Source organism: Drosophila montana, unplaced genomic scaffold (genome assembly GCF_035044405.1).
Source record: "Drosophila montana isolate Dmon_TW-CO22-7 unplaced genomic scaffold, ASM3504440v1 contig_2716_1, whole genome shotgun sequence".
In the NCBI taxonomy this organism is placed as follows: domain Eukaryota; kingdom Metazoa; phylum Arthropoda; class Insecta; order Diptera; family Drosophilidae; genus Drosophila; species Drosophila montana.
The window spans coordinates 9,733-213,154 of record NW_026997587.1 but is presented as its reverse complement, the minus strand read 5'-3'; the positions used below and the strand labels follow the sequence as shown (position 1 = coordinate 213,154).

General features: G+C 41.6%; 24 protein-coding genes and 2 long non-coding RNA genes across 36 annotated transcripts; 12 read left to right on the top strand and 14 right to left on the bottom strand.

The window, feature by feature from the left end:
- Positions 1-39,562: 39,562 nt before the first annotated feature.
- On the bottom strand, positions 39,563-69,138 carry Dll (Distal-less). Its single transcript, XM_064684282.1, has 7 exons — positions 68,402-69,138; positions 65,027-65,202; positions 61,854-62,047; positions 41,041-41,182; positions 40,844-40,948; positions 40,073-40,286; positions 39,563-39,960 (listed from the first exon to the last, which is right to left on the bottom strand). The coding sequence occupies exons 1-7, from the start codon at positions 68,539-68,541 to the stop codon at positions 39,942-39,944; spliced, it is 990 nt and encodes a 329-aa protein (XP_064540352.1). The 5' UTR covers positions 68,542-69,138; the 3' UTR covers positions 39,563-39,941.
- A 24,104-nt stretch (positions 69,139-93,242) lies between these two features.
- LOC135429833 (uncharacterized) lies at positions 93,243-93,763 on the bottom strand. Its single transcript, XM_064684308.1, has one exon. The coding sequence runs from the start codon at positions 93,663-93,665 to the stop codon at positions 93,300-93,302; it is 366 nt and encodes a 121-aa protein (XP_064540378.1). The 5' UTR covers positions 93,666-93,763; the 3' UTR covers positions 93,243-93,299.
- Positions 93,722-94,532, bottom strand: LOC135429797 (uncharacterized). The gene is made up of 4 exons (XM_064684268.1): positions 94,482-94,532; positions 94,273-94,428; positions 94,042-94,206; positions 93,722-93,984 (listed from the first exon to the last, which is right to left on the bottom strand). The coding sequence occupies exons 1-4, from the start codon at positions 94,530-94,532 to the stop codon at positions 93,835-93,837; spliced, it is 522 nt and encodes a 173-aa protein (XP_064540338.1). The 3' UTR covers positions 93,722-93,834.
- Positions 94,533-94,953: 421 nt separating this feature from the next.
- On the top strand, positions 94,954-96,641 carry Orc4 (origin recognition complex subunit 4). Its single transcript, XM_064684255.1, has 3 exons — positions 94,954-95,214; positions 95,275-95,684; positions 95,750-96,641. The coding sequence occupies exons 1-3, from the start codon at positions 95,023-95,025 to the stop codon at positions 96,516-96,518; spliced, it is 1,371 nt and encodes a 456-aa protein (XP_064540325.1). The 5' UTR covers positions 94,954-95,022; the 3' UTR covers positions 96,519-96,641.
- Positions 96,642-96,670: 29 nt separating this feature from the next.
- Positions 96,671-97,583, top strand: ETH (Ecdysis triggering hormone). Its single transcript, XM_064684256.1, has 2 exons — positions 96,671-96,981; positions 97,037-97,583. Exons 1-2 carry the CDS (start codon positions 96,790-96,792, stop codon positions 97,481-97,483), a joined length of 639 nt encoding a protein of 212 aa, XP_064540326.1. The 5' UTR covers positions 96,671-96,789; the 3' UTR covers positions 97,484-97,583.
- A 1,105-nt stretch (positions 97,584-98,688) lies between these two features.
- On the top strand, positions 98,689-105,978 carry Reg-5 (Rhythmically expressed gene 5). Its single transcript, XM_064684267.1, has 3 exons — positions 98,689-99,256; positions 104,907-105,093; positions 105,359-105,978. The coding sequence occupies exons 1-3, from the start codon at positions 99,143-99,145 to the stop codon at positions 105,976-105,978; spliced, it is 921 nt and encodes a 306-aa protein (XP_064540337.1). The 5' UTR covers positions 98,689-99,142.
- Positions 105,979-107,427: 1,449 nt separating this feature from the next.
- LOC135429784 (uncharacterized) lies at positions 107,428-108,419 on the top strand. The gene is made up of 4 exons (XR_010436465.1): positions 107,428-107,657; positions 107,723-107,805; positions 108,130-108,211; positions 108,274-108,419. It is a non-coding gene; the product is annotated as an uncharacterized LOC135429784 (long non-coding RNA).
- Positions 108,420-108,780: 361 nt separating this feature from the next.
- Positions 108,781-111,249, top strand: key (kenny). Of its 4 annotated transcripts, none has more exons than XM_064684251.1 (7): positions 108,781-108,936; positions 109,249-109,569; positions 109,632-109,734; positions 109,972-110,279; positions 110,443-110,583; positions 110,642-111,004; positions 111,076-111,249. In XM_064684251.1, exons 2-7 carry the CDS (start codon positions 109,273-109,275, stop codon positions 111,202-111,204), a joined length of 1,341 nt encoding a protein of 446 aa, XP_064540321.1. In that variant the 5' UTR covers positions 108,781-108,936; positions 109,249-109,272; the 3' UTR covers positions 111,205-111,249. The 4 variants fall into 4 exon arrangements, with proteins under 4 accessions (XP_064540321.1, XP_064540319.1, XP_064540320.1 ...); XM_064684249.1 differs by having other exon boundaries at positions 110,642-111,010; XM_064684250.1 differs by lacking the exon at positions 108,781-108,936 and adding an exon at positions 109,059-109,169 and having other exon boundaries at positions 110,642-111,010.
- On the bottom strand, positions 111,216-113,199 carry LOC135429779 (uncharacterized). Of its 2 annotated transcripts, none has more exons than XM_064684246.1 (5): positions 112,418-113,199; positions 112,192-112,355; positions 112,029-112,129; positions 111,502-111,961; positions 111,216-111,438 (listed from the first exon to the last, which is right to left on the bottom strand). In XM_064684246.1, exons 1-5 carry the CDS (start codon positions 113,119-113,121, stop codon positions 111,350-111,352), a joined length of 1,518 nt encoding a protein of 505 aa, XP_064540316.1. In that variant the 5' UTR covers positions 113,122-113,199; the 3' UTR covers positions 111,216-111,349. The 2 variants fall into 2 exon arrangements, with proteins under 2 accessions (XP_064540316.1, XP_064540315.1); XM_064684245.1 differs by having other exon boundaries at positions 112,020-112,129; positions 112,418-113,198.
- On the top strand, positions 113,177-115,133 carry TyrRS-m (Tyrosine--tRNA ligase, mitochondrial). Its single transcript, XM_064684248.1, has 5 exons — positions 113,177-113,585; positions 113,642-113,974; positions 114,030-114,604; positions 114,657-114,845; positions 114,900-115,133. The coding sequence occupies exons 1-5, from the start codon at positions 113,449-113,451 to the stop codon at positions 115,061-115,063; spliced, it is 1,398 nt and encodes a 465-aa protein (XP_064540318.1). The 5' UTR covers positions 113,177-113,448; the 3' UTR covers positions 115,064-115,133.
- On the bottom strand, positions 115,081-116,026 carry LOC135429782 (uncharacterized). Its single transcript, XM_064684253.1, has one exon. The coding sequence runs from the start codon at positions 115,935-115,937 to the stop codon at positions 115,152-115,154; it is 786 nt and encodes a 261-aa protein (XP_064540323.1). The 5' UTR covers positions 115,938-116,026; the 3' UTR covers positions 115,081-115,151.
- A 60-nt stretch (positions 116,027-116,086) lies between these two features.
- Lcp9 (Larval cuticle protein 9) lies at positions 116,087-117,073 on the top strand. The gene is made up of 3 exons (XM_064684254.1): positions 116,087-116,340; positions 116,391-116,683; positions 116,747-117,073. The coding sequence occupies exons 2-3, from the start codon at positions 116,672-116,674 to the stop codon at positions 117,008-117,010; spliced, it is 276 nt and encodes a 91-aa protein (XP_064540324.1). The 5' UTR covers positions 116,087-116,340; positions 116,391-116,671; the 3' UTR covers positions 117,011-117,073.
- Positions 117,074-117,230: 157 nt separating this feature from the next.
- On the top strand, positions 117,231-121,885 carry egg (eggless). The gene is made up of 8 exons (XM_064684244.1): positions 117,231-118,557; positions 118,620-118,737; positions 118,793-119,082; positions 119,143-119,395; positions 119,454-119,962; positions 120,021-120,767; positions 120,820-121,530; positions 121,593-121,885. The coding sequence occupies exons 1-8, from the start codon at positions 117,298-117,300 to the stop codon at positions 121,797-121,799; spliced, it is 4,095 nt and encodes a 1,364-aa protein (XP_064540314.1). The 5' UTR covers positions 117,231-117,297; the 3' UTR covers positions 121,800-121,885.
- A 137-nt stretch (positions 121,886-122,022) lies between these two features.
- Positions 122,023-129,658, top strand: Eps-15 (Epidermal growth factor receptor pathway substrate clone 15). Of its 3 annotated transcripts, XM_064684236.1 has the most exons (13): positions 122,034-122,178; positions 122,285-122,437; positions 122,523-122,759; positions 122,824-123,590; positions 123,664-123,985; positions 124,054-124,143; positions 124,395-124,457; positions 124,611-124,808; positions 124,867-125,313; positions 125,382-125,570; positions 125,636-125,707; positions 127,749-128,355; positions 128,477-129,658. In XM_064684236.1, exons 2-13 carry the CDS (start codon positions 122,372-122,374, stop codon positions 129,199-129,201), a joined length of 3,783 nt encoding a protein of 1,260 aa, XP_064540306.1. In that variant the 5' UTR covers positions 122,034-122,178; positions 122,285-122,371; the 3' UTR covers positions 129,202-129,658. The 3 variants fall into 3 exon arrangements, with proteins under 3 accessions (XP_064540307.1, XP_064540308.1, XP_064540306.1); XM_064684237.1 differs by lacking the exon at positions 124,395-124,457 and having other exon boundaries at positions 122,023-122,437; XM_064684238.1 differs by lacking the exons at positions 127,749-128,355; positions 128,477-129,658 and adding an exon at positions 126,135-127,484 and having other exon boundaries at positions 122,024-122,437.
- Positions 129,659-129,765: 107 nt separating this feature from the next.
- On the top strand, positions 129,766-131,622 carry GstE12 (Glutathione S transferase E12). The gene is made up of 3 exons (XM_064684241.1): positions 129,766-129,884; positions 130,754-130,856; positions 130,939-131,622. Exons 2-3 carry the CDS (start codon positions 130,762-130,764, stop codon positions 131,513-131,515), a joined length of 672 nt encoding a protein of 223 aa, XP_064540311.1. The 5' UTR covers positions 129,766-129,884; positions 130,754-130,761; the 3' UTR covers positions 131,516-131,622.
- A 233-nt stretch (positions 131,623-131,855) lies between these two features.
- LOC135429773 (neuralized-like protein 2) lies at positions 131,856-133,801 on the bottom strand. Its single transcript, XM_064684240.1, has 4 exons — positions 133,541-133,801; positions 133,158-133,410; positions 132,793-133,095; positions 131,856-132,726 (listed from the first exon to the last, which is right to left on the bottom strand). The coding sequence occupies exons 1-4, from the start codon at positions 133,799-133,801 to the stop codon at positions 132,611-132,613; spliced, it is 933 nt and encodes a 310-aa protein (XP_064540310.1). The 3' UTR covers positions 131,856-132,610.
- Positions 133,802-133,856: 55 nt separating this feature from the next.
- On the top strand, positions 133,857-134,464 carry LOC135429775 (uncharacterized). Its single transcript, XM_064684242.1, has 2 exons — positions 133,857-133,992; positions 134,047-134,464. Exon 2 carries the CDS (start codon positions 134,047-134,049, stop codon positions 134,407-134,409), a length of 363 nt encoding a protein of 120 aa, XP_064540312.1. The 5' UTR covers positions 133,857-133,992; the 3' UTR covers positions 134,410-134,464.
- LOC135429777 (suppressor APC domain-containing protein 2) lies at positions 134,421-135,857 on the bottom strand. The gene is made up of 2 exons (XM_064684243.1): positions 134,940-135,857; positions 134,421-134,856 (listed from the first exon to the last, which is right to left on the bottom strand). Exons 1-2 carry the CDS (start codon positions 135,855-135,857, stop codon positions 134,482-134,484), a joined length of 1,293 nt encoding a protein of 430 aa, XP_064540313.1. The 3' UTR covers positions 134,421-134,481.
- A 638-nt stretch (positions 135,858-136,495) lies between these two features.
- spz6 (Spaetzle domain-containing protein 6) lies at positions 136,496-139,350 on the bottom strand. Its single transcript, XM_064684265.1, has 4 exons — positions 139,330-139,350; positions 137,755-138,074; positions 137,402-137,695; positions 136,496-137,328 (listed from the first exon to the last, which is right to left on the bottom strand). Exons 1-4 carry the CDS (start codon positions 139,348-139,350, stop codon positions 136,692-136,694), a joined length of 1,272 nt encoding a protein of 423 aa, XP_064540335.1. The 3' UTR covers positions 136,496-136,691.
- A 797-nt stretch (positions 139,351-140,147) lies between these two features.
- On the bottom strand, positions 140,148-157,422 carry Usp15-31 (Ubiquitin specific protease 15/31). 4 transcript variants are annotated; one of them, XM_064684303.1, is made up of 7 exons: positions 156,402-157,163; positions 145,893-145,976; positions 144,148-144,363; positions 143,815-144,084; positions 141,943-143,770; positions 141,009-141,883; positions 140,148-140,949 (listed from the first exon to the last, which is right to left on the bottom strand). In XM_064684303.1, exons 1-7 carry the CDS (start codon positions 157,092-157,094, stop codon positions 140,899-140,901), a joined length of 4,017 nt encoding a protein of 1,338 aa, XP_064540373.1. In that variant the 5' UTR covers positions 157,095-157,163; the 3' UTR covers positions 140,148-140,898. The 4 variants fall into 4 exon arrangements, with proteins under 4 accessions (XP_064540373.1, XP_064540374.1, XP_064540375.1 ...); XM_064684304.1 differs by having other exon boundaries at positions 140,153-140,949; positions 141,943-143,752; positions 156,402-157,422; XM_064684305.1 differs by lacking the exon at positions 145,893-145,976 and having other exon boundaries at positions 140,160-140,949; positions 156,402-157,422.
- A 3,691-nt stretch (positions 157,423-161,113) lies between these two features.
- LOC135429849 (uncharacterized) lies at positions 161,114-162,447 on the bottom strand. Of its 2 annotated transcripts, none has more exons than XR_010436473.1 (3): positions 162,391-162,447; positions 161,343-161,630; positions 161,114-161,285 (listed from the first exon to the last, which is right to left on the bottom strand). It is a non-coding gene; the product is annotated as an uncharacterized LOC135429849 (long non-coding RNA). The 2 variants fall into 2 exon arrangements; XR_010436472.1 differs by lacking the exon at positions 162,391-162,447 and adding an exon at positions 162,051-162,064 and having other exon boundaries at positions 161,343-161,947.
- A 7,555-nt stretch (positions 162,448-170,002) lies between these two features.
- Positions 170,003-171,297, bottom strand: eve (even skipped). Its single transcript, XM_064684295.1, has 2 exons — positions 171,045-171,297; positions 170,003-170,958 (listed from the first exon to the last, which is right to left on the bottom strand). The coding sequence occupies exons 1-2, from the start codon at positions 171,181-171,183 to the stop codon at positions 170,003-170,005; spliced, it is 1,095 nt and encodes a 364-aa protein (XP_064540365.1). The 5' UTR covers positions 171,184-171,297.
- An 8,651-nt stretch (positions 171,298-179,948) lies between these two features.
- On the bottom strand, positions 179,949-181,492 carry LOC135429834 (WD repeat-containing protein 89). The gene is made up of 3 exons (XM_064684310.1): positions 181,346-181,492; positions 180,302-181,283; positions 179,949-180,244 (listed from the first exon to the last, which is right to left on the bottom strand). Exons 1-3 carry the CDS (start codon positions 181,374-181,376, stop codon positions 180,004-180,006), a joined length of 1,254 nt encoding a protein of 417 aa, XP_064540380.1. The 5' UTR covers positions 181,377-181,492; the 3' UTR covers positions 179,949-180,003.
- A 140-nt stretch (positions 181,493-181,632) lies between these two features.
- Positions 181,633-183,873, bottom strand: eIF3j (eukaryotic translation initiation factor 3 subunit j). Its single transcript, XM_064684311.1, has 6 exons — positions 183,715-183,873; positions 183,394-183,485; positions 182,759-182,872; positions 182,412-182,700; positions 182,201-182,337; positions 181,633-182,142 (listed from the first exon to the last, which is right to left on the bottom strand). Exons 1-6 carry the CDS (start codon positions 183,728-183,730, stop codon positions 182,080-182,082), a joined length of 711 nt encoding a protein of 236 aa, XP_064540381.1. The 5' UTR covers positions 183,731-183,873; the 3' UTR covers positions 181,633-182,079.
- Positions 183,874-184,201: 328 nt separating this feature from the next.
- Positions 184,202-185,740, bottom strand: LOC135429765 (zinc finger protein 507-like). Its single transcript, XM_064684229.1, has 2 exons — positions 185,586-185,740; positions 184,202-185,522 (listed from the first exon to the last, which is right to left on the bottom strand). The coding sequence occupies exon 2, from the start codon at positions 185,460-185,462 to the stop codon at positions 184,386-184,388; it is 1,077 nt and encodes a 358-aa protein (XP_064540299.1). The 5' UTR covers positions 185,463-185,522; positions 185,586-185,740; the 3' UTR covers positions 184,202-184,385.
- A 111-nt stretch (positions 185,741-185,851) lies between these two features.
- On the top strand, positions 185,852-188,254 carry Non1 (nucleolar GTP-binding protein 1). The gene is made up of 3 exons (XM_064684228.1): positions 185,852-186,009; positions 186,140-186,414; positions 186,477-188,254. Exons 1-3 carry the CDS (start codon positions 185,962-185,964, stop codon positions 188,110-188,112), a joined length of 1,959 nt encoding a protein of 652 aa, XP_064540298.1. The 5' UTR covers positions 185,852-185,961; the 3' UTR covers positions 188,113-188,254.
- Positions 188,255-203,422: the final 15,168 nt, after the last annotated feature.

The window sequence follows — 203,422 nt, the reverse complement described above, 5'->3', positions numbered from 1 at the left end:
GTGCCAGAACGCGACGGCGTCTGCAGGCTCGCCATTTAAAGCCGGGCACGAAGTAAATCACATCACGACCAGCCCAGCCAGGCCATGCAACTGGAGCTGAAGCTGAAGCTGTAGCTGGACATCGATACGAGATCGGGCTAATTATATAGTTTGATTTGTGTTGCCGATATTTGGTGATTTGCGCTAAAGCGGCAAATCATGATCCACGGGTGTCGGAAAATTCAAGGAAAAACGTTAATTTGCCAGCCCAAAAGAAAACAAAAAAAAAGCGATTTGAATGCGGCGTTGGCGTCGCTGCCGGCAGTTAAGGAAATCACACGGAATCGTGGCCAGTTTGTAGTTTGTAGTTTTTCTCCCATTTTTCTATTTTGCTGTTGTTGCTGTTGTTTTTCACTTTCGGTTAGCTGCAGCCAAGAATTCATTGTCTTGCTTGGTTGACTTGTTTCCATCAGTGCCCCGCGGCCACATTCCAATTGCTCCTCGGCTCGACGTTGCCGTCGCCATTTCTGTGGTTGTGGCTCCGACTCTGGCTCTGGCTGCGACTCTCTGGCTGTGGTGGCATGTATTTTGCATATTGACGCGCGGCATTTTGTAAGCACATTTCACAGCGCAATTGGCATCGACAGCGGCAGCAACAGCAACAGCAACAACAACAACAACAACTTGAGCGCAGTTTCGTGCCAAGATAACCCAACGATAACCAACTGCGACTGCGGCACATGCATGTGGGGCCCAGAGCACCTTTGGCAAATGTAAAATAACTCACGACATCTCGACAAGCCAAACGCTAGAGCCCCAGCCCCAGCTCCAGCCCCAGCTCATGACTCATGCAAAAAGCCGCAACAGCAACAACAACAACTGGCACGACCCCAACTCAGTCCGCAAATCAACGCCGACACACTCAGGCGAGAAAAAATAGCTATATATATACTCATATATATATAAATATATGTGCTATATAGCACCCATGTATTTGTCTAACTGCATATGAAAGAGAGAGAGGGGGAAGAAAAAAACGCCAAACAACTACTGACATTTTTATTGAGTGTCTGTTTGATAGACTTGAACATCACGCCACGTTTGTTTTTCCACTGTATTATGCTTTGCAGTTAATTCTAGCTATCTGTCGAGCCCCTGGCAATGGATCCATCAACATAACTAAGACGAGCATCCATTTTGGCGCTGTTGTTGTTGTTGTTGTTCAATCAAAATCATCATGAACTGCGATTAACCAAAGTTGGTACATAAAACTTGTAAGTATCTGCAGATATATTTACATCTTATTTTGTATATTTATGCTAAGCACGGTAAAACACTTCATTTGCCAGATATTCCTAAAGTACACTGTATTTTAAATTGTTAATATTATAATTAACAGGATTCGAGCTCGAGCACTGTCTATATTACACCTATATTCATCTTTACCCCTATATTACCCTACATACATATATATATTGAGAACCTTACAAGGCCATTTTTATATATACCCTGAACCCATTGAAAATGGCTAGAAAGGGTATATTGGCTTTGTGGAAATGTATGCAACAGCCAGAAGGAAGCATCTCCGAACCCATAAAGAATACATATTCTTGATCAGCATCAAAAGCCGAGTCGATCAAGCCGTGTCCATCTATCCGTCCGTCTGTCCATCTATATTATAGATTATATATATACTTGAGAGCCTTACAAGTCTACTTTTATAAAGTATATATATTCTTGATCCTTCTATCCGTCCGTCTGTTCATCCGTCTGTTCATCCGTCCGTATGTATCAGAACCAGAGACCTGATCGTAGCTCCTCATACTGCCCGCGCAGTACGAGCTTGTTTTCGATAATCGATAACTTGTCGCGTTCCCAAGCAATCGATAAGAAATATATATCGAAATCAAATCTCTTAGGTTTTAAGAGCTAGAGACAACAAATTAAAAAAAAAAAACCTAAAAAGGTATAAACAGCTCAAGTTTCTTTCGTTTTATAGAAAAATCGTTTCAGTTTTCGAAAAGTAATGTGAATATGAATTTTTCAAAAAATCAACTACCTATGATTTGGTAGACTTACAAAGGCATGTAAGGTTTATAGTTTGTATGCGACTTACAAATTGCAATTCTAGTCTGCAGCCAACTTGGCTCTGCGCTGGCCACGAGCTGTGCACAGCTTACAGTTGACCCTGCGCCTGGGCAGACACCCGGCCAAGCACATTTCGCTCGAATCAATAACCATATATCATAAGTATATAGTTAGGCACAAGCAGGCCTATCATCCGGGGCTCTGCTGTGGCAGAAATATTGCAAATTTCTTCATTGGATCGCGCCGCATGCTCAGGTTTGGCCTTTGGTTTTGGTTTTGGTTTTCCGCCCGCCCTTGCTGAAGAGAGCATATTTTGATAGGACTTTTGATTTATTACAAATTGAAGTTGATTTTAATCGAGTGTTTGCCAAAGTCCGCACGCTCCAACTGGGTGGATCGGCTCCGATGCTGGACACGCTGAACACGCTGGACACTCTGGACGCTGACGGGCTGATTGATGAGCAGGGCAGCTGTCGAGCGCGTTTGAAATTTATGACAAAATATATGAGACGCAGTTTATCAAGTTGCGGCGATCGCGGCACGCCGCGAATATTAATTGGAGCGACTTTTCGGAAAGTGTTTTCCATTTAAATTGAATCCACATGCTAGTGGGCCGCATCTCGATCTCCATAGTCGAGAGTCGCGAACCGGGGCATGGGTAGAATATTATTTTTGATTATAATGTGATTATTTATGCCGGAGCTGGGATCTGGCCGCTTGGCGGCTTGGCTGCTTGGCGGCTTGGCCAGGGTTTGACACTGATGGGCAGATGAATCCGCATCGATGCATGCGAACGAATTGATTTCGAAAATTACAGTAATTTTCACAATTTTCTAATTATTTAATCGATTATTGATTTTTGATGTGCGCTAAGTGGCTCACTTAGTGCGTGAGAAATTGATGTGAGAAATCATTTGGCTCTGCAGCCGCATCCTCCATATCAACTGGCCGCCAATTGATGATCGAATATGAGGTGTTGATATGCCTGACGATCATTATTGATGTATGTCTGAGTGTGTGTGTGTCATACGTGAGCAACGGGAGCAACACTTGGTGTTATTTGTTGTTGCTGTTGTTGTAGGCGTAGCAAAAGCTAACCACCGGCTAATGACTCAATTAGGCAACAATTTGTTATGGAAATTACCAACTGCCAGCGCTGGCCAGTAAAAGCAAAAGTCAAGCCCACACACAAAATGACTGGTAATAAGGCCGAAAAAAAAGCAGAAAGCGCGGCTATTTGCTTCACTCCGAATATTTAATACTCTGGGAAAGTTTTACTATCGAGCGATTATTTTATAGGATCCATATAATATAGACGTAGGATTTGCTGTAGATTTTAAGCTATGTTGGTAGAAGAGTGAAGCTCTTAAGATATGTAACTTATAGATATCCTACAAAGAATAGACCGGTTTTTCTACAAAAATTATCTTTTTAATCGATTTTCCTTTAGATCAATACAATAAAGAAGTCTCTTGTTGACAGAATTCTCAAGTTTGATCAAAATATCTTGGAAAAGAAAATAGTTTGTCATATGATCTTGGAAAATGTTGGAAAAGAAAATAGTTTTTCATAGGATCTTGGTAAATCTTGGACAGCAAAATAGTTTGTCATAGAAGAGTTAAATATTTAACTAATCGTGCCCATGTCAGCTATAAGATGCAGATCCTTTTCGATCCGAACGAGTCGAGCCTATACAAAAGATTATTGGCTCTACGTAAAATGAGCCAAATGGTCATGGCTCTATCGACTCGGCTGTCGTTAATCATGATCCAGAATATATATGCTACATGAGCTGGAAAGATGTCTTCCTTGCATGCGTCACACATTTTGTGACAAAATTGTAATACCCTTCGCAAGGGTATCAAAGCACGCAGAAATAAATTGTTGCCAATTGAGACGAAAGTGAAATTTGATTTTTTTTTGGCGTCTGAAGAGGCCCAAAAGCAATTTAAGTGTCGCTTCTTCTCGGGCTGGTTGTAATTTCTCTAAGGCCTCTGCTGACCATTTGCGGGTGTTACCATTTTGTTTGCCATCAAATTGATGGCTCTCTTTGGCGTCTGCCAACTGAGCTCAGATCGACCAATACGATATAATGATAATGCTGATGACGATCGTAATGAGCTGCAATTGTTGCTCTTTGGAGTGTGCCACAATTCTTGGCCGCCCTGCCGCCCTGGCCACCGACCCTGGCTGATTACATTTAAGTGGGCAATGCGATTTGTATTTGTGCCGTGGCTAAGTAAAGTGGCCTGTGGTTGGTTTGGCTCTGATCTTCAGGATCGTTTATTGTGATTTTTTCGCTGTTCAAGTTTTGTGTCGATTTGTGCAATCATTTCATGGTTTCAGTTAGCATACGCAACGTTAGAGCCAGTCCAGAAAAACCAACCATGAAATTGCAGCAATTATTGCGGTACAACTGTCACAGAGAAGTCTTCAAGCCTGGGTATCTGGTAGCCATATCCCAGCTGTTGTGCTCTCTGACTCTTCTCTTGTTTTGTTTTTGTTTTTTTGGTCGACTCATTAGAATGTCAACAAATTTCGCTGACAGCGATTTAGTAAATTGGCTTTGACTTGGGCTTGCTTTATGCATATGCATATGGTATATGCCATATTCATGCGGAGTGGGCTGGCCAATTACTGGACATGTGTCCTCGTTCTACGCAAGAGACACAAAACTTTTGTCTCCCCGTGAATTATTCAGGTTTTCCGTTCGCTTTGACATCAGTCAGGAGTCATAACAGTAACTGACTGGCCATTTCCGTGACATGCGTGAGGTCCTTTTCGCATTCGCATTCGAATTCAATTTACTTTGAATTATTCAAACAATTGTGCCTACTGTTTGTTTCCTGATCCCCCCTATGCCCCCCCCTATATCTAAACAAATATCTGTCGTATCGAACAGCGCTCTTTTAATTCAAAATTTTTGCTCAAATATTGGCTTGTAATTATGGCAATTTGCATAGTCAAGTCCGGCGCTGGACTTACATACATATATCCATAATTAGCATAACATAATTTATACTGTTTGATTTGTCCCTTGACTTGTTCAGCGACCTCGCCAGATTCCCGGAAACGCGGCACAAAGTAGCAGTTACCTGTGCGCCATTTCTTGGTAATCTGGTAATTGGATCGATAAAAAAAAAAACAACCTACAATTGATTATGCGACATGCTTTCAGATTCCCAGCTATATTCATTAAAAACAATGGCAAATTTGTTTAAAAGGATTCAACCATAAAAATGAGCCATAAATGTAAAAGGAATGAATAAAAAAAACCGTTTAATATAGCATAGCTGGATATTATAGATGATTGCTGCGAATAGCTGGCGTCAAGTGCATTTATACTAAAGTATTACAATAACATCAAATTGGATAGGTTTAACTTTTTACATTCATTTATGCTTGGTTTGCTACTGAAAACCTCTTCATTGCACGAGCGAAAGAGTTTTTTTTATATATAAATAGGAATCTTTATTAAGGCAAGTGAGATCTGCTCACGATTTATCTCCTAGTTTTAAAATAATGCTCCGATTTATATAGACGCACAAAAATCGCTTTGCATTTTGCTGCTGCAGACGTTTATAAGTAGCTGGTCACCCTAAAACTCCGTGTAGCACTGCTTGCCACATATCCTGTCAAGCAGATCAAGCCAACAAGCCAGCCAAGCAGTGTGAAGCAGTGCCAAGCAGTTTAAGTGCGCGCAAAACAAAGAAAAGAACAACAAAAATAAATAAAAGCATTTTTAACGGCCATTTTGTGCGGCACTTTTGCTTTTTCGCAGCGATTTAAACTATTTTGCATTTTTAATAAGCATTATCGGCGTTATTTAATTGACTGGCAATTTGAGAACAAAACGCGACAAGTGCGCCGCGCGCAGCTAATAAATTAATTATGCGATTTAATTGGGTGAAGACAGAGCGAAGCAAACCAACAACCAACAACTGGCAACTGGCCACAGCTGCCACAGTTGCCACAGTTGAAACAGTTGCAGCACTTGCAACAGCCGCTGTTAACCATGATTTTTTGGCGTGCAAACAATTTGTTAGCGGCGTCGCCCTGAGCCCGGCCAATTTTCGTAGAGAAGTTACTTGAACTTAGTCGGGCAAAAAGAAAAAAAAGAAAAAAAAACAAAGTCATTAGCGGCGCAAGTTGCCGCTGGCATGCGATGCAACTGTTGCAACTGGCGGTCAGTTCTTTTGCCGAACTATGTGACATTTTTCAAATGCTGCACAAGAACAACAGCAACAACAGCAGCAGCAACAACAACAGCAATGAAAGCGGCGACAAGTACAAAGTCAGCAAAGCCGCTTGCATTTCCGCGCCTGGGAACGTGCAGACATGCCTCATGCAACATTTTGCAGCTTGAGCTTGTGCAGCTTCAGCAGCTTTAACTGTGGCTCACGCACACGAATTGGGTTTTGGCAATGCAGTCGCAGTCAATGACAAACGTCAGACGGTGTCACAATTCCTGTTGCCGCTGCTGGTCAGTCGGTTCTGGTTGCCGATGTTGCCGTTGTTGCATGTACTCACGCCTGTCTAAAGCTATTTGGCCAGCATTCATTCAAAGCGGCAGATGAAGCCACAGCGCTGATGTCTTCCACAGTCGCAGCCACAGTCAGGCCAAGTCATGTCATTGTCATTCACTCAGTCAGTTCTAGAGTCAGCTGCAGCTTCAAATCCCAATCAAATGTTGCTGCTGCTGCGGCGGCTGCTGCTGCGGGGAATTGTGAGAATTTCCTTTGTGGCCGTCCTCGGCGTTTTGTTAACAACAAGTGGAATGCAAACTTTCAGTTGCATCAAAATACAAAAAAAAATATAAAGGAAAAAAAAAATTATTTCGGGCAGCAACAGTTGCCGCCGCGACTGCTGCTGCTGCTGCTGTTGCTGTTGTACTTATTGTTGTTGTCGTCGCGGACTGCGTTGACATCCTCAACATCTACGCGGCGAACTGTTTGCGGCTCGCTGCCTTCTGTTGGCGGCAGCACATCAAAGGCAAAGACGCAACGCAGCCGCTGCCCGCTGCCGGCGTTTCTCTACCGCGCGGTATGATAAGAATTTCTCGTGCTGCGGCTTTGTTAGCGGGTTCTCCGGTTCTCCGGGGCTCAGTTATTTGGCCCGACGAACTGGCCTTCCACTTGGGTCACATGTTCGGGTTCGGCTTTGGGTTCGGGTTTATTAACCTTTTGCCCAGTCAAAGTAGTTTTTGCAAACGATTTGTTAGCTGCGTTTCGGGTTCATCAATGATAAGACTATTAGGCTATCAGTGAGTGCGTGTGTGTGTGTGTGTGTGTATGTATATGTGTGTGTGTGTGCGTTTGCGTGTGTGCGGTTGAATGCCTATCGTACAATTGCATCTGGGTCTAGGCGCTGACCGAGTTCCGTTTTGGCTATATTTAGAGGCTATTTGAATATTATTAACGGCGGATAATTATATACACGCACACCCACACACACACACGCACACACACGCACACACACAGACATTTTATAGGTCTGGCGATGCGAAACGCAAAGTGCACGCAGCCTGCCGGCGGCTGGGATGAGCACCAGACAATGACATAGAAATGGGTCTCTGGTTTTTTGTTTTTTTTTTGTCGGTCTATGGAAACCTGCACTCACGCAGGTAATTATTATAATTATCTCAAGGGGATGCATGAATGAGCAGGGTAGCAGGGTGTCGAGTCCTGCAGCGGCCGCGGCATCTCTTGTGCGTCCATCTTGAGCCTGGCCATTTGTAGGCGTTGCCCAATGGCAGCAGCAGCGGCAGCGGCAGCAGGAACCAAATGTGACTTCGCAACTGACACTAATTACACGCCGCCCCACGGTGCTCATCCGGTAGGTGGCAACCTGTGCCGCCGCCGCCGCCGACGCCAACGCCAACTAATTGCACGCGCCTGGGCTATAACTTATCTATACATCCATATATGTATATACATATATATTCCTGCTGGCCGCTTTAAAGTTGTGCCGAAAAAATGTTCAAGTTGTTGGCCTTTGACGGCGTCGCGCACGTGCTGCAGATTACACGTTTCAATGGCTTTGGCGACAGCAAAAATTACAACGCTTCGCTCCTTGCACGACCGTTAGCCCCCCCTCAGCCCCCCTCAGCCCCCCTCAGCCCCCCTCAGCCCCCTGTTGTTGTCGTCTTGAAGTTCAAATGTGCGCGCGGCGCTGTTTCAATTTGTTGCCCATTGTTGGTAGTTGGTCGCTTAATTAAGTTGACGCCGCAATCAAATCAAATCCAAATCGCACGCATATGGAAAGTCGACCCACCACCACCAACAGGAAAACGAGGCAGCCAGAGCGGGAGCGACAGAGATTTATTTGTCTCTGTCTTTGTCGCCGCACGGTCGCAGCTCAAGGACTCGAGCATATGCTGCTCCTGCTGCTTTTCTAGTTATGCCCCGCAATCAAATGCTCGCTGATTTGACTCTGTCTAGAGCACAGCCGGGGGCAACAGGCGCAGAGAGTGAGAAGAGGAGAGAGAGAGGGGGGGGGGCAGCGCGTGTGGTCGGCTAATTCGCTTTAAAGGCCTTTCAGGGTCGTCGGCCCATCCCCAGCAGCAACAGCATCAACAGCCGCATCGTTAAGTCATTCATTTCACTTATTCATTGATTCAAAAGAAACTGCGGATTGCGCTCATTGTTCCACGCTTTCATCCAAATATTGTACTTCAATTGAATCGAGCGCAAGCCTCAAGTACGGTCTGGGATGTGCAGGACTCTGGTGTGTATATATTATACAATAAATATCAATTGCCGATAATAATATATTATTATATGTACTTTGTTTGGTATAACCTGTCTTCCCCTGTTAGCTCTCTAGATATGCATAAAAAAGGAGAACCTTCAGCTGTGTTTTTCTAGGACTTTTCTTTAAAAATTCCCGTTCAATTTTAATTGATTAACGCTCTTCTATGCGATTCTCATTAATTGAAGTGTGGCTATATATGATAGGATTATTTTATAAGTTTGTGTTAGTAATATAACAGAGTATCTGTCAGGTCTCTCTCTCTCTCTCTCTCTATCCCGTTCATCTTTTTCTCAATATTTTTTGTTCTCTTTTACTATACATCTCTCTCACCATCTTTCTTTCTCTTGGTCGCCACATCTCGTTTCATATTTCTCGCTCTCACTATTTACAAATATAAAACATCGCCTTCCTATGCGATTTTCATAAACTAAAATCAGGTCCGAAGACATCTCTTATTTTAGGTAAGACGTAAAGGAGTTCTTTTAATATCGTTGAAGGGTTTTGTCTTTGTTTAAGGAATGTTCAATCTACTGATTAGATTCGGGGTTTTCATTGAAGCGAATGAATCCAACTCCGAACTGCATGTCCTATTTTTACATTGCTTCAATGCGCTCATCTTTCACCAAATCTTCAATTTAGTGCATTTTTAAATACGAGCTGTTACTCCAAAAATTACATACAAAAATAAGCCAAAAACGGTTGCAAATTAGAGAGCCTATGCAAGGGAGTCTAATGGAAAGAATGTGTCATGTATAAATGCAGTGAGGCATCAAGGGATTCGACAGCCATTGGCACTAATTTACGAAAAAGGACGGCAACAAAATGCCAATTTGAGCTGTGGAAATGGTGTCCAATGTGGAGCAGCAACTAAACCTACGACTTTGCTGAAGTGATGATTTGATTGAGCAACAAAGAGGGGGGGGGAGGGTCAGCGGGGTGTCATAGGCTGTCCAGGGTTACATGTATAGGGTTGCGATTGGTCTATAAGTAGGCTAGCATTGGCATTCATTTTAAAGGCCTAGCGAATGCAGCCCAAATTGACATGGATTGTGGCCATGCGGTTGAGGGGAGCGTGGGGGATTTCGGGGGTAGAAACGGTCCGCGCGCACAAACGGATGCGTAATGTCGCCAGGCGTAACTGTAACTGTATTCTGTGAACTGGAGCTGCACGTGTGTGTGTGGGAGTGTGTGTGTGTGTGTGTGTGTGCAGTGAATGTGGCTTGTTTAACACTCGAACGCATTTGAATACGTTGCTAATGGGATTTTGATGATGACCATGTTGTTGTTGTTGTTGTCGCCTTAGCTCTGGCTGCTCTCAGCCTGGTTGTTGCTGCTGCTGCTGCTGCTGCACATACGCATTCATTTGAGTTTTCTTTTTTGGTCCTGCAGTTCGATTCAATTGAAATTGAAATGAATATCAATTGGATGGGGGGCTGCGCACACACTTAATTTGCCGCACAGTCTGTTGCAAGTTCTGATGAAAATGATTTTCTTGTCTTGTGGCTAAAAAACTTTGTCCAAAAAACTGTTCAGTTGACATTATGTCGCTCTAGTGCGTACAAGTACATAATGGCCACACACACATACAGAGGCCAACTTATATGTGTGTGTTTAGCTGTAGTCGACCCACCCAATTAGGTTTGGCAGCAGGCACTTCATGTTGGGCCCTGGCAGGACCCGGCCGGATGCCCAGCAACAGCAACAACAATGCGAATGACGACAGCTCGGCAACAACAACAACATCAGCAGCGACGGCGGCAACATAATGTTCCATTCACTTCCGTTTGGGCCAAAGAAAGGCAAAAGATTCAATGGACGCCCCTAGCTGCAAGTATGTGTGTGTGCTTATATATATATATACATATATATATATATGTGTGTGTGTGAGTTATAAAAATGTCCTTTTCATTTCGCGCTGCTTTTTCATAGTGGCTGTCACGTTATGTATTATGCATGGACACACACCCACACACACACACACACGCACACTCACACATATACTTAGCTTAAGCCTGACTACATAAGCAAACGCCTGCTTCATATCCTGGCTGCCATTTGTGTCCTGTTGCCGCCACATTGTGGTTACATTTTCACGCTACCACAAAACGCCAACCCACCCTCTCCCCCCACACCCTCTCTCGCACCAGCAACAACCACCCCGCTGCTGTTTACTTTTTACAGGTTGCGGGTCTGTTAGCTGCGAGCTGCGGTGGTTGGTTTCCCAACTCCAGGGGGTTAGCTGCCGCCGCTCCAACCCCCTGCGCATTTTACCTACTTATTTGAACAGTTTGCTTTTACAGCCCTGCAACTTGTACAATTTGGGCGTGTCATTCAAATACCGCAGGCCGTGGGTGGCCGAATCCGCACGCTATAGCCAAGGCCCAAAAGCCAAAGCAAACCCGACCAGGTCCGGCTGGGACGGGCTGGGACGGGCCCCAAGCTATTCGGCTCCAGCGAAGCGCAACATTTGCATATATAGTTTTTGTGGTTGTCGCCTGCCGAAAAGCTGTTGAGTTGTACGAGTGTCCTTTGCCCTCGACAACTTTATTGCGCCGCCTACTGGCTGTGCCTTCCCCTTCCCCCTCTCCCGCTCAACTTAACCAAGCCCCGCCGCCGTCGCCAGCTGTGCCACAATATGGCTTATTATTGGCCTCTGTTGTCCGTTGTTAGCACGTTCGATTATTTGTGTCTTAATTAGCGTTTGTTAAGATTTGTTGTTGATGTAATAAACTAATAAGCCACACACACACCTAGAGAGAGAGAGAGTGAGAGAGCTGCTGTCTAATTGCATTTCAATTGGCATTTGGTTGCGTATTAGCCATGTTTTCTGAGTATTCTCGGCCAACAAATCTAATTGGCGTTGCCTCAACGAACGAGTTTAATAATAATAATTTTGTTGCCTGATTAGCAGCAGGTAGTTTTTTGTTCTCTTTTCCCCCCTGCCAATACTAATTTGCTTTTCTGCTGTTGTCAGTTGGCAACAACAACAACAACAACAACAACAATGGCAAAAGTTTTATTGTAATTGGTCAAAGTTTTCCTTACACCTCAATTAGCACTCAATTTTCATTTTCAGTACAATATTGAGCTCTGTGCACGCTGATGTGTGAATTGTACTTAATATCAATACCCATTCAAATATTGAATAACAATTAGGCTGCCTGAATAGAAATAGAAATCAATTCTCATGTCTCTTAAACAAAACTTCTTTTTCAATTATTATAATAAGCCGCGTAGCGATTTAAACGAATTGATTAACCAAGCAGGAATTAATTTCTTAGACAAATTTGTTCAACAAGGAGCATATTTAATATATCTCGACTACTGCAAAGAGAAGTTTTCAATTTAATAATATTATTTGCAGATATGTTTAAGTCCATTTTGTGATCTCAGAGAGTTTCGGGTATGTCATACTCTTATTGTTCTTCACTTGAGTTCCTTCATTTATTCTTTAATTACTTTATTGGAAAACTAGTTCCATTCTAGTTTGTTTTAAAACTAAATTACCTATCGATTGAGTGCATAGCTTAAGAGGAACTCGGACAATTAACAGCGCAGCATCCAGTTTTGGGCTGCCTTGAGTGGGCTCCCGGATATTAATTACAAGACATGTGGCGCTTAAAATATTAATTAGTTTAAGTAACTAGACTTGCACGACGCTATAATACCCTGTGAGAATGTTCTATGAATGAATTAAATACAAAGTTTGTGGAACATTCCCTTTTATGCTTATCATCGAAAGTTTTAGATATTTTTTAGATGCAATTAGATGTTGTTTCGATCCATTAGTAAGTTTTTGTTCTAGATCTTGGCATATTAAATAAGATTTATATTATTACCAGGCTTTAATTCAATAATAATTCGAATTGCCGCTGGGATAAGTATACAAAAGCAGGCTTTAGTTTTGCCAACTTTGTCGCCCTTTCGTTGCTTATAATTCTCAACTGGTTATAGCTTTGGACTGAGTACAAGGCCTTGCCTAGAGCAAACCCTGCTGCTGATAGAACCAGCGAATTCTTGAAATAGCTGCACAGGCAATATCTTGTTGTTGTTGCTCGTTATGACCAGCATTTGCCTCGAGTCGGACAGCTTAAAATGTAATAATGCAATTTTTACCTGAAGCCAACATTTACCTCAACCTCTTCAGACTCCTTTGAAGCTTAACTGTAGGGTATACATAGCTAGTTAGTTGCGTACTAAGGAAGCCCTTTGGAGTCGGCAACCGGATATGCCTGTTGTTCAATGAAGCTATCAGCAATTGTCTTTTCAGCTAGCCAAAGGGGCCCGAAGTGGGTGTGGCTAGATCTTGGCGGCGACACAGCGCTGAGTGCCAACTTCCGTTTGTTGACTTTGTTGACGCGCGCGCGCGCGTTCTTATATTGCATCTAATTTGGACTTGATTTGCATTGATTAGGCCCTGTTCCTGTGTGCCTGATCAGTGATCAGTGTTCGGCGGAAGGAAGCAAGGCCACCGACATGGCACGGGTCAGTCAATCAACAAAAGGTGGGCATCTCCTAGCTGTTAGCTTTCATATCCCGTCGCGTTTCTCTGCTGATTGCGACTAATTTGCGTTCAAATTAAATGCAGTTAAAATGCCAATTAGCACGTGCTCATGGTGGTCAACGATCTGTTTGCCGCTTTCCAAACGGATCTTACCCCAACCAACCCCCGCCAATAATTTGTATAATGCGCCTCAATGAGCGCATTAAAGTTCAATTGCAATTGCATTTGCATTCGATGGATCCCAGTGAATGGCCACAGCGGTATCCATAACGGATCACCTGGCCAGCGGATGATGAACCGCAAGTGATCCGCATTGCGCCGCGATCTCTGGCAATTTCTAATGCCTTCTAATCAACATCAAGTGTATATATGCATAGAAATTATACCTAATTTAAATGCTAAAGAGGTTTGCACTTGCTCAATAAACTAACTGGACAAATGAGACAGGCTTCATTCAAATATATTCCGTTTCAATCAAGAAACCACTTTTCATCGACCCTATTTAGATAAGGTATTAAAACAATATTTTTCTAAAAAGTGTCTATCTTTTTATGGACTCAAATATGAGGTCGGAGAAATGTAGACTATTAAAATGATATAGTACATTATAAAATTTGGTTTGATGATGGCAAATATTTTTGTAATATTTGACGTTGATCAGTTCTCGAGAGTTAAAAATTAAACAGCTTGAAACTCAACATAAAATATCAATTTATTTTATTTATTGATAAAAAAATTTCAATAAGTTAAAAGTAAAATGTTTACTATCTAATTTGCAACACCTTTAGACGGGCGTGAACGACGAGAAGATACTCTAAGCCCCGCGCCGAGCTAAATTTACAATATTTCTAGCTTCCTTTTATACATACATACACAAATACAAGAAAAACGAATATAATCGGTGCTTATAGTCCGATCTTTATGAAATATGTCAAAATATGTCAAATGCATGAAAGTACCAAAGCGCAAGATTCTAGGCTGTTGTTTGTTTCACCCTGTTACATAAATGATCACAAAAACATGATGCCCCTTTTACCCATTTTCATTTAGTTCTGGCTCTAATTCTTGTGTAACAAAATAAATCTGTAAAAATAACACAATCACATTTAAAATCTTACAAAAATATCATTTATTTACATTCTTATCCCGTCCATAGATACCACAAACATCTAATGAATCTAAACATATGAACGAAGTAATATTCGCACAGCTTTGTGAGTACACTTAATTAAAAAATCCGCTAAGTTTTTAATAGTTATCACAGCTATTACAAAATCTATAATATGAACAAACAATTTTATGGTGGCAAAGAGATGCACAATTGCGGCTATAAACAATTCCGGCAAAGCATTCCATGTTATACTTATTACACGGACCAATTGGTTCAATGGGATGAACATAAATATTGCCTTTATGAAAAGTCGTATTGTAACTAAGGAAAGAAGCAGAAATAACTCAAGAGTTTGTTATACATACTTATGTATATTAAGATATGCCAAAGATGAAACATCAACTATCAAGCACTTATTATGACTGAGGACATTTAAGATCACGCAGATGTGTTAAAATATTCTTGAATTGTCGGAAACCCATGAAATGCATTTAATACGTCTTATTAGGGAGCGTAGAGCACATCTAATTCAAACTAAGCCGCATCCAATTACGTTATTCTCTGGCCATATAAAAACAATTTCGTATTTTCTTACCGAAATATTATTCTAGACGAGGCACACACTAATAAAGAGTACAATTTTCATTAGGTCGTTATCAAGAGCATCATCAAAGTCATTATCATGGACACAATCAGCTTTAAAATGCCATTGCAGGAGTCCATTGGACTAACTTCTGTTTAAAAAGCGGAAATGTTCCGAAACAGGAGATGGATAGTCTGGAAAATATCCATTAATTTGTAAGACCAACAAAACAACCCAAAACAAGAAGACCACGAACAACAAAGACACCCTGATGGAAACATGCTAAACGCAAATATACCAAGAAACCGGCGAAGATGCAAGTGAATCAGAAAGAAAGTACAATACAAAAAAAGAATCCACGGAAGAATCATACGTGCAATCACAATCTACAAAAAGAAAATCAATAAAAGATTAATCCGTGCAATCGCAAACTGCAACAGAAATATCAACAAGGACATCAACGAGGAGAAGAACTTGGCAAACAAAATCTTTCAACAGAATAAAAACAACACGGACCAAGAACACACAGATAAGTACACATTTTAAATATTTATATGTGTATCATATTATCGAATAACATTTATTCATTTGGTCAGAAAATACGATGAATCTACCTATAAACATTCATTTCTATAAAGGTGATTGTTATCATGCTGAATCTAAAGAACAATCACATATCATTCAAATTCGAAAGCTTCATCATTTCTGAGTTGCCAAGTATGACATATTTTAATTTTATCATGAAATGTGTAGTCCATCTTTGACACCATAAAGTATCTATATTCCTCAACAGCCGAGTCGATCCAACCCTGCCCCTCTACCCGTCTGTGTGTCTCTATGCAAACTAGTTTATAAGTTTAAGGGCGATTGTCATAGAACTTTGCATTTGTCTGCCTTTCTGTTGTCAGAGAAGGCCGAATTGGGCAGCTATTTTATAGAACTGTCATGCTTCTATATATAAGTAAAATGCTATTAACATCGGACAAGCTATATCATAGAGCTGCCAGTTCGGTCTAAAATTAAAGTCTTGTATGAAGAACTTCTTTGTATATCAATATATCTTGACCACAAGGCGGCACTTCTTTGATTCATCGTGCTTCTTATATATGAGCCATTTCTTATCAACAAACAATTTGTTTTTGTATAAAAAAAATATTCTATTTTCCAAGACATCTACAACAAACTCAGCAACTAAGAGCTCTAAAGTTCCCCTCAAACAACTGCCGAGTTGTAAGCCAATTGTTTGCAAGGGCAACGAATCGTCGGTGTGCCGCAATTGCGGCTTTTTCTTTTTTCAAATTCTGATTCATGAAACGCTGCAACCTTAGCGAAATGGGCGGGATTGGTTAAAGATTTGCTGATGCAGATAAAAATGCCACAATGTGAGGTGCTGCGCCCTTTGGCTCTTTGCCCGAACAGCATTCCAAACAGCAACAACTGGAGTTGGCCATGGTGCTGCCATGATGTGGTTTTTAATATCGTTAGTGCAAAAGCTACCATATTGTAGCTGGAGCTAAAACTGAAGCCTTGTGGCAACCGACTGGGCTTGGGTTTGGGTCTGGGTCTTGGCTTGGGGTCCGGGCAACTCCTACCAGCCCAGGCCAGAGCGACCTTATCGCGCCCATTAATCTGGCAGGCAGCTCGCCCCGAAAAAATATAACGAAATGAAGCGCAGCGAAGACCCAGTCAAAGATGGTGGATATCCATGTGGACGCGGACTTGGATGTCCAGGCTGCGGGCTAATATGGCGCGCATGGCATGTATATAAAGGCGAAAACAAAAAACCACGCAACGCAAACTAATGAAAAGCAGCCCAAAAAAACAAAAAAAAAACAAAAAAAAAACCCAGTTGTGCGCGCGCGCTCTGTGCGGGGTTATGTAAAGCGGCCCAGTCCGCATGTTAAATATTATGACCAACACAGAAAACGCCCGCAAAAATGGAAGAGAAACAAAACAACAACAGCAACAACAAAACAGAAAAAAGGCAAACTTGGTTAGCTGGGTTTCTACACTTTTGCTTTAGACCCAAGGCAGAGCAGCAAAAGAAAAAAAGAAGAAGAAGACGAAAAAAAACGAATTCATATTTTTTTATGATCTTAAGTCATGCAAAAAGCGAAACGAATCAGAACGCGGCGCGCATTGGACGTGGTCGCGAATGACGGCGGCCATGACGCCAACTCTGACGCTGACAGCTTGGCTACCGACCCGCCGGCAGTCCCCCCCCCACTCTCTCTCTTCCCCCGCCCCCTCCCCAAAGCCATCCACTCCTGAGTCAGGCCCTGGTGGTGGCCACGTTTTGGGTCTTGATTTTGTACTCCTTTTTCTTGTGCGAGATAAGAACTTTTTTTATTTCTTACATTTTTTATTCATATTCGCATTCGCGATGGCGTATGTCAAAAAAACATGAATATATACCCTATTTATATGCTCTATATGTAATACGTATATGCTTACACTTGCACACAAAAGTATTCGCACAGTTGAAATAGTTTTGGGAGGGGGGGAGGGGGCGAGCGTTTCACATTTTATAGATTTTTTGCATGCGCCATACGGAAATGTCTGACAGACACGTAATGCCCGGCGACTGCTGCTGCCCAGTAAATTTTCTATTCGTTATTCGTTATTCGTTATTCATTTTTAGCCATTTTGCATATTCGAATTGAATATTTTCCACACTACAGTTGCAGGAATTTTATAATGAACATTCAGCGAGCCTGACATTTGCCGCTGCCAAAGTGCAGTCAAGAAATAATTGTTATGGCAAAGAAAAAAACTTAAATGTAACTACTGAACCCGTAACTAAAGCCCAACAGCGGCTACCCTAGGAATTTACACAATGCCAACATACGTTGCTTGTGCCACCAAAAAAAAGAAGACAAGCTCTGGCAGAGGCAACATCAGAGGGAATAATAGAGGGAACAGCTAGCTTTGACACGTCGCCGATTAAATACCCTTGCGCACACAGAAAAATAACACTTAGATCAGCTCTTCGTTTACCTTACTGTGCTTAACACATTTCGTGAAAATATATAAATAATACCCTTATAATACCCTTAGCAAGCGTATAAAAAGGGAAATAGACAGCAAACTGTCTTATATTTTATGTAAGTAAATTAATATAAGAGCGCGCTTACCGCTTAGAGAGTAGCTTCAGAATACTCTCTTGTTCTTTCTCATTCTCTCTTTTTATTTGCACTACGCACAAATGGCGCCAATTTGCACTTTGTGAAAAAGCTCTGCGCCAAAAATTAAACAGCGCGCAGCATATTAATTGTAATATATGCACGTATATCTTTAAGTAAACAGTTGGAATTCAGACAGATGACATTTTACAAACACACACACACACACACGAATTAATTGCATTTGACACAAAATAATTAGTTTAACTTTGTTATTAAACGATTTTATGCACACGCGCAGAGGACACGCACGATCAGCAGGACAGACGCGCACAAACTAAATTGTCTAAGAAAGCTCCCGACTACGCTGAGACGGCAATCGTACTTAGATAATTGCAAAAGCTCCTGTGTTTACATTATCTGCATTGCTGGCTTCTAAGAACTTTTGGGTGCATGCACAAATAAGATAACGGGATCAAAAGAATTACGAGCAACGACGTGTATGTATGGGACATTTGAGCTAAGTTCTTATGCAGGTGCAGAACCAACGCAATGCCGTACACAATTTGTGGGAAAATTATATTACCCTGTGCTAGGGTATACAAAACGTTTGAACAAAACAAAGTGACGAGAAAGGTCGTAACATCCACAGGGGGAGCAATCATCGCACATTGCCATGGAGCGCAGTACGTACCTTAGGCATAGAGGGGTGAGGAGGAGGGGCGTAGGCAAGTAATCGTTTGAGACTTTGGCTCCGCAACAATGGCTGCCACACGTGAGCTAGAGCAGAAGGGGGCCGGAGCCTTTCTGCAGGTATGCAAAGTACATTTCAGCACGTCCCACTTGGTCATGCAAACAAACACACACACACACACACACACGCAAACACGCACCCACATACACACACATACATACACAGTGACATACCAAATGTTATATGAGAATTTTGCACAGTGTCTGCAATTAGAAAATATTGTCATCAAATATTTAAAGAGTTGAGTAAGTGGCTCGTCCCACGTCCACAATTGATGTCTATCATTTGTAAATTCTTAATTGATATATGGCATAAAAAAGGGTAAGTATTGTGTGGATACCAATATATTAATTACTTATACAAATAGCTAGGTAGCGGTGTAGGTCAACGCAAAAGTACATAAGTTAGTAAAAGTTTAATAACAATCAAATAAAGTAGATAAGGGTCACATAGATGTTAGGTATATGCCATATAGAGTATATGAAGTATATATATTTATAACTGAATCTTTTTATAAGCCACGATAGTTATCATGACATATTTTCCCTTTATTTAAATTTGTTACTATCACTCCGTTTATGAAGAGTTCAAGAGTTTTCAGAGTCTTGAGGAGTCTTCAAGTTGAAATAAATACATAATATAATATCGTTTTTTACATTTTACCACTGTTTGGCCAACGACCACAACTAAAATATGAAGATGACAACAAGAAAAAAAACCTTCGCAAAAAGCGAAAGAAATGCAAATGCACCAAGTTGGGGCTACAGAAGCTTTCACAGCCTGACTGTGTGAGACTTTCAAAGCAACGAAGAAGAAGCAGAAGAAGCAAAAGAATATGCAACATGAAAAAGAAAAAAAAACACACACGCCCAATCATAGCCCTGTAGATGCGAACCCTTTTCTATAGGCAGGGTGCAGGGAAGTGGCGAGCGCAGTATTCATACGCCCCGTTGGCTGCAACGGCAACTAAACGACACTCAGTCATGTACGTACATGTGTGTGTGTGTGTACGTGTGTCTATATTTACATGCCATGTAAATGTATATGTATGTGTAGGTATATATGTATGTGTATATGTATGCATGTGACGACATATGCATGCAGTGTGCAGCCTCAAAACCGCTTCAACTGTGCCAAGCCAAAAAAAAAAAATTGAAAAAAAAAACTGAAAAAACAGTGCAAACTGCGGGCGAGGGGGTTGTCTGTGTGTGTGTGTGTTTATGTGTGTTTGTTGTGGGGGCTTTTCGTCGCTTGGCATATTCGTGCGCAATTTCGCGTTTGACGAAACATATAATCTTCGCACATTTCTATGGAAATGAATGGATTGGTGAATGCTTTGCTTGATGCATTGATGGATGGTCGTACGTAAGACTGGATTGATGTGTGTGTGTGTATATATATGGTTGGGTTGCCTGGATAAATTCAATTCGATTTGATTCGTATTGCTATTGCCTTGTTTGTTGTTGTTGCTGCTGCTGCGTTGCATTCGGCTGCAGCAGCTTTGCTCCTGTTGCCGTTGCTGCAGTCGCATGCAAATTGTTTTGGCCAACGTATTCGACATGGCCTGCATGTCAGCCACACCCCAAATCCGAATCGCAATACCAATTCCAAAGCCAGTCGCCTGCTACTCGCCTACTCCTCGCCTCCCTCTGCTCTAGCTTCTTGGTTGCAGTTGCTCTCGTTGTTTGTTGGCTGTTGGTGTTGTTTTACCTCCTTTTTTCTCTGTGTTTTTTTCTCTGTTTTTTTTTATCGCCGTGTTCTACTTACAACGCACTCGCTGGCTGCCTAGGCAAATATGCAATTAGTTGACCAGAGTTTTTGCCATGGAGCGGCGTGTTTGTTGCCATCTAACATGACATTCCAGCTGAGTGGCGCAGCGCCATCAATACGCTACATTTTGCTGCAACAACATCGCAAACTTGCACTTGTCCAGCGCTGTTGAGCCCCAATCAATATCAAATACACGAGCTGCTGTAGTTGGAGGCGTTCTTTTGTGTGTCATCCGAGCGCAGCAACTTGACATACTTTTCACGTACGACAATTACAATCCAATCGTATTAATAACAAATAACTAAAACTAAGACAATTAGCTCTCTTCCAGGCATAATCGCTGATAAATCGAGTGAGCTATGCTATGTGTAGAGGCAAATATATGTCAGAGTTTTCTAGCATTACAATTATCATCTGGCTGTAGCCTTGGCCTAGACTTGCGCCCAATTAAATGAATAATTCTAATATAATTAAGTCTAAGTTGAATCCTTAGCTAAAGTCTTTCGAATTGGTAAGCTCCTTGATCTGCATTTAACTTCCCAAAGAACTTAAATTCTAAATTTCATCTATAGATAGGCGAACATCCGTTCAACGTGCGCAACATTTTCTAAGTTTGGCTTATGCTGCGTATACGCAATTTGTGCTTGACTCTTTGAGAGGCTGCCATTTGCATTGCCTATGCAAACAGCGGCGCATTTAAGACCACGTCGCTTGCTTACAAAACGTTAAACCGCAATGCGTACATAAAAAAAAAAAAAACGAAGAAGACGTAAAAGCAGAAGAAAAAAAAAGAAGAAATACAAATTTACAGCGGCATTCCAATGAAGGTGCCGCGCTTCTCCTTGCTTCGAATACCCTGTAATTATGTGGGCTAAAATGGTATGCTGCAGTTGTTCTGAAGTATGTAACAGGCAAAGGGAGGTACTTTTTAAAAAGATAAATATATATATTCTATATTAATTAGATATGTTTTTGATCAGAGACTAAGTTTGATTTTAGATTTTCGCAAGCAGAAAATGTTTTGTTTTATTCTCACTTTTTGATAGCGCTTTTCAGTTGCTAAAAATCGATAAATATATCGATTACTAGCCGCGGCATATTTGATATGCATAAGCATGATATGGATAGATATATAGCGTGAATATCTTTAACTTTCATTATTTACATATATCTTTAATTTTTGGTGAGGATTTTACCACACAGAGCTGTGTACAGGGTATCCATCTGGTCGGGCGCGCTCATTTAGCGCACTCTTGCTTATTTTTTTTCTGCACTTCATATCCGTATACTTATAGCTACACCCATACTTACACATACAAGCGTACGAGTACTTATGGTAGGCAGGGTTTCTGCCATAGGCGACGCCATGTTGCTGCTGCATGTTGCGTGTACGTGCGGTACGCGTGCACAAAGGCAGACATATAGACACTCGCATGCATGTGCCAGCTATATATATATATATATCTGTGTATATGTATATATGTATATATAAGCAGCGACAGCACCGCATTATGGCCGACGCTTGTGGCTTATATGGCATGACGTTGTCGTCGTCGTCGTTGTTGCTGTTGTTGTTGTGGCAGCTGTTGTTGTTGTTGTTGTTTTGCGTGCTAGAGAGAGAGTCGAGCCACCCAAGCCAAAAGCCCAAAATGCTCACAACGCATCAGAGGAGCGAGAGCTGGCCAAACCGCATACAACTTATTTGTACTACTCGACTTGGCAGCAGCAAAAAAAAAACACAAAGAGGTGCAATACAAAAAAAAAAAACAAAAAACACATTCATTGCAAGCAGCCAAGGAACTTGGCCAGCAACAACCACTCGACAAGCGGGCAAAACTTGGCTAAGTCTTTCGGTTTTTGTGGTAACACAAACTATGCAGCGGGTGTATGTGAGTGTGCGTGTGTGTGTGTGTGTGTGTGTGTGTGTGAGGGGCATGCAAAGTAGGCACTTGTGCAGCATGCTGCAAGCCTACGCAAAAGAAATATAAATTTGTATATATATGTAACACACATCATTAAAAATGGCGTCCAATTGCCCAGCTCTAAAAGTTCCCAAAGAGAGCGCGCGCACAATTTTCCTGGAGCTTTTCCCCAAAATGAGTTGCCATGAAATTTTCAATTAATTCTCAAATTCAATTTCATGCAGCCGGCAATGATTTATGAAGTGCCGCGCGCACGGCAGCTGAATGAAAATGTTGATGAAAACTCGCGTTGAAAGTGTGATGAGAAATTTCATAATGACTTCTTAGCTTTAAACGGGCGGACGGACGGACGATCGGACGGACGGTCGGCCGGTTGGCAGCGACTATAATAAGTGCAATTAGGCCATTGATGGCCGCTGCCGAAGCGGATGTGAAGGTGAGCGCGACTGCCGAAGCGACTGTCGTCTCGTTAGCTCCACGCGGCAGCTTCAGTTTGAGCGTCTAACATGGCAGTCGCCATGTTTAATCAAATACGTGACTTGATTTCAATTTGGGGGCCAGCCTCCGTCAAGCATCCACCAAGTCCGAATGCTATCTATATTTAGGAACACAAAGCGTTAAGGGACCTGCAGCAGCAGGCTGCGCTAATGTGCTCACAAATGCGTAAAACTCTCTGCAGCGACTATAAAGTGTTGCAGAGGCAGCTGCTGCTGCTTCTGCTGCTGCTTTTGGGGTGTCCAGTCATAGAAAATATCCTATAAATTTATATTAAGACCAAATTGGGCCCGTTGTTACATATTTAATCATAATTGCAAGCATACGGCAGGTACGAAAGTCTTTGGGACATCTTCCAAGACGCAACTCCTGCTTTTGGCAATAGAAAAACACGGGAGCTAACTAACTGCTAGCATTAAATCTGGCTAGTCTTTCCATCTTAACTCAAACTAATTTAGTTGTTTAAGTAATTACGTATTCTTCCCAAACCACACTTAGTTAATTTCTTGTTTAACTCAGTTCACTTATAAATGTTTCCAAGCTGTCTCAGTAAACAATTCTATGGACTCACGACCTCATTCGCATATCGTGAAGGTTTTATATGCACTCATATTTAAAAGAAAAGTTAGTTATATACTTAGTCCTAAACTATATTTGATACAATATATTCATATAAATAATAATTAATAATTTATTAATAATCTATATAATGCTGTATTAAGCGACATTTCCATTTTTTAAATATTTAGTTAGCTGCCTTGAGGTCCGTTAATGAATATAAAACAATATATTCATATAAATGAATAATATAATATAATAATATTTTTATAATATTTTAATAATATTATATTAATAATCTCATTATTGCAGCTTTTGGCGAACTTTGCATTTTTTAAGTAAAGTAAGCTCAAGTAAAATTCTGGTAATAATGAATATAAAACAATATATTCACATAAATTATTAATAATAAAATATTAATAATGAACATAAAGTAATTATATTAAATGTTCTTAAATTTCTTATAGTCTTATATTCGCTTTACTTTTTCTTTACTAGACGCATATAATTCTTAACTAATTAAAGCTTTAAAAAGGGAGCAAAGATGTAATTCTCAACAAGTTAAAGCTTTACAAGGGGAACAAGAGTCTTTAGTCGTAGGAAAGTGTTTGAAATAACTGTATACCGAGAATCCGATCTGTTTTTGAAGCTTGTTGGTTATTATTTAAATATAATAAAAAATATATAAAATTAACTTAGAGCTGGCCAGCATTATACTTGTTTTTCATAAGAAAATAAATGTCATTTTATTAGCTGACTCGCATATAAGGCCCATTCTCAAGAGGAGCTCATCAATAGTCTTCATCTAAAACTATAGAAGCTGTGGATATTCCCGATATGGTTGGCTTTGCCTCAATAGAGAATAAAGAAAGTCCAAGTTAATATTGGGAAATACTGCACAGAGTCTGATAACATCTTATATATAAGTATATTAATTTCTCTTGCCATCTCTTGTCATTAATTAAAGGCAGACTCTGGAAAACTAAATACATATAAAAAAGTTATTGTCAAAGAATATTGTTTAGAAAAAAAAAGTGCCCTGCCTGTTCAATATAAACGCAGTGCTGTCAATTTTGACTGGTGCGGAGAAAGATTCGATGTGTGGTAACCCGAAATGCGGTCACAGGATTCGTTTGTTGGGGCTCAGCTAATAGGCTGAGGCTCTGGCCAAGATCGCAACCTGTTCCGAACACATTTCAGCAAGTCAATCAGAAGTCAATCACTTTGTTGAGGCAACTTTCGGCTGCGATAATAAACGAAATTGTTGTTGCCGTTGTTGTTGTTGTTGTGGTGTCTGTTGAAAATGATAATAATAATAATAATAAAATAATAATAATAATACACGTAAGCTCGCACACAACAACAACAACAACAATAACAACAACAGACACAGGCGCAACATAATTGCAAATTGGCCCAAAATGAATGTCGAAAAGCCGAAGCAGCTGAACATGATAATTTAATGGGCGAACGGGACACAGAGTTTTATACAAAGCAACATATGCAGGGGGGAAAAAAAGAAGAAAAGAAAATAATAATACCAACAATGAAAAGATTATAGACCAGCAGAGAAATTAGTCTGGCGACCTTGAAAGTGAAATGCGCCAGAACCCAAGCAAAAAAAGACGACAAGAAAGAATGTGGCAGTCGGGTGTAGGCGACTGGGCAATACTCTTTTACTGTCTAATAGCTTTATTATTATATGTATAACTATTTCCGATTTGCCACGTATATATAGACTATTGTGAAGAGGAAGTCGTCAATAGACTCCATCTAAAACTATAGAGACTATACAACAGGGAATAAAGAACGTTGCAGTCGGGTGTAACCGACTGCGTAATACTCCTTCACAGTCGAAAAGGATATACCTATCTATATATCTATTTCTGATAGATAGACTTTATCTTGATCTTCAGTGTAACCGACTGGACAATACTTCTTTACAGTCTATTAACAGCTTTATTAAGATATGTCTATATCTATTTCCGATGTGACACGCAAAATATGCATACATGAATCATTCTCTAAAGAAGCTATAGATATTCTCGCTCTGGTCGGCCTTGCCATACAACCTTTATCTGGTTCAAATATAGAAGAGTATATATTTAGATATATTCCAGCATGCACCCAAAATACTCTCTTCACTTTCTCAAGAGGAGGTTATCAATAGACTTTATCTCTAACTATAAAAGCTATAGATATTCTCGCTCTGGTAGGCCTTGCCATATAACCTCACTCATATAACCCGACTCAAATATAAAAGAGTATGTGTATACATCTTCCCACCTGACAGCCACTGCCACAAATGCCAATATACTCTCTTCACATTCCAAACGAGTATAGCAACAATAAACGTCTGCCTGGGCAGAGATTCAATTTGAGATGGTGTCAAAAGTTGATATTGGTAAATTGCTTAACTGTTCCATTGCGGCTAATATTATGACGTGGACACTATAATTGTGCCGTGCGTCTAATTGAGTGCTCACAACATTTAATTGATACATATATATCTAACTATAGCTATAATGCTGCTGCGACAGTAAGGGGCCCAGCCCTGGCTAGTCCACATTTGTAATTCATACCAATACAATGCGACGGAATTGGGACAAGTCTTTGGGCACAGGGGTTGCAGAAGTTTGCCGTCTAGAGTTACGCAGCCGTCGTATCTGGCAGATTCAGTTTTTGTATAACAATATATATAAGTACATATAAGCGGCTACACCTTCTGAATCCAGTTGCCGAATCCGTCGCCGAGTTTTTTATGCAATTGTATTTTTGAGTGCGCTCGCATGGGCGTTAACCAAATACACATTTTTTCTTTCTGTTGTTTTGTTTTGCTGCTGCTGCTTTCCTTCTTCTTTTATTTTTTTGTATTTTATTTTTTGTTGCCCTGATTTCCGGCGCGTTTTGGATTACACAATGAGGGCCAAGAGCCGGCAGCAGCCAGTGCGAAAGGTGTGCGGCATTCACAAAAATTTAAAAACGAACGCTCGGGCCTGGCTGGCTCGTCGAGCGAGTGGCGAGTTCCGCCCTACGCCGTGGTGCACAATTCCTGTCGTTCTGCTGCTTGACGTCTTAAGAATCCAATTTGAATTGCCATTGCGATTGCAAATGCCAGAATCGCAGCAGCAGCAGCAGCAGCAGCAGCAGCCGAAAACCTCGGCCCCGGAAGCGCTTTAAACAATGGCATGAAAGCAACTGCAACTGGCGCATAACTGTAACTGCGACTTGCCCTTGTTGCCACATTTGTTGCTACGCGGCGGCGGGTCCATTCGAGAGTACAACTCGTACGGGGTAGCTGCCACCGACGCCCTTTCACCCCCTGTGCCAGGGGATGGACTCTTTCGCTACCCCTTCTAACATTTTGCTGCAATCGCATCTATGAAGTCTATGAATGTTGGCTACATCCTTTTGAGGATATGCCGTTGGAATATGTACACATAAATGCAATCTCTATATATAAAACTGCTTGTCCTGATTTCACTGTAATTACTTTATGTATTAACGTTCACGTTAAGTCGGAGTTTCGGGAAATTCCACCCGCAATTGTAGAAACATCGCGAAAAACGTTTGCATGAAACTTTTTTGTTTACCATCCGATCGGCCTCAAAGTCATTTTCAAAGATCTTTGAGAGAATTTATTTTAAACGTGCCAAGGGCAAGGCCGGGTATACTCTCAAATATCCCATAAAGACATAATCCGAAATTTCCCACTCCCATAACTCGGTCAAAACTTCACCGATTTTCATAAAGTTTGGCTTTTTGTGCCAGGTTTTGCCTCTAGATCAATTTGGCATCTAAATCTGGCAACACTTTTCTGGGCCGAAATTCATGTGAAAATGGTGCCCTAAAATATCCTATCTAGACATATGTTGAAATTTCCCACTTCTATAACTTGGTCAAAACTCAACCGATTTGGATAAAGTTTGGCTTTTTGTGCATGGTTTTGCCTCTAGATCAATTTGGCATCTAAGTCTGACAACATTATTTTTGGTCAAAATTCAAGTGGAAATGGTTCCCTCAAATATCCTATATAGACATAGGTCGAAATTTCCCACTCCCATAATTCGGTCAAAACTCAACAGATTTTTATAAGGTTTGTCTTTTTGTGCATGGTTTGGCCTCTAGATAAATTTGGCATCTAAATCGGGAAACATTATTTTTGGTCGAAAGTCATGAACAAATGGTACCCTCAAATATCCCATGTAGGCATAGGTCAATATTTCCCTCTCCCATAACTCGGTCAAAACTTAACCGATTTTCATAAGGCTTGGCTTTTTGTGCAAGGTTTTGCCTCTAGATCAACTTGGCATCTAAATCTGGCAACACTTTTCTGGGCCAAAATTCATGTGAAAATGGTATTCCCCTTTTCATAGCTCATAGTTGTATATTAAAATTGCTTTCAATTCAATTATAATTGTGATCAGCCAAGCTTAAGGCGTGAAGAAACCTGAGAAAGAATCTCTCAACAAAATGTGTGTGTGCGACTGAGTGTGTATTGTCATTGGCAGACATGCGTAACGAATAGATTCGACTGTCTTGAGGCTGCTGAAATGAAAAATAGTTAAAGGCCACAAGCTGATCCAACGGCAAAGTTCAAACTGAAATTAATCAAGACTAAACCAAATCGAAAACAAAAGCACAACAAAACACACACACACACACACACACACACACACACTGGCAGACGGGCGGGTGGGGAGAGGGGTAATGGCATACCCATTTCTTACAGAGTGAATGCATCTATCATCAATGCAAACGAATCAATGAATACGAATAGGGCAAAGGGGTCCGGCCACATTGAGCGTCCATTGAACAATGAAAGTGGCAATTAACCAGAAGCCGAGCATTAAATTACAAAATGCGATCAACAGAGCCAACAGGTTGCCCGCCCCGGTCACCCGATCAACATCAATAGATTGTGTACTCACAATAAACAGGTAACAGTGCTTTGATCGATGCTGCTCGACGAGCTGATACCCTGTAGGTTGTAGTTTAAAGAAAACAAAGCTCTGAGTAAATCAGATATTGCAAATTTTAATTATTTCTTAATTAGTTATCAGGATATCGAAGAAGAAGATGAATTTTCGTATAGTATGCGTGTTATTATATATCTAAATTGTTGCCCCTGGCCCCTGGGATGAACACATTCGTACAGACAGACAGACAGGTGAATTCAGATAGTTCGACTTGGCTGCCGATCAGAAATGTGTATACTCTATGGAATCACAGATACCTTCATCTGCCCGTTACACACATTTGCACAACTCCAATACACACCTTTTTTGTCTAAGACATTTTCAGTTGGAAACAGGGTATTAAAAGAGGAAAAAAATCAAATCTGAGCAAAATCCCCAGATGCGATCAGCAGCAGCAGCAGCAGCAGCGACGACGACGACAACATCGTCAATGATCAATGGCCTGGCCGGTTGCTGGGGTTTTCTGCTGGCTGCAGCACCTCCCAGTGGGTTTTCACTTAATCGATTTTTTCTTGAGGCACTGCTCCAGCTACGCAGCCGCAATTAGAGCGTAAACAACACTCGCTTCTCTCCCCTCTCTCTCTCTCTCTCTCTGTCTCTCTCGCTTACTTTTTTTCACCCAATCTGCGCCATGGGAGACTGCAGCTTGAGCCCAAAAGTGCATTAGGCTGTTGCACGCCTGCAGAATGGACTGCACGCTGTGCCCCTGCCACTGCCCCTGCCCCTGCCCGAGACACAAGCCGATTATTCCCTGTTTCGATATCGAAAACATATTGATTGAAAATTGATCTATTAAAAAACCTGAAAGTGCGACAATGATAATCCGCAAAAACGCACATGGCCCGCCGAACAATGCACAGATAAACAGTACAAGAATCGTGCGAGTGCTGTGGGCGTGGCCGCTGCATTCTAATCCAAATGCATGAATGCCAAATGCATGACACGCACACACTCACACACACACACACACAAAATGCACACCACATGATGCATTTGTATTATCGCAAAGTATTTAGTGTTCCTCGCAGCAGGGGGGAGACACGCTGTTCACTTCAATTTGATTTGGATGCGAGGTGCGATTATGATGAATAAACACACACACACACACACACGCACACACACGCACACACACACTTACGAACACGCGCAGGCCTTTTTGCTAGTTATTATAGCATTTTTAATCATATCACGTAGTTCAATGCTTTGTGTCTGCTGCTCATATAACTGTTAATATGATTTTTTTAAATATAAAGTTTTTGGCCACAAACATGGCAAACGTTGCTTCCGGTTCCGCCATTAATATTAACTCACAGGACAGGCAGCGCTTCTGAATGTGTGAGTGCGCGTGTGTGTGTGTGTGTATATGCGCGTGCATTGCTCATTATCATTTGCACACAAACTTTTGCGGTATTTGTGTGTGTGTGTGTGTGTGTTGACTGTGATATCAAATTGAATTTGCGTTTATTTTCATTGATAGCCAATGTGGTTAAGTGCAAACAGTTTAACCAAAAGAATGACTTTCGAAAGGTCACAGAGTCAACATCAGAACTGTAGAGAAAGATTCGCCGAAGGCTAAATACCCTTGCCGACATATGGCTGAGGAGTGTTTTAATACCAAAATCTTTATTTTCAACCGATTTGTGCAGTCGCACTTGGCTATATTAACTCGGTTCATAATTTACCCACTATTCGGGCATAAAAATGCAGATAAAAAAGAATAAAATTGCAGTTTAAGTTATATAAGTAAATGAATATAAGAGCGCGCTTACCTCTCTAAGCGTAGCTTCATAATATTATCTTGTTTTCGCTCACACACGAATTAATTGTATTTGACACAAAATAATTAATTTAACTTTGATATTAAACGATTTTGTGCACACGCGCAGAGGACACACACGATCAGCAGGACAGACGCGCACAAACTAAATTGCCCAAGAAAGCTTTTGCCTGTGCTGAGACGGCAATCGTACTTAGACAATTTCCTAGGAGAACAAAAGCTTCCGTGCACTATCTGCATTGCTGGCTTCTTGCCTAAGAACTTTTGGGTGCATGCACAACTAAGGTAACGGGATCGAAAGCATTACGACCAAAGACGTCTACGCATGGGACATTTGAGCTAAGTTCTTATGCAGGTGCTGTCTAAATATGTAATGGGATCAAAAGAATCAACAAAGAAATAATTTCCCACGGTCTGCACAAAATTCCCAATGTCAACTCGTTGGATGAATTGCCACGGATGGATGAATTCCAGTGCCTTTTTAGATGCCTTTTCTGCTTCTTTCAAGCACTTGTTAACTGCAATATATCCCTTTAGAGCCATTTTGAATGGCTACTGGGTGTTAAAATTAATAAAGGGACTAATTTGAATTTTGATACGGGGGAAATAGGTTGGAAATGTGAGTGTTAAAATCTAAAGCAATATATAGAAGAGCGAATATCTTTTTTTTAATTTATGCATTACTTTTTACTCTACTTGCAAAAGTGGATTCTAAATAACATTCTCTCTGGAAGTGTTCACTAATATAATATAATATCAAGGCTCTAATCAGCTTGTTATAGTCACATTTCTTATAGAGTACATTTATTGAAGCTATATACCTTTGGTCCCACAGCTAATTGAGTAACTTTCCTTGACGAGTGTCGCTTGAGTGTGGCAGCGACCATTCTAATAAATTACTTGTCTGTCCGACTGTCCAACTGTCTGTCTGTTTGGCTTGTCAGCGGGTTGATGAGTGGCAGGGGGAAGGGGGTTAGGGTGTAGCTTGTGCAGCATTGCACCCTCAACTCGCACGCTGATTTGTCAACATTGGGCCCATTGTGCGCGACCTTAAGTTCAACTTGTTTGCATGAGCCACATCTTGATTAGCCCAAACACTTTCGGGCAATGAATGTGAATGTCAGCCAAGTTGTTGCTGCTGTTGTTGTTGTTGCTGTTGCCCCTCTAATCGAATTGTTTCAGCGCCGCTCGACGGCCGTCCGCAAATCGAGTCAATTTAATTGACCTCCAGAGGTCAAGTCGTTATTGCTGTTGCTGTTGTTGCGAGTGCAGCAGCAATTCAATCGACAAAGTTAGGGATAACCACAGCATAAAGGGGCGCACACACACACACACACAGTTGTTGTGTGTCCCCCCAAATTGAGCTGTGTGGGAGCCTCCAATGGGCTTCTGCTCAGAATTCGCGAGCGCCTTAGTTTTTAATGGATTTAATTGAATTTGGCTTGTTGTTGTTGCCTTTATTTGTCTTAATTGTCTGCGAAATAATCATAAATCAGTTTTGTGTACGACTCGTCGCGACGACAATTGTGCGTGTGTGCGGGTGTGTGCGTGTGTGTGTGTAGCGGGTGTAGCAGCAGCCCAGCACTTGGCTCTATCAATTTATGACATATCTCTCAAATGTGCCGGGCACAGAGTCTACACGCTCATCCATCCATCCAACCGACCCAAACATGACGCGGCATTTTTGTTGTTGTTCTTGTTGTTGTTGTTGTTGATCTCTCTGCCTGGGAACCGGGCAGCACTTGCTTCACTTGACCGCAGCACATTGTGCGGCTGAAGCGGCTTCAGTTTTGCGCATTGTTTTCGCCCGTCGAGCAGCGCGGCCTTTGTCTAAGGCACCCACACGCCTCAATGGGCCCGCCTCGAGAGAGAGTCCGATGCCTGCGCTTCGCTTTAGATTTAGTTAATTTAACATTTAGCATACAGATATACATACGTATATATATGTGCATTTGGATCGGTCTGGGCTGCTGCCTTGCCGGTTGATATCAAAGGCTCGGCCCGGCAGTTGGCTCCGTCGTGTTGACAACTAAATAACACGTTAATGTGTTTATTGCGTATGCTGTGCAGTATGTCCCCAGAGTCTGGCTCGTTCTGACCATGTGAACAACTGACCATGGCCATTGCATAAGGTGCCAGCAACAACAGCAACAACAACAACAACAGCAAGCAGAGCCTGTGTTAGGTGTCGCGCTCAACACACATTTACCTGAGTCTCCTGTTGCAGTCGCGGCTTTCGCATTAAACATGAGGCACACATTCGCATAAAACGCGTTTCACGCCCAATGCAATGCTCTGGGAAAGCAGCAGCCCCCTCTATAAGCACCCCCCTCCCCTCTCTCATCCACCCCCTCCCCACCTAAGCACATTCGCATTTTTGCCGTTGTGCTCTTTAACAATTTATTTATGTATTTATGAAAACGTTACAATAATCATATGCTGCACTGGTTTGCTCGAAATGTCTAATGCCAGTGTTGGATAACAATAAATAAAACATTAGCTGGAGATGCATACACAGATCTCTCCCTCTCTCTCTTCCAGAATGTCGCGCCAAATATATGCAATATGTGTTCAATAAAAATGTGAATTTTTGCGTAAAGGCCTGCGGAATTGCATCTTTTTTTTTTTCCTACTTAATCGCATTTGTTCTGTCGAGCAGGAAGTGCAATCAAATTGTTGTTATTGTTTTTTTCCAATTTTAAATAAATCTCATGTATTAAGTAGGAAAAACCTGTCAAGTGAGCTTATTTATAATCTTTCAATAAGCTAATAAACTCAGTCGATAATTAAATTGTACAATAATAGTAACGAGTTTTATTCAAATCCACTAAAATGATGTGGTAGATCATCAATTTTTTTTATAATTGAGCGGGAGCCAAAGTGTCTTTCGACTCTATAAAGACATATTTGACTGACCGATCGTCTAGGAATAACCATAGTAATTAGTATGAAGCCCTTCTCCTATTGGATTATAGTTAGAATAAAACTTTGAAGCTAATAAAGATTTTTAGCTTGAAACTAATTTTAAGAAAATCGATCTCTTTTCTATACCCTAGCCGAGGGTTTTACAATATCAGATCAATCTTGTATTTAATTATTTAGTTTTTATTTAAACTCCAAAAACTGCGTGTATTGACTATATATCTATATCATTAAGCCCTTCAGCCGTCTGTCATCAGCATAGTTTACTATCGACTCCAGGTTTGCAAATATCTTATCCCTCTCTCGAAGGCTTAACTTGTTGAGAATTACAAGCGTAATGAATAAACGTCAAAGAGAATACGGAAAGTCATTTCAAAGAGATAAAATATCATTAAGTCGAGCTGACATAGTTTAAGTTTCTATAATATGGCTCTGAACATCATATATGATATGATATGAATATAATATATCCGATCCCATAAAGTCTGACATAGTTAGTTATCCCTCAAATGAACCTGCAGCTGAATAAAATATGTATCCGATCTTACAAAGTTGAGCCGACATACTTAAGTTTCTCCTTTATGATCCCGCAGCTGAATACAATAAATATCCGAGCAAGTTTTCCTTACATGATATTATCAGATACCAGAGATCAAGCTGAACAAAATATATATATCCGATTCCATAAAGTCGAGACAACACCGTTCAGTTTCCTTCATATGATTCTGCAGATAAATACAATATCTATCGAGCCTTATTAGTAAGTTTTCCTTATAAGATGTTGCAGATCTATATAATATATATCCCATCCCATAAGGTCGACTCAACATAGTTTCCTTCATATAACTCTACAGCTGATTCTAATATATATTCGATTCCATAAAGTTAAGTTTTCCCCTATATATGATACTGCAGTTGAATATAACATATATAATACTCGAATTACCTAAACTAAGCCAGCTGCATTTCTGGACTTGCTAACAACTTCAAACGGACGTTTGTCACGTGCCTGAGCACAGAGTGCCACGCCCCCTGCGAGCATTGAATGCGTTTGCTGTTGATTAAATTAACAGATTTGATAGACTCTTTAGGGTGCAGGGGCAAGGTATGTACAAATATATGTACATGGGAATGGAATTGAGCTGATTGCGTAGGAAGTCGCAGTTGGTAATTGGCAGTTTCATATTTCGGCGCAGGCGCAGCTGAAGTAAGCCCCTCCCCCCACCCCTCTCTCGCACCAACAAATGTCACGCTTGCGAGTCTGAAGTTTGCCGCCAAAAACGTATTTGTTGTTGTCAGTCCGTCAGCCCGTCAGTCCGTCAGTCGAGAGCAAATTAATTCATTTTCAACACCTATTTTGACAGTTCATAAAATACATTTGTCATAAAATCGGTCACCGACTACTGACCAGGCCAAAACCAAACAGCAACAACAACAACAACAAGCGACGAGTGTCGTTGTCTGTTAACTGTTGACTGCTGACTGCTGACTGGTCAGGGCAGGTCCAGATCCAGTGGCTGCCTCTCTGCTGGTTCAGTGGCAAGTTGCAAGATTTATCGCGTCTCATTGAAATGCAGCGAAAAAAAAAAAACAGAGGCCCTGGCTCTGGCCCTGGCCTCGGTCCTGCTGCTAGAGCTGCCATGTCAAATTTGTCCCTTTGCGCAGCGAGTTGTTTTCCTATTCCAATCCTCAGTTTTGAGTCCAAGTCAAGCTCTGCTCTGCTGCTGCTGCTGCTGCTGCGGCCCCAAAATGCCCCAAAGCAGCGAGCTTGCAAAGTTGCAAAAATCTTAACAAAGTTATTTTAGCAAACGGTACGACAAAAAATGTCATGTCCTTAAACATGCAGCCCCTGTCCCTGCCCCTGTCCCAGCCCCGCTTAACCCAGCTACTGCTCATCCAGAAGCTGAGCAGTGTGCAGTGCAATCGATATGCGTGCAGATGCTCCACTTTGATCAGGTCATCAGCGACACATCGTTCATCATTCCATGCGAACGTTGCCCAGGAATGCTGTGCCAGACCGGGGCAGCAGCGGGGCAGCAGCAGCTCCTGCCACATGCGGCATGACCAGTAGCCGGCCAAAGACAATGGCAAAGCCATGAAAGGAACGCTTTTTAAGTTTTACGCCAGCCAAAACAGCCCCAAAGACCCAAAGTCTGACTCGACGCAAAGCGACGCGACGCGACGACCGACTTGGCCAGCGGACAGCGGACTTGGGGAAGGGGGACGGTGGACGGGGGAAGGGGGGACGGTGGACAGTGGCCAGGGCCGTTGCTGCAGCGACTTTGACGGATGAATTTCACAAATAACTTCAACTGCAGCGCTGTTTGTTTTTATTTTTATATTTTCTGCACTAGCACAGGGTATTTGCAGTTGTTCATGCCGTTTGTGACAGCGCCAGGAAGACTTTTTAAAACATTTTACGTTATTTATATATTTTATTTTAATTGTCGATTCATTATGGAGCCTTTGCTGCAACCGAATTTATATTATTTTATTTATATATCTCTTTTAAGATTATGTTTATTCTAGAGCCTACTTCAAGTTTTTTATGCTGCAAAAAAGTTATATTATTTTACTTAAATTTTTTTTTTAAATTTTTATTTATTATGGAACTGATTTCAAGTTCCTTATGTTGCAAATTATTTGTATTAAATATATGTTTATTTATTTTACATATTAATTTATTAAAGAGTTTATTTGTAGTCCCTTCAGCTGCAGCCGAGTATCTATTTTTTTAAAAGATATATTTTTTTTTCAATTTTATATTAATTATGGAGCCTATTTGAGGCACTTAATGCTCTATTATTCTATTTATCTATACTTATTTTATATTGATATTTATTGTAGAGTTGAAAACATTTTAAAACCTTTTATTTTAAGCTGCAGACGAATTTATTTATTGATAAATATATAAATATATATATAAATATAATACATTTTTATTTATTATTATACTGCAACTGAATAACATTCTATATATATATTATGTATATATTTTATATATTTTTATTTTTAATTTATATTTATGATGCATCTTATTTCAAGCTCTTTAGGCTTCAAGCCAATTTTTTATTATATTTTACTTGCAATTCAAATTGCAAGTGTATTCATGGCTTCGGTGCGCTGCATTTCGTAGATTCCTGTAGTTGTTATTTTTGTTGCTTTTATTTACGTATTTTAGTTTTTCTTTTATTTGCTGCGTTATTTATTGTACGAGTATTTCGCCTGCTCGACACACCAATACCAATTTGGTATTGGGCCTGGACCCGGGCCTGGAGCTGGACACAGCCTTGTTCAGTTTTGGAACGGATCGTCAGGCGGCGACATCCACGACGACGATGCGTTGTCCCCGTTGTGTCTAAGTTTGGTATGCGTCATTTTTACGAGGAAATTCTTTAGCACAAAACAAAACTTTAGCGACGTCCTGCGAGAACTGCAGCAGTAACTGCAACTGCAACTGCAACTGCAGCGAACGTCACTTCGCGGCTAATTTATGTAAACACGCTAAGTACAGCAAGTAATTTTGAGCAGTCAACAGCAGCTTGGCCAAATGTATCTGTCGGATACCTGTATCTATATCCTGTCAATTGCCAAGCTGTCTGAGTAAGCCGTCAGCTAAGACAAATATCCCTCATTGTCTTGCGGTCCAAATGGCAACGATTAAAAGTCAAAGAGCCAGGATTAACTACAGCCAAGTAATATATGTTATATATATATATAAATAAAGTAAAAACTGTGCTCCTTTGTGCCGTGGAGCTGGAATTTGCACATTCCTCGGCATGCCCATTCCATTGAGCTGAACATTTTAAATTGAAATCGCAAAAACGTTCAAATGCAAAAATCCCCTTACGACATTTACTGCCCGGCCGACTGGACTGGACTGGACTGGACTGGACTGGGTGACCACAGCTTAAAGTCGGCCTTGTTTGGCTCGGTCAGAGCCAAATTCTTTGATTTTGCCAACAAATCTGTCCACAGCTCTGCTGCTCTGCTGCTGGCCCATTGTACTCCGGCCACAATGGTCACAAGGTGTTGATTTAATGAGCAAAAAACAAGACTCAAGTAGGCGACAGTTGAGGCCTGTCCGCGCTTGTGTGTGTGTTTTTTTTATACGAAGACTTTGACTTGAAGCAAGAGACTTGAACTTGAGTGAAGAGTGTGTGCGTGTGTGCGTGTGTGTGTGTGTGTGTGTGTGTGTGTGTGTGTGTGTGTGTGAAGTGCTTGTGGCAGGACTCAAAACTCAAAACTCTTCCTCTTTGATTGACTGTTTTTTTTTTGGCTTGCAGCACACAGCCCCGCACATTTTTTTGAGCCCCGAAATCGCAGCTACTCAGCTTCTAGCTGGGCTTAAATTGTTGGCCCTAAATTTAATTAGCTGTACATAGACTTTAAAGGCATAATGTGCGGGCAATTGCCGAGCCAGTCAGGCAATGGCCTCAATTTGCGGCCACTTGAAGGCTGTTAATGCGTTGTCTCTCCCCCTCTCTCCCCCTCTCTCTCTTTGACTCTCCCTCTCTCTCTCTCACTTGACTTGAGCACATAATGTAACCATTCAGGCTGGATAAAAGCCTGTACGCCTCAAGCATATCCTGTTGCATTCTTTATGATTAATGGAACAGATTTTATGCTTCCTTCCGACGGCCCGCCGCGCCGCTGAGCAAATGCCACTTAACTTCTTTCTTCTTCCTTTTTTTTTCAAGTGTAAAGTGTGCAAATGTAAATGCATTAATGTGCGACGCGTGCCCAAGCCCTCCTCCCTCCTCCCTCCCTTTCCTCCCCCCTTAACGCCAGCCAATGCAGTCAAGTGTCTGGCTTCGATTAAACAATAAACTTCATCTTCAAATACATATATATTTATATATATAATTTTTTTTTTTTTATTTTGCTCATTTGTTTTGTGTGTTTGTTTATTGTTTCGTTTGATTTGATTTGTTTAGATTTTAAAAATTACGACAATTACTACAACTTAAATGGGGCTTCCTTACGCTTCGTTTCTGTCTCTGCAGCTCCACACAACACATACACACAACCATGTATATGTATGTGTGTATGTATTTGAGCTGGGAGTTGTTGTTAATTGTTATTTTGTTTAGAAAGTAGTTGCCATTTTCTAGATTAAAAACTATTTAATTAATTAAATGCTAGCATATACATAACTATGTATGTATCTGTTGTTGTCTTTAATTTTTTGTTAATTTTTTTTAATTAAATAGTTTACAATGCAAATGAAAATTACACGTAACTAAATTCATTTTTATTTCGGCTTGTTCTTGTTGTTGTTTTTTGCTGCTCTTTTAAATAAAACTACAGTTAACCACAAGCACTAATTACCGCTTAATTAATTAAATTACAAATTACAGCTACAGCAAGCACTACACTAATATACATATACATATACATATACATATATATATTGATATATATATATTTTGTTGCTGCTTTATATACTTATTGTTGGTTTGCCTTTAATTGTATATTTATATTTAATTTACATTTAATGCAGTGTGTTTTTTTTGTGGTTTTTTTTTTTATTAAATTTAACATTTTGTTTTGCGCTTTTTTAATATTAATTTAGCTTAGGTTATTTGTTCTTTTTTTTTTACACAAATTTACAATAAAAATTTAGTTTAAACGCTTTTTTTACACATTTTCATTTGTTGTTAGTTTTATCTTCTTTTTTTATGAACTTGACAGCGGCTTTTCAATTTTTATTTTCATTTTTCTTTTTTGTATTAATTATATTGCACATAACATGAAAAAATGATTTGTTCTGCTTTTGTTATTGTTGTTGTTGTTGTTGTTGTTTTCGAGTGCATTTGAGAGTTCATTATGAAAATTATATGCAAAATATTCCGTTGAGATCTGATTTTAACTGATTCTTTTTGTTTTGTCTGTTTGCTTTTGTTAAAAAACGAAACAAAAACAAATTATACCTTTGCGTTTGCTTGGCTCTACAAAAAAAGGGCTTAAGATCAACAGCTGATTTAGTTTTTTTTTTGTGTTTTTTACTCGTTTTCTTTTATTGTTCATATTTGTACAATATGCAATTTGCTATAGTTTACATAAAAAAAGTATATATATATTTATAGAAACAATGTGAAGGACACGTTTTATACTTGCATAAAATTATATTGAGGAATGTCTGTCTGTGTGTTTTTTATTTTTATTATTTACTTTTATTTTTTTATTATTATTTCTTATAGAGACTTACTGTAAAACGACTCATTCACATTTTAAAATTTAAATATACAAAATTATTTAGTATTTTACAATGTTCTTATAAGTATATTCATCAATCAATGCTCAATCAATATTCAATTATTGGCTAAGATTTCTTTATGTGTATATATATTTTTGTTTTTTGGGTCACATTCAGTGCCCCGTCGCGACTCCGTCGCCATCGCCCACGAAAACCGCATCATGATGATGTTGCTGATGATGCTGATGATGATGATGCTGATGATGATGATGATGATGGGGATTGTGGTGCAGATTCAGTTCGGCGCAGGGCCTTGCCTCGTAGCATTGCGCTGCCGCAGACTGTGGCCAGGCGGCGGCGGCGGCAGCGGCGGCGGCGGCGGCGGCGGCGGCGGTTGGCGGCGGGTGCAGCTGATTCGGGTGCTGTTAAACCGCCGGCCAAACGCTGCAAGCAAAAAGGAAAAACACAAGAAAAATGCAAAAGAAAATTTTGGTCAGTTAGCTGGCGGCGGCAATTGGCTTGCATTAGTTGACTTCGGCTTGGGCGTGGTACTCACGTTAGTAATGAAGGATTCGTCTCGGGCTGATACCAATACTGCGGCACATAACCGCCCATCTGAGGTGGCGGATTGTGGTGATGCGTTTGCGGATGCGGCGCCGCTGGATGAGGTGGCTGCGGTGTCATTTGCGGCGGTGGCTTATGATCGATCCAATGCGGTTTCTGATCCCATGGCGCTTGCGTTGGCGGACTAAGACCCGTTGGTGGGAACTCTGATAAGAACGATAAGAGCGATAACGGGAGAAGTTTTAGGCGGAACATTTTAACAGGGGCAAGCTTAGGAACATCAGATATTAGCTTGAGATGGAAATGGGTTCAGTTCTGTAACTGACCAATTTTTGTATCTAAGCTTTTTAATAGAACGTCCAAAAGGCCTTTTCAAAATCGTACTTAATTTAAGCGAGTTATAGTCCGTCGATTGGGCGGGAGGTATATATAAAAAATACATAAAATATCTCGAGTAAATAGAGATATATTTTCGAAGAATGGATTATCCTTCAATGCCTTTCTACTTCGATTTTTGAAAATGAATTTGAAGCGGCTAAAAACAAAATAGTCTTATAAAACCGATTTCCACCCATTTTCCACACTTGCATGTGGAAAAATAAAACAAGCTCTTCGGGCTTAAGTTGTGTGTTCATCAGTCAATTAGTCTGTCAGTCAGTCAGTCAGTCAGTCAGTCAATCAGTCTGTCAGTCAGTCAGTCTGTCAGTCCGTCAATCAATCAATCATTATGGGTATATATATATATCTAGATTTAAGCACTTACCGGGTGATAACTCAGACACAGGCGTACTTGATGGCGTTGGACTATGTCCGGGAGGTAGATAATGTGAGGGTGAGCCGCTATTTGAGCCACCGCCGTTATTACCGCCTGTTCGAAGACCAAAAGATAAGAGATATGCGCGCTCTATGAGTACTATTATCGTATATATATATATAGTCAGGTGTTAGCTGTGAACTTACCGCTGTGCATTTGATTAGGACTATGCTGACCAGGATTGGGTCCACCGCCGCCGAGTGGCATGCCGCTGTTGGTGCCCGGACCCTGAGCGGCCTTCATCATCTTTTTGTACTTGGAGCGACGATTCTGGAACCAGATTTTCACCTGCAAAACGCAAAGGACAACACATAAATAAACGGAGCACATACATATATATATAGATTTATATATATAGATTTATATTTATATACAGTCTATTTTGATGTACAGATATTCTGAGCACTTGTGACGCAATTTCTAGGCCGTCAACAAGTCAGCATGAGTTTCAGTTTGTGCTGTGAATTACCGTAAATAGAAATTAAGTTGTCTGTTTGGCTATAAAAAGCGCAGACCCGGCTTTAATTAAGTAATAGCCCAGCATTGCCGATTAACATTCAAAAGAGAATCGATTGTAACTATCTATTGACTAAGTTAGTTACAGATTGATTTTTGTTGTTGTGGCGACGGCGGCGACGGCTTTTCAAACAGCTTTTCATATGAAATTAAAAGTGAACGCTTGTGAAAAGCAGCTGGCAGCTAAAATGCATCCAACAGCAGGAACAGAAAACAGAAACACATTTTGGCAGCGTGTGACACTGCCAGAAAAATCTTGTCAGCAGCTATGAGTGTGAGTGCGAGTGTGAGTGTGAGTCTAAGTGTATTCATGAGTTTTTGTGCAGTATAATTTCCGCGCGTCGCCGATTTCGTCATCACACACACACACACACGCACGCACACACACTTGAAGCGACAGCAAATGAGCCAAAAATGTATCTCACAGTTACTTTCAATTTTCATTTTCGAATCGCAGCGAGTCGAGACGTGTATCTCTTGTTGTTGTTGTTGTTGTTGTGTAGAACTAATTGTGCGCTGAGCTGTGCGCACTTCACTTTTGAAAGCCAACGGCAGCATTTGCCGCAGCAGCTCAATCTCTGGCTCCGGCTCTGACTGTGGCTCTGACTGAAGTGTATGTATAAATATAGATACAAAACAGCAGCGCGTATCTGTATCTAATGCTATTTATGCGCGCTTTTAACTGTATCTACAGTTTGCAATCTCTCACATAGACCCAACGTACATTGTAGCTGTATATATATATATATATATTTATATGGCCGTATTCCAATACATATATGTATCTATAGCCGACTTGTTCAAGGTCGTTCTTCGCGGTTGGCTGAATTTTTGTAGCGTAGCATGCGCTCTTTTCCTTTTGTTTAACTTTTTATACACTCTGTGAACTAAAACAGGGTATGCTAAACGTGTGTGTACGTATGTAACAAACAGCAGAAATCTTAAATAGCAGCAATACCTGGTCTCAGCGATATTTGTGGGTAGATAAAGGTGGATATTTGCCATACATACTTTACTTTTTACATTTTAAAAAATATTATAGCTCTCTACTTAATCGAAGTATGCCAAAAGTTGTTGGACAATCGCACAGAGCATGCGGAAAATGATTGAAGAAATAATCTTTAGACTTGGTTAAAGGGTATCTTTTAGTCTGCTACTCTTAGACATGCTTTGTTTTTCTGCTTAATCTAAGTGTGCCAAAAGTTTATGAACAATCGCACACAAGCTATAAGCTAGAGCAGAAGCACTTCTGACCTAGCTATAGGGTATCTGTCAGTCTGCTAGTTTTTGATATGCCTTATTTTTCTACTCAAGCTAAGTATGCCAAAAGTTTTTGGATAATCATCGCTCGGAAAATACAGAAAGGTTTTCAGCGAAATAATTTTCTTGGTTACAGGGTATCTGCCAGTCTGCTACTTTTTGACATGTTTTATTTTCTATATAATATATGTATGCCAAAAGTTGTTGGACAATCGCACACAAGCTATAAGCTAGCATAGAAACACATTAGACTTAGTTATAGGGTATCTGCCAGTCTGCTACTTTTTGACATACTCAACATTTTACAACCGTTTTGCTGCCCATTTTGATGTGGCTTTTGGCTGCGAATTTCACTGGCTGCGTTTTTATGTCGCCCCATAAAAAGAGTTTGGCAATGTTTGGAGCTTGACTCTGGGCCTGCGCCTCCGCCAGCGACTGGGCCTGATTTTTATGTGCATTCCGCCGGCAGTTGATTCAATTAAGCGATAACTACCGGTATTGACTATGGCCAGACATGTGCGCTAATCGCTCGGATCGCCGGATTGCCGGATCGTCGGATCGCCAGATTGCCGGTTCGTCGGATTGTCGCCGCGCGCCGTCGGATCGTTGACATTGACGACTTTGGCACTGGGCGGGCAACGGTAGCCGAAAATTGTTGTGTCTGTTCATTGTTGATTTTCATTTTCATTTTCGATTTTCATTTCGATCGAATGCGCAATCAAGCGGCACACGATATCGAAATGGGAACGGGGGCAAGCGAAGCGCTTCAATTGAGCTGCTCACGAGCATCGTTTAGCTAATTCTTGCCTTGATCTACGAACATATAACTATCTATATCTATATATATATATATATTTATATAAGATGCTTAAGACACCATTTGCAACAGCTTTAAATATTTATTATTATTTTCTTGTAGCTGGTTTGACTTTTGTTTTTGTCAGCTGTTACGCAAGAGAAACCAAGCGCAAAATACGAGCTCGATGATAAAATATTGTCGAAAAGCTTTTCCAAAATAAACCAACTAATATTGATACATAAGTAAAACCCAGACGAGAGAGAGCTAAATTTTAATCATATGAAAAATTTTCATAATATGTATATATAAAATGATAAACTTTCAAATTGACTTGTCCAACGGCCGCTCAATTGTCGGATTTGCATTTGAAATATGTTTTGACAGCTTTTGAAAAAGTGTGTTAACACAAATAATTATATAACACAAACTAAAAACTGCAATTGACTGGAAAATGTGATCGGGGCACAAAATATATATGAATATTTGGCATATTTCCTGAAGAACACTTTAGACTTGCCCACCACTCGACTGGCTAAAAATATACATATCTATGCAAAAAAATAATAAAAACGTAGAAACCACGCACGAGAGTAAAAGTGTAGTCGGACAGACTGTCTGACTGATAGACGGACGGACAGTCTGTCAAATGTCAATCAGCCTTATGTCATGGCAACGAGCTACTCGCAATCGCAATCGCAATCGCACTCGTCGTCGTCCACATCTGCAGCTCCATTGGTTTCTGTTTCTGTGGCTCTCGCATCAATTTGTACCACTTTCATATGGACAAATATGGCAAACAACGGCAAAATGAAGAAGAAGAAGATGAAGAGAAAAAACTGAAACGAGAAATTAGCATGTCACTGTGTCACTTGAAGCAGCAGCCGCAGCAACCGACAGATCTGTCTTCTTAGCCAGACTTTTGCCCATACCCTTCAGCCAAAGAGGGCATATTATTATTATGGTCAAGAAATGCGAGGCGCATTGAAGAGTTTGCAGCAGACACTTTTTTGAAAGTAATTTTTCTTTATTGCTGTAAAAATAAACATGATTATCCATTTATATGGGTATATGTTCTATAGGAACTGAGCTCTACGTAAAGTTACTTTTCTTCAATCTGGAGACAGGCGCTTCTTTTGGCTGTCAAAAACTTTATTTGTTTAAATAACCTATACGAACTGGGCTCTTCCTAAAGTAATGTTGCTTAACCTGATTACAGACGCTTCTTTTGGCTGTCAAAAAAGTACCTAAATGGAATTCAACTAGATCGTGTGACTATATCATATGGCTGGCAAATGATGCACTGCCTCTTAAATGAACAACTTTTCTGTTTTTTGTTGTCAGATGACAGATAATATTTTCTATATATATATATATTAAGCTCAGCTTAATTAAAATGCCTGTTGAGTAGAAAACTTTGTTGTTTCCAAATATATATGAGATATATACCATATATACTTTTATATAGATAGTTAAATGTTCATTCTGTCTCAATATATATCAAAAGGCAGATAGAATAATAATATGTATACACATATATATATATATATATTAAAAATTTCCCCAGACAACAGATAATATTTTCTTTACATACATATTTTAAAAACCTCTTCCAAATTCAATCAAAATCTTTGTACTATATCATTTAGCTGTCATAGAACATAATTGTTGTTTGCTCAGTAAATTTCCCATATGCAAGGGTATTCAGCTCTTCGGCTTATCCAACGAAAGTCTGTGCTGCCTCTTGCTGTTTAGTCTCTGGCATTATCCTTTTAACCCACTTTGTAGCGTGCTCATAGTCATATGGCAACACTTCTACTGTTGCTGCTGCTGCTGGTGCTTCTTCTTCTTCTGCTACATCTTGTTGCTTGATCACTTCCGCAAAATGTCACTTGGCCATATAATTTATGCGTGGCAGAACCACAATTGATGGCCAGTCGACAGCCAACAGATGCGCCCCAGCGCTGGCCAAATGTACAGGCTTTCTAATAGTCGAGCTGCAACAGTTGTTGTTGCTGTTGCAATTGTTGTTGTTGTTGTTGTTGCAGTTGTTGTTGTTGCTGCTGTTGCATATCAGAGCTTTGCGCACCTGTGTGTGCGCGCAGTTGAAACTGGTTTCTGTTTGACTTAGCCAAAGTGCGTGTTTTTTTTTGGTCTTAATTCAAATCGCCTGGCGACTGGGCATTTAATTCATTTGACAGTTGAGCATTTAAAACGTGGGAAAAGATAACGCAATTGATTATTGAACCAACCCGAACATATTCGTTTGTGTGTGCTTTTTGCATGATTTGTGTGGGAGCAACAACAAAAAAACGGCCAAAAAAAAGGTCAAATAAGAAAACGATTTCAGTTTCTTTAGAAACTGACAAGAGTCGCCGTCACTTTTGCCTTTTCTATGATAAATTATGGCAATGCCACGCCCCGGCTAAGGGCCCGGCCAGCGCTCGCTGGCCATAAATAATGCAGCTCCAAGGAAGTTACCACTTTATTAGCTGCTGCTGCTGCTGCTGCTGCTGCTGCTGCTGCTCCGTTGTCTAAGTAAATAGACGAGACAGCAGCGACGCTGCGCCCGGCTAATGACAACAACAACGCCCCCCAAAAAATATATAACAAAAGCAATTGCTGCCGTTGTTGTTGTTCTTGCTGTTGTTGTTGTTGTTGCATTTTCCAGCTACAAATGTTGTCTGCAAAATGTGCAATTTTGTTTCTTCTCGAGCGTTGCACTTGGCTCTTATTGTTGTTGCTCTTGTTGCTGTTCACAAATTTATGGCCAGCGGCAACAATCTGGGCTGCCTGGTGTGTTTTTCCCCGCATTGTTCTCAGCTTGCTGCTTGTTATGTTGGTGCAACAATAAGTTGGCTTTTTGCTGCTGCCTTTTGGCTCTGTGGCTCTGTGGCTTTTCATTCATAAATTCCATGCAACAAGATTTTAACATATTTGCAGCACATTTTTGGTGCGCGAATTTGCAAAAGCGGCCAACATTAAAACCATTTTCTTACTTGCCGGCCCGCTGGCCCGCTGCTGGCGGCTCTTTGAATTAGCTCTTGCCGCATTTTGCCATTCTGCCCGCCTGCTGTTACATTTTGTAAACATTTTGTTTAGCCTGATTAATGGCACATTCAAATGCGGCCTCTGCCGAAGCAGCCAAATTGACAGCAGCAGCAGCAGCAGCAGCAGCAGCAATTGCTGATCCATTGATAATTTGCTGAGCTCCACATAATGCGCATACGCACCGTGTTCACTTTCATTTTGACATCAGTTGAATTTTGCTGATCTCGGCTTTTTTTTATGACAGCTAACGGCCATAAACTTTCCTTCCAACAACACAACACAACAAGCACGCGCCAGCTGCGCTCAAGACTGGTAGCCAGCTAGTCAGGTAGTCAGCCACTAAGACAGTTAGTCAGTTAGTCAGTTAGTCAGTGGGTATTTGATGGCGACGTGCTTAGGCAGCGACGTCATCCTCCGGTCGCCGGTCGCCAGCGGGCAATCTATTTTAATCGCGCTGCAATCGCCAGCGCAGCGGCAATTTTTAATTTATGCGCAAAAGAAGCAAAAATAACAACAAAAAAACTAAAATCATAAAAATTTAAATGTGCGCAACACACAGAGAGCGAGATAGAAGGAAGGGGAGAGAGGTAGAGCGAGAGAGAGAGGCAGCGCGAAATGAAATAAAATTTTGATTTATGATCTTGTCGCTAAAGTTGTTCGTCAACAGCCGGCGACGGGCAGCAGCAGCAGCAACAGCAACAATAACAAGTTGAAGCTGGCGCAACAAGTGCTTTTTGGCACTGACAGCAGCAGCAGGGGGAGAGGTGAGGGGGGGTTGTGAGGGGGGCCACTCGCTGGCGATCATTCATAAAACGCGGCAAAGATTTTTATCTAGCGCAACAAGAAAAAAAAGTAAAAGCCAAATAAACGCACAAACAAAACGCATTTATTATTTAATGTTTAAGAAATAGATTGCAAATTCGCGATTGCCGTCAGCAGCAGCAGTAACAGCAGCAACAGTTGCTCTTGTGTCAGCTGCTGTTGCTGTCGCTTTGCATGTTGTCTCTGGGCTACACAATTGTTGCGTGCCAGAGAAACCACAACCAGCTGCAGCCCCACCCACCACCAAAGACACAAGAGTCTCAGCTGAGATTGTAAGTAGATGTTGTTGCTGCTGTTGTTGTTGTTTTAGCTTTTCTCGCTGCGTTGCTCTTTTGACTGCCATGGTTGACGGATTACGCAACTTGCCGGCCGTAGCATTTTCATTTTATTATTGTTATTATTTTCAGGCTGTTGCTGTTGTTGTTATTGCTGCTGCCTTTTCATTGTTGGAAAATTTGTACATTGCATGCGATTGTCTGCTGCTGCTGTTGTTGCTGTTTTACGTGCTGGCAACGGCAAAATTTGTTTATAATTTTATATGCAGCCAGCAACAACAGCAACTGTTGCTGTTGCGCCGCAGGGCAGGCAATGGCTTTAAAATGTACTACAAAAATTTCAGAAAAAAAAAAACGAAAACGAAAAAATATATATATATATATAAATAATAATGAACACAATGCCATGTCGTGGCAAAGAGAAACAAAAGTTTTCTTTTGAAAAGCGCACGTCTCTAACCCTGCCTCTCTCTCTCTCTCTGTCTCGCTCTCTCTCTCCAGCCATGTGCCATGCCCTAGAGTCAAGTGTCACGCACATGCTGTAGAGACGAACGCGGTCTTCAGTTTTCAGCCTCAGCTATGGAGCTCATTAAAGGCCACATGCAAACGTTCTACAGTCAAGGCGAAAGGTAGTTTATTTATTTTTATTTCAAGTTCGCTGCCTAAGTCTTTCGTTTGCCCAGCCGCTTGTTAACAGCGGCTGCTTAACCTTAACTAAAAGAGAGAGAAAAAATATCCGAAAAAGCAGACACTAATACAGCATCAGCGAGATGGCGACTGGCCCTGGACTGGAACTTTGGGCCTGAGCCCGGGTCTGGGTCTGGGTCTCCGTCTGGGTAGGTGCAACAAAAGTGATTTCCAAATAAAATCGTTGCGGGCTGTTTTGGGCAACGCCTACCCCATGTGCATGCCAAAAGCGCCGAAAAACAAGAAAACCCAAAAAAATCAGAAAAAAAAACTAAAGTAGAAAGCAACGGCAACAGTTTCAACAAAAAACGCTCAAAGGCTTCAAGGCCAGGCGGCAACGCAACAGCAACAACAACAACAACAACAGCAGCAGCAGAGACAGCAGCAGCAGAGTCAGCATCTCAGCCTGCGGAGCACGGCAAATGAACGCAAGTTAACACCGCCTGGCCAGCCGCTGCCAAACAAATTGAAAGCAAATCGATGGCAGCCCGTGCCCCAACAGCAGCAGCAGCAGTAACATTATCAGCAGCAGCAGCAGCAGCAACAGCAGCGGCAGCCACGTTCAAAGTTGAAACACGTGGCCGGCGGGCATGTTTGTCCAGCTCGGCAGAGATTGCAGCTAGTTGACCTCAAACGGAGCCCGGCTTGGCCACGCACGTGGCTGGAATTGTGCTGGCCAAGTGCTGCTCAGTGAAGCTCAGTGGCCGCAGCCATGCAAAGTATGCGACAAGTTGACCATTTTGGCCTAGACGGCGATCTACAGCCGAGCTCCGACTACGGCGCTGCTGCTGCTGTTCCCCGGGGTGTTGTGTGACGTTGTCTCGGCTATGCCATTGATCTTTATCAATGGGCAACTAGACGCGGTGCAATGAATGGCGCGCGCTTCATTAATTTATGCATATATAGGCAGTGCGTAAAAGTGAATGAGACGCAACAGCAACAGCAGCGGCAGCGGTAGCCAGTGGCAAGTTATGAGCTTGCCCCGCGGGAAACGCTGCTTAATAAACAATAAATATGCAATTAGGCAAGGCCGGAGCTGGCGTTGCAACAGTCAGCGGCCAGTTTATATAACGTCTCTAACACAGCAACAACAATTAACAACAACTTGCTGTTGCCGATGTTGTTGCTGTTGCTGTTGGTTGTTGCCGGCGTTGCGCTTAATAAGAAATGAGCGCACTCCTTGGAGGCAGCCACGTAAAACAATTTATAAATAAATAAAGATATTGATCTAATTTCTATATAGGCACATGATGCTGCTGCTGCTGTTGCTGTTGCTGCTGTTGCTGTTGCTACGGTGATTGCTTAATCGCTGCCACGCATGAGCATTTCACCAGCTGCCGCTGCTGCCGCTGCTGCCGCTGCTGCCGCTGCTGCTGCTGCTGTTGGCTTTCAGTCACGTACTTGAAGCGAGCCATAAAATGTGACAGGAGAAAGATACACGCATTCAGATACTTTCAACAAGTTTCGTTTGAACACGGCCAATTGCAACCCATTTATATTAATACGTTAATATACAATACGCTGATAAAGTTGTTAGACGTTTGTCCAGCCTTCGTTCTGGGCTCAGTTCGTGTTCGCATTTTGGGCTGTGTATGCCAGCGAAGGGGCCAACAAGTTAGCCGCATGCCAATCGACCAAGTTAGAGAATTTCTAGCGACAAATCGAGCATTTTACTAACTCAATTAGTGCTTTATAGGCGCACAGAAATGCGCCTTTTGCCATTCCTGGCTGCATACGCAGAAACAATTAAACAGCTGCGGGAGCAACAGTTGCTGCTGCGACAAATCTCGCGACTGTTCACAGAGCGCGAACGGATGATGCGCATCCGGCGTTGTCCGTTTGCCATTCTTAAAGCCGTGCTGTTTGTTGTGCAACATTGTTGTCAAATCCGGAAACTGTTCCCATGTACGTTCCAGTCACAGTTTTGTTGTCTGTGAACTATTGAAAATTGTACAACAGCAGCATGCAATGCGAATTGCGAATACGTAAACGAATACAAATACGACGGCGACTGCGACTGCGACGTCAGCGGCGACTGCGACTGCGACTGCGACAGCGACTGCGACAGCGAATTCGAATTCTCATTCGCTTTTGATTCACCTGCAAGGCCTTGAAATTTTGTAATTCTAATTTGTAGCCAGCAACTAAAACTGAGTCAGTGTTGCAGTTGTGCTTTTGTAATCCATCAACAGCAACAACAACTGCTCAAAAATTATGATGAAAAACAGCAGCAACAGCAGCAGCAGCTGACGCAAAAATTTTTCAACAATAAATTGGCGGCAACATTTGATCAACAATTGTCAAGGTGAGATTCTAAGCAGATACAACCGCAGCAGCAGCAAGAAGGGGGGGGGGGGGGGGGACGCTGCGGAGCAGTTGCTGCTGCAGTTCCAAGTTCCAAGTTGACGTCGCGTCGCTGCTGGCTTGTGAGGAGGGCGTGACGGGGCGGAACGCGCACAACAACAACAACAACAGCAGCAACAATAATAAAAATTTTTGTCGAACAAAACTCGAGAGCGCGACGCGCATTTAAGTTTTACTTAGTCAACGTTGTTGTTGTTGTTGTGCTTTCTGTCTCTGCTTATGGTTGTTTTTGTTATCTCAGCGTGTGTGTGTGTGTGTGTGTGTGCTACAGTCACTGCAAAATATTAGTCATATTTAATTTAGTTTCGGCTTCGCTGCCTGCAGCAGGTGACAGTCGAACCAGCTAAAAGTACATTTCAGCTCGCAACTAGCTGCTTATGTCATGAGGGGGGGAACGAAAGGGGAGGGGCGAAACGCAACTAACTGACAATCTAACAAATAGTATATATTTTTTACTATTATTTTTTGGTAGCCAGCTCTTGAGACGCAGCTGTTGCTGTTTTGGGAAATACTTAAAGCCAAGCTGTCTGTTTAATATTAATGCGATTCCGTCGAAAGAAATACCCGCATACTTGTTGTCTCTGATTAATATACTCGATCACGTGTCGATATACTGACGTATCTATTCGTTATTATATACTATATATGTATATATACGAAAGTTTGTGAGATTTATATATATACTGGGAAGCCCAACTCAAGCTGGAAATGTAACAATGCGCCGCTTGCAAAGACGTAAATTGGAGAACGTTGAGTTGTACGGAAATGTACCCTGTACTTTGCTCGGATGATGCGAGAGGAAATTTTTTCAGCAAATCTAGTCAGTAATAGATCATCGTATATTAATATATATATATATATATATATTGCAAGATCTGTAGCTGTTCTCCAGATATTTCGAAATCTACGAACTTCTTGCTTTATGTGAATATCGGAGCATGTTTGGATAGTTAGAAGTTCTTTTATTTCATATTTTCCCCCTCTATTAAATAGCTGCTGTTCTGCACTTAGTCAATTATTTAACCACAACTTTAATTACCGCTATTTAAATTGCTGCTCGCACAAATTCTTTTGCGGCGTTGCATAGCCACAAAATTAAAGAGCGCTCATAAAAATGCACTTGAAACATTTTCCACGCCGTCGCACACCGACTCCACTAAATTGGAACGGGCTCGGAGCTGGAAGAAGACAACAAAACTCTATATATATATTAAATAACTAAAACAATTCATACTATGTCAAACGGGCGAACAAATTAAGTGAAAAGGGCAAAAAGCAGAAAACATTGAGGCTTATAAATGTTTATTCAAATAGTGAGAAGAGTAGAACGGAGGATACCCTGTAAACAACTTGATAAGGGTACAAATTGTTAAATAATCTTTTGAAAGGCGACATAAATTTATGTAAGCAGACTTTAGCTTGAAAATAAAACGTGTTATAGGGGCTACAGTTAGGTATACATAAGATATAACTATACACAAAATTATCTAACTCTAGCTCTTAAGGTTCCTGAGTTCAGATAGGCTGTTAATAATGAATGGGATATATACTTATATATGTAGATAGGCTGCATGAGTCTGATAGAGAAAATCATGCCCTGCTTTACCCCATATTTTATACAAAATTTGCTTACTCTAGCTCTTAAGGTTCCTGAGTTAAGATGAGCTGTTCATAGTTAATGGGATATATATGGATATATATCTAGATAGGTTGCATGAGACAACTACAGCACATTATGCCCTGCTATACCTCATATTTTATACAAATTTTGATAACTTTAGCTTTAACTTTCCTGAGTTCGGATGGGCATGCATTGATATTTATATATAGGATGTATATATCCACTACAACTCATCATGCCCTGCTTTACGCCATATTCTATACAAAACTCGTTTACACTAGCTCGTATAGTTCCTGAGTTCAGATGGTCTGTTAATGATTAATGGGATATAGTTATAGATATTTATAAAACTTGGTTGTCTCCACTGCAGCACATCATGCCCTGCTTTAGCCCTTATTAAATGGGTATATATACATTGTATACAAATCATATTTGTGGTCAGCATTTCATAATTACGCCCTGGTGACGATCTCATTTCACTTTATGCGATCTTAAAAAACAGATAACAATATTTAAAAAAAAAAAAAAAAGTGTGGCGGGTAATTGCACAATTTATATAAGCGCATTCTTTGGGTTTTTTTCCTGTTTTTTTTTTTTGTTTTTTGTTTAGTTGTGTTTTGTTTTGTTTAGTCGTAATTTAAATATTTTTTTTTTTTCAACCAAGCCAAATGAAATCATGGCCAGCTAACTATTATTTGTCGTTTTATTTAAGGTTTTCGTTGTTGACTTTTTTCTATGCATTTTCACACAGCGCAAACGGATATCACAAAACAGCGATCATGATAATGGAAAAACAGCACGGAAAACTACAAAAAAAAAAAAGTACAGAAAACAAACAAAAGAGTGGAAAAATGTACAAAATTAACCAAGCGTTAAAAGTTGTCTGCTATTGTTGTCATTTGCTGCTGCTGTTGTTGTTGTCTCTAAAGATTTTCAGTGCGCGCATCTCGCATCGAGAAATCCCCCCCGAAAACAAAAATAAATAAAAAGAAACATTAATTGGGGTGTCAAAGTACATGGCCCCATGACAAGAACAACGCGCAGATATTCGAGCAGTTTAATTGGCATCGCATTTACAAGGCCAAGCAGCCGGAGCAGCAGCAGGAGCAGCAGGAGTTGGGTCAGGTTAAAGGGGTTTAAGGGTTTTGCTAAGGGTTGCAGCCGCTTCGTATTGCCAACTATTGCACGAGACAGATTCGCAAATTTGAGAACCAATTATAACATGAGCTCGCGCTGACTCATCCCCAGCCCCGCACTCCTCTTGTACTCTTCCCGCACTCTTCCCTCACTCTTCCCTCACTCTTGCCCAGCTTCTTGCTCCGGATCGTAGTGCACCCACCCACAGCCGGAGGCCGCAGCGCGCAAATCTCAACGCATCGATTAAAAATACATCACAAGACAGAGCCTGGCTCCAGCTTCAGCTGCAGCTCGAGCCTGGCCTCGTCGTCATAAAGTTGATTTTCTTTTTCTTTTTTTTTTTTCATAATAAAATAATAATTATTGTGATTATCGCGTAACTGAAATCTTGAGCTGTAAACACAGCACGCATCTTTGAGGCCACAGTCAAAGCTGTAGTGTGTGTGTGTGTGTGTCAGCAGATATGCGCGTAATTAAGCCAACAGCCTTTAACGTAAACGCCACGTTTTATTGGCCAATACTTTGAGCCATGCCCAAGACTCGGCTCAGATCTATTGCCAGCCAGATAGACGCCTCGTCTGCCTGCCCTCCCCTCCCCCCTCTCTGTTTCTCCCCCTCTTTCTCGCTCGTCGGCATTTGTGCTATGCGCAATAAACATAAAATTTAATTTATTTGAATACTCTCACTTAGCCATATTGGAGCCAGGCCAGGCCGGGCTTTAGCGCTTAAAACTGTCGCCCGGTTTTTTCCACACACACACTTTTTGTATTTTGTAATTTCCTGCAGCACAGCTGTCCACATTTGATGAAGCTGCAACGCTGACCAGTTTTGGTGCATTGTGAATATTGTAAAATATTGTGAATGAAATGCGAAACTTGCTTTCAAGTCAGCGCAAAATCTCTTGGGCCACAGCTGGGCCAACTAATAGGAAGTGGCTGCGCCTGTCGGACGCCAGGACAGGATGTTGCAGGCGATTGTAACACACACAAACTTAATGATAAGTAAAAAGAAGAAAAAAAAGCTAAGAGGAAAAGGAGCCCAACTTGCTTTCTATTGCTATTAAGATAGATGCTGCCGATATAGATAGCCACAAGTTGATGAGTTGCCGCAGCAGAAGCAGCAGAAGTCGATACAACCTGTTATAAGCGAGGCAGGTAAATCCCGCAAGGAGTCAAGAAAAAAGTGAGAGGAAACAACGAAATGCGACAAATTGACGTGGTCAGGCATGAAAACATAGAGATATGCAAAATTGATATGAAGAGTAGCTAGAAGAAGAGTTATTTATTTGAAAGCAAATGTGAATTAGTTCGGGATTAGGCCAGAGCATAGTTCCTGGCGACAAGAAGTTTACCTTTGCCCAAAATTGAAATTCGTTATGGAATCAATCGAAATGAATTAGTTCGAAAAGCTTTCAAAAAAAACCCGAAATTCGTTATGGAACCTTTATGAATTCGTTCAAAGAGCTTCCGCTGAAGAACTAAGCCGAAACGAATCAGTTCGGAGAACTTCTCGAAAACTTAAATCAACAACCAATCTAGTTTTTAGTTTTTTTCTAGTCTTATTTTGATTGCCCAAAATGATGTCAAGCAGCATCAAGATTGCGCAAACAGCACGTAAAACAATACACAATCAAATTAAAGCCACGCTCGGCGCAAGATACATTTATGTATCTCGTACGAGCCGCAGATACTTTTGGCATACGCAAGATACATTTGTATCTACTTTTACTATGCATTAGATGCGCTCGCTCAAATGCAAATGCGGTCACTTGTCACTCGATGGCGATCGGGCCAGATGATTGAGAGATGAGAGGCGACACTCTGCCAACGAGCTGCCGCTGAGAGTGTCAGCAATTGCCGAGTGCCCCGCCCCGCCCCGTCCCGTCCCGGCCCGCCCCGTCCCATCTCGAGTCTGCTGCCCGGCTGAAGCTGAGACACTGAGTCGCTCCGGTTCGGGGCAATGCATCATTGTTAATGGGCAACTTGTGTGTTGTTGCTGTTGTTGTAGCTACTAGTACCAGCATCAGCAGCAGCAACAGCAACAACAACAACTGCGCTGATCAAACTTAATTCAAAGTTCCTGTTACGCGAACGCACGGTGCAAAATTTCGACATAGGGAGGCGACGACGATCAGCAACTGCTGCTGGTGGGTCACTCAAAGTTGTTGCTGCTGTTGCAATGTGCGTGTGATTAAGACATGTTGTTGCTGTTGTTGTTGTTGCCGCTACAGCAGCTGAGTTACATTGTATTATGTGCCATAATTTAATTGACATTGCGCGCGTAAATCAGGCAATCACTGATATACGATGTGTTGTTGTCATTGTTGTTGCTGTTGTTGTTGCTGCTGCTGCTGCCGTCACGTTCGTTGCCTGAGCATTTAAATGCGGTCAGCCAGTTTTTCATTTTCATTTTTGTTTTTTTTTTCGTTGCTGTCGCTCCAAGTTAGCCGCTGATACTAACTCGACACTTGTATTATTTAAATCAAGTTGTGCTAGTTTTTTTTTTGTTTTGTGTTTTTGCCACACATTTAGTTTAGTTAATAAAACTAAACGCATTGCGGTTGCTGTGCAAATTAATTTTAATTTTTATTTTAATGCCAGCAAATATGTTTGTAAAAGTTTTCGTTGGAATTCCTCGGCAACTTTTGGTCTGTGCGTGTGCGTGTGTGTGTGCGTGTGTGTGTGCTTTTCGCTTTTTTTCAAGTCCATGACCTTTGCTGTATATCAGTTGGGGCTAGGGGTGGAGCAGACTTATCGCTGGCAGCAGCCGCAGCCGCAGCAGCAACAAGCGCAACAAAGGCTGCTGCGAAGGTGTGCACCGTGGGCGATGCGTCTACGTCTGCGTGCAGCAGCCAACACACACACTCACACACACACACACACACACTCGCACACACACAGGCACAGCAGGCGTTGTTGATTTTTGCAGACAGGCCAGGGCAGCTGAACAAACCAGCCGCAAAATGTTAGCACAGCTTTTGAGTGATAAGAGTTGTTTAAAGAAATTATTGTTATTCAATTGAAGCATATTTTGAGGCCAAGAAAAAGCAACTAACATAAATACATATATCAAAAATTTCTGTTAGAAAGCTTAACCCTTTTTCTAAGCTCAGACCTCACATACTTTCAGTCGTTTTGGGGGAATATAAAATAAATGGAATATTATTTTATTTTATTATTTTTATTAATATTTTAGTTTTATTAATAATATTTTATTATTATTGTTATTGTTATCATTGCTAGTTTTATTAACAATATTATTTGTTTTTGTAATATTAATAGTTTTTTATAATTGTTATTATTATTTACGTTTTTATTAATTTGATTATTATTTGAATGTTTGTTGTTCTTATTATTATTATTTGCATTATTAGTTATATTATTATTTGCATTCTAATTGATATTATTATTAATTATTATTATTTTATTATTATTTTTGTACTTTTTTTTATATTTATTAGTATTAATAATGTCTTTTTTTATTCTTTTTTTTTACTATTATTTGTAATGTAATTCAAACACAAACTGTACAGAGCCTACGCAGAGTTTAAATTGTTCAATTGAACTGATTCCTGAACCTGTTCCTGCTTTCTGAACCTGTACACTTAAATATGTATTTGTAATATGTTGAATCCCAATTATTTTAGAAGAATTTTTCTTAAGTAAGGTTCTTTTCTATATGCCAACTCTATCAATTTCTATATATTTGCTATATTTTTCGTGCGAACATTTTGCGTGGAGTCTGAGAATCTTGCGAGCTTCCACAAGCGCCGTTTTGGCAGTTCATCTGCTAAACATAAACTTGATGTTGCTGCCAAAATCCTCAAAATCCTTTGTTTTCGAGTCAGCGTGGCCTCCTACAAAATGTTTGCCAGCCGCGTTGCGCCCATTCCAGCCGCGCCAGGCCTTTGCCATTGCATAGTGTTGTTGTTGTTGTTGTTGTTGTTGTTGTTGTTGTGGGAGCAGGCACAACCAGATCAAAATGTGCCGATATGAGCTCATAAACACGCAGTTTAAAAGGTTCTCTTTCGCATTTTCAGATCAGCTTGTTGAGCGGTTCGCACGGACAACAGCGCTGTTTAATTTCGGCTTCTTTCACAGATTTCTTGTTGCTGTTGTTGTATACATTATTATTTTTGGAGTGTTTGCGTTTGTCTCGCGCTGTCAGCTTCGAGTTTGAGTTTTTGGAGCTTGAGAGTTTTATGTGTTTATTTTTTTTTTGGGTGCCTTTTTTTTTCTTTGATATTGAAGCATTGGCGATCAGCTGCCAACGTTCTATGTAATTATTCAATTAGGCGGCAGGCGGTGTAAGCCAAGAAAACACGAAAACAGTAGCCAGCATTTAGCTCTAATTGAAACTGAATCGAAGCGAAAGCGATTCGCACACACACATATATATATATATATATGTATTAGTATGCGTTTGTATATAGGCATATAGCAGCATATTGATCTGGCATCCAGCAGCCACCGGATGCACTTTCAAAATCAAACTACAAGTGCGCGTACTTAAAGCCAAGTGAAAGAGCCCACAAGAGTGTGGAGGGGAGGGGAGGCGAGTGGGGAGGGGAGGGGCTATGGGGAGGGGGGGGGGGGGGGGGCCAGGAAGGCAGCTGACGGCCGACAGCAGAAACAAGTTTTATAGCAGCAGAAGACGCAAAAAATAATCATAATGAAATTACCATAATTATATTTTGCAGCCAGCACTAAAAAAATAAAAAAAAATGAAAATGAAAATAAAAATAAAAAACCAGCAGCTATAAAAAACAGCGGCAAATACAAAAACAAAAGCTTAATTTGCCACAGTTTTGTATCGTACAGTTTTGTATATATATATATAGCAATATCTATAGCTATTGCATTTTTCATTAGCAGGTGTTAGAACGTGTCGCCAGATTGAGGCTAGGCCGGACGACGAGCTGTCAGTGTCAGCCGTGACTCGAGAGCTCCGAGCTCTTTGCTCCAAGCTCTCAGCTAAACGTTGCCTGCCTGCATTTTGTGAAATGCGAATACGTGTATTCGACATGCAAAACTTTAAGAACAACAAATTGTACAACACGCCCCAAAATACAAAACAACAACAGCAACAAAAAAAAAAGGCACCAGTGAAAAAACCAGCTGCAAGCTAACGAAGTTTTAATGCTCTGCTCGTGGTTTTGTGTATTGTAATATAGATAGATCATAAGCAAAGTTAAATGAAAAATTAAAAAAAAACTTATCTCCCTAAGAGAGCTATGGGATATAGTAGGGCTCTATACAAAAATTCCCTCTGAAAATCTAAAATCTAAAGACTTGTTCATACAAAAACTCCATATTTCGCAATTCATACCTATGACAGCAATAAGATATAGTGCTCCGATCGGACTGGCTGCCTTACATATACATAACTCAGCACAACATAATCCAGATGTTAGCTCAGTTTTCATAGACAGGCAGTCAAAACCTTGCGCTTGTACTTGAGGGCAGCTCAAGAAACGACTCCTTGCTGGACGTTGCCTAGTTCATGACAAACCCATATTAATCGACGCTAGTATATAGCTAAGAAAAAGAAACCTCTAAAAGCTTTAACTTGGCCAACTTGTCCGGCGTTGCCCGCTGAAGGCCATTAAGCCATGGGGCTGGCGCTGGCGCTGTCGCTCGAGTGGCCAAATGCAGTTGTTGTTTGTGTAACGCATAAATCTTGAGGCAAAGCACAATGGTTTGTTTGCACGGGTCAAACATTGGCGTGGCTTGGACAATAACAATTACAAACTTAGCTAGAGCTAAACTATATAGCTATATATGGCTGGCAAATCAATAAAAAACTTCCGCTGCGGCTGCCGAACTCAACTTAACGGCGAGGGCGGTTTTAATTAACACGCGCCACCGAAAGCGAAAGTTATCCTCGCCGGCCACACACAACGGCAGGACCTAGCCCCGGCCAGGACTTGGCTCAAAGAAACAGTTAGTTTCTACTGTTTTCTACTTTTTCTTTTGGAGGGTGACCCTCTCTGGTGCAGTCATAAATTATATTTGTGTTTAACCCTCTTGCAGAGTGCAGCAAATGCCGCAGGGTCAGCCAGATAAAGGCAAATTGATTGTGTCACAGCCTGCGGCTAACTGACTGACTGACTGCAATATACCAGCAGTGGGCGTGGCTGTTTGTTTAGTTAGCTGTTTTTTGGCTAGAGCGCGAGAAAAGCTGCATGCGCTGACAATGCGGACATCGATTGACAGCTGCACGGCCACAAGCCGTGCTCCGTTGTGGCTGCCACATTTTATGGCGCCCTCGTCTAGGCGACTCTCTATATATATATATATATATGTATTTGGTTGAGCCCTCTTGTAAATCAGGGTTTATGGGGTGACTAAGTAAACTGCTTTTGGCCTGGCACAAGAATTTATTACACAGCCGCCGTGTGGCACGCCCCGCCTCAGACGCCGAGAGACGCCGAGACTTGTGTCTGCAACGCAGCCGTATTCAAATAACTATCTTGATAAACAACTTGCGGCCGAGCAACACCCACGCAACACACACACACACGCAGACAGCAGGGTCTTCAACTTGTTTTACAAGTTTCATTTGAGCTGACTTACAATGTGCCACAGTCTGTGCGTGTGTGTGTGCGTGAACTTTTGTGGCACACTAATTCAATTAGGAAGCCCACGCCCACTATCAATAAATTTCTCAAAAACGAGACTCATTCACATCTACTTGTTTTCCTTTTTGTTACAATTTTGTTCTTGTTTTTATGTTTATTTTTGCAACTATTTTTTTTTTGCTGTTCATGTGGAAAAGTTTTGTAGAAAAACAATGCGGCACAGTTTGACGTGGGGAAGTCGGGAACGGAATCGCGTACTATGGACAGGGAACTTGAACTGAAAAACTGGGTGGGTGTCGCCTAAGCCAGCCACAATGGCAGAGGCAGGCCTTGTTTTTGCCTTTTCACAACAATTATTTTTTTTTCTGTATCTTTCTCTCTTGTAGTCGTGGGCAGTAGCGCGTGCATTTAAAAGATACTCGTCGTTGTTGTTGTTGCTGTTTTTGCTGAGTTGTCATACAAAAGTTGACATTGACACACGTGCAAAATGAGTGAAAAGGAAACAACAACAGCAACAACAGCAACAACAACGAGGGGAAGAGCGCGCATACATTATGATATTAAACACAGTCGTTAGTGGCCCGTCTGCCGGCTTGTAACCATGTATCTGTGTATCTATGTAGCTACATCTATATGCATGCATAGATACCATATATATGTGTGTGTGTTTGTGTGTGTGTGTGGGTCACAGGCGTGGGCGTTGTTGTTGCTGTTGTTGTTGTTGTTGCTTGCTGGTGACTGCCTTGGCTCGTTTGTCAGTCAACATTAGCGGCATGTCAACAATTCAATTTGAAATGCATTTAGCTGCTGCTCTCGGTTTTTTTTTCTGCCCAGGGGCAGGACCCTCTCGCCAGGGAATTGAGTTTTGTGCTTAGAGGACCCCTGAGCCACGTAATGTTTGCATATCGCATGAAAGTTCCCGTTTTTGCCATATTCCAGCGTTCAGCTTTCAGGTAATTAGATAGATAGATAGATAGACAGAACCTGAACTCTAAATAATATTTAAGACTTGTTAGCAGCAAATATGAAAGAGTTTTCTTGCCAGGCTCTAAAATCTTTTAGGAGAAAAAAGGCCTGTCTAATTTTCATATAACACAAATAAAAACCATATTATTTTGCAGAAAGAGAGAAAGATATGTACTTGAAAGGTTAAGAGATATGAGGTACATTTCTTTCCTAAATATTTAAAAATATTTAAGCATTGATCATTAGGAATTAAAATCAATTTGACTACACTTTCAAACAAATGGAAGGCTGCAGGCTCTTAATATTAAATTCTTATAAAAAGAATTTACATACTTTAAATAAATGTAAATCATTCTAAATGGAAGTAGAAACTCACTTTAATTGATTACTTTATTTGGGAATCTTATTTAGGGATTGGCATTATTAAAAGTTTTAGAAAAGAAATATTTTTCATAGCTTAAGAAATAACCGCATTAAGCATTATTTTTAAATTTTTACTTGGCTGTAGCTGAGAATTCTTTACATTTTCTCTGACTACAATTTCAACTAACAAAACTGCGAATAGAAATTAGCTTTCAAGCCAAGAGCTAGGCCGAAATACAACATATTTCGTAAATATATCATAATAATAAAACCTCAAATGAGAATAAGGAATAAAGCTGCAAGAAATCCGCACAAAAACCTTTCTCGCTGGTATCGAGACTTTGGGCCTCGTCAAAGCTTTAACTGGTTGCGAATTGCAAGCAACAAAGGAAATCAAAGCGCACATAAAGTCATAAACACTGCTGTTGAAAAGTCTGCGCCCCTTATGAACTTTCATTTCATTATATTTAATTTAACTATTTATGTATTTATATATGTTATATATAGTGTAGAGGACTCACCTGCGTCTGCGTGAGGCCCAAACTCGCTGCCAGCTCGGCACGTTCGGGCAGTGCCAGATATTGTGTGCGTTGGAAACGTCGATTCAGTTGCTGGAGCTGCAGTGAACTGTAAATGGTGCGTGGCTTGCGCATTTTCTTGCCCTTGCCATTGACGCGTAGGCCGGAGTCCTCGCATTTGTCTGAGATTGAAAAGTCTGCAAAACGAAACGTAACGAAACGAATGAGTTGTGCATATTTTGTCGAGCGCCACAGAAGAAACATGAAGGCAGCAAAAACGAAGACATTTATGCGCTGTAAAAGGGCCCAATGATGAATTTATAATTAGGCCTAAGAATTATGGCAACGACTACGATTTGCCGTGTGTGTGCGTGTGTGTGTGTGCGCGGACTGTGCATAACTTAAAGCTAATGCATATTTATGAGCTCCGAGCTGGAATGCATGACAAACAGACAGACAGACAGACAGACAGACAGACAGACGGCGAGTCGCGAGTCGGGCGACCAAAATGGAGAGCAGCTCGCATTTTGGGCAGTGCCAAATCGAACGCTAAGTAACTTGTAAAACTGTTGCCGCAATTAAGTTGAATTAACAATTGCGGCATAAACAAAAGCAAAAGTTCAAAGCACTCGCTGCAACTGCAACAACGCACACGAAAAAAACTATACGTATATATATATATATGTCCAGCGACTATTATTAAGCGCCTATATAAGGTAAGCGTTACCCTTACCTGTGTGTGAGTCGAAAATATTGGCGCCGCAGCACGTGCTGCCCGCTATAATGACAAAATGGCTGCGTGCGAGCGAGATGGATATATACTTTTGGTGACCACCCAACGGACGACGTGCCACATGGGCCATTAGTCAGACTGACACCAGGTCCCTGCTGCGTGCGTGTGTGCGAGTGTGTGTGCGTGTGTGTGTGTGTGAGTAGCAGCTATTGGATCGCTGCTGCACATGTCGCTGGGCTCAGCCGTTGGCAGCTACAGCAAAGAATGGTGTAATTAATTACGCCAAACGAAAGCGTAATTACGGCAATTATAATTACACAAACAGCTGTGTGTACGAGTGTGTGTGCTAGTGTGTGTGTGTGTGCCATTTATTATTAGGCGTATATTTAGCATTTGTATTTAAACATTTTTGGCGCGCAAAACTTTTTGGCTAGCGATCAGCTGTTGACGGAATTCAATTGAGACGCAGGCAAGAGTCAAGGTTAATTGACGCCGCGGCCAATGCGGCGTATGCGTGATAAATGTGTGACAAAATGTCAAGCTGCAGGGCAAGGCACACAAATACATATACACATATATATACATACATATAAATATATTGGTATTTGTAGCTGGCCAAATGAATTGCTTTTCACTTACGTACAAAACTGCTCGACCGAAACGCAAAACGAAAAAAAAGCCAAACAAACACAACTAAATTGTTTAACAAAATGCGAATAGTTAAACAAAATGTCACAGTCAAGCGCGCAATTATGCCAGCCACTGTGGATATCTGAATAAATATGCACATAAAAGATATATTTTTCTATATATACATATATATATAACTTTGTCTGTTGTTCGGCTCGTGGCTCGATTCGGACTTTGTTTTCATTCTGACTATCAGAATGAATATATAAAAGATATCTCAACTTCTCTATGTTATATATATATGTGTATGTCAGCCTCAGTCAGTTGGTCAGTCAGTTATATGGCATACATATATATACAGAAAAGTAATATAAGAGCTAAAATTTTGAATGAATTCTGAATTCTGAATATCAGAATAAATATCTACCTAAAAGATATCTTAACTTCTCTATATATATCTTTATGTGAGCCTCACTCAGTTGTTCGGCTTGCGGCTTGAATCAACGCACTTGTATACGTTTTCTATATGGCATATATTTTTTAAAAATGTAATATAATAATAAAATTGGCACTGTGAATTTTGCACTAAATTTGCCTATACAAAATATGTTAACTTCTCCATATATATCTTTATCGGTTGTTCGGCTCGCAGATCGAATCAACTCTCTCTTTGGATACGTTTCCTTGAAGCTAATTGTACATATATAAATATATTTACAAAAATGCAGTATATCAATTGAATTTTTAATTATGCCAGGCACTGAGAATATCGGAATAATTATGTATCTAAACTTCTCCAAATATATCCGTATGTGAGGCTGTGTGAGATGTTCAGCTCGCGGTTCGCATCAACTCTCTTCGGATACATTTTCTACTTTCTTTTATATGTTTACAAAAATTGAATATGAACCTTAATTTTCAATTTCCAACTGCCCCTTCTGCTGAAAATATTGCCAGCCTTCAATATTTTCATAAAGAAATCGCGGGCTAGATTTGATTTCTGCCCAAAAATTTGTTGAATCAAATGCTTGGGGCCCAAGTTATTTATGTTCTAGCGTTCAATAGTTTCCTACTTTGAGGTTTGTTTCATTTCGCTTATTTTGGGAACAATTTTACTTGGTTTAAGTTGCGACACACAGCTAAAAAGTCAATTGAAATTCCGGTTTGCTTCAAAAGGAACTTTTCACACTTCAGACCTTCTATCAAAAAATTTTAGTTTTGGTTTTGCTGCAAACTTAAATTTGAAATTTCATCACAAATATGTTGTTATAAAAAAACAATATTATTGCGCTATAAAAACAAAGCAGGTGCGGAAAATAATTAAAATTAAGCCTAATGGGCTATGAAACTTAATGAGACCAGTTTTGGCATAATAAAGACTTTTTTATAATAATAAAAGAGTATAAAACACACGATTGCTGCAGTTGCTTGTAAATATTTAGAATAATTTTTGTCAAGTTCAGTTTTTAGAGAAATATTCCAATTGAAAGTGTGCGCATGGATTTTCTAATCATTTTTGCTGCTTATCTCGGACAGCTTCTCTCTTCTTAGAAAATTTGTCTTATTATTACTATTGAATGATATTATGATGTTATTGAACGTAGGGTATTTCTTGTTTGCAAATGTCAAAGTCAAGCCCGCTTGAGCGAGCGTTGCTCACTTGAGTTCGAGTGTCGCCGAAAAGTGCGAATTTAAAGAGCTTGAGTTGAGGCCAAAGGCAATGCCTCGGCTCAAGATCTCTCAACGTTAAATGATGTGCGCAGACAGCAAACTGTGCAGAGAATGAGTTTGTTTTTCTTCTTCGGGTACTTACCATCCTTGGGTGGACTTGCGCAGGGCGGCGCATAGCTGCCCAAATGATAGCCGGAGTAGGAATTCTGATGCATGGGCGGGAACGGATAGCCAAGGGCGCTGCGCGGACTCGGGAAGCCCGAATCCTGGCCGCCCTGCGGACCAAAATGCTGATAGGTGCTGCGTATGCCGCCGTAACTGCAAAAACAAATCAAAAATAAGTACACACACAATATATATTCATCAAATCAGAGCTGTAAAAGTTTCCACTATTTGCCCATTTGTGGGCTCATGGCATATTCATTGTCGGCCCTTTGGCACGCCAGCTCAGGTCAAAGTACAACAAATGTATGGAGAACTATATCGAAAGACCAAAGTTTGCGTGTTTTGTGCACACATTTTCAGTGCTGCACAACGTGCATGAAATGCCAGCGAAGCCAAAAATAAAACCTCAGTTCCACCAGAAATATCATGTTTAATGCACAAAGCGTCGAAACGAAACTTTATTTCAAACAACAACAAAAAACTTTTGCCATGACTTTATTTAGTTAAAGCCCTAAACTTGATATGCTTCAAAGAAAATCAATAAAAAATTGTTACGGGCCCAGCTAGTAAATATTTTGTTAACACTTCTTTAGACGGGGCCTTAAACTGAGTAGCAAAACAGACGAAACAGTTGAACAGTTTCCCAGGCGTTTCCAAAGAGTTGGCTTTGTAGTTGGAACATTTCTAGCCGATTGCCCAATAATAAGCCATGAAATATTCAATAAGGCAAGGTGGGCTGCGATGTGGAGGGAGGGGAGGGGGAGGGCCAAAGGCAACACGGAAACGGAAACAAGACACACACACACACACACACACACACGAAACGCAACAACTGACAACTGACGCAAAGTGAAACCGCAACTCGACTCCGCAATATGGCAACGGGGCAACCAAGCAGGCAACCACTTTTGCAGTTCCACACGCACCACTAAAAATATATGTATATAAAAAAAAAACTGAAAATAAAAAATGAAATTGACAAAACGCAAACCGCAAAATGCAATGAAATATGTACACATAATGAAAAATCGAATCGTGCGTTGCAAAAAGAAGCCGGAGACAGCGGGAGGGGAAACGCTCGCAACTAGCATAAATATTATTAACAGTGCTCGACGAATATTAACGCACCCCTACAGTGCTTCACAGATATATCCATACATGTGTAAGTATAAAGTTAAAGCGAACTTTACTGAGCTGCACTTAATTGAATTTATTTTTGGCTTCCGTTGCGATTGCCGCAGGCAAATCGGGGAGCCAAATCGGGGCCCGGCAATGGGGCCAACTTGTGTACACCAGCATAAAAGTAAATCCGGAAAAGTCGCCCCGATACAGCTAAGTACCATTTGGCATACATGCAACAACCACATCAAGTGACTTCTTTAATCAAGAAACAAAAAATAAATAAATAAATCAAGTTAAATATAAACGAAAAGTAAGGGCAACTGCAAGTGCCCAAGTGTATATAGTACATATATGCTGATAGTTGTTTTTTGATCAGCTGATAAAAGTTATCCTCATGTTAAAAAAAAAAGTTGTTTTGCAATCAGATAACAGTCGCCTTTAGTATGCCCAGCGGCGAACTGAACAGAAGATTTTATAATACCGATAAAAGTAAATGCATTGACAGCTGTCCATGTTTGACTTTATTACTAGACATATATTTTGTATATATTAATATGGATCGTGCGTTTAAGTAGATCCAATAATTAAGACTTGATTTTTTGAATATATACATATGGATCTGGTATAACATTATCGAATAAGTTTGACTTGATTGCTAGGCATATATTTTTAATAGATCCAATAAGATTGACTTGAATTCCTGGCATATATTTCGAATATTATCCATATTAATGGATCTGTCATTTTAGTAGATCCTATAAGATTGACTTTCTAGCTAGGCGCATATTTCATATATATTAATATAGATCTGTCATTTGAGTAGATCCAAGAAGTTTTACATGATTGCTAGACATATATTTCGAATATTATCCATATTAATGGATCGGTAATTTAAGTAGATCTGACACGTTTGACTTGATTGCTAAACATATACTTATAATATAATAATATGGATCGGTTCATTTATTAGATCTAATAAGTTTGACTTGATTGCTATACATATAAATTTTGTATATATTAATATGAATCTGTCATAAATAATAAGTTTACATATATCAACTTATTTTATATGATAATCCATATTGGTAGGACAAATTGAAAGTCGTTCGAAAGTGAAAGACCGAAACGTAACATAGCCAGTATCTGGTTTCTTATAAAAGGTAAGTGAAGGATTTACGTCCCATTCAAATATTTTAATGATCTGTTGAATATTGATTCCTCAGTTCAGTTCAGAAAAAGATCCATGGAATATTAAATCGTCAATTCAATTTTTTTTAAAAAAAAATATTTACGAATCGAACTTAAAGCTTTACTCAACTGCATTTACTGTCTTAAACGAGTTCTTTATTTAATTAGTTTTAGTTTTGATATCAAACTTGTTTGCTATTCTTTCTATATTTGAAGTCAATGTTAACTAACAATGTTAACCAACTCTTTTAGACAGGCATAAATGAAGTATATTCTCTAAGGGAACTTTTATAAATCTTAAAGCTTCGAATCTTCATCTAAGACTAAGCTTTGATGTAAAAAAAATTAAAAGGAAATGGACTTAAGACACTTTTATTCCTTGAACGCTTAACGTATAAAAATAATGAACCTATTGAACATCTGATCTGTCTAAAGATAACAGATTCATTTTATCAAATTTGTATTTAAAAGCTTTTACTAATCTTTAAGAATTATTTGATGATGTTTATATTAAACAATTCAACACATTCTAATGATTATTTAGCTCAAGCTCTAATGATATTAGTGTTATCATCATATCATCTATTAATATGTATCTATAACTGACAAATAACTTATTACTTTGCATAACAGCTCAAGACTGGGACATAAACAAATACAATTGCGAACCAAATTAAAGTCCAATAAAGATCTGGTTAACGCCCTAAAGTCAATATTTTTTGGGTGTGTTAAATTAAGAGCTGATGACGCCGACTTGATAACAAAGCGCATAAAAACTGCAGCGCCGTCGAGTTGCAGGCTAAAACTGAAGAGGCAGGCAGTTGTCAGTCAGTCAGTCAGTCAGTCAGTCCGTCAGTCAGTCCGTCAGTCATGCAGCTTGTCAGTTGCATCGGAGCGTTGTGTTTGTCCTTCAAGCAAGCACTTTTGACATTTTTGCCGGTTGATTCTGTGGCGCTGATAGGCAAACAATGACGGCACAGCTTAGACGCTTGGGGCATGTGGCATGTGGCATGTATATATGTATGGTGGTACGGTGACTTACCCGGCGGCGGCATGCTGCTGCAGCTCGACAAATGCAGATTTGCCGGGTATATTGACGCCGGGCGTGATGCTGGCGCTGACGGGCACGGTGCTGCCGCCGTCCATATATTTGGGCGTATGCGGTGCGTCCGGCGCATCCATGCCCGATTGTGGGGTGCTGGGAGGCCCCTCGTAGGGGCTCCCTAGGTCCGTAAAATTGAGCGTGTTGGCGCCTATTGAGGCCACTTTATCAAGAATTTTGGCGGCTTTTCTTTTGAACGCGCGCGCAGGAAATCAATGCAAATGACAACAAATGCAGCTGCCCGAGTGTGTGTGTGTAAAGGTGTGATGTGTGTGTGTGTAAGTGTGTGTATGTGTGTGTGTGCTTGAGTTTTAGCTGCACATTAAACAAGTTTATAGAGTATTAACTGTTATTTAGTTGGGCGCGTAAATCCTTAAGAGCATTTGTGGCGAAGACACTTTACGAATAAAATAATTTCTTTCCTTTTGTTTGGGCTTGCACTCGAAAACTGTTGCACTCGCAATTGGGTCAACTTTAAATAATAATAATAATGATGTTGCTGATGTTGTTGCTGCTGCTGCTGTTGTTGTTGTTGTTGTTGTTGTTGTTGATGTTGCTGTTGCTTTTGATGACACCACTTGTAACAATTTGTATTTGAATGCCGTTTTTTTTTTCTCGCTGCGCGCATTTAATTGGCATTCAGGAATAAAATGCACACACTCCAAGACAAGGGAGACAGACACTGAACAATCAATCCGGCGCAAACAACAATCTATGCAATTTTTTTTTTTTTTGCAATTTGCGCGACGGCAAACGCGACGGCCACGATATCAGAATCAGAATCAGAAAGAGAATCTCCTCCAGTGTAGAACGGGGGTAATAAAAACGTGTAGCGTAAATCTTGAATCGTGAATCGAGACTCGGAGACGAACCGGGCGAACACGGCGCTGCGACGAGCGACAGCAACAACGACCAACCACGAACAAAGTGCGTATACGACTAGGTACGAGCTCAGCGCTGCGATTGCGCGCTGCCCGCCGTCGTCGTCGTTGTCGTGGCGGCAACGACAGCTGTCGCTTTGCCGCGTTGTCGCTGTCGCGTGCGAGCGCAACGGTTGCCCTTGCTGTACACTTGGTGCGAGCGAGATGGCAACTCATCGGTTGGCAGCACTCACAAGCCAACACCAATGGCAATTGAGGCAACCGGTTTGCTGTCGCGTCGCTGCCGCCGCGCTGCGTGTGTGTGTGTGTCGGTGTGAGCTGTCGCGGCAGCGGTTGGCGTTGAAACCGCACCAATACCATAAATTTTATCAATGGAGACAACGCGACCGGGGGGCGCCCATGCGGTTGTGTTTCTGTGTTTTATATTGCTGTTGTTGTTGTGTTTTTTTTGTATTCGCTTGTGTATCAACTTTGCAGTTGGCAGTCGTCTAGTTTTGTGGCGCTCCCCTTCCAGCCACCCACTTGGGGCGTGGCCAGCAGCAGCGGCCCTCTTTGGGGGATTTACAGCATTATCAACATTTATTTGTATGCAAATTTGTTTTTTGAGCTGGCATTCTTTTGGGTTTTACGGTTTTTGGACAACGGCAACGACAACGGCGACGACGACGACGACGCGCGCTGCCATTGAAAGTGCAAATATTTTGACATTTTAAATAATGTTGATTAAATGCAAAGGTCTCAATTATTAAATTGATTGTTGAACCTGTAATTTTTTTTGGTTATTTGTTGGGGCACGCAACCAACAGTTGCATTTAGGTAAACAAACATGGCTGATAAGATATTTAACCAAAGGAGCCAAAGGAGTGTAAGAAATAAAGCAAGTCGCCTATATATATGTGAATGCATAAAATATACTTATTTGTAAGAGCTGCAAAATAGTTGAAATATTTCATGTTTCAGCGCCTGACTTTAATATTAAAGCCACTTCAAGACAACTAGCGCCATCTACTTGCCCAAACTAAGCAGCTTGACAGGCGGCGGCAGCAACAACAACAACAATGAAAGCAACAAACCAGTCAAACTGGCCCACAACTTGACGTCGCTCAACTGCACAGGTACAAAAACACAATACACACGCACACACATTCGCACACACATCTCTATATATTTACTCGCTCACTCACACACACTCTTGCACAGCGCTATTCACGCCCCCAGCACAGCGCACAGCACAGCGCAACACACACACACACAAACGCAGCCATATCTATAAGCGTACGCAAAGAGCGCGTGCGCTCTCTCGCTCTCTCACTGACGCCGCCCACTGGTGAGCAAGAAATTCAAAATGGCGACGCGTCGCTGTCGCTTTGCAGCGCTCAATGCCGCGCAACAAAAAGTGCTTCATTCACAAGACGACGGCCGAGCCGGGTCACTTTTTGAAAGAAACACAAGACAAGCAGAACCTTTGGCAGCGGCGCGCTTTAGCCGTGCCCAACGGCGCCCCGCCCGCCGCCCGACCGCACAGAAGTTGTCACCTGTGCGCCCGAGGAGGATTTCCGCTATGGCGGGGCTTTTTGTATTTGTTTTTTTTTTGCCGCTGCCGCTGCTGCTGCTGCTGTTGCATATTCATAAGCAGCGCGCTGGAGCAATTAGCGTTAGCGAAGTTAAGCGCAGTCTTATTGTTAGACAAGAAACGTGCAACGATCAATAACTAAAATCAAATTCTATTGGACAAACCGTACCGACTGATCCGATTAAAATTGTAATCCCTGGCAAACGGCTTCGCAGCACTAATTTGAAGGCACAAACTCAAATGAACGTAATTGTTGCAATTAGTTAATGAAATATTTATTAAATGCAAATTATGATTGGCTCTTGCCACTGTTTACTTTCCCACTGTCTGTGTGTAAGTGAGTGTGTATGTGTGTGTGTGCTTGTGTGTGTTTGTGTGTTATGTGCCCTCCGTATATCCCAAATAATTGCACATAAATCGAATGGCAATTGTCGTTGAACGCGGGCAACACGTGCAAATATGTCAAATAAACACGTTTGCAAGCCAATTTGAAAAATTGTCCATTAAATTAACTCGTCTATGACAAAAGCTTGCACAAAATGTTTAATATTTTATTGAGTAAACAATAAAATTTCGATTCCTAATCGCGGGTGCTTATTTAAAAGACTTGAAGCCAGTTAATTTATTGAAGTAAAGATTGACAGACGTTTCAAAATCCTTGCAGACATTTGTTCTATAGATATGATATATGATATATATAAGTATTAATCAGATCAGAAACAAATCTTCTAATATAGCTTAAGTTTGTGTTTTGTGCGTATACATATAACATGCTTTATAAGGTCACACAATACCTCAGAGTCTGCCATAAGAATTAATAATATATTATTTTTTTCTGATCAAATCGAGCTGTCGATAGATAAAATAGAGATTTGAGCTATAATGGTGTAATATATCAATCAAAGAATTGTAATTATATATGTTAGTTTAAAGATTCAAAAAACAATATGGAATCATATTTAGGTAATTGCCTTGAAGACCTCACCAAGTACATATAATAATATACAGCTAAAATATATAGGAAGTACATATATTGAATATATGTAAAGACCAGCCTACTCTCAATTCATTCGAAATTAAATTAGGTTCTGCGCGCTAATTATATTATAATGAGTAGCGTAAACTTGGCTTCAACTAAATCAACTAAATAAGTAAGTAGCTAACTATGGCCCGCACTTCTTCCTCCATTGATGTCTCACTTTACGCACGACGCCCCAGTAACTAAATCAGAAGAGAAACGAAGAAGAAGAAAAAATCACCACTATATAAACGTGGCATTCAAATACGGTAGCCTAATCGATTTTATTACCAAATAACATTAAGGCCCAGTAAAATTAAAGCCAAGCGCGCCGCTTCGCTGTTGAACAAATGAGACGATTAATTTTGTTTGCTGTCGCGTTGGTGGAGCGGGCATAGGCCTAGTACAAAATAAATACAACGAACAAAAAAAAAAGTGTACAACTTGAAACGACCCCAAAATCAACGGAAAATTTGAAATGCACAGCAAAACGCCCACAAGAGAAGGCATCGAGAAAGCGCAAAACGTCAAGGGTTCTTCACAAATGTTGAGGAGAGGTCACGCAGCAGAAGAAGAAGAAGCGAGAAACGATGAAGAAACAACACGGAAACACCTACAAAGGCGGGCAATAAAAGCAAATGGAATGCAATGAGCCTCCCACCCCCGTCAAACTCCGTAAAAGCCAAAGTTGCCGGGCAATACAATTTATCATTTAAATAATAATGTGCCACAAATGTCGAGAGGGAACCGAAGGAACTCCGAGGGTCGCGCCGGGTCGCGCCGGGTCGCGCGTTCCGAGCGAGATGGCAAGCGCCTATAAATCAATCAAATCGAGCCCATTCAACGACGGCAGCTAGAGCGAACCGGACAATGTCCGTGGACGGAGGTTTTTGTTTTTTTTGGGGGTTGTTGGCAAACTCAATGAAGTGAAATGGAAGCGGAGAATGTTGCTGTTCACTTGACCAAATGAAATGCGAAACAATGCGCTCAAATTACATTTTAATGAGTGCGCTCTACTAGCAACAACTACGCGCTGACCTCACAACAACAACAACATGGAGAAGACGGAGAAGACGGAGGAGAAGCAAAGCCAACAAAACTAAAAGCCATTCGATGCGCCTTTCAACGCCATAAATTTTATGCATGCAGCTTCGGCGGATTTTGGCGGACGACGGACGTACGTTTTATGAATTTGTTTATGATGTACGAGGAGTCTGATGAAAGCGCCGCAGCAGGCGCCAAATTGGGTCAGGCTGAGCGCGCACGGACCGCCCGTGGTTGGGCATTAGCTGCAGCCCACATCTTGGCTGTCAAAAGGAACCAACTTTGCCGCTGCTTCCGTCTGCCTGTGTGTGTGTGTGTGTGAGTGTGTGTATTGACATACAATTCGAAATAAATCAGACTTTACGACTAGCGCGAAGCGGCGAAACGACTTCATTGCACGCCGAGCTACGGGCTGAGTGTCTGGCAGCCGGGCTAGCCGGGCAGCCGGGCGGCATCTTTCAAGCGAACATCGCTGGTGGCGTTGGCGCTTCGAGCATCCTGCGTTAATTGGCCGCCATTGGACGTCAATGCCAATAAATTTTCAGCGCCAACAGCGACGACTCTCGCTCATTGTTGATGTTTTCATTGAAAAGTATCGATGCCAGCTTGTTGTTGTTGTGTGTGTGTGTTTTGTGTGTTGTGGCGCCTCTGCAAGTGCCACTGGTTGATGCCCGGGCGAGCGCGTGACTTTGGCACACAATTTGGCGAATTCCTGCGGCGGGCAATTGGGCTAAATTAAGAGAGGAAAATGAAAAAAACCAGTCCCCAATGCAAGTGCAAAACGAAAGACTTAGGCAACAAACTTGCGCGCCTAGTCGGGATATCCGTTCGTTGCGCTACGTTTTTTTTTTTTTTTTGGTGACCAAAAATAAATCAACTGAACTCAAACGCCAGTGTTAAACAATTTCACACCTGGAAACCTTTTAAGCAGCGTCACCCAAAAAAAAAAGGCCGCAATGAAATGTTTTCAAATTTGAAAATAATTGTTGACACTTTTTGTTGTCGCCCGAGTTGTTGTTGTTGCTGTTGCTGTTGCTGTTGCTGCCATTGTTGTTACCTGGCCAGCCACGTAACAAGTGATTGTGTGTGTGTGTGTGTGTGTGCGCCTCTTGACTGCACATGCGCATAGGAAAATAGGAAAAACTTCCGGCACAGCCACGAAATTTAGTTGTGTCACATTAAAAAGCAATTATCACCTTAAATTAACCAACGTGCACAACGTGCCATCAAATATTCAAATTGCTTGGCTCACATTTTATTTAATGACTTTTAAAAAAAAAAAAAAAATAGTAAAAAAAAACTAAAAATAGACAAAGTACAATGTAGTTTTTTTGCTTCTTGGTGGGGGCGTTTGGCTCAAATTAACTTGTTGCTATTTTTGATTGGAAGCGTCACAACTGGCAACCCCGGCATTTAAAACTGTGACTCTGCTGTCTACACGGGTTGCGGGGGGTTTCAAATGGCTGCGCTTTTAATTCGTTTTAAATTATATTGTACTTGTTGTGTTTTTTTTTTTTTTTGTATATTTCTTTCTATTCCTTGCTGTGGCCAGCTAAAGTTTAATTTAGCATTGAATCACATTTGACAGCGCCCAAGTTGAGAGTTAACCAAAACATGGCACACTGTGCGCCCGCACAGTGTCACGCAGCTGTAGAAATCTTATTGATTGGTTTTAATGTTATGCTAATTGTGCGCGCTGTCAAAAGCAGCACGTCAATCTATATATATATAGTTAACAAGCGCTTGTCAAATCTTTTTATTTGGCACTTTTTTTTTATAAACTTGAAAATGCAAACTTAACTCAAAAATAGATATTTGTATAAATATAGATATATGTATATATATAGATATGTGTGTATAGCTAAATATATGTATATATATAGAGTTTTTTTTAATTATAATCACATATATAGATATGTGTATATATAGATGTTTTTATATGTGCACATATAGATATATATAGAAAAAGCTTGCGAATTGTTTTGTGAGAAACATTTTAATAATCCCTTTTAATTAAAAAATTAAAATTTGTTGTCCTTTGAATCCTTGGAGCAATTAAATACACCTGCAATATGCAGACATATGTAGCTATTTTTCAGCTAAATTTGGCTATTTTTGGAACTAAAATTTGTTGTCCCTTAAATCCTCCAATTAAATACACCTGCAATATGCAGGCCTTTGCAGCTGTTTTCAGCTAAATTTGGCTATTTTCGGAGCTCATCAGTTGGCAATAGTTTTAGCTACTTTTTTTTCCAGTGGAAGTCCCTATTAACGCACTTCTGCACCACTGTGCAACGTGCCCTATGCTCTATTATCAAATAGCTTAGGCAACCACAACAACAACAACAACAACAACAACAACAATGACAACAACTGAGGTGAAATTTGTGTTTTGACGGAAACATTTGTCAGCGTTTTTGCAGCCATTTATGGCGCCCAAATGGGCGACATGGGCGCCGCACGGCTGCACAAATACCCCCCCAAAAAAAAAATAAGAAAACAACAAATATATTAAAAAAATAATGCGGCTTGTAAAGTAAAAAAAAAAAAAAAAAAACTGAACAATTTAATTAGATTTGGGGCCCTCTACGCGTACAATTCGGCCGTGATGGAGAATGAAGTCGACCAAAGGCGAAATTAGAGTAGTACAAATTTGCACTCAGTGTGTGTGCGTGTGTGTGTGTGTGTGTGTGTGTGTGTGTGAGTGAGTGTATGTATGTCTGGGTGCGACATTCTGTTTGCTTTAGCTGTTGTTGTTGCTGCTTTTGGGAGAACATGGATCATCGATTCATCGCATCCGCCGCGAACGGGTTGCATCCCATTAAGATCAGGTCACTAGGCCATCAGCAGCCTGGCCGCCAGCCAGAGGAGCACACTCTCGAATAGAACAAAACAGCAGTTGGGCTGCAGGCGCTCCGCCGTAATGCTCTGCATGGAGTTGCTGCGATGCATCAGTTGGTTGGACTCGAACTCCAGCCTACAGCTGTCATCCAATAGCTGCGCATAGTAATAGGGATGGGCTCGCGGCATTTCACACCTGTGTCCATGGCACGCATTCGGAAGCAATAGCAGCGGCAGCGACAGCAGCAGCAGCAGGAACAACGGGTACATGGAATCAGTCTAACTTGTTGCCGGGCAATTATCAAAACAAATATATACAAAATGGTCGGAAAGTAAAATCGAAGCTTGTTTGATCTCATTTGGTTGTGAATTCGAAAACGAATACTATATAGTCTTATATATAAATGTATATGTGTGTATGTGTGTGTGTGTATAGAATTAATTGCCAGGATGAGGCACAGGGAGCAGAGGGGCAGAGCCTTTTCGGCCGTATGAGTGATATGATTTATATTGTCTTGAGCGGCGGCGCCACGGCCAACCGCGGCGGCATCTTTAAAGTCTGCTTTGAATCGATGTATCTCCCCGTCTGTGTGTGTGCGTGTGTGCGCGTGTGTATGTGTGTGTGTGTGGGTTGATGATGATGAGAGGCGGCTGCGCTTTTAATTTCTGTTTTAGCTCGTTTTCAGAATTTTGTGTGTGTGTGTGTGTGTGTGTAGACACCCTTAATGAAACGCCGAAAGGAAGGATGGCTTCAGCCTCGCGCCGCATGCAACCTGTACAGGCTTCACACCTAACCGCTCCAGTTTCTGCATATTCCTCCGTCCGTCCGTCTGCCGCACTAATCCGCAGCCCAAATTGATGTCAAATTGCAATACGTATCGAATGGATGCGCCTCGAATTCGACATGCACACAAACGAAAATTTTTGCATTTATGCGAAAGGGCTCTGATGTTAATTATAATCAGCTTTACCTGTACAGGTGAACGCTGCGCTAATGAGCCGCCCGCAGTTTGCCTGCCGCTGCTGCCGCTGCTCTAATTTGTTCAGAGAGCGTTGAGAGCTTGTGCGCAGCGCACCGCAGGTTGCCGGATCAGTTGACTGATCCTTGGCCCGGCAAGGTCATTGCTAGCGCCAGGGCGCAATTCCGCGACTGCCAACTGGGTTAATGCTAATTCTGGCCCAGTTTGTGCCATGCAAATGAGGGCCAAGCTCTCAAGTCAGCTAACGGTTGCCTCTGCTGCTGCTGCTGCTGTTGCAAGTTGTTGGTGTGCGGCGGCCACGCCCCAACGCCCCAGCGCCCGCAGCCGTTAGGCAGCATCTATCAAGGCAGCGACGACGGCATGGCTCCGTGGCCATGTTGTGCATTATAAAGTGCAGCTTGGCTACCAGTTAAGTGCATGTTGCTGGCGGCCCCAGCATTCGGTAGGTGTGTAAACTATGTTGCTGCCGCATGTTGCTGTGAAAATGTTGCTGCCACGTTCGGACGTTGTTGGTCGACCAACAAACTACACAAAAATCGCCACGGGCGCCAGTACCTTTTTGGCATGCCCAATACCCATTGCAAATGGCCGACAATGGGATATATTGCTCTACAACATATGTTTGTAACAGGCAGAGGCAGGTGTCTGATAGTCCAAAATATTGATTAGCAAAACAAATGAAATAATTTAACCATCAAAATCGCAGAACAAATTAATTTTAAACTATCGATATCTTTGTGTAATTGCCCAAAATCGATAAATATCGACATTTAACTCAGCTCTTACGTACTTCTCGTGAATAATTATAGCTAAAGGCTAAATGGGATCTTGTTAAGCGTGCGAAAATCCTAAACTCGTCACTTTTTATATACCATGTACGGTCATTTTCTTATAATCGATAAATATCGATATTTAGCATAGGCTCTTTGAGCATATCTCATAGATTATTAAGCTATAAGTGTGTTCTTGTTAAGTATGCAAAGATCGTGAATTTCTCACTTTTTGTATACCCTTTCAAGTATCGATATTTAGCATAGGTTTTTTTTAGCTTATCTCGTAGATTATTAAAGATAGATATACAAAATTTGGCAAGTAGATTTTTCTATAGCATGCCAAGTTCATGAATTTTTCCCTTTTTATATACTATGCTCAGACATTTTCTCAAATTCGATAAATATCGATATTCAGCATAGATACTTTAAGCATATCTCCTAGATTAGCGAAGATAGAGACAGCAAATTTCGGGTGTAGATTCTTGTATAGCATGCAAAGATCATAAGTTTGTCACATTTTGTATACTTTATGTATGGGCATTTCTCTTAAATCGATAAATATCGATATTAAGCATGAGTTCTATATGCGCATCTCTAAAATTGTTAAAGCTGGGATCATAAGACTAAGCTTGTAGATAGATCAAGAATGCATAAACTTTTGTGTAAATTCTTCCGCTACCTCTAAAATGAAAGGTCTAGCTTTCTGTTGTATACACAAACTTATCAGTCATATGCAAGTCGCAAAAAGATCATAGAAAAACTCCGAAGTTACTCAAGAATTTTCAAAATGTGCAGCTAAAGAAACAAGGGTTTATATGCTCTTCATAGCAGGGTATCTTCTAGTCGATCCCTTTAGACAAGAGCAGCCTTAGTTGTTTTCATTTCGGGCGCTGCGCTAACCAAGTGGGCGCGTTCACCTGATGTTGCATCGCCGAGCGGCAGCAACAGCAGCCGCAGCAGTGGCAGCAACAGTTGCCAGCCGTAGAACAGCTTCTGTGCAACATGGCCAACATTGGCTGAAGAAGCAGTCCTAAGACACAAACTGAAACTGGAAACTGGCACTGGCTTCGGCTTTGGCATTGGCTTTGGCTTTCTTTTCATTCATGCACTTTGGCGTGTTCGGGTTTGGCAACAAGTTGCCAAGCTATATAATTACCGCATCCATGTCGCTGCAAGTTGCTACTTCATAAATTAGCATGCTGCATGCCGCATGCCGCATGCTGCATGCCTCCTCCTCCGTCTGCACTGTGCTCCATTTGCAGCGCTTTGTCATTGCCATGGCCCAGCGCTTGGCATAGAATGCGCCCGCCTTGCTGCAGTTTTCTCGCCAACACATTTTCCATGGAAACTGGGCAGAAAATACCGAAAAAGCACAAATCACAAATCACATTGGCAGCGGCCATTAGGCTTCCGTGCTGCCTAGCGCAGCCCATGGTAGCCCAGCCTGGTAGCCCAGACGAGGCGAGCTGCCGCCTCCGGGCAAATGTACCAAGAGCTGCTCCTTCTGCTCGATCGCCTCGTTTTCCTTGAATTTCGCTGCGGACACAGCTTTCGGCGCAGCAACATGGCAAACGAACGCCCTCGTCCGCGTTCGCCTCCGCGTTCGCGTCCGCGTCCTGCTTGTTAGGGCAGCCCGAAAGCTCGTTTTATTTTTTTTGCCAGCTCCTCCCTCTGCTGGCTCCTCTTCCACTTCGGTTTTTACGCTGTTGTTGGCTGACCCACAAACAATTTGTTTTTGCATTTCGCTAGCGGGCCTTACACAGCGACTGACTATGATAGCTGCCACCCAAAAAAAAAGGAAAAAAATATATGGATTTTTACTCGAGTCACACCTAGTTCTGAATACCCTTGCCAATTATAGAGGGTGAGTATGAGTAGGGAAAAAATATATATATGTCGTATGACTATTCGCAATAGAAGTATGAGTATAATTATGAGTAGTATGAGTACTTTATGAGTAGTATGATTATAACATTAATGCTATGAGCATGACCCGGATTAGTATGAATAAAAGCATGAGTAGAATGAATATTAGCATACAGGCATAAGTAAAATGAATTTAAGTATGGCCAGTCTTAGTATGGGCATGGGGAGAATAAGTCTAAGAATGAGTAGAAGTGAGTAAGTGAAATGACTAACTTGAGTATAGGCATGAGTAGAAAGTGTATATGAATGAGTAGTACGAATATAAGCATAAGTATAAATGTGAAAAATTGCGTAGTATGAGTATTAGCATAGGCGGTATGAGTAGCATGAGTTTGAACATGAGTAAAATAAGTAGAGGAACGAGTAGTATAAACATAAGTATAAGTATCAAATGTAAAAGTATGAGTTTGAGCATGTGAAGAAAAAGTAAATGAATGAGTAGTATGAGTATGAGTATGATCAATAGTAGAATATGTACAAGAATGAGTAATTTGAGCATAAGCATGGATAATATGAGTAAAAGAAAGAGCAGCGGAAGTATGAGCATGAGTAGTATGAGTATGAGAATGAGTAGTATAAGTACGCAAAGTGAACGAGAGTTCTAAGAGCAAAGGTGTGAATAGTTTTAGTCAAAACTGTGGTGCTGCTAGTTCCATCGCTTACCTTCATTAATTTGTATAAAATAAAAAGCAAAATTAGTTTATTGGATGGAATCCCAAGTTCTTGATCTGGTTCCTACGAGGCCCACTCCTCACGCCAAAAGAGGCCATTTTTCCTGCATGGCGCAAACTTGTTAACAAAGCTGTTAGACCCACAGACAAGGGTGTGTGTGTGTGTGTTTGTATGGATGGAAGCTGAAGAGTGAAGACTGAAAAACATGGTATCTGGCCCATACCACGCACTCAACACCATTATCACGATCGGGCCAAGATTTGGAGTGAGGTTCAGTGCGACGAACTGGTTGCTTGGACCACGCTCATTGCGTGACTGTGTTTCAAGGTTTTCTCAGTTTTCGGCGCATATCACTCGGATATACACATATATATGTATATATATATGCTATAGTGTGCGAAATTGTGGATTTCAGGAAATCAATCTTGTTGCCATTAAATCGCATGGCATTCGGTATTTGGCAATTCGTGTTTATTGTTTTACAACTTGAGCAGCCCTCAACTCCTCGATCTGAGTTGCGTTCTAGCCGGCAACAACGCGCTCATCATTAGCCAGGCCAAAACAGACAGTCAGGGGGGGGGAGGGGTGTGGAGGGGCATGAAGCAGCGCTGTAGCGTATTTGTTCGTTCAACATGACCGCAGGCAGGGCTCTGGCCTGGGCTGGGTCTTTGGTCTTCTTCCGTGGCCGGTTAACACCCAGTGCCACAGCCCCCAAAATGAATGAGAGCTGGCCAGAAAGCGGCAGACAGGCGGCTGCCACTGCCGCTGCCACTGATGATGTGGATGTGGATGTGGACGCACAACCTGGCCGCTGGGCATCAACTCGTAAGCGTTTTTGAAGACCTCCAGTGCAGCACGCGATTTATATACGACACCCGATGCTCCACGCAAAGGAAATGGCGCAGAGACGCAGACAGACAGACAGCAGCAGCAGCAGCACGAGTCGCTCGGGGTGTTTCCTTACGGTTCTATAAATCTTCAACTGAAAAAAATAAAGAAAAAACCAAATGAACTTTATTTTTATTAATGATTTCACTTGAATTTGTCTGAAGTTTTGAGTTCTGTTCTTATGGCAAATGGCGACCGACTTTTGGCCAAGGTTCTATGTATCAAGAAAAATGTACATTTAATTGGATTAATTGGATTGGACTGCAAACAAGTCCAAAACAACTCATTTAGCGCAACACGTGCAACATTTTGGAAATGCTAATAAAAGATAGATTTATCATCTGCAGGCGCTACCATAATGATCTAAGCAAATACTCAAGAGCTCAAGATGGGCCTAGAAAAAAAAGAAAAGAGTAGAAGAGGAACAAAAAAAGCAAAAAACTGCTGCATCATTGAGCCCCTGATGAGGGTACGAGTGCAGCAAGGAGAGAGCTTGGAGCTGCAGCTAACATGGCCAGAGACAAGCCAAACACTTGCGTGTGTCATTGCGCTGACGCTCAAGTGGTCGACGGCACCAACTCCAACTCCAACTCCAACGCCAGCTCCGACTCCAACTCCGACTCCAATCCGTAAACAGCAGGCAGCACCTGTAGCAGCTGCTGTTATGGTAGCCCCAGCTATGCTTGGGTCTATGGAGCCTGCAGACTGAAATGAAAATTAAGTCATCAAGCCCAGCCAGCCAGCCAGCCAGTCAGGCAGTCAGCCAGCCAGCTAGTGTCTCTCCATGTTGAAGTAGGTGCTGTAAGTCCCAAAATCTATACAGATACAAGCAGTAAGAAAGTACACTCAAAGAAAAAGCTGCCCAGCAAAGAGACCGCAAAAAATGCAAATAAATATTTGGATAATTTGTACAGTAATTTTTGCACGAATGAAAGCTTTAAAATTTTTATTTTAATTTTAATTTTATTTAAGGTAACTAGAAATCTATACAGATACAAGCAGTATAAAAATACACTCAAAGAAAAAGCTGCCTAGCAAAGAGAGCGCAAAAAATTTAAGTAAATATTTGTAAAAAATTTTAGTCAGTTTTGCCCGAATGAAAGCCTTAAAAACTAGCTATATATTTTTAATATAAATAATTATTTTTTGATCAAAAGTAACTAGTATTTTTTGTGAGTGTAGCTTGTAGCTTAATGCAGACACTTCTTGATGAGATTTGAGCTCATCAGCATTTCGTGTCTGCTTGCGCGAACGCGAGTCAAGTGTCTGGCGACTGTGTCTCCCAATCGCAATCCCAATCCCAGACCCCGAATCCGAGTCTCAGTTCCAATTCCCGTCTCGGGCGTCTGATGATGAATGGGCCAAGTTGACACATGAGGGTTTTAATCGTTATGGAAAACCTACGCATGCGATTCGAGCATTAAACTGAAAACAAAACAAACGGATTTTCGTTTTATAGAAGAGCAAATACTAGAGCCATATATATATATATATGTGTGTGTTTTTTTTGGGCGTCTCCCACGCTGCCATGTTATCCTGCGGCATTTGCTTTTCATTTGCCCGCCGCCGCATACTTGACTTTGCAGCACGTCACGTCGTGTGTGGAGCGCCTCATCAAAAGGATAAAACGGCTTTCAACAAGTTTCGCTGCCTTTTGTTAGAGACGAAATCCAACGAAAACCCGAACAAAGCCTTTTTGTGAGGCTAAAATCAAAGCGGCAAAAAAGGAAAAGCTGAGCCTCTCGCTCTCTCTCGCTCTGCGCACAAGCAGCGGCAAATGTCAGTCAGAGCGGCATTGATTATGATCATCAAATTATTGAGCGCCTATGAGCAAGGCTTGAACTGGGATTGGGATACGGATTGGGATTCGGGCACAAAACGCCCCCTTCCGCAACAAATGCGGGCCAGGCTGAGGAGTTGCGGGCGCAGACTGTTGGCAGCAACTGTTGCTGCTGCTGCGGCTGCGGCTGATGAAGACAAGTAACAAGAAAACTGCTGACACAATCGCAGCAATTAAATCGTATGACGCGGCGGCAATGCCAATGCAATCGAAGTCAATCGAAGGCGGCCAACAACAACAACAGCAGGGCCAAGAGACGGCGTCCCAGTCGGAGTCGGAGACGGAGTTGTTGCTCTCGAGGAGCGGATCTCGACAGCGATAAACGATTTTATGTTGCGTCTTTACAACTTTAACAGGTGAGAAAATGGGTTCAACATGTGCCCAGACAACCTCTGTGCGTGTGTGTGTGTGTGCACACCCATTTTCAGTTTCATTCATGAGTCGAGTCCTGACATCGTCTAATTCAATTGTCCAGCTTGTTGGCGTGCTCTTTGGCTCTTTGGCTCTTTGGCGCTATGACTGGCCACAAAATGGGATAAATACGAGCCGAGGGGCCAGGGCCAGGGGCCAGGGGAAGGGGGCAAGGTTCAAGCCATGATTGTGGCTTGATCGCATCGCATCGCGTTCCGCGTTTCATTCGCTCCAATGGACCATTTATTTGAAACAACACAGCAGATCTGCACGGCCGATGGGGAGCTGCCTTTCAAGTTCCCGTAGATGTAATTTCACCAATCAATTGAACTGAACTTCCGTTTCGATTGCGTGTCAGCGATAACAACATTTTTCGATTTCGCTTTATTTTTGTTTTTTCGGGCGCTTTTTTTTTTGTCCGAGGTCGCGCTTTGTTTTTTTATACATACAAAATAATAATAATAAATAATAATTGCTTAATCTTACGCTCTTGTGTGTCTGCTCCAGTTAGTTGAGAACTTGGCAGTCCGAAAATCAAATAAAAATATCTATACTTAAAAAAAATAAAATCAAATTTCTACTTTTTCCAATATTTTCTAAGCCCAGCTAGAAATGCTCTTTCAAGACTTAAAGTCTCAACCTAATTCCTATTTTGACAAAGGCTTGTCTTCTAGATAAGTTATTAAAAAATAAATGTAATTTTTAATATTTGTCAAAATTAATCATAAACAAAGAAGAGTGCTCTAGTCTGGATTGCCCGATTAGGCGATACCCTAAACCTTCGACCCCTTCCTACACCAAAAGCAGCTCTCACTATGCTTTCATTTTTTTTAGCACTAATAAATAAATAAATTAATTAAAGACGCTTAATTTTTAAAAACTATTCTAGCAGCTATATGACAAATTTTGTGATTGTAGCCCTTAAAACCTAAGGGAACGAGACCGATTTTTATCGATTACTTGAAAACGAGGCAAGTTATCGATTATGGGAAACGAACGCGTACTTGGATATTTAAAAATCCTGCTCAAAAGCTACAAAAATCTCTCCAGCTCTTATTAGTTCTGAGATTGACGCGTTCACACATACAGACGGACGCACAGACAAACGGACGGACGGAGAGACAGACGGCCAGATAGACAGACAGGCAAATAGACAGACAGACAGACGGACGGACGGATAGACAGACATGACTAGATCGACTTGGCTATTGCTGCTGATCAAGAATATATCTATACTTTATGGAGTCGGAGATAATTCCTTCTGCCTGTTACATACATATGCACAAGATCACTATACCCTTTTAAACCTTTTTTAAGGGGTTCAGGGTATATAATATATCTATTTAAGTCGCCAGAGTAGCGCAGAGTCACATTGAGCACGAAGCTCCGGGATCAATCTACTGTGAAGGACTTCCCCAAGCTGTCACCATACAAACATAAGTTCCTTTATTTGTTTATCCAACCTATTTGTTTATCATAAAGCTAAATTTATAATTTTTGATTATTTTCAACAAATGCGTAGATGTAGCATTTAATTAGGGCCAGTCTGGCGCGGATCCGTGGGCTATTTGGGCTGGGGATGGGGTTTGTTGCCTGCCGGCAAAGTTTCCACGCTTGGCAAGGCTGGCGGCAAATTGCCGCCAATTTATTAATTCAAAAAGACAAAAAATGGCCAGCAGCAGCAAAAAAAAAAAAAACAAAAATAATAATAAAATTCAAATGGAAAATGGAAAAATAGACAAAACGCAAATCCTATTTGTCAATTTATTTGCGCAAGTATGCGTGCAACGAGCAACAACAGCAACAACAACAACAACAAAAGCAACAACAGTAAAAAAATGTCAATTGCTTAAGCAAATTGCGCATAATTGACTTTTTTTCCCCCAATTGCTCAACGGGCATTGTTCGGCGCCCACACGGAGGCCAGAGCCAAAGTCGCAGCCCGCTTAGATCCAGCAGCAGCCCCTGCCCCTGCCCCTAACCCTGCCCCTGCCCCCTAACTCTGCCCCTACTCCCACTCCAACTCCTAGTTGTTGCCTCCGCTGCCGCCGTCACGCCCTGCGTATAAAACTGTCCGCGCCAATGATTTAATTTCCCAAATATTGTTGGGTGAGGGGAGCATAAATCTTCGGCGGCAGCAGCAGCAGCGAGAGTGTCAACAGCGCGTTGTAGGTGGGCTCAAAAGAAAGTTACCGCCGCCGCCGCCGCCGCCATGTTGGCGCAGCATGTGGCATTTGGTTAGGACACAATTGTGGCCACAAAATGTTCGGACAATTTTTATGGTTTGTTTTTGCTGCAGCTCATTAGCTAGGCCAGCGCAAAAGAATTGATAAAGGACAAAGGGCAAAGGGCACACCGACGGCTTGTCGGGATTTGTGGCTCGCCCTCGATGTGTTGCAACAGAATGTGTCGCATTGTCTAACAATTATGGCCCTTTTGTTGCTCAATCTGCCGCAACACTTGTGCGCATTGTCCTTCTCGCCTGTTGGCCTGTTTCATAATTTCCGCCTAAAAGGATTTCACAGTTTCCACGCATTTCTCTCCCTCTCTCTCTCTGAGTGTCTGTGTGAGTCTAGGCGTGTGTGTGTGCGTGTGTGTGTGTGTGTGTGTGTTGTCCATAGTTAATCCCATTGGCATTATAATGAGCCGCTTTTGTGTGTGGCTCTAAGCACTTATGTCATAGCCACCACAGCCACCAAGTGCGGTCCAAGTTCTCTGACCAAACACGCAAAACCAAAGCTACACAGTGAGAAAAACAAACAAACCAATTTGCATTGCATTTATTTGTTTAAATTCTAGAAAAAACGAGACAAAAGTTCTTAAATTAAGTATATATCGTATTTTATTTATTTTTTTTCCATAATGCTTCATACACTGAGCGAAAAGCGGCATGCAAAATGTAAGTTTACTTTATTAAGCTGTGCTTGATTCTTAAATTAAGTATAATTCGTACTTCTTTTTAGCCGTACAAAATTTAAGTTTTAAGGTTTCTTATGTTTTCTTTTTAAAATTATTAAATATTCATAAATTTAATTTGTTTAATTTCCTTATTAAACATTCGTGCTAGAAAAATGTCAAGAAAAAGTCACACTTAAAATAAACTTAAAATATTGCACAAGGAAATTTTCTAGCATTAAATACCTTATTTAGGTCCTGTATTTAAGAAGTATTCTAAATAAAGTCTAAAAATAAGATCTTTCGTGTGAGTTTAAGAAACTTTCGATCTTAAAATAAGATATTTCGTCTTAGTTTAAGAAACTTTCGATTGGTTTAATACAAATAGAAAGATTTCCACTTAGTTCACGTTTTAGACAAACATTTAAGGACTTCAATTAAGTTCACGTTTAATTAAAGACTATAACTAACTACAAGCAATTAAAGACTTTAACTAAAATCACGCTTAATACAAACAATTACATACTTAAAATAAGCCTTAAATTGTTCCCATTAAAACATTTCTAAGCTCGGCTACTTGTTGGGATTATACAACTGCTTGATGTAAGAATTTCTTTCATATTTTTAAGTTAAGCTAAAAAATTATTTAAAAATTGCTAACCTGCCATTTTGTACTTGATTAAAGTCATATTCTTGGCACTTGCTCTCGCTGAGTGTAGCGCGAGCGGGGAAATGTCGCCATGTTGGCGACTTTGAAACGGAAGCGTTATCCAAAATATGCTCGAATGGAAATAGAAATATTCGTGTAGTCAAAGCAAAGACATGGCGTGTTGCGTGGCGGCAAAAGTGGCCCCTATCATTATAGCTGTCGTCTTGGCTGAAATGTTAGGTTTTTTTTTTCGACTTTCTGGTTTCTTTTACGAATTGGTCAGCAGCGACAGCGGATGCGCTTCCAGGGGCTAGGCCAGCAGCTCGGTCAGCTCTCAGTGATTTCTAGGCCCAAAAATAATGTTGCATGTTGTATTTTTGTTCACTTCTTTGTTTCATATTTTTTCATTTTTTGAGAGGGTAACCCCAAGAGCTAACCAAAACCAAAAAAATTGATTTACGACTTCCGTTGGTAATGAAAATTCACTTCAAGCATTTCTTTGAGCTACTTCATTTTGTTGCGTCGCCGATTGGCAGCCCATTTGGCAGCCAGTGTTTGGTTTTATAGACTCATTTAAGGCGATTATTTAGCAATTTTTTTTCCATTGTTGTTGTATATACAAAATTTATTATGTCTATGCGAGCGGAGGGTGGTGCGGGTGCAGTTTTGCTGGCAAGGCGCGGAGGCAGCTTCTCAGCATCTCCCAGCTCCAGTTAGTGGCGAAATTTATGAGGCAGGCAAGTGAATCATTTAAGTTAATGACTTTCAAACGTGTTTCCACACAGCGAATGGCTGTTGATGCCTTTTTGATGCCTGATTGACTTGGCCGGCAGAATCTGGCGAGTCCAAGTCGGGCAGCTGGCAGCCAACACAAGTAGCGCGGTGATTGATAATCCGTTGATTGAATTATGAGCGCAACTCTAATTTGGCCAGCATGTGTGTGTGTGCGCAGGTGTGTTTGTGTGTGTATGTGTGAGTGTGTGTGCCTAGACCTAGGCAACAGCAGCCTGTTTGTCCGTCTAAATGCAGACGCAGGCAGATCGGCCCCTTTGGCGCTTTTGGCGGCAAATCAAACCCAGACCTAAGCAAGTCCAAGAAATTGGCAAATTGGCTTTTGGCAGGCGGCACAACTTGAATAAAAAAATTTAAGAATAATAATAAACGAAACAAAATCAAAACGTTAAAACGTTGCCCTCCAAAAGAGTTGTTGTCGCTGTTGTTATGCTCTAGCTGCGGGCATAACGCCTTTATTATTGCATATGAAGTGTATTTCAATCAGGCAACTGCTTGATGAAGTTTCGGGTTCGAGTTCCTGTCTAGTGCAAGTTTTGTATAGAGTGAGAAACCAAAAGCTGGGAAATAGTTAAGCTGACAAATAGTCGGTCAATCTGTCAGTCAGACCGTCAATCAGTCAGTCAGTTATTCAGTCAGTTAGTCAATCAGTCAATCAGTTAAACAATTAGTAAGTCAGTCAGTCCATCAATCAGTCAGTGATTCAGTCAGTTCTTCAGTCAGTCAGTCAATCAGTCAGTCGGTTAATCCGTCAGTCCGATCAGTCAATCAGTCAATCAGTCAGTCAGTCAATCTGTCGATCAATCAGTCAATTAATGAGTCAATAGGTCAATAATTCAGTCAGTCAGTCAGTCAATTGAGTTAATCAATTAGTTAGTCAATCAGTAGGTCAGTTATTCAATAAGTCAGTCAGCCAGTTAATCAGTCAGTCCATCAGTCAGTCAGTAATTCAGTCAGTTCATCCGTCAGTCAGTTAGTCAATTAGTAAGTCAGTCAGTCCATCAGTCAGTCAGTAATTCAGTCAGTTCATCCGTCAGTCAGTCAGTAATTCAGTCAGTTAGTTAATCCGTCGATCCATCAGTCAATCAATGAGTCAATAGGTCAATACTTTAGTCAGTCAGTCAATGATTCAGTCAATCAGACATGTAATTCAGTCAGTTATTCAATCAGTCTGTCAATCAGTCAGTCAACCAATCAGTCAGTCAGTCAGTCAATCAATCAGTCAGAATATCTATATAGCTTTCAAAGAAGCGATCGCTCTATGATTGAATTATGGTTTTCTTTTTCAGAATATTTCTACTGGAAAGAGTATTCAATTATTCGCCAAATTTTTTTGCAATTCTTTTGACTGATGAGGGGCTTCAGGTCTGAGGCGGCGTCCTCGTCTGCGTCTGCGTCTGTCTATGCGTGCCAAAATGCCGATGGCGTTTTAATTTGAAGTCACATTTGGCAACAGACTCGAGCTGCTTTTTTTATACAACATTTATGAGCTGCCGCATTTTATTTATTTATTTTTATAATCAAGACTTGCCTTGCAGTTTTTTTTTTACATTTTATATTTTATTAGTTTATTTGGCTTTTCCTGGCAGCAGAAACAGGCGAAGCCTCAAAACTGGGCAAAAGGACTGCGATTCGGCGGACACTTGTTGCTGGCTGGCGGGCTACCTGCGACAAGTTAAGCAAAACTGGATTAAGTCCCTTTACCTTTACCTTTACGTTTGCTTGCAAATATATTTTCTTTTTGCCTTCGGCTGGCCTGAGCCCTAATCCGCCTTCATGTAATTGCGCGCAGACATGGCGCCAGTCGGCATTGTCATTGGCATTGTGCTGCCGGCTAATAGGATCAGCAATGCGCTCTGTCTGAGCCTGGCGTGAAATCCGCAAATGTTGTTTACCTTTTGGCCAAAAAGGGGTTTGCACTCAGCCCGAAAATATATACCCTCTGACCCGGGCAGGCGTCAAGTGCAGTTGCCCTCTCTCTCTCCTTTGTTTTTACAGTGCCCGCTCGAGCGACACCCACGGCTCGAACTTTATTTTGCTTATACCCTATAACGCTTCTTGTTTTTATTTATTTTTTTTTTGTTTTTTTTGGCTCGATTGTGGCTGCTGCGGCTGCTGCTTCTTTTTGTTCTTGGCCGTGAGTCAACAAAAAAGTTCGCATCGATGGGAAAATTGTGCAAACAATAAACCGCAGAAACAGGCACATCGAAAGCTCTCAAGCCAAATCAAGATATAGCCGACAAAGCACTCACACACACACACACACACACAGCTATATCTACATCTTTATATATGTGTATTTGTGTGTGTGTATCCTATAGCCATTATTATATTTCACTCGATAGCAATTATTGCTACCGTTTAATTGTGCACATTGCGATTTTGTGGGACGCCGACGTTGATTTTTCACACGCGTTCGACTGCCTCGGCTACCCCCTCTCTTCCCCCCCCCCCTTCCACGCACTAACCCTCTGCGAGCAGCAGCAACGCCTCCGCCTAACCAATATGCCACACATTGTGCGTCCAGAAGCGCGTCCAGCGCGACTTCTCTGTGAATGCAGCCACGTGGCTAATGATCCGCGTATATTCCACGCAACCAGCCCCAGCCCCATTCCCAGCCCCAGCCCCAGCCCCATTCCCAGTCCAGTCTCTTGGCCCAGTTCTTAATTTGCCACATCGCCTCCGTTCCTTGGGCCATTAAAGTTTTATGATCCCGGACGAAAGTTGGTCTTGCCATGGCCACAAAACTATTTGGCCAGCACTTTGTGTAATTTCCACACTTGTTCGCATATTTCGACTGAAAGTTTTTACAATAATTTGCATAGTGAACTTTTTTTCGATTGACCTAAGCCTATGAAACCAGGTAATACTCGCACTTGCCGAGCTCTATAATCAACGACAGCAGCTGCTTTGGTCTACACATACATAAAGGGGAATGCTCCGTAAAAAAGGGGATTCCTCCATATATGCATAGTTTTCTGCAGTCTCTGCCTCAGCTGATAAAAGTATTTATTACTCGTTTACTTAATATATAATGAGATCAATCGGTTTAAGCTCAGTCAGACATCTATGATAATGATTTTCCCACCTTTTATATAACGATTTCCTAAATCAGATATCAGTTAATTAAGTTAAACGTTTTGTTTTGCCTCAGTCTAAACATCTATACAACAACAACAATTGAAGTAGTGGGAGGAGATTTTAATTGTTGCATAAAATAGATAATACTTGGCGCGGGCAAGGCCGGGTAATGCCCGCTAAATGCATTGCTTGCATGTTTATATATTTGCTTGTACGAAACAGAGACAAAATTTACTTTCCGCTGCGCCTAAAATTAAAAAAAAATGGTATCTTTAAATGTTGCCTTTCTATGCGATTCTCATAAACTCATATTAAACCATGCAGCTTTTCATGCTTTGATTATAAGTGTTATATCAAAAACAAATTTTCTTAAGTTAAAAAAGTATGTCTCCCCCCACTAATAGATTAGCTGATTTGCCTAGGTGCATATTTACATTACTATTAATTTGTAGATAAGAATATTGTGTTAATGCAAATCAGAGCTGGGCACGGGTTGTCTGCTAGGCCTATATAAAAACTGTATTCATTAACAAATGTCGAGTCATCTTGAGTGCTGCAGAAAAAAAGTGCAACCAACTCGCGGTCGCAGTTAATTACCTGTGCGAACTTTTCAACTAGACGTGACTGAAAAAAAAAAGGAAGAAGAGAAAAAGTGAGCCGAGCCCCGCAGCGTTACAGTAAACACTCGCTGTAAGTTGACTTTTAACCGGTTACTAACTGACATTTTCACCTTGTTAATTATGCGCACGGTCATGCAAAATCGCGCGCGATTTCGAGTGGCCAAACGAAGTGTCGTCTCAAAGTTGCATTGTCAGCGATGTCGAGCGATGGACGGGCACGATGATCTCTTAATTACATGGCTCCATGGAAAACTGCCAACTGGCAACTGGAGCTGCGGCAACAGCAGAGGCTGTGACTTCATAGACAACTGCTGAATCTAGTCTGGAGCTTAGGCAAAAACCAGAGAGAGAACATTTATATACGTTATGTGGAAGATCTAATACCCTTTCAGACTGTTTCAGGTCTACGGAAGTAGAGGCTGTGACTTAGGAACTTAGGCAAAAACAAGAGAGAACAAAATGTCTATTCTCTACGCCGAAGATTCAATACCCTTTCAGACATATAGCAAATAATGCTGTAAGTAACTTAACTTGCCAAGCAGCCAAAAACTTAACGATCGATCTTTCCTATGGCAGCTATACGTTCTAGTTATACCATTCGACCTACTCCAACATATGGTCCGCATTTGCCCGCATAGCTGAGAGACTCAGCTGAGCTCAGCTCGTTGATCTAATCATGTCGCATACATTGCTAATGGGATCAACGATGCCTACATTACAAAATTATAATACCCTCTGCTCCCTACCCAATAATGATGGACAGCTGAATATGGTCGGGCGTTGCCAATAGCTAAACCACTTGACCAAATATTGCTGACCTGAGCCCCGGCGACAGGTGTAGCCATGTGCTGTGTGTGGATTCAGGTGTCGTAGGTGTAATTTTAGGCGTTGACCTAGCGCAGCAGCACAACACACAACAAATTCAAAATGGCTGAATTTTGCGCGCCCTGAGCTGACCGCTGGCGCCATCTGTTGTGCAGCCCGCCAAGCTAAACGTTTACTGATTTTGCCGCCAGGGCAAAAACTGCAAGTGGAAATGCACCACTTGTTCATTTAAAAAAGTACTAAAAAAAGTTAATTTCTATGGGAACTTAATGGTAAATTGCCCGGGGTATACCCGCTAATATCCTATATTGACATAGGTACGTCAAAATTTCCCACCCCCATAACTCGGTCAAAACTTAACCGATTTTCATAAGGTTTGGCTATTTGTGCATGGTTTGGCCTCTAGATCAATTGTGCATCTAAATCGGGCAACCGTATTTTTGGTCGAAATTCATGTACAAAAGGTGCCCTCAAATATCCCATGTAGGCATAGGTCAATATTTCCCACTCCCATAACTCGGTCAAAACTTAACCGATTTTCATAAGGTTTGGCTATTTGTGCATGGTTTGGCCTCTAGATCAATTGTGCATCTAAATCGGGCAACCGTATTTTTGGTCGAAATTCATGTACAAAAGGTGCCCTCAAATATCCCATGTAGGCATAGGTCAATATTTCCCACCCCCATAACTCGGTCAAAACTCAACCGATTTTCATAAGGTTTGGCTTTTTGTGCATTATTTGGCCTCTAGATCAATTTGGCTTCTAAATCTGGCAACACTTTTCTGAGTCAAAATTCATATACAAATGGTTCCCTCAAATATCCCATATAGACATAGGTCGAAATTTCCCACTCGCATAACTCGGTCAAAACTCAACCGATTTTCATAAAGTTGGTCCTTATCATTTGGCATCTAAATCTGGCAACACTTTTCTGGGCCAAAATTCATGTGAAAATCGTACCGTCAAATATCCCATATATAGGTCAATATTTCCCACTCCCATTACTCGGTCAAAACTCGACCGACTTGCACGATTTTTGGCTCTTTGTTCATGTCTTGGGCTCTAGATCAATTTGTCAGGAAGTGCGTTTTATTGAATGAAAAGTGTTATATATATTCCAAGTCGTGTTTAGCAATAGTGCATTCGTGTGGGCTTAAAGCGCCCATATTCAGCGTTCGTGGTGGGCGGCACCTTGGGCTCGCTGTTAACATCGCGACTGTCCTCTTCTTGCTTTTCCAGAATCTTCACCGCATCGGCATGGGAGTAGCAATGCTTCTTGTTCAATCGCTGGCGCTGCGCGTACTTCAGGAATGCCTCCTCGCCGTATATGTGATGGCTCTCGCAGTAGATCTGGCCGACGCGATTGAACTCGATGTTCTGCCTGCCTGGATACCAGCTGAAACACTTTAGCCAACGATCTCTCGAGCTGTTATCCTTGTTGGCCACCAGACGATGGTATTTCAACTGATCTGTGGTTATCACTTCGAGCGGCATTGTGGAATATGTTTATTTATTTTTTCTTACTGTTATTTTCTGATTTACGTTTTTAATTGTCTGTGTAACATAAACAACTTTTTTAAACTGACAATTTTGAGAGTTGTTTTTGGCAATTTACAAACAGGTTTACATATTGAGGAATTGACAATTCAACATTTACACAATTTTACGATTTGGTTAGGTACACAATGACCTCGGATCGAGGAATATGGGATATATAATAGGTTAGATTCAATATATAGCGGCCATTAGGAAATATATTCCCTACCATATTGTTCACATGCTGAACTGGCAGTTTTTCCAATATAACATCGTGCTGAAAACGAAAGAGTTTTTGGTTGAGTTTTTTAAAAATATCAAGAAAAATACGCACATTTAAGGGACAGGTGTGATTAATATTTGTATAATCTGCAAATGCGTTGAATATAATGTTGGCAAGTTGATTGCCGCGATCTTTCATAAATTTGCAGACATCTATCGTGGCATTAAATCGTTCAAAGATGTTCCTGCTGTCACGCTTTATAACCTTGTATGTCATCTATTAACAGATAGAACATTGGATTAAGCTATTAAACCGTTCAAAATGTGATTTAAAATAAATTACCCAAGCATTCGTAATGGGCAACTGAGAGAAATGACATTTGATCGACAAATATTTGTAGGTTCGATTTATGGATTTGAGAAAGCAATATTCGAAATTGAGAAAATCTGGGCTCTTAGTCGAGCACTTTACATTGTTGAACTCAACATGGGCAGTTATCTGGAAAATAATGCTAAAATTTAACAAAATATATTAACTATATTTGGACTTACGCCAATTATGCCTATTATTGTGAATATTAAACTCAGACGCATTAAACTCATTACGGGGCCTTTAAATAAACGTCTGTTTCGCTTAAACGATCGATCTGTACTGGATGTGTATGAAAAATGACTCTATATGCTCCATTGCAGTTGTTGATTATATGTGGAATTAATAGAGATATCAATCTGAGCAATTCGACATAAATTCAAATATGATGAAATTTCGTTAAGTCCGTTACAAAACGTTACAAAACGGTTACTTATACCGTAAACACAGACTTATTTCGTTAAGTTGGTTTAGTAAAATGATCTTATAATAGTGACAAGGCTGTTCGTTAAGTGAAGTGCTGTTTCGTTAAGCTTTGTATTATTTGACCAACACCGTTGCGCAACAGCTCCGCTGCCAGAACGTTCAGCACTTGCAATCGTCGTTGAAAACTATCGTTGATATGCCACCACTAGCACAGCTGATATTTTGGCGGCAATTTCTATTCAAAACAAGCTACATACACAATTCGAGCCCAGTGATTAAATCAATTTTAATTAAATTATGCATGACTCGGTGCAGGAGGTAATTAAAACGCGTCGTTTTCTAAAGGAGCGACTGCAGCGCGACTACAGCACACTCCGTGGCTACGAGGCGGAGCGTTCCAATGTACGGCAGCTGCTGCAACGCACAGCCGAAATGGGCGAATCCAATTCTTTACTTTTAATAGGGCCGCGCGGCGCCGGCAAGACCACAGTAAGTACTCGCTATAACAGTCGCCCAATATGCTGCTTAACATCTTAACTTATCACGTAGCTAATAAATGCCGTGCTCACGGATTTGATGGAAAACAAATCGTTTGTGGACAACACGCTCATTGTGCACCTGGATGGAAATCTGCACACAGACGATCGCATTGCTCTTAAGTCAATCACTGTGCAAATGCGCCTGGAGAATGCGGCCGACGGCAAGGTATTTGGTTCATTTGCTGAGAATCTGGCCTTTCTGCTGCAGTGCCTCAAGGCGGGCGATAAGAAATCCAAAAGCGTTGTCTTCGTATTGGAGGAATTCGATCTCTTTTGCACACATCACAACCAAACCCTGCTATACAATTTGTTTGATGTATCGCAGTCAGCGCAGGCGCCAATTTGTGTGCTGGGCGTGACCTGTCGCCTAGATGTCATAGAGCTGCTCGAGAAGCGCGTCAAATCTCGGTTTTCGCACAGGTGATTGTGGCCTTCAAATGTTTGTAGTATCCACTTACATGCGTTATCTATTCTTGTTTTCACAGACAAGTGTTCCTCTTTCCCAGTGCCCACAAATTCGAGGAGTATGTGGCGCTCTTTCAGCAGCTAATGAGCATACCCGGCAGCAAGGAGCTGCAAGCAGCTGCTGATCGCGTTGACAGCCTGGACCTGTTCAAATCGGAAGCATTTACCTTTCAACGTAATCATTTCGATGGAATCGAGTACAATTTTGATAAGAAGCATACTGAGAACTGGAACAAACAGATTGCGAAACTTAGCAAATCGGCAGCTGCACAAAAAACGCTGCAAATGCTCTACGATTTCGATATAAGCGAGGCATTCCTTAAGACATTCATATTTCGTCTGGTGGCACAACTGAAACCGGAGGCTCCACACATTACGGGCGAGCAGCTCACAGCGCTGGCCGCTCAATACGAATGCGACGACAAAGTGGAACTGCTCTGCGGTCTCTCAGTGCTGGAACTGTGCCTGATAATAACCATAAAACATCATTCCAGCATTTACGATAGAGATCCATTCAATTTTGAAATCATCTTTGCACGCTTCTCCAAGTTCGCCAAGGTGTCCTCGACCATGCAGGGCGTGGAGCGCGCCGTAGTATTAAAAGCCTTCGAGCATTTGCGCATTGTGGAGCTGATTATGCCCCTATCCAACAGCGGAATGGGCAAGCTGCAAAAGGAGTTTGAAATGCACAAAATGGCTCTGACATATGGACAGATACAGCAGGCAGTGCAGCGCTATCAGGCACTGCCCACGGAAGTGGCGCAATGGGCGCAGAGTTCGTTGATCTGATCTGGCGACAAATGGCAAACAAGCATTCCTTAATTTTACAATTTATTTATTTCTATATTTAAATACACACTTGTCTACACACACGCATGTTAACTTATAAATTGTCATTTGTTCATTATGTAATTAGGTCAATTGTGCTCTTGATCGATAATGCAAATTCTTTAAGCAGCTGCCGCCCGCATACGCCTAAGCAATAGTATGTGGGTAACATTTCTATATAAAAAATGCCTTCGAGCCTTAAACCTGGCACAGTTGAACAGCGGCCAGCAGCATGAGTTCACCCACTATCCTGTTGTACGCTGTGCTACTTCTGGCTGCGCTCGGGGGCTCGGCTCATGCCGATGAGAGTCCTGGCTTCTTTCTGAAGATCACCAAAAACGTGCCACGTCTGGGCAAGCGTAGCGAAGGTTTTCCCATGAAGAACATTAAGACCATACCACGCATTGGGCGCAGCGATCCCCAAGTAAGTAAAGTTATAGTCTCCGACCAAATTGCAACTAAAGTTTCTTACTCTTCAGGCCTCAGTCACACCCTTGCTAGCCTGGCTTTGGGATATGGACATGGACTTGGTTCAGCCGCAGCTCAGCAAGCGTCGCCTGCCCGGCAATGGCGGCGCTGGCCATGTGGAACGCGAGCTGAACGTTGTGCAGCCGGTTAATTCGAATACGCTGCTTGAGCTACTGGATCGAAATGCTATACCCACCGAACAGGTCAAATTCGTGCACTGGAAGGACTTCGATCGTGCCCTGCAGGCCGACTCGGAGCTATACGCCAAGGTCATACACCTAGGACGCGATCCAGACCAAAGTTTGAAGCAGGATCTCAACTTCAACAGCTATATACCGATCTTTGGCTCAGACGATGGACTTGGCAACAATTTTATGCTGTACAACAAGGACGATAGGGATTTGTATGGCAGCGACAATCGCTACAATCGCAACTTTATGGAGTATAACCGTTTGTAGATCAGCGACAAGTGTGAATGTAGGGTATATAGAAGTGCTTAGCGCCTGTGTATACCCTATGTGTATTCGGCTAATGGCAGTCTTTGTATCTTTGCGTGCGCAATGGTTTAAATAAAACAAGAAATTATATAACAAATTTTGAAGAACTGAGCTCCTTAAAAGCTTTCAGCGACCATCCATCTCTTATCATTAAGAGACCGGAAAGAGCCAGCCCCCTGTCATTTTGCAATGCATTAACGTTACTTATGGTTAACGGTTTTCGGTGGCTTTCATTTACATTTGTGGTGACTGTACCAAGGAGCCGCCATTTGGCATGTTGAAAAGAAGTTTGTTTGACATGTAGAATGTTCAATACAATTAATTTACATTCATCGGCAGCGCAATGAGCTTGTAAATTTAATTCAATGTGATTTTACAATTAGGAAATTCCATCCTTGAGTAATTAGTAAACATGCGTGCTTACAAATGTTTTCAAACTGGTTTTGTGTAATCGCACAAGCTTGTGGCGACACAAATTCCAAGCCTTTTCAGATTGATTTCTATTATTATTATTATTTATGTCATTCTTTACTTTTCGATTCAAAAAATTTCACGAAAATTAACGCTTAAACAAAAGAGGAGCTCCGCTTGGCGCCGCCGTCATAATACTGCACATACACACATACACATATGTTTACATATGTATGTGTGTATGGCAGACTATATTTTTATTTGGTTTAATTAGCGTTTGATTGTTAAATATTTGGCATTTTGTGTTAACAACAAACAACCGAAGCTACTGAATTGCAATTCCCACAAATAAATGCATATTAATTAATTACACTTCGAAGCACAACTGCTTTTGGTATAAGGCCTGTAAACTTGACTTTGAAAATTTGCAATGTTTTTTGTTGCTGTTGTTGTTGTTTTTCACAATTTCTATTTTAACTGCAAGCGCGTAGAACAAGTTTGCCATGTATGTGTATGTGTGTGAGCCGCTTCAAATGCGAGAGTGCGAGTAAGAGCGAAATCACCTGCTTGCATGCGCTCTCCTAAGCTACGCTCTCAGTTAGAGCTGCGCTCGTGTCGATACTTTAGAGCGCAAGCCATCGCTATTGCTTGAATATTCATAGGCACAATACTAGTGCGCGCTAGTGACTACGTGACACGCACACATCACCCACACAGTGGCGCTCAGAGCATAAATACGTGTGCGCCGGTGCCTGTTGCTTCATTTGAAGACGAGTCGCCGTCGCGTTCACAACTGGCAAGACATCTGCTTGCGTGTATACATAATTGTGTGTGTGTGTGTGAGGAATTTCAACTGTGGGTGTGAAATGTGAAACGAGCTTTTGCGTTTTAAGCCGAGACAGAAGAAAACAAACAAATAAAACAAAAATTAGTAAAGCTTGTTGTTCATTTTAATTTAATTAAGTGCGAAAACAAAGAGCACAAATTAAAGTTGAGAAAGTTTTTCGACTTTTGGTGTTAAATTTTAATACGTTTAGTTTTTGGGTTGAGTCAAAATAGAAAGTCTGGCAACGCGTATTACACAAACAACGCGCAGCAAACGTTAACGGTGTGCAATTGGCACTGGTGACCGGTTGGATCAAAGGCAATCAGGCAACCCTTGCCACAGCGAGCAACAACAACAACACCAACAACAACAACAGCAACAACATGATGAACGCTGCGAGACTCATCTTGGCCAGCTGCCTGATCAGCGCTGTGGCCATCCAAATGAGCTCAGCCTCGGCTATACCCATTTGGGAGTTTTTGTCGCGTAACGAAAAGGTAAATTATATAAATTTATATATGCCAATATATACATACATACATACAGGCCATAAATCGAACGTAGAGTAGCGCTCATTTGCATGCATATTCATAATAACAAACGCACATTACGCATACGCAACGTTCGCTCCAGTTACAATGACAATGGGAACTGTGTGTACTCGTCCTTGGCATTGACTATCTGTTATAAAACTAGCACAATTTTTCGCACACTTATGCATTAAATTATCCATATTTTGATGAGCTCTCAATTTGGTTTATTTGGTTAACTTTGTCAATGAGCATCATAAATACTATTATGCATATTTCTGCACATAATTAGCTGTAGTGTGTGTAAGTTTTAACGGCTCTTTTTGTTAACTCTTTCGTTTTCAACATTTTTGAATACCGCATTCAAATATTTGAATACTGAATATGCATGGAGAGCAGACATTAAGGCTGCAAACTTCGGCACATCGGTATTTGAGGCTCATTTGCATAACTGTACCGCAGCTTGGCTGAATCACAATTTTAACAATAAATACTCAAGCGAAAGATAATAAATAAATAAATAAATAAAACAACAGAAGCCGCTGCCACTTTACGACAGTTGTGTATTCAATATTTATATATATTGCAGTTGAAGAATTTCGTTTCGGCGTTAGCCATCCTTGGCATAAATATGAAAGGCAGATGCCTGAACTTGACATTGTCAACGCTATCAATTGTATCGCATCTGTAAAGCATGATATCTTTATACTATATACTTCAGCTGGAATATACATAATGACTGTGAACATTGGCGTTATAACAAATACCGGCCCAGCCGGTCTACATATTTAGTTTGTGTTTTTTTATTTCAATGTTTGCATTTTGCAAATATACATACATACATACTCAATATATTGCCGGTTTCATCAGAAAAGCTCTAGACTTTTATGGAAATTTAGAAAGGCAGCGTGTGATTTTGCTTTGTGCTAGCTTTAAACATAAGGCGAGTTAGTGGGAATCACTTAACCGAACGAATAAACATGTTTACACACATAAATATTTGCTTGAGTTGCCAGAAATGTGTCGGCTTGGCCAAAAGAAGAAGAGCTTGAGGCTGTCAAGCGACATAAATGGATCAATACGTATGAAAGCAGACAACAGACAGGTGTAAAGAAGATGGGTAGAGCTCTGACTCAGACCTGGTTGAAAAGGTTAAAAAAACACTTTCCAAATTATATAGCTGTGCGTTTCCTTATAACTTAAGCTAAATGCCTTCCATCTGTACTATCTCCGGGCAACAATTGAAGCTTAAATGCAACAATAAAAGCCAACATTTGGCATAAATGACAGCAAACATTTGTGAACATAATGAAAAGCAATTACCACCGAAATGAACAATAAAACCAAATGAGCTGCATTGCAGCCAGCGGAGCGCAACGACGACAATAAGACAAACATTAAATCTCGTTTATGATAAATAACAAAAAAAAAAAAAACGAAAACTATTTTCATTTACATGTTCAATTGCCTTGGAGGGGTGGGGCTTATACGCAAAGCAAATATCAAAAAAAAAAAAAGCTTTTCACTTTTTTGCGCAACAAACCGTGACAAAGTCGGCGCCTGCACCAAGACTTGGGGATTGGGGCTCGGACATCCGTAGGGAGGAGGGGTGGTGAGGGGGGAGGAGGAGGGGAGGGGCAACTAATGGAAGTGTTGGCAGTTCGGTGCTCGTTACACGCTCGTAAACAGTTAATGAACTCTGCGCCAAGTCAGAAATGTTGTAAAAAACAAAAAACAAAAAAATATATATCGTATTATTAATAAACAGCTTTATCAAAGACGGGCCAGGCGAGCCTCTCATTTCGCCCAGTCATCATGGGGATTGTTAGCTCCAATCCATAGAAATCGTATTTTGGCAGCGCATCGCACGCGAACTGCGCCTTAAAAATCGCCTTTGCTTTATTGTTATTGTTTTTTTCTGTTCTAAGCCAACTTATATAATGGCCAGAATAAAACAATGGAAAGCAAAGCTGCTTTTGTAATGCGATACGATACGCTATGTGTGTACATCCGGCACCCGCATATCACATAGACAAATGAGAAAATAATTTCCAAAAGCTAATTAATTGCAGAAATTCGAATTCTAAAACGCAATTTGCGCAACCGTAACATAAACAACAGAAGACGGACAAAGTATTTACTAGAATTTGCTAATTGGAATTTCGATTTTACACGCACACACATCCAAATAAATATATATACTATATAGCACATTTTATTTCCATGAAGTTTGATGGAAGTTTTGCTTTCGTATGTAACAGACAATAGGAACAGCACACACGCTTTACTTCTAACAATGTGGCTCGCCCTTCTATGCGATTCTCATGAGTGCAAGTAAGGCAAGTAAGGTTAATTAAATAACTGTTTGATGAAGTGTGTTATATGTTACATTTTTTGGAATTTGGAGTTACATTTAACGTACAGGGTATTCACCAGTCAAACTGTTTTTGAGCACCCTCGCTTTTAATTAAATGTTGTTTACCGTTGCCCGCATGCTTCATCGCATCTCTAGCGCTTTCGATTTTTGATTGCAAAAACCCACCGAGCCAATCATTAAACAATGTTTCTGCTGTTGTTGTTGTTGTTGTTGTTGTTGTTTTGCCCTTAATGTTAAGGTGCAAACGCGTTTAGCCGGTTTGACCCGAACTTCAATAAATAACTTATGTTCGCATTACACTTTTTACGTAAAGAAATATCTGTATACATAAGCAAAAATGCAGCATCGTCATGATTATATTATAATGAACTTATCCAATGGTAATGGGTCTGTTTTTCTTTTCGGGTTTCTCTTTAAGTTTTTGTTGTTGAAATTTGTTCCCTTTTTACTTGTTTTGCTATCTTTCGTTCGTTTCATAATATAAACTGCGCAGATCAGCAGGTTATTGAACCAGACATAACATAAAAGTTAAACAAAAAAATAACGAAACACTAAATATTTAGCTATTTTCGGTATTGAGTTCCGGTCATGCTCCAATATGACGTACATTTATGTTTTTATGTGCTAAAAATGTTGTTTGTTTTAACTTTTTTTTTTTAAAGAACACTTTGGAATTTCCTTGTCATTACATAAATTATTAATTCATCTATTTTTAGCATATGCTCGCAAGTTGTTATCACATTTATTCATCGCGGGGTTCACGTTTTAAGGTCAAGTGCGTTGCTAACAAAACTTGCTCAATGTATTATTATTCCCTGAACCCATTAAAACTGGGTAAAAAGGGTATTATGTATTTGTGCAAATGTATGTAACAGACAGAAGGAAGCATCTTCGACCCCATAAAGTATATATATATTCTTGATCAGCATCAACAGCCGAGTCGATCTAGCCATGTCCGTCTGTCTGTCCGTCCGTATGTCTGTCCGTCAGTCCGTCTGTCCGTCTGTCCGTCCGTCCGTCCGTCTGTCTGTCCGTATGTATGAACACAGGGATCTCAGAACCTATAAGAGCTAGAGTCTTCAAATTTTAGCTATAGGTCCTCCTAGTACACGCGCAGATCGAGTAGGTTTCCGATATTCGAAAATCCTGTTTTTTGAGCAGTTTCGGCAAATAATACGAGCTAGAGTTACCAAACTCGACATGTAGCTTCTAGAATAGTATTCAAGTATTTTTCATTTTATACCTATCGCCTGTCGGAAAAAGAGTGTTCAGGGTATCCCCTAGTCCGAAGCTCCCGACGAGAACCTCTTACTTGTTTTTCAAATAAAAACTTGATAAATTATCTAGTGTTTTTTTTATACATTTCTCAGCTTTCCCAGGCACATATGCATATCTGCATTTTAAAATATTAATTAAAATATGTTTTTTCTTCTTAATTAATTGCAATTGATGTCAGGTTGTTAATCATTAAGCGAGCTGTTAATAAATAACAAACCGCCAGGCGGATCCGCAAATTGCGATCTCAGTTATTTGCCGGCTTTAAAAAAAGTTAAGATCAAGCATATATATATTATAGAGATATGTGACAACAGCCGCCTTAAATTTTTCAATTCTGACTAAGTATTTGTGTCAGGGACTGGACCCTAAAAAAAAAAGAGGCACACAAATCTGATTGCGCCGACGTGCATATATATTATATGTATACATATATATAGAGCCTACGGGTATATTGTATATTTATAAATAAATGCTGGGTAAATTGAGTAATTTGTGTTGCACACGAATCGGTTTTATAATGCACACAACATTTGGCTGTGCCCAGGCATAGAAGAGATATACATATATATATGTATATATAGATGTGGCATATTTACTATATATATATTTCTTGGGCTCAAATTGCATTTTACAGTTTGCACACGTTTTGTGGTCAATAAACATATGCGCCACAGGTTGTTGCCATTGTTGTTGTTGCCATTATTATTGTTGTTGCCATTGTTGTTGTTGCTGTTTGTGGCTTTAACGGTAATTTGTTATTTGAGACAGCGTTTTGTGCATATCGGGCATATCATTATGCAAACAGCGTTAAATTGTAAAACTCAAAAGCCAGAGCCAAGAATTGAAGTCGCAGTCGCACTACAATTGAAAGCCAATGCAAATCTATATATATATATATTTATTTGGTTGGATGTGGAACCAGCTCAAGGTGCTCCTTATATAAAAGAACTGTAAACAGACCTACAAATACAAAGACAGGAGTTGCTCACAGATAAGAACGCTCAAATTCTGAGAGACCTAATATTCGGAAAATGAAACTAAAACTTAATTTCTATGGTCAAATTTCAAGGCTTCTTTTTTAGATTAATATTAATAGATCAATATTAATATCAGCTTAAAATGTGATAATAATAAACAGAAATAATGGAATAATAATAATTCCTCTACATAATTTCTAAATAATTCCTATAAAGATCTATTCGAATATAAAACATAAAATTATAACTTAATTTCTATGGCCAAATTTCAAGATTTCTCTTTTAGCTACAATATTAAAAACAGTTTAAAATGTGATAATAATTAAATGATAAGAAGTTTGCATAGAAAAATTCCTCTATAATTTCTAAATAATTCCCAATTCTGTTCACTTGAATTTCTGAACAAATCAGTGCAAATATTTATGTTTTCGAGCACAACAAATTTCTGCAGGCTTTCTTTGTTTGCCTTCGAATTCGCAATAAGCCCGGCTGCTAATAAATCAGGAATGCCGGATTTGGGGAGTTTCTATATTTAATTAACATCAAGTGTTCCATTTGATTAGCATGGCTGTCGCGTATGCCGACAGCGTCATCGCAATCTCGGAGCGGTCTGTATGTGTCATCCGGCTTAGAATATTCTGCAATTGGAGCAGCTCAGACAACGCTTGGCTGAGCGCAGAGAATGGCAGAGACGTGGGCAAAGCGAGCCAGACTTGGGCCATGCGCTGCTTTGTCTGCTGAACCGTAAAGCTAAAAAAATCGCAGCTAAAAAAATAAAACTGGAGCAGCCCTTGCACCGACCCCGCCCCCTTGTTCCCACACAAGCTGGGCGGGGATTGCATAATGCGCGACATACATTTTGAAATGCATTTCATTTGAGCGCATCACTCACACGCACTGTTGCCCCAGGCTGTTGCCCAATCCAGTCTCTAATCTATCTCTAATTTCGCCCCATCTCACTCTCTCTATCTCTCTCTCTCCGCAGATGTCTTACCTGTACTCGACGTTCGCGCAGCTGGTTAGCGTGCACTGCAAGACAACGGTGGGCGGCGGTCTTCCCGTAAATCAGTGCAAGCACAATTTGCTCGGCTATGGCTATGAGAAATTGCAGACATTCCCCGATGCGCAGCTGGAGGCACTCGATCCGTACCAGCGCGATGCCAATGAGCTAAGTGAGTATTGCATATTTATGAGCGAATACCAGATCGAATCCGAAAGCAGAAGCGTGGGAATCAACAATGCAGTTCCGCGTGCGATAACAACTCCCAAACAGCAGCTGCGGATTGGCGTGGATTTGTGGTGGATTGCGGTGCTGTTGGGTTTTTGGCACCGAAACGTGTTTTCTATAACTATGCATATAGATATAAGCCATATGCGATAGCGATAAGAGTACGTGATTTTAATTGTTTACTATCTTCTTCTTCTTGTGTTCCGTAGTCTGGGCATCGATTATGCGGGATCATCCCAGCGCCATGCTGATAACCACACGCAAACCGCAGCCGGTGCCCACGCCGCCAGCCTCCTCGCTCATCATACTCACGCATCAGCAGCAGCCCCAACAACAGCAGCAGCAGCAGGAGCAGCAGCAGCAGCAGAATCCGCTCTTCGAGAGCAGCGGCAGCGAGCATAAGCACAAATATGCCATGGACATGGACATGGCCTACGGCTACGGCGGCGGACAGCCAAAGGCGACAGCTCAGCAGCAATCAGGTGAGCTGCCCGCTGCCGCCGCACTGACGGCAGAGCCGCCGCAAAGGTATCTGAGCGGGCCGCTGGTGATGCGCCTGCGAACCGATGGCACGCCCGTCGAGGAGGATAAAAACCGTCCGCTGCCGGCTGACGATGATCTGGAAACGTATCGGTTGGCGCGTCCCAATAGACACCGCAAAATAGCCACAATTAGCGCGCTCAAGCAGCAACATTTTGCGGCGATTGCACTGCAGCGGGAGCTGCAGCCGCCGCATCCACAGCAGGTGCGACGACAGTTCCGCCAGGCACAGACACAGTCACAGCCGCTGGCCAGCGCCGGCTACTACTATGGCAAGGGGCAGGCGTAAATGCGGGGCGGAACGGCATTCAGTTTAATCTTTACTAGATCCTAGTTAGCTGTAAGCATAATGATTGAGTGTGTTTTTTTGGGGTGTCTGAGAGAGTTTTGAATGTGATATATTTGACTTGTGTGCTTGAGCTTTAATTGAATTTCGTATTTGTACAATTGATGTAACAACGTTTAAGTTTTTCTATAATTTTATTTATTTGTGTGCATTAGCTATAAGCTGAAATAGAGATTCTTATCAAGTAAATAAATACTACACATTTTTATTTGACAAGTTGACAAGAAAACCAGTTTGAAACGATTATGCACACATAAATCTGTGCACATATATGCGATAATGCTAATGCTTATGCAATGAAAGTGGCGATAACAAAGCATCTTCAGACGGAATCCAGTTCCTTATACTCTAATCACGCGCGCGCCTCATTAACCCACATTATAAAAAAAAATATGTGTGTGTGTGTACTTTAAACCGAACAATGGAAACAATGAAAATGTGCCAAAAAAGGCGAATCCGGTTCTGAATCACATTTATCACTTGAAATGATGTCAATTCTGAAATACCAGCAATTAGAAACAAATTTGGTAATTACAATCCCCATGTAATGCCAAAAAAAAACAAAGCAAAACAAAACTGGCTTATCTGGTTGCCCTTTGCTTTGTTCCATAATTAATTAATTCGATATAGGGACTTGTAAATGGGAGTGTATAAATAATTGTATCTCTCATTTGTTTTATTTTTTTTGTATAGCTATACATTTTTATAACAAAATTCTTTCTACTATGAACTTTAGTATTAGAGTTTAATATCTTTTCTTGACCTACTGGTACACTTCATAATGTAACGTATTGTGCAGTGTTGTAAAACTGCGCAAGTGGCTTTCAAGCTAATGAAGTTAGTTGCTCTAACAGAAAACAGCTGTTCAGCTAAATTCACTCTGGTCACACTTAATAAAGAGCCCTGGAAATACAAAAACTTAAATGAAGCTACCTCAACAAGTAGAATTTTATAAGAAACCGGCAAGCTATAATGGAAAAAGCCGGTGGCATGGATATAACAGTTGCTATGAATTACTATACAATAGATATTTTTAAGGACTGATTTCGATTTAATTTAGCTCTCTTCGATCAAACTGTTTCTAGCAGCAAAAGTATGGAAATTATAATCACATTAAGCAATCCTTGCATGTGTGACTGTTCTCTTTGAAGCAAACGTGACATTGCCCGTTGGCAACACTTTGAAACTGAATTTCACAAGATCAAAAAACACAACTTTAAATCGTTTCTAACACTAATTTCATTTGGACAAAGATTCTGTTACACTGGCGGCAATTCAAATTATGACAGGATACACAAAATGGCGTCCTGTACCGCAAAAGAACAGCCAAGACTTTGTCGCACGCAGCTGCCCACCTAGAAGCTGGCTCAACTCAATCGGATATCAACTAAGCATTTGAAAACTTGTTAGTATTTATGTTTGAATCTATACAATTAAGTTAAATTGTAAAACGTATCTGAAATCGCGAAGTGTAAATTTGATAAACAGGATGTGTCTTTGTGAAAGCTGTGAGTGTATGGATAACCTCTGTTGTTCGCTAAAGGCAAAAGCCTTGTTTTTTTCAATCTGGACAATTGTAAATGGCATATTGGCAATAATCGTTTGTCTTTTTATTAGAACTGGTGAGTTTGTTAATCGAGGATTTGTATCAAAAGTATACTAAGAAAGTCGGCCTTCCATTTTAAAGATTTTTGGACTATCCTTTTTTGTTACTTTTTAGTAGGCATGCATATATTGGCCGGTATTATCTTGTTGCTGGGCGTTCTTAGAGTAAGTGCTTAATATTTATGGTACTTTTCAGTTTTCATACTCTGCTCACAGAGTGAAAAAGAGTTTATAAATATTGTGTTTTGGTGATCTTGCTATTCGTATCAGAATTGGATTTATCCAAAAATGTTATGGCTAAACCCGACACCGCCTCCTCAAATTGTAAAAAATTAATATTTTCTTTTGACAGTTTGAAAGTCAAAGCCTTGGGCTTACAGTCGGCGAGACACTAGCGCAATGTAAAGTTTTATCACCCTGTGAGCAGAGTATTGCACAGTCAGTTGTATCCGACTGAAATGTTCTTACTTGTTTCTGTTTTCTGTCTAGAGCTGGGCATTAATATTTCTTGCTGGCATCATCTTAAGCTCATTTCTACCATATGTATTTTTATTTTTACCTTATCTAGCAGGTAAGCCCGATTTATTTGTTAAACCAAACTCTAATACCTATAACATATATTTTTATTTTCAGTTGTTCAAGTTATCTTTACAATAACCTCATGCAGATATTACAGTCTTGAATTAAAATAGATATGGGTAGAGTCAGTGTATTGAATGATTGTCGTGTAAATAAATTTTTGGTTAATAAATACTTTCGGCTTCAGTGACAAAATAAAATACAGCTTTATTGAAAGTTAATTTGAAAACCTAATTTAGTTCATAGGTCAATCCCAAAGCTGACTTTGTACATGCAAAAGGAAATATGCGAGGGCATATAATAATATCAGAAAATTAAATGTTTGTTGGGTAAATACAATTTTAGGTAATTAATTCATTTGATTAAAGTGATTTGATACAAGACCGCTTTATTAAAAGTGAATTTCGCAATATAATTTAATTAATAAGTCAACGGGTAGCAAAGCTCTTTGTCATGTTCAATATCAAATTAATTTGAAAAAATGGCCGACAACCGGCACTCTTTGTGTAGTGTTGTAAAATTGCACGAGGACTTTTTCTTATATGAACTCAAAATAGGGCTGCATTCAAACAGCTGTTCAACTAATTTCCTCTGGTCACACTTTTGGAAGAATCCACAAAATGCACAAATATAAAAGTAACTAATTGAGCTGCAACTCAATAGAAACGAAATCAAGGCATAGAAAGTCGAATTTTATCAGGAAACATTGCAGATAAGGTTCGTATAAAATGTACATGAGTAATATCAATAATATTTGTTATGACGCAGCAGGCGGGGAAGCCTAGAAGAAGAAGCCTAGATAAAACTACAATTGTATATGTATGTAACTGTATGTATTAATATACACTGCCAAAACACAAATCGGCTGGGCACTCAGGTGTATAGGTCATAGTTGACTATTTATCGATTAATTCGTGTGACGTTGAATTACAGCAAGTCTACATAAATATGTTAGCAAAACGGGGGTTCCCCCTTGATATCGCCTGCACACGAATATAGGTTTGACTTCGAACGCTTTTGTATTTTCAGTATCAGATCGAACGTAAACACGGTATGTCCGAAGAAGACTCGTTCGTTATTTTGGGCAGTTCGCCGTTGTCTTCGCTCTGCTCGCACGGCAATTCATTGTTAACCGATGCATTGGACAAGGAAGAAAATGGAACTGCTGAGGAAGCTGAAGAAATACCAATGACGGTCGCTGTTGAAACCCCAACCAGCTCCACTCAAGTGAGCGCTATAACTCAGAAGGCTAATTCCATGGAGGGAAGCCTGCCCGCAACATTGCCTTCTGGGCAAAATTCGTTGGCAGCAAGCTTCCTAATGGGCGAGGTAAATCCCGATGTGCTTAAGGTATGCATCCATTATAACTTTATAATATATTCCGAATTAAATGATTGACTTATGCCCAGCAGAACAGTGTTTACTCGCAGTTTCCCAGCCTTTGTTCGATGCAAGCCTGCGCCGAGGATGTCGTCAAGCTGCAGACGATGATGACCGATTACATGGCATTAAAACGTATGTCCAGTATTATTCATTTTGTGCTATATAAAAGTGCAAATCTGTTTACATTTAGGACAATGGACATGTATAAGTAGTATTCCATACCTAAATTAACACAGATTTGTATTTTTATATATTATAAACTTGAGTAATCCTTTTCATACACTTATACATAGCGCTCTAATTCGTAAGGTCTTGAAGTAGATGCTAGCTAAAATCTAATTCACAAATCTGAAATAACTTTTTATGCAGAAACGTTGGATAAAGTCACGCACACGATGCAGGAATATTACAAAATTACACAGCAATGGCGCATGGAAGCAGCCTCCCGAGAGCAAAATTATCAGGAGCAATTGAAGCAATGCCAAACACAGATCGACAAGATAAACGAGGAAAATCAACAGCTGAAAAGAGAATTAGAAATGAAATTGGAACAAATACATTTGGTTGAAGATATACACCAGAAAGAGCACGATGAGCTCAGACAAAGTGTTTCTGAAAAATCATCGTTGATCAACAACATGCGTGTAGAAATTGACAGGCTGCAGAAGCACCAACTGGTAACTACTCGAAGGCCACCTAATATTAGCAGTACCCCATAATATATATACACAACTGCAATTCTTATCGTTCTACTCAAACCATGATAAGATACAGTTCTGCATTAATATTTATGCGTAGTCTACTTGTTAGTCACAAAGCAAACAATTTCAACATTTACAGAATTCTTACGAGTATGTGCCTGATGAGAGTATTGTCGAGCCGGACTATAAGAAAAAATCCGACGAACATGAATGCCAGGTCAAAGATCTGCAGCGACAGATGTCTGCACTATTGGCTGAAAATCTGGAATTTAAGGACATGGTTTGTACCGAGTATTATATTCCAATCGTATTTAACTAAACTGCTGTATAATTGTTAGAAAAAAACCTATGTTGACGAAATAGATTGCCTGAAGGTGAACTTAACCAGCGCAGAGGAGCTGTTAAATGTCATGCGTGCCGATGTCAACGCGTTAAAGGCAAAAGATGCACAGAAAGATGATGAGATTACACATTTGAAGACACAAATTGATATTTATCGACGCGATTTCGAAATGGAGCGCGCTGATCGTGAAAAGAACGCTGGCGAAAAGGAACAGTACCTGGCGGATTTGCGCGCATTACAGCGCCGCAATCAAGAGCTAATCGAGGCATTAGCTGAAGCGAACAAATCCAACAAGGCCGGCTATGCTTCAACTCCATTAGGCGCCAGCAAAAAAAGCCTGCGAGACGAGCAGAGACCAGTAAGAGTATGAAATAATTTTGAGTTTACGCACACCTCGGTATTAACTAATTTTTGGTATACTTTTATAAGGTTTTAGATCCAACAGGCGCAGCCGCTAGGACTTCGGATTCTGCATTGCGATGTCCCATCTGCTCGAAATCGTTTTACGCTTTGACTGTTTTGCAAAGTCATGTTAATGATTGCTTGGATAAGAATTAACCGTTTCACAATTTCAAATACAAAAATATTTTATTTAAAAAATTATACATTATATATTTTTCTTAATATAAGTAAACAAAATAACTGTAACAATTAATACCCTAAACAACATGTATATATGGACATTTTACAAGTTTAAATCAATTTAAAGTTTACTTTGGATGGGCGGCATATCCAGCGACCAGACTCGGCAGACATCCTGGCTTGCAACAAGGTTGTTTAGCACCTTTATATCTAAAAATAATTTGCGAAAATGATATAGTAAACACGCTTCGTAGACTTATGCTTTCTACACACCACTTGTTCTCGCGAATTCCTGTAGCGTTTGACGTATTTCGAACGTCGGAATGGCGGTATTTATATTTGGATAGACAATCTCCTCATGTTTAATATTGGACACGCAAACGCCGAGAATGCTGCCATTTTGGTCAAACATTGGACCACCACTCTGACCAGCCTGCACGCTGCCATCGGACATAAGCGCGCCCTGATCACACTTAATAATGCGCCCTTGGAATATGGAAGGATTGAAGTCGTACTTAAAGTTAAAGTTCACATAGTATGGAAAACCGGCATTGTAAACCGTTTGCCCCAACGTAGCACGATTACGCGCCAAGCGTACACAATAATGCTCGGGCACATCCGGAGGCGCGGTGAGCAGAGCCAAGTCGTAGGGACGATTCTCATCTGGATTGCACCAAATTACATCAGATTTGAATTCTCGATCTATAGCACGGCAATGCACTCGGGAGTTTAGCTGCAATTAATAATGTTTCAATTAGCTTATATTGCTGTGCATATGTCTGTACATTTACTTGACCAACAACATGCGCGCAGGTCAGAATGAAGCGTTTGTTGTGCACTTTGATGTAAGTGCCGGTGCCTTGTTGACCAGCCGACTCGATGACAACAATTGTTCGCTCCCCTTTGATTGGAAACCAATGAAGTTATATTCATATCTTAAAAAGAAATTTTCATATTACATACACGCGAAATCGGATGGCACCCGTGGCAAGTTTAGCATAGTAATGGGGGTGCCTAGTTGTTCCATAAAATCTCGCAAAAGAAAACCAAAATTGGCAGCCAAAGTCAGGTTGACATTTTCCTGTTCCCTCTGGAACGAAGTACATATGATAATGCCTATAAGCCGGCTGAAAAGACAATCCATATATATAGATGCACATAAACATTTAAATGTTTTAAGAAAACGTACAGCTTATTGTTGAATACCGCAGCTCCCTCGCAGCCTAGGGGCAATGCATTAGACAGACCAAAGAGAGAGCTGCCCATCACATTGGATACCTTGCCAATGCTTATGGTTTTGTAGAAGTTCTCCAAGCCAAAGGGCGAGCACATAACAAGCACATCGTCGAGTGTGTGAATTGGCTGCAGGTAGCGCAAATAGCTGGCAATGTGCTGAAGGAAACGCTTAAAGGATTCACGTTCCTTTAACTCCCGCATAGTGAGCACCAAAAAACTAGAGCGCAGCACATTTTGTTCATCATTGTCTGCATTCATCAATATCTTGTGCAGATTGCGCGACACTTCTGCGGCACAGAACACATACAAAGGCTGGGCTGTATAGCGCGTTAGTATGTGGGCTGAATGGCCAGAATTTTGTTGTGCACTGCGATCGGTCAGTGGGCGACTCTGTCGATCAAAGGTCACCAGATAACTTAAAGTGCGCAGCAGTTTGCCCTCAGCACAGTGTCCGTCCTGGGCATCGACCAGTTTGCACTGCTGCAAGCTCTGGATAATTTTCACTCCCTCTCCATCTGGACGTATGAACGGCTGCAATATGTTGCCACAGCTAATTATGATCTCGTTGTTGATTATAACCGCCGATTGCTTGGCTGACTGCTTGGATACTTGATGATTGGTCACTTCAAGCAGTGCGTGGCGAATTTTTAGCAGCATTGTCAACAATTAAATACAAAAACTGTCATTACAGCGCAGACACAGTATTAGGCATTCAATTAAAAAATGTCTTTGTTTTGAAAAACAAACACAAACACAAATGCATCGTATACGATTTGCAAACGAGCAAGAAGGTTACGCGATTCACTCGCATGAGCCAGCAGTCAAACATGCAATTGTGACGTCACTTTCTGAAAATCACAACCTTATAGCGCCACAGCTGTTGCGCGCCAGCTGTATGTCCAAATAGCAAAACATTCAGCATAACCTCAACTTTTAGTTTATACTGCCGCAACACAGTTTAAAATCTGTGATATATTATCCACAATGCTTACATTAAGATTTCGCCTGCTACGGCCCCTGCGCAGCAGCTGCTGCAACTTTAAACGCAATTATACACACAAAAATCTGCTGGAACTATCGGAGCGCGGTTTCTTTCAGAGCATTTTTCCAGACACTGCAGCGTAAGTTTATTTTATAACCCTGCCAAAATATTGTATGAAAATCAGTTTTTCTTTAGACCAAAGTTAAAAGAACTGTTCGAGAGATCAGCCCAAAGCATTTATGCTGGGTTTGATCCCACTGCCGACAGCTTGCACGTTGGAAACTTACTTGTGATTATGGGTCTTTTGCACTGCCAGCGTGCCGGCCATAAGCCAATAGCTCTGGTCGGAGGCGCCACTGGCCTGATCGGTGACCCTAGTGGACGTAAAACGGAGCGCAATCAGTTGGGCGAGTCTGTGCTTGACGCGAACCTGCAGGCCATTGAGCGACAACTGCGTAAAGTGTTTAAGAACCATGAGGATTGCCTGTGGGATACACGAAAGAACAGCTCTGCGCTCGCACCGCTAACGTAAGTATTATATGTACAAGAGTTCCTTCTTATAAGTACCATCAATTTTCAATAGAATTGTCAACAATGCCGAGTGGTATGCGAATCTAAATTTGATTGACTTTGTTGCCAATATGGGTAGACATTTTCGTATGGGCTCAATGCTGTCGAGATCCTCTGTCCAGTCGCGCTTGGAATCGGAGGAGGGCATGAGCTTTACGGAGTTTACGTATCAGATCTTTCAGGCCTACGATTGGTTGCATTTACTGCGCAAACACAACTGTTGCGTCCAGATGGGTGGCTCCGATCAAATGGGTAATCTAATGACGGGACACGAATTGATAAGTCGGGTTGAGCGCGATCGTGAAGTCTTTGGCATGACACTGCCAATAGTTACCAATGAGGAAGGAGACAAGTTTGGAAAGTCGTCAGGAAATGCAGTATGGCTAGATGAAAATAAGACATCCCCATTCGCATTGTATCAATTCTTTTTGCGCATGCCTGACTCTGAAGTGGAGAAGCTCCTGAAACTGTTCACTTTTATTCCCCTGCCTGAGGTGGAGCAACTGATGCGAGAGCACGCCAAAGAACCGGAAAAACGCAAAGCGCAGACGCTACTGGCGGAAGATGTCACCTTGCTGGTGCATGGCGGTAAATACAGATTTGTTTTATTTATTTAAATGCTGTAATGTTCATTATGCAGAGCATGGCTTAAAGCAAGCGGAACGCGTCACCAATGCGCTCTACAAGGGCAACGTTGACGGTTTGGCCGAGTTGAACTATGCTGAAATCAAACAAACGTTTCAAGGTGCAGCCGTCGTTGATATACTTACTGAACCGGGCATGTCCATTCTGCAGCTAGCAATGAAAGCCAAGTGTTTTCCTACCGAAAGTAAGTTACGCCCGAATATAACACACACTTGTATCTAAAAACGCTTCTATTTAGCTGATGCTGTGCGTATCATCAATGCTGGTGGATTCTATATAAACCAGAAGCGTGTACAGAACATTGCGGAAGTTATCACTACCGGCATACACATTCTCCGTAATGGTGTGTCCTTACTGCGCGTGGGTAAACGCAACTTTTACATTGTGCGATGGCAAAAGTAAAAATATACATATATTCATTTGTTTTCTAATATTTAAGTTATATTTAAATAATAGTCTTCTACTAAGTTGTTACATTAGCGTATAAATATTACTTAGCCTTAGGCTTACGCCAGCGCTTACGCGCCAGCAGCTCCTTGGCCTTCTCTTTCTTCAAGTCCTTATCGTAGAATTTGCCACTCTTTGTAAACGTCTTCTGTTCGTTGCGCATCTCGGCCAACTTGCGATTTTTCTGTTTGATTATGTTCTTCTTGTTGGCCGACTTCTTTTTACCCGCTTCGGATATTTGCACCTTTATTTTTCTGCCCTGTAGCTCTGTATTGTGCAGCTGAAAGGCATGCTGAAATCCCGACAAGTCCACCATTTCCACAAAGGCAAAACCACCACGGCGTTTCTTAGGGATGCGTATTGACTTAACTGTTCCAGCCACCGCAAAGTGTGACTCCAGATCATCTTTTGTAGTCTCAAAGTTGAGATTTGTAACGTAAAGCACGTGTCTGTTCACCTTGGAGGCACCACGCAGCAAGCTATTTAACTGGTCACTGGTTATGCGTCCATCGGCATTAGGTTCTTCCTCGGACGCGGAGGCGTCGCTGTCAGCACCCGCAGCATCAGCCACTTGATCCACTGCTGCGTCGTCGTTGTCTTCACCGGGTTCAGATCCGGCTTCATCACTGCTATCCGAATCGCTTGGATTTTTTGTGATTTCTTTGTCTACATAAGTACCTTCAAAAATCTCCTTTCGTTTCTCGTCATCGAAGTTACCCAAAAGATCGGCAGTATCATCATTGACTGAGCGACGCACTCTCTTAGCCTTTACATGCAGTTCCACCTCATAGTCGCTGCTAGAGTCCGAGTCGCCGTCATTCCCGGCCATTGTTTTCTAATAATATAAAAACAATCTAAACAAAACTAAAACCGCTTCAGCACGTGTCAAATGTTTACTCGCGTTGTGAATGTTCAATTTGCAATGCATGCTTCCTCTTCTTGCTTGAGTATTGGAAAGGGATCTAGTTTGCGCGTCTTTCGAATTAGTTTCTATAATTCATTAATTAACTTATTTCAACAATTTTGTCAAATTTAACACTGGCACTAATATGACATGTAATTCCGTCTGGTTTATTCGCATCTCTTTTTTCAAAACCGGCTATTGCTCCAGCTAATTAGTCTGGTGCATTCGAAAAGAAAAAAGTAAGAAATGTTCAGCAAACCGGTCGAGTTATATATATATTATGGAAATTGAATTTTTTGGCGATTTCATTAAATGATATAACTGATAAGTAAGAACTAATTTTGCACATGCTCGGCATTTTGTTTTAAGATATTTTAGACTTTGCATTTGTGCGGCTTTGGATTTGGTGCAATTCTATTATAATCCATATATCATTAATAAAAAATGATAATGTTCATAATGGACATGACTGCATCGAAGACTCTGTGTTATTAACACAAACTGTTTAAGATCAAGTTTGATTAAATTTAGACCAGTCGTCGGACAAGTCGCGAAATGTCATCCGACTTTCGGATGACTATAAAAGCATAGCCAAATTGTGGATTTCATTAAGTTCTGTTTCGCAGTTTGCTGACTGACAACTGAGTATCCTTATTAACATGAAGTTTGTGGTTAGTATTAATATTCAAATTTATGTCTCTTTTGCAAAAAGACTATAACTATAATTTATTTAGATTGTCTTCGCCTGCCTTTTGGCCCTTGCCTACGCTGATTCTTCGACGGTTGTTAAAGAATACAATGAAGTGAATCCTGACAGCTTCAAATACGTCTGGGAAACTTCTGACGGCACCTCAGTTAATCAGGATGGGCAGCTGAAAGACCCTCACACTCTCTCTGTTAAGGGATCATATGAATACATATCAAAGGAGGGCAAGTCCATCAAGGTAACCTATACCGCCGATGAGAACGGCTACAAGCCCGACATTAAGCAGTCTTAAAAACTGACGGATCGTCGTAACGAAGATAAAAATTCAATAAATCGCATGAACATCTGAAACAAATTTATTTATTCAATTATTTCGAGCGCCAACTAGAAGAATCGAAATGAATGACTTGTTATGCTTCTTTTTGTTAATAGAGTGTTGGTAAACGCCACAATTAATCAGGCGTACAAATTTCGCAACACCGTTGTAGAAGCTGGTCTTGTTTTTTTTGCAGGATAGTTTTTAAAACATTTTCAATGGTATTTTTTGTAAAATAAAAGTTAATAATTTTAAAATACAATATGGCCACAGAGTCGGCTGCAATGGATTCCATGGAAAACGAGGATGCGGCATCAACTGAGGCAGCTGCAAGTGAAACACTTTTGCCGGCGAGGAAAACAACCACTGAGGGAGTAATTGAACCGTTGGTTGAGAAGGAGAAGACGAAGGAGGAGGAACAAACTAGCGGCGAAGAGCCAATGGCCTTGGATGACTTGCCGGGTGAGCCACCGATGGATTCAGCCTCTGAGCAAAGTGTCGAGCCTTTAGCCGCTGAACTTGAAGGAGACGAAACTAAAGTATCTGAAACCGACCACAGCATCGGAACAAAAGCGGATACAGCAGATCAAGACAAGAGCGTCAGCGAAATAACATTTAAAGAAGATACAGACTCTTCAATTGAACTGATCAGTAGCCCAACTACCGATCAGCCAGATGGAACAGACAAGGATAAAAGTTCTATTGAGGAAACTGATGCGACCTCAACAAAGGAAGATGCTGGCTTAGTAATTGATTCAACTGATGCGGCTAAGGTAATCGCAGATGATTTGGATAGCAGCGTTGAATTGATCGATAGCCCCGCAGTGGAAGAGCTGCCCGCCAAGGATAATTTACCGGATAGTAAGGTGGACAGCGACAGCAGCATTGAACTGATTAGCAGTCCGGACAAAGACCCTATTGAAGGTCCCAAGCAAGATTTATGCCCAGAGGAAGCAGCGTCTAAACCAGAAGCTATGGAGGCATCAAATAGTTTTCCCGACAACGAAGGAATAGGGGAAGAGCTTAAGCTAATTAGTAAGGATGACAGTACAGAGGAAGAAGATCCCAAACCAACAACTGAGTCCGATATAACTGTGCCAACTGAAACTACAATTGAAGAAATTGCGCCCACATCCCCCAGCGCAGATCCCCCCTTGCCAGATCAAATTCCAGTGCAAACTGATGATGTGCCCAATTCAGACAAATATGTACCAGAAGAGGAATCACAGCAAGCGGAGGCCATGGAAACAGAAACCTGCAAGGAAGACGTAGAAAATGGATGTCTCGTCGAGCTGCCAAAAGAAACGATCCCTGAAGGTGACACAAAAGAATCTCTGGAATTTGAGGCGGATAATGAAATCTACTACAAGAAGGATTGCCTCAATTGTAATTGCGAGAAGATGCATAAGCAATACGTTCGTGCCAGCCTGGCAGCGCTCAACTACTACAAGGTGCCCAGAAAGGCGCACAAGCGGCAGTACATCTGCCTGGGTTGCTATGACACGGCTATGGACATGTACGAGGTGAGTAGCTAACCACAAATATAAAACTAGGCATGGTATACTATACACCCAAAATCTTGTAGGACTATGCGGGCCATTTGGTGGCGAAGCAGCCGCTGTTGTTGCGCAGCTTTAACCAGGATCATGCAGACTTTGTAGCACTGGACAGCAGTGACGAGGAGGAGAACGATGAAGAGCAGGGTAAATGCACCCATAGCTTTATTAAACATATTAAAAAATCATTAAAAATTGGCAGACAAACCCGAATTCTCGGCAAATGATTTGGAGCTAATTGAAGAAGAGCTGGAGGATGCGATCAGGACTGTAATTGACAGGGTAGATTTGGACGATCAAATGGCTTGGTCCAAGAGCATATTGCAAGCAAAATCTCAGCGCATAAGCCGTGAACTCGAGCTTGCCAACGACGAGCTGAGTAAGCTGCAAAATATGGCCGACAAAATGCACTTCGCTTTGTACAGCTCTTGTCAAGTGGTGCACAAACATTTGCCGCCACTTGATCTGTACCAGAACATGAGTGATTATGTGGTGGGTGTAACTGATCATCAAAGAAAAATAAGATTATTAACTAGCTTGAATATCTTGCAGCAAGTGCCGCCAGCTGGTGAGATAGAGCGTCCGCCAATACAGCTCAATGAGACCTACTATGCGGTGAAGAACAAGGCAATTGCCAGCTGGGTATCGGTCAAAGTGATTGAGTTCACGGAGAGCACCACAGTGGGCGGCAACCTGGTTAAGAGCTACAAGATTAAGTATCTGAATACGCCATATCAAATGGTAAAGACCGTAACAGCCAAACATCTAGCCTACTTTGAGCCGCCGCCCGTGCGCCTGACTATAGGTAAACCGAATCTATTCATTCCCATTAATCTCCAATATTTACTATGATTGATCGGCAGGCACGCGTGTCATAGCCTATTTCAATGGCAGCACCTTGTCGCGCGGCAAGGAAAAAGGCGTGGTACCCAGCGCCTTCTACCCAGGCATTATAGCCGAGCCGTTAAAGCAAGCCAATCGCTTTAGATACCTCATCTTTTATGATGACGGCTATACTCAGTATGTTCAGCATAACGATGTGCGTTTGGTTTGCCAGGCATCGGAAAAAGTGTGGGAGGATGTGCATCCCGGCTCGCGAGACTTTATACAAAAGTATGTGGAGAAATACTCAGTGGATCGGCCCATGGTGCAGTGCACCCGTGGCCAGAATATGAATACGGAGTCAAATGGCACATGGTTATATGCGCGCGTGATCGATATTGATTGCAGTCTGGTGCAGATGCAGTTCGACGATGACAAGAATCACACCGAGTGGATCTATCGTGGCTCCCTGCGTCTGGGACCGGTGTTTAAGGAGACACAAAATGCGCTTAACAGCGCGAATGCCATGCAGCAGCATCGTGTGCCGCGCGTGAGTTGCACTAGATACCAAAACTTAATATTAATTATAATGCCAATTCTTTATTTAGCGCACCGAGCCTTTCATACGATACACCAAGGAGATGGAGACAAGCAGCAGACAGGTGAATCAACAAATGCGCGCCATTGCCCGTAAGAGCAGCGCGGCCCCGCAGAATGTTATTATGTCATCGTCATCCTCTGCTGCAGCGGCCGCTGCCAATGCTGCTGCTGCTGCAGCGCGCAACACTGTTCGCCATCTGAACAACTCCACCATCTATGTCGACGATGAGAATCGGCCCAAGGGTCATGTTGTCTACTTCACAGCCAAGCGGAATTTGCCGCCCAAAATGTACACACCGCATGAGTGCACGCCGGCCTGTTTATTCAAGATTGTCCATCGTCTGGATAGCTACAGTCCGCTGGCCAAGCCACTGTTGTCTGGCTGGGAGCGTTTGGTGTTCAAGCAAAAGGCTAAGCGCAACGTTGTCTATCGGGGCCCCTGTGGCAAGAGCTTTCGCAATCTGGCCGAGGTGCATATTTATCTGCGTGCCACGGACAATGTACTAAACGTGGAGAACTTTGATTTTACGCCTGATTTGCGTTGCTTGGCGGAGTACTCTATTGATCCCACTATAGTTAAGGAAGCGGATATATCCAAGGGTCAAGAGAAAATGGCCATACCGCTGGTCAACTACTATGACAACACATTGCCACCGCCCTGCACTTACGCCAAACAGCGTATACCCACAGAGGGTGTGCATCTGAATCTGGACGAGGAGTTCCTGGTGGGCTGTGATTGTGAGGACGATTGCTCGGTAAGAGAGTTAAGCTCTCATGTCCAACCCATCTAATGTGTTTTATTTGCAGGACAAATCAAAGTGCGCCTGCTGGCAGCTCACGGTTGCGGGTGTCCGATACTGTAATCCCAACAAGCCAATCGAGGAGATTGGGTATCAATATAAGCGTCTACATGAGCAGGTGACAACTGGCATTTATGAATGCAATTCGCGCTGCAAGTGTAAAAAGAACTGTCTGAATCGTGTGGTGCAGCATTCGCTGGAAATGAAGCTGCAGGTTTTCAAGACCTCGAATCGTGGTTGGGGCTTGCGCTGCGTGAACGATATACCCAAGGGTGCATTCATATGCATTTATGCCGGCCACCTGCTGACCGAGACTATGGCCAACGAGGGTGGCTTGGATGCAGGCGATGAGTACTTTGCCGATTTGGACTACATTGAGGTGGCCGAGCAGCTAAAGGAGGGCTACGAATCGGATGTTGAGCACTCGGCAACGGAAGAGGAAGAAGACACTAATGTGCCAGATCCGGAGGACGATGCTGACTTTACGCCCGCCAAGTATTATCAACCGCGCAAGAAGGATAAACTGCGTGTCTCCCGTAGCCACTCGACCCAATCCAATGAACCGGACTCTCAAGAGCGCGCGGTGATTAATTTTAATCCGAATGCAGATCTGGATGAAACGGTGCGCGAAAATTCAGTGCGACGACTCTTTGGGAAAGATGAGGCGCCCTACATAATGGACGCAAAGACAACTGGCAATTTGGGACGTTACTTTAATGTAAGGAGTGCGTACGTCACGATCTGCTCTCATAATCTATAATTATACTCTTTCGCTTGCAGCATTCATGTGCACCCAATTTGTTTGTGCAGAACGTTTTTGTGGACACGCACGATCTGCGTTTTCCCTGGGTCGCTTTCTTCTCGGCCAACCACATACGCTCCGGCACCGAACTCACTTGGAATTATAACTATGAGGTGGGCGTGGTGCCCGGCAAGGTTCTTTATTGTCAATGCGGCGCCACCAATTGTCGAATACGTTTACTTTAAATTATATATCTATATATGTAGTCTGCTGCTTCCAGTTGTTAAGCAATTAAGCACATTAAGAATAAAACTATAATTAAATTCATAAACATATTTTCAAGAAAATCATAAAATTATTTAATCAAATCGAATTTGAAATATTGAGCGTTAGGCATGCAGTGGCTCTCAAACTGCATGTAGTGCAGCCCTGCCGTCAGTGTTGGCAAAGCAGTAGCTGAGCGTAATTGTGATGTTGCTCAACACTAGTTAGAGGCCGATGCTGAAAAAGGCAAAAGCAAAATTAAATTTCAAGTGTGTAATTAAATTGTAGCCGTAATGTGCTCAACTGCAACACTTTAACTGTTCTAGTTGTACGTGCAACTCGCGGCGCTTTGAAATAAAGGTGGGTGGCCACCGTACAACAACACACACACGCTACTATTAGAGCGAGTTCCGCCCTCGCCTTACCCTTACACCAATAAGAGAAAAAAAAATCGATTTTGTGATAGTGATAACAGCGCTTACGCTTACAACTCGAGGCAGAGGCCGTTGCTTTTGCTGCATACAATTTGTGACTAATACCGAACGGAGTCAACATGAATTTGGATTTTGCTAGGGTGTGCGGCAAGCACAATCTCGTCTACGAGGCCTACTATAAACAGGTAACGCGTCCGCTGGAATTTCGGTTGCGGGCGATTTGCAACCCCTCTTATTGATTTTTTTCGCGCTTGTGCCAAATTTTTGTAGATTGACCCAAAGGGCACGGGTGCCATCGAAGCCATGACGGCCGCCAAGTTCTTGAAAAAGTCCGGTCTCAGCGATGTGGTGCTCAGCCGCATCTGGGATCTGTCCGATCCGAATGGCAAGGGTTTTCTGGACAAGCCAGGCTTCTTTGTTGCCCTTAAACTGGTCTCACTCTCGCAAGCCGGCCAGGTGGCCAACATGAACAACATCTACGTGGACACAGTCAATCCGCCGAAAGTGGTAAGTGATCAGAAAGTTATTACACAACAGCCAGGAACTAATCTGTGTCAACGTGCTTTTCCAGGGTGAAATACCAAAGGCAATACCCACCCGCATACAGACGGTGCCAGTTGCGAGCGCCGGTGCCTCCAGCGGGGACTGGACCATCAGCGTTATCGATCGCCTTAAATACGAGCAACTGTTCGAGTCGCTGAATCCGCAGAACGGTATGCTGCCGGGCAACAAAGTGAAGGGCGTGCTCATGGACTCCAAGCTGCCCATGAACATACTTGGCACCATTTGGGATTTAGCTGATCAGGATAAGGATGGCAATCTGGATAAGCACGAGTTTATAGTAGCCATGCATCTGGTTTACCAGACACTCCAGAAGCGCACAGTGCCCAGTGTGCTGCCGCCAGAGCTGCGCAAGGCGCCCAAACCCGCCATGCCACCGCCGCCAGCGGCAGCTGCTATTGTTGGCGCTCCCATGCCGCGAGCGCCGAGCGGTGAGGGTTTCGGCGATGCTGGGTTTGTGGCCAACTTTCCCAAAGATATTGCACCGCCGGCAGCAATACCACCACTGCCCGTCGCTGTACCACCCATGACGCGCATTCCACCGGTGGGCGCGGTTAGCTCACAGCCTCTGATACAAACTGATCCACTGATACCTATTGGAGCACCACCATCGGTGACGGCCAACGCTGATTGGGTGGTCAGCGCGAACGAACTAATTCGATTTGAGGAAATTTTCCGGCAGTCGGATTTGGACAAGGACGGCCTAGTGTCCGGTCTCGAGGTGAAGGACATATTCATTAAATCGGGTATACCACAACGCAGCCTCGCAGATATCTGGTAAGGATTGCAATGTAATATAACATAATTTAAATTTGCGAAACTAACCCATTCTGTTATATCCTTCAACCAGGGCGCTCTGCGACACCAATCAATCGGGCAAGCTGACCGTAGAGCAGTTCGCTTTGGCCATGTGGCTTGTGGAGCGCAAACAACGCGGCGTGGATCCGCCTCAGGTGCTCACAGCCAATATGGTGCCGCCGTCGATGCGTGCAATAGTCTCCGGCGTGGACATGCAGCCGCAGGAGGCGAAGCCAACCTACTCGAATCCCGAACTGGAGATGATATCGAAGGAGATTGAAGAACTGGCACGCGAGCGACGTGCCCTGGAAACGGAAATAGCACAAAAGGAGGCCGATGTGCGCATCAAAAATGGCGAAGTGCGCAGCTTGCAGGTCGGTAGCCCATAATCCTTCTACTATAATAAAGAAATGTACAATAACTGAGATCGTTTATTTTGCAGAGCGAATTGGACACTTTGACGGCCACGCTGAAGCAGCTGGAGAATCAGCGCGGCGAGGCACAGAAACGTCTGGACGATCTACAGGCTCAAGTAGTTATCGTTGCATGAAGTCTGCATTAATTTGCTTGAATTTTTGGGTTTACTTACTGCAGTTATTTATTAATAGTATTAGTTTACCTTTGACTTTTAAACGGGTTTAATTTGAATATGATTTCCATTTCCCTTTTCTTTACTATGTTCCTCCATTGTTAACACAAATTGGTACGCAATTATTTTACCCAAATTATTCATACTAAATTGGTGAATGCACTTTAAACTATTTAACTATACGTTACGTTAAGGTGACCCAAAATTTGGCCGTGCTGGCCAATGTAAGTCTTGACATTAACCGCACCAACAATCAGGTTTGTTTATTTATTATCGTTTTTGTTTGTGCTTTATGTGTTTGTATGTTTTTTTTTGTATATGTTTTGTGTTTATGTTTGTTTATTTAATTGTGCTAAGATATGAAAACAATATCTGATTTTAATTAATTTGATGTTTATCTGCTTTTGTAGGTCATTAAGATACGAGATCAGTGCCACAAGCAGGAGGAAACTATCAACGAACAGGAGGGTGAACTGAATGCTAAGCGATCGGAGCTGCAGAAGCTCAAGGATGAGGAGTCGGCGCTGCAAAAGGAATACGATAACAACAATCGCGAACTATCCAAGCTGACCAAGCATCTGCAGAATACTCAGCTGCAGATTAGCTCCGTAAATATGAATACATATTAATATAGATGAGTCTTTACTTGTATTTCAATTATTTTAGGTGCGCTCCATGGTCACCCAGCTGATGGAAACGCAGCGCCAAATGACCGATGCGCTGCTCATTTGTCGCGCCGCCATGGAGAATCAAAATGCTGAGCTAGTCTCGGAATATCAGCTAAAAATCGAGCCGGACTTTGATGATGCGCGCAAAACGCTGCAAAAAGAAATCGACATGTCCAAAGAAGATCCCTTCGAGGAGAATAACAGCGGTGCTGCCAACAAGGCTACCAATGGCTTTGGCAACGATCCCTTTAGCGGCCAGGCCAGCAAACCCACGCCCACCATTACCGGCGGCTTTGATGATAGTTTCAACATGAGCGCCGGCTTTGATAGTGGCTTTGATGCGTTTGGCCAGAGCAACACAAGTGGTTTTGGGCAAACGCAACGCAACGATCCATTTGGTTCTGATGCATTCGCTGCAACTAAATCCAATGCCATAACGCCAGAGGTGAGTGCTACTTAATACGATTTGCTTTGAACAATATAGTTTTTATATAAACGAATGCATATACACAGCCCGGCAAGGATGATTTTGGCAGCGATCCATTTGCGGCGCTGCATGCGCCCACGGGTCAGGGACAGGTGCTCAGTCCCAATGCGCAACGTTCAGGCCCACCACCCAGACCGGAGTCACCTAGTCCAGCATTGCCACCAAAAAAATCCAAGGTGCCGCCACCCAGACCAGCTCCACCACGCGCATCTCAGGTAAATGGACGAGTTTAACATAATCAAATAACTAATAATATCTGTTAATATTTGCTACGTTTTAGCCAACAAGCGGCTTCGGCTCTAGCGCTGGCGGCGGCGGAGGATTTGCTGATTTCGAAGACTTTGACAATAAGGTTGGTAGCAAGTTTAATGTACATTGGGATCGGTGGTAATGCATGCACACCGCACCACAGCAACAATTATTTTGTTAATTAGTTAAAGTTTTCACAATTGTTAAGTTTTCGTTTGCATTAACATGGCATTATATACACATATATATATCTGCGATTATTCAATTATTACTATCGTTATTAATTATTATCACTAACCCACCTCCAAATTGTTGTAGTTGTTTTAATTTTTGATTGACTAAATGCCACCAAACAAATAAACAAGCACTATTTTGCACATGTTATTTTCTTAATAGACCTTTTGAGTATCATTTTGCAATAATGTATTTAATATGCAAGAGGTATCTGTTCCTTAAACACATTGCCTTAACTCTGCTGCCCGTACGAAACTAACTATTTGCTTTCATCTCTTGCAATTCTCTATTTTCAGTGAACATCTTAATAACTATCATATTTCAATAAATGCATATAAATATATGTATATATATATATATAATTATATGTATATATATATATAAATAATATAACAAAGTTAATATAATAATACTAACAAACACTCACAAACACACCAAAACACATATTCAGTCAAAAGTTGAGCCTAGCAACAAATTTTAAGCGTACAAAACCTAATTGCATATAATATATATATAAACATTGCATATAAAATCCATATATCAGAGTTCGATTCGGCAGCGTATTCGTATTCGTATTGCACACAGGCCGTTAGAATACTCGCAATTTTCATGCCTAATTAGATAAATGTACTAAATCGAATTCGAAAAAAACCAAAAAATAACTCAATTGATATTTGAAGAACCCAGAAAAAGTTATGTCGTGTTTAATGTAGTCAAAGATTAAAGTTTTAAATTAATTGAACGTCACACTTTCAAATGTTATAATTATTATAATTACGTGCATTGCATTATTGAGATTTCTTTTCGTTTAAAGACCAAATAATCATATCTATTATTAATCATAAAAAGAATAATTCATACTTCGGAAGTTTAGTTTGAAGGAAATGCTAGTCGCAATATGATTGATAGATTGATATGTAACTCAATTAAGGAATTTAAATGCAAATTGTTGTTGTTTCTGCATATGATACTAAAGTTTATAGCAATTATACAAAACAAAATATTATATAATTGCTGTTCGAGACATCTACATAAGCGCATATACAACCTATGGATCCACATAATATATAGCTCGAATTTCATTAGCATGTAATTTCCAAGATTGCTTTACCCTGTTTATTGAATCATCATTTCCCAGAAACGAAAGTTACATTTAACTCTCGTACTCGTATTGCTTTCCAACTAGAGCTATCGAATCGGCCGGTTATTGAATCAAATTGTTAATGCCTTCAAAAGACACATTGCCATCGACTAGGCGTAGGGAGTTGTAGGAGTTGGATCGAATAACGGCAATTGGTAAACGATAAATGATAATCGAGTCCCACACAGAACTATTTTTTTTGTATGTTACGACGATATTTGTTTGAAAGATATACTATATACTACAACCACGAAACTGTTCAGATACCGAAACCTAAAGCTTCCCGTACATTGATTTTAATGTTTAATAAATACATACATACTTATACATATAATGGGTACCCTACTAATGTGTAACATAAACAAGTTTTTGCATTAATTAAACAAGATAAATATCTATGTTCGACATCATTAATAATAACAATTATAATACATACTATAACAAGTGAGTTATGATAAACCAAAAAATATAACCATAACGAAAATAAAGAAACATTTTTGTCGCATCCGGTTATATCAGCTTTGTTTTATCCAGGTGTGCTCCTCTCTCTTCCACAGCAGCTACATAGCTTAAAGTGTGTTTAATTTTTTTTTTAATCTTTTCTGGTTTTTGGTTTGAACTCCTCACTGTTGTTTGTATATACACTGATAGTTTGTTTTTATTATTTGTTTTTTTTTTTTTTAAATTAATTTGATTTATGTTTATTTTTATTCCTTCCACACACAAACACGCCGATTTTTTTTTCTGCTCATTTCACCCACTGACACAGCTACAAAACATTCCAATCGGTAACTCGAATACCAACACGCCAACACCAGCGTTAAGCGCCACGCTGCTCGATAGCTTCTCGCTGTTCGATGATCCGCAGAGTCAAAGCCAGAGTAAGGGAGCCAGTACTAGTACACAAACACTGCCACTGCCACTGCCACTGCACCACCCACAAGCCTCCCAGCACACACTGCTATCGACATCATCGACATCGACATTGGCATCGGCATCGACATCGGCATCGACATCAACATTGACATCAGCACCCGCATCAGCCTCCACACAGGTCAGCACAAATAACCAACATTTGTCGCGTTCCAATACACCGCTGCAGACACAGGCAACAGCGGTCACAGGAACTGGAACTGGAACAGGCGCAGGATCACTGACGGGCCTCTTTGATGCCTTTGGCGGCGGCAGCAGCAAGCAGGCAGCGACGCCAGTGCCTGCAGTTATACAAGGGCCAACAGATTTTAAGGATGATCCCTTCAAGGACTATCGCTATGAAGATCCATTCAATATCAAAGATCCCTTTGCAGACGATGATGAGAGTACATCCGCGGGCGGAGCTAGCAAAAAGAACTTTGCCGAAGACTTTAGCTCGGAGGGTGAGTTGGAAATGGCTTTAAACAAAGAACAAGAACGATGGGGTTTATGGGCTTGGAGATGGCCACTTCTATGCTACTTCAAATTATAAAAACTATACTCATAATTCTTTTCCACTTGCAGATGAACTCGCATGCAGGCCCGTTAATAACAATAACAAATCAAAGACGGCCACGCCGCTCAGCAGCGAATTGTTGCAACAATTTGATGCATTCAATCTGAATGCCAGTCCGGCGCCATCGCATCATTCGAGCGCATCGCAACCCAAGGCGCTGGATGCATTCGCCGACTTTGATGACTTTGCGCTGGAGAAGCCGCCAGCGGCGCGAAGGACAACGCAGAGCAATGCAAATGTGAACAAACTAAATGATTCCTTTTTCAATGCATTTAATGATGATAATTTCAATGACAACAACCTGGACACCCTGAAGGCCAAGACCAATAACGAACAAATTAAGACCAAGTCGCAGGTGGCCGCTTTTGATGCATTTGCTGCCGTCAGCAGCGCAACGACGACAACAAAGGACTCCAAACTGTTTGATGCCTTCAATGACAATTTTGAGGATAGCTTCAGCTCCAATAAGCTCACCAATTCGACCACTCTGGACAATAATTTTGCTAAATTTGATGCCTTCGATGCACACAATTTCTCCAGCGACTTTGGCAAATCCCTCGACGACAGCAACGCCAACAAAAGCAAACACAATGGCAGCGCCGCCGCCGCCGGCAAGAAGATGAAAGAGGCGCTGGGCAAGCCGGCGGATAAGTTTGCGGCGGACTATTCAAAGCCCGAGAGCTTTGATGCCGATCTGGAGGAGGCGCTAAAGCGCAGCATGCTGGACAACTGATTGGTTCTCGAATCCAAAAACACAGAAATTGGTTGAAATTGGTTGAAACAACAACAGATACAAATGTGATGTTGCATACGAACAATCTCTAAATAACGACACGAGTGTCCGCAATAACCAGATATAGCTGTGCTCCGGTTTAAAGCAACTTTCCAAATCGTTAAATATTATTGCTTTCAATTGTTATAGTTTATTTTGTGCTCCATAATGAACACTGTATGGCAATTGTCATTGTGTATTATATCTACATATATATGTATATTCCATAGTGTATATGTTGCGGATACATTGAATGTCGTAAGGCGAAAGCAAAAATCCCAAAATGCTGGTATTATATTCATTATATCATATTTAATAGTTAATATATAATCGACATACTCGTTGACGTGCTTCTTATAACGCGTTTACACGCATGTACACCAAAACTCTATGAATAAACCAAGAGAAATATACTAAACGCCTCTCGCACACTAATACATACATACATACATACATTCATAGTGTATATTTGAGATCCGAGTTCTAAGCTCTGGCGCGCGCTCTCTTCTACACCCACTCTCTCATTTTATTCACTGAGCGCTGCTCGCACAAATTTGTTACGCGATTCGTTTTCAGTCACGTTTCCGAGTTCAAAGCGAGCGGTCATAGAAAAAAACGAACTTGTTGCTATTTGTGTACAATTTGTAAGTATATAGTCTATATAGATTGGATGCGCAAAATCCCCATACAACATAGAGGGAACTCCTCTAAATTATATACGACTTGTATATTGGCGTTATTCTCACGCCAAGCACACACGGGCGCACACACGTACAAATAAACGCTATAAAACAACAATTTGCCGGCACGGCAAGTGTTGTTGTGTGGGTTTTAAAAAAAATAAAAAGGCACGATCTGGCCGTTTTTTTCCTATTAGTTTGTGCATATATGTATGTGTGTGCGTGTGTGTGTGTAAGTCTGGCCCCTTACTAATTAAATTTATATTGTTTGTGCTGCGCTCTGTCGCTTTTTCGTCTATGTGAACATACACATGTACATATGTGTGTTTATATATACATATATATATATATATATATGTGTAGCTACTGTGTATATTAACTGGGTGTACAACATTTTGCCGGTCAGCAGATAACATGCAGATAGTCCGATTTGTACAGGGTATATGCAGTGAAAGCTCTTCTAGCGGACTGCTACCTGTGGCATAAATAAGAATATGTAAATATATGAAAATATGTTTGTATTATTTGTTTGGCATATCGCCGAACAAGACAGACGGGGACTGCAGCTGTCCGCTTAAGCGAGCTTTCACTGTACACACACATACATATGTTATGTGCTTGATATCGGCTTATCGGCTGTGGGTTATCAGCTATTATTGTGCCATAGAGGCAAGCATACAATCGTAAACATAGCCAAACCTGAGGCACAGGGTAAACGCTGGCCTGTTACCTGGAGGTGTTTGGCTACGTGAGCGAAGTAAACAATTACTCATGCCCTGAGCTTATGTGTTCTACATTCCACTAAATATCTAATATTATTTTTTATCACTTAGTTTGAGCCATGACGAAGCCAGCCGTATACTATGCGACACTGAGTCCCCCCTCGCGCGCCGTCTTGCTCACAGCCAAGGCGATTGGTCTTGAACTTGAACTGCGGTAGGTGCAAGATCCCCTTCCCCTCCTCCTCCTCAGCCCGCTTACAATGCATTTAGCCAATTAACAAAAACTTTTTTCACAGCCCAATTAACCTACTGAAAGGTGAACATCTGACGCCAGAGTTTCTGAAATTGAATCCACAGCACACGATTCCCACAATGATCGATGGCGATGTCACCATCATAGATTCGCATGCCATATGCTCCTATCTGGTTGAGAAATACGGCAAGGGACACGAGTCCCTCTACCCCAAGGATTTGGTGCAGCGCGCCAGTGTGGATGCACGCCTACATTTCGATTCGGGTCATCTGTTTGCCCGTTTGCGTTTTCTCTATGAGCCTGTGCTTTACAATGGCTCCACAGACTGCTCCATCGACAAGATAGCGTACGTGCAGAAGTGCTATGAGATACTGGAGGGCTTCCTCAAGGATCAGACATACCTATGCGGCAATGAGGTGACCATTGCTGACCTTTGTTGTGTGGCCACCGTGACATCCGGAAATGATGTGGCGCCCATTGATGAGTTCAAGTTTCCCAAGGTGCATGCCTGGCTGAAGGCTCTGGCTGAGCTGCCCTATTACAAGGACGTCAACGTGGAAGGTGCTGAGGAGCTGAAGGCGCTCTTCAAGGCCAAACTGGCCGAGAATCGCTCCAAGTAGTAGCAGTTACATTTATGCAATATATATATGTATAAACACTACGCGGGCGTTGCCTGGCTCATATTTCCCGCCAGTTGGAAAATAAAATTTTAAGTTTTTACAAAGTATCATTAATATATATCAGGTAAATGAAGTAAAATCATCATCAATGATATACTTTATAAGCCCGTTCGAATCACGGCTATCGATTGGCATTCGAAGAAATCAACTCAAATTTAATTCTTAAACTCAAAGTGCAAATAGCTTCCCATCTCTTATTCGGTGTTGCGGTAAACAAAGTTAAGTTTTACAAAAAATTCAATAATTTCCTTTTATCTTTATTATATTAATACACATACAATTTAGGTCCTATTATATTATGTCTTTATTACATACAATGCACATACACTTTTATCCCTTATTATATTATATCGTGTTATTACATAGAATTTACATGCTACAATATTGTAATTATATCTTACATTACATTTAGCAACAATATTCTTAAAGGTACATAACGGAAACGGAAGTCGCCCTGGGATAGACCGAAACGGCATAAAAGGCAGATCGGTGCTTGGTTTTTGAGATACGGCTTTTGCGAATTTAAATAGGGTTCGGTTTCTTTCGTTCTTTATGTTTAAGCAGAGCGAGTTGTACATATTCATTGGTATGTACGTAATTAGACGGGGAATTGAGTAAAATACATGTGATGCTTTCAAAAAATATTCTACATATATAAAATATAAATATAAAGAACTGGTATCACGGAACCAAAGTATTATAAGCTATATCTACAGAATGAAAAATACAAATTCGTTTGAAATATCCATCAACACCGTTGAGCCGTCGGAGAAACAGCAACAGTTTGTCTCCCCCACTTGAGAGCCACCTTTTTATTGAGCACGGCAGGCTGAGAGGATGGGGAGGGACGGGCAAGCAACGTGTACGCCAGAGGCGCTTGTGAGGAATGAAAAGTCAATGAACGGCACTTCAGCTGCCTACGATGCGTATAAAATATATAAATGGGTAAACAGGCTATCACGACGCACGCTCATGCACAAACAACACTCTATTACATAAAGTGTGTCTGTGACTGTGTGCCTTGTCTCTCAGTTCCTAATCTCGGCGCAACAAGAAACGCTTGATGCTCTCCGGCAGCGGCAGCCGCGCAATGGCGCCAGTTGCGATGTGCTCCAGTATAACATTGCGACAAGCACTTTGCAAGGACAGAACTGAAAAGGGATGTTTTTTTTTTTTAAATAGGCGAAACCAATTACGAACGAAATCCGATTACTTACTGCCCTCCAACTGTATGATGCGTATTTGCTTGGTTGTGCCATAAACATCAATAACAACATATAAAGGTGACCTATTTAGTGGTATATCCTTGGTGACTGGTCCTCTGTCCACGCCATTGATAATGAAGTGCAATTCGCCCTGGGATGCGTCATTCTCCGTGGGCACATACATAATGCCAATGCGTGAGCCTCTGTCGGTGAGCAGTATATCGGAGTTGCCATTGTCCATCGAGGGTCGCAACAGCCGCTTGGGCAGTAATCCACGCGGCGTACGTACATGCGTTGCATCGCCCAGTAAATTACCTGTGGAACGGAAGCAGTTGTCAATCCGAGTCATTTTGGTGGATACACCGAGATGCACTTACGATGTGGCGGCTCATTTGGAATGAGCTCCACATTTTCGCCGGTTTGCTCCTGACGTTGATTCATCTCGAATTTTGAGATCGGATATATCCAGCTGTTGCCCAAATTGGCCAAGTCGGGCAGTGCAAAATGAGGTAATCCCTCGCTGCGCATGCCGATGACATTCGGTGTCAGCTCCGTAAGGCCCAGTCGCATGTGGCCCGACCAGCCGCGTTCAATTTTCTCAATCTCCACTAGAAAGATTTCGCCGGGCGCCTGCAAAAAAACAAACAAATAAACTAAATCAATTAACATGCTTGGCTCATCCAAGTGCCGCCTGCCGCACACACATACATCCGCATAGATACATATAGATTTCTTTCGAATGAGTGCGATTTGTGCTTACCAACGGTCGCTCGGAGAATGTGAGTGCATCGGCGAAGCTGGTGCGCCGAAAGGCGACTGTCGCATCGTCATCTAATCGTATGTTAGAGCCGTGGTATGGATGAAACCGAAAGAGCTGACGTTCCCACACACCAGCACCAGTTGTTGCGAGTTTTGCATCATTCATTATTGCTGCGGCATCGATCTGTTCTCGGTCCGCCTCGTTGTTGCCGGCAAAGTCGGCTAGATGCGGCGCCTGGTGGTTGTCATCAACGGCATCCATGTTTTGTAGTATTATTTATTTCTACCATATGTATTTTTTATTTGTGTAAATTTTTAGTTGATCAGAGGTTGACGTCCAACAGTGTTGAGCAACGTCAAATTGCTGCCGCACAGTGTTGACAAACGCACACTTCTCCTTTGACGTAACAGCGCACAGCTGATTGCAGCAGCAGGCAAGCAGCAAAGAAAAAGGTAAATTATCGAAATAACTTGCAATAAATATATAAAGTAAATAAATACCCACAGATGCGTATACCAGGGGCTCTATATGCGGCACGCGGTCGAGCGCCACAAAACGAAAAGGAGGTGCCATTCCAGGAGATATTGCCACTGCGGCTGAAAAACACAGTCAGTGGCAAGGCCGATTCCGGCTCCGATGTGGCATGCCTGCAGGAGATGGGTGTGCTCTTTGCCTGCCTGAAGGACAACGAGTTTGTGGAGAAGTATTGCAACAAGGAGATCAACCAGTTCCAGAAATGCTACAAATTCTACATGGACCGCAAATTCGAGGCGAAAAAGACCGTCAACCAGGGCATCGTGCAGCCCGGCAATAATCTAAACTACAAACAGTTGAACAAATACATGAGACGCTTCCCGAATCCCCAATAGTAGCAGCTACTGCTTTGCTAAGCATTACAATATATGTTCAAATATTTACAAAGTCTTTTAAATTGTTTTTGCTTAGTAGACGACATCCGCATCGCCCAGTCCCGCAGAGGATTGGCTCACAGGCGAAGGCTGGCTCAGCACAAAGTCCGATATATTTCGCGTGTGTGCCGCACGCAGGTTGTGGAACTGTGTATGCTGCTGCTGCTGCTGCTCATATAGCTCCGACATGAGCGCCTGCTTCTCGCAGGCCAGCAGCTCGGCATCGTTGGCGGCGTACGGCTTAAAGTTAAAGTGCTGCAGGGACTTGCGGGGCAGCGCCAGATTAATGTGCAGTGGATAGCCGCCGTGCTCCCAGGTGTCTGTCAACAGGGCCAAGCTGCGGTTGGCTTCCAGGACGCGAGCACGCTGATAGTTGAGTCTCTCCTGCTGCAGCTCAGACCATTGCTCCTGCAACGCAGTTAAATGTTGCATATATATAAAGTGTTACTATATATATATTTTGTAGTTATAGCTGATAGCATGGCACTTACGAATCGCGTGCCCAGACGTCCAAAATACTTGATCTGCTCCTGCACGTTGAGCACCTGCTGCATATAGAAATCTCGCGCCTTCTCCACGCCATCCAGCCCAAACAGCAGCAGCTCCCGCTGCTCCTCCAGATGCTTCAGTCGCTTCAGCATGTTATAGTCTATGCCGTGCTGCAATGTGTGCCGGCGCGATTCACGTCGCTTGTTATTGGACTTCTTGGGCGGCAGCGCCAGCGTCAGGCTGCCCAGCGCATAATCCGTTGCCGATGTGGAGGAGGAGCCGCCATCGGCGGAGCCGCGATGCTCGAATTGCTCCCGTGCAGTCTTCAGGCTCTTTTGCTCGCTGTGCATCAGACTCAGCTGCCAGTTCTGCAACGCGTTGCGTATGTCCGCCTTGGCCAGCGGCGGGCCAGTTGTCGACTGTCGCGGCGGTTTTGGCGGCGGCGCTGGCGTACCATAGTCCTCGTCATGCTCCCGCTCGGGACTCAGCGGTGGCGGCGTGCTTAGCGTGAGCTGTGAGCGCGGACGTACCTTGGCCGTGGGCGCACCGCTGTCCATGGCCAGGCCCAGCAGCTGTGGCGCCGACGGCGGACGCGGCGGCTTGATCAGCTTTTCATGGACTTGTATCTGCGCCTGTGTCTGCTGCTGGTTGCGCAACAAGCACAGCTTCAGGCCAGCACAGAAGCGCTCGAAGGATAGCAGGCCGCTGGGCGGCGTCACACGGCGCAGCGAGTCGAGCACGCCCTGCGGCAGCCCCTTGGAGCCATCGTCCTGCCAGCCCTTCTCAATGTCCGCATAGCGCACATAGCCGCTGTGCTTATCATCCAGAATGTCGAAGAGCTTCTTCATGGACAGCACAAACTGTTTGGGCAGCGCGTCCAGCGAGCTGAGGCTGCCGCTCTGGCTGCCATTGGACAGCATCTTCTTAAAAATTAACCAAAAATCAAAACCAAATGGAAAGTCGTGCATAAATTGAATATATATCAAAGATTTCGCCCACACTAGCAGTTGCGCTCAATGCATAATTTTGAATAAGCATTTGCATAACGAAAGGCAACGAACTTCGCAACTAATGAGCCCAAAGACAAAGATGTGAAAGATCAGAGCGCGTTGGCTTTGTTGATAAACAAACAATTTTCAACAATTTCTGCCAAATTACTCACTTGTTGCGGAAACTGGAAACTGGAAACACAAAATGCAAGCTGCGAGATTCTGAGGCCGTTCGTCAAGGCTTCGTTTGCTTGGGCGCCTGCTGCCTGCCTTGGCTTGCACAACTATTTTGTTGTTTGTGGCTATGTAATGCAGCTCGGTTTTCTGCGGCACCATCCACATCCAAACCCAACCGACTGGTTGGGAAGACTGCAGAGTCGCGCAGCGCGCACGCATGCGCAACTGGTTGAGCGGCTGGCGGGACAGGTTTTGGTCTTACACACACACACATACACACACACATGCAGCACTTCAACATAGCAGAACGCGTGCCAAGCTGTAGCTCTTGTGCCCAGGCAGAAATCACAGTGGTACAATTATAGCAGAAATATTTATTAGTAGAAATTCAATTCAGTCAAGGATAGCTAATTGCTTACTTTAATATATTTATATATGTATACACATATTATTCATGTATTTTCTTTTTGTTTTGCAAGAAATGCAAACTCTGCGCAGCCCGTGCTCGGATCGCTAGAATGAGCATTTCATGCCGCACACACGCTCGTGCCTCGCTCTATATGCTAAGGGTTACGTTTAACTAGGAGCCTACAAATCGGCGACGGACTTTCGGCGCACGTATTTGGCAAAGTAATCGGGACGCCAGCACTTGCAGCTGCCGGGTATCAAGAACCAATCGTAGTAGAGTCGCACCTGGAAGCAGCCCAGCTCGTCGTGCCCGTCGCAGTGCGCATCCTGTGCCGCATTCGGTGCGCCCGCCGTCAGTGCAGCCGTGCTGCCATCGGAGGCGTTGGCCACGCCCGCCCGCTTCTGCAGATACTGTTGATAGGCCTGGAAGTCCTGCACCGAAGGCGCCGGCGTGGTCGTGCTGCTGCTGGGCACCGTGTCCTCGGCATTGGGATAGAAAATCTCCGCGACCAGCAGGCTAACCCAGCGCGGCGAGGAGAGACAGCCGCCGTCCAGGTAATGGCAACGCGCCTGGATGCAGCGCGTCACCTCCACGGTCTGCGTGAAATAACCCTCGTAGGGTATCTGCACCACATAGCGCCAGGCGCCTTGATAGTTCTTCGCGAACACAGGCGTCGCATACTCCACCTTGGCCGGGCAGGGCGTCGGCGGTCCCTCATAGCGTATGGGCCCGACCTCCTCGCGACGTTCCGCTGTCTGAGCAGCGGGCACAGCGGGACTCGAGTCGCCCTGAATGGCGCGATAGAGTGTGCAAAATCTGTGTTAACGAAATCAAGGCAGAAACTCGTTAAGCCACAAGAGCTTGACTTGGAATTCCGGTGAGGACTTACACGCCACCGCCATCGCAGAATTTGCGTGGCTTGCGCTCCTCGACGGCGCGTCGCTGCTGCTGCTGCTGCTCCTCGTCCAGGGCGGGATCAAAGTAGCTATACTCGTTGGACGCAACGCCATCCGGCAGACTCCGGGTGACGCGTGCCGCATAATGCCGATCGATATTGTTGTTGTCCAGTTGATCGACCGGCTCGTCGCGTATGATTTGCGTTACCTTGGGCAGCGTGTCGTCCGCCTTCAGCACGGGCAGCGTCTTCGACAGAAACTTCAAGGTCTGATTGCGTATCAGTTCGCTGCGAGCAAGAAACATTTGAGCAATTGACCTGGAGCTAATCTTGGACTTTGCACTTACAAGGGATACGGCTCGCCCAGGACATTCTGGCCGAGCGGATTTCTAGGTATTTGGCCCTTATTCAAATCGCCGCAAATATTGTGCACAGACACCGCCGACTTCTTGCCCGTGGCAACATCCCGGCAGTCCGCATTGATGAACGTGTACGGCGGTGGACGGACGCGCGGCGGCACCGCATTTGGTGACTCCACGAACGCATAGTAGCCCTCCGGCGGCTCCTCGCCGTAGTCTGTTTGCGACGCCTGCGACGGCGACTGCGACTGCGACTGCGGCAGCTGGCCCGTCGACAGCTGGGCGAGCAGCAAAAAGCTGAGTATTTTCTAAAAACAAAAGGACAATTAAAAACTAGTTTTAAGAAATAGCAATTTCAAATTAATTGCCAACTGAATGGAGAGCTTTGTCGGCTTTGAGTCTGGCATTGGCCATGCTCCGATGCGGGCACAATGACGCGCTCTCAGTTGGCGAAAGCGCGAAAGTTGTTCGCCAGCATCAAAATAAACAAACCCAAACAACAACAACAACAACAACAACAAAGAATGGCACTGACCAAGCCGACTTACTTTTGCATCTTAATCTCATTTGTTAGGTACTTGAGCAGGAAAAAAACTTTCCCTGAAATTCTGTCAGCGTTTTTTCTTCTTCTTTTTGTTTGAATGAAATCAAAAGTTTTCAGAATGTCTCAAAGTGTTCACAGAGTTCACAGCTTCGGGGGGCGGCGGGTTTATTCGGGTCAAGTGACTTTTCCTACCATTTTCGAACAATTGGGCCAAGTTATTTGAACATATTTCTCAGACTCCCAACTGGGAGAGTCACAGAGTCCATGGCTCAGCAATTTTGTATTTGATGCGGGTGCTCGGCTTTTAGTGCTTTGCATCTCGTTTCGTGACATGATTCACAGCCACAATTCGGCATTCCGACACACCGAAAATTGGGTCAGACGCGGCTTTTGTTGCTGTTGTTGATTTTGATTGTTGTTCTTGTTTTTTTTTTTCTCATACTTTGCTTTTTATTTATTCTAATGAGCAACGCGTCGCGGTCGTTGTTGTTGTTGTTTTTGCCACTGTCACCATCTGGTTATGTGAAACTCGTTCTGCTTTTTCGAAATGTGTGTGCCCTTTTGGAATGGTTCCCTTGCCTAATTGCAGCTCCCAGTGCTCTCGACCTGGCTAAGTGCAACTGCTGCTGTAACTGTCCGAGATTTTACTGCTGTTTCTGCACAAGTTAATGACTATATTTAAAGGCTGACTTTAAAGCAAAGCACCGCTGGTCAACGGGGCCAGAATTTGTCGCTAGCTTGTGTGTGTGTGTGTGTGCCATTAAATTGTTCTAAATACGTTTTAGCTAACGGGAAAGTTGCTCCACGCCAGGCTTACGCCGAGTGTGCGTGTGTGTTGGTGTGCGTGTGGCTAGAGCCAATTGGCCCGTCACTTTAATTCATTAGCATGTCTATGTATAAGCTGTTCCAGAATTTAGTTTAACAGTAAATTCTTTTGCCTGTTCGCAAGTGCAAAACAAAAGACTTAGGCAACGAACTAGCTTTGAGGTAACTTTTTGATACATTGTTGCAGTACTTACCACGAGTAAACGATAATCCATGTTTGCCACCTCCAGCTCCAAGTGGCCAACTTTAATAGTCTTTTATTAACTTGCACAGCAAAAGCGACTCTCACACAGACAAGAATTTTCCTTTTCCCTTAGATATTTGCGTGCGCAACACAGAACTCGACGCGGCAAGTGCAGCAACTGAACTGAGGCTCTGCATGCGCAGTTAGCAGACATTGAACCTCTGTTGTCTGTGAACTTGGCCAACAGCTAGAGGAAGCGCGAGAGAGAGAGGGAGAGAGAGATTGGGAGAGTCGAGTGGCCACAGAAAGCGTAAAGAAAGCTTTGCTTCAGAATTCTGCAGAAGACAACTTGAGACAACTTTCGACAAAGCTGACTGTGGCAAGAACTGCGGCATGCTTTTGGGAGGCTCCGGAAAACGCGTGTAGCATATATTCAGGCGCGAGAGGGATAATAGTTGATCTAGGAATATCGCTTTCTTATCGCCCAAAAGATATGTCTGTATTAGGACTTTGCATGTCATTCCATCTTTCAACTGTGTTCAAAAGTTTGCTTCATTTTTCTTTATTTTTCGTTTCCCAATGATTGGTTTTTTTTTGCAAATTTTATATCCAACAATTTCACGTTTATTCATGAATACAATGTACAATACACAATTCATCAATTAATAAACATGTTCTTAACACACAATAGTTGAATCGTTCATATATATTAATATATATATATATATATATGATGTACATAATAAAGTGTACACATTATGCAAAAAACAATGTTTCAAAGTCTTCAAACATTTGTTATCAATATATTGTTTTGGTTTAATGCTTTCCTACACATACAATATACAATACAAATGTATAACTCTTACGATCTAACATATATCAAGAAAAAAATGAAAAATATGCAGCTGTGCCTCATTTCATATTTATGTATATATATATATATAATTTGTAAATATTAAAATGCAAATACTAGACGTAGTAATTGAAATGAAAATATACACGAATACTCAGCTTGAAACTTGGTTTCGTTACAATAACTAAAGTATTTCTTCTTCTTCTGCTTCCTATATATGCCATGCACTTTCTGCGTTAAATTAGGTTTATATCCGAAAAAAAAATAATAAAATTATTGCATGAAGAGAAATCAAAATCAAATCATATTGTACTTTCATATTATGCTAAATAAATAATATTATATAAATAATGCAATGTCAATTGTTTCAAGAAAATTCTCGATTCTTCAATAAGTTAACTTAAAATGAAATTAAAAGAAAATCGACTCAACTTTTGGACTTAATGCAACTAGCCTAACTAACTGTTTATATAAATGTATATATGTATATGTATATATATAATTATATATACGAGTATGTATATATATGTTTGTAAATCGCAAATTGTTAAAGTAAACGTTGTGTATAACATCTTTTAGCTTATAATTAATTATGTATATATATATGTATATATATAACTTCATCGATCGAAATATTTGTTATAAAGTAAACTTTAGGCTTATGGCTATAGTGCGTTTGTGTGTGTGTGTGTGAGTCTGTATCCAAATCAATTAACAATATCGTCATTAATTCTTGGGCGAGACGGTAATTAACTTATGTGGCGTAACGGGCGAAATCTGGCAAAGAGTTGAGATTAGTCAAACAATCAATTAGTCAAAGGCTAGATAAGACTCACCCACAAGGAGCGACCCATGTACGTGTCGTCGTCGTCCTCGATCAAGCCGCTCGTGTGATGATGGCTCTGCTGATCTATGAACAGGAGCGTGTCCTTGCTGCATGTGTTGGCCGAGTTGCGCAGCAGCGAAGACAACGTTTCGCTGCAGTCGCGCAACTTATAATTGGAGCTGGTGGAGAAGGAGTGCCGCAGACTTAAGCTAGCCGCCGCCGCCTGTTGTTGCTGCTGTTGTTGTTGTTGCTGCTGTTGTGTGACGCTCTCGATGGCCGAGACGCTGCTGCGCGATCCGTGCCAATTGTGGTTGCAGTGGTTGTTCAGCGCATGCCGCGACAGCTGCACGTTGGAAGACAACTGCGGCGTCGCATTGCCATTGAGCAGCGCCGCGGCAGCGGAGGCGGCATTCATGTGTCCATTGAATTTGCTCTGCAGCGTCGTGGCCGCCGTCACGGAGGTGTTCAGCGAGCGTGGCGAGAGCGAGCTAACCGACGAAGCTGAACTGGACGCTGAGGAGGTGCCCGAGCTGGCCGCATGGCCATTGGTTGTGGGCTCCGCAGGCGTTGGTGCTTCGCTGGCTGGCTCAGTGGCCAGTGGCAAGATGGGCACGGATTCGCCTGCAGCCGTTGGCTCACGCTGCTGCTTTTCAGGGCAGTCTTCGTCCATGGCAAAGATTTGCGCGGCATCAGCTTCTTCCTCGGCAGCATTTACGGGTTCAGCCGTTGGCAACGGCTGTGGCGTTGGAGTTGGAGTGGATAAAGGCGCAGCGGGCTCAGCCTTTGGCTCAGCCGGAGGCGGAGCCGACTCTAACTCAGGATCTGCATCGGCAAAAGCTAATGCCTCAATGTTCAGCAGGTCGTGAGCATCTGCTGCAGCATCAACTGGAGGAGAGCACGGATTAACATGGCTTTTTCCCAAATGTAATACGAGCAGTACTTACCCTCGGGCTCCTCTTCGATTTCACAAGCAACAATGGGTATGGGAATGGGCAGAGCGACAGCTTTGGGTGCGCTTGACTTCTCGGCTGCGGCTGGAACTGGCTCCGGCGTTTCCGTGGTCGTGGTCGCAACGTCCTTCTCCTTGGCAACAGTTGCTGTGGGCGGCGCAATGCGCGACACCCAATGATCGCCCGAATTGGAACTGGAGCCGGAACACTCGGCGGCTGGATCGACGCTGCGTCGCTGATAGAAGAGCATATAGGCCTCATTGTTGATGATGTCCAGCTCGATGTCAGCCTCGGGCACTTTGCTCACGCGCTGATCGTCGAACTTGTACCATCGGCGATCGTATGGATTCTTGCAGGCTGCCGTATAGTGGCCCGTTTCCAGCGTGTCGCCCTGGTGATAGCAGACGGCGTACAGATCATAGCGCGTATCTTTGGGCTCCGCGCGGGAATTCAACGTGGAGGAGCGAGAATCGCCAGAGCGTGACTTCTTGTTTGAGTGTTCCATGGCATGCCCCAGATTGTTGCTGGCGCCGCCGTTGCACTCGCGCACGCCGCGCGCCAAATGCGGCGACATATCGAATGCGGTTAGGGGAAACTTGACCATGGTGGTCAGCTTGGCCGCCTGCGGTCCCTTGGCCTGATGCTGGCGGAAGCGCTTGAAGTGCACAACCAAAATGTCCGGCAGCGACCACAGGCCCAGCGTCTTGACCACGGGCAAATACTGCTGACAGTGCGGACAGCGCCAGGCATCCTCCGCACTGAGCGTCTCCGCTTTGGTGTAATGTTCCAGACATTGCTCCAGCGTCAGGGCGGCGGTATCGTTGGGTTTGCTGGCGCTCAGGCGCGCCACGCTCTCGTGCTCCACGACGGCATCGGCATCCGATTGGAGTTCAACGAAATGCGTCTCGGGCGCGCTCCACTCGAGCAGCAGCTTAATGTGTGTGGGTCCCGCTTCCGAGGAGAGCACCGAGAGCGCCATATCGATCATTTCGGTGAGCAGCGGATGCTCCACCTGCTCCAAATACGTATCCGGATCGGCGGAGGGATCTTGGAGGCGTATCTTAAACATATCCGTCAACGGCGTTGCATAGGAAAAGACCTCCGGCTTGAGCAGTGCGGACATCTCGCGCAGCATGCGCTTCTGTAGATCCTGGTAGCTGCAATCTCTGGGCGCCTTCATGCTAAACGGAGCACCAAAGCGCGTGCACTCGTCCTTGGCATCCGGCTCGCCCGCCCCCGCCTTCGTTCTGTGCACATTGGCCACGAGCAACAGCAGATCCGTGGAATGTGACGCAGCTGGCGCTGGCTTCTCTGCGGCATCCGCGGGCGCTGCATCCAAGGAGGCCTTTGGCGCTGGACTAACCTCGGGCACCTCGATGCAGTAGATGTTCTCCACACTGCTCAGCGTCTCCACGGGCTGAGTGTCGTAGAAAACGCGTGTGAATCCCTCCGAGCTGAGATCCACCAGCACCATGCGGTCGGGAGCGATGCCCGTCTCCTGGAGCTGCTCGCGCAGCGCAACAATGGGCGAACCGGCGGGCACACGCAAGCCCATCTTGAGCTGGCGCGGCTGCTGCTTCATAAAGACGACAGTCACAAAGATGGTCACCTGGGTGAGCTGCGGCAGCTGCACGGATATGCAGTGGAACGGATCGAAGGTATTGGACTGTTTCTGGCAGCGCGGACACGTCAACGACGAGCGAAACTGTGCCTGAAACACGGCCTGCACAAAGCTATTGTTGCAGCGTATGTGATTTGCCAGCGTCTCGGCGGCAATTATCTCATCCGAGCGTCCGTACGAGTTCTGTGTGTTGAATAAATCCTAAGATGAGCGGGTATAAGGGCATGTTATGCAATGGCACTCACCTTGATGCTCTTGTAGCGCCGCTTGCTAGCCGTATTCAGATCCTCGTGCACCTTGTCCAGCAGCCAGAAAAGAAACTCCTGCGCATCGTGCTGCGTCGAGCTGCGAAATTGGGTGCCATAGCGATCGACGACCGCCTTGAAGCTGGTGCTGTGATCGCTCTCGTTGCGGCAGGTCCACAAGGCCTTCAGCACATTGGCCAGCTGCTCGGTTAGTTCGCCCTTGGTGCCAAATTTGCGTGAGTTGATCTTGTTGCGACGCTTCAGATCCGCCTGGAAGCGAAGAGTTTATATATTTCAATTGGAAATCTTTTAATTGCTGCCTGGAGCTCTTACCTTATACTGATCCAGCACAAAGTACTCGGCCAGTATGTCCGTGTGGCTGAGGCATTGCAGCACCGCGTTCATGAAGCAGGTGTTGCCATGATTCTTTAGCCCCATAACGCCGGGCGTCTGATCGGCGGGCCATTGATAGCCACCAATGGGCGGCACGCGTTCCATGTTCCCATTCGCACTCCCATTTCCCATGCTCGCTTGGCCATGTTTATTCGCCTGTAAGATGGAAGGGGGGAAAATTATTGTAGAGTGTGCGAGGAAACTCGTTTCCAGCGGACAACATAAGCTGCATAGGGGCAACGTCTATGCTGGGACGGGGTTTCGACGGGGGGGAGAGGGGTTTTGGGGGCAATTGGGTTTCAATTTCGTTGCCAATTAAAAATTGTTTAGAGCAGCGCCAATTTGCGATAAATGAAGAAATATTTAGAGAAAAAAGAAATAGAAGCAGAAAAATCAAGTAAAAAAAAGAAAAAGCAAACAATTTGTTGGTCCGCTCGTAGCTTATCTCAACTTGGACACAGTTTCTGCAGCGAAGCGCTGTGCTAATATTTAATATGCGAATTATAGGCGATAATGCTAGATAAATATAGGTACAGATATCTACTTTGTAACTGCGCTAATAACAGAGCAAACAAACAGAACTGAATGCAAATTAGTTCGCGATTTGCTGCGCCAATAACAATACAGGGTATTTTTAATTTGTTTATCAATAGTTAATGATATAGTTGGGTAAATACATTTAAAAGCAGTTTTAAAGTAAGCTAAGATTGATAAAATAAGCTGAACTGAATTAAGGTCAAACTTTTCTAACTTTAAAGAAAAACACCTAAAAGAGTTTAAGAAGTAAATGAGCTGTGCATGTTGAGGCATGATAAGGGTAAAAGGGTGGATGCTGGTTCGAGTCTCAGGCTAGATTATAGCTATTTATACTTGAGCTATGCCATGCAATAAAATTAAGCGAATGAAGAAAATTAGAAGAAAAACAAACTCGAATTGCCACTATCTGCTGAATATACAAATCTAGTAAATAAAAAGTGCATTTGTGAGTATGTAAATGGAGCATTAAGGGGCGCACGTGCGGTTTAAATGGGGAGAGGTAGCGGGGAGGGGGGAGGGCAGGTCGAACGGATTTACGATATTATAAACACGCTTGGGTCTTGGGTGGACTTAATGCAATTTCGTGTTGCACTGAAAATTGAAATGAATTATTATGAAATTGCAAGAAAAACAAAAAAAAACAAGGCAAACGGTCAAAGGTTATGTGTCGACTCTGAGGTCAATGCTAAGTGCTCTAAATGTGTGTGTGTGTGTGTGCGAGTTGGCAAACGCAGCCAAAATCAGTTCGAGTTGAAGCAAATAGAGTGTGAGCCATAACTTATGGAGGGCAAACATTTAAAGCTTATAACGTCATGATGGTTCAGTCAATGGAACAAGAAAGAAAAAAAACCCAAAAGAAGCGCTTAGCAAAATCAAAAGCCGGTTTTTTTTTTTTTGAAGAAGTTAAAACCCACGCAAGACTCTAGGCCAAAGAAATCAAAATAGATAAACAAGAAAAGAGTGCAAAAAAAGGAAGGAGAGGGAAAAAAAAACTGGTGCCAATAAAACTAGACACAATTGGCCAGGCTAAAAAGCAAGCGGGCCAAGAGCTGGCGTGGGTTGGTTAGCACTTGGTGATTGGGAGATCTTGGATCTTGGAGCATGACAGGATTTCGGGGTAACGACACGAAGGGCAAGTCAGCTCATACCTCTTTTCGTCGCCAGCATCCGGTGTAGAATGGCACAATTTCAATAAAAGTTGTGCGATGTTGCGCAGTGTTGTTCTCGGGCGACTGTGCGTCGGTTGCCAGATACAATTAAAGATAAAGATAGATGGTTGCAGCCAGATAAAAAAGATTAGAGCAAAGGAGAAAGGACCATAAGTTAAAAGCGTAAGTTGTTAAGCTCATAGTTAAACTTAAATAGCCTCAATATATAATCAACTTTGTTGCAGCAGCAGTCGGCGGAAAGTTTTTTGTGGGGCTGGGTTTGGGCTGGGTTTTATGTCAGGCCATAAATTAAGGATTGCATGGGAAAAAAGTATTGAATATATTGCAGATTCTATTATTTATATGATGTTGCTTATTTTAAGTTATAGTAAGGTAAAGTGAAGAGTTTGTCTTGAGAGCGAAGAAATGTGGAGGATTAAGCTCCAGCTAGAAACAGGCGGAGGACTTGCTCAGTTCAGTCCAAAATAGACCCAACTCTTCATAATGCACATTAATCTGCCAATTACAAATTTTAATACAAAGATTAAGAGCTTTTCCTTTCCTTCTCCTCATACTAAAGACATGCGAACATAACGTGCATAACCGAATATAAAAGTACATAAAGTTTGGTAGAGTATCGTGTAGTCGTGAGCTTGTCTTAATCTCGTCTTGATTTCTGCAATAATTTCACTAAATAGCCTAAACAAAAGTGTCACATACACTGCCCAGCTAGGTTGAGCAACCATAATCTGCCAATTAATCAAGAAATTCAAAAGTCAAGAGTTTTTCTTTACTTTCTCTTCATATTAAAGTCGTACATTTCCCTTTAACTCGAATATAAAATTATGGTAGAGTATCGGCTAGTCGTTAGCTTTATCTCGTCTTCATTTCTGCAATAATTGCACTAAATCTCATTAAACATAAGTGTCACATACACTACTCAACCGGGTTGAGCAACATTTATCTGACAATCAATTCGGGAAATGAAAATTTAGGAGATTTTTCCTTTTCTACTCTTTATATTAAAGTCGTACATTTTCCTTTAGCTCGAATATAAAAGTATATAAAGTATGGTAGAGTATCGGCTAGTCGTTAGCATTATCTCGTCTTCGTTTTTGCAATAATTTCACTTCATAGCACTAAACATAAGTGTCACATACACTACTCAACCGGGTTGAGCAACGTCATTAGCGATTTATTGTTAACTCTTGCCGAGTGCATGTGACACCAATTCCAATGCCAAACCCAATCCCAATCCCAGTCCCAATCCTAAGGCACACTCTGAACTATTCGCATTGTTTGTGAATTGTGAATGTCGGTGAATGCTGTCCAAACCAACCACCCACCCCCCCACCCCTTGGCCCACGCTACATGAATACATTCATGAGTGTGTCAGCAACAAGTTATTGGCGCTTTTGTTGTTGTTTTTCCTGTTGTTGTTGTTATTTTATTTTAGAGCGAACCCGGCATCCGTTGTTTTTATCTCAATTGACATTGCGCTGGCATTGGAACGTACTGCATTCGACAAATGGACAAATGGCATTGAGTGCAACCCCCAATCCCCTCCACCCTCCTCCACCGTCTCCTGGCTAGAAAGAGGTCACATAAAGATATCCTAGCTGACAGCTCGGAGAGATTTTAGTTGCAAATTGTTATATTGTTTTCCAACTGAATGAAGGTCAGTTAATATATTTAGATATACATATATACAACATTTGTATACCCTTTAAAAGTGTCGGGATGAAGGTCAGTTTATATATAGATATATATACAAAAAGTGTGGGAAAATGTTTTAGTTTAAGTTGAGAAGGCAACTTGACAAGATATTTAATTAGTTTATATTCATGAACAGAAACAACGAATAGCTCTAGCTTTATGCGACGTCTGGATTAGGCTCTGAGTTCTCAGTTATTAAAAAGAGTTAGAGAGGGGGAAATATTATATATACATCCATATAATTTCACATCTTTGCTAACTCTCACAGTTTCTCCTTTAACCTCGTATAAGTTTTTATGAATCCCTGTCTACTTTATAGACCTCAAGTACCTCCCCAATCAAGCATTAGATCATTCTTTTTCGTTACATAAATCGAGCGATTTTGTTCGCAGCTGCAGCTAAGATTTCCCCAGGTCAATTATTACGCATTTATTCGATTAGATGTTTGGACTTGAGGCCTGAATTTAAGCCGAAAAGCAGCTTAGTCAATTAAACAAAGCCCAATTAAAAGCAAATGCTATAAGCCGAGCTAAGACACAGCTTAAAGACGGACGAGACGAGACGAGAAGAGAAGAGGCAAGGGGAGACATTAAATTTGCCCAGTTGTCCGAATCAAAGGCATTTCAAACGCACAAATGTCCGACGACGACGAGCCTCAATAAGTAAATTGAGTGGAATTTGCTTTAACGCATGTTCAGTTATATATGTATATATATATATGTATATATATTCGCTAGTGACCTAATCGCTGTGGCCAGCGTCAGACAAAATGTAAAGCATTTCTCGCACAGCTGGAGACGGCGACGGCGACGTCGTCGTCGTCGTCTGTTTCCACTGGTCGCGTTCTGGCATTGCGCATACGCCGCATTAGCCGGCCAGCGAAACCGGTACGGCAATATATATCTTAATACATATTCATATATCTATATCTATATACGTCTAGGCATACTCGTAAGTTTTGAGCGCACAACTAACAAATTGCTGTAAAATAATAACAAGAATTGTTGTTTAGAGCTAAGTATTTTTATAGGGTCAATGAACTGCAGTTAGTTTTAATTAACAACAAGTTTTACAAAAAATTCATTAATAACAATTTATAAAGCCACTTAATCGACTGTTCTTTCGAGTATAAAACAACTGCGACACTTGCAATCGGAATCGAGTGAAAGGGCTTTAAACTGGGCGTAGATATAATCAAACATTAGGGGTATTCCTGCTTTTAATTTGATATATTACAAAGCTGACAAAGAAACTATCTTTCAAGGTAACTCAATCTAATTTTTGTTAATTGCAATCAGAATCAAGTGAAAGTAAGCAAATGCATTCAAATGGCTTTAAAGTGGAAGTAGATATAATCAAATATTAGGGGTATTCCTGTTTTTATTTGATACATTAAAAAGCTGTTAAAGAAACTATCTTTCAAGGCAACTCAATCTAATATCTAGCTATTTTATAGTCAAATATAATTATTTATTTATTTTGTTGCCTGGCTCGAGGTCCGACATAATTATATAATTATCTATTATATTTTTGCAAGTGTATTTAAACTTCGCCTGTCTGCTCTTAACACATTTATCTAATTTTTTATTTATTTATTTTTTATTTTTGTTCATTGCAATCAGAATCAAGTGAAAGTTTGCAAATGCATTCACGGGGCTTTAAACTGGGCGTAGATATAATCAAATATTAGGGGTATTCCTGTTTTAATTTGATATCTGACAAAGCTGTTAAAGAAACTCAATCTGTTAAAGCTATTTAATAGTCAAATATAATTATCTATTTATTTTGTTGCCTGGCTCGAGGTCCAACATAATTATATAATTATCTATTATATTTTTGCAAGTGTATTTAATCTTCGGCTGTCTAATTTTTTATTTATTTATTTTTTATTTTTGTTATTGCAATCAGAAGCAAGTGAAAGTTTGCAAATGTACTCAAAGGGCTTTAAACTTTAATCAAATATTAGGGGTATTCCTGCTTTTGAAACCTGTTTAAGAAAATATCTTTCAAGGTAAATCAATCTGTTAAAGCTTTTTATTAACAATATAATTATGTTATCGAGGTGCGACATAATTATATAATTATCTATTATATTTTTACAAGTGTATTTAATCTTCGGCTGTCTGCTCTTAACACATTTATCTAGTTTTTTATTTACTTATTTATTTCTTTATTTGTTTTTTATATTTTTGTTAATTGAGCTGGCCAGTCTTAGAAGTCGTCGACGACGTCGTCGTCTGCGTTGTCTGCGCCGTTGTCGCCACTTGTCTCAATTTACTGTGGCAATTTTATCATCATTATTATTTATAAATTTAGCGCATTTATCTTTTGTTTTTGCATGCGCTTTTGTTTTGTTTATTTTTATATTTATATTTAAACTGAAAATACGAGCTGAGTTTCAAGTAACAACTGGCTGAGATATACTTATATACAAATTTCGATATATCTACATATAAACATTAACTTATCTTTCGGGCTTTGGGTTTTGTGAATACAATTGATTTGGTTTATTTGGTTATTTATTCGAATCATTCGATTTGTTTGCTCATTGTGCCTCGAAGGGGTTGTCGTGGTTGGAGAAGGGGAGAGACACAGGTGTTGTAGGTATTTTTCTAAAAATTCCATTGGCCAAATTGTTTATGCGCTAAAAACTGTGTCTCGATAAGGCCTCGCAGGCATCGATTACTTATCTGTCTAAAAGTAATCGAGTACTATGACTATTTTTGTTGTTGTTGTTTTTCTTACATAACTGCAAGTGGCACTTGCAGCAATTGTTGCTCTTGTTGTTGTTGCTGTTGTTGTTACGCTTACGTTTTATTAAATAATTGTAAATAATTGAAGATAATTGACATCGTCGTCGTCGTCGTCTTTGTTGTTGTTGTTGTGATTATTTGATGCCGACTGGAAAGCCAGCATGAATGAAATAACAGCTTAGCTGAAACTAGGCTTGGCCCAGAGAGCCACAAAGTCGTCTGTCCTACCGGTTCGTCAACTTTGTTTTGGAATTTATAAATTAAATACGTATACGTAATCATGTTTGATTCATATACCTACATTTACATATATATATATATATAGCTGTTGATATTTGTATGTTCATGATGAATTACATAGTTTGATTATTACGAATCACTTTTGTTGGGCTCGAGTTGCTTTAACGTCATATGCTTAACGCGTCATCCCATATCAGCATTTTATTAATAGAAACTAGCTGAAAATATCTAAGCAAGAATAGCTCAACTAGCAGTTACCCTAGAGGTATATATATTCGATTCGGCAATGAGAAACTTTAGCTATTACAATTCTCAATAGAAATTTAATAAAGTAGAGTATAAAAGCTCACACATACCAAATTTTAGGCCTCTAGCTCGCACAGGCTCTGAGTTATCTGTGGTATGTTGTAGCTGATAAGCCCGGACATGCATTTGCATAACTTTCTAATACCCTTTTATCTGGCTTACTTGTGTACAGGGTATATTACTAATTGTGCCAGGCTGAGGTGCTAAGTGGAAAGGTGCTCACGTGACAAAACGAATTCGTCATTGAAATTGATTGTTAATTAATTTTCGTGTTTTTATATGGGTACCGTTTAAATGTTTGATTATTTCTCTGATTTAGCGATTAATATGTGGCAAATGGAGGCAAAGTATTTGAACGTCTGATTGTTGTCTCTTCGTAATCAATATAAAGCTCTACTCTGTTTCTGGCTAATGCAATTAGCTGTACAACTTGATGTATGAACGTTTCCAATTCCAATTCCAATTCAATTGAATCGAATCATGCAATCGAACAAATACACTTGACACCTTAAGACATTTGATGAATGCTTTTGCCAGCGTATTTAACACTTGACAAATGTTTTGATCAGCCGATCTTTGCAATAAATACATAGATTGAATGCCTTGCTGTTTTTGCCACTGGCCTGGGCCTGGTTATGTAAAAGGGGGCGCGCTAGCGTCACACGTGGCCGACACGCCCACATTTTTGTTTGGCTAGAATATAGATATACAGCCAAGGTTCCACAATCAGCACCTTGAATGTAGTCAGTGTGAATTGTTTATCAGTGGGGCGATACGCAAAACGAATGTGAGTAGTCGTGTGTGAGTATTCGTTAGCCAGCTATTTATTCAGTTCCGTTCAGCTATGTTCTCTGACTTGTCATACGATATCACAAGGACAAACGGTCCAGTTTTTAGCTGGGCTAATTTGCACTTTTTATTTGCTTATCAAACACTCTCGACTGCATAACTTATGACTGCGTTACGTGGACAATTTTGATTACAGCTAGAAGTACTCATATATATATACATATATGTATAATCACAGTATCTAGGCGCTATAATGGGCGTTGCGAGTTTAAATTTATGTGTGCAATTCGGCTGAAGAGAAGTAAATTTTTGCTTTTGACGTCAGGCATAAAGCAATCACGCCTTAATTATGTCTGCGATATATACATATATATATATATATATGTATGTATGTCTATAGCTCTTTAGACACATGTATGCTCGGGCATTAACCATTATAGCCGCAGTATCGCAGTCAAGTGCTTTTATTTCAGCCTATTTTCGTAATTTGTTTCTCAGAGACTGGGCGCTATTTTAGTAAAATGACCTTTGATTGTAATTTTGGGCATATACTGCTTATAAAGACATATAAGCCGAGAGTTGAGGGTTAAATTTGTATATTATTAAGACATAAAAACAGTTAAATGTTAAACTGAACGCAATACTAACGGTATCGAGTGTCAGAGTGATAAATACCGTATGAAGTCGAAAGCTGAATGCTGTGAAAGTTCAGCTTGAAAAGCTGAATGCTCTAAAATTTCCATTGTTTAAGATGCTCTCGTTATGCTGATTGATTGTGATAGAACATGTGTATAGTATATTCAAAAGCTGAATGCTATATAAGCTCAGCTTACAATATTCCTATTGCTATCACGCGCGACTATTATGCGCAATTGAATAAAATCTAAATTAATCTCTGAGCAAAACTAATTTAAATCAGTTTAGCCACAGACTGCGGCTGGTCTAGTAAGCTGATAGCGCACTTATAAATAGATTAGTTGTATACATAAGTGAATTCAACTTTTGATGCTGATTACCTAACTCGGCTTAGCAACACTGAAAATGACAATTACAGCCAGACGCAACACTGATTAATGGTTTAAGTGAATGAACTGCGGCTGCTGATCTAAGTTTTTTTTTTTTTGTTCAGCTGTATAAAAAAACTAGCTTAACGCTTAGTTGAGCTTAATTGTTGCTATTTTGCCGTTAATGCTGCAAGGCAACTATTTTTACATTTGTTTATGAAAATATGCTGCTACAAAAATACACACACCAAATGGACGCAGAGATATACTAGAATATATAAAGGGGGAAAAAAAAAACACCCATTCTGAAAAACATTTTCAATTAGTTTGATCTCAATTGATTTTACCTTGAAAGCAAATTCAGAAGAGCAACAGAGAGAGAGAGAGAGCGGGAGAGAGAGCCTGAGAGAGAGAACTGAAAACGTGCGCACGGCGGTAAAACCAACAACAGACAATAATAATTCGCACAGTTTTTTGTTGTACAACTGCAGCAACAACAACAGCAGCAAGAAGAAGCGCAAAAGTTACGTGCTAGCTTTTGCCTGGCGGAAATACGCGAAACTCACACACACACACAAACACACGCGCGCGCTCACTACGGCACTTGAATATCATAGAAAATCAGCAAAAGCAGCGGCGCGCACACACACACACACTTACACACACACACACACAGCAGGCACACGCTGTTACGTACTAATCTCGGCCATCAACAAGTGCAGCAACAACAACAACAACATTTGCTACTGTACAACAACCACAATACTCTATAGTATTCCACGTCTAACATTGGCTGGCCGAAAGCTTACGGAAATGGCTTGCAAATGACACCCAACAACGCCCCGCAGCCCCTCCCTGCTGCCTGCCCGCCTGTGTTTAGCCAAACAGCCATACAAGAGAATCACGTGTTGTTATTAGAGCTGGGCGCGTGTCGCATTTGCGTTGTCGTGACACGAGCACGCACGTTGCTTTTAAAAGGGAAATTCAAAGTAAATTAAACAGAGTAATTTAAGTAAAGAAAAAATACCTTTATTTAAGACTTTGTGTGGCAGCAGTTGCACACGCAACCATCTCTGGCCGTTATTGCACGGCGTGTGATATTCATGTCGCACGTTTCACTATTGAGTGTCATTTTTTGTTTGACTTGAATGCCGTCTAGCGTCCCACCGAGCACCCCCCCCCCCCCCGCTTCCGCCTAGCCTTTAGGCATTTTGTTGCCGTTTGTCGTTAGTGCGAAATAAATATATATATTTTTTGGCATGCAATTTTTGCACAATGCGACGACGACGACGACGACGTCGGCCCACGCGCAATGCACCAATTGGCATTTTAATAAGCCAAATTGAGTTGTTATTGTTGTTGTTGTTGTTGTTGCTTTTATATCAGGTTATTCGCATTGCATTGCACTTGCTTTGGCTGGGGCTATTTGAATAAAATCAATGCGAGATGCTTGCAGCGTGAATCATAAATCAGCTAGCGGGGCTCACAGCTGGAGTGTGAGGTAATCACCACAATAAAAACAACAGCAACAACATTAGCAGCAGCAGCAGCAGCAATTGTGGCAACAGCATCAACAATGGGCAATTGCCTCACCGCAGCAAGAGTCAGCAGAGTGGCAGCTGGTGAAAGGTGGCACAGCCGAAACTTGGCTAATGACATAAGGCCTTCACTTGGTCAGCTGGCTTAAATGTAGAGTACAGCAAACTGAGTACAGTGAAAGCTCCGCTAACGGACAGCTGCCTCAAGAGTTTCCTGCCATTGTAATCCCTTTAAAGCAAAGATCTGTCTTTTTGGTTCGCTCTAGAGAGCTTTCACTGTAGTTGTTTATGTGTACATCAATTTAATATACATATATATATTTCATTGAAGTTGCCTCCAATTCAATTCGTTTCGTGCATTTGAAATTGTGTGTTTTCGTGCTAACGTTTAGGAATTCGAGGCGCGTAAAAGGTCATCAGCGGCAGTCTAAGGTCTTGCCCTCTACAATTAATCAACGAGCTTATTACAACGGCAACAAATTCATATATGTGCCACACACACACACACATACGTTTACGTATTTACATTTTTAGATCAAATGTGAATTCAGGGTGCGCTCGTTGTGAGTGTAAACAACTGTCGCCCTGCACTTGCCTTTCAGGCTTTTATTTGTGCCTCTGTCTTCCAGACAGAGAAGCGTGGCACACATTTGTCAATCTGCCGCGAGGAGTTGTCTCTCGTGTCTCAGGACTGGAGTCCATTGTCTGTGGCCCCCACTGGGGGGCAACTGGCAGCTGCGGCTACGCTCCAACAGCGCACGAACTCAAACTTTTGTCTCCGGCTGCTTTGTTGTTATTGTGCTAGTTTTATATGCTGCTGCTGTGTTGTTGCTGTTCTTGTTTATTGTTATTATTATATAGCGCCAGCCGCGGCAACAAATGTTGCCAACATTTACACAAATTGTTTGAACAATTGTTGGACAAAAAAAAAAAAAAAATAAATACAAAACAATAGCAGACGCTGGCCCAACGCCCACACAGCACCTGCAACAAATTTAGGGTCTCTCAGCTAAATAAATTATAAAAATAAAAATAATAATGAGACAGCAATTGTTTAAAAATAACATTAATTTCCATGCGCTGTCCGCATGGTAATTATTCTGTAAATTCTATAAAAAATAAGTAAACATTGGCAGGTCGCACACTAGATACTCTCTCTCAAATTATTTATCGCAACTGTTAAAAAGTTATCAAAGCGACATTAAAACAGTTGCAAAAACTACATATACATATATACATACATATACATATATATACATATGTGTACAAAACTTAAGTTCGAGTGTTTTTAGCCTAACGGTACCTGACCTACATGCAAACATACATGTCTGTAACATTACATTACTATGTAAATTACATATTTCACATTCCGCATAACATAGTTAAGATACACTCACTTGCGCTCTCTCTCCTTTCTCTCTGCCAGGTCGGGCTGTACACACAACATGCCTTATTCGGACTTTTGAAGGCGTATTGTGAAAGAAAGCAACACGCCGAATAAGACTACATTTAAATACACAGCGATACGTTGTCTGTTATCAACACACGCATTTCGCTATGACTCAGCAGACGGCACAACAATAACAACGGCCGAACGAAACATGGAAACGTGGCAAATGCCGATTTGGCCAGCGTATGGCGGGCCCAGTGGGTGGGCAAACAACAAGAACAATTGGCACGCAATGCAGGACACACATGTGTAAATATACTTATTTTATATGTATATGTATATATGCGTGTCAAACTATTTGAATGTATTGTTAAAAAACAAGACGGCAGCAAAGTGCAAGCGAGAGACAAAGGCGGCAAAGCAGAGCAAAACAAAGGCAACGATAACGCCGACACCAAACGATGTTTTTATAAATACACACACACACACAGAAGCACAGCAGCACTCGTTAGGACTGCGCTGCTTATCGGAGGGGAGTTTGATGCTGCTTTTGAACAAAGAAAGCGAAAATATGTACACACTTGTATACAAAGAAGTAGTTGACAGTAGTGCAAGCTAGAGATGGGTGCGTGTTGGTAATTGTCTAATACGACACGTTCAAAAATCAAAGCGGAGCGTCGTGCGTGCTCGTGACACGACACGCGCCCAACTCTAGACAATTGTATATTTATACATGTATGCATATTTACAGTTAACGTTATTCTAGTGCTTACCCCAACATTCACCGTTGCGCTTAAATGCTGCGCGATGCGATTGAGAAATTTCCTGAAGGAAGAGCGACGCATCACACGTGCTTGTTGCCCGCTCGCACGTTTGTTGTTGTTGTTGCCGCTGCTGCTGTTGTTGTCGTTATTGGTGACTGCAATGGTCGCCGCCCCATTTGGCTTGTCCTTGCCGATGGGCGCGTCAGAGGCCGCCTCGTAGCTGCTGAGCGATACAATGCTGCCGCTGCGTCCGCGACCGCCGCTCACACAGGACGAAATTGCCGTGCTGCTGGCGCTGCCGACGTTAACGCTGCTGCCATCGGCAGCTGTGCCGGCTGTGGCAGCGATCGTCTTGAATTTGCGCGACCAGCGAAACGGATTGCGTGGCATGGAGAAGGCGCGTCGTATCTTTTTGGCGGCATTTGTGGCCATCGTGGAAGCCTGGGCGGCAGGAATGATTAGCACTTGCGTCGGCGCTGCGGTATGTGTGGGCAGCGTTTGTGACTTTAGCTCCGTTGTTGTTTGCGTTGGTGTTGTTGCGCTTGCTGCTGCCTCTGCCTCTGCTTCTGCTGCTCTTGCTGCTGTTGTTGTTGTTGTGGCTGTAGCGTTGGCGTTGGCGTTGCTGTGGGTGGCGGCCGCTTCTGCCGCTGGCGCTGCGGCGGCGGCGGCAGCGTCGTCGTTTTGTTGCACTTTCGTTCCCATTCTCGTTTTTCCACAATTCGTCACATAAATTAATTGCCCTGTTGGTTATTTATTGAATCACGTTTGCGGCTATAAGAAATTGACTTTTAGCATTAGATTTCACTTTTTTTTTAGCGCACTTTATTTCCCGATATTTTTTCGTTGGCTTCGCTTGCTTGTCTGCACTGCGTTCTGTACAAACAATACGCGCGCGTTTGCAATAAACTAAACTGTAAGCGCTAGCCGAATATTTTCCCTGTATATACCGCTTATTTCTGAGCTTTGATTGAATTTTTTCGCAGAAAAATGAAGAAGTGTGCTATCCGCGTCCAACCCGTTCCAATGTTTTTTCCCGAATATAAATGTTAGTGTGAATGCGATGTTAAGCTAGTGTTAAATTGCTGTTTCCCTCAAAGGGCACTGTTAACTATCGTTGGCAGCCGTCTATCGGTTCTTTTTCAGTGCGACCATGAACATATTCGATATGCAACCCAGCACATGCTATGGTCACACTTTGACATTGAAAAAGGTGTGGCCGCTTATAGTGCTGCCATATTGCTCGCAGCAGTGGCAACGCAAGCTGCTTGACGCGCGAAAGCTAAGTGCTATGAATCGCTATGAATAATGTACTAAAATTTTGAGAAGTCTTACGTTATGTCTGGCGGGTCACGTAGTACTGGCAAGTACGTTGTTACGTTATGTTTTTTTTTATAAAGAGCGTCGAATGCACATAAATACAACTTATTTGTATGTATTCTAAAATATGTGTTTATATGCTTGCATTTATGTGTATATATATGTTTTTCTAATGGTATACATATTGTTTGCAAAAGATACTCTCTTAAAACGTTATCTTTGACCGACCATTAACCCTCGTCGTTCAAGCAATGCAATTTACGGTTATTACAGCCGCAGCTCAGCTGCAGTAAATGAAAACTTTTTAGTATTCATGGTTTTAGCATTAACGACTTCAATTATGGCAGCATTTTATTTCATTTTACTTTATTAGTTCTTAGCAGCGGCGGCGACGTCGACAGCGACGCAGCAGTAGCAACAGCGCCAGCGGCAGCACAGGGCGTGTCTGCTGACAAAATGGAGCAATGGCTCCAAAAGCCCAAACAGCCAATCAGCGCGCAGCGCGTGTGAGTCGGCGCAGCACGGAGAGCGATAGAGAGAGAGTGAGAGTGCTAGTGTGTGTGTGTGAGAGCGCATTGAGTAAGCTCTCGCGTATGTAAACAGCTTTTTACCGCTGCTGCATAAAAATGGCCGTCGACTTTGCCAGACCCGCTGCAAATATGCTCTAAAACTGCCAATTATAGGCACTTATTCATTGCGGTATATGATGCGTACAGCGATGATGCTGTAACCGTTAGCTGCCGGCTGCCGTTGCCATTACAGGTGTGTGTGGCGTTTAATCAAAAAGAGGTGGCAGCCCCCCCCCGTAACAGACAACTGACGAGCTGAACAGCAATTAAACGCCTCGACTTGACTTTATTGCAAGTTTATCGTGCGGAATGTGTCTAAACGCCGACGTCGACGTCGACCCTTTTGCCCCTGTCTGTTAATTGTTTTGCTTAGGGGTTGTTGTTGCTGCTCTGACATTAATTGGTTGTGTTCGAGCCAATTTGGCGTTGAAATCGGTTAAAAGGCGCAAATTGATTGCCCTGCGGTTTTAATCGATGCGCATTCATTCCAAATCACGCGCATTTATCAACCACCCACGCTCCCCCCCTCCCCTGTTGATGCTGCTGCAGCCACATCTGCACAGTTTATAATTGCCGGCAATTGCAATTGCCGCCGCAGCGCAATTAACGTCAATTTCACAAAATGGTTGCCATACATCGGTGCCATATATCATACATTCATACATATATGTATGCCCCTCTTGTTATATAAGCGTGTTTATTGCGAAACATTTGCAAGATGTTTGTTTGTTTGTTTTTTGTTAAACGTTTTACCTGCCGGCATACGCGGAAATCGGTTTCGCTGTTTTTTAGCCAAACGGATTGGCAAGAGGTAAGCGAAAAGGATATGAAAAGGATATGAGAGTGTTTGCTGCGCTTTCCACGAAAATCCCGGCTAGGGTTATGAAATTTTACGCAAGCTGCCGTCGCTCAAGGACCTGGCGACAGACAAAAGGGGTGCTCAAAGGATTTAGCGTGAATCGTAAAGGCAGTTTTTTTTTTCTCTCTTTTTTTTAGGCAATTTTTTCACTTACATATTTCCAAGGCACGGCAGGAGCAGCACATGATAATTGCACGCAATCAACGCATAATCCTCGCATAATCTGCGCAATTTACCAAAAAAAAAAGTGTCAAGAAAAAAAACGAAGTTCTGCCTAAAAAACTGACTTTTTGGCCTTGAGCGGAAATCGAGTAGTTGCAGTTGGCCAACAGGTATGTTGCGGGCACGCCCCCGGCCTAAGATCCGCCCCTCAATATAGGCGCAGCAAATCGCCGAATTTAATTGCCAGAAATTCTCAAAACAAACGAAAATAAACAAATAAACATATCAACTGCAGCCGGAGCTTGCGATTTGCTGCTGCGCCCGCGGATTTGGGAGTTTCGAGTCTTTAGCCAGATTGACTTCTGCGGATCATCTGGAGTAATCGGAGTTAATCCCGTTAGTCGTAGTAGCTGGCAGGCGCAACCCGTTCCCGGATTAGGCGCTGTTTTAGTCCAGAAGTCAGCGCAAATGCGAAAGGATTAAAATCGATTTTGTGTACATGTTCAAGCGGGGCGTGGCCATCGCTGCCTCCGTCGCTGTCGGTGCAGGTCAGTGGAATCCGTGTCGTCGGTGGTTTTTGCTGGCTGCCGGGCAACGCCCATGGCAGACGCCCTAATCCGTTTACGCCTCGAAATTAATGCAAACATTTAGAAGGATTATCAGCTACGGCCGATGCCATAAAAAGGGGTGACATCTTGGTAGAGCACAGGCTGCCCGTCCGCGGTAAGGGTATGCAAATTCGCTGAAACGGGAGACGAGTTTTGGGACCGAGCTGGTGCCATAAAAGCATGATAGGATTGTTAATTCGCAGCTACTTGTCGTTCATTCTGTGCGCATTGTCTGCGCGCGGATTTGCCACTTGGCTGCGGCCAACTGTCTGTATAGAGGGTATATGTAGGGTATATATAAAGGGTATACGGGTCGGCTTAGGCGTATCAAAAGCAATGGCACAATTATGCGTTTCGTGGAAGTGATTAGAGGCAGCGATTAGAGCCAAAGAGTTGAAAATATTTGTGGATTAGAGTTTGACTTTGGCCAGGCCAAAGATCGCACACACACACACTCGCACACACTCGCACACACACACACATGCAGGCACTTGGCATTGTCAAGGGCGAGCGGCAACAGGAAATGCAGGACCTGCAGGAACGAACTTCCGCAGCGCTCAAGTGGATGCCGCTGGCTACTTAAAACTCAATTAGCAGAGCGGCGAAAAGGAGGAGCTTGTGGCGCCACAAGGGCCACCAAGAGCAGCCGCAACAAGCCGCAAACAGCATAAAAGATACAATTTACAACGTTCCGATTCGGGCTGCATAATGTACACTGCAAAAAAATCAGGTGTACCTCAATTGAATTCTACACAAATGAAAAGACAACTATAAATTGGGTTCGTTTTGCAGTTTTTTAAAAATATATTTTAAATTAATTTTCAATCATTTTTTAAGTTTTAATTTAATTTAATAAATTTTATTTTTTATATATGTACACTGTAAAAAAATCAGGTGTGCTTCAATTTAAAGCCAAATCTAAGTTCGGTTCGTTTTGCAGATTTTTTTAAAATATATTTTAAATTAATTTTCAATAATTTTTTAAATTTTAATTAATTTTTTTTTATATATGTACACTGTCAAAAATCAGGTGTGGACATATATAAATTGGGTTCGCTTTACAGTTTTTTAAAAATATATTTTGAATTAATTTTCAATAATTTTTTTAATTTTAATTTAATGTTAATTTAATTTTTTATATATACAACTGCCCGTTCTGCTGAAAATAAGTCAAGTCGTGCTTATTTTCATAAAGAAATTATGGGCTATATTTTATTCAGTTTAATATTTAATATATATAATAAAATAAGTATTTTAAATCAAACGTCAATTTAGTTAAATCTTCTTTTAAGCAAAGTCGTGCACTTTTTGTTGCAGTGTAGCTGAAATATATGGAGCATTAAGTGTTTGCTGTGGCCATGTCGAAGTCATCAAAAAACTGTGAAGTGAACAGGCAATTATGTTGTCGTCGTCGCTTTGATCTGCGCCCACTTACAACGCATCTGCACGGACACAGACAAAGATGCAGTCAAAGATACAGATGCAGTTACGGATACAGATACAGATACAGATGCTGAGCGATAGATACAGATACAGCTAAGGCTGTGCGTCTGCAGCTCGAGTTGATTTCCTTGTTTAAGCATTTTTTAATTGTATGCTAATTGATTGCATTGTCACAAAAACGTTGCGCATCCATGAGATACTCCGAGATACTCAGAGATACTTGTACTATATTTGGCTCGATTCCGGAACCATATTTTGATGGCATTTCAAATGCCAGCTGCTGGGCTGTCGAGGGGGGAGTGCATTAAAAAAATAAACACACCAAATTTATAGCTGCAGATACATGAGCAGAGATACAGATACAGATACAGATGCAGCTACAGATACAGATACAGATACAGATACAGCTACAGATACGGTTGGAGATTAGTGGGAAGCGCTTAGCGTTTTATTGACAGCATTTGCTGGCCATAAACTGCTTAATCCGGCCAGCCAAATTCTGGCTAAGATGTCGCGATTTTTAGCATCCTCAAAAAAGGACACAGGCCGCGAAGAAGAAGAGGACAGGCAGCCGCAACGACGGCAGACCGAAATTGGCTGTGAAAAAAAAATGTGCATAAAGAAGAGTAGCAGCAGCAACAACAACAAAAGGTCGAAGGTCACGGCTGCCGTAGCTGTTCACGTAACAGACAACACACACTCACACACACACACAGACACGCACATGCACATGCACACCCTGGGCCTTGTTTGTGCTGGGGCGTGACCGCTGCCTCAATTAATCTGCGTAATTTGCATGTGGCTGCAACTCGGGAATGTAGCTGCAACTGCAACTGCGGCAACAGTTCAAAAAAGCTGCATCGAATCGCTGCGAACTTCGCGCGAAATCGCGTCGGCCAAAAACTATTTGAAGTTGAGATTTTTACGTTTTGCATCCTGCGGTTTTCCACGTACGCAACTATCAGGCGTTTTTTCTTTCTTTCTCAGCAAACAACTCTTTGAACTGTGCGAGATTTGCGTAGGAAAAATCGAACTATTACGTGCTGTAAGGAAATTCGAGAAAATGTTGAGAAAAATTTACAAACATTTTTTAAAAATATATGAAAAAGTAACATAAGCAAAGTATCTAAACTATCTATAGACTTTAAAGATATTTGAATGTATATGTTAAAGGGATATGTTATGTAAACGTTATGTAAAGTTTATGTTAATATTATGTAAGTTTTATACTTGGCATGTTATGTAAATTATATGTTAATATTATGTAAAGTTTATGCTTGGCATTTAAATCAAAGTGTGAACACATGAAAACATGTCTCTAATTAGACCAAAAAGCTAGATTATTCAAATATCTAATACTATCTCGAGATATATCTTTATTAAACATTTTTCAAATACTTTAGATGATAGTCCAATCTTGAATAGATTTGCCATTTAGTATTCGTGAGAATCGTTGAAAATAAATGGAATCAAAAATTGTTGAATGAAAAATTGTTATGAATTGTCGCAAACATTGTAATGTTAGCTTTTTAAATTTTGGTCATTTGAAAATTTGATGAAAATTTCGAATTTATTTCCTTTAAAACCAATCGGAAGACTTGATCCATGCATATATGTATATCAGTCGCAAGTCGGGCATAATTTATAAGATTTACAATCTATTAAAAACTTTAAATAAAGTCCAATCTGAAGGATAATAAACTAAATAGCGTCTAATCTGGACGAGGCACGCCTGACATGTCTTATAAATAATTATAACTATTTATAATATATATACAATTATATATAATATAATAATATTTAATATAATAAATTAGGTCGCAAACGGACTTAATTTTAAAAATTTGATGTCTTTTCCAGATTGGACTTAATTCTTAGTTCAAAAAAATCTTCCAGATTGGACTTTAGAGACTTTTAAAGAGACAATAAATTGTATAAAAAAGATGTCCGCTTTTCGACTAGCTAATGGACAATATATAAAGTACAATCTGTGGAACTAGTCTAATATATAAGTTTAATTAATATTATTTTTTAAAAATATATTTTCTATTTCTTTTCTATATTCTAGATATTCTCAAAAAAAAAAAAACCCGCATCTTGCCGCCTTTCAGCCTCGCTCAAATCGAACTTCCCATTTAATTATATTTTACTTTGATTTTTGCAACCTTGTGAATAATCGCTTTAGCACACTTTGCAGCTCTTCAGTTTGCCTTTTGGTGACTTTTGGCCCTTTGCATTGTTTCGAGCGTCTTAGTTTTTTAGGCCCAATAATAAAAAAATCAAGCCCGCCAACGTTATTCGGATCGTTTTTATGATCAGCTCAGATCAGAGACAATTCACATATATTTCGAAAGTCAGTTCTTAAAAAATATTTCGCGCACCGCAGCGAGTCAATTTCCAAGGTCGCGTCCGGGCCTCGGCTCGTTCCCTTGTTCCGCTTCCGAATTCCGCGAAAATTATAAAAAAAAAAACTAGCAACGCCTGAAAACCTAAAAATCTGAAACTAGAACTAGAATTCCAATGCAGTTTTTTTATGCCGCCTAATTTTTATGGCCTAAAAAACAGAACCAACAAACCGAAACCGAATATAATCGCTGCCATTTGTTTGCCCATAAAAGAGCGAGACGCGACGCGCTAGGTAAAAAGCCAAAAAAAAAAAAAACAAAAAAAAACTAAAAACAAAATAGAAGAAAATAGAAAGAAAAAGGACAGCGCACAGGATCGGGCCGAGTCGCAGTCGCGGCTCGTTGTGAGAAATTCATAAAAACTGTTTTCATTTTTTAGAATCAGTGCGCGAATCGACGGCGACGGCGACGGCGACTGCGACGGCGACGGCGACTGCGGCCCACTGCGGCTTTACGATGGCCATTAACGCTCCCTAAAAAAATAACGCGAAAAAAACGAGCGCTGTAAATCATAAAGTCAAGCAAAAAGTCGACAACAAACCAAAGACAGAGCAGGGCAGAGCTGGGCAGAGCTGGGCGGGATGTATAGAGACTGCCTTGGAGGGCTTTTCCTGGCTGACTTCTTCTTCTTCTGCTGCTGCTGCTGCTGCTGCTTTTGGGCAAAGTCAAACCGCAATAAAGTTGACACGTTCAAATGCGCAGGATCCGTTAAGCATGGGTCCAGGAGAAGAAAAAAAAAGGAGAAGGAGAAAAAAAAAGCCATGTATTCCGGTTCGCAGGACATGCGCATTGCCCGGCAGCAGCAGTCCGGCGTAGCTTGTGCCCGGCACGTACACGTACACGTCTGCGTCTACACTCGCCACACCCGTGATTGCCGCAATCATTCTAGTTTCATTAGCTCAGCTGCAGATTTATTGTGTTCCCTCTCGCGTCGCGCTTGACCCAAGCTCTTCGGACAGCCGCAGCATCTATCAACAGCAATTGATTTTTATTTCGCCTTATTCCACGTCGACTGGTCAGATTTTTCAGGGCAATTTTGTTGTTCGTTTTGTGTGTGTGTTTCCATTGCAATTACCCGGAGCTTATCACGCAGCCTTAATGCCCCGCAACCCCCCATTCCCATCCCCATCCCAATTCCAGAGCCAACCCCTGGCTTTGCCAATTGCACCGCAGCGAATCGCATATGGAAATGCAAAATTTGCTGACATCATTCGAATTCCCTTCTACCCCCCCCCCCCTCCCTCATTTCCTTGCTTGTTGTTTTGGCCCCGTTTTGAATTGTTGCGATTATCAGTTGTTAATATCCATGAAAATGATGAGACCAGCAGAAAAATGCTGGGACGCGACGTTAGATAAGCACGGCGCATGGCCATGTTAATGGACAGCGTGCAAATTGGCCAACTGCCAAAACAGTAGAACACCCCCTCTCCCACCACCCCCCTCTCTCCTCAGCCCCTCCCCCTCACAGCATAGCCAATGCGCCGGATCCGTTCCGTTTCGCTGCGATCGGTTGCGATTCGACATATTATAATAAGTTATGTCTGTGGACATGTTTTATGCGTGTTTCACAAACGACTGACTAATTGACTGGCTGATTGACTGATTGACTGCTTGACTGATTGAATGATTGACTGGGCGCTGTGTATGCTTTAAATGTGTGAAATTATTTGTGCGACGGCATTATCATTTTACAAAGATGTTTATTCATGCCTTCGAGCTAGACGTGCGTGTGTGTGTGAGGTGTGTGTGAAGTGTGTGTGTGTGTGTGTGATGTGTGTGTCTGTGTGTGTATGAGGAAACCGCAAGTGGTTGCAAAAGCCGCCCAAAAAACAACCGAAAACAATAGGAAACTTAATTGTTGTCTTCACAAAACAACTAAACATGCTTTTAAGTACACTATGCTACAAGTTTAAGGAAACCAAATTTGTATTATTATATTGAATTACTAATTTAATATATTATTTGTTTGGCCTGAATCGTAGCTTCTGGTATTCATATGCTTTTGCGAAAGCCTTTTGAAAGCCAAAGAAAATGCTTTCATTTAAATAAAAGATTTAAATATTTATTTCTATATTTCTTATATACATTTTTCTCGCAGAGAGTTCTTTTATTTTCATAGATCTAAGCTATATTTTAAAATTAAGATAGATTTATATATTCTGGAGATGTATATTAATTTTTTGTTATCTGTCTGTGCCTTAGGCTTACCTCACTTAAAACTAAGTTAATAATCTACCTTCTAAAGAAACTCTATTCAAAGTCTTATAGATTTTTCAACCAATCAGTTATAGATATATGAAAAATTGCGAAAGAAAACTCTTCAAGAATATTATTTTTATTCTTTTTAATGATCTTTTATGCACATCTATCCAGTTTTAGATATCTGAAAAATCTCCAAAGAAAATTCTCTAAGAATATTATATATATATTCTTATAAATGATATTATATTTATCTATCTATCTAGCTTCCCATAGCTAGCTCATATCATAGGCCAGATATTTTAGAGTAGAGTCCTACTTGATCTGCTTTCCATTATTTTAAACTAACTACTTTTTATACTCATGCGTATTTATGCGCCCTTAGCTCCAACTTTGTTGTGTAGTGTTAATTTTTTTGGGCGGTTTTTATTAAGCTTTGTTCCTGTTGGAAATGAATGGGCCAACTAAGCTGGGAATGAAGCTAGTTGTATAACATTGAAGCGGGCTCAGATCTCGCCGAACGCCAAGCAACAGCTGTGATTGTGACCGGGAATGTGACTGTGAATGTGACTGTGACTGTGCCATGATCACTTTATATTCATTGACACTTAGTGTGAATTTCGTACATCATAAAGAGCGGGGCAAAGCTATGGATTTGTGGATATCTAAATTGCGGTCGCCCGGCCCAGACGCACACTCAAAGAGACACACACACAAAGCTGGCTTTTGTGCGAATGCCGACGGTTCGGTTCGATGTCGGTTCGTCTTGGTTGTGGAAAGTGGGCGAGAGAGACAAACAATCGGCCAGATGATGGCCATAAAGCCAACTCAAACATCGACAGGCCGACAGTGCGAGGTGCTAATTCACTATTAAAAGAAATCAGAAAAAACAAAACAAAATAACACACATGAAAAGCCGTAAGAGTGCTCTAGTCGGGTATGCCCGACTGGCAGATATCCTGATAAAATTGTGGAGTTGTTATTGTAAGCATTTTAGGTTTCCTCAGGACTTTTCTGTCTTCCTCTTTCGATAGACCCACATTATGGTAAATTCTATCTTAGTTAACTCGGGTCTTTGATGTTTGTTTTAGATGAAATTTCCAGGGCTTAAAGATGGTATACAAATAAGTGTATATACCCAGGCCCAAGGCTATACAACTAAAGCTTCGTTTTTTTACGATTTCTGCGACAACGGCAAGAGATATCCCGCAAGTGAAATATTCCCAATCTATATATACCATAAAAGAACCTACACAGCAAATTTGATATGTCTAGCTCTGATAGTTCTCAAGTTCAAGATCATGTGCCAAAATCGAAATTTATCGATCTAGTGTAAATAGGAGAAGTTATCGCAGGAAAGGGAATATGGGAATGAATCTACAGCCTGGCACAAAACCAGCATACCCCATTTTATGGCTAGCTTGCATAGATTTCTATAAAGAGGCTCAAGAATTGAACAGAGGCTGGGTTTGGGTTTTAGGTATTGGGCTTAGGGATTGGGGGCCTGGTGTCTCAGCTGGGCTCAATTTCATTTCCCACTCATCATCTGCAGCTCTCACGCATCATCGCAGCGGCGACTGCGCACCAATAAAACTTAATTTTGTTTGTACATCTCGGGAGGAGGGGGGGGGGGGAGAGAAGTGAGGTGAGGTAACAGCTCCATAAATGCGTTTGGGCTGGGCCTTGAGCTATTGAATTATGCATTGTTTTGTGCGCGTGTGTGTGTGTGTGTGTGTGTGTTTTGTGGGAGCAGAAGTTCTCATGAAGTGGCAGCCATTCATTCGAGTGCCAAATGCCATTGATTGAGCGCAATAAAAGCGAATCGCGTCTGGAATTAGATACGGCCGCCTAATTGATAATAATATCGCATTTATTTTGTTTGGCAATCCGAAATCTGTTAACTCTTTAAAAAGCCGACCTTTTTTTTTATGCCCCCCCCCCCGTTCTGTGTCGCAGCAGCTGTTGCTCGCTAATCCACAGCAATTCGCTTGTAATTCGCCTGTCTCCCTCCCCTCCCCTCCCCCCACTCTTTCTCTATTTTTTATGGCGCATAATTTTTCAATAAACCTGCCTCTGTTGATATTTGTGCACAACTTAATCCCCACATGATTAATTATCAACAACAACCTGCAAGCCGGGCAAGTCACACCCCTAAACAGGAATTAATCGAGTTGTTTACCCCGCCCTCAACACACACCCCGCACCACCCCTCACCCCGCACCAGCCTCAGCCCTGCCCACACTTGAGGCCAAACGTTCCGCTTGCGCTTTTTAATTTACTTGCTACTAGACCCAGGGACCCCTGAGCCAGGTCCCCAGGGTCGACTCGCTGCTCTTTTTTTATGATACCCTTTACTTATTGAATGTGCCTTTAAAGGGGTATAATGAAGACACCTCTTCGATCCCATAATAAATCTTCTTCATAAGCATTAAAAGCTCAGACAATCTCCGTCTGCCTTGTTTCGATCTATGTAGTCTATAGATGTATCACACGCAAAACTAACTAATCGATATTTATCTATTTTAAAACTTGGTCTTATAATAATGTTTCAATAGATTACTAGAGCTAGGTGTATCAAATTTGAGATTTAGACAAACGCAAGGATCTAGTTTATTTGATAATAACAAAAACTTCGACTTAATTCAGAAAAATCGATAAATATCGGTTTCAAAACTTGGACTGTTAAACATGTCCTTTAGATTGCCAGAGCTGGGCATATCAAATTTAAAATTTAGAAATTCAGAAGGATCAAGTTTTTTTTATATCAACAACAACTTTAACTCAATTCCTGAAAATCGATAAATATCGATTGGCTTCCTCTCCTTTTAAGGCATAAATCGGAGCTTAGAAGACCTTATGAAAAACAGATTCAGACCTGAAAGGATTCTGAAAGGAGAGCAGCTAACTACAGGGCAGCTGCTAGGCGAGCATACTCTACTTGTTTTGCTTTTTTGTGTGTGCGCTATCTGTTATTATCAAATCATAAAATGTTGCCACTTGGCTGCCTTGGCGCAGAGATTCCCAACTGCATCCCCCCCCGAAAAAAAAAGGAATCGAAAAGGGGTTGAGCACATTTTTTATGCGCTGTCAAAACATGTTTTGATAGAGGGAGACAACACAGATACTTTATCTATGCTTAAGGGTACGGAATGGAGTTAAACGGGATTTGCTGGTGTTGATAAGCGCAGCAATTGACACCCTTTGAGCACAATTTGAACCATTCGAAACACATGTTTCCCCTGGCCGGGCAATTAAATAGGAATTTCGATTTTTTTTTGTTTTTTTTGGGCCAGTTGTTTTGTGTCCTTGTGCTGATGATTTCTCAATTATGACAATTGGTAAAAGGCAAACAAGCACGGCAGGATGCGGCAATTAATTAGCGAGGATACACTGGATGTGCATTGACAATGACAATGGCTGCATGCAACCTGACGCGTGGCAGGGTGGCCCGAGCGGCAAATGTGGCATGCTGTCAGTGGCAAGGACACGGCGCAAGGTTGCAAAGGATGCGCTGCGTGTGACAAGCAGGAGGAGTCGCTGCGCCTCGACTCGATTCGCCTTCCCTCGTTCTCCTCTCTCTCTAATCGCATTAATAACCAATTTGGGCTTGTGCCACATGCACCCCCCGCTCGCCCTCCCCGTGCCGAAGGTCGCCGAGCGTGTGCCGCACTCTCGAGGTCAAGCAGCAGCAGCAGCAGGATTCGAGCAGCTGCTGCTCTAAGGTTTCTCCACAGGATCAACTGCGCAGGTAAAATCCCGCCCAGGTATTGAAAAGTCAACGGAATTATTTTTCGTTTAAGTTTTAGAAGATTTATTTTGATTTTCGATTTCGTTTTAATATTAACTAAAATTAACTAAAACTAAAAACTAGTTTACAATTTATGTACAACTGATAAATAGCTTCCACACACTGTGCAGATGAGGGGAAGGGGAAGGGGGAGGGGCGACGCATGAAAACACAACAATTTAACGCTAATTTGTACAATCGAGCGGGGGGAGCGCGCGGGGGGGGGGGGTGCGGTTCAGCGGTTATGGGCGTGGCCTACGCCTACGCCTCAGTCTTGTAGGGCTTGAATAGCTTGGGCTTCGGCTCCGCCAGAACTGTCGGCGGCGGCGACATATCCGACGCTGGCCGCTTGGCGCTGGGCATCATCAGCAGACCGGGCGCCGGCAGCGGGCTGCTCGTGGTGTGAATGGCGGCGCCGGCGGAGGCGGAGGGGTGCGCGCTGCGCAGCGGGCTGAGACTGCGATCGAAGACCTTGGTGTGATCGGAGCCGACGGGACTCAGCGAGAGCGTGGATGAGTGCGGCGATGAGGACGATTGCAGATCCAGCGGCGGCGTCTGGGTCTTGGGCAGCTGCAGCTGCTGGCCTCCATAGCTGGGCGGCATCGTTGCGGCGGCGGCAGCGGCGCCCAGCATGGCCGCCGGATAGCCCATCGCAGCCTGCATGGCCGGATGCGTGTGTGTGTGCGTGTGCGTGTGCGGATGCATGTGCGGAGCTGGCGGCGGTGCCGGCCGTGCGGGAATGTGATACGGCGCATAACGGTACTGGGCATACGGCGAATGGCCGGGCACGGGCATCGTGGGCATGCCAGTGGCCAGCATGGGATTGGCAGCGGCAGCGGCGGCGGCAGCAGCGGCAGCGGGTGCATATGGCGGATAGGGCATGCCCACGCTATTGGCGGCCGCTTGCAGTATGGAAGCGGCGAAAGCGGGATCCGAGTAGACGGCGGCGTATGGCCAGGCGACGGCGATGCGCTGGCGCTTGTCCTTCATGCGGCGATTCTGGAACCACACTTTGATCGTGGACTCGGGCAGATTGAGCTGGGCGGCCAGCTCGCAGCGACGCGGCCGGGACACATAGTTCTCCTTGTAGAACTCCTTCTCGAGACGCGCCAGCTGATCGCGTGTAAATGCGGTTCGATAGCGACGAACCGACGGATCAGCGGGTATCTCCGAGTTCCGACTGCCATTCAGCGAGTTGTCCGGACTGGACAGGCACTCTGCGAGGAAAAGGGGAAAAGAAGAAGAGCGGGGAGTTAGTCAAGCTGTTGTGGGGAGCAGCGCTCAGTTTGTGTGTGGCACTTACCATTTGGCGAAGGCGGCGGCGTTTGCGGTTTGCCGTATTGTGTTGAGATCAGATCGACGACCAGCGGCTTCTGGTCAACGGCGCTGCTGCTGCCGTCGTGATGATGGCTCTCCATGTTGTAGCTGCGATATCCGTGCATTTTGCTATATATATATATAATATCTCTCTCTCTCTCTCCAATTGATCAGGTCTCAGTTCTCGACTTGGCAGTGCGGCAGACTAAACGACTTAACGGTTAAACGGTGAAAACGGTCAAAACGGTTAAGCGACGATGTTGACTCTGCGATGGTTACAGCTCAAGTGTGTCGCTCTCAGCTACCCCGGCTCTCTTTTATACCAGCTCGCCTAGCAATGGCTGCCGCAGGCAAGCGCACAGCCAATGGCAGCGCTATGCGCCAGGCGCAAGCGAGACGGCGATAGTTGTGCAGTTTGGCTGCTGCTAGTGCCGTTGCCTCGCACTGCCTGACGGGCTGCAATGAACGATGGTGCTAATGTTGTGGTGCTGCCGCTGCCGCTGCTTACGGCTGCTGCTGGCTGCTGGCTGACAATTATGCGACGATGAAGGCAATTACGATGCCGGAACAATGGTACATAAAAAAAGGCAGCGAGGACGAGAGCCAAGGCAAAAGCGTGATAATGCACAGCCTGGCGGTGGTCCAAGGAAAAGGCAGCGACAGCAGCCGCTGCTAGCCATAATCAAGTTATCATGGAGCAGCAGCAGCAGCAGCGCCAGCAGCATCTCGCTCTCTCGCTCTCGCGCTCAGTGGGAGAGGCGAGTGCGATTTCATATATTCATAGCGTATGAGCGAATCTTTTGTTTCGCTTGTCCGCAAGCGGGCAGCGCCACGGGTGCGAACGAGACGTGAGTGGCCCCCTTAATAATGGGATTTTATCGGCTTCATCAGGCAAAAGAATGATATGGCATAATGCACAGACCGAGATGGAGAACGAGCGAATCCCCCTCTCCTCTGTGTTGGTGGAGGTTGCCATATCGATCGCAGAGGCAGCCGAATAATTTGCTCTTTTATGAAGTCTTAATATTATGCCGCACGTTTAACGGGCTCACACTTCCACGCAAGAGGGAGAGGGAGAGGGTCATGGAGTGGGAGCGGAAGCGGGCAGCGTCACAGCTTAAACAGTAAATGAACTTTATCTGGGCAAATAAAGCAAAAGTTTTAGACAACGCCCATACACACACACCCTAACACACACACACACACACACACAGATACACGCACACAGAGCCGCACATGCATAAACAATGAAATACTTTTGGGGGCGCAGTTGTTGAAACTTAATTTGAAAAGTTTCAGTTTAGTTGCGGCAAACATTTATTATGATGATATAATCATGTTGCCTAAAGGCGCAACTGTACCCAGAGCGCACTAACATGGGGGGCAGCACTGGCGACGGGGGGCTGGGTCTAAAGTGCTGCCAACTTGAAAGTTGTACATTTGTTTTACGTTTTTTTTGCTTGCGTAAGCTATTGAGCTGTCCGCCTGGCCGTTACCTGCGCGGGTCTAGGCTAGGACTGTGGGCTGTGGGCTGCGGCTTAGGGTTAAGCTGGCCCAGGAAAAAAGAAGGCAAAAATAACCCAATTTCAGAATCCGCTAATTATGTCATATACATGTGGCTAATCCCTGTTGCCATAATTATGCGTTTTTATGGCTTTCTAATGAAAATGCGTGTGGATCAGCGCGCCCAAAGCCGTTCGCCAAAAGTCCCTCTCTCTCTCTCACTCCCACCCTCTCTCTCTCTAATCCACTGTATAAACAAATAAACAAAATGTTGTGGCCTGTGGAAAGTCCGGTCCAAGTCGAAAAGGGAGTTAAAGTCGTTGCTGAAAGTTAAATCGAAAGTCGCAGAAAGTGAGGGTAACCCGGTCAGCGAGTCAGTAAGACAATGACAATTTCGGCCTAAATCACCTTAGCCCATTTGGGCCAAAACTAGAGCAATGACAGCACAGCATGTGTCCAAAATCCACATCCAATTCCAAGTTCGAGCGATTGTTCAAGATGCTGCAATAAAATCTAACTCGTATCCGCAGAGCGAAAGTGAAACTGAGCAAAACTAATAATGTCGCTGATGGCAAACGGATTAACGCACAGGATACAGGCTACAGGATACACAGCCCAGGACACAGTCCTAGTCAATGCCAAAACCCTTGGCAGCAACATTTCAATTTCAGTTTCTGTTTCTGTTGCTGTTTCAGCCTCAACTGCGCTCATTGTTATGCATTACTAAGTAACTCTCCCAGTTAGTTAAAATTATTGGGTTATATTGCGCGGCAATTTGCATTAACTCGCCGACTGTCGATCTACCTGCCCGGCCCTGCCCGACCTGGCCGGAGTCGCTGTCCAAGCCCAAGCCCAAGCCTTGCCCACCGACAAACCCTACCCACAACCTTGCCTATTGTGCATTCCATGCGCTTTTGTTTCGCCCTTTTGCCTGGACCAAAAGCAAATAAACGCGACACTGCGGCATCGACAGTAAATACCCTTTATGGCTGGCTGGCTGGCTGGCTGGCTCAACCAGCGACCGGGCCAGCGACATCTCTCTAACCTTTCACTTTGCGCCAGGCGAAAGTGAGCTGCATTACCTGATTCCCACTGACCCCTCCCTCACCCGATCTCATCCATAGTCCCAGCCAAGTTGAACACTTTCTGAAACCTAACTACGTGGAAGTCGCTTTTGTTGTTGTTGCTATTGCTATTGCTATTGTTGTTGTTGTTGTTGCTCTTTTGCCATTTTATTGGCATTTGTGCTGGCAAACAAAGCGCCGATCTCGCTGATTATGCTGATTATGGGAAGTACACACACACACATACACACACACACATACACACACACACATACACACACACACACAGACCATGTACATACATTCACAAGTGCATTTATATAAAATCAACATATATACTTATATTTATGTGTAATTATTTAAGAATTATCTATATTTCGTATATTATATCATGATAAAAAAAATATCATAAAAATTATCTAATAATATATATATATTTCATATTACAATAATAATTAAATATTAAATTTTTTAATATATATATATATAAACTGTACATTAACAATATTTATATATACACAAATATATTTTTAAACATTAAGTTATTCTTAAACTAAGAACATAAAAATGGAAAATGCCTGAGTAAAAAGTTATGTTACGTTTTTTTTTGTAGGAATTCTCTCTTCGAATTCTCTTACAAAAACAATATAGACTTCACTTTTTGTATGGGATGTAGCTTAAAAAAATACTGCACCGATTAGGCTATGGCTATTTGAAGCAGAATCTTTTTTTCCATTTTATTATAATTTTTTTAGTTTTCATGTTTGTTTTGGCGACCTTTCCATTTTTAAATATTTATTTAGCTGTTGCGAGGTGCGGAGTTTTATTTATCAAAAATGAAAACAATTTTGTTTGCATAAATATTTCTCTTCCGATATATTTCAGTTGCGCTGCGGCAAACGTGTTTAGGGTAATTATATTACAAAATAATATTTTTTATTTTCATTATTTTATAATATTTAATATAATATAAAACATATCCCCTTAAAAGCCTACCGAACGATAGAAAGTAGATTTTATTTAAAAATTAAGTCTAAAACCATTTAATAAGAAAATAAACAAATAAAATAAATGTAAATAAATGATGTATAAGCAGATTTCAGCTTTTAAAACTTTGTTCAAAGAGGATTCTACAACAATGTTGTCGAAGATTTTGCGAGGAATTCTGAAAATTTGCTGTTCAAAATGGGAAGAGAAGTTGCAATTTTCCCTGCGATAAGCTGATAAGCGAAAATTCTATATAAAACAGGAAGAAAGTCGTTGTTTATACTTATATAAATTTTAAAAAATTACAAATTGTTAATTTTACTTACTAAATAATTACACTAACTAACATAATATTGAAAAATTCTAATATTTGTAAAGCATTCAAAAACTGTGACTAGCAGCTGTAAAATTTGAGTTTCTGTTAAGTTTTTGGATTTTCGGTCGACTCGAACAGTTCCAAAAGATTTACGATCGTAATGTGCTGCATATAGGGCACGCCCTAATAAAAATATGTATGGGCTGCCTTAAAAACGTGGCTGGAAACTGGAAATTATGGCCACAATTAACAGGTAAGTAGAGTGGCAGAGCCGGAGGCAGAGGCAGAGGCAGAGGCGGACGCTGTATAAATGGTGCTAAGTAACCTTGTGGAAAACGATTTTCATGTTTTCCACTGTTTTTGCCGGCGGCCATAAAAATGCGTGAAGAATTAAAAAATTAGAGCACTCGCGGGCTTCGGGGAAAAAAACTAGCGCAGCCCGAAAAAATGCCACAATGAAAACAAAAAACTTTGATCTACATTCCTAATACGAGGGTCCTCGGAATACGCGACAGGACACGAGGGCCGGAATTCCGCGAAGCCCGCCGTAGAGCCCATAAAAATCTGCATATTGTATACCATAATTCTTGAACCATTTCTTTGCCGCAAACAAAAAGAAAACGGCACCAAAACGAACGTACCATAAATTTATGACAACTATATTTTCTTTTTGCCACAAACAATGCCAAAAACGGGACTAAAACGACAGACTCACCTTATTTTTTTTTTTACCTTTTCAGCGTATATAGAACTTTAAATAGAGCAGAATTAAGGGCCTTATGTCGATTGAGATATAGCTGAAGATAAAGATGGGAGAGTCTCAAGAGAGTTAAGCTTACTTTCTTGGGGTTGCTATAAAAGAAAGATTTGGATATGGCTGGCATTTTATACTAGGAATATTTATAGCTTCAGCTTAAAATGAAATATATGAACTAATGAAGAACTTATAAGAATATTCTCAAGAATTATTCATTTATTTTTTGTATATTATTTTTATGCTTTAATTTTTGTATAGCAGCTGCATTGGGATATAGCTGAAGATAAAGATGGGAGAGTCTCAAGAGAGTAGACCTTAAGCTTAATTTCTTGGGGTTGCTATAAAATACAGATTTGGATATATCTCACTATTTATAGCAGGGATATTTTCAGCTTCAGCTTAAAAAGAAATATATGAACTGATGAAGAACTTATAAGAATATTCTTTTATATGCTCAAGAATAATTCAATTATTTTTTGTATATTATTTTTGTGCTTTAATTTGGTTATAGCAGCTGCATTGGGATATAGCTGAAGATAAAGACGGGAGAGCCTCAAGAGAGTAGACCTTAAGCTTAATTTCTTGGGGTTGCTATAAAATACAGATTTGGATATATCTCACTATTTATAGCAGGGATATTTTCAGCTTCAGCTTAAAAAGAAATATATGAACTGATGAAGAACTTATAAGAATATTCTTTTATGTGCTCAAGAATAATTCAATTATTTTTTGTATATTATTTTGATGCTTTAATTTTTTTATAGCAGCTGCATAGCTGGATATGTATGTATATGCCCCTGGGCAGGTCGCATCCCTGTGAAGGACTCGCTGTGAAGGACTGCGGTTGTCGCGCTATTTTCGCCGAAGGTGCACCAATAAAAAGGCGACGCGCCTCCCGGACAACTACCTAAGGGGCCTGCCCCGGCCTGGCCTGCCCTGGCAAAGAATGGACAAATATAGATGGAGGAAAAAAATGGCACAACTTTTAGTGGAAATGCGAGCGCGCAATAAAAAGGACGCACGACGTCCGCGAAACGCGAAGGACTCGGCAGGAACAGCTCGGACTGCCGCAATTAGGAGGTTTGTAGAGCAGCGAACATTGGTAAAAATGCGCACAATGGAAAAAACTCATAAAAAGAGAAACGAATCGTTTAAAAATTGGCTCGCTTTTTGTCGACAACAACAAAAAAAAAATAAAACAGAGCAGAGCACGAGCCAAATAATTAGGTGAGCCATTGTCGGATATTGTGTGGGCGCATAATCATGCGGTTTCTTTTTTAGGGCCAAGACCAAGCACAGAGGAGGGTGGACGCGATTTGCTCAATGGCCGGCCAGCTAGAGATACCTGTGCGGCGAGAGGTGTTGAAAAGAAGTGTTGCGATTAAGTATCTAAAAGATAAAGTATCTAAGTATCTTACGAATGTAGTATCTATAAGTAGTTATGTGTATATTGGGACCTATGTAGGTACCTTAAGGCTTAAGTATCTATGGGAAGCTATAAGTATCTCAGTGGGTGGGAAAGTATCTTAAAGATGAAGTATCTATGGGAAGTAGCTATATAGGTAGGTAAATGAAGTATCTGTGGATAGTTAAAAGTATCTCAGTGTCTGTGAAAGTATTTAAATTTCGGCATCTGTAAGTATCTTGTGGCTAAAGTATCTACAAGTAGTTAAAAGTATATCGGTACCTATGTTGGTAGCTTAAGGCTTTTGTATCTATGGGAAGCTATAAGTATCTATATATGTATAGCTACATAGGTATTTTAAAGATGTAGTATCTATGAGTATCTCCACATCTGTGAAGGTATCCTATTGATAAAGTACCTAAGTATCTATGTAAATATAAAGATGACATATCTAAGTATCTCAGTATCAAAATTGATAGAACTTCATTTAATTATTTGTTTAATTTTGTTTGTTTCGATTTCAGCAACCAAAACCAGCTCTAATAGAATATATTAGATTTACAGCTTTAAAGAATCTGAAGAAATGCGAAAGATAGCGCCCAGAAATATAAGCAAGAAAATATCTTTGGGATGATAATAATTGACTGCGTCGGCAGAGATAAATAAAATATATGCATATCTAAATTTAAACACACGATGTTTTTTTAATATACAAACTTAAGTTAATGCAAATTAATTCTAGGCGAGTCATGATATGAACGATTTGTTTTAATATGACTGTTTTCATTAATTAGAAGCCAATTAAAGCTCATAATTCGTTTTGTTCAAGATACATTTCTATTTTTAAACCACAATTCCAATGGCAGCTGTATGATAAAGTCGTTCCGTCCGCGTCGGCCGACTTCGACATACATATTTATGTCTCTGCCAAGTTTCAACAAAAACTTGACGACTGCTAAAACTGATTAAGAATAAATATATATTGTCTTTCTGAAGTGTCAATAATATAAGGATACATTTCTTTAATATAGTCATGATTGCCCGTCTATAAACCATAATAATCTCCATTCTTCATATTAGTCTCTTTCTCTGTCTCTCCGTCCCTCTCTCGTTCTATTTCTGTACTGCGTGGTCTTCTTGATATGGCTAGGCGGAACCGCAATCGATCGGCTACGTTTACTATAAATACGGCGCATTGCGGTATGCAAACCCAACGGGAGATTCGCTGGATTGGTGGCCCATGCCGAGCCTAGCGAATGGCACTCCAGCGGCAACAGGAGACAGCGGCACAAACAAACAAATAAATAGAGAAACAAAAAACGACACAGATACGCCAACAAACGCTGTTGGGCATTCGCAAGATTGCCTGCTGGGGCAGAGGCCGACCCAGAGTCAGAGTCAGAGTCGGAGTCGGAGTCGGAGTTTTCTGCGTCTGAAGTCGGTAGCCGGTAGTCCACCGCATTGACGAATCACATCAAAGTGGAACACAAACTCAGGGTCAGCATTGCTAACAAACATGTCAAATCAAACAGGCTGACAAACCGACGACAGAGAGCCGCAGCCAAGGAGCAGAAAGGACACTCAGGACTCTGGACTCAGGACTCGGTGAGGCCGAAAAAGCAGCATCGACTTACCGCAGCAAATTCGCGCTGACTGTGCGCTAACAGCAGGGAACACCATAATATTTTGGTTGCTCCGCAGGACTCGCAGAGAGAGAGCGAGATAGGAAGAGATCGACAGAGTGAGTGAGAGAGAGAGATGCCTACGCATTTTCAATGGAATTCGAAAACCGAACAATTTATTCATGAGCAATTAGCCACGGTGAGTGGAGAGGAGACCGATTCGGATTCGGATTCGGATCCTGCGATCCCGACCGATGCGATGCGATCCTGCTGCTTTGCTGCTGTCTGGAGAGAGAGAGAGAGAGAGAGAGAGAGAGAGAGAGCGAGAGAGCGAGCGAGTCCTGCCGTTGGGTTTTGCTTGGCTGGCGTAAATTTGTGAAAATTATATCGTTCCGGTTAGTAGTAGGCCTTTCGCTGCTACGTTTTAGGTGGTACTTCTGTAGCAATTCTATTTGTATCGTAGGTGTTGTATTTGTCAACATTTAGCCAGAGAGGTCCTGCTTGCCGGTGCTCCGGTGGCACCGGATTAGACGATTTGTGGGCACGCATTTGCAATGCCTACTGCAGCACTAATTGGGCCTCGAAATGCGACGAGATGGAAAGCAATTGAGAAATTATGTGTGCTCGCAGGATACGTCCTGCTTGTGCGTTAAGGATGTGCTAATTTTTAACTAAGCAGAGCTTAATGTGACTTCGGGCTGGGTGGCAGAGCAACAGAGAGAGAGAGAGGGTGTAGTGTATATGTGTCTATACAGATCGGGCAACTTTTTCGTTCTCAAAGATTCTTATATTATGCCTACAATTCGAATCCCCATTAAAACAAATTTGTAGTCCATTTATATATATTTATTTAGTACATAGCGCTTCTTTATACATATATAAGAAAATGTCGCATCTTGTTTACATATGCATCGATTTTTAAAGCATCTTCAAATCAACCCCAAAAAATACTCAAAAGAAAATCCACTTTCAATCATTACGTTGCCATACAAACGCGTCGTAAGCGCGTTTACGTTTTAGAACATTCGTAACGTTTTTAAAACAAGCAGACAATGTCCGTGAGCAAGAATATGTGAATATAGTGGCAACACCCATAAGCAATATTTGAGGAAGCAGCATAAGCATCGACATCTGGCAACGTCAGGCAAAATGGCGCGAAAATTGAAATATAAATCAAAGTATCAGTTGTATAACGGGTTTTGCTCTGCGAAATCTACATGTGAAATTAAACTAGACTTTCGTTTAACTTAAATAAGAAATAAGCACATTTTTTTATTATAAAATCTTGTCTTTAGTATGGCGTTTTCTTGTGTTTCTTAGCCGCTATCGATTTACTCTTTAATTTATTGCTGCTAATCATGCTGCCCGCATCGGGTGACCAGATGGAGATAATGCCGCTTTCGCCGCCAGTTATAAGCAGATCACGCTTCGCATCGTACAGACTCTCTCGCACAATTTGCTTGTTGCCCACAAAGTTTGCAAGCGGTTTGAGGGTATCCTTGGCAGGAGCAGTTACGGAACGCAGAACCTCACTATAAAGAAGAGAGTTATGGGAGGGTCGAGCAATCATATATGGGATCAAAACTCACCCTCGATTGAAATTGGTGCCAGCCAGCAAAAAGACGCCGTCGTCCTCCAGGTTGTGGGCATTGATCAAATTGAAATTTCCGGCATTTTTGCGTCGTATACCGGCAACAATGTCTGATCGTTCAAAGGAGATAACCTCATCGCCTTCCATGCACTCATAGCTCTTGAAATCGTTGGTGTGCGTTATACACGAAATAATATCCTGATCGTAGACATTCTGATGCCAATTAAGGCGATGCACACTGCTCTCCGTGTTGATGGTATTACACAGCGCCTCATCCTCGTCGCTCTGCTTGATATCAAATACATTTATCAAGCCATCTGTTCCGCCCGTGCACAGCAGATCCGGATTGCTGGCATGGAAACGCACAGCCGTCACATCGTCCTCGTGGCTTTCGTAGTAAACACCGAGCTGTTTGCGTTCGCGCACGTCATAGAACAACAAATACACATTGCCCATGTGCTGCTCTGTGCCGCAGCAGATGATGCGACTGTTGGCATTGCGATCGAAGCATGTGATGCACTCCGGCACGGGCGGCAGAGCTGGTTCCGCTTCAGGATTGACTTTGTACTCAAATCTGGCCTGTTCGCCCGTGGCGCGCAAATCAAATAGACGCACTAGACCATTCGTGGTCCCCACCAGCAATGTGTTTGAATTCTCCTCCAGAAAACGGACACCACAGATGGTGACTGTATTATCGGAGCCGGGCAAGGCGGGCACCCGCTCCTCATGCACTTCTGTTAGTGCGCCTGTTGCACTCAGATCGTAAATCTTGACAGCGGTATTGGACAGTCCAGCTGCAAGGCGCGTAAATCCGGGGTCCGCACATAAGCCCAGGACATAGTCACGCTTCAGGGACAACGACGCCTCGTCCTTTGTGTATTGGGTGCGAAATTGAGTAGCCAATTCCTGAGCGCTACAGGTGTCCTCGTCCTCAATATCATCCTCTTCCTCAGAGCTCGGCAGTTCCTTAGCGGCAGCTTCTGTAATAACAAGTAGTCGTTGTTATAATAACTGTATTCTAATTGACAATTATATTTGGTACCGGCAATATAATCACTTATGCTGTCGGTCATGTTTACGTTTGATATCAAGAAGAAGAGATGCACGTGCCTGGCCAGAGTTACAACTCAGTGGACAGAGTTGCATTTTAATGGTTTTCAAAAGAACATTCCAGCAATATGGCAAGAGTTCATGACGTCACAAGCTGAAAATTATCGTTAGCCATAGACTGCAGCGTTCATTCGATCAATTTTGTTTTTTGACGAGCCGATAACGATTATTTAAAAACAGTTTAAACTTGATCAATGCAGATAACTGAAAAATCCCAACTTGAGCTTGTTTTACAATTTAATATCGCTTTATAATATTATACAAAAGTGAATTTACAAGAAGCCATTCATGTACCTAATTTATTGTGTTTTTTTTTTATAATCTGAAAAATGTTCGTTGAGGTTTCTTGATTGCTTGCTTGACTTGACTTTAGTTATTCTATTAAATATATATGTATATATATAATTTTTACATGCATTTATGTCTGTATGTATAATGGTGTGTCTGTGCTGTCATACAAATATATATATATGCTTATAGTTAAATGTACATATATGTATATTAATATGGCGCCTTCGAACAGCATTCTCAAAATCAACAAAAAAGGATTTAAATTCCAGCGCAATTTTCTTTAACAAGAAGAACTCTCTTCGACATCAACAAGCAACTATATATATATATATATTCAATAATTAGTTATATGCGTTTATCTATTGATCCTATTATTCACATGAAGTCATCGTAATCATCGGTAAAATCATTTCCATACTTTTGATAGTCATCAATATCCTATAAAGATAATATAAATAATTAATGAATGAAGCCAATCGATGGAAAATTGACCTACATCGCTTTCTTTACGCAACGAAACTTTTCCCTTGGCCTTGGCAGCTGACTTCTTGGCATTTGCTTTTTCCATTTTCTGTTTTTCCGAGTGTAAGCTCTCCACGCTCATTTTGACCTTCTTAATGTCAGCGGCGCTCACTTGATGGGGAAATCACAATTATTATCAGTATAGGTATAAGGTATATATTTGTGTGTTCGCAATGATCACTCACAGTTTACGCATAAAGTGCGCACCAGATCCTCTATGAATTCTGGAAAATGTATGGATTCCCTGTACTGTGCTACCTTCCAGCTAAGTGTGGCACCGAATTCCTTGAACTCCTCTTTACTCTCCGGATTGAAGGCGTCGAGACCTTCGCCTATACTCGTCACACCGAATGTGTCTAGGGCACTCTTTAGATCGGATTCCTCTTGAATTTTTTGCAAACGCAGCTTTTCCGCTAATTTCTCCTCGGCTGTCAGGTTGGCCAGACGTTTCTGTTCCTCCTCCTCGATTAGGCGCTAAGTATTTAGGTTTAAATAGATTTATTTATATGAACAAATAATGGTTAGGCCAAACCTCTTGTTCCTCCAATTTCGCTTTCAGCGCCTTGTTGGGTTTAGTTTTAACTGGCGCTTCTGTTTTCGTGGGCTTCTCCTCATCTTTCTTCTCCTCCTCATCCTCCCAGCTTTCCTAAATATATAAAATAATGTTAGTATCAGTTGGTTTAGCGTATCAAAGTACAATTGCAATAACTGACCACGTGTACGGCCAAGCGAAAGTGAAAATTGTTTAACAAAAGCAAAATACCCCAAATAAAAAAGAAACAAGTTTAGACGAGAGATGGAAGCGTGTTGAATTTGTTTCTACTCGAGGCAAACACGAATGACAAGTCGAAAATACGCAGAATTAAAAATATTACCGACTCGCAGAACATTTTACGTTGTAAATTGTTGTATTCATCATCTTCTATAATTTAAACTTCAAATATTTAATTAATTTGTAGCCCAATTAGATTTTTTGATGCTGATTCATAGTTTTCGTGTCGAGCGCATGAAATCATACTTTTTGCCACGAACACGTCGTGCGCACTCGTGTCACGAGCACAACTCTTTCTCGTTTCGCTTGCCAACAAAAGCAGATCAACAACTACAACAGCAACAATTGTGTTGCTTTGTTAACAATATGCTAACTGCGAGTTGCTTTGTACGCACCTTAACATCCTCGTCGTCGTCCTCGCCCTCCCATTTGTTTATATTGTTGGCTGCATTCGGACGTATGACAATTTCACTTTCGGCGGCGGATTCTGCAAGATCATAAGAGACATAATGTTTTTGGTTATTATATATGTGCATATACGCCAATTAAATTTGCTAAAAATATACATAAATATCAAGGTTGGATGCATGTCTCCTTTCTTGTCGAAAGTGCGCGGGCGGAGCGGGGGTGGGGTTGCTGGGTTAGGGGGGGCGCCACGAGCGCCACATGCGCAGCGCCCACGTTTTATTTTTGATGACGCATCCACGTGCACTTACCCCAGTCGTCGGCCATTTTAATAAAAATATTTGTGTTTTGCCTTTATGTATTGTGCTTAGACGTAGCAATTTGTGTTAATTTAAAGCAAATTTAAGCAACAATTCCGTGTGGTTGTCTATATAAAAAATTCATCGAAACTAGTGATGAATGAACATCCGTGTATCGATTTTAGTCACTGCGACTTTTATGTAGTTTACATCGATAATCTTTTCTATACGATATATCGATGTATTTAAAGCATCTGTTAATACGGCTAAATAATAGCTGTTATATAATTAATAAGGCATTTTAGAAAAGACTTACAGGAATATTTAAATTACTACTTATCCGCCCAAATTTAGGTGTATGTGAAATTAGTCGCGCATACATTGTAGCAGGCTTGAAGTTGACATTTCACAGTGTTCTCACTGCGCTGCATCTGCACATTTGCATAACGTCATGTTATCGTTGTTATCTCTAATACCTATAAGTAATTTTAATATGTACTTCTGTTTATTGTTTTATTGGCAATAATCTGTCATTAGTTTACCAGTAAAATATTTGTAAATAATTGCAATTTCTTATATATAATTTTAAATATAGATTTATACATATGTACATCTGTACTTTTATAGTTAGCAAAGGCTTCAACTCAGCCTTTAATCTCTAATTTCTAAAAGGGAGTCAACTGCTATGAAGCGGAATCTAAACACAAAGTATCATCTGCTGGGAGCGCTATCCAATAGGATGGCAATACCCCGGGATCTTCTTCCAATTCCAAAGCCTTTATTTTTTCATTGTGAGCTCCCTCGACAGACTTGAGCTCCACAACAAAGTCGTCCACCTGAACATTTGCTTCAATTGGCTTTGGTTTGTGCTTCTCCATATGCCGCCTCATATTTCGCTTCCACTTGGTTATAAACGAGCATTCATTGCACTGATATGCTATGCCCTGCAGTGGCTTTGCCTTTGCATGAATCTGCGCGTGTCGTCGCAAATCGTAGGCGCGTTTCGATTCATATTCACATTGGTCGCATCTATAGCGTTTCTCGCTCTGAATTTCTTCGGGTGCGGACCACTCCTGGGAGCAGGATTGCGTCTCGGATGCCATGTCAAAATCTGAGCTTAATGTCTCTGCATCAATGAGCTCCACAACAAACTCCTCGGGTTCGGGCTCATTCGTTTCTGCTGTTAATTCTTCCTCGCTGGGATCCTCGTGCTTGCGCATGTGACGCCTCATATTACGCTTCCATTTGGTTACGAAATGACATTCGGAACATTTGTAGGCCATGCCATCAACCACCTTTATGCGAAAATGCGTCTGCTCGTGACGTCGCAAATCAAAGGCGCGATTCGATGTATAGCGGCAGAGTTCGCACTTGAAGCGTTTCAGCTTTTTATCTTTTGGCGTCTCGTTGATATCATCCGAAGCCAGAACCATGGTGACAGTGGATTGATCGGGTGCAGCTTGCTCCTCGTCGACGTCCGCTTCTGATGCTTCAATTACCTCCACTATAAACTCCTCTATGGTCTGATCCTCTAGCTGACTGTCTTCTGCCAGCGCAGTTTTTTTATGCTTTTCCATGTGGCGTCCCATGTTGCGCTTCCATTTCGTTACAAACGAGCATTCGCTGCATTTGAATACATTTCCTTCCACGGGCTTCACCCTGGCGTGGCGCTGCTGATGACGTCGCAGGTCAAAGGAACGATTGGACGTATAGTTGCATTGGTCACATCTGAAGGGTTTGCCACTCGCTCTGTCCAGCATTTTGTTAGAGTTTCTTGTTTATTTTTAAATAAAGCATAAAGTTTTTGCTCAACTATGATCCTACAATATACAACATTGCATGTTATTATTTCCGGCGTTTAGATCGCAATGCAGCGTTTATACTTATTCTCAATTGGATAACATATTTTAATAATACGTTTTTAAACGAATTCGTCTGCTTAATTAACATCAAATTGTTTGCTTTTCGTGAATTCTATTAAATTCATAACAACATAAGTCCAATTACTGTAATACGTCGATAAAGGTTAGGCCTTCGATAAGATATTCGATAGCTAGCGTGAATGTTGCCAACCTTTGCACGACTTCTTCATTTCTTTGAGATTTTGCGATATTTTTAACTATCGCGCCTTTAACCCATCTCTAGACTCTATATCAGGTCTTTTTGGAATTTGTTGCAGACACCGCGTGGTGTTTTTGCAAGCGATTCCCATTTATTTTCCTTTAATTTGCCGTGGAAAATAAGTAAATAAGTACAAAAATGAGTTTGTACAACTTTAAAAAGATAATGGTGGTGCCGCCAGCCAAGGTAAGCAAACGTAGCAGCATTTCAAATTGTGTACGTCTGTCGGAGCACCCAGTGCCAACGACATAACCTCACAGCAAATGTTTACAAATGCGCAATATGTAAATAATATACCCTTTATACCATTTTCCAGGACTTTATCGACATTATGCTGTCGAAAACCCAGCGTAAGACACCCACAGTCGTGCACAAGGGCTACAAAATCTCGCGTATTCGTGCCTTTTACACGCGCAAGGTGAAGTACACGCAACAGAATTTCCACGATCGTCTCTCGCAGATAATACAGGACTTTCCCAAACTGGACGATGTGCATCCATTCTATGCAGATCTAATGAATGTGCTTTACGACAAGGACCATTACAAACTGGCGTTGGGTCAGTTGAACACAGCCAGACATTTGGTGGATAAGTAAGCTAACTGACAATCTTCAGCAAATGAATCCTGATTAATAGCTAATTTAAATTTTGCAGTGTGGCTAAGGACTATGTGCGTCTGCTCAAGTACGGCGACTCTTTGTACCGCTGCAAGCAGCTGAAGAAGGCCGCCTTGGGTCGCATGGCCACAATCTTGAAGCGTCAGGCTTCCAATTTGACTTATCTGGAGCAAGTGCGTCAGCATTTGTCGCGTCTGCCCACTATTGATCCCTACTCGCGCACCATTATCATTTGCGGCTTCCCCAACGTGGGTAAGTCCTCGTTCATTAACAAAATCACGCGTGCCGATGTCGAGGTGCAGCCGTATGCGTTTACCACAAAATCCCTATATGTGGGTCACACAGACTACAAATACTTGCGCTGGCAGGTGATTGATACGCCCGGCATACTCGACCATCCGCTGGAGGAGCGTAATGTTATTGAAATGCAGGCAATTACCGCTTTGGCCCATTTGCGTGCCTGTGTCCTGTACTTTATGGACATTTCGGAGCAGTGCGGCCACTCCTTGGAGGACCAGGTACAGCTGTTCGAGAGCATCAAACCGTTGTTCACAAACAAGCCGCTCATACTGGCCATCAACAAAATCGACATATTATCGCTGGAGGATCTGCCCGCGGAGCGACAAGCCATAATCACCAAGCTGCAGGACGATAAACAGGTGCCTGTCATGTTTATGTCCACAGTGCAAGAGACTGGCGTTATGGAGGTGAAGACAGAGGCTTGCGAACGCCTGCTCTCCTATCGCGTGGACCAAAAGATGCGCACCAAGAAGGTGGATAACATACTGAACCGTTTGCATTTGGCAATGCCCACTCCACGCGACGATAAGGTCCGAGCTCCATGTATACCCGAGCAGGCCTTGGCGCGCCTCGAGAAGAACGCAGCCAAGTCTGAACGTAAGCGCAAGCTGGAGAAGGAGATTGAGGAGGAGATGGGCGATGACTATACGCTCGATCTGAAGAAGAACTACGAGGAAATAGCCGAGGAGGAGCGCTACGATGTGATACCAGAGTTCTGGCAGGGTCGCAACATTGCCGACTACATCGATGCGGATATTTTCGAGAAGCTCGAGGAGCTGGAGCGCGAAGAAGGTCTGCGAGAGTCTGGCGGTGTCTACACTGTGCCCGACATGTCCATGGACGAGACGCTCAAAGAGATTCGCGAAATGGCCAAACAGATACGCGGCAAACGCTTCGAACTGCGCGACGAGAAGCGTCTCGCAATCAGAAAGAACAAGCCCATCATTCCGCGCAACAAGCAGCCCAAGGTGCGTGATCGTTCCGTCAGCAAACTGGTGCAGACCATGGAGGGTCTGGGCGTCGATATGTCCGGCAGCGAGAATGCCAATTTCACCAAATCCGTGATGGATCTACGCCGTGGCGTTGTGGCCGTCGGCAGCAAGACAACACCCAAGCAGCCGTTGCTCGACAAAGAAGCCTCAGCGGTTGTCAAGAAGACCGGACAGCCGCTGAAGCGTGCGCCGTCGCGCGACACGCTCGGCATCAAGGATGTTGCCATCCGGAAGAAGGCGCAAATCAGGGCCAAGCGCGACATTGCCAAGAAGGTGACACGGATGGGCCTCAAAGGCGAGGCGGATCGTTTCATTGGCACCAAAATGCCGCGGCATTTGTATTCCGGCAAACGAGGCACCGGCAAAACCGATCGCCGTTAAGTGCCTTAGCTTTATCTCTAGTTATCTTTTTAATTCGCTGTACAAATGTAACTTGATCCTATATGCAACATCTGCGCAAATCAAATGCAAGTTGTATTCAATAAATATTTAAATATCTTTTGGGATATTTACAGGAGAAAAATGGGCTTAAATTTGAAATATGTATATAATTTTGCCTTGCATTAAACATTCAACTATATTTATTGCTGCTCTAATTATACGAGGTCCGAGCACGGAAAATAACATTGCATAAATAATTTTTGCTTTGTTTACAATTAAAAGCATTTGCTTTTGTTGTCTCTGCTTGAAATCTATATTCATATGCATAAATTGTGCACTGCCTGAATATAGACGCAGAGCCTTACATCCTTTTTTAGGTTCCGCCTTATCGCAGCATCGTAAATATTATTAATTTATTATGCTGGCACAAAGTTGCCCTGCGGGACTATTACAATAGAGTGCATACACATATACATATATATAGATATAAACATGGGCATTATAATTAAATACCAAATAAAATAATGCCCAATATGTTATTGTGGTAAAATAAATGTTCATATAGATGTATAGGAAATATATTTCCATCAAAATCCTAAAATTCATTCATAAAAATTTTTTTTTACGATTAAATATCTGTCTTCTGCTTGCTTTCAGTTCTATTATCAATATTCTTTCAATCTTTAACACGTGAGATTTTTAATATATACGTACATCATAAATATACCTGAAAAAAAATACGTTTACTTACCATTTAAATAATGGGTATCTTTTAGTCGAACAATTTTAACTACTTTACTGAATGCAGCTACATTTTTCTCAGTGTCTGTTAATGAAAATTAATTTTTAACATTGAGTTCTCTGCGATGCGGCAAAGCAGCTGCAGCTGCAGTGTAACTGACCTATTGGCCAACTTTGGTACGCTGTTACCGTCCTGTTAACTAACATTCAAGGCTCTCTTCACTGTTGCTGCTGCTGCTGCTGTCCTCTGCTGCTGTTAAGGTTGTCGCATTGTGCGTGGAAACCAAACAGTTAACGCCGTGCACTCGACACGCTCGCAGCTTGCTGGCTGCGCTCAGCAGTTGCCGCCCGCCAAATATTCAATTCCCAGTTCAAGTCTCAGTCAATCCAGAACTAAACGCTGAACGTCAAATAAACGTGGAATACACAATAGATTTGTGCGGCTGACTACTTAAATGTAAATTGAAGAGCTAAACAAAACGCCTCCAAGTAGGCTAATCAAAGAGGCGCGTGCTTGGCAGCAACAGCTCATTGTGTGCGTGTGTGCGTGTGTGTGTGTGTGTGTGTACACGTAGCTGTGTGGGCATGTGTATTCCCTTTGTGCCAGTGGCAACAACATCAACCTAAGCACACAGCTCCATTAGCAAAGTGTGTCGGTTTCAGTAATTGTTGTTCTTGTTGTTGTCGTTATTGTTGTTGTGTGCGTTTTACGCACGCCGCGGCGCGTTACAATTACAACAGCAACAGCAACAACGACAACAGCAGGAGCAATAACAACAACAACAACAGCAGCAACAACAACAACAACTGCTGCTGCTGCTGCTGCTGCTGCTGCTTCTGCTTCTGCTTCTGCTCACGTCTACGTCGCCCTGGCCAAACTTTATGAACGTTTTCTTTTGAGCTGCTTTTAAGGCCTTGCTTTTGGCTAACTTAATTGACTTTCGGGAGATCTGCAGCCAGGCTAATTCCTGCTCTCCCACACACAAAGCTACATTCATATATATATGCATGTGCTGCAGCTGTTCAATTATGCACATACATATGTATGTACGGTAAAAACTCTACTAACGGACATCACGTTCCAATACAATGTCTAAATTTGTATCAAGCAAATTGACCTTACAAATAACACTTTTCCTTGCTTAAAATATCACCCGAAAAGTTGTCTTAAAAAGAAAATCTTTAAGCAATCGACAATCCCATTTCTTCATAATCAGATCATTTAAATCTAGCTTAAACTCAACTAAGTTTTGTCGCTCAAGCGAGCTTTCACTGTATTCGAGCTTAAGCTCGTGCCGACAGTTTCCATATAGTTTTTATGCATATTTTAAATAATACGCATAAAGAAAAAAAATGGCCGCATTACCGTTAGCTCATGCACGAGTGCCGACTATCATAGCACATGGCAAAAACAACAACAAGCTGAAGAAGAATGAAAACAGAAAAAACAACAACATCGCACACACACACACACACACAAAGGCCATTTTGCATATTGCTCTCGTTGTGTTGCTTTGTAGTAAACATTTTTCCGCTTGGCTAACGGAAGCAGCGCCATAAAACGCTTCCAATCCAACATGGCTATACGTGTAAACACCTAAACGCACACACACACACACACACAGGCACACAGTAGTTCTTCGCAAGCGCTCACAACAAAGTTCTTGATAGAAACCAGATGCTTGGGCTAAAACATGCAACAGCATCGCATAAATAACAGACTAAGGCTAGCCAGATTGAAAAAACTAATAAAAAAAAGAAACAGACGCACAACAACAGTTATCAAGTTAACAGGATACCTGTGCGCTCCTGTGTACATTAACAGTGGCAGAGCAGCGCTCACACTTGCCTTCGCACTCACTGTTAACACTGACCTATTGCCCGCATTCAGTACTGTGAGTGGCCATATCATGTTAAGCTAACAGCGCACTGTTAACAGTAGGCAGGCAGCTGCTCTACTCTAGCCAGCTCCAGCGCCCAGACGCCATCCCCATCAGTGTTGGGCGAGATTTGGATCTGTTCACATCGTCGGCAGCGTGGCCGCTCGCACACATACACTGGTATAACGACAAATAAACACAAAACACACACACACACACGGATACGCACAGACTACGCACGCATACAGACAGAGGACAGTCAAAAACTGTGCGGGTCGTCCCTCGCGTTCCCCCTCTCCAGTGAGTGCGCGAGTGGGAGTGGGAGTGGGAGTGTGAGTGTGAGTTAGCTGTGAGTGTGTGCGTTGCGACTTCATAAAAAATTCAACAGCCTACAAAAGAAAAACAACAAGAAAATAGCTAGTGGAAAAAAAGTAAATATACAAAAAGTATAAATAAATGTGTATAAACAACAAAGTGCTAGTGAAACACAATATTTTAACGATGAATTCAACAACAGCGCGTACCAAAAAAAAAAAAAAACCATCAAAGGCAATTTGTTTAAAAACAATTAAAAATAATAACAATAAAACAAGGCACAGGCGAAGAGTCGAACACACAGACACTCAAGTTTTTGGGCACTTTTTGCTACTGCTGCCGCTGCCTAACGGTTAACTGTCTGCGTGCGCTTTGCTTCATCTTTTTGGTTTTTTTTTTTTTTGGTTTGTTTCGAGCCATTTATTTGCTCCTTAACGCTGGCTTCGGAGCTACATTTTGGAGCCTGTCGTCGTTTCGACTGCCGTTACGTTCGCTCTCCGTGAGCACACACATACGCATACGCACACATACAAAAGACTTGCCGCAAACCGTTTGCCCAGCACTCAACGTGCACGTCTTTGCATGTGTGTGTGTGTGTGTGTGTGTGTTTGGTTTTTACATAAAGCGAAAAAAGTCCAACACATACTTTTATTTGTATATGCATGTAATACACACACATACAGCCGTGCTTGTGTGTGTGTGTGTGTGCTTGTATATGTACATTCAACAAATTGTTGAATCCAGCAGCGCCTTGTGATTTTTTTCTTCTGCTGCTTCGCGTCCTTCGCAGCATTCGCCGCCCACTACTTGCGGCTGCTTCCGACGTCGTCAACAAGTTGAAGCTGTTGCCGCTGCCAGAATTTCAATTTGTGTGTGGCTACACGCTTGCTCTGTCCGCGCGCGCATGTGTGTGTGTGTGTGCTTGTGTGTACGTGTGTGCGGCGCCTTGAAGTATGTCAAAATTTTGTGTAGGCTCTTCACTCTGCACAGATAAATTATGAGTGTAAATTGCCGTTGTTGCTCAGTGTCTGAGTATTGGCAGCTCTTGCAAACGAATAAATCTATATATGTTTATCAATATATATATATATATATATATATATAGTAAAGTAGTTATAATAATATACATATACAGTAAAATCTCTACTAATGAGCAGCTCATTTGGGTGAACGTCTTCTTTAGCTCTACAATTAATTCGATTCAAATCTTTTATCAAACATTTAAGACCAATTTGGGCACTTTTTCTGTTAAAAACGTATGTTTTTTTGTTCAAAACCATCCCAAAAGCACACAAGCAACTTTTTAACGGTAAATATTATACAAAACATGGACCTAAAAATGAAAAGCCAGCAAGTTGACTTTAAAATGTGCGAAAATACGCAATATATTTGGACAACTTCTCTGGCAGGACTAAAAACTCGAAACGCTTAAGCTTTTATGTACATCTATATAATCTATATATGTACATTTATGTATATACAAAATATATATATATATATATATATCCATTTAAGGCGTCTGAATAGCTGGCAATAGCAATTGCTGCTGTGGTTCGCTGCTAATTCGATTTCTGTCACATTTTCCGCATTTGGCAGCCACATTTTGGCCAATTGCAGTTCTTTAATCCCCGCTGCCCGTGGCTAAAAGTTGGTCTATGATTTATGTACTTCGTGTACAGTAAAAGAAATGGCTGATATGTCCGTTCAGCCGTGGCACATGCCTGGATTTTTGTGCTGTGCTCAGCTCGACATTGCTCCGGACCCTTTCTGTAACTAGCTGGCCCCAGCTAGACCAAGGCTTGTTAAAAAAAAGAAATATTGACCTAATTACAGTTAATGCACAATTAATTGTCTGCAAAATGCTTTCGCACAACGTGCTGACAAAAAGAAAAAGAACCTTCCTGTACAAATAAACAAACGACTCGTAACGTATCGTCTATACTATATAAACTATATTAATGTACATGTGTATAAACACACACATTTTGTATACACATGAGTGCGCAGCGCATAAGAAACAACAACAACAACAAGAATTTGTTGTGCTTTGAAGTGAATACGCATCGAGGTGTTTATAGCCACATTATAATAAATAGGTTTATATACAAGCCACAATCGAACTTTCCAGCCGTAGAGAATTCCCAAGGGACCCAAGAATCACAAAGATTTGCGCTGTTTCGAACTGATGTTTGCGTCCGTTTGAGTTGCCTTTCATTCAATGAAGAACAACTGGGAAAACAAGTATTGCTAAACAAAAGAAAAATATAATTAAATCGATTCGAATTACGCGAAAAAAGCAGCTGACAAGCGAGAACTAGGCTGATTATTTGGAAATATACGACTTAATAAAATTACTAAGAATAATCATAATAAATATTTAATGACAAGCACACATAATAGTTATATTAACTGTTCTAATCAACATAAAGCAGCTTGAGTTAAATTGAAAATCGAATGAAAAACGTTTGCGGTTTCGGTGTGATATTAAATTTGATTCGATCGAAGATTTCCAGCTGTGACGAGCTTGATAACTTAAGCAATATTTTGTTATGCCAACTTTAAGCAATATAAATACCATTTCATCACATGTAAGTATAGCGGAGGCTTTCTTATATATACATCTTTTTATAGAATAAGTATGATATTTCTGAGTAGTAATAATGAATTAATAAATGCATGTTCCAATTGTGTTCTCCATTTTGGCATTAAGCTCATTTGGGCTAAGAAAAGGCAGTTAATCGCTTAGGCAATAAATATATACAGATCTTTACTAGACTTCAATTCCTAGTATTGCAATTCCTTGAAATAAATCCATAATAAGCCTTAATAGTTCTCTAGCACATTTCACAGAGCAGCTCGACTATCTTCAGTGTCTCCTTTTACTTCACAGCTAATACACAAATAACTGCATCTAGTATATGTATATTTTAAATGGATTTTAGATTACGTGTGTGTTTGTCTGCGTGCCCTTAAATCGCTATGCCACAGGCTGCAAGTTTGTATTTGCCACAGCTTTGGCCATGCTGCCACATATGCTATGTCTGTTCATGCATGCGCCACATGGCGTATAAGTAACAAAAAACGAAAGTTAAATCTTCTTTGAAAGCTGCTCAGCAGGGTTGGTTGCCCAAAGGCTGAATGCATAGGAAATTACATTGTTATATATACTTTGTATATTCAAAGATATTAAATATACATATATATTTTTGGCAGTATGGATAATTGTAGAACGCCTCGTTTTCTGCCTTATAAAAACATCCGCTTGAATCTGGCCGTTCCTTTTTTTCGTGCTTTTTCCCTTCTTGCTGTCAATGAAAATGTATTTTAAAGTTTCGCATAAATTGGCTATACATTTAGCAAAAAACCCCAAACCAAAGCCGAAACCCAACGAAATATTTATTGTGTTCGCGCGGGTCCAATGTGTATTTCGGTTTTGGGAGCCTCGCCTCGCCCCGCCCCGCCACTCGCCCTGTCCGACCAGCACATTGGTGGGAACGCGGCATCTGCGGGTCTGGCCACATGTCGCATATATGTGTGTATATATATTTATATATAGCATATATACGGGCATATATTGTATACATGTGGCAGCATATTGTGTTTGCTGCATAAATAACGCAAATCTGCGTGGCATTGGCATGCGATTTTGTTGACGGGCCACACGACAGCCGAAAAACTTTTGCTCAAATCAGGTATTTAGGCACGAATTCACGTTAACGAAACTGAGTAAATTGTTAATCAAGCGGAAAATTCCAAGAAAATTAACCGTCTTTCATGGGAAATTACATTTTGGCCTTGCTTTGTCACTGCAAACTCTGAGAACTTTGTCACAACTTAACCGATTTCCACAGGGAATACCTGCTGGGTTCTGGTTAGGTTTTTGCTATTTAATAAATATTTTTGGTAAAGTGCACTTTCCTTTGACATGCTTTGGTAAAAATGTTCAAAATTTGCAAACTCAAAGTTTGATTATTATTAATTTCGACTAATTTCACGATGTTTCAAAGAAGCTTCAACTTTTGGTTAAAAGCCATAACAGAGGCTATTTTTAAAATTATATCTAGACTTCTATGTTGTTTAACTTCTTCAAAATTTGAATACTTTTCAAACGCATTTTATTCTGGAATGCTTCTCTAGATAGTTTTTACATTCATTTCTGGCAATAAAATAGTTCGACATGAGGTTAAGAAATATTCAAACTCGGAAAAACCAAAGAACTAGTTTACAACAATGTTACGGTTAATGCTAGAGCTACTGTTAACTCAACTGTTATTTATACTGTTAGTTCAACTGTTAATGTTACTGTTAGTGCTAATGTTAGTGCAACTGTTAGTGTTACTGTTAATGCAATTGTACCTGTTACTGTTACTGCTATTTATATTTCATTCTCTTTTCTTTAGTTAAATCTTGGTTTGCTCTCAAGATGTTTTTTAACATACACTTCTGCTACAAAATTTGTTCTTGTTGCAATTTGCATTTATTTCGCTCAGTGTATAGATTGCTACTGCGTACTCAGCTTCCCCAGCAGTGTGCACAAGGACACGCCACATGGACCCAAATACAGCTACAAATAAAAAAGGCTTCTATTGTTATTCGGCTCGCTTTGTTGCCATTGTTGCGGTTAGCATATGACAACTCCTTAATCATCGATATATATATATGTGTCGCGACATATTTATGGCGTAGAGCAGCAGCTACCCGGACGGGACATACATCATCAGCATTTGTAGCTCGACTTTGGCTTTTTTCAAATTATCAAACCCACACACACACACACAGACACAGACATCCACACACAGCCCTGGCTTGGGGGCCAGTATTAAAGAGCAATTTCCCGTCTTTTCGTCTTTTCGGTCATGTTGCGGATGCTGCACGGCCAACATTTAACCAGTGCCTCGCCCCCATTCATCCTCCCTCCCTTCAATTACTGCGTCTGACTTGCTCTTTTTTTGCGCCAACATGAACATTAAATTTATTTGTTGTGCACATTTATTGTGCTTAATTGATGAGCTTTTTAATAAATTATTGCATTTGCAAATGCAAGTCACAGTTCGCAATCATAAATCGTAAATTTCGATTCATTGCTCGGTCGTTGTGTTAAATTGTGTAAAGTGCGAAGTGCAACATCAATTACCAGCTATATGAATATAATGCTCGACGGAAAGACACCCTGTAATCAGATAAGCAATCACGTTTTCGTGTAGATTTTCTTTATTTTCTTTGAGATAGATTAGGTATAGATTAAAAGTAGTAGAATAGATTAGTAATAGCTGACTGCACAATACCCTGTTTATAGCGTAACAATAAGTTGGGCCAGTGGAATAAGAGTCTACTCGATTGCGTTAGGTGGCTCTTAAAATGTAAGCACAAGGAGGTGGCTTTCAAACAATATTTTTATGTAATTGTAGATTCTGGGGATTTTAGGGGGAGCCAGAGGATTTATATAGGGTTTTGTCTATTTATCCATATGTCTTTTAACATTTGTTAATGTTAATGCAATGTTAATGTAAAACAGTGTTTTATTGATTTTTGCATAAAATAACCCCTCCCCTCCCCTTAGCACATTATCAGAAGCGGATAACCGGGCTTATAGTATATATTCGAAGTTTCAAGTCTGTTCTATAATCTTCATCTGAGTGGGAATTATATAGATGTACATGCCGCAAATGGTTGCTAATTGAATAAGACGAACAGACGAGCAGATCTGCTGCTAATCGACGACTGAGCGAATGTCGTAAGGACATCCGCAGCCGCATCCGCAATTGTGCGTCCTTCAGTCGATTGGGGCACTCAAAAGTTTTCTTCGCATTTTGCGAAATTTAATATAAAATGCCTTTGGGGCGAGCCAACAAAATGCAATTAGCATGACACTTTGGCAGCAGCTAAGGGGGGCATACTGTAAAGGGCGGGCACTCAAGTATTTTGTAGCATTTCGACAGCGACAACTCATTTTCCTTCCCTTTCTTTTGGTTTGAAACTAACCAATTGACTAACTACATAAATCAACAAATTAAAAGAGCGACCACATTTTAAAATATTATTTGCATAAACTAAAACCCATTTGCATTGCGGTTGGCAGTCAAAAAGGAAGCGCTTAACAACAACAAAGTTCACACGAATTAAAATATGTCTGTACACAGTGTAAATGATATACACAAGTGCGTGGAAATTGCAATTAAACTAAGCCGACAATGTGTGCATTTGATTAACTGATAAAGTGATAAACTGACAAGCTGAGTTAAGCCAAAAGTCAAGCAAAAATGACATTGAATAAGCGCTGTCGCTGGGGCAAGTTACAATTGGGTTGTTGCACCGAATTATGAATACTTCAAGATTTACAATTCATATGTTATAGAAAATAATGAAAGATAATTGGGTAGAATCTAACCTATATTCTGAAAAGCCAAACGTCTGGTCTAAAACTTTTGAATAGAATTATCTTTCGGTTACTGAACTTGTTACTGTTACTGTTTGTTTAACTGTTACTGTTACTGCGAGTCTTCCTATTAGTGTTGCTGTTACTGTAACTTTTTGAATAGAATTATGTTTCGGTTACAGTACTTGTTACTGTTACTGTAAGTTTAACTGTTACTGTTACTGCTGTTACTATTGCTGTAGGTATAACTGTTAGAGTTACTGTAACTGTTATCGTGTCCGTTAATGTTGCTGTCATTGTTATTGGTACTGTTAAGACTTTTATGCATTGCATTCCGCTGTTATTGGTACTGTTCGCACATTTCGTTCCGTTGTTACTGTTAAAATGAATGTTACTGCTACTAGTACTGTTACTCTAAGCGATTCTATACATTCCATTCCTCTGTTACTGTTACTGTGACTTACCGTGACTGTTATTTTTACTGTTTCTGTTATTTTTTCTTTACATTCCTTCCGTTTTAAATTTTTAACTTAAGGTCTTCAAATAACTTTTGCACAAACATTAAGAGCTTTATTTTCTTTTGCTATCACTTCTTATATACGTATATTCTTTCTGAGCTCTTTTAAGCCCCAAAGCGAGTAATTACAAAGCACATAAATTGTAGTCCGTGAGCTGCAAACTTTATGGCAAAGTTATAAGTACCGCGTGAAGAAAAGAAACGATTCTGAATGCGCGAGAGTGCGCGACTCGCAGATACGCTGTAGTCAAGCTAATAAACTTTAAATTTGTGTATGTTAAATTTTGGTTGCAAATGCTTACATAAAATTTAATTTGTTTACTAATATATAAATACATTTAACAACGTTAGCAAATCATTTTTCGGCACACTTAAATTTGCAGGGTATTTAAAAAAAGGTCAAAAAAGTGAATGCAAGCCGCGCAGCGCACAAATACTTCATATCTGCCACATGCACGTGGCACACACGCACGCAAAAAAAGCCACAGAATGTTTGCATGCGTTATGGCATTTGTCTGTGTGTGTGTGTGTGTGTGTCTGTGTGTTGGTGTTGGCAGGCAACATGACATTGACTAACGTGCGACGTGGACGTGCCAGAGGATACAACACGAGGCACACAAACGCGGACAAATAAACACATGCAACACACACACACACACACACACACATTCGCGTACACACACAGCCACACGTACACACAGTCAGCAATTTGCTGCAGTGTAATTTAACACGAACAATTTAATTTCAATAAAAATGCTATGAAAATGTGCTCATAAAATTTAGCTGTTTACACAAAATGCAATTTAATTTAATTGCTGAACTTGTATTTTGTGGCATGCTGCTAATCTGTGTGGCAAGTTATTCACCAAATCAAATGCAAATAGTTGTGAGTGCGTGTGAGCGTGTGTGAGTGTGTGTGTTCGGCAAAGGCGAAAGCTAAATGGGCAAGGCTGCAGCAGCTGAAAAGGAAGCAGCGCCGCGCGCTATGCAACACTTTTTTCCGCTTGAGTATGTGTGTGAGTGTGTTGCAAGTCAATTGCATTGAATGCGTTGGGTGTGGGGGGCGGGGACGTGCGGCACAAGGGCAAGCCTGGCAGCTGTGTTTACTTTTGTCTGTGTGTGTTAGTGTGTTAGTGTGTTAGTCTGTTTGTGTGTGTGTGTGCGCTATGCATACGCCTGCCTGAGTTGCTTAAATGTCAGTTTATATCTCAAGGATAAGCCGTTTTCCCATTGCTGCAACTGCTGCTGCTGCGGCGTCTTTGGCTTTTTCTTTTGGCCCAGCCAGGGACCCAGCTGCTCTATGCTCTATATATATATTGCATATTATTTCTGTCGGCAACACACACATCATGATATATGCATGAGCCACATATTCCAGGCATATGCAATCAACAATGTGTGCTTGTTGTTGTTTCTTTGTTTTTGTTTTTGTTTTTGTTGCTGCTGCAGCTAAGTTGAAAGGCAGCAATTGCATTTTTCACACGCGCTTGTAATTAAGATTAACGCGGTTTGCATTTACAGCACATCGATTGTCGCTCAATGGACCACGCCCACAAGCGCGCAATTAGTGCACAGGCATGTGTGTGTGTGTGTGTGTTAATCTGTGTGTAAGTGTGTATTTATGAGCACATTAACTTTTAATGCCATGTGTTAAATGTGTGCGTCTCGCACAACAACAGCTATTTTGATTACTCATACGCCATGTGGTCTACACACACAAATCGCACAGTCAGCAGCAGCTGCTAACTTGGCCAAAGCGATTACAACAACAACAACAACATCATTAACTAGAAGAAGCAGCACAAGCAGCAGCAGCACAGACAGCGTCGTAATGAGCGTCAGTTAGCAGCAACGCGAGATAAACTTGTTGCAGCGATAAAAACCTATAAATTTGTGTGCTCGTGTGTGCTTGTGTGTGTGTGTGTGTGCGAGCATCTGTGTGCGTGTGTGTGCCGCCTGAGCTTCTCTAATTAATAGCTTAACGCATGTATCGCCTTGTCTCACCCTCGGGCCAAGCATTTGACTAAATGCTTTGCAATTAAACTGCACTAAAAGGGGATCGGGGTTGGGGTAGGGGTTGGGGGTAGATAAGGGGAGCTGCAGCATCGATAAAAGCGGGTGTTAAGTGCCCTGCTTTTTGAGATGCATCTGCAAATTTTTGATATGTTTCGGTACGAATGTTTAACTTTTATTTAACTAGCAAAACTTTTGACTTTTGGGGCTGCTTTTAGTTGTGGTTCAGCTGTGGAAGGTTGTGCATGTGCAATGTAGACGGAGGTCGAGCTGTTGCAGGGGAGGGTAGGGAATGGATATCTATTGTCCTAAAAGATTTCACGCTCTTGAATATCTTTGGAGCTTATATTCATATAAGCAAAGATATCATATAGATAAACATAAGTGATTTTTAATTATTCTGTGGAAAAGCTACTGTCTAAGCAGTTTCTGAAGGCCATTCTGATTAGTATTTCAAAAAATCTTATTAAAAGCAATTTATTCCTTAAAGTATTAATTCGTAACTGGGCTAAGTAAAAGTGTAATATGTTTTTAGTTTCTATAATCAAATGGCATTTTTCATTTTCATTTTAAGCAATTTTTATAAACGAACAGAGAACAAGAAACATCCTGTATAGAGAGTAACTATATAGAAATCAATTATATAGATTTATTAGGTTAGCTTAATTATTAATTTTACTGTTATTATGGCAACAACTTAAATTAAACTTACATGAATATTTACAATACAACCTATTCTACTGTTAAGTCTAACATAAAAATGTACAAAGATAGATTGATTATGTAAACCGATCTGAGAGATCGCTCGGATGAGACCTCCGCAATATCCTCCGCATTCGGACTCCTCCAATTCTACGTGGCTTTAGAAGGCGCCTAGCCAGACGATTTGGATGATTGCCAAGCCGTTCGCAATTTAGTTTGGAGCCTCTATGGGGACGTTATATCCCCGAGTTTGAGCACGACTAGGGTGTAGATAGAATAAAAATCAATTATATAGAAAATATAAATGCTAAATAGATTAAGATATCAGAATATTTGAAAATATATCGTGCCGCAGCATCTGAGCTTTATAGAATTTTAGAGATGGATAAGATATAGAATTAAAATATATATACGAATAATATATTCCGATTTCGGAGTGAAACACCTCTTTCTACTCGTACGGTTAAAAAAAGAGGTTGACCAAAAACCGATTCGTTTGTAAAGTCAACCTTTTCTGATGATTTTTTGTAATATCTCGGCCAAATACAGTCCGATTTTATACCATTTTAGACTCGTAAGGATCAGTACTATTGATTGGCATCAAAAAAAAGAAAATCGAACTTTTGACCAAAATCAACAAAATGGCAAGGGGTTACATCACGTTTTTCTTCAAATTCAGGGTCGGTTCGAAAATCAAAACTTTTTTGATGATTTTTATTGAATATCTCGTGTAAATACTGTCCGATTTTGAAATGTTATACCTTTTTGAATTCGTAGGGATCCCTACTATCAATCTGTATTCAAACATTTTAAAAATCGATGGGTTCAAAAAAGTGGTTGACCAAAAACCGATTCGTTTGTAAAGTCAACCTTTTCTGATGATTTTTTGTAATATCTCGGCCAAATACAGTCCGATTTGGGAATTTTATACCATTTTAGACCCGTAAGGATCAGTACTATTGATTGGCATCAAAAAAATGAAAATCGAAATTTTGACCAAAATTAACAAAATGGCAAGGGGTTACATCACGTTTTTCTTCAAATTCAGGGTCGGTTCGAAAATCAAAACTTTTTTGATGATTTTTATTGAATATCTCGGGTAAATACTGTCCGATTTTGAAATGTTATACCTTTTTGAATTCGTAGGGATCCCTACTATCAATCTGCATTCAAACATTTTAAAAATCGATGGGTTCAAAAAAGTGGTTGACCAAAAACCGATTCGTTTGTAAAGTCAACCTTTTCTGATGATTTTTTGTAATATCTCGGCCAAATACAGTCCGATTTGGGAATTTTATACCATTTTAGACTCGCAAGGATCAGTACTATTGATTGGCATCAAAAAAAAGAAAATCGAAATTTTGACCAAAATCAACAAAATGGCAAGGGGTTACATCACGTTTTTCTTCAAATTCAGGGTCGGTTCGAAAATCAAAACTTTTTTGATGATTTTTATTGAATATCTCGGGTAAATACTGTCCGATTTTGAATTGTTATACCTTTTTGAATTCGTAGGGATCCCTACTATCAATCTGCATTCAAACATTTTAAAAATCGATGGGTTCAAAAAAGTGGTTGACCAAAAACCGATTCGTTTGTAAAGTCAACCTTTTCTGATGATTTTTTGTAATATCTCGGCCAAATACAGTCCGATTTGGGAATTTTATACCATTTTAGACTCGTAAGGATCAGTACTATTGATTGGCATCAAAAAAAAGAAAATCGAAATTTTGACCAAAATCATACAAAATGGCAAGGGGTTACATCACGTTTTTCTTCAAATTCAGGGTCGGTTCGAAAATCAAAACTTTTTTGATGATTTTTATTGAATATCTCGGGTAAATACTGTCAGATTTTGAAATGTTATACCTTTTTGAATTCGTAGGGATCCCTACTATCAATCTGCATTCAAACATTTTAAAAATCGATGGGTTCAAAAAAGTGGTTGACCAAAAACCGATTCGTTTGTAAAGTCAACCTTTTCTGATGATTTTTTGTAATATCTCGGCCAAATACAGTCCGATTTGGGAATTTTATACCATTTTAGACTCGTAAGGATCAGTACTATTGATTGGCATCAAAAAAAATGAAAATCGAAATTTTGACCAAAATCAACAAAATGGCAAGGGGTTACATCACGTTTTTCTTCAAATTCAGGGTCGGTTCGAAAATCAAAACTTTTTTGATGATTTTTATTGAATATCTCGGGTAAATACTGTCAGATTTTGAAATGCTATACCTTTTTGAATTCGTAGGGATCCCTACTATCAATCTGCATTCAAACATTTTAAAAATCGATGGGTTCAAAAAAGTGGTTGACCAAAAACCGATTCGTTTGTAAAGTCAACCTTTTCTGATGATTTTTTGTAATATCTCGGCCAAATACAGTCCGATTTGGGAATTTTATACCATTTTAGACTCGTAAGGATCAGTACTATTGATTGGCATCAAAAAAAAGAAAATCGAAATTTTGACCAAAATCAACAAAATGGCAAGGGGTTACATCACGTTTTTCTTCAAATTCAGGGTCGGTTCGAAAATCAAAACTTTTTTGATGATTTTTATTGAATATCTCGGGTAAATACTGTCAGATTTTGAAATGTTATACCTTTTTGAATTCGTAGGGATCCCTACTATCAATCTGCATTCAAACATTTTAAAAATCGATGGGTTCAAAAAAGTGGTTGACCAAAAACCGATTCGTTTGTAAAGTCAACCTTTTCTGATGATTTTTTGTAATATCTCGGCCAAATACAGTCCGATTTG

What these genes read in the sequence shown, in the direction of transcription:
- Dll (XM_064684282.1), bottom strand. Translation starts at nt 68,541, where the DNA reads ATGGATGCGCCGGACGCACCGCATACGCCCAAATATATGGACGGCGGC. An exon ending in CGCAAGTCCACCCAAGGATG is followed by an intron (nt 62,048 to 65,026) that starts GTAAGTACCCGA and finishes TTCGTTTTGCAG; the next exon opens with ACTTTTCAATCTCAGACAAA. An exon ending in TGGGCCTCACGCAGACGCAG is followed by an intron (nt 41,183 to 61,853) that starts GTGAGTCCTCTA and finishes TGCGTTTTGCAG; the next exon opens with GTGAAAATCTGGTTCCAGAA.
- LOC135429833 (XM_064684308.1), bottom strand. Translation starts at nt 93,665, where the DNA reads ATGCCGCTCGAAGTGATAACCACAGATCAGTTGAAATACCATCGTCTG.
- LOC135429797 (XM_064684268.1), bottom strand. Translation starts at nt 94,532, where the DNA reads ATGAGTTTAATGCGTCTGAGTTTAATATTCACAATAATAGGCATAATT. An exon ending in CAATAATAGGCATAATTGGC is followed by an intron (nt 94,429 to 94,481) that starts GTAAGTCCAAAT and finishes ATTATTTTCCAG; the next exon opens with ATAACTGCCCATGTTGAGTT. An exon ending in TGCCCATTACGAATGCTTGG is followed by an intron (nt 94,207 to 94,272) that starts GTAATTTATTTT and finishes ATCTGTTAATAG; the next exon opens with ATGACATACAAGGTTATAAA.
- Orc4 (XM_064684255.1), top strand. Translation starts at nt 95,023, where the DNA reads ATGCATGACTCGGTGCAGGAGGTAATTAAAACGCGTCGTTTTCTAAAG. An exon ending in GCGGCGCCGGCAAGACCACA is followed by an intron (nt 95,215 to 95,274) that starts GTAAGTACTCGC and finishes CTTATCACGTAG; the next exon opens with CTAATAAATGCCGTGCTCAC. An exon ending in AAATCTCGGTTTTCGCACAG is followed by an intron (nt 95,685 to 95,749) that starts GTGATTGTGGCC and finishes TTGTTTTCACAG; the next exon opens with ACAAGTGTTCCTCTTTCCCA.
- ETH (XM_064684256.1), top strand. Translation starts at nt 96,790, where the DNA reads ATGAGTTCACCCACTATCCTGTTGTACGCTGTGCTACTTCTGGCTGCG. An exon ending in TTGGGCGCAGCGATCCCCAA is followed by an intron (nt 96,982 to 97,036) that starts GTAAGTAAAGTT and finishes CTTACTCTTCAG; the next exon opens with GCCTCAGTCACACCCTTGCT.
- Reg-5 (XM_064684267.1), top strand. Translation starts at nt 99,143, where the DNA reads ATGATGAACGCTGCGAGACTCATCTTGGCCAGCTGCCTGATCAGCGCT. An exon ending in TTTTGTCGCGTAACGAAAAG is followed by an intron (nt 99,257 to 104,906) that starts GTAAATTATATA and finishes CTCTCTCCGCAG; the next exon opens with ATGTCTTACCTGTACTCGAC. An exon ending in GCGCGATGCCAATGAGCTAA is followed by an intron (nt 105,094 to 105,358) that starts GTGAGTATTGCA and finishes TGTGTTCCGTAG; the next exon opens with TCTGGGCATCGATTATGCGG.
- key (XM_064684249.1), top strand. Translation starts at nt 109,273, where the DNA reads ATGTCCGAAGAAGACTCGTTCGTTATTTTGGGCAGTTCGCCGTTGTCT. An exon ending in GGCTGCAGAAGCACCAACTG is followed by an intron (nt 110,280 to 110,442) that starts GTAACTACTCGA and finishes CAACATTTACAG; the next exon opens with AATTCTTACGAGTATGTGCC. An exon ending in ACGAGCAGAGACCAGTAAGA is followed by an intron (nt 111,011 to 111,075) that starts GTATGAAATAAT and finishes TACTTTTATAAG; the next exon opens with GTTTTAGATCCAACAGGCGC.
- LOC135429779 (XM_064684245.1), bottom strand. Translation starts at nt 113,121, where the DNA reads ATGCTGCTAAAAATTCGCCACGCACTGCTTGAAGTGACCAATCATCAA. An exon ending in GGTGCCATCCGATTTCGCGT is followed by an intron (nt 112,130 to 112,191) that starts GTATGTAATATG and finishes TTCCAATCAAAG; the next exon opens with GGGAGCGAACAATTGTTGTC. An exon ending in GCGCGCATGTTGTTGGTCAA is followed by an intron (nt 111,962 to 112,019) that starts GTAAATGTACAG and finishes TATTAATTGCAG; the next exon opens with CTAAACTCCCGAGTGCATTG.
- TyrRS-m (XM_064684248.1), top strand. Translation starts at nt 113,449, where the DNA reads ATGCTTACATTAAGATTTCGCCTGCTACGGCCCCTGCGCAGCAGCTGC. An exon ending in CACCTTGCTGGTGCATGGCG is followed by an intron (nt 114,605 to 114,656) that starts GTAAATACAGAT and finishes TTCATTATGCAG; the next exon opens with AGCATGGCTTAAAGCAAGCG. An exon ending in CAAGTGTTTTCCTACCGAAA is followed by an intron (nt 114,846 to 114,899) that starts GTAAGTTACGCC and finishes GCTTCTATTTAG; the next exon opens with CTGATGCTGTGCGTATCATC.
- LOC135429782 (XM_064684253.1), bottom strand. Translation starts at nt 115,937, where the DNA reads ATGGCCGGGAATGACGGCGACTCGGACTCTAGCAGCGACTATGAGGTG.
- egg (XM_064684244.1), top strand. Translation starts at nt 117,298, where the DNA reads ATGGCCACAGAGTCGGCTGCAATGGATTCCATGGAAAACGAGGATGCG. An exon ending in AGAACATGAGTGATTATGTG is followed by an intron (nt 119,083 to 119,142) that starts GTGGGTGTAACT and finishes AATATCTTGCAG; the next exon opens with CAAGTGCCGCCAGCTGGTGA. An exon ending in ATTGTGAGGACGATTGCTCG is followed by an intron (nt 120,768 to 120,819) that starts GTAAGAGAGTTA and finishes TTTTATTTGCAG; the next exon opens with GACAAATCAAAGTGCGCCTG.
- Eps-15 (XM_064684236.1), top strand. Translation starts at nt 122,372, where the DNA reads ATGAATTTGGATTTTGCTAGGGTGTGCGGCAAGCACAATCTCGTCTAC. An exon ending in TGGACGATCTACAGGCTCAA is followed by an intron (nt 124,144 to 124,394) that starts GTAGTTATCGTT and finishes CGTTACGTTAAG; the next exon opens with GTGACCCAAAATTTGGCCGT. An exon ending in CCAATGCCATAACGCCAGAG is followed by an intron (nt 125,314 to 125,381) that starts GTGAGTGCTACT and finishes GCATATACACAG; the next exon opens with CCCGGCAAGGATGATTTTGG.
- GstE12 (XM_064684241.1), top strand. Translation starts at nt 130,762, where the DNA reads ATGACGAAGCCAGCCGTATACTATGCGACACTGAGTCCCCCCTCGCGC. An exon ending in GGTCTTGAACTTGAACTGCG is followed by an intron (nt 130,857 to 130,938) that starts GTAGGTGCAAGA and finishes CTTTTTTCACAG; the next exon opens with CCCAATTAACCTACTGAAAG.
- LOC135429773 (XM_064684240.1), bottom strand. Translation starts at nt 133,801, where the DNA reads ATGGATGCCGTTGATGACAACCACCAGGCGCCGCATCTAGCCGACTTT. An exon ending in CATTCTCCGAGCGACCGTTG is followed by an intron (nt 133,411 to 133,540) that starts GTAAGCACAAAT and finishes GTTTTTTTGCAG; the next exon opens with GCGCCCGGCGAAATCTTTCT. An exon ending in CATCATACAGTTGGAGGGCA is followed by an intron (nt 132,727 to 132,792) that starts GTAAGTAATCGG and finishes ATCCCTTTTCAG; the next exon opens with TTCTGTCCTTGCAAAGTGCT.
- LOC135429775 (XM_064684242.1), top strand. Translation starts at nt 134,047, where the DNA reads ATGCGTATACCAGGGGCTCTATATGCGGCACGCGGTCGAGCGCCACAA.
- LOC135429777 (XM_064684243.1), bottom strand. Translation starts at nt 135,857, where the DNA reads ATGCTGTCCAATGGCAGCCAGAGCGGCAGCCTCAGCTCGCTGGACGCG. An exon ending in GACGTCTGGGCACGCGATTC is followed by an intron (nt 134,857 to 134,939) that starts GTAAGTGCCATG and finishes ACTGCGTTGCAG; the next exon opens with GAGCAATGGTCTGAGCTGCA.
- spz6 (XM_064684265.1), bottom strand. Translation starts at nt 139,350, where the DNA reads ATGGATTATCGTTTACTCGTG. An exon ending in TGGATTATCGTTTACTCGTG is followed by an intron (nt 138,075 to 139,329) that starts GTAAGTACTGCA and finishes TTTTGTTTTTAG; the next exon opens with AAAATACTCAGCTTTTTGCT. An exon ending in CTGGGCGAGCCGTATCCCTT is followed by an intron (nt 137,696 to 137,754) that starts GTAAGTGCAAAG and finishes TCTTGCTCGCAG; the next exon opens with CGAACTGATACGCAATCAGA.
- Usp15-31 (XM_064684303.1), bottom strand. Translation starts at nt 157,094, where the DNA reads ATGGGAACGAAAGTGCAACAAAACGACGACGCTGCCGCCGCCGCCGCA. An exon ending in AATCGAAGAGGAGCCCGAGG is followed by an intron (nt 141,884 to 141,942) that starts GTAAGTACTGCT and finishes GCTCTCCTCCAG; the next exon opens with TTGATGCTGCAGCAGATGCT. An exon ending in ACATGGGTCGCTCCTTGTGG is followed by an intron (nt 140,950 to 141,008) that starts GTGAGTCTTATC and finishes ACTCTTTGCCAG; the next exon opens with ATTTCGCCCGTTACGCCACA.
- eve (XM_064684295.1), bottom strand. Translation starts at nt 171,183, where the DNA reads ATGCACGGATATCGCAGCTACAACATGGAGAGCCATCATCACGACGGC. An exon ending in GCCGCCGCCTTCGCCAAATG is followed by an intron (nt 170,959 to 171,044) that starts GTAAGTGCCACA and finishes TTTTCCTCGCAG; the next exon opens with AGTGCCTGTCCAGTCCGGAC.
- LOC135429834 (XM_064684310.1), bottom strand. Translation starts at nt 181,376, where the DNA reads ATGACCGACAGCATAAGTGATTATATTGCCG. An exon ending in CATAAGTGATTATATTGCCG is followed by an intron (nt 181,284 to 181,345) that starts GTACCAAATATA and finishes TTGTTATTACAG; the next exon opens with AAGCTGCCGCTAAGGAACTG. An exon ending in GGCACCAATTTCAATCGAGG is followed by an intron (nt 180,245 to 180,301) that starts GTGAGTTTTGAT and finishes TCTTCTTTATAG; the next exon opens with TGAGGTTCTGCGTTCCGTAA.
- eIF3j (XM_064684311.1), bottom strand. An exon ending in ACGACGACGAGGATGTTAAG is followed by an intron (nt 182,873 to 183,393) that starts GTGCGTACAAAG and finishes TTATATATTTAG; the next exon opens with GAAAGCTGGGAGGATGAGGA. An exon ending in CGTTGCGTAAAGAAAGCGAT is followed by an intron (nt 182,143 to 182,200) that starts GTAGGTCAATTT and finishes TTATCTTTATAG; the next exon opens with GATATTGATGACTATCAAAA.
- LOC135429765 (XM_064684229.1), bottom strand. Translation starts at nt 185,462, where the DNA reads ATGCTGGACAGAGCGAGTGGCAAACCCTTCAGATGTGACCAATGCAAC.
- Non1 (XM_064684228.1), top strand. Translation starts at nt 185,962, where the DNA reads ATGAGTTTGTACAACTTTAAAAAGATAATGGTGGTGCCGCCAGCCAAG. An exon ending in TGGTGGTGCCGCCAGCCAAG is followed by an intron (nt 186,010 to 186,139) that starts GTAAGCAAACGT and finishes ACCATTTTCCAG; the next exon opens with GACTTTATCGACATTATGCT. An exon ending in GCCAGACATTTGGTGGATAA is followed by an intron (nt 186,415 to 186,476) that starts GTAAGCTAACTG and finishes TAAATTTTGCAG; the next exon opens with TGTGGCTAAGGACTATGTGC.